The sequence below is a fragment of the Bufo bufo genome, chromosome 4 (assembly GCF_905171765.1).
Source record: "Bufo bufo chromosome 4, aBufBuf1.1, whole genome shotgun sequence".
Taxonomy (NCBI): Eukaryota; Metazoa; Chordata; class Amphibia; order Anura; family Bufonidae; genus Bufo; species Bufo bufo.
In genome coordinates, this window is record NC_053392.1 from 306,969,383 (window position 1) to 307,257,740 (window position 288,358).

At 46.0% G+C, this 288,358-nt stretch overlaps 1 protein-coding gene across 1 annotated transcript; it reads left to right on the top strand.

Annotated features, from left to right (window-relative positions):
• Positions 1-22,593: 22,593 nt before the first annotated feature.
• Positions 22,594-243,216, top strand: LOC120999186 (peptidase M20 domain-containing protein 2-like). The gene is made up of 6 exons (XM_040430062.1): positions 22,594-22,710; positions 23,302-23,699; positions 104,961-105,109; positions 163,142-163,284; positions 168,718-168,872; positions 243,070-243,216. Exons 2-6 carry the CDS (start codon positions 23,313-23,315, stop codon positions 243,214-243,216), a joined length of 981 nt encoding a protein of 326 aa, XP_040285996.1. The 5' UTR covers positions 22,594-22,710; positions 23,302-23,312.
• Positions 243,217-288,358: the final 45,142 nt, after the last annotated feature.

The following is a 288,358-nucleotide window of genomic DNA, read 5'->3' on the forward strand; positions in this document are numbered from 1 at the left end:
ATGATCCTGATGGGTCTGAACATCAGGGGAAAAAAATCAAAATATCATCAAGATACACCAATACAAATTTCCCCATTAAATGATAGAAAATACTGTTAACAAAATGCTGGAAGACGGCCGGAGCATTCATCAGGCCGAAAGGCATAACGAGATTCTCGAAATGCCCGTTAGGGGTATTAAAGGCCGTTTTCCATTCATCCCCCTCTCTGACCCTGACTAGGTTGTACGCGCCTCTCAAATCCAATTTGGAAAAAACCTTGGCCCCAACATTTTGGTTGAAGAGGTCCGGGATCAGAGGAAGGGGATAGGGATCGCGAATCGTGATACGGTTCAGTTCCCTAAAATCTAGGCAAGGTCTCAGAGAGCCATCTTTTTTTTTAACAAAAAAAAAAAAAGCAGCAACAGGTGATTTTGAGGGACGAATATGCCCCTTATCGAGACTCTCAGAGATATAGGTTCGCATTGCGATCCTTTCCGGTTGTGAGAGATTGTAGAGGCGTGCTTTTGGCAGCTTGGCGCCGGGAATGAGGTTAATGGGACAGTCAAACTCCCGGTGAGGAGGTAGCTCCTGAACACCGCTCTCGGAAAACACGTCCAAGAAATCAGATAGAAATGATGGCACAGTTTTAGTAGACACCTCTGCCAAAGTCGCTGTGAGACAATTCTCTCTACAAAACTCACTCCACTCATTTATTTGCCTTCCTTGCCAATCAATAGTGGGGTTATGTCTAGTGAGCCAGGGTAACCCCAAAACTAGAGGAGAAGGCAATCCGTTAAGGACAAAACAAGAAATATCCTCCACATGAGTGTCTCCTACAGCTAACCGGATATTGTGAACAATGCCCTTCAGGGATCTCTGTGAGAGTGGAGCAGAGTCAATAGCAAAAACAGGTATATCCTTTTCTAATGTGCAAACCTGAAAACCATGCATGGCTACAAATTGAGTGTCAATAAGATTGACGGCCGCTCCACTATCGACAAAAATTTCACAAGAAATGACTTTGCTCTCTAGCGCCACCTTGGCAGAAAGGAGAAAACAAGAACTGCAGGTCAGAGGAAAAGCATCAATTCCTACATCAACTTTGCCCAAAGTAGCAGATGAAGCAGAGTTTGATGATTTACCTTTTGAGGTTTTTCTCTTATTATCACTCTTAGTACAGTTCATGAATTTCCTAGACGGACAAACATTTGCCAAATGACCTATGCCCCCACAACAAAAACACACCATTCTCTGAGGATTAAATCCTCCTTTATCAGGGGCAAGTCGACCTAGCTGCATGGGCTCCTCCTCAGAGGGGACCGAGACAGGATGAGGCCCCTGCACACTGAATGAGTCCGCACCACTGCCCCTAGACTGACAATGGCTGGACAGAGAGGTCTCGTTTCTTTCTCTTAGACGCTTGTCAAGGCGTACCGCCAATGACATGGCAGACTCTAAGGACGTTGGTCTCTCATGGAAAGCAAACGCATCTTTCAATCTCTCTGAGAGACCATGACAGAACTGACTCCGGAGTGCAGCATCATTCCAACCTGAATCAGCTGCCCATCTCCGAAATTCAGAACAATAAAGCTCCGCAGACAGTTTGTTCTGGCACTAAAAACGTAAGTTAGATTCAGCCAGAGCAACACGATCCGGGTCATCATATATCTGCCCCAGGGCCACAAAAAATCTTTCCACGGATCGAAGGGAGGGATCCCCCAATGGCAGCGAAAAAGCCCAAGTCTGAGCATTACCCCTGAGCAGGGAGATGACAATCCTCACCCTCTGCTCCTCATTACCAGAGGAATGGGGACACAAGCAAAAATGGAGTTTGCATGCCTCTCTGAAGCGAACAAAATTCTCACTGCCCCCGGAGAACGTTTCCGGAAGTGAGACCTTTAGCTCGCAACAGACTCCATGGGCCGGAGCAGAGCCCAATGCATGAAGCTGAGTCATAGATTGACGGAGATCCGCTACCTCCAAAGAAAGACCCTGCATGCGGTCAACCAGGTTAAAAAGCGGATCCATGTCAAAAAGGACGGTTTAGGCGGATTATAATGTCACGGCTGTATGTGAGCAACAAGAGCATACACAGTGAATTAGCTACTGACCATACCCAAACTAGGGAGGATAAAGGGTGACCCCTGTCAGACCCTAAAAGCTCTCCCTATGCTGCTAAGCACATGTCCAGATCCAGATGGTGGATCGAGACATGCCCACGTACCTAAGGCTGATGACCACTGTAACCCCTACAATAGTGGAAGGGGCACGGCCACCGGTGCCCTGCTCAGAATATGGACGGAACCGGGGTCGCCTCGGATCCAGTCAGCAAACAAACAGAAACACACAATGTCTGCACACTTAACTAAAGGAGCTGCAGCAGCAGTGAGAACAGATCCAAAGTCAGCAGACACTATCCGAAGTACTTGCTTCAGCAGAACTCAGGTCCATTGAAAGATATCACACAAGTGAAGATACTCAAGCGAGAGATACAGCTCAAATGAAAAGTATAATCCGCACCCTACAAAGGAGGAGGGGTGATTCAAAGGCAGATAAATCAAACACAGGAGGGACAGCTGGGAGGAAGGAAACAGAAAGTAAAGACCTCAACACAGGGGCGGAGAAACAGAGCAGAGAGAACTCCTCCAAGCTCTAGTAGTGACATCATCACAGGGGTGGAGAAACAGAGCTGTGAGAACGTCTCAAAGCTCTGGTAGTGACATATACCCTTTTATGGGTCGATTTAAACTTGGCCTGATACAGCAGAAAAAAATTATTGTATTCAACCCAGAACAAAAACTGTGCTTTGGCGGACACTAAATGAATTGACCAGCCTCAGCAATAAACAGAGATTTAGCTGAATATAAATTTTAGGCCTATTATTTAGGCGCTGGGTGACAGGTATACGTTTACGGACAGAATTAAACTTGAAAATGCACGGTAGCGTGTGAAGTTATTGAGGATGACACTATCCGCACCATAAATCTAATATACCCTTTTATGGATCGATTTAAACTTGGCCTGATACAGCAGAAAAAAATTATTTAGGGAATTGCTAAGTTGGGAATTGTATTCAACCCAGAACAAAAACTGTGCTTTGGCGGACACTAAATGAATTGACCAGCCTTAGCAATAAACACAGATTTAGCTGAATATAAATTTTAGGCCTATTATTTAGGCGCTGGGTGACAGGTATATGTTTACGGACAGAATTAAACTTGGAAATGCACAGTAGCGTGTGAAGTTATTGAGGATGACACTATCCGCACCTTAAATCTAATATACCCTTTTATGGATCAATTTAAACTTGGCCTGATACAGCAGAAAATAATTATTTAGGGAATTGCTAAGTTGGGAATTGTATGCAACCCAGAACAAAAACTGTGCTTTGGCGGACACTAAATGAATTGACCAGCCTCAGCAATAAACACAGATTTAGCTGAATATAAATTTTAGGCCTATTATTTAGGCGCTGGGTGACAGGTATACGTTTACGGACAGAATTAAACTTGGAAATGCACGGTAGCGTGTGAAGTTATTGAGGATGACACTATCCGCACCTTAAATCTAATATACCCTTTATGGATCGATTTAAACTTGGTCTGATACAGCAGAAAAAAATTATTTAGGGGATTGCTAAATTGGGAATTGTATTCAACCCAGAACAAAAACTGTGCTTCGGCAGACAGCAGACAGTATTACAATTGGCTAGCCACAGCTGAAACACCAGATTTAGGGTACTGCTATTTTGACAATTGTATTTTACCCCTCAATAAAATAGCAAGCACAGCCAAGCCCCTGATGTAGGATATAGCAAAAAAATAACCACACTATTGATGGTTAAATGGACTTGGTGGAAGCTTGTGCTGGCGCACCGCAAGACACAAAATGGCCGCCGATCACCCAAGAAAAAAGTGACATAAAAACGCTCTGGGCAGCCTAAAAACAGTGAGCAATTAAATAGCAGCAGTTCAATGATCCACAGCTGTAGATCGATCACTGAATTAAGTGTTTTTGCAGAGTTAATCACTGTCTAATCTGGCCCTAACAGCAGCTGCAACCTCTCCCTACACTGATCAGAGCAGAGTGACGTGCGGCGCTACGTGACTCCAGCTTAAATAGAGGCTGGGTCACATGCTGCACTGGCCAATCACAGCCATGCCAATAGTAGGCATGGCTGTGATGGCCTCTTGGGGCAAGTAGTATGACGCTTGTTGATTTGCCGCTTTGCAGCCTTTCAAAAAGTGCCAAGAAAGCGCCGAACACCGAACCCAGACTTTTACGAAAATGTTCGGGTTCGGGTCCGTGTCACGGACACCCCAAAATTCGGTACGAACCCGAACTATACAGTTCGGGTTCGCTCATCCCTATTTTTTAACAGTCCTGAAGGATTTCCGAAAGAGGCCGAGCACTTGTTGGCTGCTTTTCCTTTACTCTGTGGTCCAACGCATCCCAATATTAATTGGGTTAAGGTCAAGCGATTGTGGAAGCCATATCATCTGACACAACACTCCATTACTTTCCTTCTTGGTCAAATAGCCCTTATATAGCAAAAAGGAGCTTTGTTGAACAATGCATAATCTACAACCCTGCCATACAACACGTGGAACAATTTCAGACCACACCAGAACCACTTCACGAAAGAAGGACGGGAACCTCTCCAAATCAGACCGCATAAGGGTCAACAACTCAACCAGGGGCACGGAACCTATATCGTTTCCCCCTGCATGTATGACCAGAAACACCGGACCATTGGCTTGCAAACCAATATCCACTACTTGGGAAAGGAGCTGCGACCATCGTAAGCCACGGATTCGTCCCCATGATACATCCACTTCCCGGAAACCGAGGGATCTCCCGCCAGGCCGGCAATCAGCTCTCTGTGTCACCCAGAAAATATAGGAATGGCCGATCATCCATACAGCCGGACGCCCTGGACCTGCAAGAAAACAGAATTAGCACCAAGCAGGCCACTGCACAAATCATACACAAGAGGAACAATGCGGCTAACGTCGCCTGAAATTAAAGCGGTTATGTTTGTTTTGTTTTTTTACAACAAAAGATCCGGCCTAATATATCTTGCAAAGCAAGCTGACTTCCATCTGCCAATTCTCATAACTTCCGATTCGGGCAAACCCTCCCTGGCTGCTTCTGTAGCCGCCCCAATCCGGAATGAATGAGTACCAAATTCCTTGGGCTTCACCCCACCAACTCTAAGCAAGACCGCAAAACCCTGGTGAACTGGAATTTGGTCATAGAGGAACCATCTGCATGCGCAAAAAAATTGTGACCCGCCGGGCGCAGCGCACTATAGCTAGCTATCAGCCAGACCGGGCAAGCTACCGCAGGAACCGGATGTAGAGGAATCCAGGTACCCCTACCAAACTGGTCCGTCTTAGAACGACTGACCCGAATCCTCAAAGAATCATTGCCTAGCACAACATCCTGACAAGAAAGACCCCCAGATTTGCGACAAGAGGGGGCAACCAACTCACCCACCCGGAGGGCCACGAAAAAGGCTATACTAAAACTACACGAGAACAACGCTGTCTCAAATGGTGATGCACAAACCTCAGGAAGCCTGGCAATAAGCCTACCTAGTAGGTTAAACGAGATCGGCCGCCGACTCTCCTGTGACACAAACTCCTTCCTCCAACCCCTTAATGCCTGACGAATAATAAACTGCTTGGTCACATCTAACCAGCCGCACAATCTGAAATGAAAGGCGATACCCGACAACAGGCGTCACTGAGCAACCGCCGCAGAAATGCGCGTAGCTCGCAAACGCAATAACCACTCAATTGTAACTTCCAAGCGCAGGTCATCTCGGGAGCCCTCGTCTTTGTTGTCCACCATCTCCCACCACTTAGCCCATGCCTTACCATGCGCCTGCCATGTAGCAGGGGAGACTGAAGAGCTGACCAGCGTCATCAGCTGCTGTCCACCAAATCCCACAGGTACGACGGGCATCTCTCGCCCTCCAGATCCGCTTCCGGTAGAAAGGACCGAAAATCCTGCCAACGAAAATGGGAAAGGGCATCAGCAACTTTATTATCAACCCCTGGAACATGACGAGCCCTAAAATAAATATTACGCTCGAGGCACCGAAGCACTAAATGCCGCAGCAATGCCAAAACCAGGAGGGAAGAGGAAGACAAGCTGTTGATAGAGTAGACCACACTCAAATTGTCCGTCCAAAAAGAAACATGCCTGTTGTACAACCTGTCCCCCCATAATTCCACTGACACGATAATCAGGAACAACTCCAATAAATTGAGGTTCTTACACAATCCAGAGGACCGCCATGAATCAGGCCACTCAGCGGCACACCATTCAGCCTCCAAAATCGTCCCAAAACAGCATGACCCGGAAGCATCCGAAAACAGGGACAATTCGGAATTGGTGGTTACCCCGGATATGTAACAGGTGTGGCCATTGAAGAATTGTAAAAAGGCCTTCTAAACCTGCAAGTCTTCCTTTAGTGAACTAGTGAGCCGATGCGATGCCGAGGAGATTTGACACCCCTGGTAGCTAATGACAAACGCCGGGCGAAAACTTGCCCCATGGGCATTACCCTACATGCAAAACATAAAAGGCCCAAAAGAGACTGAAGCTGTAGGAGGGTAACTTTTTTCACTATTAAAAACCCATCAATCAAACCTATAAGCTTTTGAAGCTTTTCACGTGGCAACCGGAAAACCATGTCCACTGTGTCTATTTCAATACCCAAAAATGATAAACGTGTAACCGGGCCTTCCGTTTTTTCCGCGCAAATGGGAACAACAAACTGAGCCATTCTCTCCAAAAAAATATTCAGCAAGAACAAGCAACTGTTACCTGATCCCGGAGCGACAAAAAGAAAGTCATCAAAATAATGCAGAACTGACGTAGAGCCTGACTCATAACAAATGACCCATTCTAGGAAAGAACCAAACAGCTCAAAATAATGACACGAAATGGAGCAACCCATAGGGAGACACGTATCATAGTAAAACTGGCCGTCCACACAGCAACCTAGCAAGTGAAAACAATCAGGGTGAACAGGGAGAAGACGGAAAGCCGATTCAATATCCGACTTGGCCAGGAGAGCCCCCTTGCCCGCCTCCCTGACCAACGCAACTGCCTGGTCAAAGGAGACATAAGGCACAGAAGCATCCTCTGGACTAATGGCATCATTCACCGACGATCCCTTCGGGTGGGATAGGTGATGTATCAACCTGAACTTACCCGGTTCTTTCTTAGGGACCATGCCAAGCGGGGAGACCCGTAAATTATTGAACGGTACCTCATCAAACGGACCCTTAATCCTACCCAAAGAAACCTCCTTATAGACCTTTTCCCTAAGGACCTCCGGAAGCTCATGAGCCGATTTCAGGTTATCCGAAAAAAACGGAAAATGGTTAAGAACAAAGGGAATAAAAAACCCAAAGGAAAAACCAAACCAGAGTTGGGCAGCCGCCTGTTTATTGGGGTATCTGTCTAACCAGGGGCCCATCTCTGCCACGCTCACCGGGGTCCTTATAGCCCCCTTGTTCAACCAGCAAGACCAGGGGCGGCGGATGGCCACCGGTCCATGGGAAGACGATCCCCCTGAACCAGCGGCCGCCGCTGGAAAGGGAGGGGGCCTCTGCACCACATTAATCTCAACCACACATCCGTAGCTTTTACCCCCCATCCAATCTCGGGTTGTAACGATAAACGATGACGGAACTCCTCATCATACCGCCACCAAGCGGACCCTTAATCCTACCCAAAGAAACCTCCTTATAGACCTTTTCTCTAAAGACCTCTGGAAGCTCACGAGCCGATTTCAGGTTATCCGAAAAAAACGCAAAATGGTTAAGAACAAAGGGGATAAAAAACCCAAAGGAAAAACCAAGCCGGAGTTGGGCAGCCGTCTGTTTATTGGGGCATCTGTTTAACCAGGGGCCCATCTCTGCCACGCTCACCGGGGTCCTTATAGCCCCCTTGTTCAACCAGCAAGAACCAGGGCGGTGGACCAGTCCATGGGAAGACGATCCCCCTGAACCAGCGGCCGCCGCTGGAAAGGGAGGGGGCCTTTGCGCCACCATCCGTAGCTTTTACCCCCCATACAATCTCGGGTTGTAACGCTAAACGACGACGGAACTCCTCATCATACCGCCACCAAGCGCTACCCCCATGAGATTTGTAAGCGCTATAGATTATATTCTGATAAACAAAAAGTTCGGAACACCGCTCAGGATGACGCTGCCCCATAATGCAACCCAAAACAGAGAAGGCCTGCAACCAATTGTTCATAGTCTTAGCCACTCTGGGTCTGCACTCAGAAGGTTTATCTGAGAAACGCCTCTCCTTGTCCACTGTATGTTGGTCAACCGATATGAGGGACCAAACATCTACATACTGATTAGCCCATACCTTATCCTGCCTGGTTTCGTCCAGGTGGGTGCCAAGGAGGCTAACCCCACAATAGCACGATTCCTTGTGTACCCCCGCCAACACGGGCGCTTGCTTAACACTGGGAGGAGGGGGCCCTTGAGCTTGGGTAGGCTGTTGCAACCGCTCCAACAGCGTCTTTAACAACTCGGCTGTGTTCGCATCCCCAGCTCCCGGCCCCCACGCTGCCGTAAATTGGTACTCACCGGACGAAGACGGGACTGGCACCACTGGAGGAACAGGCACCGGAACCTCGGGCTCATCATGTAACTGCCCCTGGAGTACAGGGGGAACCAAGGGCTGGGTAGCTGGAGGAGTTAGGGGGAGACCCTGTGACGAGGAGCTGCTCGCCTGCACTCCCATCTTGGTCACTAAACTATTGCCCCACGCCGCACTCACACAAGCGGCAGCAGGACGGGACACGTGAATAGAGGAGGCAGGAAGGGGCGGAGCTTCTGCTGGCACGGCAGCACAGGGAACCTGCCGGCCAGCTTGAGCTAAACTAGCACTGTTCTGGTAGCAGCGCTTAAAGTACGAGGGAAAGAGGGGAAAGACTGTGCCCGAGCCTAGAGGGGGGGGGGGGCAAATGCGCCGGATGCCCCCCACTGAAGCCCTGGAGCCGAACATTAATTGAACCACCTCCCCAGCGGTGCACGCCAAGCCAGGGGAGGAGGAAGGCTGGGGAGGACCGAGGCTGCTCAAAAAGGAGCGCAGCTGTCCCTCATCCCCCTCCGCCATTCTCGCCATCAAAGCCTCCCTCAGGGGGGCAACTGCCGCGGACATCTCTATGCGGACAGAGCGCTAGCTTACCACACACAGTGCTTCCGCTCAAAGAGGGAGAGAAGAGGCGCAACAGGGGCTTATATGTCCTGCTGGATGCTCGCCTCCTCCCCCCTTAAACTGTATCCCAGCATTAACCCCGTATTAACCCTAGCCTGCATCTGCCAAATGGGGGCCAGAGGTAACCCATACAAAGGTGGGGGAGGGGGAGGGGACCACCAGTCCCTGCCCACCCTCCCTAAACTGTCGGGTGGCCACCATACATTCCACTAGGGCATGAAGCTCTTTGTTTAAATAGTATAAGGCCTCTTTCACACGACCGTGACGGATTAGGTCCGGATGCGTTCAGGGTGCGTTCAGTAAAACTTGCACCATTTTGCAAGCAAGTTCAGTCAGTTTTGTCTGCGATTGCGTTCAGTTTTTTTCACGCGGTTGTAATGTGTTTTGATAAGTTTTTCAAGCGCATGATAAAAAAACTGAAGGTTTACAAACAACATCTCTTAGCAACCATTAGTGAAAAACGCATTGCATCCGCACCTGCTTGCGGATGCAAAGCGTTTTTCACGCTGCCCCATTCGCTTCTATGGGGCCAGGGCTGCGTGAAAAACACAGACTATAGAACATGCTATGATTTTCACACAACGCAGAAGTGATGTGTGAAAAAAACCGCTCATGTACACAGACCCATTGAAATGAATGGGTCAGGATTAAGTACGGGTGCAATGTGCTCATGTCACGCATTGCACCCGCGTGAAAAACTCGCTCGTCTGAAAGAGGCCTAAAAGCTGGAACTTTTCAGTGTGCAGCCAGAAGCTCACCTACTAGGGGACACCTTGTGTAGGAATATAATTAGTGTTTTCCCGACAGAATGGCATGTAAGCTCTTCTGATATGTCTGGTTTAGTATGCATTTATATTCCCCATAAAAAATGAAACGCTGCAGCACATTTTATTAAAACTTTGATATGCTGTTCCTCTGTTGTTCTTCCTTGGAAGTGTATGAATAATTTGATAACTGTGATTACAATTTCCTCTTGTCAGAAGGTTGTCAGAACTACAGTCATGTGAAAAAATTAGGACACCCTTTGAAAGCATGTGGTTTTTTGTAACATTTTTAATAAATGGTTATTTCATCTCCGTTTCAACAATACAGAGAGATTAAAGTAATCCGACTAAACAAAGAAAACTGAAGAAAAGTCTTTTCAAGATCTTCTGTAAATGTCATTCTACAAAAATGCCTATTCTAACTGAGGAAAAAGATAGGACACCCTCACATGTATTCCCTCTTAAATTGGCTCAGATCTCACACAGGTATATCACACCAGGTGCACATAATTAGTAGATCGTTACTCTGCATGTTGAATGAGGCTTGCCCTATTTAAACCTCAGACATTTAGTTTGGTGTGCTCCTGACTGTTGAAGTGAGAGTGAGCACCATGGTGAGAGCAAAAGAGCTGTCAGAGGACTTCAGAAAAAAGATTCTACTAATTATGTGCACCTGGTGTGATATACCTGTGTGAGATCTGAGCCAATTTAAGAGGGAATACATGTGAGGGTGTCCTATCTTTTTCCTCAGTTAGAATAGGCATTTTTGTAGAATGACATTTACAGAAGATCTTGAAAAGACTTTTCTTCAGTTTTCTTTGTTTAGTTGGATTACTTTAATCTCTCTGTATTGTTGAAACGGAGATGAAATAACCATTTATTAAAAATGTTACAAAAAACCACATGCTTTCAAAGGGTGTCCTAATTTTTTCACATGACTGTAAATGGACTGTACCATAGTGTACCAGGGGGTCACCCAGGGGTCGTTGGTAATGGACGCCCAAACATGAGTAAAACGTTGGAGTCTGCCCCCTACATAATTGTCCGAAAAAGGGGGAAGGGGAAGGAGACTTACTGAAGGGTCGTCTGAGGTTTTGATTTCCTCTGTAGGTCTCCCCCGTCCTGTAGCGTCAGGGGATGGGAAAAAGGACGGCTGGTGTCTTTGATCCTGAGCCGGTGAACGGTAAGATGAGAAGGAGCCTCGACCCGCACCCCGGGTCTGAAATGAGGAACGGCCGGACAGACGGCCCCTAGCACTACCGGCTCTGGTGGAAACCCTACCGCTGAATACCTGTCACAGCCAGACAGCTGAGAAGCTCTGACAGGAGCCTTTCAGATCCTCCTCCTTGAATTTCTTTGTTTTGGTTGAGTTCCTCATCTCATTAGTCTATCTCAGCTGTCATGCAGTTGGACTGATTGCTGCCCTTTAAGTTCCTCCCCAGAATGCAGTAGTGTGCGGCTTATACAACTTCCTGGAGTGTGTGTGCATGCTGTTCCTAGTTCTCAGTCCACAGTCCCCAGTCGTCTGCAAGATAATTGCTGTTTATGTATTTATGATTTTCTGTTTTCTGGATCCAGGTGACCCTGACTCCCTCCGTGTCTGTGTAGGGAGCCGGTGGTCGTATCCCCTCCCTATTGTAGGGTCTTCAGGTGTAAGATAGTCGAGGTACGTGGATATGCGCCCATCCACCTTTGGGGTGGTCGTATAGGCTGAGCAATAAGGGAGAGCGGCAGGTCTCATGCAGGGGTCTCCCTTTTGTTCCTTAGTTGTGGATCCAGTGAGTCATTGTTTATATTGTATTGTCTTGTTTCCTGTACACCATCCGTGACATTATAAGCCGCCAAAACCGTCTCAAGCATGGATCCGGTTTCACTTTTGGCTGAACGCCTCCAGGGTCTTTCATTGGAGGTAGCTGATCTCCGTAGGATTTTCTCTCAGTTTCAAGTGACCGGTTCAGCTTGCGTTCATGGAGTTTGTGCTGAGCCTAAGATCTCGCTCCCGGATACGTTCTCTGGTGGTAGTGAGAATTTTGTGCGTTTTAAAGAGGCTTGCAAACTCCATTTTCGCCTTCTTCCCCATTCCTCTGGTGATGAAGAACGGAGGGTGGGGATCATTGTATCGCTGCTCAGGGGTAACGCTCAGTCTTGGGCCTTTTCGCTACCGGAGGGGGCAAGGCCCCTCCGCTCAGTGGATGAATTCTTTTTAGCCCTGGGTCAGATATATGATGATCCGGATCGTATTGCTCTGGCTGAGTCTAAACTACGTCTGTTATGCCAGGGTAAACAATCCGCAGAGATATACTGCTCAGAATTTCGGAGATGGGCAGCTGATACTGGTTGGAATGATGCTGCACTCCGAAGTCAATTTTGCCAGGGTCTTTCAGAGGGATTGAAAGATGCATTTGCCTTTCAAGAGAGGCCAATCTCCCTGGACTCTGCTATGTCTCAGGCCGTTCGTATTGACAGGCGTCTTAGTGAGAGAGGAGAGATCTCTCCTTCCTGTCATACTCAGTCCCGGGACAGTGCAGCGGTCTCATTCTGTGCGCAGGGGTCTCAGTCACTGTCAGCCCCTTCTGAGCAGGAACCCATGCAGCTGGGGTTGATTGCCTCAGACAATAGAAGATTCAGCCCGCATGGCAGGGTTTGTTTTTGTTGTGGAGGTATAAATCATTTGGCAAATGTTTGTCCCTCTAGGAGATTCAGGCAGTTTTTGGGAGTAATAAAGAGACAAAAAGGAAAAAATCTTTTAAAAATGTTCCGTCTGTTACTATTGGCAGGGTTGAGGCGGAAATTGAAGGTTTTCCGTTTGCTTGTAGTTCCCGTTTTGTCCTACCTGCTAGGGTGGCGCTAGAGAGCAAGAGCATTTTTTGTGAGATTTTTGTGGATAGTGGAGCAGCTGTCAATCTCATTGATAATCAATTTGCAATAACTCATGGTTTCCAGGTATGCACTTTGGGAAAGGATATTCCTGTTTTTGCTATTGATTCCGCTCCACTTTCTCAGAAATCATTAAAGGGCATAGTTCACAATATCCGTTTAATTGTGAGTGATGCTCATGTTGAGGATGTGTCATGTTTCGTCCTTAGCGGTTTGCCTACTCCTCTAGTGTTGGGACTACCCTGGCTCACTAAACATAACCCCACCATTGATTGGCAAGCGAGGCAAATAAATGGTTGGAGTGACTTTTGCAGAGAGAATTGCCTCATAACATCTGTTTCTGAGGTTTCTACTAAGACTGTACCACCTTTCCTCTCTGAATTTTTGGATGTCTTCTCTGAGAGTGGAGTTCAGGATTTGCCTCCGCACAGGGAGTATGATTGCCCTATTAATCTCATCCCAGGTGCCAAGCTGCCAAAATCTCGTTTATACAATCTCTCCCAACCTGAGAGGGTCGCTATGCGTGCTTATATCTCTGAGAGTCTGAGAAAAGGACACATACGACCCTCGAAGTCACCTGTTGCCGCTGGCTTTTTCTTTGTTAAGAAAAAAGATGGTTCTTTAAGACCTTGTCTGGATTTCAGGGAGCTGAACAGTATCACTATTCGTGATCCTTATCCGCTTCCTCTGATCCCGGACCTGTTTAACCAGGTTGTTGGGGCTAAAGTCTTTTCCAAATTAGACCTAAGAGGGGCATACAACCTGGTCAGGGTCAGGGAAGGAGACGAATGGAAGACGGCTTTCAATACCCCTGAGGGCCATTTTGAGAATTTGGTTATGCCTTTTGGTTTGATGAATGCCCCAGCCGTTTTTCAGCATTTCGTGAACAGCATTTTTTATCATTTAATGGGAAAATTTGTATTAGTGTATTTGGATGACATTTTGATTATTTCTCCTGATTTCAAGACTCATAAGGAACACTTACGTCAGGTCTTGCTCATTCTGCGGGAGAATAAATTATACGCAAAACTGGAAAAATGTGTGTTTGCAGTTCCAGAAATTCAATTTCTGGGGTTTCTTCTCTCCGCTTCTGGTTTTCGCATGGACCCCGAGAAGGTCCGCGCTGTGCTTGAGTGGGAGCTTCCTGAGAATCAGAAGGCGCTGATGCGTTTTTTTGGGCTTTGCCAATTATTACAGGAAATTTATTTTGAATTATTCCTCTGTTGTTAAACCACTCACTGATATGACCAGAAAGGGGGTAGATTTTTCTTCCTGGTCGGTAGAGGCGCGTAAGGCCTTTTCTAATATCAAGGAGAGTTTTGCTTCCGCTCCCATCCTGGTACAACCTGATATTTCGTTACCCTTCATAGTTGAGGTTGATGCTTCTGAGGTAGGGGTGGGTGCGGTCTTGTCTCAGGGTTCCTCTCCTGCCAAATGGCAACCGTGTGCCTTTTTCTCAAAGAAACTCTCCTCCGCAGAGAGAAATTATGATGTGGGAGATAGGGAATTGTTGGCCATCAAGTTGGCTTTTGAGGAATGGCGCCATTGGCTAGAGGGAGCCAGACACCCTATTACCGTGTTTACTGACCATAAAAATCTGGCCTACTTGGAGTCAGCCAAGCGTCTGAACCCGAGACAAGCCAGATGGTCTTTGTTCTTTTCAAGGTTTAATTTTGTTGTCACGTTCCGCCCTGGGGTTAAGAATGTGAAGGCAGATGCCCTGTCACGTTGTTTTCCGGGAGGTGGGAATTTTGAAGACCCGGGTCCCATTTTGGCTGAAGGTGTGGTGGTCTCTGCTCTTTTTCCTGAATTGGAGGCAGAGGTGCAGGCAGCCCAGTCAGAAGCTCCTGATCTTTGTCCTCCTGGGAGGTTGTTTGTGCCTCTCGCTTTGAGACACAAGATTTTTAAAGAACACCACGATACGGTCCTTGCTGGGCACCCGGGGGCAAGAGCCACACTGGATCTCATCGCTCGGAGATTCTGGTGGCCTGCGCTTCGTAAGTCAGTTGAGGGTTTTGTGGCAGCTTGCGAGACTTGCGCTCGTGCCAAAGTCCCTCATTCACGGCCATCAGGTCCTCTCATCCCTTTGCCCATTCCTTCCCGTCCTTGGACACATCTGTCCATGGACTTCATAACGGACTTGCCTCGTTCCTCGGGGAAGACTGTGATTCTGGTGGTGGTGGACCGTTTTAGCAAAATGGTGCATTTTATCCCTTTTCCTGGTTTGCCCAATGCTAAGACGCTGGCGCAGGCATTTATTGACCACATTGTCAAATTGCATGGTATTCCTTCAGACATAGTCTCTGATAGGGGAACGCAGTTTGTTTCCAGATTCTGGAAGGCTTTCTGTTCTCGCTTGGGGGTTCGGTTGTCATTCTCTTCTGCTTTCCACCCGCAGTCGAATGGCCAGACGGAGCGCGTCAATCAGAATCTGGAGACATATCTGCGCTGTTTTGTGGCGGAGAATCAGGAGGATTGGTGTTCTTTTTTGTCCCTTGCTGAGTTTGCTTTAAATAACCGTCGTCAGGAGTCCTCTGATAAGTCACCATTTTTTTGTGCATATGGGTTTCATCCGCAGTTTGGGACTTTCTCGGGAGAGGGGTCTTCTGGTTTACCTGATGAGGACAGATTCTCCTCGTCTTTGTCATCTATTTGGCAAAAGATTCAGGATAATATAAAGAGCATGAGTGAGAGATATAAGCGTGTGGCAGATAAGAGACGTGTGCCTGGTCCAGACCTGAATGTTGGTGATCTGGTGTGGTTGTCTACCAAGAATATCAAATTGAAGGTTCCCTCCTGGAAGTTGGGTCCTAGGTTTATTGGGCCTTACAAGATCCTGTCTGTCATCAATCCTGTTGCCTACCGTCTTGATCTTCCTCAGACTTGGAAGATCCATAATGTTTTTCATAAGTCCTTATTGAAACCTTATGTTCAACCTATTGTACCCTCGCCTTTGCCTCCTCCTCCGATTATGGTTGATGGAAATCTTGAATTTCAGGTCTCTAGGATTGTGGATTCTCGTCTTGTCCGTGGTTCCCTCCAGTACCTCGTTCATTGGGAGGGTTATGGTCCTGAGGAGAGGATGTGGGTCCCAGTGACGGACATTAAGGCCTCTCGTCTCATCAGGGCTTTCCATAGGTCCCATCCTGAGAAGGTGGGCTCTGAGTGTCCGGAGTCCACTCGTAGAGGGAGGGGTACTGTCACAGCCAGACAGCTGAGAAGCTCTGACAGGAGCCTTTCAGATCCTCCTCCTTGAATTTCTTTGTTTTGGTTGAGTTCCTCATCTCGTTAGTCTATCTCAGCTGTCATGCAGTTGGACTGATTGCTGCCCTTTAAGTTCCTCCACAGAATGCAGTAGTGTGCGGCTTATACAACTTCCTGGAGTGTGTGTGCATGCTGTTCCTAGTTCTCAGTCCACAGTCCCCAGTCGTCTGCAAGATAAGTGCTGTTTATGTATTTATGATTTTCTGTTTTCTGGATCCAGGTGACCCTGACTCCCTCCGTGTCTGTGTAGGGAGCCGGTGGTCGTATCCCCTCACTATTGTAGGGTCTTCAGGTGTAAGATAGTCGAGGTACGTGGATATGCGCTCATCCACCTTTGGGGTGGTTGCATAGGCTGAGCAATAAGGGAGAGCGGCAGGTCTCATGCAGGGGTCTCCCTTTTGTTCCTTAGTTGTGGATCCAGTGAGTCATTGTTTATATTGTATTGTCTTGTTTCCTGTACACCATCCGTGACAATACCCTTCGCATGGAAGCCTGAGCTTTATCCAGGGCGGTAAAGGTCCCTACAAATTTACCCAGTTCTTTGATGAAAGGATCCCCAAAAAGGAAACCTTGGGCCTCTTTCCCTGACTCTGAGAGAGCCATGTTGGTCAGCTTGGGCTCAATCTTCATTAAAATGGCCTTGCGGCGCTCAATAGCTAGGGAAGTGTTGGCATTTCCTGCCATGCAAATGGCTCTTTGGGCCCAACCACAGAGTTCTTCTGGGTCGACCGGCTGGCCTTCCGCCTTGGCGGATTCCGCCAAATCAAAAATTTTTGCAGGGGGCCCAATAATGTCCAGTAACTTGTCCTGGCAAGCTTTGAGAGCCGAGTCAAGGCCTCTCCGGGGCTAAACCCCGATTTGGACAAAAATTGGACCATCTTTGGGTCCACGACCGGCGTCTCGCACACCTTATTAGGTATAGCCGGATGAGGGCATTCAGCCCGGAGTTTGTTTCCGTGCCTCCTTACTAAGGGGCTTACGGACCATGGACACCAAATAACTTGTCACATGAGGGGCCGGTAGCCATTCTGCGGACCTAGGGTGGTGAAGTGAGTCAGGGTCGAATAACGGGTCGCCCGACGGGTCCATAAGGGAAGCAGACTGACCGTGGTTAGCTACTGGTTCGACCTCAGACGGTCGAAGGGACACAGGCGTAAAGGACACAGATGGCCCCTGAGTAGGAGACATATCAATGTCTAACTCCTCGGAATTGTGATGAGATTCCATAAATGCCTCCTCCTCCTCGGACTCTCTCATAGAGTCAGAATCGGACTCGGGTTGGGACCGGGCCGACTTCCAATGCCGTGCCCATTCTGCCTGGCGCGGACAGGCTCTTTTGCGCGGCCTAAGCGCGCTGTCATTGGATGGGACTATGCCATCATTCACATCACTTCTGGAGGCAATTGGGGCTGGCTTAGGAATTGGGTTAGTGGCCAAACTAGAGGCTGGGTTGGCAATCAGAACCTGGGATATGGAGTGCGTCAAAACTGACGACATGGATCCCATGGCAGAAATAATGGCGTCTGAAATCGACTTCTGCAAGGCCAGGGCCTGCGTATCAGAGGACATGGGAACCAACCCTGCTGACACTGGCACAATCCCCAGATTTGGTAAAGGGGAGGGGTTGTCCCCTTGACGAGGGGTCCCCTGGGCCGAAGGTGGTGCCTTCTGAGACATGATGAACTTACAGAAGCCCCACTGATAATAAGGCAATGGCTTAGTAAGTATGCCCCTGAGGACAGAAGCGATAAGGGCCTAATGGGAAGGATATACAAACGCTATGCCTAATCTAATATATATGTAAATGCTAGACTAAGCAGGGTTAGTCACCCTGCGTCACCTGTGGAGAGAAAACGCCGGCAGTGTTCACTGTAAGGAGGCCGCCCACCGAATGAAAGAAGCGGTGCGGCTCTCCTAAGATGGCGCCCGAAATCCCGTGAGATTACGGGCGCCGGCGGGAACAATCAGAAAATCACAGGCAAGATGGCGCCCGAGATCCCGCGAATAACCGCGAGATCTCGGGTGCGCCGGTGAAGCTGGAGAAGAGAAGAAAAAGAACGCAGATAAGCAGGGAAACGGGAAGAACGTTTGCAATGGTAAGCAGGGGGAGTACAAAACCGCAAGGGAAGCTGGGGGAGAAGAAAAACAAGATCCCCAAAATCGCAAAACTACAATCAATATATATATATACTGTATATATATATATATATATATATATATATATGTGTACCTCAGTCAAACAAAGGCAAAACACCGCTGGGGAAAACGGGATTAAAAGTGACACACAGATAAACCACAATGATAAACCACAATGAAAAATTAACCCCACCAGCACCTGCAGGCAGGCGAGTGAGGTACTTAACTGAGTTGCAGCAGCAAAGAAAGAGGAAGAAGGATTGGAGAGGACTTCCCTTTATACTGTGGCTAGGAGGAGGGGCTATTTGCCCATTGGATGATTATGTTATTGAATTCTTTATTGCTGTGGTTTCAGTAAAGAAAGGGTTAAATCAATAGGAGCCTCCGTGTCTTGACATAAAATTAGTGTTTTCCCGACAGAATGGCATGTAAGCTCTTCTGATATGTCTGGTTTAGTATGCATTTATATTCCCCATAAAAAATGCAACGCTGCAGCACATTTTATTAAAACTTTGATATGCTGTTCCTCTGTTGTTCTTCCTTGGAAGTGTATGAATAATTTGATAACTGTGATTACAATTTCCTCTTGTCAGAAGGTTATTAGAACTAAATGGACTGTACCATAGTGTACAGACTTACCCCAGCGTTGTAAACGATGATGCTCCACAATTGTTCTTGCTTAGGTAATAAAGGATTTATAAAACAGACATGTCAATAGAGGTTACAGTAAATAGTCTCTATTCCAACTATCCATTTTCATTCATCATTCCAGTCATCTGTGCAGCTACTACTACTGTAAACATAATAAAAATAAAATACATAATCACTAGGTATTTATTAAGATAGCAGTGGTAGCATGTGTATTCCAAGAATGATCTCTAGAGAGGGAGAGAAGATAAATAACCTCCTAGGTTAATTCTGGGAATTGAAGTCCATGGGATGGTAATGCCAAGCATAGTGTTCTCCTGACTGACTACAGTTCCCAGAAGGAAGCGGTTGTAAAATTTTGCATGCTTTGGCACAGAGACAGCTTTCAGGTTCACTGTGTCATGTACTTATCTATCTGTGTTACCAAAGTGAGTCTGGCCTCTCTAATGCGATGCCGCCAGTGCCAATCCATCACTGTGGCAACCACTTACAGTAGGGCAGGTCAGCCTATCATTCCATCAGGGTATTTAAACAAGCAACTTCTGGCCACAGTTGCCTGTGATTGGTCTTTCTATCTCACAAGCGTTCTTGTGCCACTTCCTTGGTTCCTAGTTCACTGATCTCCTGCCTGAAGTGACTTTGCCTCTGATTGTTGACTCTGCTGTGTATCTGACACTTTCTTTGATGTTACCCCCTGGTATCTGACCATGCTGTGTTTTCGACTCTTTGGTTTGTCACTCTTTGGCTCTGTCACAGTTTTGTGTTTCCTACCCTTTCCCAGAGGTTAGATCCTGTGCAGGATAGGGACTATCACCCAGTTGGTGGCAGTAGTTTAGGGCGGATTGATTAAGTAGGCAGAGAGAGTGGTGTGGGTGGAGTTTAGATTTTCACTGTATCCTATATAACATGACACACTGTAGCTGTAGAAAGCTGTCACCCTCAGGCAGTCCTCATCATTATCTTACAACAGAGCTAACGTTTGTGACAGAGAGCAGTGTACGAGAGGCAGAGATAGATCTGAGATGGCTCTTCTAAAGCAGTGCAAGCAGCAAGTATGCGATGTGATAGAGCAAGAGTCAGAGAAATTACATGCCCTGAGCCAGGACATATGGAAGACCCCAGAGCTGGCTTATAAGGAACACACAGCTCATCAACTCCTTACAAGCTTCTTCTCCAGCCGGGCATGGGAGGTACAAGCCCAATACCATTTGGATACTGCCTTTCGAGCACAGTGGACCTCTGAAGCCACTGACAGCCCTCGTCTGCATGTAGGCTTCCTGTGCGAGTATGATGCTCTGCCTGGGATAGGGCATGCCTGTGGGCACAACCTGATTGCTGAAGTCGGGGCTGCTGCTGCACTTGGACTGAGAGGAGCTTTGGAGAGTGTGCAACCACCACAGCAGGTCCAGGTAAAGGGTCTGATGTTACATATACATAGTTTAGTACAGTTGTAGACTTGTAAGAATACATATGTCTTTGTTTAATGCCTACTCTCTCAGATTGTATGCACGTTTCCTAATATTGGGAGAGGGGAACACTTCCTGGAGCCCGGGCAGAGGAGGTAAATCTCTGACACCACCAGATTAATCCCAGCACAAAGTAACAAGGTCTGAACAGTAATGAAGTCAACTATAACTGCTTTCTACAGCACTGTCCTATAGCTACAGGGGGCACACAGTGTAATAGTGTGGGAAAACCAGAGTAACAGGCTGCTTTCTACAGCACTGTCCTATAGCTACACCAGAGTAACAGGCTGCTTTCTACAGCACTGTCCTATAGCTACACCAGAGTAACAGGCTGCTTTCTACAGCACTGTCCTATAGTTACACCAGAGTAACAGGCTGCTTTCTACAGCACTGTCCTATAGCTACACCAGAGTAACAGGCTGCTTTCTACAGCACTGTTCTATAGTTACAGGGGGCACACAGTGTAATAATGTGGAAAAACCAGAGTAACAGGCTGCTTTCTACACTGCGTGCAGAATTATTAGGCAAATGAGTATTTTGACCACATCATCCTCTTTATGCATGTTGTCTTACTCCAAGCTGTATAGGCTCGAAAGCCTACTACCAATTAAGCATATTAGGTGATGTGCATCTCTGTAATGAGAAGGGGTGTGGTCTAATGACATCAACACCCTATATTACGTGTGCATAATTATTAGGCAACTTCCTTTACTTTGGCAAAATGGGTCAAAAGAAGGACTTGACAGGCTCAGAAAAGTCAAAAATAGTGAGATATCTTGCAGAGGGATGCAGCACTCTTAAAATTGCAAAGCTTCTGAAGCGTGATCATCGAACAATCAAGCGTTTCATTCAAAATAGTCAACAGGGTCGCAAGAAGCGTGTGGAAAAACCAAGGTGCAAAATAACTGCCCATGAACTGAGAAAAGTCAAGCGTGCAGCTGCCAAGATGCCACTTGCCACCAGTTTGGCCATATTTCAGAGCTGCAACATCACTGGAGTGCCCAAAAGCACAAGGTGTGCAATACTCAGAGACATGGCCAAGGTAAGAAAGGCTGAAAGACGACCACCACTGAACAAGACACACAAGCTGAAACGTCAAGACTGGGCCAAGAAATATCTCAAGACTGATTTTTCTAAGGTTTTATGGACTGATGAAATGAGAGTGAGTCTTGATGGGCCAGATGGATGGGCCCGTGGCTGGATTGGTAAAGGGCAGAGAGCTCCAGTCCGACTCAGGCGCCAGCAAGGTGGAGGTGGAGTACTGGTTTGGGCTGGTATCATCAAAGATGAGCTTGTGGGGCCTTTTCGGGTTGAGGATGGAGTCAAGCTCAACTCCCAGTCCTACTGCCAGTTTCTGGAAGACACCTTCTTCAAGCAGTGGTACAGGAAGAAGTCTGCATCCTTCAAGAAAAACATGATTTTCATGCAGGACAATGCTCCATCACACGCGTCCAAGTACTCCACAGCGTGGCTGGCAAGAAAGGGTATAAAAGAAGAAAATCTAATGACATGGCCTCCTTGTTCACCTGATCTGAACCCCATTGAGAACCTGTGGTCCATCATCAAATGTGAGATTTACAAGGAGGGAAAACAGTACACCTCTCTGAACAGTGTCTGGGAGGCTGTGGTTGCTGCTGCACGCAATGTTGATGGTGAACAGATCAAAACACTGACAGAATCCATGGATGGCAGGCTTTTGAGTGTCCTTACAAAGAAAGGTGGCTATATTGGTCACTGATTTGTTTTTGTTTTGTTTTTGAATGTCAGAAATGTATATTTGTGAATGTTGAGATGTTATATTGGTTTCACTGGTAAAAATAAATAATTGAAATGGGTATATATTTGTTTTTTGTTAAGTTGCCTAATAATTATGCACAGTAATAGTCACCTGCACACACAGATATCCCCCTAAAATAGCTAAAACTAAAAACAAACTAAAAACTACTTCCAAAAATATTCAGCTTTGATATTAATGAGTTTTTTGGGTTCATTGAGAACATGGTTGTTGTTCAATAATAAAATTAATCCTCAAAAATACAACTTGCCTAATAATTCTGCACTCCCTGTACAGCACTGTCCTATAGCTACAGGGGGCACAGAGTGTAATAGTGTGGAAAAACCAGAGTAACAGGCTGCTTTCTACAGCACTGTCCTATAGCTACAGGGGGCACAGAGTGTAATATTCTGCATGCTTTGGCACAGAGCCAGCCTCCAGGTACACTGTAGCTGTAGAAAGCTGTCACCCTCAGGCAGTCCTCATCATTATCTTACAGCAGAACTAACGTTTGTGACAGAGAGCAGTGTACGAGAGGCAGAGATAGATCTGATAGTTAGATGAATAAGATATCGCACTAGGGAAAATGGGCACCAGTAGGTGCACCTGTAAAATTGAGACCACTCCCTCAATACTGTGAAAAATAGAAATATATTGTATACAGGGCACTCAAGAGACCGTGACCATGTGGTTGCAACAATTATGTAGTTTTATTAATTTAAAACAAATAAATAGGCAATATAGTGCAATGTTAAATTAGAATGAAAAAGAGTCACCTTGCGTCATTATACATTTACATATATAATATTGAACAGTAGGTAATCTATAGTGAATGTGATCGCAATGGTTCCAACTATTAAAAAGTCCACTAGGTATTGAATGTCATAGAGAGCGAACCTTAATGCTATAACAAGCAAACTATACGATGTTCTTCAGTATCGCAGTCACTGAAACATTCAATCTAATACTTGTGTGCAGCCTTTGAAATAAATACCTGAGTATCGATAGTTATAGACCAAAAAATCAGATGTCCCACACTTGGTTGCAGCGGCGTCCCGCCGAAACAGAAGTGGGTAGCGGCGTCCCACATGGTCACGGTCTCTTGAGTGCCCTGTATACAATATATTTCTAGAGATAGATCTGAGATGGCTCTTCTAAAGCAGTGCAAGCAGCAAGTATGCGATGTGATAGAGCAAGAGTCTGAGAAATTACATGCCCTGAGCCAGGACATATGGAAGACTCCAGAGCTGGCTTATAAGGAACACACAGCTCATCAACTCCTTACAAGCTTCTTCTCCAGCCGGGCATGGGAGGTACAAGCCCACTACCATTTGGATACTGCCTTTCGAGCACAGTGGACCTCTGAAGCCACTAACAGCCCTTGTCTGCATGTAGGCTTCCTGTGCGAGTATGATGCTCTGCCTGGGATAGGGCATGCCTGTGGGCACAACCTGATTGCTGAAGTCGGGGCTGCTGCTGCACTTGGACTGAGAGGAGCTTTGGAGAGTGTGCAACCACCACAGCAGGTCCAGGTAAAGGGTCTGTTACATATACATAGTTTAGTACAGAAAAAGCCCATGTATTTCTGTAATGCATACTTGCCTACTCTCGCAGCTTGTATGAGAGTTTCCAAAAAAATGTTGGGGGGTACTGCCTGGAGCCCAGGTAGAGCAGATAAATCTCTGACACCACCACAAGAGTGAGTCACAGCAAAAGTAACAAAGTGTGGACTGTGGCCAGTCATAAAGTCAACTATAGGCTGCTTTCCACAACTCTGTGCTGTTCACAGCGCCCTAGCGTTACTTCATGTTTGTCTTGCTTGAGGCAATACAACTAACTCATGTTAGTCAGCAACTGCCGTTATGTGAGAAAAATTAGTCATTCCTGGCACATTGTATGCAGCTATGGGGGCTTCTATTGACACTGCTTTGATGTTATTCAATTATTATTTAATGTAAAATGTTAATTACAATCACACTAACTTACACAAGCTTCTTCATCATCAAAATAGTAAATGACACTGGTAAAAAGTATTTTAATTAATCCACAGAATTCTATATAAGTGCCAATCATTCACCCTGATAGTTCAAAGATACAAAAAATAAAGATAGAAATTAGATCAACATACAGAGAGGAGCGGGCCGGGGTCCCGGGGGAGGGAGATAAACTTACCCTGTATAACCCTACTGTACCCCTCAGCCCAGAGAGGAATTCCAATGGTGGAGACTCTCTGTCCACGCTCCTCGGCTAGATAGCCCTAAATTACCCTAAAAGTGTTTGGGGGGTAAAACCCCCAAGATCCCGACACGTTTCCTCCAACAAAGTAGGTTCCTCAGTGGGTCAGGATGTTGGGTATAATCAAATAGTTAACACATGATCGCCAAAAAGACGAATAAATAACAATAAAGAAATAATGAATAGTACAGGAGGGTGGCAAAAATAGACAGAAAAATGATGTAAATTAGGAAGATTTCAATATCTGTCTCACTGTTTGGAAGACGACAGAATGATACTGGCTGCTTGATACTTGACCTCCAAACACCAGACGCGTGCCACCCCCTGTAGATGCCTAATCCTAATTCTGGTAGACTTCCAAACAGTGAGACAGATATTGAAATCTTCTTTATTTACATCTGTCTATATCCATTTTTCTGTCTATTTTTGCGACCCTCCTGTACTATTCGTTATTTCTTTATTGTTATTTATTCGTCTTTTTGGCTATCATGTGTTAACTATTTGATTATACCCAACATCCTGACCCCCTGAGGAACCCACTTTGTTGGGGGAAACGCGTCGGGATCTTGGGGGTTTCACCCCCCAAACACCTTTATGTTAATTTAGGGCTATCTAGCCAAGGAACGTGGACAGAGAGTCTCCACCATTGGGATTCTTCTCTGGGCTGAGGGGTACAGTAGGGATATACAGGATAAGTTGATCCCCCTCCCCCAGGACCCCGGCCCGCTCCTCTCTGTATGGTTATCTCATTTCTATCTTTATTTTTTGTATCTTTGAACTATCAGGGTGAATGATTGGCACTGTAATCCAATCATAGTTTGGGTAATAGGTTTTAGATTGATATATTAAACATAACAGTTTTAAGGGTCTTATATAGAATTATGTGGATTAATTACTTCTTTAATTAGACTCATCTATATATCCTTTTTGAATACCAGAACATATGTAAATGTAATGGACTACATGTGCATTTATAGATAGGAGCCGTGGCTTCTACCAGTGGTACATTGACTGCTTCTCAGGGGCTTTGTAAGAAAAACTGACCCCTCTTTACATCTATCTAATTATTGTGTGTTGTTGGCAAAATAAAATGTTGTTTATTTCAACAACTGAAACCTTTGTGGTTCAAGTTAACCTCTTGATGATGCACTGATTTTCCATTTTCCCAACCTTCCTGGAGCCATAATGTTTTTGGTAGGGAAATTTGTACTTTCTAATGGCACCATTCAACATTGCATACAATGTAGTGGGAAGCTGGGAAAAATTCAAAATAGGGTGAAATTGAAAAAAAAAAAAAAAATTCCACCACAGTTTTCTGATTTTTGCAGGGCTTCATTGGAACTACAGCTCTAAAAGCCCTGTTTTCTTCAGAGAGACCAGGGCTTTAAGTGACAACCAACAACTCCGCACAATGCTTCATTTTGTGTAGGATGCCTTTGTGGTGCATGTGGACCGCGCCGGCATCCTCCATTGTACGCATTTTTTGCTGGGGATGGTTTGCTGCGTTCCACATGCGGTGGGACTGCTCCCCCAATGAGAAACACGCTACAGTGTTTGGGGTCTGAGCAGTTCCCCCATACTGGCCACTATATTTCTGTGATTTTGTTTACAACTAGAGATGAGCGAACTTCTGTTTTAAGTTCGGCGTCTAAAGTTCGGCTTCCGGTTAGCGGAGGATCCCGATATGGATTCCGAATTCCGTTGTGGTCCGTGGTAGCGGAATCAATAATGGCCATTGTTGATTCCGCTACCACAGACCACAACGGAATTCGGAATCCATATCAGGATCCTCCGCTAACCAGAAGCCGAACTTTAGACGCCGAACTTAAAACAGAAGTTCGCTCATCTCTATTTACAACCAACAACTCCCCTAATAGCCAGGCTGGGGAGCCATTCAAGCCCAGGGAGCACAGAGCTCCAGGGGAAAGCTGCTTAAGATGCCATGGTCACATTTGACCATGGTAGCTCAAGGCTTTATGTCTGCTATCAGCATTATCGCCAAACTCAGACATCACCCCCAGGTGTCTGCTTTTAAAAACGCGGTGGCCGCCATTTATAAAGACTAAACTTACGCTGTAAATGTATGGCGGAAGTCCAGAAAGGGTTAAAAACCCAGATTTCTGTCACTGTTCTTTTGCATCACCTAACTGTAGCAACAGGGGATGAGCAGTAGGGGGCAGTGTTTTGGCAGTCTTAATTGCAAGCTTTCGTTAGCATAGTAGATACTCACCATTATGTAGATTTGAAATAGAGGGAGAAATACCTACAATAGAGATGGGATGAATTAAGGCAGTGCACACCTCCTGCTCGTCCTCTTTTTCTAAAGTTAGGTGATACAAAAGAGCAATAATAGCAAGCTGGGTTTTTAACTTTCAACCCAAAGGTTTTAATTGTTGAAATACAAGTTTCATTTTAACAAAAGTACACAATAATGAGATAGATGTGCAGCAATACTCTGAGGAGCTGGTGTAAAGGATGGGAGTGGTAGTGGCCGTTATGACTGTGTTGTGACACGGCTTACTCCCTCAGACCATTGCTCCCTGGGGATAGGTGCAGTGGAAAAGTAGTTTGAAGAATTACGCTAAGAATTAAACATATAAAGGTCTCTTTTACTTAGTAAGCACAAAGTGCAGATTTTGGCACCAGATGAGGAGGTAGGGTGACTGGTTGTGTGGCAGTTTAATAGAACTAGCAGGCACTTGTGGATATAGGTGTCCACTATGACACAGGTTTGGAGTTAGTTTGGCCTGGATGTGGTTTGGGTGATGGGTGTTTGAGCCATAGTCCCTAACCTTGAGTGTCCTTGCAGTGACCTGCAGTGTCTGCATAGTTATCATTTCACTGATCACTCTGCTGTCTTTTCACACTGATACTTCTCTGGGAGCAGTGTTCTGAATACTGAAGGTCTCTCTGGAGCAGTGGCGGATCCAGAGCCTGGTCTCGGGAGGGGCACTTCTAGATTGTTTTGTGGCGGCTGACAGAAAATAATGGGGTGCTTATAGAACAGACTATTTTATTTAACCTATCGTACAGCTCTAACCTTATTCAAAAACAGTCACATTTGTCTTTCCAAATTACGGATTAAAAAAATTACAAACAAATAGGTGACATTTAAACACATATAACTTTATTATTTAACAGTTTTGGAGACATTTGGGGCATCTGTGGACACTGTTATGGGGGGAAGGGGGGAAGAGAAGAACTTGTGGAGGGGCCAGGGGGTGAACTGGAGTCAGACAGTCCCCCCTTCACACAGTATTTATTAAGCCCTTTCAGCAGTCTCCCGAGGGGTTAATAAATACTGTGAATGGGGTACTGCTGAAAGGGGTTAATAACTACTGTGAAGGGCCTTTCACAATAGTTATTAACCCCTCTCAGCAGTCCCCCATTCATAGTATTTATTAACCCCTTTCAGCAATCCCCGGCAGCACAGACCAGTTAGTAGTACCTAATTTCCCCCCTACCCTAGTTATTACAGTCAGTCCCCTACTACTCCCCCCATGAACAAACTTCCCCCCGGCCCTTTCAGTTTCAGCAATCCCCATTCCCCGGCGCCAGCAAAGTCTTCAGTCTCAGTCTCAGACCAAGTTGACAGTGACACTACCTCAGCGCAGCTCCTTAGAGTCCTGAGACTGAGTCTGTTCCTCCTGCTCGGTCGGAGCTGCTCCTTCCTTCCATTTCTCGCCGGGCCGCGCACCTGCAAACAAAAATTGACTGGTCTGGTGCGAATCTGCAGGCAGCGTGTGACGTCAGTGCACTCTGCGCAATGACTTGATTCAGGTGATCGGATCATGTGAGTATATGGGCGATCAGAAGCCCTCTCTCTCAATATATTCTCAAGGGAAGGGGGGGGGGGCAATTGACCCGTTGTGCTCTGGAGTGTTGGTCTCACAGGAGAATGATATAAGGTTCATAGCAGTTGAACCTCTGGCATGTATTTCCTCTGCCTTTTTTGTCTGAATCGGAACTCCCCCTCCTGGCAGGAAGCTGGACTAGTCCATGCCTACTAAGAGGGGAGGAAAAGCCCTGTTTCCGCCAACCATTCCTCCTCTTGCTGGAATGAATGACCAAAATAGAAAAATACATAACATTACAATACATAATAAGATAACAGGAATTGCATATACTGCGGGGTCTGGGGTACTGCAGATGTAAAGAAGGTACTGGTGTTCTAGGGGGCACACAGTATAACACTGAAAAACCAGAATGAAAAGCTGCTTGCACAGGATCTGTAGACTATAGAATAAAAGCTCAGTATCATGGTAACCTGTACACTTTTTCATATTTCCATTTTATCCCTGAACATGTTTCTCATCTGATGCATAACGCTATTAAAGTGCACCTCTCCCCATAATATAAATTAGAATTAGGCTGCATTCAAATTATGTTCAGGGCTTTCCTGTCATGGACGTTCCCGCAACAGGTGGCAGGAGATTGGTGAGACTGGCAACACGTGGTTTGATCTGACATGTTTTCTGTTTGGATCAAATGACGTTTGTGTTGTTTCTGGTGCTTGCCACACCTTCTTTCCCCAGGTGTGGCTATTATGGTCATTTAACCTTCTCTATTTATTGTTGTTTCTCCCACTATGCTATGCTGTTTAAAGCTTCTGTTGGACATGTGGTTAACTTGTGTCTGGTTCTCGGCTGAGTTTCTGGTGCTACCAAAGCTTCATTGTAGATAAGTGTTTCCTTCCCCTTTTGTATTTTGTTTATATATTTGTGTGTGTTGCCTTTCCCTGTTGTTTGTCATTAGGCCTGAGGGAGACTCCTGTTTGTCCTTCCCGTTGGAGGAACAGGTAGACTCAGTCCTGACATTAGTTCCAGGGTTCTATAGGGTGAGATAGGATTCTAGGTATCCGGTGTATGAATTTGCCTACCTTTGGGGCCTGTTCATACTGGTAGTCAGTCAGGACTGGAGTTAGGGTTTTCTCTAGGAGGTGTCCATCTTCCTTACCTAGTTTCCAGGCCTTATTCCGGTATCGCCTTCTCCTCCTATACTTGGTGTGGTGTTTTCCTCCCACACACGAGCGTGAAATTATAAACTGCCAAAACCGTAATTTTGCTTGTTTCAGTACAGCCATGGATCCTATTGCTGGACAGCTGCAGGGGCTGTCTTTGGAGGTAGCTGACCTCCGCATGACTGTCGCGCAGGTGGTGGGAGGTGGGCTACGGACACTCAGTGGAACGATCCGGCTCCCCTTAGTCAGTTTTGTCAGGGATTATTAGAGAGGCTGAAGGACGCTTTGGCCTTTCATGAGAACTCTGAATTTCTGGTAGCCGCTATATCTCTTCCAGTATGCATTGATAGACGCCTGAGAGAGAGATCTAGGGGCCCCCACTCTCAGGACGTACTATCACATAACATATCATCTATCTCTGGCATTTTGGGTGAAGATACTCCTGGGTTTATGTCTTGGGATTAACCCATGCAATTAGGGGGAGCTACTCCTGCATCTGCTTTTAAGCGTATTAGTCATAGGAAGGGAATATGTTTTTTCTGCAGTCAAAACTGATATTTTAACGATTTATGTCCATGCATTCAGTGTCAAAAAGAAAAAAAAGGGGGATGTCTAATTCCCATCTGACTCTTGGAGGGGTGAGAGGAGAGTCATTGAACATGCATTTGTCTTTGACTAGTAGTACCCAATTCCTCCTGACTGCCAAGGTGGCGCTAGAGTTTAAGACTGTGGGGACTGAGGTGTCTATCAACAGTGGGGCAGTGGTCAACCTGATTAATGCTCAGTTCATCCGTATTCACGAGTTGTCTCCAAGTTCATTAGAGAAAAACATTTCCATTTTTGCTATTGATTCTGCACCTCTTACTCAGAAATGTTTATCTCAGATGGTGCATGACATCCGATTAAGAGTGGGTGACTTTTATCAGGAATTCATCTTGTGTTTTGTGTTGGAGGGTCTCCCTGCTCTGTTGGTTCTGGGTTTACCATGGTTAAGCAAGCACAATCCAACCATCGATTGGCAAGCTAGACAGATTCTGAATTGGGGTGATTATTGTGTTGCCAATTGTCTGAATACATCTTTTTCTGCTTAACCACTAAAACATTACCTTTTTTTTATATCTGATTTTGCCGATGTATTTTCTGAAAGTGGATGCCAGGATTTACCTCCGCATCAGGAATATGATTTTCCTATCAACCTTATTCCCAAATCTAGGTTGCATAACTTTTCTGGACCCGAAAGAACGTCCATGAGAGAGTATATTACCGGGAGTTTGGCTGAAGGACACATAAGACCTTCCAAATCTCCAGTGGAAGCCTGGGTTTTTCTTTGTTAAAAAAAAGGACGGAAATCTTAGGCCATGTCTGGATTTCCATGAGCTCAATCAGAGTACTGCCTGTGATCCTTAACCCCTTCTTTTGATTCCTGATATGTTTAACCAGATTGTTGATGCCATGGTGTTCTCCAAGTTGGACTTAAGGGGGGCATATATTCTGGTCAGGATCAAGGAAGGGGATGAATGGAGGACGGCTTTTAATACCCCAGAGGGTCACTTTGAGAACCTGATCATGCCTTTTGGGTTGACCAATAGTGTTGATCGAGCACCAATGTGCACAGGTGTTCAGGTGGTCGGGTCGAACACCTTGGGATGCTCGGGTGCGCTACTGAGCACCCGAGCACAATGGAAGTCAATGGGAGAACCCAAGCATTAAACCAGGCACCCCCTACTCTGTAGAGGGGAAGGTGTCTGGTTCATAGTAAAAGGTCAGAAATTGATGGAAACACCACCAAAATGGTTCGGGAACAGCATAGGGAGGATGTCTGGATGCATCTTGGACTCCCAGGTTGCTGCTGGGAACGATATTGTCTGAGTAGTACACCACTTTTACAGACTGACAATAATACCCACAAAACCGAAGATAAAATGGATTTTAGAGGAAAAATTGTTAGGAAACATTCTTTCCTGTATATTTACTTGAATATAAAGTGAAATTGCTGCCAAAAATTACAAGGAAGAGGCACTCTGATACAACCTGTATATCACATAATGGAGGGCCTCATTTACATTGTGGTACAATTGTTCAGGTAGTGGGACTCCTACACTCATAAAGCCTATGCACTATGTGAAAGGGCTTCCAAAAATTACAAGGAATCGGCACTCCAGTACACACTTTATTACACATAAAGGAGGGCATCATACACCCTTTAAAAATTATGATTGATGGCCTGCTGGTGACCCTTAAAAACATTAGGAGCAAGGACCTGCTGGTGACCCTCTAAAACATTATGGGCGAGGCCCTGCTGATGAGCTGACCATCTAAAACATTAGGGGTGAGGGTCTGCTGCAGAGCTGACTCTCTAAAACATTAGGGGCGAGTTCTTGCTGCTGTTCTGAGCATCAAACAAATTATGGGCGAGTGCCTACTGCTGAGCTAACCATTGAAATAATTATGGTTGATGGCCTGCTGGTGAGCTGACCCTGTAAAACATTATGGGCAGGGGCCTGCTGGTGACCTGACCCTCAAAAACATTATATGCAAGGGCCTGCAGGTGAGCTGACCCTCTAAAAGATTGTAGGTGAGGGCCTTCTGGTGAGCTGACCCTCTAAAACATTACATGTGAGGGCCTGCAGGTGAGCTGGCCCTCTAAAAGATTGTAGGTGAGGGCCTGCTGGTGAGCTGACCCTCTAAAGCATTATATGCGAGGGGCTGTAGGTGATCTGACCCTCTTCAACATTAGGAGAGAGGGCAGACTAATAACATGTTGATATGATGGAAGAGGAGGAGGAGGATGAGAAAAGGAAGATTGAACCATATACCCTTTTTTGTGGTGGAAGGGGTGCATGGGAATACAGTGTATTCAGTACATTATACAAAAAACATTTAAAGTTCCTTTTTTTGTTCAGCCCCTTTCCTCTGGTGGAGTAGAGAAGTCAGATGCAATCCTGTCAGCATTTTCAGTTGACAGGAGGATGCGCTTATCAGTTATGTCCCCAGCAGCACTAAACACCCCCTCTCCAAGGCGTAGAGTGCCAGTTTGTGCCACGTGTCCAGCTTGGACACCCTGCAGTTGTAAGGCACAAAGGCATCATTGAAGACACTGACACGGCCTGCTACGTACTCCTTAACCATCTTCCAAAATATTTGCCTCCCTGTGACACTAGGCCGCGCAACAGGGTGAGGGTGAGGGTGCTGGCGGGGTGTTATGAAAATGTCCCAGGCTTTGGAAAGTGTTGCCCTGCCTTTGTTGGGACTTCTGTGTGTTCCCCTCATCTCCCCTCCTCGGTTGCCCAACGAACTATGTACTCTGCCACCAGCGTTGTCAGCTGGAAATTTTTGGAGAAATTTTTCCACAAGGATCTTCCTTCTGGTATTGCACCATTTTGCTTGTCCTCTGCACCACAGGAATGAGAGATGAGAAGTTCTCTTTGTAGCAGGGGTCGAGAATTTTGAACAACTAGTAATCGGTGTTGTCCAAAATGCATAAAACGTGTGGGTCACGGGAAAGGCAGCCTTACATGAAGTCAGCCATGTGTGCCAGAGTCCCAACAGGCAAGACTTCGCTGTCGTCATCAGGAGGATGACTCTGAATCTCCTCATCCTCTTCCTCCTCTTCTGCCCATCCACGCTGATCAGATGGAATTAAACTTCCATGGGTACTACCCTCTGGAGCAGAGGCAACCGTCTCCTGCTCCTCATCATCATCCAATTTGTGCTGAGAAGACGAACTGAGTGTGGTCTGGCTATCACCCTGTGTAATGTCTTCCCCTATTTCCACCTCGTCCACATGGAAAGCTTCAGCCTTAATTGTGAGCAGCGAGCGTTTGAGTAGACACAGAAGTGGGATGGTGGCGCTGATAATAGCGTTATCGCCGCTCACTATCTGTGTTGATTCCCCAAAGTTTCTTAAAACCTCACAGAGGTCAGACATCTATGCCCACTCCTCACTTGTGAAGAGCGGAAGCAGACTGAAAAGGCGACGACCATGTTGCAGCTGGTATTGCACTACTGCTCTCTGCTGCTCACAAAGCCTGGCCAACATGTGGAATGTGGAGTTCCAGCACATGCTCACGTCGCACAACAGTCAGTGAGCTGGCAATTGTAAGCGCTGCTGCAATGTCGGAAATGGGCACACATGCAGCGCACCTTCACTAACAGCTCACGCAAATTGGGGTAGGTTTTGAGAAACCGCTGAACCACTAAGTTGAAGACGTGGGCTAGGCATGGGATGTGTGTGAGCTTGCCGAGCTCCAAAGCTGTCACCAAGTTACGGCCATTATCAGACACAACCATGCCTGGTTCTAGGTTGAGTGGCGAGACCCACAGCTCAGTCTGGTCTCTTATCCCCTGCCACAGCTCTGTGGCGGTGTGCTGTTTGTCACCTAAGAAGATCATCTTAAGCACGGCCTGTTGACGCTTCCCTACTACAGTGCTTCACTGCTTCCAGCTACCGACTGATGGCTGACTGGTGCTGCAAGAGGATAATTCTGAGGTGGAAGTGGAGGAGGAGGTGGAGGAGGAGAAGTGGGGGTTGGAGCCACTAACGTTGGTGGTGGCGGAAACCCTGATGGAAGTAGGGCCCGCAATCCTTGGCTTTGGTAGCACCTGTGCCATCCCAGGGTACAACTCGCCTCAGCCTCCACAACCTTCACCCAGTGTGCCGTCAGGGAAATGTAGCGTCCCTGGCCAAAAGCACTTGTCCATGTGTCAGTGGTTAAGTGGACCTTCCCAGTAACTGCGTTGGTCAGGGCACAGGTGATGTTACGGGACACATGCTGGTGTAAGGCGGGCACGGCACACCGTGAAAAATAGTGGTGGCTGGAGACTGCGTAACGAGGGACAGCCGCCGACATCAGGCTGCGGAAGGTCTCAATGTCCACAAGCCTAAATGGTAACATTTCCAGGGCCAGTAATTTGGAAAGTTGCGCATTTAGTGCTATGGCCTGTGGGTGGGTGGCTGCCGGGTATTTGCGCTTGTGTTCAAATGCCTGGGGTAAGAAAGAGGAGTCAGTGGTGTGACCCGCAGACACAGATTGTGGACCCAGGTGTTCGTCCCACTTATCACGGTGCCACTAATTGCCATTCCCCACCGTCATGTTCTTGTGACTGTGGATGTTCAAGAGGTTGGGAATCAGGGCACAAGATCTCATTTCCCTCTTCAAGCGGGCTTGGCGAGAGGCCCAAATGAAGGAATGGCTCTGAAAATAGCTCCTCGGAATATCCGACTGTGGGATCACTTGTTTGGCAAGACTCTGATTGGTGGGAGGAAGGAGGATCAGGGTGAGGATTGTGTTGACCAGACTCTTGGCTATTGAGACTGAACTTTGTGGAAGACAGGGTGGTTCTTAACCGACTGGAAGTATTATCTGCTGCAATCCAACTGACCACCTGGTCGCAGTGGTCCGACTTCGAGAGCGTTGTCCTGCGCCGCCCTGCAAACTGGGACATGAAGCTAGGTATCGTGGATGATTGTTTTTCTTGTGCTCTGGCAGCAGGCACAAATTAAACGCGCCCAGAGCCACTGCCTCTGCATGCACCATCAGCATCACGGCCACTTCCCTGTCCCTTACTGCTCGCCTTCTTAATATTAAATGTTATATATGCTTGAAAATATGTCACAAGTACAGGTAAAATACAGATAAAACAGAAAGTCAGTCCTGTGTCCCAACACGGACAGTTACTTGCGCTGCTGCTGGTCCCGGGATAGTGTGGTAGGTTTCACACTGGCAAAGTCAAGTCAATAGGTTTTGGAACCGCGCTGCTGGAAACTATGTATTCCGGTTACAGGTGGATGGTACAAGGGTGTCAGCCCCTCTCCTCAACAACCAAAGGATACGGTCCTCCTAGACCTCCTCCTCTACAAGATTTAAGGAGATAGGCAAGATAGTGAAGCACCCTTGAGAATATTATTCTAAAAGGTTTTATTCTACTTACAACAGGTCAGTAGACAAAAGGCATAAAAATACAAAGTGATCGTCACGTTCCTGCCCGACCCGGGTTTCGCTACCTCGCTTCTTCAAGGGCGATGACTGAGCATGCTCACAATCGCAGATAATGTCGCTGATGTCACAAGCAGCTAATAAAAAATTACAGGGAATTTCACAGGTATTTGGGATGTGGAAACGTTACACAGGAGATGTACCCCAGGTAATGTCACTGTCCGCAGCGGACACCGTCTATGTAAAAAGTACACTGGATGTCACAGATATTTTTGGGATGCGCACACGTTACACAGGAGATGTAGCACAGATAATGTCGCTGTCTGCAGCGGCCTAACTATTGCACACTATTTAGCGTAGGATGCGCTAAAAACAGATATTGCTGCCACACACAATAGTCCTTAAAAGGACTTTTCGGTCTGTAAAGTTTTAGCAAATTAGCCAGGTTGTGCTAAAAATATATATTGCTGCTGCCACACACAACAATAGTCCTTAAAAGGACTTTTGGGTCTCTGACAAGTTTTTCAACTTAAAAAATTTTTTTTTTACTCCCTACACTATCTTTCCCTTCTTCAGCACAGCTCTCCCTATATAGCACCCGATGACACGTTCCGGCCAGCCAATCACTGTAATGCCAGTAACCAACATGGCTACGGCATTACAGGCAGTACTTACCTGCACGTTTATTGGCTGCTTAGCAGCCATTAAATGTGCGGGGAGGAGACTCGAGCATTGCATCGAGATGCTCAAGCTGAACTGTTTTTATTTTTTTCCCAAAATATTTTATTGGATTTTACATTTTTACATAACAAACAATGATAACTGTGAGTTAACAATCCAGCTTTATATGAAACAATATATACATTTCTAATGACTGAAATTTCTTTATGAGTCTGTTACTTTAAAATACAGAAAGCAATATGTAATCAAGTAGTCAAGTAACAAACCTTTCAGAATATTACTTTTCATACCAACTGCCTGCTGCCTAGGAGCTTCCCTCTTTAATTTTCCTAAGGTGCCTTTGAGTTCTTCTAACAAATACTATTCAGTGAATCTAAAGGGATCCACCAGCTGTTCCCTCTCGCTGTCTGTGCAATAACATATAATAAAATATTTCCATTTTTTGAAAAAACTTTTTGTCTGTTTTTCTTTATCCTTAGCAACTGTTGTATCCATAGTATTTTTTTTTACGGTCAAAGCTACTTGGTTAGAATTCGGGAGGTGTGGGAGTAGCCAATTACCTAATATGCATTTCTTTGCCGCCATAATAATGATATGTGCTATGGGAGGTAAATGTTTGGCTCTGCCTGTAGCCGAGCTAGGCCTCCCGCTGCATGAATGAAACAATGCCATTTTGCAGTCTATGGGACACATAAAATTGCTTGATCTTTTAATTATTGCATTAATGTCGACCCAAAAGGCCTTCAATTGAGAGCAGCTCCACAACCCATGGTACAAATCAGACTTTTGTTCTTGACATTTTGGGCACTGCGTCTCCCTGTGTGGCATATGGATTGATGGTGGCAAATTGAATGCACAAATTGCCCTATGCATGATTTTCAATTGGGTTTTCCTCCAATTTTCAGATATGACATGCTTTCTAAAGTCCATCCACCCATCTACTATCTCTCTTCCCACATCTTCTTCATCCAACTGCTTTGCCCAGCTTTTATGTATGGAGTGGATGGTCCCCGAAAGCAGCTTGGATCTAACGAAGGAATATAAATCTGAGATGGAGTATTTATTATTGGAAGCAAGGAGAGTATCAAAAGCATTTAGAGGGGCTTCTCTGGCAATATCTAACAATTTTGTCCTACAGTAGTGCGTTATTTGCCGTTAAGGGAAGTATTGGGGTCCCTGAAGATAAAATTTGCACTTATTTTTTCTAGTGTTAGCCATCTTGGTTCCTTATCATGAATCAAGTTCCCTACTTTGTTTATTCCCTTTTCTTTCCAGCTTTGGAACAAGCGACTCGTGTTTCCCTCCTGGAATTCTGGCGAACCCCACAAGCGGAGATGTTTAGAACATGAATAAAAAAGATTAAATAGTTTACGTGTTACTTTCCACGTAATGAGCGTGACTCTGAAAAGGATAGAATGTTTTATCATTTGCGGGAGGATGGAAAACTTAGAATGTACTAAGGCCATCAGGTCCCATGGAGTACCCATATCTTTTTCTAGTGATAGATTTGAATAGTAATTAGTGTTTCTTTTCCAATCCGAAATATGATGCAATAAACAAGCAAGATTATAACCCCTTATATTAGGGAAATTTACTCCACCGTCTGTTTTAGCTCTCATAAGTATGTCTAGGGCTATTCTGGGTCTCCGTCCTGCCCAAATAAACTAGACAAAATGTGAGTTTAGTGCGGTAATATCTTCGTGTTTAATCAATACTGGTATCGTTTCTAAGGGGTACAAAAGTCTGGCAAAGCATGACATCTTGACGAAGTGACATCTCCCCACCAAGTTGAGAGGAAGATTTGCCCACCTTCTCAGGTCAGAAAATATCCTTTCTAGCAGAGTTTTGTAGTTCAGATTGTATAGAGAGGAGGGAAGTCTGCCTATCTTTATCCCTAGATATTTAATATGATCACTTGGGGGTGCTATTCCATAAGTTTTGTGTAGTAAGTTATGTCTGCTTGTATTTCCGTTTAAATCTAACAGTTCACATTTGGATAGATTCACCTTATATCCTGAATATGTACCAAATTCTGTCAATGCAGAAAATATTTTTGGTATATGTGTGATCGGGTCATCTAAAAATAAAATAATATCATCAGCAAACAGTGCCAACCTAACCTCTTGATCTCTCACTTTAATACCTCTGAATAGATCTGAGGTTTAAAGATATCAGGATAAGGGTTCAATAGCTAAATTGAATAACAAGGGTGATAAGGGGAATCCCTGTCTGGTACTCTTTTTTGTAAATTGAAGGGCGGTGAAAAGTATCCACCAGTGTGAACCCTTGCCTGGGGGTGCTTGTAAATATGGCTAAGTAATTTTCGAAAGGGGCCTTCAAATCCCATCTTGTCCAACACTGATCCCAGCCAGCTCCATCTGACATTATCAAAAGCTTTCTCTGCATCGAACATCAGCAAAGCTGGAGTCTCTCCCTGACGGGGCCAGTGTTGAACTCTGTCCAGAACCGCCAGAATCGTTCGCATATTCATCACAGCTTCTCTACCCTGAGTGAACCCCACCTGCACAGGGATTATTAGTGAAGGTATAAAGGATCCCAATCTGTCAGCCATAATCTTTGACAGAATCTTTGCATCCACATTTATTAGTGAGATAGGTCGATAGGAGCCTGGGTGTAACTCATTTTTACCCAACTTGAGCAGGAGTTTTATATAGGCTAAGGAGGCTGACTGTGGGAGACCACCATCTCCCAGAATTAAACATTGAAGTTAGGGTGTTCCCTATTTGCTCTTTTAAAATTTTATAAAATTCCCCCGTCAGCCCATCTGGGCCCGGTGCTTTGCATGACTTTTGCGCCCCAATGGCATCTAACACCTCCCTCTCCGTCACTAGGGAATTCAAGAGAGCCAGCTGTTCGCTTGATACCTTAGGAATGTGTATCTGGTCTAATATTGTAGTTTGCGGTATGGGGTCATTTGTATCATTTTGTAAAAATCACCTAGGATTCTATTTATACTCTGGGGGTCTGTGGTTTTATTACCCTTTTCATCAGTTAACGCCTCTATATGAGTCACAGGAGGTTTATCTTTAGAAAGGCTTTCCCGATTTATTGCCATACCTGTAAAGGGTGGCCTCCCATTCCTTTCTATAGAAATTCTCTTGTTCGGCCTCTTTCCAATCTTGGAGGTAAGCAGCTGAAGGGGATCTCACATAATTGGCATATGCGCAACCTAATTTCTAGCTAGTCTGTTTGTACCTAGTCCACATTTCTTTTTTCCTGCCCGCTACAAAAGAAATGATTTTGCCCCTTAGGACTGCCTTTGCAGTGTCCCAGAATAAGTTAACATTTTCTCTATGACCCATATTGTCCATGTCGTATTCCCCCACCATCCTCTCAAAATTCTCATCTCTGGCTAAATGAGATGGAAACCTCCCTTAAATATCACTGCCCTTTCTTTGAGTCCCTGCCATTGTCAATACTAATGGGGCATGATCAGAAATAACTATATCTTTCAGCTCTGATGAGATGACCCTGTATTGAAGGGTGTTTTGTACCAGCATATAGTCAATCCTGGACCAGGTGCCATTAGCATGTGAGAGAAACGAGTATTCCCTTCCCTCCGGATGCAGGTATCTCCATGTGTCTACCAGCCCTGTGAATTCTATAAATGTGCCCAGTATATTTTCGTGTCTCATCTTGCTAATATGTTTATGCGACAAATGGTCTCGGCTCCTGTCAATGTCCTGATTCACTACAGAGTTAAAATCCCCACCAATTAATTTTATTCCTGCTATCTGAGTGGTCACCTGAGTTTCTAGTTTAAGAAAGAATTCCTTATTGTCGAAATTTGGCCCATAGACATTAAACAATTCTAATAGTCCACATGGTGTTTCAATGGTCATGTGTAGTAAGCGACCATCCCCATCAGGTGTTACAGCCAATACCTTATGTGGAAGAGATTTGTGGATTAAGATAAGCACACCAGCAGATCTACCCTGCTCTGGAGAGCCATAAACGGAACCCACCCATAGTATACACATATATTTCCATTCCTCTTCTCCTAAATGAGATTCCTGTAACAATGCAACGTCTGCTCTTAATCTCTTCAAATGGCGGAGAACCATCATCCGCTTCTCTGGGGAGTGGAGTCCCTTAAACCTTCCAAGTGACTATACGCATTATTAGTTGTCCAGACAAAGATATATATATAAGCAGAGAAATCTTAGATATATAGTACTTCCCTCTTGTGTCATCCCTAACGTAATATCTGTCTCTAGCTCCATAGGCATTTAAGTTGATAACCAGATCCATAAAGTATAGAAGTAAACAGTTTCACAGCCAAAAAATAAATGCAATAACATAAACCGAAACAGTATATTAACGGAAAGGGCCTTCCTTTGGATTAGTCTCCTTTTTCCTATCCTCCTAGTACTCATCCTATGTCTATCTCTGGACTTCACTTTTTTCTGGAATTAAGGTTCTACATTACTCCACTCCTCCCCCCTCCCAAATTATCGCTTACTGCACTATCAAAGCTTACACTCTACAAAACGTGTATATATACTGGTAGCAAAATGTATAGCCAGCATTTCTACAATATCAACATGCCCCCAATACTTATCAGTCCACTGTTAGGGTAGCATAGCGGTTCGGCCTATGAGATCTCTGTCTCTTAGGGGATGATCTGGCTTCTGCGGCTTGCAGTCCCTTCTACTGAATTTTTCTCCATTCAGTCCATCTACTTTCCGCAGCAATAGGTGTCTGAGTGGCATGATGAGGACTATCCCTGTCCCCATTCTGGCGTAGGGTTGGCAAGTGTCCCTTGTTTACGTTGCTGGTCGTGTCGGACTCTTTCCCAGATATCCAGCCTTTGGCTTCGGCATACTTCCGCGCTTCCACTGGTGAATTGAAGATACACAGAGTTTCACCTGCAATTTGGATCCTCAATGTCGCAGGATACTGTTGTTGGAATTTTATCTTCTTTGCGTATAGCGTAGAGCAAATCATGCTGTATTCTCTTCTTTGTTTTGCCACCTCTGCGGAGTAGTAGGCAAAAATCAACAGCTTTTCCCCATGTAGTACCGGGGAGATTTTCTGGAACAAAATGCTCTCAGGATTTCTTCTTGATGGTAACTTGCCGGGGTCTATTCCCCTGAGCTGATGGCTTACTTGTTTGCTTTGGAAGTACAGATTGGGCAGGTCCCACACGGTGAGCTCTTTCCGCTCTCTTAAGGCCCGTCAGACCAAGGGCCGCTGGGATCTCTGCTTCACAGAAGTCCTGTAGTTGCGAAGGTTTCATGGTTTCAGGAACCCCTAAGATTCGCAAGTTGTTCCTGCGCGACCTATTTTCCAGGTCTTCCATGCGATCAGGCAGTATAAGGTTTTCGCGCAAGATAACTCCCAATTTATTGTATGTCCATGTGGCTTCTTCTTCCAGAGCTACAATTCTTTGCTTCATTTCTTCCAGTCTAGGGGAATGAGATTCAACTTCAGCACGTATCTCCTGAAGTGAGGCTGACACCACCGTAATGATTGAGTCTTTGATGTCTGGGGCCAGATGTTTATCTACTTCAATTGCTAATTTCTTATAGTCCATCAGGGTCCCCAGGCTGCCAGTAGATATCAGTCCCTGCTCTTCCACAAACAAATCTGGGGAATGGGCTTCCTTCTCATATATATTCACGTTATTTTCCCAATTTTCGCATCGTTCGCGATTTTCACGATGTTTGTGATTTTCTCTCTGTTCGCTATTTCTTGATGCTCACGATTTTCGCGGTGTTTGCGATTTTCTCGATGCTCGCGATTTTTGCGATGTTCGCGATTTTCTTGGCGTTTGCGCTCTTCCATGTTGCCTTCACCTCCGCCTGGGCACTCTTGCATGTGCGCCGGCTTACAGCCGCTCCGGAGCAGATATCTCTCCATGAAGAAACGTCTGGGGCAGGAAGGGAACGTGAAGCCACTGCTCGCGAGTGCCAGCTGACAGCTTTATATGCAGTTATGTGCTGTTCTGGGGAGAGGTTGAAGCGGAGCTCCTCACTACACCACCTTACATCCCAGCGCCAGAACCGGAAGTCATCGTAAAATCAGTTTTGAGTAACTTGAGGGGTGTAGTTTCTACAATGGGGTCATTTATGGGGGGTTTCCACTGTATAAGCCCCACAAAGTGACTTCAGACCTGAACTGGTCCTTAAAAAGTGGGTAAAATTTTTAAGAATTGCTTCTAAAATTCTAAGCCTTCTAAGGTCTTAAAAAATAAAATGACATTTACAAGATGATGCCAACATAAAGTAGACATATGGGGAATGTTAAGTAATAAATATTTTATGAGGTATCACTTTCTGTTTTAAAAGCAGAGAGATTCAAATTTAGAAAACTAAATTTTTAAAAATTTTCGTTAACTTTTGGATTTTTTAAAATAAATCATGGTAAAACATATTGACTCAAATTTACCATAACATGAAGTACAATGTGTCACAAGAAAACAATTTCTGAATGGCTTGAATAATTAAAAACATTCCAAAGTTATTTACCACATAAAGTAACAAAATTATGGGATTTTACTAGTTTATGACGTAAAGTCATGATTTTATGAAAGACACGGAGGCGAGTATTGCATCATCTTTCTTTACTGAAAGCCACAGCAGCAAAGAAAAACTGAAAACAAATTTACATATTACCATAGCAACCGTCCCTCCCACCTTAGTCCTGTATATAATGTCCACAAGCCCCTAACACTTCCTCTTTCTTGGCGGATGCCACTCCAACCGGACCGGACATTGTATACTCCAAACTGAACCGCATGAAACCGGAACCATACGAACTTGAAACATCTCAGAAGAGACAACAGCAGTCTTCTTCCGGAACCTCTGGAAAAAAGGTAGACCTCTGATCCCGCAACCTTAGAACTGGAACAGGCCGAAGCTACATAACAGAAACGAGCGGGAATAATCCATCAGCGGATTCATCCTACAAAGAAAAGAAAATATGTGAAAGAGAATGCTCCATCTGGACGACACGTGCAAGCACGACAAATCAGCAAGAAAAAACACAATAATACAGAATATCACAAAAGAAACTGTACATCATAATAAACAATAACCCAAGGGGGGGAAAATACCTAAAAGGGAGGGCAATACTCGCCTCCGTGTCTTTCATAAAATCATGAATTTACGTCATAAACTAGTAAAATCCCATAATTTTATTTCAAGACACAGAGGCTCTTATTGCAAGTTTAAAGCTGTAAAATAACCGAAGAAAAAGCGTGTAGAGACGGACGAAAATAGAATTCCTTAAAAGTAGAAGCCCGAGACCAGTCGGCGATCTTCATGATGTCCTCTAGACGAGCCCCAGACACCAACATAGAGGTGGAAGCAGCACTCCTAGTAGAATGGGCCGTGAAGACAGAGGTATCCACACCTGCTAGGGACATAGTCCATTTAACCCAACGCGCCAGCGTAGGAGTAGAAACCGGGGCAAACGGACGTCGATATGAGAGAAACAACTGAGGGATCCCCGCAGATCTATGCAAGGAGGTCCTAGCCTCATACTCCCGGAGACAATCGACCGGGCAAAGGTTCGGAAAAGCCGGAAAACTGGGATAAGAAACTGAACGGATATGTGTCTTGGTCCGACGGGAAATATTGAAAGTGACTCCCTCCGGCGAAAAAGACCTGGCGTCAAAATCTAAAGCCCTGACATCTGAGACTCTCTTGCAAGAGATAAGGCAAAAGAGGGTAACCAGTTTGGCCGAGAGCTGGCGAAGGGAAAGTTGAGAATTAGATGGCCAAGTAGAGAAAAGATCTAAAACCAAGGAAACATCCCAGGTAGAAGAAAAACGAGGCCGAGGAGGCCGAGACATACGAGATCCCTTAAGGAGACGGCATACCAGGGGATGTTGACCCGCAGGACGTCCTTCGAATCCCTGGTGGAAGGAAGAAATCGCAGACCGGAAGAGATTTATCGTACGATACGCCTTACCTTCCTCAAATAATGATGTCAAAAACTCTAGGACGTGTGATACAGGGGCTGAAAGGGGATCCACACCTCGTGCCACGCACCAACCAGAACATGATCCCCAGGCCGCTCTATAGGCCCTCCTGGTGCCCGGAGCCCACGACTGTTCCAAGAGTCTATGAGCTGCATCCGAAAGATCCTCGCTTTGGCTGAGGCGCCCGATATTCTGCATGCCAGCAGGCGGAGAGACCCTTCTAACAGTAGTGGATGTCGCGCGCCTCCGGAGTCTAGGAGAAGATCTGGGTAGTCTGGAAGAAGAATCGGTGGTAGGATGAGTAGGTCCAGCAGGTGAGGAAACCACGACTGGGAAGTCCAAAACGGCACAATCAGCACCAACTCCGCTTGTTGATACCGCACCTGAGTCAAGACCCGCTGAGCGTTCAACCGAGAGGCAAATAGGTCGATATAGAATGGACCCCAGATGGATGAGATTTCTGAGAACACCAGCCCATCTAACTTCCAATCGCTGCCATCCCTGAGGTAACGAGAGTTCCAGTCCGCTTGGACATTCTGCAGACCAGGCAGATACTCCGCCACTACCGAAATTTCCTGGTTAAGACAGAAAGACCAGAACTCCTTGGCCAAATGAGACAACATGCTGGAGTGGGTACCTCCCATGAAGTTGACATACCGGACAGCAGACACATTGTCCATACGAAGGCGAATGCAGGCACTGGCGATGTCCTTGGCGAAACTGCGGATGGCGAAAGATCTGGCTAACAGCTCCAGGGCGTTGATATGGAGTGAGGCTTCCTCCTGAGACCAACGTCCTCCGGTGGAGACTCCGTCGCAATGGGCCCCCCACCCGAGCAGACTGGCGTCTGAGTCTATTGTGAAGTCCGGGCGCGGACCGCAAATCGCCTTCCCATTCCAAGCCTGAAGATTCGAAATCCACCAATGCAGCTCGTCCCGAGTTTCCGAATCCAGCGAGATCGTGTCCGTGTATGAGGCACCGGATTGAAGGTGTGCGTGTTTCAGGCGCTGAAGAGCCCGGTAGTGGAGGGGGGCCGGAAACACCGCCTGAATTGAAGAGGAGAGGAGTCCTATGATCCGAGCCAGATGGCGAAGTGTAATACGGGGGGTAACCAACGTCTTGCGTAGTTCTTTGCGGATGGACCGGAGTTTTGACTGGGGAAGGCTGAGAGTCTCCGAGACGGAATCCACTGAGAAACCGAGGAATTCCATAACTCTGGAGGGAGTCAATAAAGACTTCTCGTGGTTGATGAGGAAACCCAATCGAGATAGAAGATCCATCGTCACTTGCAACTGAGAAAGAAGAACAGAAGGATCCTGATCCATTAGAAGTATATCGTCCAGGTAGATGATCAACCTGATTCCGCGACTGCGGAGCCAAGCGACTACCGGACGCATAAGCTTGGTGAAGCACCAAGGGGCCGACGACAGGCCGAAGGGGAGGCAAGAGAAACGCCATATCTGCCCTTTCCAATGGAAACAGAGAAGGTCCCTGGAGGGAACAGCGACTGGTACGGTGAGATAGGCGTCCTTCAGATCTAATTTCACCATCCAATCTCCCTTGAGGAGCAGATCCCTGAGGAGGTGAATACCCTCCATCTTGAAGTGCCTGTAGCGCACAAATCTGTTCAAGGGTTTGAGATTTATGACGGGGCGCATCTGTCCCCCTTTCTTCTGTACGAGGAAGATACTGCTGAGCAGGCCCACTGAAGAGAATGGGACCTGCTCGATGGCGTTCTTGTGAAAGAGTTCTGTTAGTTCCTTGTCTATGGCCTGAGACGTGGCCCCGGAGGATGGGATAGGAGGGGGAAACGGGATATGATGTGGGACCTGGACCAGTTCTATCTGGAATCCCCGTATTGTGGATAGAACCCAACCGTCTGATGTGATCGACTCCCAGGCCTGAGAAAAAAGTTGGAGTCTGCCCCCTACACAAACTGGAGAAAAAGGAAGATGAGGGAGACTTACCAAGGGGACGACGGAATCCGGAACCTCCTCTGAAAGGCCTGCGGCTAGGTGCACCTCGGGACGGGAAGAAACTTTGCGACTGCCTGGAGTCCTGGAAGGAGGGTCGCTGAGAGAAAGGTCTTTGACCGTAGGAGCCTCTACCCGAACCACGGGCGTGGAATGAAGAGCGGCCGGCCGAACGGCCCCTGTAACTGCCGGCCCTTGAGGAAAAACGGCTCTGGAACACTCTCCTCATGGACGACTGTGCCTTGTCCAGAGCAGTAAAGGCACCCACGAATCTGCCCATGTTCTTAATGAAGGGCTCTCCAAACAAAAGACCCTGTGCTTCACCTGCGGCCTCAGTAAGGGCAAGATTGACTAGTTTTGGTTCAATTTTGAACAGAATAGCTTTACGCCGTTCTATCGACAGGGAACTATTGGCATTGCCCGCAATACATATGGCTCGCTGGGCCCATCCCCGGAGTTCTTCCGGATCTATGGGCGTATTAGCCTCTCTGGCGATTTCCGCCATCTCAAAAATTTTTGTCAACGGACCAAAGACGTCCAGGAGCTTGTCCTGGCACGCTTTAAGGGACGATTCCAAACCCCTTCTAGGGTTCCACCCAGATTTTGCTAAAAACTGGACCATTTTGGGGTCCACAGTTGGGGTCTCGCAGACCTTGTTTGCAATAATGGGTCTAGGGCACTCGGCCTTCAGCTTGTTACGCGCCTCCTTAGACAGAGGGCAACGTACACGTGCCTCCAGGTATTGGGCTACGTGATCAAGCGGGAGCCATTCGGCGGATCTGGGGTGGTGGAGACTGTCAGGGTCAAAAAGGGGATCCCCTAGAGGGTCGGTTAAGACACCAGATGGTCCTTGAAAAACATCCGCAGATGAAACGCCAGGAGGCGTCGGGATGGGAGCCGAAATAGGATCGGCCGGGGCATAATCAGACAGATCTCCATCAGGGTAATCCATATCCTCACATCTAACCTCCTCCTCAGAGTCGACATCAGAGTCGATCTCTAACTCAGTTTGTGCTCTGGTGCACTTCCAATTCCTCGCCCGTTCTGCCTGGCGGGATGAGGCTCTCTTGCGCGAGGTCGCGCTCTCAGGGGTGGCATTGGACTCACCAATCAAGTTTGTTCTGGAGGCGTGAGGTACAGGTAAATCGGGCTGCGCCGTGTCACTGAAGACAGTAGGGCGAGCATAGAGGGCATCCGAGATGGATTTGGTAAGGGACGTGGTAACGGAGCCCATAGCGGCCATGATAGCCTCAGAGACAGAACGCTGGAAAGCATCCGCAGAAAAAGTGGAGCCACCAGGTGCAGGATTAGGTGAGGAGTCGGAGTCTCTGCCTGCTTCCAAGCTCTGTGAAGGGGTATGACCAGAGGGATGAGACATCATTGCAGTGTTAATGATTCACTATCAGGCCTATAATACAATGAGGGGCAGTAAATCCCAGGGGATAACACACCTAACCTGAGGGAAGGAGAGAAAAACTCACAGTGGGTAGTCACCCAGCAGTGAGAAGGAGCAGGGAGAGAGCAGGAACACCACACTGAGAAGCAGGGAGGGGGCGTGGCCAAAATCGGAACAAGAAGAAAAACCAGAGGGAAAAGGTAATAGGCAGATGGATAGAAAAACAAGAGATAGGCTACTACAAAATGGCCGCCGAAATCTCGTGGCCGGCCGAGATCCCGCGAGACTACGGGACTAAGCTAGCAAGCGGCTGCAAGAGGATGACAAAGCAGAGAGAGAGCTCGGATTCCCCCCCCCCCCCACCGGGTAAGTGAAGGGGAGAGAGGAAAAGAGAGTGTGTGTCCCAGAAAGAAGAATCAATAAGCCCCCTCAGATCCCAGCTATTGTGGCAGGACAGCAAAATATTTCCCTCCCCCCTCACAGGGAGGGAAAGGGAGACAGAATAACAGCACCTAAAATAGGGGAAAGATACTGAAATGCCTGTAGACAAATAAATCTAAGTGCCCCAATAAGAAAGTGTGGGCACCCAAACGAATAAGATCAACAAAATATATATACATATACCATACAATAAATCAGAAATATGCTGCTAGACAAAACAGGTACTTATCTCTGTGGCAGCAGCAAAGAAAGAGGAAGTGTTAGGGGCTTGTGGACATTATATACAGGGCTAAGGTGGGAGGGACGGTTGCTATGGTAATATGTAAATTTGTTTTCAGTTTTTCTTTGCTGCTGTGGCTTTCAGTAAAGAAAGATGATGCAATAAGAGCCTCCGTGTCTTGAAATAAAATTAGGCCTGGCCAGGAAGGGGGTAAATGGCCCAGTCTGGAAGCGTTTAAAGATTCTGACTACTTATACTAATTCCATATTCTGATCTATTAAAGACATTACTACAGTATGTGGTTACCAGTTATATGCACATATATTAGTTCTTTCATTACTATTACAACTTAGAATTCTAGGTTTATATTTATGCAGATGTTTGCCATCAGTGACGAGCGTCAGGGGCAATATTCAAATTCACGATATTTCACAAATTTTTGGGCGAATATTCATCATATATTCGAGAATTCGTGATCTCGTTATTTTCTTGATTGTGAAAATTTGCGATAAAAATTTGTGATATGAAAATTTGCGATCATCACTACTCCTAAAGTCAAAGATATTGCAGCCTTCTCATTGGCCCACAAGCAAGAAGCAGTGAGGGATCATGGGTACTGATAAAAAAAAAATCTAGAATATTCGCGATTACGAAGATATAGCACAGGGGCGTAGCTAGAACTGACTTGGCCCCACAGCAAATTTTTGTGCAGGACCCCGCCCCAACTTAATGGGCGCACCTATACACGCACTCACCACATACAAGGACGCACTCATTCAGGCACTCACCACATACATGGACACACTCATAAACGCACTCACTACATACATGGACGCACTCATACAGGCACTCACCACATACTTGGATGCGCTCATACACGCACTCACCGCATACATGGACGCACTCATACACGCACTCACCACATACATGGACACACTCATACATACACTCACAACATACATGGACACACTCACATATGCACTCACCACATACACACAGACACTTACCTTTCATGTAGACAGCTGATGTCTGGTCCTCATAGGCAGCCTGGAGAAGTAGGTGCCATGACCCCTCTGTGCCATCCAGGGACAGCAGTGGAAGGGTTAATCATTAACCTACTATGGGGGTTCAGACATATGGGGGGGCAGGCATTCTAGAGCTCTGTGTGCTGGAGCAGCCAGCCTGCTCTACAGTAGCTTCACACTGGTGGGTGGGACTTGATCCCATAAAGTTCTGCTATTGGCTGGAAGCTGATGTCATAGTAAGCTGCCAGCCAATAGAAAACAGAAAGCAGTAGTGGCAAGTGGGGTGCCAGTATTGCGGATACCAGCCTGAGGAGAAGCCGGCAATTATACTGTATTGCTCCTCACTGAGTAAGGACCTTCAGTGGGAGGAGCTCTAGCACTGCTGCTGTAAGTGGCATCTGCTTCTATAAAGTGCAGCAGTTGTGAGTAGGGGCAGCCCTAGATCTAATGAAAACATTCAGTACTGCTCTGGGGCCCCGAAGCAGTCGCTTCCCCTGCTTCCCTGATAGCTATGCTACTGAATAGCACTATATTCTAAATATTCGCGAATTCTCAAAGTGCCAATATTCGCAATTAGAATATTCACGATCAATACTATTTGCCATTTCTTAGATCACAGTGTTAGGAACTCCTGCTGAAGAAGATGGTGGAGAGAAAATAGATCTTATCAAGGCTAGAGCTTTTAAAATATGAATGAAGGCCTTTCTCTGTTCGTACAGTCGGTCCAACTTATGGAGGGTGGAATTCCAATGGGTGGAAACGTCGCATATCAGCCTATGTTGGGGGATGCCGCTCTGCCACTGCAACTCGAGGAGGGTGTGTTTGTGGTCTACGAGTGGCTGAAGTGCATGCAAAGTTTCCTGGCCATTTTTAGGATGTCTTGCAGATGGGTGGAAAACTTCAGGAACCGCTTGACAACAAGATTGAACACATGTGCCATGCAGTGCGCATGGCTCAGCCCTCCTTGACGCCGACACAATGTTTTTCCCGTTGTCGGTCACCATGGTTTTGATTTTGAGTGGTCTTGGAGAAAGCCAAGATTTGATTTCTTGCTGAAGGACATGGAGCAGTTCCTCCCCTGTGTGACTCCGTTCGCCCAGGCAAACGAGGTACAGAACAGAGTGACAGCGCCGTGCCCTGCACATGTGGGATGCTGGAGGAGCACTGTGCATTGTCCCTGCAGTGGAGGCTGAGGACAAGGTGGAGGATGAGGAGGCGGACATTGTCGCTGGACCAACGGCGTGGCAACGTGGAGGCAGAAGCGGCGTCACCTGGCCAAGTTGCTGGTGTGGCTGTGCAGCAACCAAGTGGGCAGTAAAGGACTTGTACTGTCCCTGACCGTAGTTACAGCTCCACATGTCGGCAATGACGTGCATTATGGCAGACACCGACAGGCTCAAGGACTGGCTCACCATCTGTTCTACTTGTGTGTGCAGGGCTGGTACTGCCTTTTTGGAAAATAAATGATGGCTTGGGACTCTCTACCTTGGCTCGGCACAAGCCATCAGTTCTCTAAAATGTGCAGAGTCCACCAATTGGAAAGGGATGGACTGCAGCACCAGCAACATGGACAGAAGTTTAGCTTCTGCGCCATTGGATGGGTGCATGCATACTGTTGTCTCTGGTGGTGGAGCCTTGACTGGCTGAAACTGGGTGCATGCAACTGGGTAACGCATCAGTTGCTGCGGCAGGCTGGACCACCACATCGGAACCACGGTTCTCCCAGGACACTTTATAGTGATGCTGCATATGTTGACCCAGAACCATAGTGCCAACATTGGCACCCTGGCCACGGTTCACCCTCTGCCCACAGATTCTACAAATGGCCACGTTCACCTCCTCCGGCGGCTTAAGAAAAAAACTGCTACACCGCCGAGTAGGTGATTTTTACCCCCAACACTACTCAGTGACTGACTGTTACTGCGGCTGCCTCCTTCCCGGGCAGGTAGGCTCCCGCAAAGTGGGTCATCTACCCTAGGCGCTTTTGGCTACCGACCTCCCACTGCTGCCACGCTGCTGACTCCCGCCCACAGTGACTTGCTGGCTCACAGGCAAGCTGCCACCCTCTTCTCCCGATGATGAAGCCTCTTCGTCACCCGGCTCCCAAGTGCGATCAGCTACATCATCATCATCATCGAGTACTGTCTGCTAGTGATGGCCTTGCGTTCGCCCGGCGGTCAGTTTGTGGCGAACTTTGCTTGTTCGCGATCCGCCGAACATGCGAACATATGGCGATGTCCGCGCGCGCCATATTCTTTTGCATTGCACCGAACTTTGACCCGTGACACATCCATCATGTGGGATAGGACAGCCAATTGAGAAGTTTCAGCACATGGACACATCCCAACCCTATAACGGAACCCGATCTGGCAGCCATTTTACATTATGTGTTTTGCCAGTGTAGGGAGAGGTTGCATTTTGGAGCAGGGACAGGCTGTTAGGAACTTAGTGACACCAAATGCTAACTAATAGGGCCACAAAAGTCCTTTTAAGGAGTGATAACGTTGTGCTATCGATAGGTGTGATACACAGAGGGGTGTGATATACTTATAATATACTTTCTAACATAGAAAGTATATTATAGTGCATTTGTATGCTTCCAAAAAATACTGATTGAGGGCTGCGATCTATCAGCTTCCACAAAATAGTGATTGAGGTTTTTCATATACCTGCATCCACAAAATTACTGCTTGAGGTTGATATACCAGCTTCAACTAACAATTGATTGAGGTCTGCCATATTTCAGCTTCCACAAAATAGTGATAGAGGTTTTCCATATACCTACGTCCACAAAATTACTGCTTGAGGGTGATATGCCAGCTTCAACTAACAACTGATTGAGGCCTGCCATATATCAGCTTCCACAAAATAGTGATAGAGGTTTTCCATATACCTGCGTCCACAAAATACAGATTGCGGGTTTTGATATACCTGCTACAACTAACAACTGATTGAGGCCTGCCATATATTAGCTTCCATAAAATAGTGATAAAGGTTTTCCATATACCAGCGTCCACAAAATTACTGCTTGAGGGTGATATACCAACTTCAACTTACAACTGATTGAGGCCTGCCATATATAGTGATGACCGGCAGGTCCCATATTCGAATTTGCGATATTTCGCGAATATTCGCTAGAATATTAGTTTCATATTCGCGAATATTCGTATTTGAGATTATTTTCGCGATTGTGATTAATCTTAAATGTAAAAATCGCATAATGCAAAGTTGATCAAAAAAGAATATATAGCAGTAAATATAGTGCTATATATTCATTTGAAGAATATTCGTCATATTCTAAAACAAGAATATATAGCAAGATAGCGAATAGACTATAAAAAAAAAGATTCTAGCACTATATTAGCTAAATTACTCTATATTTGCATTTAGCGAATATTCGCTATATTACTATATATTCTTGTTTTAGAATATTACGAATATTCTAAAAAACAAATATATAGCAATACAACGAATATATTCGTTATTCAGAATATTCACCTTTTTTCCCCCCCAATCTGTACAGTTGTTAGCATACTCCTCCCCGACAAGCGTCCCTGTCACCATGGGTTAGAATATACTATCGGATCTGAGTTTTCCCTGCGATCCTGAAAATTCTGCCAATAGGAGCGATCGGGGCTGCAGGTGTTTGCAAAAAACTCCCAAAGCCCTTATTTAATATGGCTACCTGCTCAGTAGATCAGCTATCGCACCACGGTTCATGAGCGATTTTGTCAAGGGGAACGGTTGTTTTTTGCTACCTAATAGTACAGTGCTGGGCAGAAAGTCAGGAAACGCTGCACCCTACTATAAGAGCAGGTCATGATGAATATAAAAGTGCCAACAATGAGGGGACAACACAAACTACAGTTTGTATGTTTTTCTTGAACTTAAAGGAATAATAATTTATATTCCAAAAAAAATAAAAAATTATGCACAGCTGCATTCGTAATGCGGGGAAAGTTTAATGGCAGTTCTATGTAACTCCAGAAAACATAGTGCCTTCACAAGAGACTCCAAAATGTGCTCTGCTGAATGATAGAGAAGGTGCTCCACTTTGCCTGTCATCTCCTTCCCGCTGAAGTCTGCCATGGGCTGTGTGACACTACCCCCCCGGGTGTAGACAAGCCTCGCATTTAAAGTCTTATTCTGCACCATGATCTGCAATCGATCATCCGGGATGCGCATTGTAGCCTAGGACACCGCCAGCAGTCGGGGAAAGCAGCAGAGTCTTCAACTACGGGAAGGTAAACTAATCCCGGCGCCTGAGTGGCCGAGGAAAGCTGGCTCATCACTGCCTTCTGTGCTCAGACGGGCACAGGACGGATAGGTCCTGCCGTGGGCCGGAGCCCAAAGTGTGTGCGGTGATGATCGTGTATGGGTGGGGAGAGCGGCAGTACCCATTACTCCTCACAGACAAAAGGAGGATGGGATAGCCACTGATAAACACCGCCACTCCTACTGTCCTCTGGCTTGGAGGATTCATCACACGGTTAGGCCGGCTGTTCTGCTACTGACTTGATGTACCTGATTTGAAAAATGATAGCAGACCGATGTGTGCGGCATGTGTATTGCTGTGTGCCAATTACATTAATTCAAATAATAAATTAATATTTTTTAGACTAAATCTATATAGAAAATAATCTATAGATAATTAAATGTAATAAAATAACAACCATTCAATAAATTCTAAAATTAAATTACGTATAAACTATACCTCAAATTAATCATTACATAAATATGAAAATAAATAAAGATAAAAACTAATATTTAAAATAGTTCTAATTTCATTAAATTTATATGATATAAAAAATACATGATTACAAAAATGTACTAAATTATAAATATATAAATAATTAAATAGATAAAAAAATTCTAACCTGTATCAATCAATTAATGTAGAATTACATGATTTAAATAAATAAATAAATAAATATGCAACTATATCAAAACATTCTAACATAAAATATATTTTAAATAACATTAAATAAAAAAAGAAATAATTATATACATCAATAAATACATTTAATAATTCATAATTAAACAAATAAATCATTAATCATAGACATAAATAAATAAAAAATTAACAAATTTCTTAATTAAAAATATTTAATTTATACATAATTAAATAGATCAATAAATAATTTAAAAAAATTAAAAAAAACGGAGTTTAGGAGGGAGAGACAAGGAAAGGGATGGACAAGGGACCCTTCAACGGCCTGAACCGACAGCGGGGGCCAAGAAGTCACTGCCGATCCAGGATTCGTTCATTTTGATGAATGTAAGTCTGTCCACAGAGTCAGTGGACAGACGGGTCCGCTTGTCGGGGACCACCCCATCTGCGGCGCTGAATGTCCGCTCAGACAGTATGCTAGAGGGGGGCAAGATAGTAACTCCAGCGCATACTGAGCAAGCTCACGGCAGGTGTCCAGCCTGACAACCCAGTACTCCATGGGGTCATCGGTGCTCATGCTGTTGGAAGCACCAACGGACCCCATGTAGTCTGCCACCATGTGGGCCAGCCGCTGGTGGTGACTGCTGCTGCTGCTACTGGGTCGCGCAGACTGGTAGAACGACCTTTTCTCACCCATAAGGTCACCTGCTTGGCTGGTGCTGCTGGTGCCAGCCACCTGCTGGGTGAGATGGGCGAAGAGAACTGGAGCGTGAGGCCAAGGGTTTGCCTGCTCCAGCTGCTTGGTCAGACAGGCCCGCAGTTGATCCATCCGGGCCTGTCTACGGCTGGCTGGTATGAACTAACTGCTCCAGTTTCCCCTTGCAGCAAGGGTCTAAAAGGGTGGCCAACCAATAATCTTCCCTCTCCTTTATATTCCAGATCCTGGGGTCCCTCCTGAGGCATCGCAGCATGTGAGCAGCCATAGGGAAGAGGACAGTCCGCTGTGACTGTTCATGGCTGCCCGGGACCATGACCTCTTGGTCCTCCTGCTGCTGTTGCTGCTGCTCCCGGTGGGATCTGCCCCACCCCCGGACTAACGGTGCCCTCAGCACCGGCTCTCCCTCCTGACTAGGCCCAGACTCCTGGACGTCGACAAATTCTTCCTCCTCCTCCTTCTCTTCCTGGGCCTGGTCCTGGTGGAGCATTGCTGTCTCTTCTTGCTCCACCAAGGTACTCTCCCCAGCCTCGAGCAGGCGATCTAGTATCCTGTCCAGCAGGAACACTATGGGGAGCACGTCATTGAGACTGACATGCTCCCCGCTGACCATCTTGGTTGCCTGCTCAAATGGGGCCAACACGTGGCAGACCTGCTGTATCTGTCCCCACTCCACATTAGTGATGTAGGGGAGTGGGTGTGATGGCCCTGGAGTGCCTAGGTCCAGCAGGTATTCCCTCACTGCCCGTCGCTGCTCCCACAACCTCTCCAGCATGTGGAGGGTGGAGTTCCACCGCGTCACACTGTCCTTACAATCAACCTGTGAGGGGGCAGGCTGTTGTGCTGCAGTTTGGACAGGGACGCGGCAGCAGTTGGGGAGCGTCGGAAGTGGCTGGCAATCCTCCGTACCCTTGGCACAATGTCACTCAACCCTTGGTATGGTTGGAGGAACTTCTGTACAACAAGGTTGAGGACATGTGCCGTGCAGGGCACGTGTGTGAGACTGCCAGCATGGAGGGCGGCGAGTAGGTTGCTGCCGTTGTTACAGACAACCATACCTGCCTCTAGCCTGCGGGGTGTCTGCCACTTCTGGCCTTGAGCCTGTAGTGCGGCCAGAACATCAGGTCCAGTGTGTCTCCGTTCTCCTAAGCTCACAAGCTGGAGCACGGCCTGGCAGCAGACCCGCCCCACACTTGCGTAGCTACGGTGACGCTTGCTGGGGGGCTCAGCTGCCGTGGAGACAGTGGCTTGTAGGGGGAGAGCAGCAGTTCTCCCCTGGACACCCTGGGGTGGCACCACAAAGTCAGATGCCGCTGATCCCTTCCCGGCGCCTCGGAGGTACACCCAATGGGCAGTAAAACATATGTATCGTCCCTAACCATGTCTGCTAGCCCAAGCATCCATTGTCAGATGCACCCTGTCACTGACAGCGTGATTCAGCAACAGGGTTACATTCTGCACAATGTGCTGGTGTAGGGTAGGGACGCCGATCCTGGCAAAGAAATGGCGGCTGGGGACACGCCATCTGGATTATGCTTGCTCCAACATCTGCCTGAATGGATTGCTGTCCACAAGATTGAAGGGCAGCAGATGTTGGGCGATAACCCTTGCCAGGAGCCCATTGAGTGAACGCACGCGTCGATCACTGGGGGCGTAGGGCATGGTACGTTCAAAAGCGGTGGCAACCAACGGCTGGCGCCGGACGGCACTGGAGGACATAGAGGAGGGTGCAGTTGAGGCAGAGGTATGGCTGCCGGTACCAGTACCTCTAGGAGAGGGAGTGGGGGAGTGGGAATGCCTTGTTGGAAGTGGTTGGGGTGGCTGCAGGACAGTGGCAGGAGCTGCTGTCCTCTGCACACTGCTGGTGGCACTGCTGCTACGACCACCCTGCATCTGTTCCCACTCCCGCATGTGCTGGGTGAGGGCAGTGGTACCCAGCCAAGCCACAGACCTCCCTCTCCTCAAGCTGGCATGGCGCAGCTTACAAATTCCAATTGTGACATCATATGCTGCCAGGGTGAAGTAAACCCAAACAGACGACTTACGCACCGACCTCCTGTCAGATGGGGTGGTGCTGACTGTTCGGGCTCGGTGCGCACAGATGTAGCTGGCTGCTGCTGCCTCCTCCTACTGCCATTACCAGCGGAGCCCCTGACACTGGGCTCCCTGGCAACCTGTCTGTCACGAGGGTGTCAGGAGCCACGTCTGACTCCGTTATACCCGGGGTCAGGAAGTCGCAGCGGGTGGCTGCGCGCTCTATGTCTAAAGGCAGTGCTGTTTCTTAATGGTAGCTTTCTGGGTTTGCCTTGCAATCCTTTTTGGCTCACTCAGGGATCCGTAGCTTCTCCTCCTCAGCTGTTTCTTGTCCAGCAATCCCAACCTCCTTATATTCCCATCTCTCACTTCTCTGGTTGCCAGATATAGAGCTTCCTGCCTGGACTTCTATACTGACCCACTGGAGCTGTGTAGCTGTGTTCCCTGGTTGTTGTTCCAGAACGTTACCCTCCGGATCCCTGTTGGGCTTTTGTTGTCTGCTGTGGTCGCCCACCTGGGATTATATGTTTTGTCTGTGTTGTCTGTCCTCTCCTTGGTGTTTTCCTTTTAGTGTCAGTGGTGCGGACTAGTGATCCCACCGCCCCGTTCACTACATAGGGCTCATCTTAGGGAAAGCCAGGGTTTAGGCACTTGATCGGCGTACGGGTGAGGAACCCGTCTAGGGACGTCAGGGCAGTCAGGTGCCAGCCTCAAGGTGAGTCAGGGGTCACCACCTTTCCCTCTCCCTTGGACAGGGCCTTCCCATTTCCCTCCCTTTGCGTGACGCCGGTCATTACATTGTCACACCGTTTGCCTCGGGTGCCTACCTTCCTCCTCATCAGTGCTGCTGATGCCTGACAAGGGATGTGGCACACATTCTTGGTCACCCTCCTCTTCGTCCCCCGATATGTCAGACCCAGGGCCAACCAGTGGTGGACTAAGGGGAACAGCAAACGTGGTGTCACGGCCTATGGTGTGCTTAGTGACATTTTCCTTCACTTGGTTGCCCGTGACTACGTTTGGTGTTGTGTGCATGTGGTGGCAGTGTCTCGGCCTTCTGGCTGATCCCCAGGACATGGTTGCCACGCATGCCGTTGCCCGCGGCGACAGGTGAAGTGTGTGTTTATGTGTGTACTTCCCCTTTAAGTGGCCGTCTTTCCTTGCCTTGTGTTGGAAGGGTTAACTTCCCTCCTAGTATGTGTGTGTAGTGTCCCACTAGGTAAAGGTGGGCACTACACAAGGGTTAACATGTCTTTTGCATTACTGTGATGTTTAATTATGCATTTCCCTGTGTTATCTGGGTGTCAGGGCTGTTAGGGTGTAGTTTAGCCTCCTAGACATTAGAGGGAGCTAGAGAGCCCTAAGTATATATATGTAGGCCCAGACAGGGGAGAGTTAGTTCATTCCAGGTGGCTAGAAGAGTAACCTAGTCAGCCTGAAGCTCCTGAGGCTAAGCTTAGCTCAGTAGAGTCACCCCAAGAGAAGAGATGTACCTCCTGGGAGAAACCTGCAGCTTCCCTCACAACAGGAACAATACAACCAGCTCAGATAAGTAAGCTGATGGACAGAAGTACTATAAGATAAAAGCAAGAGTCAATACGGGAGGAAGATTTATTTACCAAGGATTAAAGCCAGCATTTAGGCATCCGGGCCTTGGGATACAGCCAGCCAGAATAGCTGTGGAGATAGTGCAGCCGGGGCTGTGAAGCATTAATTGTATTACCCTCCAAGTATCTTGCAAGATTATACCTGCCATATTATTGAATGTAAGCCTGCTTGTGGAACATTGCTATAAGGAACTGCATCATCATCTCTGTACAAAGTTGGACTGTTTTCCAAGTAAAGCAACATTTGGTTCACTATACCACCTGTGTACCTCACTTATTGCTCCTACAATCGGTGTGCCACCGTTACAGGCACTGGCGTCACGATCCTTAAAGGGACCTTGCCTCAGGCACTCAAAATACCTGCAACATCCAGGGCATCTCATCCACCATCAGGTCTGGTCCCTACATCCAGAGTGTGCCCCAGAGGAACTTGTGTCTACCTCTCCTTCACTGTCGCATGCCTGCCCAGGGTCCTTCAAAAAGTGAGTAACCCTCGATTGCCCATAACCGTGCCCTCACTATTGCAATACCCTGCAGGTCTGGCGTGCTGCATAAATTGGCATCACGAACAGGATCCGATCATATCCGCGCCATTGTTGGATTACAAAACTGTGTGCCATTATCCACCTAAAAAAGTGACTAAGCCCCACTGTTTATTGAAAATTGCTGGACCAGAGAACTGTACCAATTTGCGGTGTGAAACTGTGCTTTTTGTGGACTGTTTTGCTGTTGTGGAGCCACCGCTTGCTGTCAGTGAATAGACAGCGTTTTTTTATTTTTTATCAATTCTTTATTTTTCATTTTCATATAATCAAGTAACAAATATGCATTAGTTTGACAGAAAAAAGAATGCAGTTGTAACTTAGCTTCATACTTCATACAGTGGCAGGCAATTAAAGGGTTTCTATCACTTTGTATGACATAATTAGCTGTCAGACACTGGCGATCTGCTAGTGTCTGCTCTGGCCAACCATCCTACTATAATCGCTTGTGGGGCAGCGGTTTTGCTAAAAAACGAACTTTTATAAATATGCTAATGAGCCTCTAGGTGCTATGTGGGCGTCATTAGCACCTAGAGGCTCCGTCTACCTTAATAAACAGCCGCCGCCCAGCGCGTCCCTCCAGCCCGCCAATGTCCTCCTCCGTGTGACGCAGCGGACGAATTCTCGCGCATGCGCCGTGCGCGGCTGTATTCGGCGCATTTGAGATGTCTGAGCTGGGAGCGGTCAGACAATTAATGCGCATGCGCCGAATACAGCCGCGCACGGAGGGGGGGGGGGAAGAGCCTACAAATAACCCAGTCTAGGTCTTAAAGGGACACTGACAGGCCAAATCAGCATATATAGTTAGATATATGACATTACAGGTCTTATAGAGTCTTTTAAAAGCATATAAGTATCCCCCCTGTCCACCTTATAAAGAGCGAAATATAAAGTTTTATAACCTGCTTCTCCGGTCAGCAATCTGCCCAAGGGGCGGCGTTTCATGTGAAAATGCGCCCAGCCAGCCTTCCCAACTGCCGTTCTTAAGCCCCGCCCAGCTCATCATTATTCACTTCGCTGGGCGGCGGCTAGAACTCTCCCCAGTCCCGATCCTGCGCATGGGCAATTCAATCCTCTGGGACGCACTATTAACCCCTTTGACGATGTGAGTGAGCAGCGCTCTGAAGCGCTGCTCTGAACAGTGCATGGCTGAGGCTGCAGCTGCCTCCAAGACGCAGGCAGGCTGTGTGTGTACGCATGCGCGATCTAACCACGGCGGGGCGCAGGCGCAGAAGATTGGGCATGAACGATGCCCAGAGGATTGAATTGCCCATGCGCAGGATCGGGACTGGGGAGAGTTCTAGCCGCCGCCCAGCGAAGTGAATAATGATGAGCTGGGCGGGGCTTAAGAACGGCAGTTGGGAAGGCTGGCTGGGCGCATTTTCACATGAAACGCCGCCCCTTGGGCAGATTGCTGACCGGAGAAGCAGGTTATAAAACTTTATATTTCGCTCTTTATAAGGTGGACAGGGGGGATACTTATATGCTTTTAAAAGACTCTATAAGACCTGTAATGTCATATATCTAACTATATATGCTGATTTGGCCTGTCAGTGTCCCTTTAAGATTGTTGTGTCTGTATTGTTAGGACTCACCTACGCCAGAGATCTCCAAGGGTCCCATATCTTTGCGTATTTACCATGTGTCCTGTCAATCCAGCTAGACATTTCCTCGAATCTGCAAATTTGAGTCACCTTAGCTGACAATTCATGTACGGATGGGGGGTTAGTATCTAGCCAGTGTAGGGGAATTAATGCTTTAGCTGCTGCTATGATATGTGAGATTAGGTTCTTTTTTGAGGGGGAGTATTGCGGTGTTGGGAGCGCAAGCACCACTATTTCCAAAGTAAGCTTCAAATCAGGGGTTGTAAATCTCCTAATCAGAGCTTCTACATCCTTCCAATAGGGCTGGATCTGCATGAAATCCCACCAAATGTGGGACAGGGACCCTATGCCATCTCCACACCTCCAGCATTCCCTAGTGGGCGACAGGCCTCTTTTGTACAAAAAATCAGGGGTTTTATACCACCTTGATAGGAGTTTGAAGTGATTCTCCTGTAAACGGGTACATCGAGAAAAACCATGGGAACCTCTTAGTATCTGTTTTACTTCAGTATCTATCAGAACCTTGTCTAACTCTTTCTCCCACTCCCTGATGTACACAGGCTTTAGAGATTCACCCTCACCTCCCACCACAGGGTAGAGCTTTGACACTTTCCTAACCGCAGAGAGTGGTGACAAGACTAGTTTTTCGAATTCAGTCAAGGACCTTTGGAGAAGGTACTTCTTTGTCAACTCCCCACACACAGCTTTAATATGCGGTTTAACTAAGAAGAAACCTGGGGATTCAATAACCGAGCTCAGAAGCGCTTTCAGGATGGAGACTTCAAGATTTGGGGCGATATCTCCTAGCTTTACTGACGTAAGGGAGTTCCATAAATGTGGTTTGTCCAAGTTGCCATGGTTTAGAAGGTCTGGTAACAGGCTCACTGGCAGCAGAGGTGATGGGTCAGGGGCCAGTTTTCCCCTAATTTCCCTCCATACCTCACCAAGACCCCAAAACAATGGGTCTAAATTCTTGTCATTCCGGATGTTCCTATCTGGGAGCCACAAGTGTTTTTGAAAAAGCTTCCCTACGCTATGCCTACAAATGGCTTGAACATCTGGACACCTTTTTGGGTCTGCCATTTTGAGCCATCTATTGAGCTGTATCGCTTTATAGTACTTAGATATATCTGGTAGGCCTAGTCCTCCTTTTTCTTTGCTTCTGACTAAGATTTCATGAGATATCCTGGGTTTCCTCCCATTCCACAAGAACTTGGAAAACATACTTTTCATGCTCCTTAAAGAATGATTTGGGGAGCCAGATCGGAACCAACTGCATAGTATATAGAACTTTTGGCATGACATATGCCTTCAGAACGTTTTTCCGCCCCATCCAAGAAAGATAGGTGAGATTGTATGTTTGTAACAAGCGCTGTATATCCCCCAAAAGAGGGGCGTAATTTTGTTGGTATAGATCGTTGATGTGTCTGGGGATTAAGATCCCTAGATATTTAATTGGTCCTTTAGTCCAATGAAATGGAAGCCGGGCCCGCAAGGAAGTGGTTTTGGATTCAGGTAAGGAGATGTTCAATATCTCTGATTTAGAATGGTTGACTTTAAAATCTGATAGAGAACTGTACTCGGCTATTTTCTCTACTAACGGATCTAACCCTCTCTCAGGATCCATTATCAGGAACAATAAGTCATCAGCAAAGGCAGTACATTTCAGTTCCCTGCCACCATATTTAACACCTGAGATTTCTGAGGACTGTCTAACTAATTGTAGGAGCGACTCTACCACTAAAATAAACAAGGAGGGGGACAGGGGACATCCTGCCTAGTTCCGTTTGTTATGTCAAAGGATGGTGAGAGCGTGCCATTTACTTTCAGTCTGGCATATGGGTTTTGGTATAGAGTGAATATCGCTCTAGTAAAAGCATCTGGGAAGGTAAAGCGTTGCAGAGTTAGTTGACTCTGTCAAATGCCTTTTCAGCGTCAATACTTAGTAGGGCTAAGGGTAGTTTCTTTCTGTGTGCCATATGTTTAGCATGAAATATCCTGTGGGAGTTGTCTTTTCCCTCCCGACCCTGGATAAAGCCAGATTGTTCATTACCAATCAAGGCTGGCAGGAACTTGCTTAGTCTACCGGCCAAAATCTTGGCCCACAGTTCTAAATCCAGGTTCAGGAGGTAAATCGGGCGGTAACTGCCACAATTCCAAGGGTCTTTACCCTCTTTAGGTATCAGAGTGATATAGGATTCAAGCGTCTGCTTAGGCAGGGAGTTCCCCTGCATGAGTGCATTACACATTTCTGTGAACCTAGGGATAAGGATGTCTTGAAATTTTTTATAGTAGAGTAGGGGCAGACCATCAGGTCCCAGGGGAGAAGGTTTTAAGAGTGCTAATTACTTCCTCAGCCCATATCGGGCTAATGAGGTAATTTGAGTCCTCTGGTGTTATAGTCGGGAGATGTAGGGAGTCTAGGAAGTTTCTGATGCGGCTCTCTCTTTGGAATTCCTCATCAGTTGATCCTATCTGATGTAAGTTGTATAGTTTTGAATATAACTCTTTAAAAGCTCTGGCTATTTCTGGGGTGTCTTTAGTCAGATTGCCGCTCGGCTGTTTAATTGAGGAGATGTGGGTGACATTCTTAACTTTCTTAAGTAAGGATGACATCAGCTTTCCTCCTTTATCTCCATGAGCATAGACCTTATGCTGGAAATTCATCATTTGTTTCGCTACTCTATGGTTAAGAAGATTTCGGAGTTTAAGTCTGAGTTCTGTCAACGTGTTTTGGTGCGCGTTTCGTAGTGAGGTTTTATGCTTCCTCTCAATTGTCGCTATTTCTGCTAGGAGTGTATCAACTTCTTTTTGCTGTTCCCTTTTTACTCTAGTGCCTAAGGAAATAAAATAGCCTCTAACAAACGCCTTGTGGGCCTCCCAAACAATGGGTTGCGAGCTGTGTGTGTCGGAGTTAAGTGCGAAGTACTCTACCAGTTGAGTCCTGACCTGATCTGTATGGAGTTGGTTGTATAGGAGAGATTCATTTAGCTTCCAGCACCAATCTCTTTTCGGCAGGGAGGTCAGGGTGAAGGACGCCAAGCATGGAGCATGATCAGATATGGTGATATTACCGATGTCTGCTGTTCTGAAAGAGGGGAGAAGAGATGAAGAAGTTAGTATATGGTCCAAACGTTGATATGTCCCATGTGGAACCGAGTAGAAGGAGAAGTCCTTATCTGTGGGATGAAGACTTCGCCATACATCAATTAGGCGTAAATCCTGAAGTTTTTTATGGAGTCTACTAAGAAGCCTTTGTGTCACTCGGGATTTAGCTGAGGATGAGTCGATGGCAGGGTCTAATACTAGGTTTAAGTCTGCTCCTAGGATGACCTGTCCTTCAGCAAAAATTTTAAGTGTGTCTAGAGCTTGTAGGAATATACAAAAACGGTTTGGCAGCACTACTGTCCCACATAAGGGAAAGCCATTCAGGAAAATACCTTGAAGGTAGTGGTGCACGCAGATGGGGACCCTGGCTGATGATCCCAACGTCAGAATATATATACAAGAAATCCGCAGCACTCGTCAATGTGATAAATCCAGGGTGGTTTATTCCATATACAGCAAGATGGTGCGACGTTTCGACCTAACCCGGTCTTTCTCAAGCAACTTGCTTGAGAAAGACCGGGTTAGGTCGAAACGTCGCACCATCTTGCTGTATATGGAATAAACCACCCTGGATTTATCACATTGACGAGTGCTGCGGATTTCTTGTATATATAGAGCTTGTAGGAGCCATTGTACAGGGGACTTGTTTGGGACATAAAAGTTAGCTAGGGTGAATTTACAATCTGCTATTAAGCCCTTGACTAGGAGAAGGCGACCATCTGCACCTGCATGTTGCTGTAACATAGTAAAAGGGATAGATTGATGGACCGCAATAGCTACCCCTTTGGAAGCAGAGGCAGGCTGAATGCTGTGAAACCAATGAACAAACGGACGTTTCGGCATCCTTGGCATTTTCTTCTGGCATAGGTGAGTTTCCTGTAAAAACACTATATGGGAGCCCATTTTCCTAAGAGCTAGCATAACTTGACTGCGTTTCTGAGGTGAATTCAGACCTTTAACGTTGAATGTTGCGACCTTTATATCTGTCATCTTTGAGGGTAGGTTATTCACTTCTGAAGTGGAGTTAAATTCTACTTGAGCTTTTTATGGGACTCTTTATGGGTCTGAAATGGGTATCTAGAGGGGGGAGTCAGAGCAGGAGGGTGGGTGGAAAGGCTGAGTAAGGGAGAGAAGGAAAATAAAAAGAAGAGGAAATGAAATGGGGGAAAGGAAGAAGAAGAAGGAAGAAGGAAAGCAACAATCAGCAAATCAAACTGCTACTGGGTTCAAGACCAGTAGGTAAACTATCGCAACAGGAGCTATCAGTTTACAGTTAGATAGTAAGGGGGTAAACGTAATTATATAACTATATATCAACCAAATGAGAATCGGTACTATATAGTATCCATTAAAATAGTTTTTTATTTTTATTAAATGACATAAAAGACATAAACTAATACATAAATATAGAGACTATTCAGAGTGCCATCGAAGATAGTCCACATAAAAATCACTGTTCAACAATGGATAATCACTATACAATCAGCTATCTTGCTTTGGGAAAGCTGTGTACCAACGACCAGGTCAGCATAAAATATCCAAGCTGGCTCTGGCTGTGCTCACAGTTACCTGAATCCAAAGGTACATATAGCATGGGCATAGACAGGGTGTTGATAACATTCTTATGTTGAAGCCAACATCATATAACTTATAAGGTGCATCATGCGATGCTACAATGTATGTGGTCAGACCGATCAAAGTCTCTTTTTCTTACCCTGTATCCAGTGTGGTATAAGTGTGGGCTGGCTCCGTTTGGCGTGCTCCTCGACGCACGTTTTGCTTTAATGCTTCATCAGGAGGGGCTAATTTTCTAATGAATCATGAGGTCTTTTAATATGGTTGTTGACCAATGGCTCAATCCATTTTGTGTCATGTGACTCCACTGACGTAGACTTCCTTTGTGGCGCGTCATGCGATGGCTAGATTGAGAATTCTAATAGGACTTCCGCCCTTCCGTCTGCGCGATCGGGGTGAGGGCAGAATGCGTCTGACGTCACCAGGATCTCGCCTGACGGGACGGCGAAAGTCCTCCCATCTGCAATCCATGACGCGCACAGAAGTCTAAGTCTAGGTTTCTTATATGTACGGGGGGGGGGGGGAGAGTATAGATTTTACCTCTCCTGGATTGGATATATATATATTATTCTCCATAATTACTCGTCTCCACCATATAGTAACATATTAGTAATGGAGATAGCCTATATAATTCCTGAATATTTTATTGATCGCCCCAATATCATCCATAAGCAGCAGCACATCATGTCGCTATATCAACATACAGTTTACATAGTTATTACATACTCTATGTATTTGATATATGCAGCAAAAAATTCAGAAATACATATTTACAGAGGTACATGAATACAATATCAAATACATATTTTATAGGTACACCAATCTAATATAACATAGAAACATAGAAACATAGAATGTGTCGGCAGATAAGAACCATTTGGCCCATCTAGTCTGCCCAATATATCTGAATCCTATTAATAGTCCCTGGCCCTATCTTATATGAAGGATAGTCTTATGCCTATCCCATGCATGCTTAAACCCCTTCACTGTATTTGCAGCTACCACTTCTGCAGGAAGGCTATTCCATGCATCCACTACTCTCTCAGTAAAGTAATACTTCCTTATATTACTTTTAAACCTTTGCCCCTCTAATTTAAAACTGTGTCCTCTTGTGGTAGTTTTTCTTCTTTTAAATATGCTCTCCTCCTTTACCGAGTTGATTCCCTTTATGTATTTAAAAGTTTCTATCATATCCCCTCTGTCTCTTCTTTCTTCCAAGCTATACATGTTAAGGTCCTTTAACCTTTCCTGGTAAGTTTTATCCTGCAATCCATGTACTAGTTTAGTAGCTCTTCTCTGAACTCTCTCTAGAGTATCTATATCCTTCTGGAGATATGGCCTCCAGTACTGCGCACAATACTCCAAGTGAGGTCTCACCAGTGTTCTGTACAGCGGCATAAGCACTTCACTCTTTCTACTGCTTATACCTCTCCCTATACATCCAAGCATTCTGCTGGCATTTCGTGCTGCTCTATTACATTGTCTTCCCACCTTTAAGTCTTCTGAAATAATTACTCCTAAATCCCTTTCCTCAGATACTGAGGTCAGGACTGTGTCAAATATTCTATATTCTGCCCTTGGGTTTTTACGCCCCAGGTGCATTATCTTGCACTTATCCACATTAAATTTCAGTTGCCAGAGTTCTGACCATTCTTCTAGTTTTCCTAAATCCTTTTCCATTTGGCGTTTCCCTCCAGGAACATCAACCCTGTTACATATCTTTGTGTCATCAGCAAAAAGACAAACCTTACCATCGAGGCCTTTTGCAATATCACTAGTGAAGATATTAAACAAAATTGGTCCCAGTACAGATCCCTGTGGAACCCCACTGGTAACATGACCTTGTTTTGAATGTTCTCCATTGACTACAACCCTCTGCTGTCTGTCACTCAGCCACTGCCTAATCCACTCAACAATATGGGAGTCCATGCTCAATGACTGCAGTTTATTGATAAGTCTTCTATGTGGGACAGTGTCAAAAGCCTTACTAAAATCTAGATATGCGATGTCTACTGCACCTCCACCGTCTATTATTTTAGTCACCCAGTCAAAAAAATCTATAAGATTTGTTTGACATGATCTCCCTGAAGTAAACCCATGTTGTTTTTCATCTTGCAATCCATGGGATTTTAGATGTTCCACAATCCTATCCTTTAATAGGGTTTCCATTAATTTGCCTACTATTGATGTCAGACTCACTGGTCTATAGTTGCTCGATTCCTCCCTACTACCTTTCTTGTGAATGGGCACGACATTTGCCAATTTCCAATCTTCCGGGACGACTCCTGTTACTAATGATTGGTTAAATAAATCTGTTAACGGTTTTGCCAGCTCACCACTAAGCTCTTTTAATAATTTTGGGTGTATCTCATCAGGCCCCTGTGACTTATTTGTCTTCACCTTAGACAGCAAACTTAGAACATCTTCCTCTGTAAAGATACATGCATCAAATGATTTATTAGTCATCCTTTCTAGTGGAGGTCCTTCTCCTTCTTTTTCTTTTGTAAAAACTGAACAGAAGTATTCATTAAGGCAGTCGGCTAGCCCTTTATTCTCTTCTACATACCTTTCGTCCTTTGTTTTTAATTTAGTTATTCCTTGTTTTAATTTCCTTTTTTCATTTATATATCTGAAGAATGTCTTATCCCCTTTTTTCATAGACTGAGCTAGTTTTTCTTCTGCCTCCACTTTAGAAGTTCTTATAACTTGCTTGGCCTCTCTCTGCCTAATCTTGTAGATTTCCTTATCTTCATTGCTCTGGTTTTTTTTATAATTACAAAATGCTAGCTTTTTATTTTTAATGATTTGGGCCACTTCTGCTGAGTACCACAGTGGTCTCTTCCTTTTTTTGCTTTTACTGACAAGTCTAATGCAGTTTTCTGTTGCCTTCAATAATGCACCTTTTAAGTAGTTCCATTTCTCCTGGACTCCATGTAATCCGTTCCAGTCTGATAAGGACTCATTTATGACTAATTTCATTTTTGAAAAGTCTGTTTTTCTAAAATCTAAAACTTTTGTTTTTGTGTGGTGGGACTCTTTCACAGTTCTTATATTAAACCACACTGACTGGTGATCACTAGATCCCAAGGTTTCGCCTACAATGACATCATATACCAAATCCCCATTTGTGAATACCAAATCCAAAATGGCCTCCCTCCGGGTTGGCTCCTCAACCACTTGTTGTAGAGATAACCCCAGTAGGGAATTTAGAATATCTGTACTCCTGGTAGAACTTGCTATTTTGGTTTTCCAGTTTATATCTGGAAGATTGAAATCTCCCATAATGATAACTTTTCCTTTCATTGTCATTTTAGCTATTTCTTCAACTAGTAGATCATCTAGTTCTTTAACTTGACCAGGTGGTCTATATATCACACCTACACGAGTTACTGCATGGTTAGCAAACTGCAACGTAACCCAAACTGACTCTATGTTGGCCTCACCAACTTGTATTAGGTTAGATTTAATGCTATCCTTCACATACAGGGCCATTCCTCCTCCTTTCTTGCCTTCTCTGTCTCTTCTGTATAAAGAGTACCCTGGTATGGTTATGTCCCAGACATTTCTTTCATTAAACCATGTCTCCGTAACAGCCACTAAATCTACATTCTCAAATGCCATTATTGACCCATGTTCATTGATTTTTTTACCTAAACTGCGAGCATTTGTAGACAGGACTCTGAGCTTATCATTTCTTAACCTCTGTGCTTCTGACCTGTTCTGGCATTGTTTCGGGGGGCAATTGGACTCTTTTATTTTCACTCTTTTGCCCCCCCCTTCCTAGTTTAAATACTCTTTTGCAAATTCTTGGAGTTGTTCACTGAGTACATTTGTTCCTTTGAGAGAAAGATGCAAACCATCTTTTTTGTACAGTTCCTTTCTATTCCAAGTAGAGCTATCATAAAAAACAAAGCCAAGTCCTTTGTGCATATATAACCCATATAATATAGTGTATATATAATCAATTTTTATATAAAAATCACTCAGTGCATTTATGTTATACCAGTGTTAAAGTGACATGTGCATATATAGTGTATGTTAAGTACATCTATCTTATATAATTTAATAAAGTGTCATGTGCATGTATAACCTACATCATAAAGTGTATCATTAAAAAAAAAATTATATGAAAGATATCATTCAGTGCATTTGTATTGTGACAATATTAAAGTAGCATGTGCATACTTAGTGTATATATAAAGTATCCTGTGCATATATAGTGTTAGTCCCAAATAGTTCATCATTATTTTAATAGTGCAATTATATTGTCACCTTGTTATAGTGTCATGTACATAAATAATTTTGATCTCAATATATCTATCCTATTGTTGATATCATAAATATTTATTATTTATATTTATGATTTGATATTTCATTATTATCTATTTTATATTTGTATGATATCTCCACCCATATATTATCTCATTATTATAAGCAATGTTAACATATATACAATAATTACATTATGTTGTATTAGCACCATAAATATGCTATCATTAGTACATGTATACCTCTGTATCATTATTTCTAGTAGTTATTCCATATGTTGGAACGATACCTCATAGATAGTTTAGTATATTTGTTAAATATCCAATCTTTCTTATTTTTTATATAGGTTTTTATATGTTTTTTTCTCTTTTTTCTCTCCTCCCTTTGTTTCCTTCTTTCCAGGTTTCTTCAGTGGACCCCCATCATGACTCCGGCCATCGATCACTCCAACATAAGCGGGTAAGTTCTACAATTATTACAATAAGATTATATTAAAATATTATATAATTATCTCTAAACTTAAACATTAAAACTTATCTAAAACCTCCTACAATTACAGGAAGGAACTAAATCCAAGGGTTTCATTTAGTCCCCTAGGTGCCATAGTGCCCAATCTAAAAATCCATTTACTCTCAATTTGAGCCAGCCTTTTATTGAGGTCTCCCCCCCGTATTCCCATATGTACCTGGTCTATACCTGTGAATTTTAGCAGTTTTTCATCACTTTGGTGATATAGTTTAAAGTGCCTGGGTATTGTTTTTAAATTATTCAAGTCTTTTTCCTCTTTGCTCTTCTCTATATCCCTTATATGTTCCCTGATGCGTACTCTCAACTCTCTAGATGTTAGCCCTATATATATTTTATTGCAAGGGCATCTGGCGTGATATATTACCCCTTTTGAGGAGCATGAGATGTATTCTCTGATTTTATATCTTTTACTGTGTTTTAAGCCAGTGAATTCAGTGGTTTTAATCATATTTTTACATGCCTTGCATGTCCCACAGGGGAAGGACCCTTTTAGTTTGTCATTATTGTCACTGCCAGTTTTACTTATGTAGTGACTATGCACCAATAAATCTTTAAAATTCTTTGCCCTTTTAGCTGTAATAAGGGGTTCTTTTGAAATGCATTTATTGAGCACAACATCTGTTTGTAGAATGTTCCAGTGTCTTTTTAGAATGTCTTTTATTTGCCACCACTGGCTGTTGTATTCAGTTAAAAATCTGGTGTCAAATGATAGATCATCCATCTTAATCACATTTGGGCATAACAGTTGTTCCCGAGTTTTTTTCTTTATTTTGCCAGCTCCTCTCTTTATCTGCCTGTTGCTGTATCCCCTAGCTTTAAATCTCTCCACCATTTCTCGACTTCGTTCTAAAGTCACTAGAATTCACTGGCTTAAAACACAGTAAAAGATATAAAATCAGAGAATACATCTCATGCTCCTCAAAAGGGGTAATATATCACGCCAGATGCCCTTGCAATAAAATATATATAGGGCTAACATCTAGAGAGTTGAGAGTACGCATCAGGGAACATATAAGGGATATAGAGAAGAGCAAAGAGGAAAAAGACTTGAATAATTTAAAAACAATACCCAGGCACTTTAAACTATATCACCAAAGTGATGAAAAACTGCTAAAATTCACAGGTATAGACCAGGTACATATGGGAATACAGGGGGGAGACCTCAATAAAAGGCTGGCTCAAATTGAGAGCAAATGGATTTTTAGATTGGGCACTATGGCACCTAGGGGACTAAATGAAACCCTTGGATTTAGTTCCTTCCTGTAATTGTAGGAGGTTTTAGATAAGTTTTAATGTTTAAGTTTAGAGATAATTATATAATATTTTAATATAATCTTATTGTAATAATTGTAGAACTTACCCGCTTATGTTGGAGTGATCGATGGCCGGAGTCATGATGGGGGTCCACTGAAGAAACCTGGAAAGAAGGAAACAAAGGGAGGAGAGAAAAAAGAGAAAAAAACATATAAAAACCTATATAAAAAATAAGAAAGATTGGATATTTAACAAATATACTAAACTATCTATGAGGTATCGTTCCAACATATGGAATAACTACTAGAAATAATGATACAGAGGTATACATGTACTAATGATAGCATATTTATGGTGCTAATACAATATAATGTAATTATTGTATATATGTTAACATTGCTTATAATAATGAGATAATATATGGGTGGAGATATCATACAAATATAAAATAGATAATAATGAAATATCAAATCATAAATATAAATAATAAATATTTATGATATCAACAATAGGATAGATATATTGAGATCAAAATTATTTATGTACATGACACTATAACAAGGTGACAATATAATTGCACTATTAAAATAATGATTAACTATTTGGGACTAACACTATATACACTGCGTGCAGAATTATTAGGCAAATGAGTATTTTGACCACATCATCCTCTTTATGCATGTTGTCTTACTCCAAGCTGTATAGGCTCGAAAGCCTACTACCAATTAAGCATATTAGGTGATGTGCATCTCTGTAATGAGAAGGGGTGTGGTCTAATGACATCAACACCCTATATTACGTGTGCATAATTATTAGGCAACTTCCTTTACTTTGGCAAAATGGGTCAAAAGAAGGACTTGACAGGCTCAGAAAAGTCAAAAATAGTGAGATATCTTGCAGAGGGATGCAGCACTCTTAAAATTGCAAAGCTTCTGAAGCGTGATCATCTAACAATCAAGCGTTTCATTCAAAATAGTCAACAGGGTCGCAAGAAGCGTGTGGAAAAACCAAGGTGCAAAATAACTGCCCATGAACTGAGAAAAGTCAAGCGTGCAGCTGCCAAGATGCCACTTGCCACCAGTTTGGCCATATTTCAGAGCTGCAACATCACTGGAGTGCCCAAAAGCACAAGGTGTGCAATACTCAGAGACATGGCCAAGGTAAGAAAGGCTGAAAGACGACCACCACTGAACAAGACACACAAGCTGAAACGTCAAGACTGGGCCAAGAAATATCTCAAGACTGATTTTTCTAAGGTTTTATGGACTGATGAAATGAGAGTGAGTCTTGATGGGCCAGATGGATGGGCCCGTGGCTGGATTGGTAAAGGGCAGAGAGCTCCAGTCCGACTCAGGCGCCAGCAAGGTGGAGGTGGAGTACTGGTTTGGGCTGGTATCATCAAAGATGAGCTTGTGGGGCCTTTTCGGGTTGAGGATGGAGTCAAGCTCAACTCCCAGTCCTACTGCCAGTTTCTGGAAGACACCTTCTTCAAGCAGTGGTACAGGAAGAAGTCTGCATCCTTCAAGAAAAACATGATTTTCATGCAGGACAATGCTCCATCACACGCGTCCAAGTACTCCACAGCGTGGCTGGCAAGAAAGGGTATAAAAGAAGAAAATCTAATGACATGGCCTCCTTGTTCACCTGATCTGAACCCCATTGAGAACCTGTGGTCCATCATCAAATGTGAGATTTACAAGGAGGGAAAACAGTACACCTCTCTGAACAGTGTCTGGGAGGCTGTGGTTGCTGCTGCACGCAATGTTGATGGTGAACAGATCAAAACACTGACAGAATCCATGGATGGCAGGCTTTTGAGTGTCCTTACAAAGAAAGGTGGCTATATTGGTCACTGATTTGTTTTTGTTTTGTTTTTGAATGTCAGAAATGTATATTTGTGAATGTTGAGATGTTATATTGGTTTCACTGGTAAAAATAAATAATTGAAATGGGTATATATTTGTTTTTTGTTAAGTTGCCTAATAATTATGCACAGTAATAGTCACCTGCACACACAGATATCCCCCTAAAATAGCTAAAACTAAAAACAAACTAAAAACTACTTCCAAAAATATTCAGCTTTGATATTAATGAGTTTTTTGGGTTCATTGAGAACATGGTTGTTGTTCAATAATAAAATTAATCCTCAAAAATACAACTTGCCTAATAATTCTGCACTCCCTGTATGCACAGGATACTTTATATATACACTAAGTATGCACATGCTACTTTAATATTGTCACAATACAAATGCACTGAATGATATCTTTCATATAATTTTTTTTTTAATGATACACTTTATGATGTAGGTTATACATGCACATGACACTTTATTAAATTATATGAGATAGATGTACTTAACATACACTATATATGCACATGTCACTTTAACACTGGTATAACATAAATGCACTGAGTGATTTTTATATAAAAATTGATTATATATACACTATATTATATGGGTTATATATGCACATGACACTTTACTAAATTATATTAGATTGGTGTACCTATAAAATATGTATTTGATATTGTATTCATGTACCTCTGTAAATATGTATTTCTGAATTTTTTGCTGCATATATCAAATACATAGAGTATGTAATAACTATGTAAACTGTATGTTGATATAGCGACATGATGTGCTGCTGCTTATGGATGATATTGGGGCGATCAAAGTCTCTAATATAAAATATTCAGGAATTATATAGGCTATCTCCATTACTAATATGTTACTATATGGTGGAGACGAGTAATTATGGAGAATAATATATATATATCCAATCCAGGAGAGGTAAAATCTATACCCCCCCCCCCCCCCCCGTACATATAAGAAACCTAGACTTAGACTTCTGTGCGCGTCATGGAATGCAGATGGGAGGACTTTCGCCGTCCCGTCAGGCGAGATCCTGGTGACGTCAGACGCATTCTGCCCTCACCCCGATCGCGCAGACGGAAGGGCGGAAGTCCTATTAGAATTCTCAATCTAGCCATCGCATGACGCGCCACAAAGGAAGTCTACGTCAGTGGAGTCACATGACACAAAATGGATTGAGCCATTGGTCAACAACCATATTAAAAGACCTCATGATTCATTAGAAAATTAGCCCCTCCTGATGAAGCATTAAAGCGAAACGTGCGTCGAGGAGCACGCCAAACGGAGCCAGCCCACACTTATACCACACTGGATACAGGGTAAGAAAAAGAGACTTTGATCGGTCTGACCACATACATTGTAGCATCGCATGATGCACCTTATAGGTTATATGATGTCGGCTTCAACATAAGAATGTTATCGACACCCTGTCTATGCCCATGCTATATGTACCTTTGGATTCAGGTAACGGTGAGCACAGCCAGAGCCAGCTTGGATATTTTATGCTGACCTGGTCGTTGGTACACAGCTTTCCCAAAGCAAGATAGCTGATTGTATAGTGATTATCCATTGTTGAACAGTGATTTTTATGTGGACTATCTTCGATGGCACTCTGAATGGTCTCTATATTTATGTATTAGTTTATGTCTTTTATGTCATTTAATAAAAATAAAAAAATATTTTAATGGATACTATATAATACCGATTCTCATTTGGTTGATATATATTTAGGTGGTACATCCCTGTTATGTAACAGGCTGTGTCGATCCAGTTGAACCATGTAATTATATAACTAGCCTGGACGTGTTACCCAAACATCACAGCCTATGAGCACAGTGCTACATTTGGTGACATGCCTTTTGATCTATTTCTTAATCTTGCTAAGACAAGGTGGGACCCGGTGTGGTGGAAGGAGTGGAAAGGGTGGAAGAGGGGGGGGGGGGATGAGAGAGCGAGAGCTTGTGGGTCTTATGGGAGATATTTCAGGTACCGAGAGAATAAAAGCTAATCTCGGGTTGTCATATATCTTCTATATGAAAAATAATCTTCATATAAAAGAGAGGATAAAAAAAAATATATAAAAATATATTATCCTTCAGGCGGACATAAAAAACGCCTCTAAGTTCTTTTTATCAAGTATCTTAATTTGATTTGTGCAAGCAGTGAAACAAAGGAACAATTGTATGCAAAAATATATAATCGTTTATTATAAAAACAAAGAATATGAAAACAATACAACTGCAAAACAAATGATGAAATTACAACGTAACATCCAAAATGTACCACACGGTGGTGTTAACACACCCCTATCTGATCAGCACAGTATGATTTATTAATTCATGACAACCAGTGTCATACTTTTAACAAACGGACTCATATACCAAGAGAAACTTAGGATCTTCTGTTATCAAACAGGCTATAACAATAAAATACGGATTTACAGGAAAATAACTGTTATCCCTTGACTCTGTTTTCCTATGACCAATCAAAAATATATGATATTAATATGATAAAATATTCAACTCGGCAATCAGACTAAGGAAAATAACTTTCCAAGGGTTTTGTCCTCTTTTCAAATAATGTCAGATCTTCCATTAACAATATGCATCTTTGCTAAGAGAATAATCAGCATTATGGAGGCACCTAACACTATATATTCCCACAATATGGGAACTCTTGGCTATATACCGAGAGAAATATCTTATTAATATCACGAGTAGTAGACAAAATATACGTTACCGGGTCAAAGGTAGACAGAGTTCAGATGGGACCAGTTCTGAGGAACTTTCCTAGTAATCCAAAAAGAATAATCCAAGTTTCTTCTGGTAAAGTTTTTCTTTTTGATTGAATGAATGGATGGATCAATGGATATATGGATCTTTTCCTCTAGCTCTTTTTTTTTCTCTTGCTAACTTTTTATGCTACCCCGCACACGAGTAATTATTCCCCCCCCTTATCTAAGAATTATCCCCTTTAGATTATGGATTCCTAATCAGGTAGGGTGGGTGTATTTGCATGCTAATAACCTCATGACATTATCTCAACTCCTAATATGGTATAGGACAAATAATGAAATAATATAATGTTGCCCATCTGCCTCCAGATGGCACTGCGGTACTGTAGGTGAACATCCCAACTTTTAAGCATTAAAATTAAATATCTAATAATATGTTTACATGACTTTGTTGACCTTTCTCACTAAATCATTGAGGAAGGTCTTTTCCTGACACTTTTAATTACCTATATCCTGGACTTGTTAGAGTTGACTGTCTTCTCCTATCTTTTTGAAATATAGATTGACTTGATGAAAATTTTATATAGCGGCCTTGATGCTTGGCATCGGAACTTGTACATTTCACTTATCTACGTCCATGAATAACTATTGTTTTGAAATCCAATTAACTTAAACTTACTTGTTTTTGTACCTTCTAAATGGTAAATACATGGTATAACATATATATAAATCGATACATTGTTACACATAGATAACACATTATATGAATTATTGATTAACATATGTTGTAAACTAAATATACCATGCAAAGATATATATAATATAATTATGAATATATAAATTGAATCTCATGCAGCAGGTGTGTGATACGGACATGAGTCCTTATCAAGTAACCTTGTTCCCTCCAGACAGACATGTTTTAGGGAGTTGGCATACTCCTTACAGATGGTCTCATATCTTTAGCACTAACTTTTAATACAATGTCCATTTATGTTCACAATTATTATTTTTATATAGACTGAACTTGCCATGAACTCATCTTGGCTTCCTCAGCCATATAATATAACTTTGGTTCAGGCTGATCTTATTCTTAAAGGCAATGAGATGAGCGTTCACTTTGATTATAATGTCATTAGATAATATTGTATACATATGAAAATGCACAACAGGGTGTATGCGCATCTGGTCTTTAAGTGGGTACTTGAGGTTCAACCTTTGTTTGGTAGATCTAATATTCGAAAAACTGTAAATCCGTAAGGGGGGCCATCATATCATACAAGTCATGTACCTTGTACCCGTTAGGTGTCTAGTTTTAAACATTCAGCCTCTTTCAGCATATTCAAAGGCTAAGGGAAAACTGAGGAGTATGAATCGCAAGTGACTGCGGGATATCTCTTCCACATTACTAAGGAAACAGTGCTATAACTAATACTAACACTTTTCACTCAAAATTAACAGGGTACAGGCGTGCACCGCGGATCTACTATGTTCGGCTGCATCTATGCACTAAATGCCGCCCACAATCTGAGTAATTCGTATGCTGCACCCATGGAGGCCAGACAAGATGTAGGGCCTATCAAGCACTTTGCTCTCAATCTCCCAGGGATTGCAGAGTGGGGTTTACATGGGTACAAGCCCGTCCAGCATCCACAAGCGCTGCACCGCTCCCAAACAAATATTCTGAAACTTCAATGAGCAGCCATTAACTGTGAGCTCAAATTCAACATGGTACAAGTGTACCTGAACAGTAATACATAACATTAGCAATCGTACGCCTCAATGGTATACAATGCGATTCGATTATATGACCCATATCTGGCGATCAAGGGGCCAGCCATTCCACTTTGTGCTTACTCGCATCTAAGCGTGCGAATGAATCACAGAGTAGAAAAGAAGTCGACATGGTAAGATCATCATCCGAGCCCTCCATGTCCCATGGATACTGAACCCGAACTTGGTGCGAATGTCCTCAGGGTGGAAGATCCATGGCTCCCGTCAGATGCTTAATCACCTTCCCGGACTTGACGCGATGGGTTTTCCTCCAGGGTTCCAGGAGTGGCAGATTCGGGAGCGTCGTCGGGTAGTTCACCGGGAGCCAGGTCGGTATGTCCATAGGTGGTATTCCGATCAACTCCCATGCCTTATCCAAGTCATATGGAGTGTGGATGACGATGTGTTTCCCGTTCTTGTTAATAGAGAGACCAAAGGGGTACATCCAAGTATACGGGATCTTCTTCGCTCTCAGCGAATCTAGCAAGGGCTTCAGTATGCGCCTTTTCGCTAGCGTCGATGGGGCAATGTCCTGGTACAGGGCAATTTCGGCGTCACCATAGGTAATCCGCCCTTTGGTGCGAGCTGTGTCCATGAATGACCCTCGCCGTGTCCACGAAGGACAACAGGCCGCAGACCACATCTCTCGGCCTTTCGTTCGGTTGAGGCCTAAGCGCCCTGTGGATGCGTTCAATTACTATTGATGCGGCCGAGTCCGAATACAGTATATCAGAAAATATCTCCAGGGCCACTTTGCGTAGCGATTCAGCCACCCATGACTCAGGGAGGCCCTTTATGCGGATGTTGCGCCGTCTGATACGGTTTTCCTGGTCTTCTAGTAGCGAGAAGGCCCTGTTAAGTTCCTCGGCGTGTCCGTTGAGACATTCGGCCACTCCGTTGGCATGCGAACTGAGGTCTTGCGTCGCCTGTTCCAGAGCTTCTACTCTGTGTCCCACTTGGGAAATCTCAGTCTTGATGTCAGTTCAGTCAGGATCGGTCTTAGCGCTTTTTCTAGCGCCTGGCTGAGCACCTTGGTAAGGAAAGACTTGGAGACTGGAGCCGGGTCCAGCTCTTCAGTCGTGCCGCAGTGCTCGCTGTCATCTCCCGAGTCCTCGGCCTCCGCCTCCTTCATGCGTGCCGTCGCCATCTTGGTGCCAGCTCCCGGAGAGTGAGAGCTTCTTTTTTTCAGGAATTTTTGCATGTCCTGCCGGCCTTTGTGGGATCGAGGGGTATCAGGGGGGTCCAGTCCCCTATCTCTGCCGTGTTTGACCATTTCTGGTCTGGTCATCGCTGTTTATAAGGCTGTAGGTGCTGGAACGTGGAGGAGCTGCTCTTTCACACAGCCATCCACGCCAACGGCCAGGCTCCGTCCCCCGAATAGACAGCGTTTTGCTCAAATATGGCCGCTTAACCTAACCGGATTAAAAGTGCGCCTCGTTGTACCCGTTTGGCGTGAAAAAGGACAAGGTGAAGTTACCGCCCAGCCTGCAAGGAGGAAGAAACGCTGCCCTGTCGGGAAAAAGTACCGCCTACCTGAATCCCGGAGCTGCAAGAGGCCGCGCCTACCTTCTGACGCTGAACGTGGGACTCCCGTCTGACGTAGCCACGCATCTCGCGAGACTTGGAGCGAGCACCGCCGGAGTAAGTACTAACTTTATCCTTCACCGACCCCCTTCTGATTACTATACCGGAGAAGTTCTGACCCCTGCTAGGGTACCGGGAAATGTCCTCCCTTAGCAGCAAGAGACTTTACTTTTAAAAAAAAGGGCCATACCCCTCCGCTGTCATTTAAAGGGCCATACCCATATAGCAACACTATGTCCGCACCTGAAGGAGCAGGGCAGGCGGCCCCAGAAATGCCTTTTAAAGTGCCCAACTGACAATAGGGCACCTGCCGCCGCGGCAGCATCAAGCCTGATGCCATTAACCATGCCGTATTATTTTGGGGACCCCTGGTTTCCACGATATTCAGGGGAAGCCCATAAATTAAAGGACTTTAGGGACCAGATACTGGCCTTATTCCGGCTCTATCCTATATCTGCTGAACAACAAATGGAGATCCTCCTAGCTCAGTTAGAAGGGGCCGCCCACAGGGAAGTCATGTCCTGGCCCCGTTCTGAAAAGAGTACCCTGCAGCAGATTTTTGATCGCCTCGGCACCACATTCGAGGCCAGAACGGTGTCCGAAGTTAAAATGCGATTCTTCAGCAGGAAGCAGCAACCTGGGGAGTCTCTCCGCGATTTTGCTCTGTCCTTGCAAGAGACCCTGAGGGCTGTGGTCCAAGTGGACCCCAAGGAAGCTGAGGATCAGGACAGGACTGTTAGAGAACAGTTCATTGCAGGTATAAGTACGGAGCATTTAAAGGGCCAACTGAGGATGCTGTCAGCCCAACATCCCAATTGTGCATTCTAGGCCAAAACCCGGCCGCAGGGCCAGCAGCCTTGCCTGAACCTCAGGTTTGTCAACAAAAAACTGTCAATATGGGGTCGGCTGGAGTCAGTCAGGCCACTCAGGCTCCAGTAACAGATGTAGTGGCAGCACTAATGGAGCAAGTGAACCATCTCACTCTGAGCTTAGAGAAAGTATGCAATAAAATAGAGGAGTGGGAAAGACCAATACTGTTGGAAGATGAAGGCCCTTTTCCTCCAAGGCTCCCACCTGCATATAGGGATGTCTACCCAAAAGAACCTGATGGACGTCCAAATTATCGGTCTAGAAATCGAAAGCAGCCTGTTTGCCACTATTGCAAAAAATATGGACATACTGAATCAATTTGCTGGCAGTTAAACCGGGCAACCCCTGAGGCAGAGGACCACCCGTCGGGAGGTAGAACAGTAGGTCCAAAGGATCCAAGCTGGATGCCTAAATACGTGGGATCCCGTCCAAAAATTAAAATATGTATCAATGGGGTACCCTTTGAAGCCCTGCTGGATACGGGGTCACAGGTCACCACCATCCAACGACCTGCCTTTGACAAGTTCTGGGATCCAAGTCTCCTCACCCAGCCACCAGAGTCCTGGCTAGATATCATTGCCAGCAACGGTAAGCCAGTGAAAGTCCATGGGTACTGGGAACCAACTCTTCAGGTGGGAGAGGCCACCTTACCACAGCAAGGTGTAATTGTGGTACAAGCAGGAGATAAAGGAGGACACCCTGTGATCCTAGGGACTAATGTCCTTAAAAACTGTTACTCCGAAGTGCTTGAGGCATTGAACCAAACTATATCCTCAGCCTCACCTGCTTCCAGAAGGGTCATTCAAAAGACTATCAGCGTGCTGTGCGCTCAACAAAGGTTCGCCAACAAAAAGGGGGAAATTTGTACTGTTCGGATCCGGGACAACTGGCCAGTAATCCTGCCTCCAAATTCCCAGATCATCCTTTGCTGCCGTGCGGTGTTAGGGATCCAGGATCAGGACTATCAAGCCCTAGTGGAACCCATCCAGATTGAGAATCATCCCTTCGTACGGACAGCCAAGAGTCTGGTGACCGTGTCTCAAGGTAAAGTGCCTGTCCGTTTAATTAATTTTGGTGATCACCCCGTTACTCTTTTTAAGCACTGCCCCGTTGCTCAGCTTTTCCAAGTGTCTTTCCAGGATGTGATCCGTCTGCCTGCCACAGAGACGTTCCAGACCGCACAAAGCAGCAGCGCCCCTGCCAGCGCCTCTACAGTATCCTGGTGGGAAGAACTTCATGTGGGGAACGAATCCACCCCGAAGGAGCTTATAGAGGGAGTTCTGAATCTGGTGAAAGAGCACCACAAGGCTTTCGGCAAGTACTCCACGGACTATGGAGAGGTCAGTGTAATCAAACACACCATACCCACTGGCTCTCATCCTCCTATCAAGGAGAGACACAGACCCATACCACCTACTACCTATCAGTCTGTGAAAGAGATGATACAAGAGATGAAAGACTCTAACATAATCCGGGACAGTCACAGTCCCTGGGCTGGGCCCCTAGTCCTCGTGCGAAAGAAAGATGGCAGTATAAGGTTGTGTGTGGATTACAGAAAGATCAATCAAATCACCCACAAAGATGCCTATCCACTACCACGCATTGAGGAGTCCTTGACTGCCCTGGGGTCATCAGCCTATTTCTCCACCTTGGACTTAACTAGTGGGTACTGGCAAGTACCTATGGCCCCAGAAGATCGAGAAAAGACTGCTTTCACTACACCTATGGGCCTGTTTGAATTTAACTACATGCCGTTTGGACTGTGTAACGCTCCAGGGACATTCCAACGGCTAATAGAACGTTGTTTAGGCCATTGGAACTTTAAAACCTTATTGTTATATCTAGATGACGTCATTATATACTCCAAGACGTATGAGGACCACCTAGAACACCTGGCGGAAGTGTTCCAAGTCCTTACCAAATATGGCCTCAAAATCAAACCATCTAAGTGCCACCTGCTGAAACCAGCGGTAAAATACCTAGGGCACGTTGTTAGTGCCGAAGGAGTACAGCCTGATCCTGATAAACTTGCTGCTGTCCGCAACTGGCCTACTCCTACCACCGTAAAAGAGGTGAGCTTTGCAGGGTATTACAGGCGTTTCATCCCCAAATTGCGGATCCAATCCAGGAACTCCTGAGGGGGCACCCTAAGAAGAGTCCAAAGACTCCTATTCCTGTTCATTGGAGCGAAGAACGGGAGATTGCCTTCCAGCTCCTCAAGAAGAAGCTGACCGAACCCCCTGTTCTGGGTTACCCAGATTATCAGGAAGCCGTTCCACCTATACACAGATGCCAGTAAAAGAGGCCTGGGGGCTGTGTTGGCTCAAGTGCAAGATAACAAAGAGAGGGTAATTGCCTACGACAGCAGATCCCTGAAGGGAGCTGAGAAGAACGACCAGAACTACAGTTCCTTCAAGCTGGAGTTTGTTGCCTTAGTGTGGGCTGTGACCGAGAAGTTCAAAGACTATCTCGCTGCCACGCCATTTGTGGCCTTCACGGACAATAACCCCCTGGCGCATCTGAATACAGCCAAGTTGGGGGCTCTGGAGCAAAGATGGGCCTCCCGCCTTGCCAACTATGACTTCACTGTGAAATACAGGGCAGGCCACTCCAATGACAATGCTGATGCCCTGTCTCGGCTACCCACTACAGAAGCCCCAGAGGGACCAAAAGATGCCTGGGAAGAAGTGGAAATGCCAGCGTTCTACAATAAATTTGCCCAGCAGGATAATATCCGCACTGAAAACCATCCCGCTGCTGATCCTTCCTCACCAGATATTCCTGAGTCCAGAGGCGACCAAGAAAGGTGGATTAAACTCCAGTACAAAAGTAGAGTCCTCGGTGAACTGCTCGACTTCCTTACCAGTGGGAGAACTCTTGAGAGAGTCCGCAGGAAGAGTGCAGACCCAGAACTGATGAGACTGTGGAGACATCGCCACCTACTTTTCTTTCAAAGAGGCCTGTTGCTTAGAAGGAGCCTTGACCCAGTGTCCTGTGATAGGATATATCAAATCCTCCTACCACGTCGAGATGCCAGTCTGGTGCTAGAAATGTATCACAACCAGTCCGGACACTTCGGCGTGCAGAAGACTGAGGCCACAATTTGCAGAAGATTCTATTGGATTGGGATGAGAGAAGATATTGAGAAATGGTGCCGAGAATGCACTGCCTGTGCTGTGGGGCGAACTGAGCGTCATGACCAGAGGGTGCCTCTCCATCCTATCGTAAGTAAAACTCCTTTAGAACTTGTTGCTATTGATCATGTGAAGTTGGAGCCGAGTCGCTCAGGGTATACTTATGCCATGACCATTATTGATCACTTCACTAAGTTTGTTGTAGCAGTGCCTGTGAAAGATCTGACAGCTAAGACTACAGCAGAGGCTTTTTGGAAGTATTTCCTTCTACCCTACGGCTGCCCAGAGAGAATCCTCACCGACCAAGGGTCTGCGTTTGAGTCACAGCTGTTCCAAGAGATGTGCCTGTTGCATAACTGCCAGAAAGTCCGGACCACCGCCTATCATCCACAAGGTAACGGACTCTGTGAAAAGATTAATCAAACTCTCATCGAAATGCTGAGAGCAGTACCCCCAGAGACAAGGGGCAATTGGCCTACTCTGCTGCCACAACTCATGTATACCTCTAACAACACAATTCACTGCTCCACCGGTTACACACCTTTCTATCTGATGTTCGGCCATCAAGGGAGGTTGCCTGCTGATCACTCCCTAGATATACAAGTGCCTGATGTCATTAATCCACCACCAAAGACTGATTGGGTGGTGGAGCACCAAAGACGTCTCCTCAATGCCAAAGAGATCGTTCAGGAACGCATGGAAAATGCCCGGGAACGACAACAAAGAGACTATGACCTGGCTGCTCATGTGGAACCCTTAGCACTGGGAGACCTGGTGTGGTTGAAGAACAACCATAGAACCAGGAAATTGGACAGTAAGTATGAAAGGATTCCCTATGTAATTTCTGCCATTCCTAACGCTGAGGCTCACATCTACCAAATCTCCAGAGAAGGTAAAGGCTCTCAAGTTGTACATAGAAATCGGTTAAAACCCTGTATAGAAGGAGAACCTGAAGCAGAGGACATTGAACCAGAATCTCCTGAGCCTGAGTTGCCAGCCCAACCTGCTGATCCTATGGAGGCTGTTGAGAACCTGATACATGATAAAGATCCACTTCATTGGTTTCTCACTCCCTGGTTAAACCTGGTAGTACCTGCTCCTGTTCCAGTTGTTTCTCCATCCCAGGATGAACCCACTTCAGTTCCTGTTATTTCTTCGCCTCAGAGTGTACCTGAAGGAGCTCCAGAGCCTGTGGACTCCTCCAATCCTCCTGAACCAAGTTAGGAGGAATCTCCGCCAGTAAGAAGGTCCACGCGGTCTACCAAGGGGCACCCACCTGTGAGATTTGGAGACTACATTATGGGAAACCCCTGTTTAACCCTCTACAAGCCTTGGGTACGGACTCATTGTGTTCCTTGAGCCTCTAAGAATTGTTATTTTGTTCTAAATTTTCTATGGACTATTATTATGGACTATCCTGGTATTATTGATATGCTGCACCAGGTCAGCGCCCCTATTCCCTTACAATTATCCTGAGAGAAGAGAACGACGCCCCTTGTCACCGCACTTTCAGTGAAACTGTTTATTATATTTCAATTGCTAAAGTGGTGATTACTGTGTATGCCTGTTCTCCATTTTTGTCTTTCAGGCTGCAGTATCCAGCTGGGCAGGGCCCTTCCATGTTGCGCCGAGGACGGGCAACGTTGTAGCATGGGTGTATGTAGTGTCCCACTAGGTAAAGGTGGGCACTACACAAGGGTTAACATGTCTTTTGCATTACTGTGATGTTTAATTATGCATTTCCCTGTGTTATCTGGGTGTCAGGCCTGTTAGGGTGTAGTTTAGTCTCCTAGACATTAGAGGGAGCTAGAGAGCCCTAAGTATATATATGTAGGCCCAGACAGGGGAGAGTTAGTTCATTCCAGGTGGCTAGAAGAGTAACCTAGTCAGCCTGAAGCTCCTGAGGCTAAGCTTAGCTCAGTAGAGTCACCCCAAGAGAAGAGATGTACCTCCTGGGAGAAACCTGCAGCTTCCCTCACAACAGGAACAATACAACCAGCTCAGCTCAGATAAGTAAGTTGATGGGCATAAGTACTATAAGATAAAAGCAAGGGTCAATACGGGAGGAAGATTTATTTACCAAGGATTAAAGCCAGCATTTAGGCTTTCGGGCCTTGGGATACAGCCAGCCAGAATAGCTGTGGAGATAGTGCAGCCGGGGCTGTGAAGCATTAATTGTATTACCCTCCAAGTATCTTGCAAGATTATACCTGCCATATTATTGAATGTAAGCCTGCTTGTGGAACATTACTATAAGGAGCTGCATCATCATCTCTGTACAAAGTTGGACTGTTTTCCAAGTAAAGCAACGTTTGGTTCACTATACCACCTGTGTACCTCACTTATTGCTCCTACAAACCGGTGTGCCACCGTTACAGGCACTGGCTTCACGATCCTTAAAGGGACCTTGCCTCAGGCACTCAAAATACCTGCAACATCCAGGGCACCTCATCCACCATCAGGTCTGGTCCCTGTGCCCCAGAGGAACTTGTGTCTACCTCTCCTTCACTGTCGCATGCCTGCCCAGGGTCCTCCAAAAAGTGAGTAACCCTCGATTGCCCATAACCGTGACCTCACTATCGCAATACCCTGCAGGTCTGGCGTGCTGCATGTGCACTGGGTTTGGCTACTTGGGCTATTTAGCCTCAGTTGAGAGCAGAAGTCTGAGGGGTACTTCAGCCATGGTTAGCTGGAGTCTTCCTCCTGGTTTATATTCCATCTGCCAGTGAGGGCCACCCATGTGGTCATAGCTTATGTTACATGGTGTTATGAGGATGTGTGTTTGGTCTCTTTATTTATTGCAGCTTATGGTTACATGGGTTCCCGTGTGATGTGTGGTGTGTGCTGTGTCCCTTGTGTTGTTGTGGACAGCAGCACTTGCACATGGGTTCCAGGCTGTGTGTCTGTGGCAGGTAGGTGTGGTTCTAGTTTCACTTACCTGCCATTGCCATATGTCTGTTTATGTTTCCCCTTTCTTTATAGCTTGGCCAGTGAGACTCCTGTTCGTCCGTATCTTGGAGGAACAGGTAGTCTTACCCTGCTCCTAGCTTTAAGGATCTGCGGAGGGTTACTAGGGATCCGAGGTTCCGGAGCATGAGCCCTCCTACCATCAAGGTCGGCTCATACAGCTAGGAGTCAGATTAGGGATGCGATAGGAGGTGACCTGCTCCCTGATTCTTGTCCTGGCCTTTCATCGACCAACATCCTCTGGCATCGCACGGCTGAGGCTTTTCCCCATCCTCAGCCGTGACACGTGGAGCCCCTGACCTGGCTCCTCTGTCCCCTCGCTGACGCCTGGGTCTGACTAGGTGCAGGGTTTCGCTGGCCGATACCACCCGCACCTGTTGGAAGGGATGTCACTGGGGTACATACAGGCGGTACCCCCTCCACCTCCTCCTCCATCCCTTCCAAAAGTCTCTGACCATGAGGACTGAGCTGCAATTCAGCCTCCTGCATTACCTCCCCAAGATGTCCCTCTCACTGTCGCTTTAGTATTCCCTAACCTATACTATTTCACACTAACTAAACGGATTATATACTTCACCTAACTTACACTATACCCTAAACTAGAACCTATCTGCTATACTAACCTACCCTCTCTAACACTATCAGTTCACTATCAATTAGATTTTGGATTTGCTTTTAAAAAATCACAGCACAGTATTCAGCTCCTCTCACAACCAACACCACTTGAAACTGCACAAAATGGCTGCTGTGAAAAAATCTTATATAGTAAGGGGTGGGCAACTTTCTTATTGGTTGCTAGGGATATTGCTAACCTCTTTGACTCCTTCTCATTGGCCGACAAGCTAAAAGAAGGGTGGGATTAGTGTCCTCTAGAAGTGGCGGCATCGCAAATTTATTCGCGTTATGAATATTTGCGCTTCAATCACTTACTCGTCAATGTAAGTAAGTTTGGAGCCTTAGGACTTTTGGGACACAATCAAGAAACAGGGAGGGATGATGACATTACTTTACACAGTACAGATCATTGTAATGTGTACTGTGGAAAGAAAAAAAATAATCGAATATTCGTAAATACGAATATTTCAATATTCTACATATTCGCGAAAATGTTGCTATAAATGCTAAGCTCTTTGCCTCTTTCTTCCGGTATAAGTGCCGATATTCACATTGCAAATATATTCGCGTTACGATTCGCGCTTCAATCACTTACTCGTCAATGTAAGTAAGATTGGAGCCTTAGGACTTTTGGGACACAATCAAGAAACAGGGAAGGATGATGACGAGAGTTGAGCGGACATCTGGATGTTCGGGTTTGACAGGTTCGGCCAAACTTCACAAAAAAGTTCGAGTTCGGGACCCGAACTTGATCCCGAACCCGAACCCCATTCAATGGGGACCCGAACTTTGGAGCACTAAAATGGCTCTAAAAATGTAATAGAAAAGGGCTAGAGGGCTGCAAATGGCATCAAAATGTGGTTAAGAGCATGGCAAGTGCTCTGCAAACAAATGTGGATAGGGAAATTACTTTAAAAAACATAAAATACGTAAAAATAGAAAATAATAATCTTGATCTAGGAGGACGAGGTCCATATGGAGTAGGAGATTGAGGAGGCAGTGGATGTGGCGGTGTAGGTGGAAGTGACGGTGGAGGAGGAGGAGGAGGTAGCCTACACTGGTTTTTGGTTAAAAAAATTATTTTTATTTTTTTAATTAGGGTACACCCCAAAACATTGCGAAATATAACCTGTGATAACGCCCTCCAGTCGTACTAAACACACGTTCAGACAATACACTGGCTGCAGGGAAGGCCAGCACCTCCAAGGCATAAAGGGCAAGCTCAGGCCATATGCCCAATTTGGAGACCCAGAAGTTGCAGGGGGCAGACCCATCAGTCAGTTCGTGTAGGCGTGTGCACACATACTGCCCCACCATGTCGCATGTCCCCGTGATGTTCACAATCCAATTCCACGCCGGAGAGATAGAGCGTGAAAAAGAGAGACCATATCCAAGGGAGATCAATGGATGAAATTTAATTGTGATCGAGCGGAAATGTGGGAAAAGTTATTAAACTGAAGAATTGAAGGAAAGGAGGGGGCGCGCGGCAATTACCCACTACCGACTTGGGGAGGTAGTGACGATAAAAACAATACAGGACTCTCAAGATGCCTTGTTATTGGAATGATTAATACAAAATTATAGGGAATGTCACTGGGGTATTTAGGATTTGGAAACGTTAGACAAGAGAGGCCCTGCTGCCGCTTTGTTGACTCTAGATAACTTCTGCCTGATCGCACGTCACCGCGACGTCCACGATCCATTTGGATATCGTCTCTATCAACTTTCGCTGTTCTTTTCTGAGCCTACCATGTTGATCACGGTTATCAGCGAATTAGGGTTCCACGCCGGAGAGGGAGTGTGAGAAAGAAAGACCACATCCAAGGGAGGTACATTTTTTAAAATTAAATATGATTGAGCGGAAAAGTGGGACACATTTTTGAAGCGCAAATGTGGGACAAGTTGTTAAAGTTTAGGCATTGAATTAAAGAAGGATTTTTGAAATTGAATTCCCTGTCACCTATGCAGAGCAGGGGTTTGTGAATTTTCACTAGAAAATGTAGCGGACAAGTTAGTGAAAGGTTTTTACCTGTCTACTGGGTACAGCCGGGGTATATCACACCCAAAAATTGGTGAATTTCACCCGAATATGTAACAGACAAATTAATTCGATTTTTGTACCTGTCTACTAGGTATAGCAGTGGTATATCACAGCCAAAAATTGGTAAATTTCACCAGAAAATGTAACAGAAAAATTTGTGAAATGTTTTTACCTGTCTACTAGGTACAGCCGGGGTATATCACAAAATCACAGAAATATAGTGGCAAATATGGGGGAACTGCTCAAACCCCAAACACTGTAGCGTATTTCGCATTGGGGGAGCAGTCCCACCGCAGCCGGGGTATATCACACCCAAAATGTGGTGAATCTGCTGGCAGATCCTCTGTTTGCGGGGTGACAGGTGGCATTGTCACTCCAGAGGTGGATGAAGAGGCCGATACTGCAGCAGAAGAGGAAACAGGAGGAGCCAGAGACCTTTCTTGGTTTTTGAGGTGTCTTCTTCACTGCAGCTCGTATTTTGCACTTAGATGCCCGGTCATGCAGGTTGTGCTCAGGTTGAGAACGTTTATGCCTCGCTTCAGGCTCTGAAGGCACAGCGTGCAAACCTCTTGTGTCTTGTCGTCAGCACATTGTCTGAAGTACTGTCACGCCAGGGAACTCCTTGGAGCTGGCTTTGGTGTGCTCAGACCCTTGCTGCGGTGGGCAGTAGCAGGCGAACTGTCTAGGGGATGGCCGCTCCGCTTTTGCACCCTGCTCCTTCTTCTGCTGTGCTGGTGGCTCTGTGCAACCACCGCCTCTTCCTCTGAACTACACAGGTCACTCGCATGACCTTGATTCTATGTGGGGTCGAGGACCTCATCGTCCTCCACATTATCTTCCACCCAGTCTTCAGCCCTGCCCTCCTTGCCAGTCTGCACACTTTCGAAAGCCCCAGCAGTTGGCATCCGTGTGTCATCATCATCCGAGACGTGCTGGGATGGTCCTCCCATGTACTCAGTTTGAAACATAAGTGGTTGGGCATCGGTGCACTCAATCTCTTCCACTTCTAGGGCAGGGCTAGGTGGATGGCCCTGGGAAACCCTGCTAACAGAGTCTTTAAAAAGCAGAAGAGACTGCTGCATGACTTGGGGCTCAGACTGCTTGGCTGATTTGCAAGGGGGTGAGGTGAAAGACTGATGGACATCGGCTGCAGGTGCCAACTCTGATCTTTCTGCAGGAGACTGGGTGGGAGACAATGTAAAGGAACTGGAGGCACTGTCAGCAACCCAATCTACTATCACCTGTACTTGTTCTGGCCTCACCATTCGTAGAGCCGCATTAGGCTCGACCAAATACAGCTGAAGGTTCTGTAGCATACTCGCACCTGAGGAAGCAGTTTCACTTGCGCGTGTAGCTGGCACAGATCGACCATGTTCTCTCCCTGCAACAGGAGCTCCACCAGAAGCACTACGAGTGGGGCCATGTCCCTTATTTGACACTCTCCTCATATTTCTCAAATTTAGGATCTTGCCCAAAATGGGTGTTTCTTTAATAACAGAATAGAACAACAGTAACTAAAGGGTGTATCTCACAATGACAGATGCAGCAAAGGCTGCAAAATTAAGATTTTTGCCCTAAATAAGTGTTTTTTAATAGCAAAATAGAACTACAGTATCTAAAGGGTGTATCTCACAATGACAGATGCAGAAAAGGCCGCAAATTTAGTTTTTAGCCCAAAATGGGTGTTTTTTTTAATAACAGAATAGAATACCAGTATCTAACGCGGTTATCTCACAATGACAAATGCAGCAAGGGCTGCAATATTAAGTACTTTGCCCAAAATGAGTGTTTTTTTAAACCCAGAATATTATTGCTGTATTTCAAGATTGTATCTCACACTGACAGATGCAGATAAGGCCGCAAATTTAGTTTTTTGCCCAAAATGTGTGACAGCAGTATATAACGCTTGAATTTCACACGTACAGATGCAGCAAGGGCTGTAAAATTGCAATTATTGCTGTATTTCTAGCTTAAATTGCACACTGACTAATGCGGCAGAGGGCCCAAGATGGAGAGTATTGCCAATCGCCCAGGAGAATGCCGTCCTTGGTCTCCTCCCCCCATCTATGGACAACACCAGGGATCCCCGAAAAGTTTAAAGCCTACTCTTCTTGCTCCTCCTCCTCCTCACCCCAGCCACCATCCTCCTCTGACTCCTCTTCAGACTCCTGCTGACTTGTCTCAGATGGAGTAGCCCCCCTGGGAATTCATTCAGCATTGCGACTTCCTCATCTTCCAGCTCCTGCTCCTCGACGGCTTGATCAATGACACGATGCAATGCACGCTCCAGAAAGAAGGCGTAAGGGACGATGTCACTGAAGGCGCCCTGGCTGCGACTGACCAGTTTGGTGATCTCATCAAATGGCCGCAGAAGTCTGCATGTGTCGCGCATGAGCAGCCACTGGCGTGGTGAAAAGAATCCAAGCTTCCTAGAACCTGTCCTGCCGCAGAGCTCGTACAGGTAGTCGTTAACTACACGTTTCTGCGGGAGCCGCCTATCAAGCATATACAAGGTGGAGTTCCAGAACTTAGGCCAGTCACAAATCAGATGTCTGACGGGCAAGTGGTTTCGCCCCTGAACGTCAGCAAGGCGAGCCATGGCCATGTAAGATCTTCTAAAATGGCCAGAGATTTTCCTGGCCTGCCGCAAGACGTCCTGGACCCTGGGGTATTTGGCAACGAATCGCTGCACGACTAAGTTCAGGACGTGTGCCATTTTGCCCTGTTTTAGCATGCTCAGCTGATTAGCACCGTTGTCGCACACCACTTTACCAACTGACAAATTGAGCGGGGTTAGCCACTGATTCGCCTGTCACCGCAGAGATGAAAGCAGTGCAGGAACGGTGTGGCTCTTGGCTTCCAGGCACAACAGTCGCAGCACAGCATGGAAACGTCTCACCTGGCGTGTCAAATAGGTTCTGGTGACCTTGGGGGGTGCAGCGGAAGAGGCGGTAGCAGTGGAAAAGGGGGAGTCAGCAGAGGAGGAAACGGAGGATGGAGTAGGAGGAGGAGAAAAAGAGGCAGGCCTGCATGCAATCCGTGGCGGTAACACCAAATCCACAAGGGTGCCACGGGTTACATGATAGATTGCCGTCATAATGTTCACCCAGTGGGCAGTAAAAGTTATGTACCTTACCTGCCCGTGTTTGCTAGACCATGTGTCTGTGGTCAGATGTATTTTGGCACAGACACTGTGTGTCAGAGATATATTAACTTGCCGCTGAACGTGGCCATATAGTTCAAGGATGCCCTTCTAGTAGAAATATTTCCTTCCGGGGACCTTCCATTACGGTGTGCCAATGGCCACAAATTTTCTCGAACATTTGGACCAAGAAAGCCTGCCTTGTGCCAGATGAACGCAATGACGGCACAGTGGAAGGTGGCGTGGAGCACAAATGGGAGGAGAGAGGAGAAGGAGAAGAGGCAGGCTGTAGAGCACCGGGAGTGTGGCTTTTTGAGTTCTGACAGCGTTGCTCCTACTGGGCTTGGTGATGGGAGGCCAGGTGCCTTCTTAAGGCGGTCATCCCTAGGTGAGTATTAGGCTTACCGCGACTTATGCGTTGCCAGCACGGGCTCCAGATGGCAACACTATTGTCAGCAGCTGACACGTTAAAAAAAGCTTACACTGCGGAGCCATGTGCCGGCGTCCTGGGAGCGCAAGATGTGACCGGGCATGGTGGATGGCTCGCTCCAGATACATTTGCAGTCTGCTTTATGCCTCCTGTGCACTGCAAGTTCTGCCTGCTTCTCCTTATTCTCCTACCTATCTGCTGCTCTGTCTCTCCCTCTGAACTCCCCTCCTCTTCCTCTCTTGTGGGCACCCACGTGTCGTCCATCGAGACGTTATCATTATCACCTTCACCACCACTGACATTATAGATCTCGGAGTAGGCAGCAACAGCGGGGACCACCCTCCTTGGGCTGATCTGGTGCGTCCTTTTACATAATCGCACGCACCTTCTCCAACTTCCCACTTAGGCTCCGGCCTGCTCCACCTGCCCGACCCCTTCCACCCTTGCAGAACGGCCTGCCTCTTCCTCTGCCTGTCATTTTCAAAATGACCCTGTGCCAAAGTCCCTAGAGAAGAGCAGTATTTGAGGAAGCTGGTATATGGCAGGCCTCAATCAGTTGTTAGTTGAATCAGGTATATCACCCTCAAGCAGTAATTTTGTGGACGCAGGTATATGGAAAACCTCTATCACTATTTTGTGGAAGCTGATATATGGAAGGCCTCAATCAGTTGTTAGTGAAGCTGGTATGTCACCCTCAAGCAGTAATTTTGTGGACGCAGATATATGGAAAACCTCTATTACTATTTTGTGGAAGCTGATATATCGCAGGTAGGGTGAGCAAACCGAACTGTAAAGTTCGGGTTCGTAATAAACTTTAGGATTTTTGGACCCTGGACCCCAACCCGAACATTTCTGTAATTTGCAGAACAGCCAATCAACAAGCGTTTAACGGTGTGCCCTTAGAAGCCATCACAGCCATGCCTACTAATGGCATGGCTGTGATTGGCCAGTGCAGCATGTGACCCAGCCTCTATATAAGCTGGAGTCACGTAGCACTGCACGTCACTCTGCTGTGCTTAGTGTAGGGAGAGGATGCTGCTGCTGTGAGGGAGAGAATAGGACAGAATCTTTAATCAGAACTCCAATTGAACTCAGCGAACTACATAGATTTAGTTGTGTGGGTGCAGTGCACATATTTTTACCCTGCCCTGAGCAATAACCTTCATCTTGGGCCTCTGCCGCACTAGTCAGTGTGCAATTTAAGCTAGAAAATACAGCAATTAATTTTCTGGGTATAAAGAAAACCCATTTTGGGCAAAATACACAATTGTACAGCGCTTGCTGCATCTGCACGTGTGAAATTCAAGCATTATATACCGCTGTCATATTCTGTTAGTAAAAAAAACACCCTTTTTGGGCAAAATACTGTGATTGTTAAAAACAAGTTTGAAATACTTCAATAATTTTCTGTTTTTGAAAAAACACCCATTTTTGGAAATTACTTTCATCTTGGGCCTTTGCCACATTAGTCAGTGTGCAATTTAAGCTATAAATACAGGTATAATTTTCTTGGTTTTAAAAAACACCCTTTTTGTGCAAAATACTTACGGTAATATTGCAGCCCTTGCTGCATCTGTGATTGTTAAAAACAAGTTTAAAATACTTCAATAATTTTCTGGCTTTGAAAAAACACCCATTTGTGTCAATAACCTTCATCTTGGGCCTCTGCCGCATTAGTCAGTGTGCAATTTAAGCTAGAAATACAGCTATACTTTTCTTGGTTTTAAAAAACACCTATTATGGGCAAAATACACAATTTTACAGCCCTTGCTGCATCTGCACGTTTGAAATTCAAGCGTTATATAACGCTGTCATATTCTGTTAGTAAAAAAACACCCTTTTTGGGCAAAATAATTAATATTGCAGCCTTTGCTGCATCTGTGATTGTTAAAAACACGCTTGAAATACTTCAATAATTTTCTGGCTTTGAAAAAACACACATTTTTGGCAATAACCTTCATCTTGGGCCTCTGCCGCACTAGTCAGTGTGCAATTTAAGCTAGAAATACAGCAATAATTTTCTGGGTTATAAAGAAAACCCATTTTGGGCAAAATACACAATTTTACAGCCCGTGCTGTGCCTGCATGTGTGAAATTCAATTGTTATATACTGCTGTCATATTCTGTTAGTAAAAAAAACACCCTTTTTGGGCAAAATACTTAATATTGCAATCTTTGCTGCATATGTTATTGTGAGATACACCCTTTAGATACTGTGGTTCTATTCTGCTATTAGAAAAACACAAATTTTGGGCAAAAGTCTTTAATTGCGGCCTGGTCTGCATCTGTACGTGTGAGATACACCCTTTAGATGCTGTGGTTCTATTCTGCTATTGGAAAAACACCCATTTTGGGCAAAAAAAATATTTTGCAGCCTTTGCTGCATATGTCATTGTGAGATACACCCTTTAGATATTGTGGTTCTATTCTGCTATTCGAAAAACACCCATTTTGGTCCAAAAACTTTAATTGCGGCCTGGTCTGCCTCTGTACGTGTGACATACACCCTTTACATACTGTCATTCTATTCTGCTATTAATTTAACACCCATTTAGGGCAAGATCCTAAATTTGAGAAATCAGGGGAGCGTCAAATAAGGGATGTGGCCCAGGTCGTGGTGCTGCTGGTGGAGCTCCTGTTGCAGGGAGAGGACGTGGTCGATCTGTGCCAGCTACACGCTCAAGTAAAACACCTTACTCAGGTGTGAGTAGGTGACAGAACCTGCAGCGATATTTGGTCGGGCCTAATGCGGCTCTACGAATGGTGAGGCCAGAACAAGTACAGGCGATAGTAGATTGGGTTGCTCACAGTGCTTCCAGTTCCTTCACATTGTCTCCCACCAAGTCTCCTGCTGAAAGATCAGAGTTGACACCTGCAGCCGATGTCCATCAGTCTTTCACCTCACCCCCTTCCAAATCAGCCAAGCAGTCTGAGCCCCAAGTCATGCAGCAGTCTCTTCTGCTTTTTGATGACTCTGTTAGCAGGGTTTCCCAGGGCCATCCATCTAGCCCTGCCCTAGAAGTGGAAGAGATTGAGTGCACCGATGCCCAACCACTTATGTTTCAAGATGAGTACATGGGAGGACCATCGCAGCACGACTCGGATGATGATGACACACGGATGCCAACTGCAGATCGTGGAGGGCAGGGGTGAAGACAGGGTGGAAGATGATGTGGAGGACGATGAGGTCCTCGACCCCACATGGAATCAAAGTCATGCGAGTGACCTATGTAGTTCGGAGGAAGAGGCAGTGGTCACACAGAGCCACCAGAACAGCAGAAGAGGGAGCAGGGTGCAAAAGCGGAGCGGCCGTCCCCTAGACAGTACACCTGCTACTGCCTACCGCCGCAAGGGACCGAGCACACCAAAGCCAGCTTTAAGGAGTTCCCTGGCGTGACAGTTCTTCAGACAATGTGCTGACGTCAAGACACGAGTGGTTTGCATGCTGTGCAAGCAGAGCCTGAAGCGAGGCATAAACGTTCTCAACCTGAGCACAACCTGCATGACCAGGCATCTAAGTGCAAAGCACGAGCTGCAGTGGAGTAGACACCTCAAAAACCAAGAAAGGTCTCTGGCTCCTCCTGCTTCTTCTTCTGCTGCAGTCTCGGCCTCTTCATCTACAAACCGGATTCCAAAAAAGTTGGGACACTAAACAAATTGTGAATAAAAACTGAATGCAATGATGTGGAGATGGCAAATGTCAATATTTTATTTGTAATAGAACGTAGATGACAGATCAAACTTTTAATCCAAGTAAATGTATCATTTTAAAGGAAAAATACATTGATTCCAATTTTCACGGTGTCAACAAATCCCAAAAAAGTTGGGACAAGTAGCAATAAGAGGCTGGAAAAAGTAAATTTGAGCATAACGAAAAGCTGGAAGACCAATTAACACTAATTAGGTCAATTGGCAACATGATTGGGTATAAAAAGAGCTTCTCAGAGTGGCAGTGACTCTCAGAAGCCAAGATGGGTAGAGGATCACCAATTCCCACAATGTTGCGCAGAAAGATAGTGGAGCAATATCAGAAAGGTGTTACCCAGCGAAAAATCAATCATCATCAACTGTGCATAACATCATCCGAAGATTCAGAGAATCTGGAACAATCTCTGTGCGTAAGGGTCAAGGCCGTAAAACCATACTGGATGCACGTGATCTCCGGGCCCTTAAACGACACTGCACCACAAACAGGAATGCTACTGTAAAGGAAATCACAGAATGGGCTCAGGAATACTTCCAGAAACCATTGTCAGTGAACACAATCCACTGTGTCATCCGCCGTTGCCAGCTGAAACTCTACAGTGCAAAGAAGAAGCCATTTCTAAGCAAGATCCACAAGCTCAGGCGTTTTCACTGGGCCAGGGATCATTTAAAATGGAGTGTGGCAAAATGGAAGACTGTTCTGTGGTCAGACGAGTCACGATTCGAAGTTCTTTTTGGAAATCTGGGACGCCATGTCATCCGGACCAAAGAGGACAAGGATGTTAAAGATGTGTGAATTTGACTGTTAAAGATGTGTGAATTTTATTCTATATTCAGTATCTCTAGGACTGTAATGAGTTAAACTTTTTCTTCTCCAAGTGTCTCCCTCCCACCCCCTCTCTTTGTTTAAAGACTGTAGAGAGAGGGGGGCAAAGTGCTGCGGGAAGTGTATGATTTCTCACCTTTTTGCAGGTGTCCCATGGAGTGTGGTGGAATGTGTAGACCAATCACATGACTTGATGATTATATGTTGTTCACTGCCTATAGAGAAGCACCTCTTTGAAGTGTCACATATGACGTATGCAGTAGTAGTGTTAGACCGTCCACCATTAACAAATGGCGACCCTTAGATGTTTACATTAGCTTAACATTCCAAAGTGGTACCTACTGCGCAGATGTGAAGAGGGTTATCTCTGTTTCTCTTATCTCTTCTTAACGTTGACCAATGAAACAATGGTTTGTGTCTCAGTGAGGACTGCCCTCTCCTGAAGATATATATACGCTTACCTGATGTAATAAAAGTTAGAGATTGCTTTGACCAACTTCTGTGTCAGTGTTCAGTCTCTCAGCCATGCGTGGATATTAACCCCCTGGGGGGGGGGGTACATTGATCTGGAACACCAGAGTGTATCTAAAATGCCCTAATTTAGGGCTGCTTTAACAAGGACAACCCAAGTTGTTATCAACGCTCAGTTCAGAAGCCTGCATCTCTGATGGTATGGGGTTGCATGAGTGCGTGTGGCATGGGCAGCTTGCATGTCTGGAAAGGCACCATCAATGTAGAAAAATATATTCAGGTTCTAGAACAACATATGCTCCCATCCAGACGTCATCTATTTCAGGGAAGATTTTTCAACAAGATAATGCCAGACCACATTCTGCATCAATCACAACATCATGGCTGCGTAGGAGAAGGATCCGGGTACTGAAATGGCCAGTCTGCAGTCCAGATCTTTCACCTATAGAGAACATTTGGCGCATCATAAAGAGGAAGGTGCAACAAAGAAGGCCCAAGACGATTGAACAGTTAGAGGCCTGTATTAGACAAGAATGGGAGAGCATTCCTATTTCTAAACTTGAGAAACTGGTCTCCTCGGTCCCCAGACGTCTGTTGAGTGTTGTAAGAAGAAGGGGAGATGCCACACAGTGGTGAAAATGGCCTTGTCCCAACTTTTTGGGGATTTGTTGACACCATGAAATTCTGATTCAACATATTTTTCCCTTAAAATGGTAAATCTCAGTTTAAACTTTTGTTCCGTGATTTATGTTCTATTCTGAATAAAATATTAGAAGTTGGCACCTCCACATCATTGCATTCAGTTTTTATTCACGATTTGTATAGTGTCCCAACTTTTTTGGAATCCGGTTTGTACCTCTGGAGTGACAGTGCCACCTGCCACACCGCAAACAGAGGATCTGCCAGCAACACCACCAGCTGGGTCACCAAGCATCTCCACAATGTCCCACGGAAGCATTCAGCTCTCCATCTCCCAAACACAGGAGCGGAAGAGGAAGTACCCCCCTACCCACCCGCGATCCCTGGCCCTGAATGCCAGCATTTTCAAAATTACTGGCCTTTAAAATGCTGTAATTCCATCTGGTGGAGACGGAGAGTTTTAAAAACCTTATGGTGGTTACTGTCCCACAGTACGTCGTGTCCAGCTGCCACTACTTATTCCAGGCGAGTCATCCCTTCCCTGCACAACCAAGTGGGGGACAAAATCAGGTGTGCACTGCGCAACGCCATCTGTGGCAAGGTGCACCTCACTACGGATACGTGGACCAGTAAGCACGGTCAGGGACGTTATATCTCCATAACAGCACACTGGGTAAATGCAGTGGCGAATGGGGCTGAGGCGGATAGCAGTTTGCCGTATGTCTACTCCGCTTCCTCATCCTCTACCGGCTCCTCATCCGGTCAGCGTAACACCTTTACCACCAACTTCAGCACAGCCAGAGGTAAATGACAGCAGGCAGTTTTAAAACTTATCTGTTTGGGGGACAAAACCCACACCGCTCAGGAGCTGTGGAAAGGCCTTGAACAACAGACCGATGAGTGGTTGGTGCCAGTGAGCCTCAAGTCCGGCCCGGTGGTGTGCGATAATGGGCGAAATCTTGTAGCAGCTCTGGGACTAGCCGGTTTGACGCACATCCCTTGCCTGGCGCATGTGCTGAATTTGGTGGTGCAGAGATTCTTTAAAAATTACCCTGATATGTCACAACGGCTGCATAAAGTGCGGTCCGTCTGTGCGCTCTTTCAGACTGTTCGAGCAGCAGCAGGCGATAGTGGAGTTTCAGCTGCAGCACGCACGGGTGAGTCGCTCTGCAGAACAGCACCACTTCACCACCAATGACTGGGCCTCCATGCGAGACCTGTGTTCCTTGTTGCGCTGTTTCTAGTACTCCACCAACATGTCCAGTGCCCATAACGCCATTCTCAGCGTTACTATCCCACTTCTATGCCTCCTTGAAAAAACGCTGCTGGCGATGATGGAAGAGGATGTGGCACAGGATGAGGAGGAGGAAGAGGGATCATTTCATAAGGTTTGCGGCCAGTCATTCACAAGTGGCTCCGTGGGTGGGTTCCTGCACCCACAAACGCCAGGTACACAATTGTACAGTCAGGGCACAGTTCTGGAGGATGACGAGGTGGAGGATGAGGAGGAGGAGATGGAGGAGGAGGAACCATGTTCACAGCAGGGTGGCACCCAGACCAGCTCATGGCCATCACTGGTGCATGGCTGGGGGGATGCAGCGGACACAGACGATACACCTACCACAGAGGACAGCTTTTTGTTGCCTCTGGGCAGCCTGGCACACATGAGCAATTACATGCTGCAGTGTCTACGAACGACAGCCGAGTTGCCCACATTCTAACTTGTGCTGATTACTGGGTGGCCACGCTGCTGGATCCCTGTTACAAGGACAACGTACCATCCTTAATTCCCTCACTGGAGCCTGATCATAAGATGCGCGAGTACAAGCGCACGCTGTTAGACGCGCTGCTGGTGGCATTCCCAAATGACAGCGAGGGCACAGTGGAAGCACAAGGCGAAGGCAGAGGAGGAGGAAGAGGTCGCCAACGCAGCTGGGGCACCACCAGCACATCAGAAGGCAGGGTTAGCATGGCCGAAATGTGGAAAAGCTTTGTCAGCACGCCACAACAAACAGCACCACCAGTTGATATGGAACGTCTTAGCAGGAGGCAGCATTTCACCAACATGGTGGAGCAGTATGTGTGCACACGCCTACACGTACTGAATGACGGGTCTGCCCCCTTCAACTTCTGGGTCTCCAAATTGGGCACATATCCTGAGCTTGCCCTTTATGCCTTGGAGGTGCTGGCCTGCCCTGCAGCCAGTGTATTTATCACAGACAAGCGCAGCCGTCTGTCTATAGCCAATGTGGACAAGCTCATGTTTTTTAAAATGAACCAGGCATGGATCACACAGGACTTGTCCGTACCTTGTGCAGAATAGACATGTATACCGGCCTTAACCAGCCATTGTTATACTACAGCGCAATTGCTCATTCTTGTATTTTGGATATTTGACACTCTTTTGGAGTGTACCCTAATTAAAACCAAAAACCAGTGTTGGCTACCTCGTCCTCTTCCACCGCTGCTTCCACCTACACTGCTACGTCCACCGCCTCCTTAAACTCCTCCTCCATATGGACCTACACCTCATAAATCAAATTTTTCTTTTTATTTGTACGTATTTTATTATATGTCATTTCACTAATTTGTCTGTTAAATTTTCGGGTGAAATTCACCAATTTTTGGGTGTGATATACCACTCCTATACCTAGTAGACATGTAAAAAAAATTAACAAATTTGTCTGTTACATTTTCGGATGAAATTCACCAATTTTTGGGCGTGATATACCCATGCTCTACCTAGTAGAAAGTTAAAAAAAATCACAAATTTGTCTTACATTTCGGGGTGAAATTCACCAATTTTTGGGTGTGATCTACCACTGCTCTACCTAGTAGACAGGTAAAAAAAAATCACTAATTTGTCTGTTACATTGTCGTGTGAAATTCACCAATATTTGGGTGTGATATACCACTGCAATATCTAGTAGACATGTAAAAAAAAATTCACTAATTTGTCTGTTAAATTTTTGGGTGAAATTCACCAATTTTTGGGTGTGATATACTCATGCTCTACCTAGTAGACAGGTAAAAAATTTCACAAATTTTTCTGTTACATTTTCAGGTAAAATTCACCAATTTTTGGCTGTGATAGACCCCTGCTCTACCTAGTAGACAGGTTAATACATTTCACAAATTTTTCTGTTACATTCTTGGGTGACATTTTACAATTTTTGCCGTGAATAAACCCCTGCTCTGCATAGGTGACAGAGACTTAAATTTCTAAAATTTGTCTTTAATTTGCCCTTTCATTCGATCCTTCTGCTTTAATAACTTGTCCCACATTTCTGCTTCATCCCATTGCAGCCATTGACCTCCCTTGGATGAGGTCTCCCTTTCTCACGTTCCCTCTCCGGCGTGGAACCCTGATTCGCCGATAACCGTGATCAACATGGTATGCTCAGAAAAGAACATCGAAAGTTGATAGAGAAGATATCCAAATGGATGGTGGACATCACAGGGACGTGCGATCAGGCAGAAGTTATCTAGAGTCAACAAAGCGGCAACAGGGCCTCTCCTGTCTAACGTTTCCTAATCAAAAATACCACTGTGACATTCCCTGTAATTTTTTTTTTAATCATTCCAATAACAGGGTATCTTAAGAGTCCTGTATTGTTATTTATTGTCACTACCTCCCCGAGATGGGAGTGGGTAATTGCCGCGCGCCTGCTGCCTTCCTTGCATGTTTCCGCTTCAATAACTTGTCCCACATTTCCACCCGATCAGATCCCTTTCTCAGGCTCCCTCTCCGGCCTGGAACCCTGATTTCACCTTACCCGTGATCACCATGGTACACGCTTAAAAGAGCATCGGAAGTTGATAGAGCAGATATCCAATTGGATTGTGAACATCACAGGGATGTGAGACATGGTGGGGCAATATGTTTGCACACGCCTTCACGAACTGACTGATAATTCGGCCCCCTACAACTTCTGGGTCTCCAAATTGGGCACATGGCCTGAGCTTTCCCTTTACGCCTTGGAGGTGCTGGCATGCCCTGTAGCCAGTGTATTGTCTGAACGTGTGTTTAGCACGACTGGAGGGGGTTATCACAGGTTATATATCCCAATGTTTTGGGTTGTACCCTAATTTAAAAAAATATAAATAAATTTAAAACCAAAAAGCAGTGTAGGCTACCTCCTCCACCGCCGCTTCCACCTACACCGCCACATCCCCCGCCTCCTCAACCTCCTACTCCATATGAACCTCGTCCTCCTAGATCAAGATTATAATTTTTTATTTTTACATATTTTATGTTATTTAAAGTCATTTCCCTATCCACATTTGTTGCCATGCTCTTAACCACATTTTGATGCCATTTGCAGCCCTCTAGCCTTTTCCATGAAATTTTTATAGCCATTTTAGTACTCAAAAGTTCTGGTCCCCATTGACTTCAATGGGGTTCGGGTTCGGGGTCAAGTTCGGGTCCTGAACTCGAACTTTTTTGTGAAGTTCGGCCGAACCCGTCAAACCCGAACATCCAGGTGTTTGCTCAACTCTAATCACAGGCCTCAATCAGTTGTTAGTTAAAGCTGGTATATCACCCTCAAGCATTAATTTTGTGGACGCAGATATATGGAAAACCTCTATCACTATTTTGTGGAAGCCGATATATGCCAGGCCTCAATCAGTTGTTAGTTGAAGCTGTTATATTACCCTCAAGCAGTCATTTTATGGACGCAGGTATATGGAAAATCTCAATCACTATTTTTTGGAAGCTGATAGATCGCAGTCCTCAATCAGTATTTTCTGGAAGCATAGAAATGCACTATAATATACTTTCTACGTTAGAAAGTATATTATAAGTATATCACACCCCTCTGTGTATCACACCTATCAATAGCACAATGTTTCCAGTCCTTAAAAGGACTTTTGTCACCCTATTAGCTAGCGTTTGGTGTTCCTAAGTTCCTAACAGCCTGTCCCTGCTCCAAAATGCTACCTCTCCCTACACTGGCAAAACACATAATGTAAAATGGCTGCCAGATCGGGTTCTGTTATAGGGTTAGGGGTGTTTCCATGTGCTGAAACGTCTCAATTGGCTGTCCTGTCCCACCTGATGGATGTGTGATGGGTAAAAGTTTGGCGCAATGTAAAAGAATATGGCGCGCGTGGACATCGCTATATGTTCGCATGTTCGGCGAATCACGAATGAGCAAAGTTCACCGCTAAACGACCGCCGGGTGAACTGCAAGGCCATCTTTACTTACCAGACCTCTTCATCACACATTGAAACCTTGCTACCTAAATCACCAGCTTACAGAAGGCAGGGTAGGAGACTACAGGTTTCACCTAGGAAACAAACACACTGTTTGTGTCTGGCATATGTGATTGGGACAGGTTTTCACTGAGGGACAAGAGCATTTCTTGTATACCAGCACACTTTATACAAAGTTTTGCCCTGCCATGGAGGGCTAGCGACACCTCTAGTATACAGTATAGAGGCCACCTAAATCCATGTTACTGCTTGAGGAGAAGAAGAAAAAAATGTAGTCTTGTCTTGTGTGCAACCCTTTATAGGCATCAAATGGGGATGAGCCAAGGTGATTGATTGTTTACATATTTAATTGATGGTTAATATGTCTTCTGCTTTGAGTAGAGGTTAATCGAGTTTAACCATTGTGTGCTGCCATAGGACGTTTAGGAAGTCTAAAATTCTATAATAACGATATATGCCCACGCTACCAAAAGGAAAGAGGGGAAGGTGGGAACTTTGTGTAGGTATGCCGCTGCTGGTTCAGAGAGGGTTAATTGTCCTAACACCCTCTAAAAAAGTATAGCTCAGTATAAAGAATAAAGATCTGAAGCCGCGCTGGCCACAAAGAAAAGCACCAATGGTTGCCCCTGTGTTTGTTTAGGGATGCTGGTTAATTGATACAGTTCAGCAGGTTGATGTGCAGCTCTACCCAGATAAGATTCTGCCCATGAAATAGAGGACCGTACTAACTGGGAGGTGTACACCAAGGTGGCCTAAATATTAAGTAAAAATATGCAGCCTTGCTGGTTATAACCTAATTGTGAATATCGGTCTGTCATGGAAGCAGGACCTCCTGGATGATATAAAGGTCCCAGTAGCTAAACAAAAATTTATGCCCAAATAATCTGACACATCAAGAATCGTGCAGGTGTATAACTTACTATAGCATGCCGCACTGAAAATCACTTGAACGGAGCTGTAAGTGGAGCCAATAGGGGAGATCCCGATAGTTCAGTACGTAGGAGAAGTCTACTGTTTCCTCTGCCAGCGCGCACGATCTTTATTCTTTATACCAATTCTAAAATTCTGTTTTCACTTTCTCACTATGGTATATTGAGTGCAGATTGCTGAAAAAACATGATTTTTAGTATTTTAGCACAAGGTCACAACATAATAAAATGTAAAAAAAAGAAAAAGGGTCTGAAGATTTTCCGAATGCATTGTAAACCATGGTGAAGTACAGAACTACAATAAAAGATCCTGCTCACACTTATTCCATATTCTGCTCTTCTAAAGAAATTAGCCATGTTGTAACCAATTATACACACATACAGGCTCATAGGGGAGCAGGTGAATCCACCGGTGTGCCCCTTAGTAAGTTGGGCCTCTAGTTCCCCACCCTCTGCACAAGTGACAGATGGCACAGGAGACTGATTGCACTATATATAGATAGCAGCACATAACATCTCAATCAGCCTATGTTTATATGAAAAACTGGGTAGTTTATTTGATGAGCTACTATACCCAGTTTATTAGTATAGATGCATTGGATGGCTCAGGTGACTTATAGATACAGAAGCAGGACTTCCAGAATCCTCTTTTATCAGGGACCTGCCTTATGGAATACTCTACAGGGACCCCTATAATTAATCATCTTCAAGGTCTTGCTGCTGTCTTCTGTTGTGTAAGCAGATAATATTTACATGTAGCAGTACAGTGGGCCCTAAGAACAAATTTTACTGGTGGACCCAAGGCACCCCAGTCTAATGCTGCACACATATTACCTTTTAATTACTATTGGACATTTAGATTGTAAGTTTATATTTATGCAGATGTTTGCCATTTCTTAGATCACAGTGTTAGGAACACCTGCTGAGGAAGATGGTGGAGGGAAAATTGATCTTCTCAAGGCTGGAGCCTTTGAAGATATGGATGTCGTGCTTATGGCTCATCCTGGCCAAGGTGATACAGGTTATATTCCAGCTGAAGCCATACATGAGTGAGTAATACAGTAGTGACATTGACAGTGTTAACATGGTAAAAAATATTAGAACATTTCAATTGCAATACCCATTAGATAGTTATAACCTTAACCCCTTAGTGACCAAGCCTGTTTGGGCCTTAATGACCAAGCCAGATTTTGGAAATCTGACATGTGTCACTTTAGCAGATAATAACTTCGTAAAGGTTTTGCACATCAAAGCAATTCTGACACAGTTTTCTCGTCACATATTGTACTTTACTTAGGTGGTAAAAATCTATGAAAATGTGTAAAAATTGGCATATTTTCCTATTTTCAACTGCAATATTTCACATACATACATAAATACTATTTAATATTTTTATCAGAAATATATTTCCACATCTTTACTTTATTTTGGCTGCACTTACAAAAAACTTTTTTTTTATTTAGGAGACGTACCATTTTAACATAAATTTTTAAATTGAAGTACCTATTTTTTCCTGCAACAAGCCAAGTTTGCAGAGGCTTATAAGTGTCAGAATAATAGAACCCCCCCAAAAGTGACCCCATTTTGAAAACTAGACCCTTTAACGTATTCATCTATGGGTGTAATGAGTTTTTTGACCCACTAGTCTTTTAAAGACTTCATGTGCTTTAAATTTACACAAAAGTGTCAATTTAAAGCACATGAAAATGAAGAAGTACACCCCAAAATGTATCACCTCATTTCTCCTGTCTTCAGAAATAACCCCATTGTAGCCCTAATCTTATGTCATGACACACGGCAGGGCCCAAACATAAAGGAGCACCCAGTGGCTTTCAGAACACAAAAGTTGCTTGAAAATGTTTTAGGCCCAATTGCACACATGTAATGGCGTTGAGCTGCCCAAAAAATAGAACCCCCCCCTAAATGAACCCATTTTGAAAACTAGACCCCCTAAGCTATTCATCTAGGTGTGTAGTGAGCTGTTAGACCCCTAGTTTTTGTAGAAATTATTGCTAAGCAGGCGGAAAAAAAAATGTCTTAATTTTTTACACAAAAGTGTCAATTTAAAGACAGATTATTTTCTACAGAGCACATGAAAATGAAGAAGTACACCCCAAAATGTATCACCTCATTTCTCCTGTCTTCAGAAATACCCCAATTGTGGCCCTAATCTTATGTCTTGACACACGGCAGGGCCCAAACATAAAGGAGCACCCAGTGGCTTTTAGAACACAAAATTTGCTTGAAAATGTTTTAGGCCCCATTGCACACATGTAATGGCGTTGAGCTGCCAAAATTATAAAAAAAAAACATAAATGACCCCATTTTAAAAACTAGACCCCCTAAGGCAGGGCTGGCCAACCTGCGGCTCTCCAGCTGTTGTAAAACTACGATTCCAACCATGCCCTGCTGTAGGCTGATAGCTGCAGGCTGTCTGGGCTTGCTAGGAGTTGTAGTTTTGCAACAGCTGGAGAGCCGCAAGTTGGCCTTCCCTGCCCTAAGGTATTCCTTAGGGGTTTAGTGATCTTTTAAACCCCCAAGTTGTTTGCAGAAATTAATGCTAAGCAGGCAAAAAATATATATGTTTTCATTTGTACAGAAAAGTGGCAATTTAAAGACAGATTTTTTTTTCTACAGAGCACATGAAAATGAATAAGTACACCCCAAATTGTATCACCCCATTTCTCCTGTCTTCAGAAATATCTGCAATGTGGCCCTAATCTTATTGAAGAAGCACCTGAGGCCTTTCAGATAATAAACTGAAAATGGTTTAGGCCCTATTGCACACATGTAATGGCGTTGAGCTGCAAAATGATAAAAAAAACATTATAAATGACCCCATTTTAAAAACTAGATCCCTTAAAGCATGCATCTAGTTGTGTAGTAAGCATGCTGAGTGCAAAATTATTATAGGATAAAATAAAGAGTATACTGTATTTTTGACCCCATAAGACGCACAAAAGTGGGGGAAAATTTTTTACTCCGCTAACACGGATACATCGCCGGCTGTATCAGCGGGAGGGAGGAGGGGCTGGAGGCTGGCAACTCGCGGCAGGGCCCGGTACAGTCACTGTACTCTAATACACCAGGCCACTCACACACCAGTATTCATATGTAAACTGTAGGCAATCGATATGTAAACTGTAGGTAATCCATATGTAAACTACAAGGTAGCGCAATCCACATAGTACTCACTATGAAACACCCGTACTAGCAGGCAGGCTGGCCACTCATTCACTTCCTCACGCGCATGCTCCTCCCACTTTATTAATGGAGCAGGCGGAGCAGGTGCGTGAGGAAGTGAGTGACCGGCCAGCCTGCAGTGCCTGCTAGTAGTTTCATAGTGAGTACTATGTGGATTGCGCTACCTTGCAGTTTACATATGGATTGCCTACAGTTTACATATTTATTGCCTACAGTTTACATATGAATACTGGTGTGTGCGGGGCCCGGTGTAATAGAGTACAGTGACTTCACTGGGCCCCGCCGAGATTTCAACACCAGCTGCCAGCCTCCTCCCCCTGTATTGGGGTCACTATTTACACAGGAACACTGTTATAGGGGATATCTGTGGATGATACATATATAGCATAAGATGCTATATACGGTATGTGTCATCCACAGATGCCCCATAACAGTGCCATCCAAAGATGCCCCCATAACAGTGCCATCCACAGATGCCCCATAACAGTGCCATCCATAGATCCCCCATAACAGTGCCATCCACAGATCCCCCATAACAGTGCCATCCACAGATCCCGCCATAACAGTGCCATCCACAGATCCCCCCATAACAGTGTCATCCACAGAGCCCCATAACAGTGCGTCATCCAGAGATCCCCATAACAGTGCATCATCCACAGATCCCCAGATCCCCCCATAATAGTGTCATCCACAGACCACCATTAGTTCAAAACCCACCAAAAGCACACCTTTAGGTTATTTTTCTCATCAAAAACCCAGTTGCGTCTTATGGGCAGGTATATGTTTTAATTCAAATTGTTAATACATTTTTCACAGGAAATTGGAGAAAATATATTTTTAGATGGGTAACCCTGTTACTGTTTTAAAAATCTGCCACATTCTTATCTTTGTGGCACGAACAGATGAGAAGTGAAGCTGTGCACTTATAAGGGAGGTAGATTTCTAAAAAGGCATTTGCCTGTACATATGACTATGTCTCGCCAAACTGAAAAAAAGGAAAAAACTGAACTGTAGTGAAAGGCAACAAGTCCAAGAAAACGGAGCAAAATGTCTCCAACTACGTATGTTGCAAATTCCAGTTTGTTCACAAGATACAAGAACACTGATAGGGCTATAATGACAAGCTGGCATTCAAGGACAGTGACTGGTCGTACAAGGTCTCTTTAGCCCCAGAAAACCCTATATGAGAGACGAACGTACTAAGTGATGGGGTGCACCATAACAGGCCCCTGCCCGGCAAGGTAGAAACCGCTATGCACACAATCAACCTGTCACCTACAGAATATATAAAAGGACAGTGTCCAGAACCGTCTGTAGGAACAGTAATGGATCACTAATTCCCAAAATGATGTCAGGATTTCTAGACATCCCTTAGTGTACAAACTCTTAGTGTACTGGTGAGGAACAACTCAATCATTAGAGATCCTCTAAATAAAAAAAATATCATGATACAGTAATGTGAATGGAATTAACGGCTTTGTGTTGCAGGACTGTCACGGCCATGCCCATGACCGTGACTCCTTTACCGCATGCGGTTGCCTGCGGTTTTGTATGGGCGTTCAACCACGGGTGAGGGCCGCTTGTCTGTGGCCTCACTTGTGGTTGCCGCGGGCAACCAGTGTTGTTTTTAGCAGCAGAGCAGCCTGAGCGTCGCTAGGTAGCTTGCTGCCCTGGCATGCGGTCACACCTAGCAACCTTTTGTTAGGTGTGTGTGTTGTGTGCACCGTGTGGTATGTTATTGTGTGCACTTTCCCTTTATGTATGTGTGTTTTCCCTTCTGTGGCATTGGAAGGGTTAACTTCCTTCCCAGTGTGTGTGTGATGTCACTGGGTGTGTCCAACCTTTGGGTGTGGCCACTTTGGCCTATATATACCCTCTCTCTAGCAGGGCTCAGTAGGTTGCTTCAGTCTTGCTAGCTGAGGCAGCCTCCTGTGCTTTCCATTCCTCTGTGAGAGCCACCACTGTGGTCATAGGTTTAAGTTCAGGTTTTATGTCTTATTAAGTTTATGCTTACCTGTATGTGTCATGTCTGGGTGATGGTCTGTTGGGATTTTCCTATGTTGGTTTGTGCAGCTAATGGTTCTGGATTCTCTGTGTTAGGGATCCAGTCAGCAAGGCTGTGGCAGGTTGGTTGAGCTACTGAGTTCACCTGCCATTTCCATTAGTCTGTTTATGTTTCCCCTTTTTCCCAACAGCTTGGCCGTTGAGACTCCTGCTCCTCCATGCCTAGGAGGAGTAGGTCGTCTTACCCTGACTCCTAGCGCAGGGACCGGACGGAGGGTGAGTTAGGGATCCGAGGTTCCTGCGCATGGGTCCTCCTACCTTTAAGGTCGGCCCATGCAGTTAGGAGTTAGGGTCAGGGTAGGGACGCTGTTAGGAGGTGACCTGCTCCCTATCCTGTTCTCCTGGGTCAAGCAGCCATACCATCACCTGGCTTCACACGGCTGAGGATTTCCCCCATCCTTAGCCGTGACAAGGACATAGTCATAAAAAATTAAATTAGGAAAATTAAGAAAACAAAATCAGAAAAGGTAAAATTTGTTCCAATGTCTGAAAACATAAAATTAGCTCCACAACCCATCCCAAAGGACCCTGGAAAGCACACAAACTAAACAAAAAATTAGAATAAATTGACTTCCTGAAAAGATCTTCCACCCACCCTTTTTGGCATTAAATAAAATGAATAATTAGCAACCATATGGTACGTCTCAAAACAGGGGTAATTGCAGAGGCCTGGTTGTGATGGGAAAATGGGGCAGTAAATTCGGGTGTCCCTCCTCCTTCCGTGTTTGCTACACACCCGGCATCGTTTCTAAGGATATGTCTTGATGGTAGTGGCAGGGACGGGGTGAGGGAAGTGTCATTCTGAAAGCCTTCAAACGTCCTCAGATTCAAAGTCTTGCCCAGGTGCGGGGGACTCAAACAGGAGACTCTCAACCACCTTCTCCTAGAACTTAAGGAAGTTGACGGTTCCTTGGGCCTTTTTAAATAAAACAAAAGTATTATACGTGTAGGTAGCAATCTGAATGAGGTAGATTGCAAACTTTGTATACCAGGCCCTGTTTTTATCACTTCAGCAGGTAGGGTTGAAGCGCATGGTCCGAGAGGTCTACCCCTGCCATAAATGTATTATAGTCTGTCACACAGACCGGTTTGTGAGTGTCAGCAGTAGCCCCCATCTCCCTAACTGCTACTGTGGTGCCTGCATGCACGGTGGTGAGCATATAGACATCCTTCCTGTCCTTAGACTTCACTGCAAGCAGCTGGTCACTTGCAAGGGTGAAGGATGCTCCTTTCTCCAAACACTTGGACACCAGCGGTTATGGGTATCCCACTCTATTTTTACGGACTGTCCCACATGCCCCTGTGTTTGCAGCATGGATGGATTTATAAAGGGGTATACTAGTTTAAAAATTATCGGTGTACACGTTGTACCCTTTGTGCAGGAATGGCGCCAATAGATCCCACACAATTTTTCCCGATGTCCCAATATTTTCGGAGCTGCCTGGGAGGTTAAGTTGGGAGTCTCTGCCCTCATATACAGACAGACCGCAGGTGTAGCCGGTTGTGCTCTCGCACACCATATATAATTTACCCCATATTTGGCACGCTTGGAGGGAACAAAACTAAGAGAAGGAAAGACGGCCGTTAAAACTAAAAAGGGATTCATCGACGGATAGATTTTTTTCAGGGGTATATAATTTTAAGAATAAATCTTTAAAGGAGGAAAATAAGGGGTCTCAATTTATTTATGCGATCGTAGGCTGGGTCAGTTCTGGGGGGGACTTCAGAATTGTCTGAAAAATGCATAAACCGCATTAGGGCTTCATAGCAGTTTCGGGACATAACTGCTACAAACACAGGGGTTGAGTGGACAGTACTTGCAGCCCAATACCATCGTACAGATAGCTTTTTTACAATGCCCATGTCCAGGGTAAGCCCCAAAAATGTTTTCGTTTCAGGGACACTTGTGGGGGTCCACCGTCTTATAAAGAAAGACCTGGGCTTTTGTACAGCAAACTATGTGGCGTATAGATTAGTTTGCTGCACAATTAACTCGAGGACTTTATTGTCCACAAACAAATCACAAGGGGTAAAATTGGTGATGTCCACATTAATTTGGGGAGTGGATACAAATTGGGCTACTTGGGGGGAAAATGAAGTGGCAGGAACCCACGTAGTAGAAGGGACAGGACCGCTGGGTGGAGGATGAGATGAGGTGGTGACTTCTACCACCATAGGGCTATGGGGTCAAGTGATGGAAGCGGACTCCCACTAACTGCCAGTAACAGAAGGACACAGGGTCCCTAATGAAAATAATTGACCGTCACTGACGGACGCCTAATGATGGACTCCTAATGACGGACACTCACTGACCGCCAGTTACGGACGGACAGTTTATAAATAGATTTTTTTTTCACAGTAAATCGCACAGCCAGGACAGAAGTCTGATCTCTCCTCACAGAACAACTGCACTGAGGGGAGAGAGAAGCACAGCCCATGTCCTGGCTGTGTTTAGTAAATATAATGGATGTGATCTCCATTATAGGTTTATCATGGAGACCACATGATCAGGGACCGTTATTATTGGTCCCTGATGGTTACTGTGCTGAAGTCAGATCTTCAGCACAGTAACCAGTGCGCATGTCTGCACCATTTTGTATTTATTTTTATTTTTTTACTGGGGAGGGGGGGGGGGGCTCCTGCCCTTTATTTATTTGCACTGGGGGCAATATTTCCCCGATCAGGTTGCTGCGGGACCCGATCGGGGCATAATTATTACTCTCTCTCCTCTCCTGAGGATAGAGAACCTGGTGCAGGGGCGGCGGCCGGCTTACAGTGTGTGAATGTGCCGGGCCGCCTCCGCAATCTTTCTTGAGGTTTGGGGCTGAGGGTCGGGACCCAGATTTCCCTTATGGGGAAGCTGGGGGACCCGATCACTGCATCGGAGGCTTTCTCCCTCCTCTCTTACATGAGAGCTGCCGGTATTTTCAGTGACCACTTGTTCACTGCCCAGAGCCCTCAGCTACCTCTGGTAGCTGCGGGCACGGAGCTACAGCGCATAATTTTAGCTCTAACATGGGCTAAAGTGCCGCCGTAAAAAGGGGTAATTCCACATGTGGCAGAAAAGTTCCATTGTGAATATAGCCACAAATCTGCTGCAGATTGTGCTGTGGATTTACTGTGAATTTCACCCTTTCTACATTGAAAGTGTTGAGATCCATGGTGAAAATCCTTGAACGATTTGAAAATCCGCAATAAGCATGTAATTCCATGCAGAGTATGTCAGCGCAGAAACTGAAGCAGTTACTTGTACTTTAATCCACTGTGGATTTTTTCTGCACAAATACATAGTGTGGGGATTCGCTCTGGTAGGCAGGTTAGCGGACGCAATAGAGGCAATAGACCAGGTTTTAAATCAATCTTCAGTGTTTATTCACACGCATAACATAACAGAACAGTCCCTTTTCAGGCTTGGTGCTTGTTCACACACAGAAAAAACTAAATAACATTCACCTGGTATCCGGGGTGTCAGTTCACACCCGGCTGAATGCTCAGCCTCAGAAAGTCCACTTGCAGGCTGTAAGGCGGCTTGCTCGCCTGACACACGGCCTTCAGACCTCAGCGCAGAGAGCAGCGCAGCGCAAAACCACAGCGTCTCCACAGCTTCACTGTGAAGTGGAAGATAATCCCCTCAGCTGAGTCTGCTGGCTGGGTTTTTATCCCAGCCAAAACCCAGCCTGGAGCGTGGGGAGAAGCCATCCACCCTGCACTTTGGCTGCTCCCAATAAGAGCCGGCCCGTCTCGGCTTTACAGCCAAACCAACTAACAAATAGTGTCAGTTAGCACTAACTGCCGCTGACACTTAAAATACCGGAGCCAGGAATCTCGGTGACACATACCTTCCGTCAATGACGGACCCTTGCGCCTTCCTACATACCTCCCCCTTTGTTCAATCCTGAGGGGGTAAACACTTGCTAGACAGTGTACGCGGGACAGGGCTTCCGCGTTTCCCTGTAACCTGCCTGCCCTATGTTCCACGGAAAACTTAAAGTTTTGTAAAGACAAGAACCACCTGGTGACCGGAGCATTCCTCTCTTTGGCTTGGCTCACCCAACAGATAACTGCGGAGAGACTCGAGTGCCCACTTGATGGCCAGGCACTCTCTCTCTCCACTATACTGTACCTAATCTTGGCTGGATTGAGCTTATGGCTGAGGAAGACAACAGGATGCTCCTCCCCGTTCACTTCCTGAGACAGTACAGCACCAAGGCCTACTTCGGAGGCATCGTTCTATACTATAAACTCCCTTTTGAAGTCGGGCGTAACCAAAACTGGGGACCCACACAGGGCTGACTTCAAAGCGGAGAAAGCCTCTTCCGTCTGGTCATTCCAGTGGACCACCACGGACTTCTGTAACATCCCAGAGTTATGTTACTAAACACTTTTACCCCGCTACATCCTGTTAAGTGTATTTATCTTGTCATCCTGTGTTATATCACATCCTCAATAATGTGCATTGTTCTAAGCCTGTTATATATACAAACCGGATTCCAAAAAAGTTGGGACACTAAACAAATTGTGAATAAAAACTGAATGCAATGATGTGGAGATGGCAAATGTCAATATTTTATTTGTAATGTAGATGACAGATCAAACGTTTAATCCGAGTAAATGTATCATTTTAAAGGAAAAATACGTTGATTCCAATTCTCACAAATCCCAAAAACATCAACAAATCCCCAAAAAAGTTGGGACAAGTAGTAATAAGAGGCTGGAAAAAGTAAATTTGAGCATAACGAAGAGCTGGAAGACCAATTAACACTAATTAGGTCAATTGGCAACATGATTGGGTATAAAAAGAGCTTCTCAGAGTGGCAGTGTCTCTCAGAAGCCAAGATGGGTAGAGGATCACCAATTCCCACAATGTTGCGCAGAAAGATAGTGGAGCATTATCAGAAAGGTGTTACCCAGCGAAAAATTGCAAAGACTTTGCATCTATCATCATCAACTGTGCATAACATCATCCGAAGATTCAGAGATCTGGAACAATCTCTGTGCGTAAGGGTCAAGGCCGTAAAACCATACTGGATGCCCGTGATCTCCGGGCCCTTAAACGACACTGCACCACAACAGGAATGCTACTGTAAAGGAAAATCACAGAATGGGCTCAGGAATACTTCCAGAAACCATTGTCAGTGAACACAATCCACCATGTCATCCGCCGTTGCCAGCTGAAACTCTACAGTGCAAAGAAGAAGCCATTTCTAAGCAAGATCCACAAGCTCAGGCGTTTTCACTGGGCCAGGAATCATTTAAAATGGAGTGTGGCAAAATGGAAGACTGTTCTGTGGTCAGACGAGTCACGATTCGAAGTTCTTTTTGGAAAACTGGGACGCCATGTCATCCGGACCAAAGAGGACAAGGACAACCCAAGTTGTTATCAACGCTCAGTTCAGAAGCCTGCATCTCTGATGGTATGGGTTGCATGAGTGCGTGTGGCATGGGCAGCTTGCATGTCTGGAAAGGCACCATTAATGCAGAAAAATATATTCAGGTTCTAGAACAATATATGCTCCCATCCAGACGTCATCTCTTTCAGGGAAGACCCTGCATTTTTCAACAAGATAATGCCAGACCACATTCTGCATCAATCACAACATCATGGCTGCGTAGGAGAAGGACCTGGGTACTGAAATGGCCAGTCTGCAGTCCAGATCTTTCACCTATAGAGAACATTTGGCGCATCATAAAGAGGAAGGTGCAACAAAGAAGGCCCAAGACGATTGAACAGTTAGAGGCCTGTATTAGACAAGAATGGGAGAGCATTCCTATTTCTAAACTTGAGAAACTGGTCTCCTCGGTCCCCAGACGTCTGTTGAGTGTTGTAAGAAGAAGGGGAGATGCCACACAGTGGTGAAAATGGCCTTTTAAAGAGAAAAATATGTTGAATCAGAATTTCATGGTGTCAACAAATCCCAAAAAAGTTGGGATTTGTTGACACCATGAAATTCTGATTCAACATATTTTTCCCTTAAAATGGTACATTTTCTCAGTTTAAACTTTTGTTCCGTGATTTATGTTCTATTCTGAATAAAATATTAGAAGTTGGCACCTCCACATCATTGCATTCAGTTTTTATTCACGATTTGTAGTGTCCCAACTTTTTTGGAATCCGGTTTGTATTTGATGTAATTTTCATGTTCACCAGCAGGTGGCAGCAATGTGTTCAGCAGGCCTTAGTGTCAGTTTAGTGTTTCTAAACTGGAATAGTACATTCCAGTTTAGCTCCCGCCTCTTTGAGGAGGTGTGGAATGTTCCCACATCCTGCCTCATGGGGAGGAAAGGAAGTTTCAGTTAGTGTGCCAGCTACCCCAGCTAGGGGATGGTTGTGCTGGTAGGAGCTCCCAGAAATAGGGATCCCAACCCAGGATCGTGCCTTGGCTGAGGCCAAAGATCTTCATCCCAGTCTGAGCCTGCAGCCTCAACTTGTGAAAAGCAAGCAGCACCTCCAGTCCTCCAGGAAGAGCAATTCCCTGTGAGCAGAACTGTGAGTAACTATCCAGAGACCATGAGAAGCCAAATTCCTCCTCAGCTAGTCAATCCCATACCAAGCAGAAGATAGACAGAGCAGAAGACAGATTCCTGCCATATTCTCCAGGCACATAGTATAGAAGCAGAAGAGATATTGATCCCTGCCATACATTGGCAAAAACCTGCTGGGACCTAAAAGACTAATGCTGTATCTCATATGGATTCAAGCTGCAACCAGTAAAGACAAGTTGAACTTTATTACAAGTCTGGATCTCATTTATTATTACCAAAGTTCCTCAATTACTCCTACTAGCAACACTCAATTTATTGCAAGTGAGCCAGGATCCAGGAGTCCAGCCGTGCCCAGGTAGGAGACACCGTTGACACTACACAGAGACATTATCCCCCCTCTGGCATTCCTAGCCTGGTACGTGAGTTGCAACACCTTAAAGGGCCCTAAGACTGTACCCTGCGCACGCTGCAATTGGCATCACAAACAAAACTCTTAACCATCATTTGCACCTGACCCAGTCAGTGCATATTATTGCGCCAGTGTGCATAACCCCAACCCGGCTTACTGCACTTCCGTCCCTTCAAGAGCCCTCTCAATGGAGCTGCTAAAGTGTCAAAATGGGGAACGAACCTCATATAATAGCCCACCCTTCCCAGGAATGACTTTACTTGCCGAGAGGTGACAAGTCGGGGCCAATTCCTTATCGCCTCTATTTTGTTTACTTGGGGTTTGATGACTCCGCGCCCAATGAAATACCCTAGGTATTTGGTCTCCTCTAACCCTATCGCACATTTTTTGGGGTTAGCTGTTAGACCAGCCTTTCGAAGGGAGTCCACTACGGCCTGTACTTTGGGCAGGGACTTTCCCAGTCGGTGCTGTGAATGACAATATCATCCAGATAAGCCGAGGTGTATCGCCGATGTGGACGAATCACAATATCCATTAGACGTTGAAAAGTGGCAGGGGTGCCATGCAGACCAAAGGGTAACACCTTATATTGGTACAGCCCCTCTGGTGTAATGAAGGCAGTTTTCTCTTTGGCAGCCTCCATCAAGGGTACTTGCCAGTACCCTTTGGTGAGGTCCAAAACAGAAAAATACCGGGCTTGGCCTAACCTTTCAATAAGTTCATCCACCCGAGGCATGGGATATGCATCAAATTTAGATATTTCGTTCAGCTTACGAAAATCATTACAAAACCATAACATCCCGTCCTGCTTGGGTATTAAGACTATAGGACTGGCCCACTCACTTTTAGACTCCTCAATGACATCTAGCCGCAGCATGAGCTGCACTTCCTCCGACATGGCTTGTCGCCGAGCCTCGGGTACCCGGTATGGCTTTAACTGGACTTTTGCCTGAGGCTCAGTGACAATGTCATGCTGGATTGCGGAAGTGCGTCCAGGAAGGTCCGAGAACACTTCAGTGTTCCGACTAACGAACTTCCTGGTCTCCTGAGCCTGTTTAGAGGAGAGGCTGGCAGCAATTATTACTGTGGCAACCGTCTCCCTTGCATCAGACATAGGAGCCGGAACCTCTTCCCCTAGAAAACCCGGCCGCGGGCTGTCTTCAGTACAGGTCTCCCTATCTTTTCAAGGTTTAAGTAAATTAACATGGTAAACCTGCTCTAGCTTCCGCCGCCTTGGCTGGTGTACCTTGTAATTTACCTCTCCCACTTTCTTGAGTACCTCGTTGGGTTCCTGCCATCTAGCCAGGAACTTACTGTCCATGGTCGGTACCAGAACCAAAACCCGGTCACCAGGGTTAACGTTCCGAACACAAGCCTGCCGATTATAGATCCGACTCTGGACTCGCTGAGCGGCCTCCATATGCTCGCTGACAAGAGGTAAAATGGTCTCTATCCGCTGTTGCATCTTGACAACATACTCCAGGACACTTTTATGTGGAGTGGGTTGCTGTTCCCACACCTCTTTGGCCACGTGTAACAGACCACGAGGATGTCTGCCATAAAGCAATTCAAAGGGAGAGAACCCAATAGAGGCCTGGGGTACCTCTCGCACTGAGATAGGTAGAACATGAGATAGGGCAGCAGAAGGTCCCAATCCTTCCCATCTTTAGACACCACCCTTTTTAACATAGTTTTTAGAGTTTTGTTAAACCTTTCTACCAGACTGTCCGTTTGCGGATGGTACACGGACATCCGTAACTGTCTGATATGCAGCAACTTGCAGAGTTCCCTCATGACCTTGGACATAAAAGGCGTCCCCGGTCACTCAGAACCTCTTTAGGTAGTCCCACTCGGAAGAACATCTCCATTAGCTCCTTAGCTATAAGCTTCGCTGATGTATGTCGCAGTGGCACCGCCTCCGGGTACCGAGTGGCGTAGTCCAGGACGACCAAGATGTGTTGGTGTCCTCTAACGGAATTCGGTACTTTTCCTACGAGGTCCATGTCGATTCACTCAAACGGCACCTTGATGATCGGGAGAGGTACCAAGGGACTGCGAAAAAGGTGTTGGGAGTTAGTTACCTGGCAGGTCGGGCAAGATTTACAGAATTCTTCCACCTCCTTAAACACAATGGGCCAGTAAAACCGTTGTAGTATCCCATCCTGTGTCTTCTGCATTCCCAGATGACCCCTGAGAACATGTTGGTGGGCTAACTTTAGCACGAGTTTGCGATAAGCCTGGAGCACCACCAACTGTTCAATGTATTCACCTCGCAGCTGGTCTACCCGGTACAACATCTCCTGATGAACCACAAAACGGGGAAACACCGACTCTGGCCCTGGTTGTTGTGGTTCACTATCTACTATTAATATATTTTCCCAGGCTCAGGATAGGGTTGGGTCCGGGTGTTGGGCAGTACCAAAATTATCCCCGGAGACATTGAGGTCTGCCAACTCCGGACCCGGCGACAAGTCCTTCACGTCTCCCACCATCACACTTAGTGGGGTTGTCTCCCCCTCTTCCACCAAAGTGGCGGTCCTTCAGACTCAGGTTCCCCGGGTTCTGGTCTCCCCCCTGAGCCGGGCCACTCTGCTAGGGTCACATCTGTCTCCCGGGTATCAGTAAGTTTTGTATCTGGCCATAGTGGAAGTCTCTCCCAATTATTAGTTCATAGTGCAATTTTGTGGTGACGGCCACCTCATGAGTCCAAGTGCCGGCCACCGTGGATAGTGACACCAGGGCGGTGGGATAGTCATTTAAGTCTCCATGAATGCACACTACGCCTACTTTCCGGCCAGTATACTCGGCGGGCCGCACCAGGGCAGCTATTACCAGGGACACCAGGCTTCCTGATTCCAGCAGCGCCACTGCCAGGGTATCTTCCACTATTGTCTATTGTCTCGAGGTTACCGGATGCACACAAACTCCTGGCATACATTTAAGGGGCAGTAGCCAAAGTTATTGTCATGGGGTTCACACCGATGGGGACAGTCGGCCCTTATGTGTCCAGGCTCTTGACATCACTAGCAGACCACCTGGGCTGGGTCTGCAGGGGGTACGTCCCGGGCGGGGTTGGCTGGCACCCGCCGCCGGGCCTGGGGTGGAGATTTCCGGGGTTTGACTGGCCCCCTCCCAAAAGAACCCCCCTGCAGATTTCTGGTGGCCTCATAGCATTCCACCAGGTCGACCATCTCTAGGGCATTACCAGGAGACACCTGGCCGATCCAGTGCTGGAAAGGGTACGGCAAAACCCTTCCAGAACACATCTGCCAACAGGTGGTCCAGCATAGCAGTGGGACTCAGTACGTCAGGCTGCAGCCATTTTTGCAGCCTGTGTAGCAGATCATAATGCTGCGGTCTGGCGAGTTCAGCTGGGTTAAATTCCCACTGACGCACTCGCTGGGCCCGGACCAATACATTCACCCCCAGTCTTGCCAAAATCTCACCTTTTACGGACGGGTAGTCGGCTGCTTGGTCATCTGGTAGGTCGAAAAACACCTGCTGGGGTCCAGACGCCATGAACGGAGTAATGACCTCAGCCCATTGGTCTCGGGGTAACTTCTCCAAGCCATCAATTGTGGGGATTCGCTCTGGTAGGCAGGTTAGAGGACGCAATATAGAGGCAATGGACCAGGTTTTAAATCAATCTTCAGTGTTTATTCACATGCATAACATAAGAGAACAGTCTCTTTTCAGGCTTGGTGCTTGTTCAAGCAGAATTAATTTGTGAACTGGGTATCATAAAACATAACGTTTACTAAGTCATTTAAAATATAATAAGTACCACTGGGTGAGAGACAACAAAATACATATACCTCCACTATTACAGATCACAATAAGTGAAGAAATGGGTGGGTCTTACCACGTCTTGTGAATTCCACAACCTATGGAGGGAGGTCCTGGTAGTTGGTAATACCCGGGACCAGCGTGACGAAGGTGCTTGTGTCAGGTGGCAGTTTAGATCCTCCTAGTAAACCCTATTATGGCTTTCCTACCTATATAAGGGCTAGGGCAGTGATGGTGAACCTTTTAGAGACCAAGTGCCCAAACTCTAACACTAAACCCACTTATTTATCGCAAAGTGCCAACACAGCAATTTAACCTAAATTACCAATATAGTATATCCTTAATGTGCTGCCTGCACTGTTCATAGTGCGCACTGCTCTGATGAATGGCAGTAAAAGTTTAAGGCATTCTGATACACCATAGACTTTTTCCAGGACGCGGGTGCCCACAGAGAGGGCTCTGAGTGCCGCCTCTGGCACCCGTGCCATAGGTTCGCCACCACTGGGCTAGGGGCTGTTCTTAACACCTGCCTAACACACATGGAGCACCCGCCCCGACAGGGACGACCCCATACCGAACCTTTCCCTCAGTATGGGTCTAGTACTGTACGTAACCCTAATTACAAAGCCCTACATGCCATGTTTCAGTCTTGCTTTTCAGACATCATCAGGGACCTTCACAAAAGTATTCAGGGATAACTAGAAACAAAATTACAAACATACACTAAGTATAGGTCACATATACTACTGAGTGCCAGATGTTAATCAGCTTAATAAAAACTCAGATTACTTACTGAAAGATTAAGGTCGTTTTAGCCTTGTGCTTTCACTCTGGATAGTGGGTAAATCTTATCCATGCCACATCATGGGAAGTGTCCCATGTCAGCTTGTGTCTCACCTCAAACAGTGGTAATTTGGGTGAGCAATTGGTGATTGTTGTCCACCTCCTTATATTACCCCACTTCCAAGTGGGTGTACGCCCCCCTGATTACCTGCCTCACCTGTCCGCAGTGGCCAGGGTGCCTGTCAGTGCCTGTGGAACGCACGCCGCTCGCGTGCGTTCCACCGGACCGGAAGCTGGAATCACATGGTGCGGGCTAACCGGAATTGAGGTACGGACCTGCGTCTGAGCGTCACCAGTTGCATAGCAACATCCAGGCTCACATACACACGGCCCGATCATGCGGCAAATGATAACTTGCCTGCTTTTTATAAATGCTGAATCGCGATTTGGATTTAATCTGACAGGACAGCCAAACACATGCAAAGATACCCGGCATACTGACAACCAGCATAACCAAGGGGAAATACATTTGTCTTCGCTATTTTATAGCAGTGCCATGTCCATACTAACTATTAGTTTTCTGACTAAATCATCCATCATACTTCGCATGCTAAAATAATTAGGTGAGCATGTACGAATTTAAGGGAAGTTTAGTCAGATTGCTGGGCTCCTATTCAGTGCACTTATGAATGATGATATCCTGTTACAATGCATTTGGTATAGACAGGGGTCATATGAAGCAGCTGTAGTTCTGTTGTTCGTTCAAACCGGAGGGGTGGACCGTCTTAAGGTAGAAGATCCACTTCGCTTCACATTGAAGAATCCTCCTATCAAAGTCCCCCCGTCTCATTCCTGGCTTAATTCTTTCAATCCCCATAAAGGAGAGACAATCAGGCCTCCCATCATGTTCAGTGTTCACATGTCGTGACACTGGTGTGTCTCTGCCATTTTTTATGTCGCTCACATGCTCTCCTATCCTTCTCCTTAATTCTCTAATTGTCTTACCGACATATTCTTTTCCGCAATCACATGTAATTTTGTACACTACTCCCATACTTCTACAATTAATGAAGTCATTTACTGTGTATGTTTTACTGGTGTTGTTACTCCTGAATGTTTTTGCCTTGGTCATAAAGGGGCATGCCACGCACCCTCCACATCTGAAATTGCCACTGATGCCTCTTTTAAGCCACTTTTTTTAGGGGCCGCTGGTGTATAGTGGCTATACACCATCAGGTCACGGACACTCCTGCCACGCCTGTAGGTGATGCTGGGGTGCCCCTTTATGACCTTACAAATATCTGGGTCCATCCGAGGTGTATCGCCGATGTGGACGAATCACAATATCCATTAGACGTTGAAAAGTGGCAGGGGTGCCATGCAGACCAAAGGGTAACACCTTATATTGGTACAGCCCCTCTGGTGTAATGAAGGCAGTTTTCTCTTTGGCAGCCTCCATTAATAAAAACTCAGATTACTTACTGAAAGATTAAGGTCGTTTTAGCCTTGTGCTTTCACTCTGGATAGTGGGTAAATCCTATCCATGCCACATCATGGGAAGTGTCCCATGTCAGCTTGTGTCTCACCTCAAACAGTGGTAATTTGGGTGAGCAATTGGTGATTGTTGTCCACCTCCTTATATTACCCCACTTCCAAGTGGGTGTACGCCCCCCTGATTACCTGCCTCACCTGTCCGCAGTGGCCAGGGTGCCTGTCAGTGCCTGTGGAACGCACGCCGCTCGCGTGCGTTCCACCGGACCGGAAGCTGGAATCACATGGTGCGGGCTAACCGGAATTGAGGTACGGACCTGCGTCTGAGTGTCACCAGTTGCATAGCAACATCCAGGCTCACATACACACGGCCCGATCATGCGGCAAATGATAACTTGCCTGCTTTTTATAAATGCTGAATCGCGATTTGGATTTAATCTGACAGGACAGCCAAACACATGCAAAGATACCCGGCATACTGACAACCAGCATAACCAAGGGGAAATACATTTGTCTTCGCTATTTTATAGCAGTGCCATGTCCATACTAACTATTAGTTTTCTGACTAAATCATCCATCATACTTCGCATGCTAAAATAATTAGGTGAGCATGTACGAATTTAAGGGAAGTTTAGTCAGATTGCTGGGCTCCTATTCAGTGCACTTATGAATGATGATATCCTGTTACAATGCATTTGGTATAGACAGGGGTCATATGAAGCAGCTGTAGTTCTGTTGTTCGTTCAAACCGGAGGGGTGGACCGTCTTAAGGTAGAAGATCCACTTCGCTTCACATTGAAGAATCCTCCTATCAAAGTCCCCCCGTCTCATTCCTGGCTTAATTCTTTCAATCCCCATAAAGGAGAGACAATCAGGCCTCCCATCATGTTCAGTGTTCACATGTCGTGACACTGGTGTGTCTCTGCCATTTTTTATGTCGCTCACATGCTCTCCTATCCTTCTCCTTAATTCTCTAATTGTCTTACCGACATATTCTTTTCCGCAATCACATGTAATTTTGTACACTACTCCCATACTTCTACAATTAATGAAGTCATTTACTGTGTATGTTTTACTGGTGTTGTTACTCCTGAATGTTTTTGCCTTGGTCATAAAGGGGCATGCCACGCACCCTCCACATCTGAAATTGCCACTGATGCCTCTTTTAAGCCACTTTTTTTAGGGGCCGCTGGTGTATAGTGGCTATACACCATCAGGTCACGGACACTCCTGCCACGCCTGTAGGTGATGCTGGGGTGCCCCTTTATGACCTTACAAATATCTGGGTCCATCCGCAGCACATGCCAATGTTTAGAGATGATATCTCTGATTGCGGAGGAGCAACCATTGTACGTGCTGATAAGACGGATCTCCCTGTTTTCTTTTGATTAGCCATGAGAGCATCACTTTGAGGGGCAAGAAGTGACACTCTGTCCCTATTAAGGGCCATCTGGTATGCTGGCGTCAGTACACCTGATGGATATCCGCGGTCCAGAAATTGGGTTCTCAGGTCATCGGCCTGTTTAATAAAATCTGAGCGTCTGGAGCAATTCCTCCTCAATCGCAGGTATTGACCCCTCGGTATTCCCTTCCTGAGGGGGTATGGGTGGCTACTTTCCCACCTCAGGAGGGAATTAGTGGAGGTCGGTTTACGATATATAGATGTCTCCAGACAACCTCTATGATTTATACTGACACAGATATCAAGAAAGGGGAGTTTTGATAGATGACACTCTGATGTAAAACGGAGGCCTATCTCATTTTTGTTTAGTTCTTGGACTCAAGTGGAGAAGGTCTCCAAGCTCCCCTTCCAGATGACGAACACGTCATCTATAAAGCGTGCCCACTTTTGAACACACTGTAACTCGATTATAGATTCATCTCTGAATACTATAGTATTTTCCCACCAGCCCAGGAACAAATTTGCATACGACGGGGCACAGGGACTCCCCATCGCAGTGCCCCTGAGCTCGTGGTAGAATCGCCCATTAAATAGGAAATAGTTCCTCTTCAATGAGAATTCAAGCAATTCGAGTACAAAAGCATTGTGTGCCTGAAAGTGTCTCTCCCTTGTGGATAAAAAATAGGATACTGCATACAGACCCCATTTGTGTGGGATAGATGAATATAGGGCCTCCACGTCTACACTCCCTAGTATGCAGCTTTTATCAAGATGGATACCCTCAATTTGTCTAAGGAGGTCACCGGTATCTTTTACATGGGAAGACAGAGAGAGAACAAAGATTGCCAAAATTTTGTGTATGTACACTCCTAGGTTTTGGCTCAGGCTATCGATGCCCGATACAATCGGGCGCCCTTTTAAGGGCTCATAACCTTTATGTACCTTTGGAAGGCTATAGAATGTTGCAATTTGAGGACACTCGGGGTAAAGAAAATCCAGTTCTTCTTGGTTAATCAATTTGGCCGACTTCAAAGAAAATAAGGTATATGTAGAAATAACTGAAAGAAGGAGGTTGACTGAAAGAGATACTGACATTTCATCAACAGAGACAGATCTGTCGGAATCAGACAAAGAACAATACACAAGGAACCGAAAAAATCCAACTAAAGGCAGAGGCCGAGGCAGAAGAAACTACAGGGGGGGATCCTATAACAAGGGTGGACAGGGTTTTTTAGATCAGAACCCTACCTACCCCCTACGAAACCGAGCACTGCAACAACCTCAGGGAGCAGGAGCAATACCGGTCCTAAAATAATTAATCTGTCGGCCCACACCCTAACAAATACGGAAATAAAGGTTCTCGATAAGGGTCTCTCCTTTGTCCCAACACCCAAGTATAATCCCTTTAAGACTGCTGTGAACTTGAACCTCTTTGCGCGCAAATTGCGATGGTATAAGTACTTTTGTAATATCGAGAAGAAACAAAGCGCAGAGATGGGTGTCCTTAGAGATATGGTATCAGATGTGAAATTGTTACAAAGCCTGACGGCTGCAAACGAACCGGTCCTAGGTGAGGGGCCTTTTACATCTCTTAAAAATAAGAGTAAGAGGGTACCCCCCACAGGCGAGACGAATTGTGTGGACGTGTTCTTGAAATTGGTCAGCACTGACCTTGAAACCACCCACCTGTACTCAGCACCACAAAATTGTACTCAAGATGAACTGTGTGCACTGGATGACTTGTCTAAAAACAAAAATATTGTCATTAAACCATCGGACAAAGGTGGGAACACAGTCATCTTGAGTACAAATAATTATGAAGTAATGTGTGAGAGTCTATTGGCTCCTCGGGACTGCTATGAAATTCTTCATAGCGACCCCACCTCTGTCTACAAAAATGTACTAAAATGCATTTTAGATAGGGCAAAATCTGCCAAATTTATTAACCAAGAAGAACTGGATTTTCTTTACCCCCAGTGTCCTCAAATTGCAACATTCTATAGCCTTCCAAAGGTACATAAAGGCTATGAGCCCTTAAAAGGGCGCCCGATTGTATCGGGCATCGATAGCCTGAGCCAAAACCTAGGAGTGTACATAGACAAAATTTTGGCAACCTTTGTTCTCTCTCTGTCTTCCCATGTAAAAGATACCGGTGACCTCCTTAGACAAATTGAGGGTATCCATCTTGATAAAGGCTGCATACTAGGGAGTGTAGACGTGGAGGCCCTATATTCCTCTATCGCATACAAATGGGGTCTGTATGCGGTATCCTATTTTTTATCCACAAGGGGGAGACACTTTCAGGCACACAATGCTTTTGTACTCGAATTGCTTGAATTCTCATTGAAGAGAAACTATTTCCTATTTAATGGGCGATTCTACCACCAGCTCAGGGGCACTGCGATGGGGAGTCCCTGTGCCCCGTCGTATGCAAATTTGTTCCTGGGCTGGTGGGAAAATACTATAGTATTCAGAGATGAATCTATAATCGAGTTACAGTGTGTTCAAAAGTGGGCACGCTTTATAGATGACGTGTTCGTCATCTGGAAGGGGAGCTTGGAGACCTTTTCCGCTTGGGTCCAAGAACTAAACAAGAATGAGAAAGGCCTCCATTTTACATCAGAGTGTCATCCATCAAAACTCCCCTTTCTTGATATTTGTGTCAGTATAATCACTTTGTCGGTGGCCGGCGGGCCGAATCCGAAAGCTAGCCTCTGATGTAGTGGTGGCCGGTGGGTGGAGCTGAACAGGCCGGCCGGCCTCCGTGGGAGCGGCACTGCTCCCTCCAACCAATTGGTGTCGCTGTGAGCGGCAGCCCGTGATCCTCCTGGCCCGGCCTGGCTGGCTGTCCTGTGTGTGGCCGCCCCTCTCCTCCTGCAAGTGGCCTCAGGCTCCCGCCGACTCACCAGATTCAATATGCTGGGCCCAGGCCGCAGACCGGAAGCAGAGCCCGACCCCTGTGTATGCCGCCCTCACCGATGTAAACAGCCCTGGGGGTAAGAAGGGGCCAGGCTGTGCCCACATGTGACTGTGCAGGCTGTCAGGGTTATGTAGTGTATATTATTTACATGATAAATTATAAGACTGTATGTACACTAATATACACTACATAACCCTGACAGCCTGCACAGTCACATTTGGGCACAGCCCTGGCATCCAATACATATCACAGAGAGCTATACTGTGCATTATAAGCTATACTGCACAGTATAGCTCTCTGTGACATGTATTGGATGCCAGGGCTGTGCCCACATGTGACTGTGCAGGCTGTCAGGGTTATGTAATGTATTATTCTGCCACAGATGTACGTTAGAGAAAATCCCCTGATTGGTTGTGAGTAGAGTTGAGCGAACACCTGGATGTTCGGGTTCGAGAAGTTCGGCCGAACTTCCCGGAAATGTTCGGGTTCGGGATCCGAACCCGACCCGAACTTCGTCCCGAACCCGAACCCGAACCCCATTGAAGTCAATGGGGACCCGAACTTTTGGGCACTAAAAAGGCTGTAAAACAGCCCAGGAAAGAGCTAGAGGGCTGCAAAAGGCAGCAACATGTAGGTAAATCCCCTGCAAACAAATGTGGATAGGGAAATGAATTAAAATAAAAATTAAAAAAATAAAAATGAACCAATATCAATAGGACAGAGGTCCCATAGCAGAGAATCTGGTTCACGTCAGCAGAGAATCAGTCTCTTCATGACATAGCAAAGAATCTGGCTTCATGTCAGCAGAGAATCAGTCTCTTCATGCCATAGCAGAGAATCTGGCTTCATGTCAGCGCAGAATCAGTCTTCATGTCATAGCAGAGAATCAGGCTTCACGTCACCCACCACTGGAACAGGCCACAGTCACATATTTAGGCCCAGGCACCCAGGCAGAGGAGAGAGGTCCCGTAACAGAGAATCTGGCCTTATGTCAGCACAGAATCTGTCTTCATGTCATAGCAGAGAATCAGGCTTCACGTCACCCACCACTGGAACAGGCCACTGTCACATATTTAGGCCCAGGCACCCAGGCAGAGGAGAGAGGTCCCGTAACAGAGAATCTGGCCTTATGTCAGCACAGAATCAGTCTTCATGTCATAGCAGAGAATCAGGCTTCACGTCACCCACCACTGGAACAGGCCACTGTCACATATTTAGGCCCAGGCACCCAGGCAGAGGAGAGAGGTCCCGTAACAGAGAATCTGGCCTTATGTCAGCGCAGAATCAGTCTTCATGTCATAGCAGAGAATCAGGCTTCACGTCACCCACCACTGGAACAGGCCACTGTCACATATTTAGGCCCAGGCACACAGGCAGAGGAGAGAGGTCCCGTAACAGAGAATCTGGCCTTATGTCAGCACAGAATCAGTCTTCATGTCATAGCAGAGAATCAGGCTTCACGTCACCCACCACTGGAAAAGGCCACTATCACATATTTAGGCCCAGGCACCCAGGCAGAGGAGAGAGGTCCCGTAACAGAGAATCTGGCCTTATGTCAGCGCAGAATCAGTCTTCATGTCATAGCAGAGAATCAGGCTTCACGTCACCCACCACTGGAACAGGCCACTGTCACATATTTAGGCCCAGGCACCCAGGCAGAGGAGAGAGGTCCCGTAACAGAGAATCTGGCCTTATGTCAGCACAGAATCAGTCTTCATGTCATAGCAGAGAATCAGGCTTTACGTCACCCACCACTGGAACAGGCCACTGTCACATATTTAGGCCCAGGCACCAAGGCAGAGGAGAGAGGTCCCGTAACAGAGAATCTGGCCTTATGTCAGCGCAGAATCAGTCTTCATGTCATAGCAGAGAATCAGGCTTCACGTCACCCACCACTGGAACAGGCCACTGTCACATATTTAGGCCCAGGCACCCATGCAGAGGAGAGAGGTCCCGTAGCAGAGAATCTGGCCTTATGTAAGCACAGAATCAGTCTTCATGTCATACCTGAGAATCAGGCTTTACGTCACCCACCACTGGAACAGGCCACTGTCACATATTTAGGCCCAGGCACCCAGGCAGAGGAGAGAGGTCCCGTAACAGAGAATCTGGCCTTATGTCAGCACAGAATCAGTCTTCATGTCATAGCAGAGAATCAGGCTTTACGTCACCCGTCACTGGAACAGGCCACTGTCACATATTTAGGCCCAGGCACCCAGGCAGAGGAGAGAGGTCCCGTAACAGAGAATCTGGCCTTATGTCAGCACAGAATTAGTCTTCATGTCATAGCAGAGAATCAGGCTTTACGTCACACACCACTGGAACAGGCCACTGTCACATATTTAGGCCCAGGCACCCAGGCAGAGGAGAGAGGTCCTGTAACAGAGAATCTGGCCTTATGTCAGCACAGAATCAGTCTTCATGTCATAGCAGAGAATCAGGCTTTACGTCACACACCACTGGAACAGGCCACTGTCACATATTTAGGCCCAGGCACCCAGGCAGAGGAGAGAGGTCCTGTAACAGAGAATCTGGCCTTATGTCAGCACAGAATCAGTCTTCATGTCATAGCAGAGAATCAGGCTTCACGTCACCCACCACTGGAACAGGCCACTGTCACATATTTTGTCCCAGGCACCCAGGCAGAGGAGAGAGGTCCCGTAACAGAGAATCTGGCCTTATGTCAGCACAGAATCTGTCTTCATGTCATAGCAGAGAATCATGCTTCACGTCACCCACCACTGGAACAGGCCACTGTCACATATTTAGGCCCAGGCACACAGGCAGAGGAGAGAGGTCCCGTAACAGAGAATCTGGCCTTATGTCAGCACAGAATCAGTCTTCATGTCATAGCAGAGAATCAGGCTTTACGTCACCCACCACTGGAACAGGCCACTGTCACATATTTAGGCCCAGGCACCCAGGCAGAGGAGAGAGGTCTCGTAACAGATAATCTGGCCTTATGTCAGTACAGAATCTGTCTTCATGTCATAGCAGAGAATCAGGCTTCACGTCACCCAGCACTGGAACAGGCCACTGTCACACATTTAGGCCCCGGCACCCAGACAGAGGAGAGGTTCATTCAACTTTGGGTTGCCCCGCAATATAATGGTAAAATGAAAATAAAAATAGGATTGAATGAGGAAGTGCCCTGGAGTAGAATAATATATTGTTAAGGGGAGGTAGTTAATATCTAATCTGCACAAGGGATGGACAGGTCCTGTGGGATCCATGCCTGGTTCATTTTTATGAACGTCAGCTTGTCCACATTGGCTGTAGACAGGCGGCTGCGTTTGTCTGTAATGACGCCCCCTGCCGTGCTGAATACACGTTCAGACAAAACGCTGGCCGCCGGGCAGGCCAGCACCTCCAAGGCATAAAAGGCTAGCTCTGGTCACGTGGACAATTTGGAGACCCAGAAGTTGAATGGGGCTGAACCATCAGTCAGTACGTGGAGGGGTGTTCACAGGTACTGTTCCACCATGTTAGTGAAATGTTGCCTCCTGCTAACACGTTCCGTATCAGGTGGTGGTGCAGTTAGCTGTGGCGTGGTGACAAAACTTTTCCACATCTCTGCCATGCTAACCCTGCCCTCAGAGGAGCTGGCCGTGACACAGCTGCGTTGGCGACCTCTTCCTCCTCCTCTGCCTTCGCCTTGGGCTTCCACTGGTTCCCCTGTGACATTTGGGAATGCTCTCAGTAGCGCGTCTACCAACGTGCGCTTGTACTCGCGCATCTTCCTATCACGCTCCAGTGTAGGAAGTAAGGTGGGCACATTGTCTTTGTACCGGGGATCCAGCAGGGTGGCAACCCAGTAGTCCGCACACGTTAAAATGTGGGCAACTCTGCTGTCGTTGCGCAGGCACTGCAGCATGTAGTCGCTCATGTGTGCCAGGCTGCCCAGAGGTAAGGACAAACTGTCCTCTGTGGGAGGCGTATCGTCATCGTCCTGTGTTTCCCCCCAGCCACGCACCAGTGATGGGCCCGAGCTGCTTTGGGTGCCACCCCGCTGTGAACATGCTTCATCCTCATCCTATTCCACCTCCTCCTCATCCTCGTCCTCCTCGTCCTCCAGTAGTGGGCCCTGTCTGGCCACATTTGTACCTGGCCTCTGCTGTTGCAAAAAACCTCCCTCTGAGTCACTTCGAAGAGACTGGCCTGAAAGTGCTAAAAATGACCCCTCTTCCTCCTCTTCCTCCTGGGCCACCTCCTCTTCCATCATCGCCCTAAGTGTTTTCTCAAGGAGACATAGAAGTGGTATTGTAACGCTGATAACGGCGTCATCGCCACTGGCCATGTTGGTGGAGTACTCGAAACAACGCAACAGGGCACACAGGTCTCGCATGGAGGCCAGTCATTGGTGGTGAAGTGTGTCTGATCCGCAGTGCGACTGACCCGTGCGTGCTGCAGCTGAAACTCCACTATGGCCTGCTGCTGCTCGCACAGTCTGTCCAGCATATGCAAGGTGGAGTTCCACCTGGTGGGTACGTCGCATATGAGGCGGTGAGCGGGAAGGCCGAAGTTACGCTGTAGCGCAGACAGGCGAGCAGCGGCAGGGTGTGAACGCCGGAAGCGCGAACAGACGGCCCGCACTTTATGCAGCAGCTCTGACATGTCGGGGTAGTTGCGAATGAACTTCTGCACCACCAAATTCTGCACATGCGCCAGGCAAGGGATGTGCGTCAAACCGGCTAGTCCCAGAGCTGCAACGAGATTTCGCCCATTATCGCACACCACCAGGCCGGGCTTGAGGCTCACCGGCAGCAACCACTCGTCGGTCTGTTGTTCTATACCCCCCCACAACTCCTGTGCGGTGTGGGGCCTGTCCCCCAAACATATGAGTTTCAGAACGGCCTGCTGACGTTTACCCCGGGCTGTGCTGAAGTTGGTGGTGAAAGTGTGTGGCTGACTGGATGAGCAGGTGGAAGAAGAGGAGGAGGAAGCTGAGTAGGAGGAGGAGGAGACAGGAGGCAAAGAATGTTGCCCTGCGATCCTTGGCGGCGGAAGGACGTGCGCCAAACAGTTCTCTGCCTGGGGCCCAGCCGCCACTACATTTACCCAGTGTGCAGTTAGGGAGATATATAGCGTCCCTGGCCGTGCTTACTGGTCCACGTATCTGTGGTTAGGTGGACCTTGCCACAGATGGCGTTGCGCAGTGCACACTTGATTTTATCGGACACTTGTTTGTGCAGGGAAGGCACGGCTCTCTTGGAGAAGTAGTGGCGGCTGGGAACAACATACTGTGGGACAGCAAGCGACATCAGCTGTTTGAAGCTGTGTGTGTCCACCAGCCTAAATGACAGCATTTCATAGGCCAGTAGTTTAGAAATGCTGGCATTCAGGGCCAGGGATCGACGGTGGCTAGGTGGGAATTTACGCTTTCTCTCAAATGTTTGTGAGATGGAGAGCTGAACGCTGCCGTGTGACATGGTTGAGATGCTTGGTGACGCAGGTGGTGGTGTTGGTGGTACATCCCATGTTTGCTGGGCGGCAGGTGCCAACGTTCCTCCAGATGCGGAGGAAGAGGCCGAGGCGGCGGCAGCAGAAGAGGCCGAGGCGGCAGCAGCAGAAGAGGTAGCAGGGGGAGCCTGAGTGACTTCCTTGTTTTTAAGGTGTTTACTCCACTGCAGTTCATGCTTTGCATGCAGGTGCCTGGTCATGCAGGTTGTGCTAAGGTTCAGAACGTTAATGCCTCGCTTCAGGCTCTGATGGCACAGCGTGCAAACCACTCGGGTCTTGTCGTCATCACATTGTTTGAAGAAGTGCCATGCCAGGGAACTCCTTGAAGCTGCCTTTGGAATGCTCGGTCCCAGATGGCGGCGGTCAGTAGCAGGCGGAGTCTCTTGGCGGCGGGTGTTCTGATTTTGCCCACTGCTCCCTCTTTTGCTACGCTGTTGGCTCGGTCTCACCACTGCCTCTTCCTCCGAACTGTGAAAGTCAGTGGCACGACCTTCATTCCATGTGGGGTCTAGGACCTCATCGTCCCCTGCATCGTCTTCCACCCAGTCTTGATCCCTGACCTCCTGTTCAGTCTGCACACTGCAGAAAGACGCAGCAGTTGGCACCTGTGTTTCGTCATCATCAGAGACGTGCTGAGGTGGTATTCCCATGTCCTCATCATCAGGAAACATAAGTGGTTGTGCGTTAGTGCATTCTATCTCTTCCACCCCTGGGGAAGGGCTAGGTGGATGCCCTTGGGAAACCCTGGCAGCAGAGTCTTCAAACAGCATAAGAGACTGCTGCATAACTTGAGACTCTGACAGTTTCCCTGATATCCATGGGGGTGATGTGACAGACCGATGGGCTTGGTTTTCATGCGCCATCTGTGCGCTTTCTGCAGAAGACTGGGTGGGAGATAATGTGAACGTGCTGGATCCACTGTCGGTCACCCAATTGACTAATGCCTGTACCTGCTCAGGCCTTACCATCCTTAGAACGGCATTGGGCCCCACCAAATATCGCTGTAAATTCTGCTGGCTACTGGGACCTGAGGTAGTTAGTTCACTAGGACGTGTGGCTGTGGCAGAACGGCCACGTCCTCTCCCAGCACCAGAGGGTCCACTAACACCACCACGACCATGTCCACGTCCGCGACCCTTATTAGATGTTTTCCTCATTGTTCCCGTTCACCACAATTTTGAGAATGGCAAATTTGGGAATAGTTTTTCAACCCAGAACAAAAAGTGTGCTTTTACGGTCACTACAAATAACTTGACCAGCTAAAACAGTACAGATTTGGTTGAATAGAAATGTAAGGCCTGTTTTTTTTTGCGCTGTGTGACAGGTATAGGTTTAATCACAGAATTAGACTTGTATCTGCACGGTAGCGTGTGTGTTAGGTTTTTCTGAATGACACTATCAGCACCTTCAATGTAAGATATCCTTTTTGGGATAGATTTCAAGTAGGCCTCATATAGCAGAAACTAGTTATTTTGACAATGGCAAATTTGGGAATAGTTTTTCAACCCAGAACAAAAAGTGTGCTTTTACGGTCACTACAAATAACTTGACCAGCTAAAACAGTACAGATTTGGTTGAATAGAAATGTGAGGCCTGTTTTTTTTTTGCGCTGTGTGACAGGTATAGGTTTAATCACAGAATTAGACTTGTATCTGCATGGTAGCATGTGTGTTAAGTTTTTCTGAATGACACTATCAGCACCTTCAATGTAAGATATCCTTTTTGGGATAGATTTCAAGTAGGCCTCATATAGCAGAAACTAGTTATTTTGAGAATGGCAAATTTGGGTGTCATGAGGGTATCAAGAGCCACGTCTGACTCCGTTATACCCGGGGTCAGGAGGTCGCAGCGGGTGGCTGCGCGCTCTATATCTAAAGATCACGTTGTTTCTTAGTGATTGTTTTCTGTGTTTGCCTTGCTATCCTTTTTGTCTCAATCAGGGATCCGTAGCTTCTCCTCCTCAGCTGTTTCTTGTCTGCCACTCCCAACCTCCTTATATTCTCCCCTCACTCTTCTCTAGTTGCCAGTTATAGAGCTTCCTGCCTGGACATCTATACTGACCCACTGGAGTTGTGAATCCTGGTTGTCGTTCCAGAGTGCTACCCTCCGGATCCCTGTTGGGCTTCTTGTTGTCTCCTGTTGTCGCCCACCTGGGATTATATGTTGAGTTTGTATTGTCTGTCCTTCCCTTGGTGTTTTCCTTTAGAGCTAGTGGTGCGGACTAGTGTTCCCACCGCCCTGTTCACTATCTAGGGCTCAGCTTAGGGAAAGCCAGGGCTTTAGGCACGTGATCGGCGTACGGGTGAGGAACCCGTCTAGGGACGTCAGGGCAGCCAGGTGCCAGCCGCTAGGTGAGTCAGGGGTCACCACCTTCCCTCTCACTTGGGCAGGGCCTTCCTTGTTCCCTCCCTCTGTGTCACGTATGTGATAGTCACGCCGACCGTGATATTGGGAATAGTTTTTCAACCCAGAACAAAAAATGTGCTTTTACGGTCACTACAAATAACTTGACCAGCTAAAACAGTACAGATTTGGTTGAATAGAAATGTGAGGCCTGTTTTTTTTTGCGCTGTGTGACAGGTATAGGTTTAATCACAGAATTAGACTTGTATCTGCACGGTAGCGTGTGTGTTAAATTTTTCTGAATGACACTATCAGCACCTTCAATGTAAGATATCCTTTTTGGGATAGATTTCAAGTAGGCCTCATATAGCAGAAACTAGTTATTTTGAGAATGGCAAATTTGGGAATAGTTTTTCAACCCAGAACAAAAAGTGTGCTTTTACGGTCACTACAAATAACTTGACCAGCTAAAACAGTACAAATTTGGTTGAATAGAAATGTCAGGTCTATTTTTTAGGCGCTGGGTGACAGGCTCAACTTGCCCCTGATGTAGTATATGGCCAAAAAATAACCACACTATTGATGGTTAAATGCACTTGGGTGACACAGGCTCAGCCTGCACCAGATGTAGTATATGGCCAAAAAATAACCAGACTGTTGATGGTTAAATGCACTTCGGTGACACAGGCTCAGCCTGCAGCTGATGTAGGATATAGCAAAAAATAACCACACTATTGATGGTTAAATGCACTTCGGTGACACAGGCTCAGCCTGCAGCTGATGTAGTATATGGCCAAAAAATAACCAGACTGTTGATGGTTAAATGCACTTCGGTGACACAGGCTCAGCCTGCAGCTGATGTAGGATATAGCAAAAAATAACCACACTATTGATGGTTAAATGCACTTGGGTGGCACAGGCTCAGCCAGCAGCTGATGTAGGATATAGCAAAAAATAACCACACTATTGATGGTTAAATACACTTGGTGATAGCTTGTGCTGGCGCACCACAAGCCACAAAATGGCCGCCGATCACCCCAGAAAAAAAGTGATCTAAAAACGCTCTGGGCAGCCTCAAAAAAGTGAGCAAGTCGATATTAGCACTTCAATGATTCACAGCTGCAGATCGATCACAGAATGAAGTCTTTTGGAGGAGTTAATCTGCCTAATCTCGCCCTAACGTCGCAGCTGCAACCTCTCCCTATGCTTGAATCAGCAGAGTGACGTGCAGCGCTACGTGACCCAAGCTTATATAGAGGCTGGGTCACATGCTGCACTGGCCAATCACAGCCATGCCAATAGTAGGCAAGGCTGTGATGGCCTCTTGGGGCAAGTAGTATGACGCTTGTTGATTGGCTGCTTTGCAGCCTTTCAAAAAGCGCCAAGAAAGTGCCGAACACCGAACCCGAACCCGGACTTTTACGAAAATGTTCGGGTCCGTGTCACGGACACCCCAAAATTCGGTACGAACCCGAACTATACAGTTCGGGTTCGCTCATCCCTAGTTGTGAGTGATAGCCCCTGTACAAGCAATGGTAGATAGCTGAACTCACTAATAACTCCAGATATAGGCACCAGTTGCATGTGATAATCCAGTGAGGAGAATACAATGGTGAAGCTTTGATAATTTATTGATTTGCCTTGAAAACAAATGCAGGGAATCAAGGTATGCTAGAGGATATTAGAGGTCAAAAAGAATTGCTCTCACCAGCTTGAAGTCTGCAACAAAGAGGAAGGACGAAGGACCTTACAGAGGATGTGATGTCACATAAGAGGGAGAAGAGCAATGCAATGGAAATTTACATAACACACTATAAAATGTATTATAAGAATAACCACAGGGTGGCAGCAGTACACAACACAGTAAAAGATAAGATAATGCAAACACAACAATTAGTAGAATAGAAGAATAAAGGCTGGAACAGCACACTCCCCGTCTGAAATCCTTGGATTTCACTATATATGCAACTACAAAATGTGCATGAAATGTTAGAACCTGAAACAAAAAACAAACAAAAAGAACACACTGGAAATGGTGGACTGGAACAGTCCAACGCCTTGAGTCTTCTGGATCCCAGGAATAAAGTTCCTCAAGTAAAAGAATCATTCCTCTACGGGTAAGAGGAGAACAATCCCAGATGCAGGCCTGATAAAGGATTTGGGATGGCCTTGTTTTGCGATGGTCACTCCCACCATGCGAACTTTGCCATCTTCACTGATGAAGATTTTTGAGATGAGTCCCATGGGCCAGGAGTTTCTTTCCACCTTCTGGTCTTTCATGAGTACAAGATCTCCTATCTGTAAGTTTGGCTTGACCTGTTTCCACTTTCTACGTGCTTGCAGAAGCGTTAAGTACTCTTTTTTCCACCTGCTCCAGAAACAGTTGGCCAGATGTTGAACGTGCTTCCACTGTTTCAGATATATGTTACTAGAAGAAGACTCTTCAGGTGGATTAGGAACAGATCCAAACTTCTGAGTGAGAAGAGTTGCTGGAGTGAGAATGGCAGGGGATTCTGGATCTATAGATAGAGGTACAAGAGGTCTTGAGTTGACAATAGCGGATACCTCAGCCAGGAAGGTAGTCAAAGTCTCATGGGTGAGCCTTGAGAAGTTTGAGTCCATCAGCATACAGTCCAATATTTTGCGGGTGATACCTATCATTCTTTCCCATGAACCGCCCATATGAGAGGCATGCGGGGGGTTAAAGATCCATGTACAACCATTATTGGCTAAGTAGTCTTGAACTGGTTTAGAGTCAATTTGCAACTCTCGACAGGCTCCTATGAAGTTGGTTCCACAGTCAGATCTTATTTGCTTTACTGGTCCTCTGATGGCGAGGAATCGTCTTAAAGCATTGATGAAGCTAGAAGCGTTCATGGATTCTATTGCTTCAATGTGTATAGCACGTACACTTAAGCATGTGAACAACACTGCCCATCGTTTGCTTTCTGCATGACCACCTCTGGTCTTACGTGCAGTGACTGTCCATGGCCCAAAGACGTCCAGACCAACATAAGTGAACGGAGGTTCGGTGCTTGTCCTATCAACTGGCAAATCAGACATTTGTTGATGTTGTAATTTTCCTCTCGCCTTGCGACATTTAATGCAATGGTGAATAATATGAGCAACCTGTCTTTTTTCTCCCACTATCCAAAGACCTGCGGCTCTTAAAGCGCCCTCAGTGAAATGTCGGCCTTGATGCTGGACTCTTTAATGATAATGCCGTATCAGCAGTATAGTAACGTGGTGTTTGGCAGGAATAATGAGGGGATTCATTTCCGAAATCTCTAGCTTAGCCTTGTTTAGGCGACCACCAACTCTCAGCATACCACGACCATCAATTACTGGTTTCAAGTTGACAATGGGGCTGCCTCTTGGTATATCTTGCTTGTCATGTATACATTTCAGTTCCATTTTAAAGTCACTCTGCTGTACGTTATGTATCACAAGCAATTCACTTAGAATAATGTCTTCTGCCGTTAGAGGTTTATGGCAAAGGTGCCAACTGCGACAGTCAGTGTTATGCTTCTCAGCATGAAAACAATGAACAATGTGGACTAACCTTGCAATGATGTGAATGAGTCTTGACCATCTAGAGAAGTGTTCAAAGCGATGACAGCCCAAGCCAGTCCTCCTTTCAGACTTGGTGACGAAGGTACTAACTTCAGGCCGGGTCTCTGGATCTTCATGAGGGTCCTGGAGACTGAAGACGTCTTGGGTAGGAGTTTCTTCATTCTGGTTCAGCAGAAACGCTGGACCTGTCAACCAAGAAGAAGTTGCAGAGACTCTACCAGATGCCGGTCTGGTGGCGCAATCTGCGGGATTGAGATGAGATTGAACATTTAGAGGATCTTCTAACCCTTTCAATGCGGTTACTGACATAAACGTAGAAGCGTTTTGACTGGTTGTAGATGTAACCCAGGACAACCTTACTTTCTTTGTAAAATTGAATGTCATCCACCTGAATATCCAGCTCACGTTGTATAAAGTCCGCAATCTCTACGGCTAGCACAGTCCCACAAAGTTCAAGTCTAGGAATGGTGTGCTCAGGTTTTGGAGCTAATTTTGCCTTTCCAAACAGAAATCCAACATGTGCTTGATTGGAATAGTCTATTACCTTTAAATAAGCAACAGCTGCGATGGCTTCAGTAGACGCATCTGAGAAGATGTGGATTTCTCTCCTCCGAGTGGCTGTAAGGGATGTTGGAGTGTAACATCTTGGTATGTGAATCCTGTCTAATGCATGCAAGCGATCCTTCCACAACTCCCACTTTTGTTGTTTGTCAGAGGGCAGTGGAGCATCCCAGTCAGATACAGACTCTGAGAACTGTCTTAACAGGAATTTGCCTTGTACAGTCAAAGGTGCCACAAATCCCAGGGGATCATATAGGCTGTTCACCACTGAGAGAACTCCCCGTTTAGTAAATGGTTTATCTGCACAGTTAACTTGAAATCCAAGGGAGTCATTTGCTAAGTCCCACCTCAGGCCCAGACTTCTCTGTACTGGTGGATTGTCTATCCCTAGATTCAAATCTCTGAATTCTGTGGCATGATCGCTGGGCTGGAAGGCTTTCATTACGGCAGCACAGTTAGAGGCTATCTTATGTAACCTATGACGAGACTTTGAAAGCATACCTTGTGTCCTTTTGAGCAGATCTATGGCCTCCTCCGCTGTAGGGAAGGATTTAAGTGCGTCGTCCACATAGAAGTCTCTCACGACAAAGTTTCTGGCATATTCCCCAAATTCTGACTCACCATCTAAGGCAGCCCTACGTAGGCCATATGTAGCAACAGCAGGTGAAGGACTGTTACCAAACACGTGCACCTTCATGCAGCATTCAACCATTTCTTTGCTGGTGTCTGTGCCAAAGAAACCTGAGGTAGTTTCTATGATCTTGCCGCACGATAAAGCAATGGAACATTTGTTCAATGTCAGCAGTAATGGCTACTGGCTCCTTTCTGAATCTCATGAGCACTCCCACCAGATTATTGGTCAGGTTCGGACCGGTGAGAAGGACGTCGTTCAGAGATACGCCATTATGTTTGGCACTTGAATCGAATACCACTCTTATTTGGTTTGGCTTCCGTGGGTGATATACCCCAAAGGATGGAAGGTACCAGCATTCTTCAGGCTCTTGTAAGGGTGGAGCAGCCTCTGCATGATCATTGCGAAATATTTTTTCCATGAAGGCCACAAAATGACTTTTCATTTCTGGTTTGTTTTTTAACGTACGTTGCAAGGAGATGAATCTGGAGAGTGCTTGTTCCCGGTTGTCAGGGAGTCTGGCTCTTACAGCACAGAAAGGTAAAGGTGCAACCCAGTGGTTAGATGCATCTTTAAAGAATTCATCGTCCATTATTTTAATAAACTTAATGGATTTCACTATATATGCAACTACAAAATGTGCATGAAATGTTAGAACCTGAAACAAAAAACAAACAAAAAGAACACACTGGAAATGGTGGACTGGAACAGTCCAACGCCTTGAGTCTTCTGGATCCCAGGAATAAAGTTCCTCAAGTTAAAGAATCATTCCTCTACGGGTAAGAGGAGAACAATCCCAGATGCAGGCCTGATAAAGGATTTGGGATGGCCTTGTTTTGCGATGGTCACTCCCACCATGCGAACTTTGCCATCTTCACTGATGAAGATTTTTGAGATGAGTCCCATGGGCCAGGAGTTTCTTTCCACCTTCTGGTCTTTCATGAGTACAAGATCTCCTATCTGTAAGTTTGGCTTGACCTGTTTCCACTTTCTACGTGCTTGCAGAAGCGTTAAGTACTCTTTTTTCCACCTGCTCCAGAAACAGTTGGCCAGATGTTGAACGTGCTTCCACTGTTTCAGATATATGTTACTAGAAGAAGACTCTTCAGGTGGATTAGGAACAGATCCAAACTTCTGAGTGAGAAGAGTTGCTGGAGTGAGAATGGCAGGGGATTCTGGATCTATAGATAGAGGTACAAGAGGTCTTGAGTTGACAATAGCGGATACCTCAGCCAGGAAGGTAGTCAAAGTCTCATGGGTGAGCCTTGAGAAGTTTGAGTCCATCAGCATACAGTCCAATATTTTGCGGGTGATGCCTATCATTCTTTCCCATGAACCGCCCATATGAGAGGCATGCGGGGGGTTAAAGATCCATGTACAACCATTATTGGCTAAGTAGTCTTGAACTGGTTTAGAGTCAATTTGCAACTCTCAACAGGCTCCTATGAAGTTGGTTCCACAGTCAGATCTTATTTGCTTTACTGGTCCTCTGATGGCGAGGAATCGTCTTAAAGCATTGATGAAGCTAGAAGCGTTCATGGATTCTATTGCTTCAATGTGTATAGCACGTACACTTAAGCATGTGAACAACACTGCCCATCGTTTGCTTTCTGCATGACCACCTCTGGTCTTACGTGCAGTGACTGTCCATGGCCCAAAGACGTCCAGACCAACATAAGTGAACGGAGGTTCGGTGCTTGTCCTATCAACTGGCAAATCAGACATTTGTTGATGTTGTAATTTTCCTCTCGCCTTGCGACATTTAATGCAATGGTGAATAATATGAGCAACCTGTCTTTTTTCTCCCACTATCCAAAGACCTGCGGCTCTTAAAGCGCCCTCAGTGAAATGTCGGCCTTGATGCTGGACTCTTTAATGATAATGCCGTATCAGCAGTATAGTAACGTGGTGTTTGGCAGGAATAATGAGGGGATTCATTTCTGAAATCTCTAGCTTAGCCTTGTTTAGGCGACCACCAACTCTCAGCATACCACGACCATCAATTACTGGTTTCAAGTTGACAATGGGGCTGCCTCTTGGTATATCTTGCTTGTCATGTATACATTTCAGTTCCATTTTAAAGTCACTCTGCTGTACGTTATGTATCACAAGCAATTCACTTAGAATAATGTCTTCTGCCGTTAGAGGTTTATGGCAAAGGTGCCAACTGCGACAGTCAGTGTTATGCTTCTCAGCATGAAAACAATGAACAATGTGGACTAACCTTGCAATGATGTGAATGAGTCTTGACCATCTAGAGAAGTGTTCAAAGCGATGACAGCCCAAGCCAGTCCTCCTTTCAGACTTGGTGACGAAGGTACTAACTTCAGGCCGGGTCTCTGGATCTTCATGAGGGTCCTGGAGACTGAAGACGTCTTGGGTAGGAGTTTCTTCATTCTGGTTCAGCAGAAACGCTGGACCTGTCAACCAAGAAGAAGTTGCAGAGACTCTACCAGATGCCGGTCTGGTGGCGCAATCTGCGGGATTGAGATGAGATTGAACATTTAGAGGATCTTCTAACCCTTTCAATGCGGTTACTGACATAAACGTAGAAGCGTTTTGACTGGTTGTAGATGTAACCCAGGACAACCTTACTTTCTTTGTAAAATTGAATGTCATCCACCTGAATATCCAGCTCACGTTGTATAAAGTCCGCAATCTCTACGGCTAGCACAGTCCCACAAAGTTCAAGTCTAGGAATGGTGTGCTCAGGTTTTGGAGCTAATTTTGCCTTTCCAAACAGAAATCCAACATGTGCTTGATTGGAATAGTCTATTACCTTTAAATAAGCAACAGCTGCGATGGCTTCAGTAGACGCATCTGAGAAGATGTGGATTTCTCTCCTCCGAGTGGCTGTAAGGGATGTTGGAGTGTAACATCTTGGTATGTGAATCCTGTCTAATGCATGCAAGCGATCCTTCCACAACTCCCACTTTTGTTGTTTGTCAGAGGGCAGTGGAGCATCCCAGTCAGATACAGACTCTGAGAACTGTCTTAACAGGAATTTGCCTTGTACAGTCAAAGGTGCCACAAATCCCAGGGGATCATATAGGCTGTTCACCACTGAGAGAACTCCCCGTTTAGTAAATGGTTTATCTGCACAGTTAACTTGAAATCCAAGGGAGTCATTTGCTAAGTCCCACCTCAGGCCCAGACTTCTCTGTACTGGTGGATTGTCTATCCCTAGATTCAAATCTCTGAATTCTGTGGCATGATCGCTGGGCTGGAAGGCTTTCATTACGGCAGCACAGTTAGAGGCTATCTTATGTAACCTATGACGAGACTTTGAAAGCATACCTTGTGTCCTTTTGAGCAGATCTATGGCCTCCTCCGCTGTAGGGAAGGATTTAAGTGCGTCGTCCACATAGAAGTCTCTCACGACAAAGTTTCTGGCATATTCCCCAAATTCTGACTCACCATCTAAGGCAGCCCTACGTAGGCCATATGTAGCAACAGCAGGTGAAGGACTGTTACCAAACACGTGCACCTTCATGCAGCATTCAACCATTTCTTTGCTGGTGTCTGTGCCAAAGAAACCTGAGGTAGTTTCTATGATCTTGCCGCACGATAAAGCAATGGAACATTTGTTCAATGTCAGCAGTAATGGCTACTGGCTCCTTTCTGAATCTCATGAGCACTCCCACCAGATTATTGGTCAGGTTCGGACCGGTGAGAAGGACGTCGTTCAGAGATACGCCATTATGTTTGGCACTTGAATCGAATACCACTCTTATTTGGTTTGGCTTCCGTGGGTGATATACCCCAAAGGATGGAAGGTACCAGCATTCTTCAGGCTCTTGTAAGGGTGGAGCAGCCTCTGCATGATCATTGCGAAATATTTTTTCCATGAAGGCCACAAAATGACTTTTCATTTCTGGTTTGTTTTTTAACGTACGTTGCAAGGAGATGAATCTGGAGAGTGCTTGTTCCCGGTTGTCAGGGAGTCTGGCTCTTACAGCACAGAAAGGTAAAGGTGCAACCCAGTGGTTAGATGCATCTTTAAAGAATTCATCGTCCATTATTTTAATAAACTTAATGGATTTCACTATATATGCAACTACAAAATGTGCATGAAATGTTAGAACCTGAAACAAAAAACAAACAAAAAGAACACACTGGAAATGGTGGACTGGAACAGTCCAACGCCTTGAGTCTTCTGGATCCCAGGAATAAAGTTCCTCAAGTAAAAGAATCATTCCTCTACGGGTAAGAGGAGAACAATCCCAGATGCAGGCCTGATAAAGGATTTGGGATGGCCTTGTTTTGCGATGGTCACTCCCACCATGCGAACTTTGCCATCTTCACTGATGAAGATTTTTGAGATGAGTCCCATGGGCCAGGAGTTTCTTTCCACCTTCTGGTCTTTCATGAGTACAAGATCTCCTATCTGTAAGTTTGGCTTGACCTGTTTCCACTTTCTACGTGCTTGCAGAAGCGTTAAGTACTCTTTTTTCCACCTGCTCCAGAAACAGTTGGCCAGATGTTGAACGTGCTTCCACTGTTTCAGATATATGTTACTAGAAGAAGACTCTTCAGGTGGATTAGGAACAGATCCAAACTTCTGAGTGAGAAGAGTTGCTGGAGTGAGAATGGCAGGGGATTCTGGATCTATAGATAGAGGTACAAGAGGTCTTGAGTTGACAATAGCGGATACCTCAGCCAGGAAGGTAGTCAAAGTCTCATGGGTGAGCCTTGAGAAGTTTGAGTCCATCAGCATACAGTCCAATATTTTGCGGGTGATGCCTATCATTCTTTCCCATGAACCGCCCATATGAGAGGCATGCGGGGGGTTAAAGATCCATGTACAACCATTATTGGCTAAGTAGTCTTGAACTGGTTTAGAGTCAATTTGCAACTCTCAACAGGCTCCTATGAAGTTGGTTCCACAGTCAGATCTTATTTGCTTTACTGGTCCTCTGATGGCGAGGAATCGTCTTAAAGCATTGATGAAGCTAGAAGCGTTCATGGATTCTATTGCTTCAATGTGTATAGCACGTACACTTAAGCATGTGAACAACACTGCCCATCGTTTGCTTTCTGCATGACCACCTCTGGTCTTACGTGCAGTGACTGTCCATGGCCCAAAGACGTCCAGACCAACATAAGTGAACGGAGGTTCGGTGCTTGTCCTATCAACTGGCAAATCAGACATTTGTTGATGTTGTAATTTTCCTCTCGCCTTGCGACATTTAATGCAATGGTGAATAATATGAGCAACCTGTCTTTTTTCTCCCACTATCCAAAGACCTGCGGCTCTTAAAGCGCCCTCAGTGAAATGTCGGCCTTGATGCTGGACTCTTTAATGATAATGCCGTATCAGCAGTATAGTAACGTGGTGTTTGGCAGGAATAATGAGGGGATTCATTTCTGAAATCTCTAGCTTAGCCTTGTTTAGGCGACCACCAACTCTCAGCATACCACGACCATCAATTACTGGTTTCAAGTTGACAATGGGGCTGCCTCTTGGTATATCTTGCTTGTCATGTATACATTTCAGTTCCATTTTAAAGTCACTCTGCTGTACGTTATGTATCACAAGCAATTCACTTAGAATAATGTCTTCTGCCGTTAGAGGTTTATGGCAAAGGTGCCAACTGCGACAGTCAGTGTTATGCTTCTCAGCATGAAAACAATGAACAATGTGGACTAACCTTGCAATGATGTGAATGAGTCTTGACCATCTAGAGAAGTGTTCAAAGCGATGACAGCCCAAGCCAGTCCTCCTTTCAGACTTGGTGACGAAGGTACTAACTTCAGGCCGGGTCTCTGGATCTTCATGAGGGTCCTGGAGACTGAAGACGTCTTGGGTAGGAGTTTCTTCATTCTGGTTCAGCAGAAACGCTGGACCTGTCAACCAAGAAGAAGTTGCAGAGACTCTACCAGATGCCGGTCTGGTGGCGCAATCTGCGGGATTGAGATGAGATTGAACATTTAGAGGATCTTCTAACCCTTTCAATGCGGTTACTGACATAAACGTAGAAGCGTTTTGACTGGTTGTAGATGTAACCCAGGACAACCTTACTTTCTTTGTAAAATTGAATGTCATCCACCTGAATATCCAGCTCACGTTGTATAAAGTCCGCAATCTCTACGGCTAGCACAGTCCCACAAAGTTCAAGTCTAGGAATGGTGTGCTCAGGTTTTGGAGCTAATTTTGCCTTTCCAAACAGAAATCCAACATGTGCTTGATTGGAATAGTCTATTACCTTTAAATAAGCAACAGCTGCGATGGCTTCAGTAGACGCATCTGAGAAGATGTGGATTTCTCTCCTCCGAGTGGCTGTAAGGGATGTTGGAGTGTAACATCTTGGTATGTGAATCCTGTCTAATGCATGCTAGCGATCCTTCCACAACTCCCACTTTTGTTGTTTGTCAGAGGGCAGTGGAGCATCCCAGTCAGATACAGACTCTGAGAACTGTCTTAACAGGAATTTGCCTTGTACAGTCAAAGGTGCCACAAATCCCAGGGGATCATATAGGCTGTTCACCACTGAGAGAACTCCCCGTTTAGTAAATGGTTTATCTGCACAGTTAACTTGAAATCCAAGGGAGTCATTTGCTAAGTCCCACCTCAGGCCCAGACTTCTCTGTACTGGTGGATTGTCTATCCCTAGATTCAAATCTCTGAATTCTGTGGCATGATCGCTGGGCTGGAAGGCTTTCATTACGGCAGCACAGTTAGAGGCTATCTTATGTAACCTATGACGAGACTTTGAAAGCATACCTTGTGTCCTTTTGAGCAGATCTATGGCCTCCTCCGCTGTAGGGAAGGATTTAAGTGCGTCGTCCACATAGAAGTCTCTCACGACAAAGTTTCTGGCATATTCCCCAAATTCTGACTCACCATCTAAGGCAGCCCTACGTAGGCCATATGTAGCAACAGCAGGTGAAGGACTGTTACCAAACACGTGCACCTTCATGCAGCATTCAACCATTTCTTTGCTGGTGTCTGTGCCAAAGAAACCTGAGGTAGTTTCTATGATCTTGCCGCACGATAAAGCAATGGAACATTTGTTCAATGTCAGCAGTAATGGCTACTGGCTCCTTTCTGAATCTCATGAGCACTCCCACCAGATTATTGGTCAGGTTCGGACCGGTGAGAAGGACGTCGTTCAGAGATACGCCATTATGTTTGGCACTTGAATCGAATACCACTCTTATTTGGTTTGGCTTCCGTGGGTGATATACCCCAAAGGATGGAAGGTACCAGCATTCTTCAGGCTCTTGTAAGGGTGGAGCAGCCTCTGCATGATCATTGCGAAATATTTTTTCCATGAAGGCAACAAAATGACTTTTCATTTCTGGTTTGTTTTTTAACGTACGTTGCAAGGAGATGAATCTGGAGAGTGCTTGTTCCCGGTTGTCAGGGAGTCTGGCTCTTACAGCACGGAAAGGTAAAGGTGCAACCCAGTGGTTAGATGCATCTTTAAAGAATTCATCGTCCATTATTTTAATAAACTCTTTGTCATCCATGGACAAGGCCAGTGTAACGGTCACGTCCACACACACACAGGGGGAAGGATAGTGACCACTGCGCTCCACCCTCACCCCTGGCCATGCCTACTTGCCTCACGAGTCCTGATGACAGGGGACAACTGGATGACAGTCCCTAACTTAGGATATGTGCAGGGAAGACAGACAAGACAAAATACGGAACATGAACGGACCAGGTCAGAACCAAGAGAGCTACGCAGTACAAAGGATTAAGCAAAGAATGGTCAGGAGAAGCCGGGGTCAAATACCAGGAGAGCAGAGAAGTACAAGAGGAGTCCTAAGAGAGTAGTCAGGTGGGAGCCGAGGTCACAATACCAGGACGGATGCGCAGTACAGGAGGAGCAGGCAAAAGGATGGTCAGGGAACAGGATCAGGTAAGTATTCAGCAGTCCAACAAATAGCCAGGAACCTAGAAATTAACAGGCAACTTGTAGCCAGCAGGCTGCCTGTATTTATAGTGGGGAGTGAGGGTCATGTGACGTGGCCAGCGTCACATGACCGACAGACCAACCAGGTGAGCACCGAGTGATCAGCTCGGCGCTCAAGGCAGACTAGGAGCAGGGAGCCACCCAGCTAGTAAAGCCGCCCTGGGAATGAGGTCAAACACAGATCCTCATTCCCAAAGCTAAGCAAGAGGTCTGCGGGCAATGGGGGACCGAGTGCACCTTCGGAACCCCGTGACAGCCAGTTTGTCGTCGGGTGTTGTACAAAACACAGTTTTTCCCAAGTTGTCATAACTGGTAGGAATGATGTCTGGTGTCTTTAAGAGGTTAGAAAGCCGTTCCTTCACCTCATAATGATGAACACATGGCCTAAAATGAGATGTGTGACCATTGTTGAGCACAAAGGTTTTGAAGGAGTTCACTTGAGATGGTTTGTGGCTCTTATTTATACATACAATCGCCCACGATTACCCAGCCTAAATCTAGTCTCTGTGCATATGGGGCATTATCAGGACCGTTGCATTGTTGACGCACCTTGTGGACCCTCAGAATGTCTCTCCCAAGCAGAAGTAGGATGTCAGCATTCATGTCCATAGGGGGAATCTCACTAGCTAGATGTTTCAAGTGGGAATGATGATTTGCAGCTTCTGGAGTAGGAATTTCATCTCTTTCATCTGGTATTTGGTCGCATTCAATTAACGTTGGCAAGGGTATATGAACGTTCCCTTTAATGGAGGAAATAAGGTATCCAGTGGCTCTTCTGCCATAAGTCTCTACACGACCAGAACAAGTGTTGAGGGTATATGGTGTTGCTTCTCCTGCTATGTCGAAAATCTCAAAGAATTTAGGTTTTGCCAGAGACCTATTGCTTTATTCATCAATAATTGCGTACATTCTGATGGCCCTTTCAGATTGCTCCTCTGGGTAGACGTTGACCAAACACACCTTTGCACAGCACTTAGAATCAGCCTCCTTGCTACATATCGCCATACAGGAAGAGAAAATAGTAGTTGTAGGTAATTCTTGAGCCGGTGGCTCCCCGCCATGAGGTGTGACGGCATTGGTCGCAGCTTGAGATGGTGCGTTGTCTGAAGGCAAGGTAGGATGCATTGCTGTAACGTGCTTGTCACTGCTGCATTCTGCACACTTGATAATAACCTTATAGTCTTTCGCCATATGATTAGATAAGGCACAACACTTGTAACACACTCCAAGCTCTTTGAGTATCTCTCTGCTTTCTTGCAAGGTCTTTGCCCTGAGCCCACGACACTCCTTTAAAGGATGAGGTCTTTTATAGATGGGGCACATGCGGTTAGGGTCCTTTTCTTTGAGGACAGGGTATTCCTTCCTAGTATTGCAGGTTGAAATGAGTGGAACATTGGTTTTCCTAACGGATACTGTCCCCCTTAAGTCTCTACGTTTATTTGTGGTGTTGTCATACCTTGAACATGAGGCTGAAGCAGGGAGAGTTGATTCAGTGAAGTCAAAGCTGGGATCATTCTTCTTCCGAGCTTGGTCACTGATGAATCTGGTAAAATAAGAGAAAGAGGGAAAAGACACATTGTGTTCTCTCTTGTATCTGGAGCCCTGGTCTGCCCATTTCTCTTGCATGCCATGTGGTAGTTTCGACACTATTGGATTGATGCCATGGGCGGTATCAAGGTAACTCAGTCCTGGCAGACGTGGGTCCATTTTTGCCAATTCAAGTTCTTTTAGTAGGTCGCTCAGATCCTGGAGTTTGCGATTGTCTTTGCCAGTTATCCTTGGGAAGGCTTGAAGTCTCCTGAATAAGGCACTTTCTATAGCTTCTGGACTGCCATAGGTCTGTTCAAGTCTCTCCCATGCTGCAGCGAGACCTTCCTCTGAGTGGCCTGCATGAACCACTCTTAATGTCTTTATGCGTTCTGCAGATTCTGGGCCTAACCATTTGATGAGCAAGTAAAGTTCCTCCCTGGCAGTGAGGTTTATATCACCGATTACTGCTTTAAAGGTCGATTTCCAGGCCCTGTAGTTTTCGGCACGGTCATCAAACCTTGAAAGACTAATGTTAATCAGCTCCCTGCGCATCATGTATTTGGCAAAGTCTGACATGTCTGATCTCCCATTCCATATTGCTGTATTGCATTGTGGTGTCTCTAGAGCATGTAGGGGCTCTGGCAGATAAGGTTGAGATTGATCAGGATGGAATGATGTGGCATAAGGATTAAGCTGCGGTTTAGTCCCTGGATGGTCAGCCCGCTTGGTGCTAGATATTACCTTATTACTGGGGTGTAGCGATTTCTGGTACTCTGTGGGTTCGCCCAGTTGGTGAGTTAGAAGTGGCGTTCGTGCATGCGATTTAGCAGGAGGAGTAGGCGATGGTTGCCTTAGCACATACCTGGCAGTGCGGTCGGCTGGGTCTTCCTCTTCTCCTGGAACGAAACAGTCTGGGTCGGTACCTTGACCTAATGCTTGCTCGAGGAACTTTAGTTTAGCTAAGGTAGCTGCTTCTTCCCTTTCTGTCTGGAGGATCTTTAGCTAGGCTTCTGTCTCAGCCTCCATTTCTGCTATCTTAGCCTCCATTTCTGCTTTTTTTAGCCTCCATTTCTGCTTTCTTCTTCGTAATCTCCACCTCCTTCTTAGCAAAGGAACTTCTTATGCTAGCTTCCTCTGCTTCTGCCCGGACTTCTATAAGCTTGTCATGCAAGGCTGACCTTCCGGAACGAGAGGTTTTGGAAGATGAAAGGGTATGTTTACTTGAAGTTGATCGATGGGATCTCGCCTCCTGTAAATGTGCGATGCAGAGTTCTGCCTTGCTCTTAGCATCCTGTACTAGGGCATCCTTCTCTTCAAGGAGATTCTCTCTCTCACTCAGCTCCTCTGAGGCTTCGTCAAAATCAGAGTCGCTCAGGAAAGTGATGTACTTAGCAGAGAGTCGCTGATAGCGGACATAGGAGTTAGTTAAGCGATTCAACGTTGTGGTTAACGTTTGTTGGGTCGTTGTTATATCATAAAAGAGCTGCTATATAGTGTTCAGTTCTCTGCCATAAATCGTTTAAATTGTCACTGAACTCTTCTTTGGTCGTCTCAAAGTTCTCTCTAATCTTTTGTGTTGGCTTGATAACACGTTTAGATCGTACTGCTTGTTCTTCAGTTAACATGGACTCTGCTCCCTGCATATCTGAGTTTTTGGAAGCAGGGTGACTTTCTGTATTTTCAGTTACTGAGAGATCCACTAAGCCTCTTGTGAACATGTTATTCCTGTTTAAGCGGTACTGTCTCTTTAAGAGGGTATTCCAGCTTGTGCACTGTGCTTATGAAGCCACGTGCGTGTAAAATGGCGGACAGCTCTAAGCTCGTTGGCAGACTTTGTGTAGACATGCAAGACTGTAGATTTAAGCTTCTTTTTGACTATTCTGCCACAGATGTACGTTAGAGAAAATCCCCTGATTGGTTGTGAGTGATAGCCTCTGTACAAGCAATGGTAGATAGCTGAACTCACTAATATCTCCAGATATAGGCACCAGTTGCATATGATAATCCAGTGAGGAGAATACAATGGTGAAGCTTTGATAATTTATTGATTTGCCTTGAAAACAAATGCAGGGAATCATGGTTTGCTAGAGGATATTAGAGGTCAAAAAGAATTGCTCTCACCAGCTTGAAGTCTGCAACAAAGAGGAAGGACGAAGAACCTTACAGAGGATGTGATGTCACAAAAGAGGGAGGAGAGAAATGCAATGGAAATTTACATAACACACTATAAAATGTATTATAAGAATAACCACAGGGTGGCAGCGTTACACAACATAGTAAAAGATAAGATAATGCAAACACAACAATTAGTAGAATAGAAGAATAAAGGCTGGAACAGCACATGTATACTATTAGTTTACATACAGTCTCCAGTTTACAGGAATCTCCAGGAGTGGCATCAGCTGGGCAGATGCTTCTAGGATCTGCGCTCCATGGGCCCTCTGTAGCCCTCACATGCTTCTTTATGCATCACAGCAAGGAGATTGGGGCGGTTGACAGCAGGGCTCTGGCTGGAAGGTTGTCACACAGGTTGTCAGAGCTGGGAGTGGAGAACATCTTGGTGTTTAACCTGGTGTCACTGTGCTGTACAAAGGATCTGCTGGGCATGGTGCCTCCACAGAGGGCAGGGAATAAGATTGACTGAGGAGGGCTTGTACTTTGGAGAAGAATATGTGGCTTCATGTGACAGAGCAGAGGAATCACACAGAAGAGTGTGTGGATGAGGATACGTTGTGTCTCCAGGAGCTCTGCCGCTGACATCTCCAAGTGACAGACACTGCTGGACCCCCCTGGCACCCTGCACACATTATAAATGCACAGTATAGCTTTCCCTGATATGTATTAGATGCCAGGGCCATGCCCACATGTGGCGAGTGGCGGTGCATTATACACAGCAGCACGGTGTCCGGTACTCACACAAATACGTGGTAGACAAATGCCCAGCCCCGGGGTCTCTCCAGCACGTTGCACAGGTAGTTATGCAGCCTCCGGTACTTCACGTTCCTCCAGCAGCTCTGGCTGCTGATGTACGACAGCGGCTTCCCCAATAAGCTCATGCAAGCTCCCTGCTTCCCCCGGAGGCTCTCCTGCAAGCCCCCTCCCGGTCCCACACTGCTGCCCCTGCCAGTGTCACTGGTGCCCAGGAGAAGCAGCCCGTCCCCTCTACTGGAGTTCAACAGCACCCTGTTGCCCCGACCCGGCTCCACATCTTTCATGCCGTAGTAACGGTCCCTGCCCCTGCCTTTACCTCCAGAGCTGCTTTTTATCCAGAGCCCAGAGCCTCCCACATCACCTCCACTATGGTTGCGGGACATGGCATCACCGGCGTGGGCACAGAGGGCTCCGGGTGCATGCACAGAGCAGACCTGGGGACAGGGTGGCAGCGCTTCCTGGCTTCAGACTGTCAGATCTGATCACAAGTTGGCACCAGCCATATGTAGTGTACGGGAACTGTAATGCCCGTCACTACAGAAGGGTCACTTGTTGTGCTGTCGTTTCCCCTTATTTATGGGGAGGTTGGTATGAGTCATCTTGATAATGTAATGCTATGTACTTCCCTGTTACTGTGAAATTTGCATGTGCAGGCCTGCTAGGGGTGTTATTCCAGCTCTTAGTCGCAAGAGGGAGCTAGGGAGCCCTAGTTTATATAAGGCCCAGTCAGGGAAGGGAAAGGCAGTCTAAGGTTGATAGTCTAGTCTAACCAGAGATTAGACAATGTCAGAGTCAAGTCCAGGCCTGAAGCCTGCAGACTAGGAGAGGGTAATGCAGTCCCTGTAACCGGGTTCCAGATCCAAGGAGAAGGTTCCCCTCCTGAATTCATATACGCAGAAGCAGGAACACTACAGTTTCTAGAGCCTGAGGAAACAGAGAGAGAGACAGAGGCAAGTCAAGAAAAGCAAGAGGTACTCAAGACAACAGAGGAGGTACTTGATAGAGATAAAACCAAGGATATACGCCAGAGCTAGGGCATTGGACCTTGGAGAAGAGTTTCTATGTTCCAGGATCAGTCAGGAATAGAGTGCAAGCTGCCTGTACTGCAAGTCCTGTGTTTAACACTCTAAAGTCACCTTGCTATATATATATATATATATTGCCTGCATCAACTGTATTGAAAATCAACTGTCTTCAAAGGAACTGCGCTTCCGTCAATGTCCCTAAATGATGACTACTTAAGTTTGAATTCTGTTTTAACATCACGTGGTTCCTCAGTTATTCCTGCTATCAGCAAACGGCGTGCCACCGTTTAATTGGCACTGGCGTCACGAACATTTCTCATCATCACCTGCCCTTGCAGAGAGTCAGCCGTCTCAGGTTAGTGTCTATTGCACTACAACACCCAGGAACATTTCTAAACCTAACTTGAGTACGCTGCACCTCTCTTTTGGCATCACGAACAGGATACGCACGCGACAAGTTACAAAGTGACAAATTGCCTGTTTTATTAAAGTGGACTTTGTGGACTGAAAAACATACCCAAAGTGTGCCTAAAACCTCAAAAAAGTGCTGTGCAGTGTTGCGCTATCAAGAGGAAAGAAATCGCCACACCGGAGTGTGGTTTTATGGACTTTTTATCATCCTGCTTGCTGTCAGTGAATAGACAGCGGATTTTGCTAAAGATGGCCGCTGAGCTTGCTGAATTTACTGCTGCGTCATCTTCATCCCGAAATTGCGGGAAAAGTTGGCGCCTTTTTGATGAAAAAGCGGGAAAGGGTTCAAGGTCAGGCGCCATAGCCTGTCTGGACATTTGCATGTCTGCCAGCATGGACTCCGCCTTCCGTATACTGGAATACTTGGGGGGCGGCCTCCCAGTGCAATGGGAGGATCTGGCTGATCTTATTGGCGCCACCCTGTCGCTCTCCAGAGAAGGATCGAGCATGTTGGAGAGTGAGGACTGCTCTGCTACGATGTCTGCGCCTGAGCTATTGAAGACGGATGTCGTTGGTGTCGAGCCAGAGGAGGCTCCACCGGCCTACTCTCCGGGACCGGAGAGACCCGCCTGCCCGCCACTGGGGAAAGAACCGGAGCTCCATTATGGCTCTTGGAGAGACTTCTTTCAGCCCTCTTTCAAGTGGTCCTCATTGATGGCAGAAATCCGGGAGGCCGCTATAAAGAGGAACACAAAAACTAAAATTTACTATGAGGAATTAACCAAGACTATTCAGGAGCGTCACACCAGTACCCAACCCTGCCTGGAAAGGAGAAAGGGGTTGGTGGTGTCCTTTGACAAAACCCGTGGCTACGGGTTCATACAAGACTACCTAACTGGCAGAGACTTATACGTCAACAGGAGATCTGTTAAGAGAGACTACCTCCCTTCGTATCAGCATAGCCTCCGCGAGGAAGAGGAGGTGGAGTTCACCCCTGCCGAGAGCCTGAGAGGCCCATATGCGACTGCTGTGACCCGTCCCAAGCGAGAACCTGAGGACTGGGAGGCAGAAGAAGACTACTCTGGCTGCGAGCGGGAACCTGAACGCTCTCCAGAACAGGCCCACCACGCCTTCCAGGAGCGAGGCTCCTTCATTGGGCCTAATGTCTTCTGGCAGCCAACCGTGTTGGAAAAATGGGTGAGCCCCTATCCTTCCCCCGAGCTGCCTCGTCGGGAGAAGACAATCCAGGACTTGGAAAATCTCAAGGGACTCCGTGTTACCCTGGAGAATATCCGTAAGGGAAAGAGACCCGATGTGCCACCGGAGCCTGACGCGGCCGCGTCCGACGCATCGTTGACTGTACCTGCGCCGGCGACGCCAGCAGAGGACAACGATTCCGACACGGAAAGCATCGGTGACCAGATTGTCCGGCTGGAGGAAAAGTTGCGGGAGCTGCGCAAGATTGCCACCGCCAGGATCCAGACGCCGCCTAAGAAGGACGAGGTAAGGGTGCCTGTCACCACCCGTAAACCACCTTCTACTAATGTTGCTCCGTCCAGGTCCCAAAGAAGACCCCCTATTGCTGTGAATTGCTGCACAGAGCCCACCGGACCGCTTGCGGCGGCGGTACCAAGTACACTACAGCCTACAGTAGTTATGCCGGGACCGGTACGGTCCACAAGAGTGTTTACCCCTAGGCCTATGGGGCCAATACCTATTAGGGGTCCCTTCACTTTGCAGCTGCCCCCTAACACTGTAATGTGGGCACATCCTCCTGAAGAGGACTACTACAGGCCGTATTTGCCAGCAGAGCCAGGTGATTATGACATGCCACTGTGAATCAGCCTGCTAGGCCTTTGATTTATTTTGCTAAAGAATGATGTTGAAAGCTTAACCCTTCCAGGACAGGAGTCCTATGTTTCTTGGTCGTTTGTTGCTGCTGCCAGTTTATCCACGGCTCAGTGGTAGGTGTTAACCACTGAAGTATTAAAGTCAACGAAGCCAAGTTTGTTTCCAGGACCTCCTGCCTGCTTTTGCTATCCCACGCCAAGTTGTGCCTGTTCCTTTGTTGCACCTTTTACCCTTAACCCCCTTTTCAGGTTGATCAGGGGTATTACAGCACTTGTTTTATATTGTGCAACTTGATATTAAGGAACTGTGCCCGGAGATAGACTCAAAAGAACCTGAGCCTCTGAGATTCTTACTCTTTTTTAAAGGAAATGTGCCCAGAGATGGACTCCACCGCATGAGAGCCTCTGTGATTTATAGGAAAGTAACCTGGGTACGGACTCATATTTGTTCTTTAGGCCTCCAAGAACTTTTATACTGTTTTACCGTTTCTTGCTGTTCTATTAAGGACAATTTGCACATATGGACTATCCTGGTATTAATGTCACGCTGTGCCAGGTCAGCGCCCCAGTTCCATTCACTATCCTGAGAGAAGAGAACGACGCCCCTTGTCACCACCCTTCATTTTTGCCAATTGGACCTGATATGAATGTAAATGCAGATGAATTACATATATGTATGCCTGCATGTCTCTTTTTCTATTTCAGGTGAAAATTCCAGTTGGGCGGGCCCTGATGGAGTACGAGGTCGTACTCAGCTTAAAGCAGCGGGGTATGTAGTGTACGGGAACTGTAATGCCCGTCACTACAGAAGGGTCACTTGTTGTGCTGTCGTTCCCCCTTATTTATGGGGAGGTTGGTATGAGTCATCTTGATAATGTAATGCTATGTACTTCCCTGTTACTGTGAAATTTGCATGTGCAGGCCTGCTAGGGGTGTTATTCCAGCTCTTAGTCACAAGAGGGAGCTAGGGAGCCCTAGTTTATATAAGGCCCAGTCAGGGAAGGGAAAGGCAGTCTAAGGTTGATAGTCTAGTCTAACCAGAGATTAGACAATGTCAGAGTCAAGTCCAGGCCTGAAGCCTGCAGACTAGGAGAGGGTAATGCAGTCCCTGTAACCGGGTTCCAGATCCAAGGAGAAGGTTCCCCTCCTGAATTCATATACGCAGAAGCAGGAACACTACAGTTTCTAGAGCCTGAGGAAACAGAGAGAGAGACAGAGGCAAGTCAAGAAAAGCAAGAGGTACTCAAGACAACAGAGGAGGTACTTGATAGAGATAAAACCAAGGATATACGCCAGAGCTAGGGCATTGGACCTTGGAGAAGAGTTTCTATGTTCCAGGATCAGTCAGGAATAGAGTGCAAGCTGCCTGTACTGCAAGTCCTGTGTTTAACACTCTAAAGTCACCTTGCTATATATATATATATTGCCTGCATCAACTGTATTGAAAATCAACTGTCTTCAAAGGAACTGCGCTTCCGTCAATGTCCCTAAATGATGACTACTAAAGTTTGAATTCTGTTTTAACATCACGTGGTTCCTCAGTTATTCCTGCTATCAGCAAACGGCGTGCCACCGTTTAATTGGCACTGGCGTCACGAACATTTCTCATCATCACCTGCCCTTGCAGAGAGTCAGCCGTCTCAGATTAGTGTCTATTGCACTACAACACCCAGGAACATTTCTAAACCTAACTTGAGTACGCTGCACATACATACAGGAAGGCTCTGTGTGCAGGGTGCCAGGGGGGTCCAGCAGTGTCTGTCACTTGGAGATGTCAGCGGCAGAGCTCCTGGAGACACAACGTATCCTCATCCACACACTCTTCTGTGCGATTCCTCTGCTCTGTCACATGAAGCCACATATTCTTTTCCAAAGTACAAGCCCTCCTCAGTCAATCTGATTCCCTGCCCTCTGTGGAGGCACCATGCCCAGCGGATCCTTTGTACAGCACAGTGACACCAGGTTAAACACCAAGATGTTCTCCACTCCCAGCCCCTGACAACCTGTGGGACAACTTTTCACAAAGTGCTACCTCCAGCCAGAGCCCTGCTGTCAACTGCCCCAATCTCCTTGCTGTGATGCATAAAGAAGCATGTGAGGGTTACAGAGTGCCCATGGAGCCCAGATCCTAGAATCTGTTCTGCCCAGCTGATGCCACTCCTGAAGAGTCCCTTGCTGCTCTCTGTACAGGAGGGGACAGTGATCACACAGCTCTCTGCATCCAGCAGGCTGCTCAGCCTCCACACAGGCAGCTCCCAGCAGTCTACTGTGCCTTCATACATAGAAGCCTGGAGGTCACTTCCAGGCAGCTGAAACTCCATGCATGATGGTCAGAGTGGCTGTTAGAAGCTTGGAGACCACCACCTCCAGGCAGCTGCACTTCAACAACTTTTCCAGGAGAATCCAGCAACTCTGTGACAGCAGGAAGGGGTTGCCAGTCACTCACTTGTCCCTGTGCAGCCTGCAGCTCCAGTCCTTCTCCTGGTGCTGCTGACATACATTCAAGGGGGACAGAAGGGGAAGGGGAGTAAGGAAGAGGGGGGTGAGGGAGAGGGGGAGAAGGGGGTGAGGAAGAGGGGGAAGGCCAGGTACTTACAGGAGGACTATATCTGAGTATAAATTAAAGGGGTTGTTCGGGTTCAGAGCTGAACCCGGACATACCTCCATTTTCACCCAGGCAGCACCCCTGACTTGAGCATTGGAGCAGTTCATGCTCCAATGCTCTCCTTTGCCCTGCGCGAAATCGCGCAGGGCAAAGGCATTTTTTGACGATCTGGTGACGTACCGGGGGTCTCCATGGGGCTGACAGGAAGCCCAGTGACGTCACCGTCACTGATGGCCGGGATTTAGCCCTACCCTAGCCAGTAAAACGGTAATATGAACAATGGGGTTCTACAAAAGAGCTATTGTGGGGCAAAGTTCATATTCGTGTTTACACATGTGTTTTAAAATGAATGCTTTCCCCTTTTATAAACAAGTAAATAATGACGCAACGCTGTGGGGCTGGTATGCAACTTTTTCCAGGGCTGGTTTTTATCCCCAGTCCGGCCCTGCCTGCTATGCAACTGGTGACGCTCAGACGCAGGGCCGTACCTCACTTCCGGTTAGCCCGCACCATGTGATTCCAGCTTCTGGTCTGGTGGAACGCACGCGAGCGGCGTGCGTTCCACAGGCACTGGCAAGCACCCTGGCCGCTGCGGACAGGTGAAGCAGGTAATCAGGGGGGCGTACACCCACTTGGAAGTGGGGTAATATAAGAAGGTGGACAACAATCACCAATTGCTCACCCAAATTACCACTGTTTGAGGTGAGACACAAGCTGACATGGGACACTTCCCATGATGTGGCATGGATAAGATTTACCCACTATCCAGAGTGAAAGCACAAGGCTAAAACGACCTTAATCTTTCAGTAAGTAATCTGAGTTTTTATTAAGCTGATTAACATCTGGCACTCAGTAGTATATGTGACCTATACTTAGTGTATGTTTGTAATTTTGTTTCTAGTTATCCCTGAATACTTTTGTGAAGTCCCCTGATGATGTCTGAAAAGCAAGACTGAAACATGGCATGTAGGGCTTTGTAATTAGGGTTACGTACAGTACTAGACCCATACTGAGGGAAAGGTTCGGTATGGGGTCGCCCCTGTCGGGGCGGGTGCTCCATGTGTGTTAGGCAGGTGTTAAGAACAGCCCCTAGCCCTTATATAGGTAGGAAAGCCATAATAGGGTTTACTAGGAGGATCTAAACTGCCACCTGACACAAGCACCTTGGTCACGCTGGTCCCGGGTATCACCAACTACCAGGACCTCCCTCCATAGGTTGTGGAATTCACAAGACGTGGTAAGACCCATCCATTTCTTCACTTATTGTGATCTGTAATAGTGGCAGGGGCGGATTAAGTGCATGATAGGCCTGGGGCTGTCTAACCAACTTGGGCCCCCCCCTCCATTTTAGTTTATTTTTCTTTTATATGAAGAGGCTGCGGTGCTTCATAAGCGCCGCAGTCTCTTCTTAGGCAATATGACATCTTCAGACAAAAAAAAATACCCCCATTTAGGTCCTAAACTGAAAAATTTGGTCGCCAAATTTAAAATACATATAATTATAATAAAAAAGACATGGAGGAGAATACAGCACCACATGCCTCTTACATCCAGTGACATCTCCTGTCATGTAGACCTTCTCTTTCCTCTTCTCCTCCATTTGACCCAGAGGAACCATGGCAAATTCTTTCAGCCGCATCTCGTCTCTACAGTTTGTAACACAGACACGTTAGATTTCTCAATTTTTCCATCAACCTCCTCATCCTGGTTTCCCCACAGTGTCATCCTGCTGCCACTCCCAATACTGTGCCCGTTTTGCTCCCCAAGGTACTTGTAACGGATCTCCTGGCACCCTGACTGGCTACCTCCGTTGATGGATGCTCCCAGTGCCTCCCGAGGACTCCGAGCACACCGCTCGACACCGATACCACCACAGGAACAAGGAACAGGAACAGCTCTTACAAGAGCTAGTAGTTATGCCAGGGGAGTATAGCAAATCTTCAGCGTATAGCAATCCCCCAGTGTCGATCAGTTACCCAAACACCAGCCTCAACCTGGTAAAGGGTAAAAACAGGAACTCTTTATTGAGGGCTACGTATTTATGCAGGTCCCCATCTGGTGGACACTCCTCTAGGGGACCAGATGGAGGACTGTGACACAGGACAGATCTGCACCAATTCAGGATACACAGACACAATACATCCCCACAATGCATCATGGTTTCCTCCTCTCTGCCCTGGAGACACCCGAGGAGTAATTCAATTATCTCTCAGGACAAAGGGAAATCGCCAATACACATGTGGGGACAACAGGACAGAAATCACCATTTAAACATACAATGTCACAACCCTTACAGTAAACACAGACATTTAACATATCCCCAGATAGCTCAAGTCTGAGTGCATATTATTAGGTGAATGGCACTCAGACTACACGAATACAATAAAATTAGCTATCTGGGTACCCTCACATAACATACAATACAATTCCAAAGACAGATATGTCTGTCACACAACTCAAAACCCCACATATCCCCATAATGTATACATCCATGGATAGCTCTGATCTGGGTGAACAACATATCCAAAAAGCACCCAGATCCGAGCAGGGGTTCCCGAATTCCATGGAAGTCACATTTGGCCGACCGCAAGCATGGCTTTCCTGCCCAAAACAGTTCCACAGATTTAAGCTGTGCGGCCGGTCTGTCTTCTCCTTTAAAGTTAGTATGGGCCATAATCCTGAGGCAAAAGGCTGGTAGCCAGGCCCCTCCAAAACCCAGTGGCAAGGTTGGTTTCGCCACAGTACTATACTGCTGAAAAAATAGTGACCCTAATAGACATAATTGGAGTCATTTATCAAACTGGTGTAAAGTAGAACTGGATTTCCAAAAGAGCTGTCAAATATGAAAGGTGGAATCTGATTGGCTGCTCTGGGCAACTAAGCCAGTTCTACTTTACACCAGTTTGATAAATTACCCCAAATGTTCCTATAGTGTCCACAGCAGCTATAATGTCCCCTAGAGTGCCCCAAATAATAATACCACCCTCTATTGTGCTCCAGACAATAATCCCTGTATAGTGTCCCCAAAAATAATAGAATTGCCCCTACAGTGCCTCCCCAATAGCAACACCCCCATATAGTAATTTCCACCACACTGCCCCCACATAGTAATCCCCCCATAGTAATTTGCCCCACACAGTAATTTCCCCCAAACTGCCCTCATATAGTAGTTTGCCCCCACATAGTAATTTCCCCTACATAGTAATTTTCCCCACACTGCCCCTACATAGAAATTTCCACCACACTGCCCCCACATAGCAATTACCCAACACTGCCCCCACATAGCAATTACCCCACACTGCCCCCACACAATAGTTTCCCCCACATAGTAATTTGTCCCCACATAGCAATTTCCCCACACTGCCCCCACATAGCAATTTCCAACACACTGCCCCCACACAATAGTTTCCCCCACACTGCCCCCACATAGCAATTACCCCACACTGCCCCCACACAATAGTTTCCCCCACATAGTAATTTGTCCCCACATAGCAATTTCCCCACACTGCCCCCACACTATCCCCACACTGCCCCCACATAGCAATTTCCCCCACACTGCCCCCACACAATAGTTTCCCCCACACTGCCCCCACATAGCAATTACCCCACACTGCCCCCACACAATAGTTTCTCCCACATAGTAATTTGTCCCCACATAGACATTTCCCCACACTGCCCCCACATAGCAATTTCCCCCACACTGCCCCCACACAATAGTTTCCCCCACACAGCAATTACCCCCACACTGCCCCCACACAATAGTTTCCCCCACATAGTAATTTGTCCCCACATAGCAATTTCCCCACACTGCCCCCACATAGCAATTTCCCCCACACTGCCCCCACATAGCAATTACCCCACACTGCCCCCACACAATAGTTTCCCCCACATAGTAATTTGTCCCCACATAGCAATTTCCCCACACTGCCCCCACACTGTCCCCACACTGCCCCCACATAGCAATTTCCCCACACTGCCCCCACACAATAGTTTCCCCCACACTGCCCCCACATAGCAATTACCCCACACTGCCCCCACATCGTAATTTGTCCCCACATAGCAATTTCCCCACACTGCCCCCACACTGTCCCCACACTGCCCCCACATAGCAATTTCCCTCACACTGCCCCCACACAATAGTTTCCACCACACTGCCTCCATATAGTAATTTGCCCCCACATAGTAGTCCCTCCCATAATAATTTGGCCCCACACAGCCCCATATAGTAATTTGCCCCCATATAGTAGTCCCTCCCATAATAATTTGCCCCCACACTGCCCCCACATAGTAATTTGCCCCCACACTGCCCCATATAGTAATTTGCCCCCACATAGTAGTCCCTCCCATAATAATTTGCCCCCACATAGTAATTTGCCCCCACATAGTAATTTGCCCCCACATAGTAGTCCCTCTCATAATAATTTAGCCCCACACAGCCCCCACATTCCCCCTCCCATGTACTCGAGGTCTCTTCCCTAATATGTCCTCCTCTGTGTGTCGTCCCCCAAAGTAGGCACATGAAATAAAAATAAAAAAAATGAAAAGCTAAATACTCACCGTCCAGGGCCAGGCACTTGCTCGCAGACAAAGGCGGGCGTGCACACGTCAATGTGCTGTGTCCCGGCACAGGCGCGTGATGACGTCATCACGAACGCCTGCGCCGGGATTTCACTACCGCATAGGCCTCAGGCTTACCAGGCCTGAAGCCTATGGCGGTGATAGGCGACGGGACAGGGAGCTATGCGCTCCAGTGCCCCGCCGCAGTATGTGGGCGTTCGGGTCGGCGTTGGGCCCACCAGCGGTGCTGGGCCCGGGGCTGCCGACCCGAACGTCCCTATTGTAATCCGCCACTGAATAGTGGAGGTATATGTATTTTGTTGTCTCTCACCCAGTGGTACTTATTATATTTTAAATGACTTAGTAAACGTTATGTTTTATGATACCCAGTTCACAAATTAATTCTGCTTTAATTTGGGTGTGACTATATACCACTACACATTCATCACAGTGTGGTGGTATAATCAATATTATTGGTGCTTGTTCACACACAGAAAAAACTAAATAACATTCACCTGGTATCCTGGGTGTCAGTTCACACCCGGCTGAATGCTCAGCCTCAGAAAGTCCACTTGCAGGCTGTAAGGCGGCCTGCTCGCCTGACACACGGCCTTCAGACCTCAGCGCAGAGAGCTCCCAAAACCACAGCGTCTCACAATAAGAGACGGTCTGCTCCCAATAAGAGACGGTCCGGATCGGCTTTACAGCCATACTAACAAATAGTGTCAGTCAGCACTAACTGCCGCTGACACTTAAAATACCGGCTCTTACCTCACCGAGGCCAGGAATCTCGGTGACACATACCTTCCGTCAATGACGGACCTTTGCGCCTTCCTACAATAGGTAAAACCTGCCACGTGTGCATTCACCATTAGTGCACTTAAATTTGGGAACCTTCCTTTTTTTCTTATTTCCTCTTCTGCAGCATTTGATGACCCCTGCAATATGAAGCAGAAACATAATTCGTGATACATTTACACACACACCCCAAACACACACACATACAGTATGTATATAAATATATACCCCTTAAAATTACCAAAGGCCGTGTCTTCATATCTTCATCCCTTTTAACTTGTGCACTGGTTATATTCCATAGAAAAGAGAAATAATTGCTAAAATGTCTTTTTTATTTCCTAGAGTGACTGTGAAGTATTATGGAAAAGCTTGTCACGCTTCTGCATACCCATGGGAAGGAATTAACGCTTTAGATGCTGCTATTCTTGCATACAACAATATCTCTGTCTTAAGACAGCAAATGAAACCCACCTGGAGAGTTCATGGTGAGAAATGTACTGACTAACTTTCTAATGCCTCCTGCACACGAACGTATTTTTTTGCGGTCCGCAAAAACGGGTACCGTTTTTCCGTGATCCGTGACCGTTTTTTCGTCCGTGGGTCTTCCTTGATTTTTGGAGGATCCACGGACATTAAAAAAAAGTCGTTTTGGTGTCCGCCTGGCCGTGCGGAGCCAAACGGATCCGTCCTGAATTACAATGCAAGTCAATGGGGACGGATCCGTTTGACGTTGACACAATATGGTGCAATTTCAAACGGATCCGTCCCCCATTGACTTTCAATGTAAAGTCAGGAGCTAATATACCATCGGATCGGAGTTTTCTCCAATCTGATGGTATATTTTAACTTGAAGCGTCCCCATCACCATGGGAACGCCTCTATGTTAGAATATACCGTCGGATTTGAGTTACATGGTGAAACTCAAATCCGACAGTATATTCTAACACAGAGGCGTTCCCATGGTGATGGGGACGCTTCAGGTTAGAATATACTAAAAGAACTGTGTACATGACTGCCCCCTGCTGCCTGGCAGGTGCTGCCAGGCAGCAGGGGGCAGACCCCCCCGCCCCCCCCCTGTAGTTAACACATTGGTGGCCAGTGTGGCCGGCCCCCCCCTCCCTCCCCTGTAGTTAACTCATTGGTGGCCAGTGCGACCGGCCCCCCCTCCCCTGTAGTTAACTCATTGGTGGCCAGTGGGCCCCCCCCTCCCTCCCCTGTAGTTAACTCGTTGGTGGCCAGTGGGCCCCCCCCTCCCCTGTAGTTAACTCATTGGTGGCCAGTGCGGCCGGCCCCCCTCCCTCCCCTGTAGTTAACTCGTTGGTGGCCAGTGGGCCTTCTCCCCTCCCTCCCCCTCCTAATTAAAATCTCCCCCCTATCATTGGTGGCAGCGGAGTGTACCGATCGGAGTCCCAGTTTAATCGCTGGGGCTCCGATCGGTAACCATGGCAACCAGGACGCTACTGCAGTCCCGGTTGCCATGGTTACTTAGCAATTTGTAGAACCATTATACTTACCTGCGAGCTGCAATCTCTGCGTCCGGCCGGGAGCTCCTCCTACTGGTAAGTGACAGGTCCGGCCGGGAGCTCCTCCTACTGGTAAGTGACAGGTCATGTCACTTACCAGTAGGAGGAGCTCCCGGCCGGACCTGTCACTTACCAGTAGGAGGAGCTCCCGGCCGGACGCAGAGATCGCAGCTCGCAGGTAAGTATAATGGTTCTACAAATTGCTAAATAACCATGGCAACCGGGACAGCAGTAGCGTCCTGGTTGCCATGGTTACCGATCGGAGCCCCAGCGATTAAACTGGGACTCCGATCGGTACACTCCGCTGCCACCAATAATAGGGGGGAGATTTTAATTAGGAGGGGGAGGGAGGGGAGAGGGCCCACTGGCCACCAACGAGTTAACTACAGGGGAGGGAGGGGGGCCCACTGGCCACCAACGAGTTAACTACAGGGGAGGGGGGGCGGCCGCACTGGCCACCAATGTGTTAACTACAGGGGGGGGTGGGCCCACTGGCCACTAATGTGTTAACTACAAGGGAGGGAGGGCCGGCCGCACTGGCCACCAATGTGTTAACTACAGGGGGGGGGCCCACTGGCCACTAATGTGTTAACTACAAGGGAGGGAGGGGGGGGCCGGCCGCACTGGCCACCAATGTGTTAACTACAGGGGGGGGCCCACTGGCCACTAATGTGTTAACTACAGGGGGGGGGCTGCCCCCTGCTGCCTGGCAGCACCTGCCAGGCAGCAGGGGGCAGTCATGTACACAGTTCTTTTAGTATATTCTAACCTGAAGCGTCCCCATCACCATGGGAACGCCTCTGTGTTAGAATATACTGTCGGTTCTGAGTTTTCACGAAGTGAAAACTCAGCTATGAAAAAGCTTTTATGCAGACGGATCTTCGGATCCGTCTGTATAAAAAGTAACCTACGGCCACGGATCACGGACACGGATGCCAATCTTGTGTGCATCCGTGTTCTTTCACGGACCCATTGACTTGAATGGGTCCGTGAACCGTTGGCCGTGAAAAAAATAGGACAGGTCATATTTTTTTCACGGCCAGGAAACACGGATCACGGATGCGGCTGCAAAACGGTGCATTTTCCGTTTTTCCACGGACCCATTGAAAGTCAATGGGTCCGCGAAAAAAAAAGGAAAACGGCACAACGGCCACAGGTGCACACAACGGTCGTGTGCAGGAGGCCTTATAGTGTTAAGAATTCTGCAGAGATTGGACTTCTGCACATTATATGTTTCAATATTTTATTCACATTTATCTATTAGTTGTAAGGCCACACATTCAGGTTTCTTAATGCAGTTTTGGAAGCCAAAACCAGGAATTAAATAAAAAAAAAGGAAAGTTGTATCTGTTCCTTATATGTTCTCTCCTTATGATCCACTTCTTATTTGGACACCTGTGTGGCTGTACCCTAACAATAAACTTGCCCCTACTGCCTAATTCTGTACCACTTCACTGAGTAGTCATGCTATAGAAACACATCAATCTGACCAAAGGCTTTCTATAATTTCCAGCCAAGAGTACACACAAGCGTTTGGAGCAAAAATTGATGCACATGGCAAGTTTGTCCCCACTTTTGTTGAAAACGTGTACACTATAAAGCTATAGTAAAATACTTGTGCCAATGTACCAACCAATCAATGGCTACAGTAGAGACATCACTAAGGACCTCATGTGTCTCACTAGGGAAAATTACATCTGTGCACATGAAGGGATAACAGAAGGGATGAGGCGAATTTTGGGGGATCAGAGGTGCGTGAATTACATAACTGGTTATTTGGAGTCCAAACTGCTAGATGTTAAAATCCTGGAAAATCCCTTTTGCAAGGCAGTAACATAGAAAAAAGGACTATACAAAATACTTTACAAACTTACAACTGAAAAACCCACTGACCAAATGTGCATGTTAATTGTAGATTTGTAATAGACGTCTGATGTATGGCCACTGGTCAGTATAAGGGCTCATGCACATGAACTTAAGGGCTCAGTGCCCGCATTGCGGACGGTAAATGGGAGTCTACAATATACGGGCATTAGCCGTGTGCACTCCCTGCTGCGGATGTGGACCCATTGACTTGAATGGATACCTGATCTACAATATACGACCGAAGATAAGACTTCACCTGTCTTTTGCAGAGAGGTGGCACGGATCGGAAGCCTATGAAAGCACTATAAAGTGCTTCAGTGGGCTTTTGTGTCTGTGCCTCCGCACCGCAAAAAGAGAACATATTCTACCTTTGGCCGTATCTTGGGGATCGCGGACCCATTCAAGTCAGTGGGTCCGTACAACAATACGGAGTGCACACAGCTGGTGCAGATTAGTGTTGAGCGCGAATATTCGAATAGCGAATATTAATCGCGAATATCGCAACTTCGATAATTCGCGAATATTACGAATATACTGCTATATATTCGTTATATTGAATATTCGTAATTTTTTACATCTAAATGATTCCTCCCTGCTTAATATGCTTGTGGTCAATGAGTCAGGCATACTCCTCCCCACAAGCGTCCCCGTCACCATGGGAACGCCTGGTGGTTAGAATATACCATCGGATCTGAGTTAGATCGTGAAAACTCAAATCTGATGGTATATTCTAACACAGAGGCGTTCCCATGGTGATGGGGACGCTTGAAGTTAGAGTATACCAACAGGCGCATACATACTGGCCCCCTGCTGCCTGGCAGCACCTGACCTCTGACAGGGCACTGTGATCCACACAATTAACCCCTCAGGTGCCAGATCACAGCACCCTGTCAGAGGTCGGGTGCCGCCGCCCCCCACTATTAAAATTATTCATGGGCAGTGCACCCTAATTCCCCCCCCCTCCCCTCCCCAGTATTACAATCATTGGTGGCAGTGCGCCCTCAATCCCCCCTCCCTCCCCAGTATTAAAGGGCTTCTGTCACCCCACCCCAAAATCTGGTACCTGTCTTCAATCGGCGCAGGCGCACTGAGAGTCGGCCGCTCCATCCTCAATGCACCTGCGCCGATGACGTCACATCTACACCCGGCGCAGGCGCATTGAGGATGGAGCGGCCGAGCGAGCGGCCGCCTCTCAGTGCGCCTGCGCCGATTGAAGACAGGTACGGCCGCGGCGCAGGCGCCAGATTTTGGATGCTAACAGGCAAAGCCAGCAGAGAACAATTCCGTTCCCTGGCCCTGTCAATCACAATGCGGAGGGGGCGTCTTTAGGATCGGAGGATGCGGCTGCTACCAGCAAGTAGCCGCCCTACTTGCTGCTAGCAAGGTAATTTGCATATTTTAAAAGCATGTTTTAAACAAAATCTACAGGACCAAAATGATTAATTTGATTATGTAGGCATAAATCGCAGTGTTAGAATTATAAGTAAAAAAAAAAAGTTTAGTGGGGTGACAGAAGCCCTTTAATCATTGCTGGAAGTGCGCCCTCAAACTGGCCTCCTGCTGCCCAGGGTGCTGTGATCCGCACAATTAACCCCTCAGGTGTGGCACCTGAGGGGTTAATTGTGTGGATCACAGTGCCCTGTCAGAGGTTACGTGCCGCCAGGCAGCAGGGGGCCAGTATGTATGCACCTGTTGGTATACTCTAACTTCAAGCATCCCCATCACCATGGGAACGCCTCTGTATATTCTAACCTTCAGGCGATCCCATGGTGACGGGGACGCTTGTGGGGAGGAGTATGCCAAAGCGGTTTAACTGTACTGTTTGGAGAAAAAAAAAAGACGAATATTCTAAAAGATGTCAAAACGAATATATTCGCTATAGTGCTATATATTTGTTTTTTAGAATATTCGTCTTTTTTCAACATCTAAAGTCATGATTCCTCCCTTCTTCTTGCTTGTGGGCCAATGACTCATTGACCCACAAGCATTTTAGCAGTATAGCAGTATATTCTGTAGTGCTATATACTCGTTTTTGACCAACATCTTTTTTTCGCATAAAAATTTGCATTATGCTATTTTTTTGTATTACAGATTTTTCGCAATAAAGCGAATATCTCAAATACGAATATTCGCGAATATATGACGAATATTCTACCATATATTCACGAAATATTGCAAATTCGAATATTGCCCCTGCCGCTCATCACTAAGTGCCGATGCATAGCGGACCGCTATTTGCGGTCTGAAGCATAGGCACTGAGCCAGTACGGTTGTGTGCATGAGCCCATACACAGAGAACAGTGCACCGAAAAAACATTATTCCATCGCAATGTATTTTTACTGATTTTTGAACAACCAGATGATCACATAAATAAGTTATTTTGTATATAATATACTTTTACAGAATCCAGATGCAGATTACAGAGTATAACAAGTTTAGCTGATAGAGCTCTGTCACATCCATGTAATACTTTAGTATCCCGCAGATCGACACTTTCCGGATTCACTTACAGATATTTTGTCTTTCAGGAATAATAAAAAATGGTGGTGTGAAACCTAACATCATCCCAGATTACACTGAACTAGAGTTTTATTTGCGTGCACCATCACTTAAAGATCTTGCTGATTTACGGGAAAAGGCACATGCCTGCTTTAATTCTGCAGCTACAGCAACTGGATGTAAGGTAGGTCAGTTCATATGATAAGTTGTCATTATTTCAGAACATGATACTGGAGGAATTCAATTGCTTTGCTTCGACCTAAAAACTTGAGATGTTGGACCTTTTTAGCTTTGATCTTCTTGCATAAATGAAGAACCACCACCAAACTGAAATATAACACAAGAAACAAATATAAATATCACAAATCCTTAATACAGTATATAATAAATAGTCAGCGATACATATTAAAATCGTAATGACAGGCACAGAAAAGATAATAGAAGACTAATGGTGGTTACACTAACCCAGTGCTTCTCAAATAGTAGGTAAAGGGGGGCTCGTTCAGGGCCGGCCTTTGGGGTGTGCGAATTTCTTCTGTATAATGCCGGCAGGCAGGCCGGGCGGCCGGCGCGTCCCTCAGTGATGTCACGTGCCTGCGCCGCCTGCTTTCTGAATGAAGCAGGCGGCGCAGACAAGTGACGTCACTGAGGGACGCGCCGGCCGCCCGGCCCGCCTGCCGGCATTATACAGAAGAAATTCGGATATACGGTACTATTAGGAGTGAGGGGGGCATGTTTAATAACTTTAAACGGCGGCGGCGGGCACACGGAAACTGTGGATGGCACAGTTAAGGGGTGGGGGTCTGTGGATGGCACTGTTATGGGGTGGGGGGTCTGTGGATGGCACATATATAACAGTGCCAGACACAGATCCCCCTGTAACAGTGCCAGCCACAGATCCCCCCCATAAGTGTCCGTCATTCACAGATCCCCCCATAAGTGTTCGTCATCCACAGATCCCCCCATAAGTGTCCGTCATCCACAGATCCCCCCCATAAGTGTCCGTCATCCACAGATCCCCCCATAAGTGTCCGTCATCCACAGATCCCCCCATAAGTGTCCGTCATCCACAGATCCCCCCATAAGTGTCCGGCATCCACAGATCCCCCCATAAGTGTCCGTCATCCACAGATCCCCCCATAAGTGTCCGTCATCCACAGATCCCCCCCATAAGTGTCCGTCATCCACAGATCCCCCCATAAGTGTCCGTCATCCACAGATCCCCCATAAGTGTGTGTCCGATCCACATTTCTTTCTTTTTTTATTCTCTTATATGTTAATAAGGATACAGTGTTATGCAGAGGTGTACTTATAACAATTTTATAGACAAATGATACTATTTACAGTCGCGCAGGGGGCGCGAAATGTTTTCTTCTTCCTAGGGGGAGGGCATGACAGAAAATAATTGAGAAGCACTGCACTAACCTGATATTATTTAACCCCCATACACACATTCCCTACATACCCTGCTAGTGGCGATGTACCAAATAGATTCACTAGATATCCATAGTGGCACAGCACAAACAAAGGTATAATACAGGTGAAACAAAAAAAAAATTGAATATTCTGCAAAGTTCATTTATTTCAGTAATGCAACTTAAAAGGTAAAACTAACATATGAGATAGACTCATTACATGCAAAGCGAGATATTTCAAGCCTTTATTTGTTATAATTTGGATGATTATGGCTTACAGCTTATGAAAAACCCAAAGTAACAATTTTGAGGTACCCTTTGCTCGAGGTATGAATTAATTAGCTGACTAGAGTGTGACAATTTGAGCCAAGAATATTGAACCTTTTCACAAAATTCAAATTTTAACTCCTTAAGGACACAGCCTTATTTCACCTTAAGGACCAGGCCATTTTTTGCAAATCTGACCAGTGTCACTTTAAGTGGTGATAACTTTAAAACGCTTTGACTTATCCAGGCCATTCTGAGATGGTTTTTGGAAGTCAAATTTTGCTGGACTGATTTATTTACACCATGTTCCATTTGATGCCCCCCTGATGCACCCTAGTGTAGAAACTCCATAAAAGTGACCCCATCTTAGAAACTACACCCCTCAAGGTATTCAAAACTGATTTTATGAACTTTGTTAACCCTTCAGGCGTTGCACAAGAGTTATTGGCAAATGGGGATGAAATTTGCGAATTTCATTTTTTTGCCAAATTTTCAATTTTAACCCATTTTTTCCACTAACAAAGCAAGGGTTAACAGCCAAACAAGACTGTATCTTTATTGCCCTGACTCTGCCATTTACAGAAACACCCCATATGTGGTCGTACACTACTGTACGGCCACACGGCGGGGCGTAGAGGGAAAGGGGCGCTGTGTGGTTTTTGGAGGGCTGATTTTTATGGACCGGTTTATTTACACCGTGTCCTGTTTCAACCCAACCTGATCCACCCCTGGAGTAGAAACTCCCTAAAAGTGACCCCATTTTGGAAACTACGAGCTAAGGTGGCGGTTTTGTTGGGACTATTTTTAGGGTACATATGATTTTTGGTTGCTCTATATTACATTTATGCGAGGTAAGGTTACCAAAAATAGAAATTCTGAAATTTCATCTCCATTTGCCATTAACTGTTGGGGAACACCTAAAGGGTTAATAAAGTTTGTAAAATCAGTTTTGAATACCTTGAGGGGTGTAGTTTCTTAGATGGGGTCACTTTTAGAGAGTTTCTACTCTAGGGGTGCATCAGAGGGGCTTCAAAAGGGACATGGTGTCAATAAAAAAGGCCATCAAAATCGGCCTTCCAGAAACCATGTCGGTCCTTTCCTTTTGCGCCCTGCCTTTTAGTGATACAGCAGTTTACGACCACAAATGCAGCGTTTCTGTAAACTGCAGTATCAGGGTAACAAATATTACGTTTTGTTTGGTTGTTAACCCTTGCTTTGTTACCGGAAAAAACTGATTGAAATGGAAAAGTGCCAAAAATAGCTGTTTTGGCACCGTTTTTTTTTTATTTTGACCGTGTTAATCTGGGGGGTTAGGTCATGGGGTATTTTTATAGAGGAGATTCTTAAGGACGCGGAGATACCTAATAAGTCTACTTTTTTACAATTATTTAGGTTTTAGACTATATTATCCTTTTTAATACAAACATTTTTTTTGTATCTCTAAAGTCTAAGAGTCATTTTTTATTTTAGTTTTTTAGCCTATTATCTTATGTAGGGGCTGATTTTTTGCGGGATGAGAGGACGGTTTTATTGGCACTATTTTGAGGGCTATATGCCTTTTTGATCGTTTGCTATTAAAATTTTAGCTATATAAGGTGACAAAAAAAGTTCTTTTTTTGCACCATTTTTTTTTGGACCGTGGTAATCTGGGGGGTTAGGTCATGGGGTATTTTTATAGAGGAGATTATTACCGATGCCGCGATACCTAATTTGTATACTTTTTTCAAATTATTTTAGTTTTTACAATTTTTTTTGGTGTCTCAAGTCTGAGAACCAGTTTTTTTATCCGATTGTCAGTGGCTAAATTGGGATATAAATTTAGTACTCCATGGAAGTGTGGTACTCCCTTAAGCAACCGTCAATGCAGAGGCCTGGATGATCGGGGCACGTGTCGCACTGAGTAGTGGTGTCCTTCCGTATCCCCCTCCTGCGACACACTCTGCATTTTTTTGGGGTTCGTCCCTTCTTTCCAGTATGGGGGACCACACCTGGAAAGTGTTAGCCGAGGTACTCCGGCCTGCTCTTTCCCGGTCCGAAAAGATCAGGGCCTTGAGGACTGCCTCATAGAACTGAAGGAATGTCCCTGTGTTGCCAGCACTCCGGGACAGCACAAAAGAGTTGTACAAGGCAACCTGCACCAAGTAGACCGCAACATTTTTGTACCATGCCCGGGTTTTGCGCATGGCGGTATATGGCTTGAGGACTTGATCAGATAGATCAACTCCTCCCATATACTGATTGTAGTCGACGATACAATTGGGCTTGAGGACCGTTGCCGCGGTACCTCGCACAGGGACAGGGGTGAAACCGTTACCATGAATTGTGGACAGTACAAGGACATCCCTCTTGTCCTTATATCTGACCAGCAACAGGTTTTCACTGGTAAGGGCACGGGTCTCAGGGTCTCACCCCTGGGGATAGGTACCTGGAGGGGGTGGGCAGGGTGGCCGCGTTGATTTTTCTGCACGGTCCCACAAGCGGACGTGGATCTGGCGGCGAGGGACTGGAACAAGGGAATGCTAGTATAAAAGTTATCCACGTACAGGTGATAACCTTTATCTAGCAGTGGGTGCATAAGGTCCCACACAAGTTTCCCGCTAACACCCAGAGTGGGGGGACATTCTGGGGATTGAATACGGGAATCTCGCCCCTCGTACACACGAAACTTGTAAGTGTACCCTGAGGTACTCTCACAAAGTTTGTACAGCTTCAGGCCATACCTCGCTCGCTTTGAGGGAACATACTGGCGGAAAATGAGTCTCCCCTTGAACGCAATGAGAGACTTATCAACCACGACCTCCCTTCCAGGTACATAGGCCTGTACAAATTTGGCCCCAAAGTGATCGATGACCGGCCGTATCTTATACAGACGGTCATAGGCAGGATCACCTTGGGGGGGACATGCTGCATTATCTGAATAAAGCAGGCATTTCCGGATGGCCTCAAACCGGGTACGTGTCATGGCCGTACTGTAAAGTGGGGTCTGGTAGAGGACGTCCCCACTCCAGTAATGCCTGTAATGCGGATGACAACAGGAAAGTGGGGTCATCCTCGTCCTCACTAGGACTCTCGGACGCAGAGGCAGGCTGAGCGTATGCCTCCTCGGCCGAGAACATCCGGCGGGCCATAGGGGAGTGTGTGTCTGCGTTTGTGTGTGCGTGCATGTAAATCTTTATTCAGTGTGTGTGGGGGCACGGGTGTTCACGTACTTATCCCTAAAACTCACAGAAAAAAAAAGACTAACTAAAAAAAGGGGAAAAATGTGAAAAAATAAAATAATTTTTTTTTAACCGCTGATCAACCGTCCGAAGTTGATAAGTGGTGGGGTGTGCGATGCGCTAACAGTGGCCGGACGCTAAGAGTGCCGGCCACAGTCAGCGTATGCACAAAAATAAAAATAAAAAATGCCTGCGCCCCAAAAAAGTTGTGGGGGAAGGGAGGGGGGCAAGGGGCAGCTGTGCTGTGGTCCCCAGACACCCAACTTAGGGTGATGCAATAAAACTTTTTTTCACCCTAACTTTCCCTTTATTATCCTTGCCTAGCCCAACCTTTCCCTATACTTTCCCTAATTACCTGCTGATCAGATGGGGGGTGCTGGGGCACAGATCGGGTCCTGGGGGCAAGGATGGATGCTGGGGCTCAGATGGGGTGATGCTGGCTCAGATCCTCGGGCTCCGGACACAAAAGGAGGAGGAGAGGAGCGCTGCTATAATTTGAATCTCCCGCCGGCCCGCCCACCTACCAATCAGAGGCGATCCTGAGAGGTGATGTCACCATCACCACTCAGGATCTAAGGATGGTGATTGGTGGGGTAAAAATACACCACCGATCACCATCCTGTCCGGGTTATCGGGTCCTCAGAGACCCGAATAACCCAGAAATGCAGCAAACTGCAGGTCTGAATTGACCTGCGGTTTGCTGCGATCGCCTACACGGGTGGGTCACAGGACCCCCCGGCGCATTTGCCCCAGGTGCCTGCTCAATGATTTGCGGTGATCGAAAATACACAGAGCGTACAGAAACGCCCTGTGTCCTTAAGTACCAGGACATAAGGGCATACCTGTACGCCCTGGGTCCGGAAGAGGTTAAGCTGCATTAATGCAATTCCTTTTAATTTGAATTACTGAAATAAATGGACTTTTGCACAATATTCTAATTTTTTTAGTTTCACCTATACAGGACAAAGAGGGGGAACAAGTGCAAGGTTAGATACCGACCAGTTAAGACACCACGCCCCAATGCACATTTTGCATCTAGCTTCTTCTGGGGGTACATTTGTTGAACTTATAGTTGGAGAAAGTGGGGACATCTGCACCTGATGATAACATCAAGTGAAAATCAAGAATGCAACTTCTGGATGGCAAAAATAAACTTTGTTGCATGGATCCAGGGAAAAAGTGGACTCAAAAACAGTGTATGGACTCCTTGGTTTACAACTGCTTATTTGACGGTAAACATGGTTTATCCACTATTGAGCTTATTTGGCTGAACCACTTGTGATTAGAGATGAGCGAGTCCAAGTTGACGAAGTGGAATTCAATCTGAATATCAGGAAAAATCAAATTTCCTCGTGGTTCGTGGTAACGAATCACAATTTTTTCTAAAAGGGCTGCTGCACATGTTACAAAGTGAAAGTAAGAAGTCTGGGAACGAGGCAGCACCCACAATGCCATGCAGACAGCCAATCAGCAGCCAGCCAGCCCCTGTGATGTCACAGCCCTATAAAAAGTCTCAGCCATTTTCCAGTGTGCTTAGTGCAGGGAGAGACGTTAGGGGCACTAGGGACAGTGATTAGGAAAGAGTATATATAGTAGGGAGGCATTATCCACACTCTAGGGAGTGAGCAGGGTCCAATAGGACAGTGTAAAGCCTGGGTAATAGGAGCGATTCTTTGCTGCAATAATTGGGGTTACTAAAGGTGATCTATTACTACAGATTTTAGGTTGTTTTAAAGAGTAATTGCAGCAATCCTGACATCTGTTATTGGGTTGAAAGTTTGGTCTGATACAACCAGTTTTAGGGTGTCTTACTTTTAAATATATAAAAGTACTTCCATTCATCCTTGCTTTTGGGGTGAATTTGCAGTCTGATACAACCAGTTTTGGGGTGTGCTTTTTTCATATATAAAAGTACGTCCATTCATTCTTGCTTTTGGGTTGAAAGTGCGATCTGATACAACCAGTTTTGGGGTGTGTTTATTTCTTATATAAAAGTATATAGCGTGTAACAGAACAGGTTCTGTAGACATCTGTGTGGAATCAGCTGATGACGGTGTAAAAGGAGTGCACTTCTTGGCGCTAACATCGACCTGTAAGGCTGAGTTCATACTTGAGTTATTTGGTCAGTTTTTGGCCCCGTGACTGCCCAAATAAGTGAAGTGTGATTCTAAGAGCGATACCTGTCATATGCGTTTCATACCGACTCACAGTATTGTTTCACTACCACAGCAGACTCCCTATGTGTGTTACTGCAAGGCACAGTGTTCTACACCACTATACAGGCTCTCTTCAGCCAGGAAATAGCAGTTTTTTAACGCAATTCGCCACAAATAAATTCAGATTAAATCAAATCTTTTTGGGAAATTCGGTGGACCATCCGAATCAAATTTTTGAGAAACTCGCACATCTCTACTTGCGATGTCCCAATTTTTCATCACCAGACAGAAACATAGCTGTGGTGTCAAAGCAGCTCACAGTACCTACTGAAAACCCACTTGTGATGTCCCAGCAGTTTACATCATGTTAATATACAGAAGCTGGTAGCCCTTAACCTGATTGCAACCTACTTGTGAAGTCATACTAGTTTACCTGACAGAAACACAGTTGTGGTGTCACATCAGTGTACCTGCCTGAAATCTACTCATGATGTCTCAGCATGCTATTTGAATAACATTTGTAATGTCCTATCAGCATACAGTACCTCATGGAAACACAGCGCTGCCTATCATTCTAACATTGTAGTGATATCGCAGTAGCTTATCCCGGGGTAGACACTACAAAATTTTACAGGCTGCTTGATTTCATCTGCTGATTTAATGCTCATACATGGCTGTTCAAAATGTGTGTCACCACTGTTTTAATCCACCAGTAACCATAAGACAAAGTAAAGATTTTTCTCCAAAATGACTCACTTGTAACCAGTATTGTTTATTATAAAATAGCTAATTCCCATTATAGAAAGCACCTTGACTCGCATTTCGCTCCCGCTTCTTCAGATTGCCTTTAAACCAGTATACCTGGGTGAGTGTCTGAATATTGGGTAGGTTTACTTACTCTATTGTTTGCATAGCACCTTAACCTGATTGTGAGCAAGCACCACTTGTTACAAATCCCTTTCATGTGCAAGCATGTGCAGTACGAATCAGGGAAAGCTGTCCCATGAAGAGCTCAGATCCCAGATACTGGCAGGAGTGACAGGGGACCAACAGGCAACTAATCATAGTGATCACATTGCAGGTGCTGTATTTAATAAATATCTTCACAGGCAGTGTCACTCTGTCTCCTTCTGTCTTCAGACAGTCTGATTGTCAGCTGAGTTTACAAAAACACCCCATATGTGGTTGTAAACTGTTGTACGGGCACGCGGCAGAGCACAGAAGGAAAGGAACACCATATGGATTTTGGAAGGCAGATTTCACTGAGATAATTTTAAGTTGCCATATGACTAGAGTTGAGCGAACACCTGGATGTTCGGGTTCGAGAAGTTCGGCCGAACTTCCCGGAAATGTTCGGGTTCGGGATCCGAACCCGACCCGAACTTCGTCCCGAACCCCATTGAAGTCAATGGGGACCCGAACTTTTCGGCACTAAAAAGGCTGTAAAACAGCCCAGGAAAGGGCTAGAGTGCTGCAAAAGGCAGCAAAATGTAGTTAAATCCCCTGCAAACAAATGTGGGTAGGGAAATGAATAAAAATAAAAATAAAATAAATAAAAATTAACCAATATCAATTGGAGAGAGGTCCCATAGCAGAGAATCAGGCTTCATGTCACCCACCACTGGAACAGGCCACTGACATATATTTAGACCCCGGCACCCAGACAGAGGAGAGAGGTCCCATAGCAGAGAATCAGGCTTCATGTCATAGCAGAGAATCAGGCTTCATGTCATAGCAGAGAATCAGGCTTCATGTCATAGCAGAGAATCAGGCTTCATGTCATAGCAGAGAATCAGGCTTCATGTCATAGCAGAGAATCAGGCTTCATGTCACCCACCACTGGAACAGGCCATTGTCAGATATTTTTAGGCCCCAGCACCCAGACAGAGGAGAGAGGTCCCATAGCAGAGAATCAGGCTTCATGTCATAGCAGAGAATCATGCTTAATGTCACCCACCACTGGAACAGGCCATTGTCAGATATTTTTAGGCCCCGGCACCCAGACAGAGGAGAGAGGTCCCATAGCAGAGAATCAGGCTTCATGTCAAAGCAGAGAATCAGGCTTCATGTCATAGCAGAGAATCATGCTTCATGTCACCCACCACTGGAACAGGCCATTGTCAGATATTTTTAGGCCCCGGCACCCAGACAGAGGAAAGAGGTCCCATAGCAGAGAATCAGGCTTCATGTCATAGCAGAGAATCAGGCTTCATGTCACCCACCACTGGAACAGGCCATTGTCAGATATTTTTAGGCCCCAGCACCCAGACAGAGGAGAGAGGTCCCATAGCAGAGAATCAGGCTTCATGTCATAGCAGAGAATCATGCTTCATGTCACCCACCACTGGAACAAGCCATTGTCAGATATTTTTAGGCCCCAGCACCCAGACAGAGGAGAGAGGTCCCATAGCAGAGAATCAGGCTTCATGTCATAGCAGAGAATCAGGCTTCATGTCACCCACCACTGGAACAGGCCATTGTCAGATATTTTTAGGCCCCGGCACCCAGACAGAGGAGAGAGGTCCCATAGCAGAGAATCAGGCTTCATGTCATAGCAGAGAATCAGGCTTCATGTAATAGCAGAGAATCAGGCTTCATGTCATAGCAGAGAATCAGGCTTCATGTCACCCACCACTGGAACAGGCCATTGTCAGATATTTTTAGGCCCCAGCACCCAGACAGAGGAGAGAGGTCCCATAGCAGAGAATCAGGCTTCATGTCATAGCAGAGAATCATGCTTCATGTCATAGCAGAGAATCAGGCTTCATGTCATAGCAAAGAATCAGGCTTCATGTCACCCACCACTGGAACAGGCCATTGTCAGATATTTTTATGGCCCCAGCACCCAGACAGAGGAGAGAGGTCCCATAGCAGAGAATCAGGCCTCATGTCATATCAGAGAATCATGCTTCATGTCACCCACCACTGGAACAGGCCATTGTCAGATATTTTTAGGCCCCAGCACCCAGACAGAGGAGAGAGGTCCCATAGCAGAGATTCAGGCTTCATGTCATAGCAGAGAATCATGCTTCATGTCACCCACCACTGGAACAGGCCATTGTCAGATATTTTTAGGCCCCGGCACCCAGACAGAGGAGAGAGGTCCCATAGCAGAGAATCAGGCTTCATGTCATAGCAGAGAATCAGACTTCATGTCATAGCAGAGAATCAGGCTTCATGTCATAGCAGAGAATCAGGCTTCATGTCACCCACCACTGGAACAGGCCATTGTCAGATATTTTTAGGCCCCAGCACCCAGACAGAGGAGAGAGGTCCCATAGCAGAGAATCAGGCTTCATGTCATAGCAGAGAATCAGGCTTCATGTCAAAGCAGAGAATCAGGCTTCATGTCATAGCAGAGAATCAGGCTTCATGTCACCCACCACTGGAACAGGCCATTGTCAGATATTTTTAGGCCCCGGCACCCAGACAGAGGAGAGAGGTCCCATAGCAGAGAATCAGGCTTCATGTCATAGCAGAGAATCAGGCTTCATGTCACCCACCACTGGAACAGGCCATTGTCAGATATTTTTAGGCCCCGGCACCCAGACAGAGGAGAGAGGTCCCATAGCAGAGAATCAGGTTTCATGTCATAGCAGAGAATCAGGCTTCATGTCATAGCAGAGAATCAGGCTTCATGTCACCCACCACTGGAACAGGCCATTGTCAGATATTTTTAGGCCCCAGCACCCAGACAGAGGAGAGAGGTCCCATAGCAGAGAATCATGCTTCATGTCACCCACCACTGGAACAGGCCATTGTCAGATATTTTTAGGCCCCGGCACTCAGACAGAGGAGAGAGGTCCCATAGCAGAGAATCAGGCTTCATGTCATAGCAGAGAATCAGGCTTCATGTCATAGCAGAGAATCAGGCTTCATGTCATAGCAGAGAATCAGGCTTCATGTCATAGCAGAGAATCAGGCTTCATGTCACCCACCACTGGAACAGGCCATTGTCAGATATTTTTAGGCCCAGCACCCATACAGAGGAGAGAGGTCCCATAGCAGAGAATCAGGCTTCATGTCATAGCAGAGAATCATGCTTCATGTCACCCACCACTGGAACAGGCCATTGTCAGATATTTTTAGGCCCCAGCACCCAGACAGAGGAGAGAGGTCCCATAGCAGAGAATCAGGCTTCATGTCATAGCAGAGAATCATGCTTCATGTCACCCACCACTGGAACAGGCCATTGTCAGATATTTTTAGGCCCCGGCACCCAGACAGAGGATAGAGGTCCCATAGCAGAGAATCAGGTTTCATGTCATAGCAGAGAATCAGGCTTCATGTCACCCACCACTGGAACAGGCCATTGTCAGATATTTTTAAGCCCCAGCACCCAGACAGAGGAGAGAGGTCCCATAGCAGAGAATCAGGCTTCATGTCATAGCAGAGAATCATGCTTTATGTCACCCACCACTGGAACAGGCCATTGTCAGATATTTTTAGGCCCCGGCACCCAGACAGAGGAGAGAGGTCCCATAGCAGCGAATCAGGCTTCATGTCATAGCAGAGAATCAGGCTTCATGTCATAGCAGAGAATCAGGCTTCATGTCATAGCAGAGAATCAGGCTTCATGTCACCCACCACTGGAACAGGCCATTGTCAGATATTTTTAGGCCGCAGCACCCAGACAGAGGAGAGAGGTCCTATAGCAGAGAATCAGGCTTCATGTCATAGCAGAGAATCATGCTTCATGTCACCCACCACTGGAACAGGCCATTGTCAGATATTTTTAGGCCCCGGCACCCAGACAGAGGAGAGAGGTCCCATAGCAGAGAATCAGGCTTCATGTCATAGCAGAGAATCAGGCTTCATGTCATAGCAGAGAATCAGGCTTCATGTCACCCACCACTGGAACAGGCCATTGTCAGATATTTTTAGGCCCTGGCACCCAGACAGAGGAGAGGTTCATTCAACTTTGGGTTGCCCCGCAATATAATGGTAAAATGAAAATAAAAATAGGATTGAATGAGGAAGTGCCCTGGAGTACAATAATATATGGTTAAGGGGAGGTAGTTTTAAATGTCTAATCTGCACAAGGGATGGACAGGTCCTGTGGGATCCATGCTTGGTTCATTTTTATGAACGTCAGCTTGTCCACATTGGCTGTAGACAGGCGGCTGCGTTTGTCTGTAATGACGCCCCCTGCCGTGCTGAATACACGTTCAGACAAAACACTGGCCGCCGGGCAGGCCAGCACCTCCAAGGCATAAAAGGCTAGCTCTGGTCACGTGGACAATTTGGAGACCCAGAAGTTGAATGGGGCCGAACCATCAGTCAGTACGTGGAGGGGTGTGCACACGTACTGTTCCACCATGTTAGTGAAATGTTGCCTCCTGCTAACACATGTTCCGTATCAGGTGGTGGTGCAGTTAGCTGTGGCGTGTTGACAAAACTTTTCCACATCTCTGCCATGCTAACCCTGCCCTCAGAGGAGCTGGCCGTGACACAGCTGCGTTGGGGACCTCTTGCTCCTCCTCTGCCTTCGCCTTGGGCTTCCACTTGTTCCCCTGTAACATTTGGGAATGCTCTCAGTAGCGCGTCTACCAATGTGCGCTTGTACTCGCGCATCTTCCGATCACGCTCCAATGTAGGAAGTAAGGTGGGCACATTGTCTTTGTACCGGGGATCCAGCAGGGTGGCAACCCAGTAGTCTGCACACGTTAAAATGTGGGCAACTCTGCTGTCGTTGCGCAGGCACTGCAGCATGTAGTCGCTCATGTGTGCCAGGCTGCCCAGAGGTAAGGACAAGCTGTCCTCTGTGGGAGGCGTATCGTCATCGTCCCGCGTTTCCCCCCAGCCACGCACCACTGATGGGCCCAAGCTGCGTTGGGTGCCACCCCGCTGTGAACATGCTTCATCTTCATCCTCATCCTCCTCCACCTCCTCCTCATCCTCGTCCTCCTCGTCCTCCAGTAGTAGGCCCTGTCTGGCCACATTTGTACCTGGCCTCTGCTGTTGCAAAAAACCTCCCTCTGAGTCACTTCGAAGAGACTGGCCTGAAAGTGCTAAAAATGACCCCTCTTCTTCCTCCTCCTCCTCCTCCTCCTGGGCCACCTCCTCTTCCATCATCGCCCTAAGTGTTTTCTCAAGGAGACATAGAAGTGGTATTGTAACGCTGATAACGGCGTCATCGCCACTGGCCATGTTGGTGGAGTACTCGAAACAGCGCAACCGGGCACACAGGTCTCGCATGGAGGCCCAGTCATTGGTGGTGAAGTGGTGCTGTTCCGCAGTGCGACTGACCCGTGCGTGCTGCAGCTGAAACTCCACTATGGCCTGCTGCTGCTCGCACAGTCTGTCCAGCATGTGCAAGGTGTAGTTCCACCTGGTGGGCACGTCGCATATGAGGCGGTGAGCGGGAAGGCCGAAGTTACGCTGTAGCGCAGACAGGCGAGCAGCGGCAGGATGTGAACGCCGGAAGCGCGAACAGACGGCCCGCACTTTATGCAGCAGCACTGACATGTCGGGTAGTTGTGAATGAACTTCTGCACCACCAAATTCAGCACATGCGCCAGGCAAGGGATGTGCGTCAAACCGGCTAGTCCCAGAGCTGCAACGAGATTTCGCCCATTATCGCACACCACCAGGCCAGGCTTGAGGCTCACCAGCAGCAACCACTCGTCGGTCTGTTGTTCTATACCCCACCACAACTCCTGTGCGGTGTGGGGCCTGTCCCCCAAACATATGAGTTTCAGAATGGCCTGCTGACGTTTACCCCGGGCTGTGCTGAAGTTGGTGGTGAAGGTGTGTGGCTGACTGGATGAGCAGGTGGAAGAAGAGGAGGAGGAAGTCGAGTAGGAGGAGGAGGCAACAGGAGGCAAAGAATGTTGCCCTGCGATCCTTGGTGGTGGAAGGACGTGCGCCAAACAGCTCTTCGCCTGGGGCCCAGCCGCCACTACATTTACCCAGTGTGCAGTTAGGGAGATATAGCGTCCCTGGCCGTGCTTACTGGTCCATGTATCTGTGGTTAGGTGGACCTTGCCACAGATGGCGTTGCGCAGTGCACACTTGATTTTATCGGATACTTGGTTGTGCAGGGAAGGCACGGCTCTCTTGGAGAAGTAGTGGCGGCTGGGAGCAACATACTGTGGGACAGCAAGCGACATGAGCTATTTGAAGCTGTCTGTGTCCACCAGCCTGAATGACAGCATTTCATAGGCCAGTAGTTTAGAAATGCTGGCATTCAGGGCCAGGGATCGAGGGTGGCTAGGTGGGAATTTACGCTTTCTCTCAAATGTTTGTGAGATGGAGAGCTGAACGCTGCTGTGTGACATAGTTGAGATGCTTGGTGACGGAGGTGGTGGTGGTGTTGGTGGTACATCCTCTGTTTGCTGGGCGGCAGGTGCCAACGTTCCTCCAGAGGCGGAGGAAGAGGCCGAGGCGGCAGCAGCAGAAGAGGTAGCAGGGGGAGCCTGAGTGAGTTCCTTGTTTTTAAGGTGTTTACTCCACTGCAGTTCATGCTTTGCATGCAGGTGCCTGGTCATGCAGGTTGTGCTAAGGTTCAGAACGTTAATGCCTCGCTTCAGGCTCTGATGGCACAGCGTGCAAACCACTCGGGTCTTTTCGTCAGCACATTGTTTGAAGAAGTGCCATGCCAGGGAACTCCTTGAAGCTGCCTTTGGGGTGCTCGGTCCCAGATGGCGGCGGTCAGTAGCAGGCGGAGTCTCTTGGCGGCGGGTGTTCTGCTTTTGCCCACTGCTCCCTCTTTTGCTACGCTGTTGGCTCGGTCTCACCACTGCCTCTTCCTCCGAACTGTGAAAGTCAGTGGCAGTGGCCTCCTGTTCAGTCTGCACACTGCAGAAAGACACAGCTGTTGGCACCTGTGTTTAGTCATCATCAGAGACGTGCTGAGGTGGTATTCCCATGTCCTCATCATCAGGAAACATAAGTGGTTGTGCGTCAGTGCATTCTATGTCTTCAACCGCTGGGGAAGGGCTAGGTGGATGCCCTTGGGAAACCCTGCCAGCAGAGTCTTCAAACAGCATAAGAGACTGCTGCATAACTTGAGGCTCAGTTTCCCTGATATGCATGGGGGTGATGTGACAGACTGATGGGCTTGGTTTTCAGGCGCCATCTGTGTGCTTTCTGCAGAAGACTGTGTGGGAGATAATGTGAACGTGCTGGATCCACTGTCGGCCACCCAATTGACTAATGCCTGTACCTGCTCAGGCCTTACCATCCTTAGAACGGCATTGGGCCCCACCAAATATCGCTGTAAATTCTGCTGGCTACTGGGACCTGAGGTAGTTGGTTCACTAGGACGTGTGGCTGTGGCAGAACGGCCACGTCCTCTTTCAGCACCAGAGGGTCCACTAACACCACCACGACCATGTCCGCGTCCGCGTCCCTTACTAGATGTTTTCCTCATTGTTACCGTTCACCACAATAAGAAAAAAATTATTTGGCCCAATGTATTGAATTCAAATTCAGGCCTTTTTTTACAGGCACCTAACACTATTTGGCTATCTATTTAGGTACCGTATTACACTAATACAGGCACAGCAGTAACAACAGATTTAGCTGAATATAAATTGTAGGCTTAGTATTTAGGTGCTGGGTGACAGGTATACGTTTACGGACAGAATTAAACTTGGAAATGCACGGTAGTGTGTGTGTGAAGTAATTGAGAATGACCCTATCCGCACCTTCAATCTAATATACCCTTTTATGGATAGATTTAAAGTAGGCCTGATACAGCAGAAACCACTGATTTAGGGAATTGCTAAGTTGGGAATTGTATTTAACCCAGAAAAAAACTGTGCTTTGGCGGACACTAAATAAATTGACCAGCCTCAGCAATAAACATAGATTTAGCTGAATATAAATTGTAGGCCTATTATTTAGGCGCTGGGTGACAGGTATACGTTTACGGACAGAATTATTTAAACTTGGAAATGCACGGTAGCGTGTGAAGTTATTGAGGCTGACACTATCCGCACCTTCAATCTAATATACCCTTTTATGGATCAATTTAAACTTGGCCTGATACAGCAGAAAAAATATATTTAGGGGATTGCTAAGTTGGGAATTGTATTCAACCCAGAACAAAAACTGTGCTTTGGCAGACAGCAGACAGTATTACAATTGGCAAGCCACAGCTGAAACACCAGATTTAGGGTACTGCTATTTTGGCCAATTGTATTTTACCCCTCAATAAAATAGCAAGCACAGCCAAGCCCCTGATGTAGGATATAGCAAAAAAAAACAACACACTATTGATGGTTAAATGGACTTGGTGGCAGCTTGTGCTGGCGCACCACAAGACACAAAATGGCCGCCGATCACCCAAGAAAAAAGACATAAAAACACTCTGGGCAGCCTAAAAACAGTGAGCAATTAAATAGCAGCAGTTCAATGATCCACAGCTGTAGATCGATCACTGAATTAAGTGTTTTTGCTGAGTAAATCCTTGCCTAATCTCTCCCTAACAGAAGCAGCTGCAACCTCTCTCCCTACACTGATCATAGCAGAGGGACGTGCGGCGCTACGTGACTCCAGCTTAAATAGAGGCTGGGTCACATGCTGCACTGGCCAATCACAGCCATGCCAATAGTAGGCATGGCTGTGATGGCCTTTTGGGGCAAGTAGTATGACGCTTGTTGATTGGCTGCTTTGCAGCCTTTCAAAAAGCGCCAAGAAAGCGCGAACACCGAACCCGAACCCGGACTTTTACGAAAATGTTCGGGTCCGTGTCACGAACACCCCAAAATTCGGTACGAACCCGAACTATACAGTTCGGGTTCGCTCATCCCTACATATGAAATTTAAAGACCCCCTGATGCACCCCTAGAGTAGAAACTCCAAAAAATCGGACCCATATTGAAATTATAGGATAAGGTGACACTTTTATTGGTACTATTTTGTGACTTTTGTTTGCTCTATATTACGCTTTTTGTGAGGCAAGGTTTTTATTTAAAGTTTTATTTTTTGCTTTTTACGGTGTTCACCTGACAGGTTAGATAATGTGATATTTTTATAGAGCATGTTGCTATGAAGGCGACAATATCAAATATGTGTACTTTTACTATTCTTTTGTTTCAGTTTTACATAATAAAGCATTTTTGAAAAAAAAGTTTTTGTGTTTCTGTGCTGCTACGCAGTTTAATCTATATAGATTAATTCGTTGAACCATTCATATATTCTATATTTGGTCATATGCTCCCATCTAGTGGTCCTTTTTGGTATTGCACTTTGTTTTTCTGTTCATGATCTGTCATTCATTTCTTTGCTCCACCCTTCTTCTGTGTACCTCACTTTCTGTATCTTCATTCTGCTCCAGGCATTTGCACAAGGTACACATATATTCTCATGTAAGCTTGCAAAAGCATCATCTTTTGACCGCACAACACCACAATCCATCTGTTCTGCTGTACTCTGTTATCTGGCTTACAGAATAAAGCAATTTACATGGATAAACTCGGTGTTGGTGAGTTCAAACTATCTGATAAGGATTGTCCGCAGTTATAATATCTGCTTATACAGGCCAGGCATAGAGGTCTCACTAGGGATAAATCGCTGTTACAACAATCTGAGTCAGAATAGTTTCCTTTTTCTGTAAGCCATATTTATTTTATTTTTAGGGCAATTATCTTATTTAGGGGCTCAGTTTTTGAGGCATGATGTGACGGTTTCATTAGCACAATTTTGGGCTACATACTACTTTTTGATCATTTGGTATTACACTTTTTGTGATGTAAGGTGACAAAAAATAGATTTTTTTGGCACTTTTTTTTTTCTTTTTATGGTTTTCACCCGACAGGGTAAATCATGTGATATTTTTATAGAGCAGGTTGTAATGGACGCGGCGATACCTAATATGTCTGTTTATTAAAATATATTTTGGTTTTACACAATAAGACCATTTTTGAAACAAGAAAATTATGTTTTAGTGTCTCCATTTTCTGAAAGCCAAATTTATTTATTTTTTTTTGGGCGATTGTCTTAGGTAGGGTCTCATTTTGATTTTGTGCTGGATGAGATGACGGTTTGACTGGTATTATTTTGGGTTTGGTGTACATACAGTATGACTTTTTGATCGCTTGGTATTATACACTGCTCAAAAAAATAAAGGGAACACAAAAATAACACATCCTAGATCTGAATTAATTAAATATTCTTCTGAAATACTTTGTTCTTTACATAGTTGAATGTGCTGACAACAAAATCACACAAAAATAAAAAATGGAAATCAAATTTTTCAACCCATGGAGGTCATACTCAAAATTAAAGTGGAAAAACACACTACAGGCTGATCCAACTTTGATGTAATGTCCTTAAAACAAGTCAAAATGAGGCTCAGTAGTGTGTGTGGCCTCCACGTGCCTGTATGACCTCCCTACAACGCCTGTGCATGCTCCTGATGAGGTGGTGGACGGTCTCCTGAGGGATCTCCTCCCAGACCTGGACTAAAGCATCTGCCAACTCTTGGACAGTCTGTGGTGCAATGTGACGTTGGTGGATAGAGCGAGACATGATGTCTCAGATGTGCTCAATTGGATTCAGGTCTGGGGAACGGACGGGCCAGTCCATAGCATCAATGCCTTCGTCTTGCAGGAACTGCTGACACACTCCAGCCACATGAGGTCTAGCATTGTCTTGCGTTAGGAGGAACCCAGGGCCAACCGCACCAGCATATGGTCTCACAAGGGGTCTGAGGATCTCATCTCGGTACCTAATGGCAGTCAGGCTACCTCTGGTGAGCACATGGAGGGCTGTGCGGCCCTCCAAACAAATGCCACCCCACACCATTACTGACCCAATGCCAAACCGATCATGCTGGAGGATGTTGCAGGCAGCAGAACGTTCTCCACGGCGTCTCAAGACTCTGTCACGTCTGTCACATGTGCTCAGTGTGAACCTGCTTTCATCTGTGAAGAGCACAGGGCGCCAGTGGAGAATTTGCCAATCTTGGTGTTCTCTGGCAAATGCCAAACGTCCTGCACGGTGTTGGGCTGTAAGCACAACCCCCACCTGTGGACGTCGGGCCCTCATGGAGTCTGTTTCTGACCGTTTGAGCAGACACATGCACATTTGTGGCCTGCTGGAGGTCATCTTGCAGGGCTCTGGCAGTGCTCCTCCTGTTCCTCCTTGCACAAAGGTGGAGGTAGCGGTCCTGCTGCTGGGTTGTTGCCCTCCTAAGGCCTCCTCCACGTCTCCTGATGTACTGGCCTGTCTCCTGGTAACGCATTCATGCTCTGGACACTACACTGACAGACACAGCAAACCTTCTTGCCACAGCTCGTATTGATGTGCCATCCTGGATAGGCTGCACTACCTGAGCCACTTGTGTGGGTTGTAGACTCCGTCTCATGCTACCACTAGAGTGAAAGCACCGCCAGCATTCAAAAGTGACCAAAACATCAGCCAGGAAGCATAGGAACTTAGAAGTGGTCTGTGGTCACCACCTGCAGAACCACTCCTTTATTGGGGGTGTCTTGCTAATTGCCTATAATTTCCACCTGTTGTCTATCCCATTTGCACAACAGCATGTGAAATTGATTGTCACTCAGTGTTGCTTCCTAAGTGGACAGTTTGATTTCACAGAAGTGTGATTGACTTGGAGTTACATTGTGTTGTTTAAGTGTTCCCTTTATTTTTTTGAGCAGTGTACTTTTTGTGATGTCAAGTGACAAAAAAATGGCTTTTTTGGCACAGTTTTTATTTTATTTTTTTACGATGTTGACCAGACGAGGTGGATCATGTGATATTTTTATAGAGCAGGTTGTTACTGAAGTGGCGAAACCTAATATGTCAGTTTTTTTTTTCTATTTTTTTACAATTTTATGTTTCTTTTTATGTGAAAAGGGATTTTATTGTATTGTTAACCACCTCAGCTCCCCTAGCTTAAACACCCTTAATGATCAGACCACTTTTTACAATTCTGCACTACACTACTTTCACAGTTTATTGCTCGGTCATGCAACTTACCACCCAAATTAATTTTACCTCCTTTTCTTCTCACTAATAGAGCTTTCATTTGGTGGTATTTCATTGCTGCTGACATTTTAACTTTTTTTGTTATTAATCGAAATTTACTGAAATTTTGCAAAAAAATGAAATTTTTCACTTTCAGTTGTAAAATTTTTCAAATAAAACGACATTTCTATATACATTTTTCTGTATTGTTCTACATGTATTTGATAAAAAAAATAAAAATAAGTGTATATTTATTGGTTTGGGTAAAAGTTATAGCGTTTACAAACTATGGTACAAAAATGTGAATTTCCGCTTTTTGAAGCAGCTCTGACTTTCTGAGCACCTGTCATGTTTCCTGAGGTTCTACAATACCCAGACAGTAAAAACACCCCACAAATGACCCCATTTCGGAAAGTAGACACCCTAAGGTATTCGCTGATGGGCATAGTGAGTTCATAGAACTTTTTATTTTTTGTCACAAGTTAGCGGAAATTGATGATTATTTTTTTCCCTTACAAAGTCTCATATTCCACTAACTTGTGACAAAAAATAAAAACTTCCATGAACTCACTATGCCAATCACGAAATACCTTGGGGTGTCTTCTTTCCAAAATGGGGTCACTTGTGGGGTATTTATACTGCCCTGGCATTTTAGGGGCCCTAAAGCGTGAGAAGAAGTCTGGAATATAAATGTCTAAAAAAAATTACGCATTTGGATTCCGTGAGGGGTATGGTGAGTTCATGTGAGATTTTATTTTTTGTCACAAGTTAGTGGAATATGAGACTTTGTAAGAAAAAACAAAAAAACAACAAAAAAAAATAAAAAATTTCCGCTAACTTGTGCCAAAAAAATGTCTGAGTGGAGCCTTACAAGGGGGTGATCAATGACAGGGGGGTGATCAGGGAGTCTATATGGGGTGATCACCACCCTGTCATTGATCACCCCCCTGTAAGGCTCCATTCAGATGTCCGTATGTGTTTTGCGGATCCGCGGTGTCCGTGTTTTGCGGATCCACGGATCCGCAAAACACATACGGACGTCTGAATGGAGCCTTACAGGGGGGTTATCACCCCATATAGACTCCCTGATCACCCCCCTGTCATTGATCACCCCCCTGTAAGGCTCCATTCAGAGGTCCGTATGTGTTTTGCGGATCCACGGATCCATGGATCAGATCCGCAAAACACATCCGGACGTCTGAATGGAGCCTTACAGGGGGGTGATCAATCACAGGGGGTGATCAGGGAGTCTATATGGGGTGATCACCCCCCCTGTAAGGCTCCTTTCAGACGTCTGTATGTGTTTTGCGGATCTGATTCATGGATACGTGGATCCGCAAAACACATACGGACCTCTGAATGGAGCCTTACAGGGGGGTGATCAATGACAGGGGGGTGATCAGAGAGTCTATATGGGGTGATCACCCCCCTGTCATTGATCACCCCCCTGTAAGGCTCTATTCAGACGTCCGTATGTGTTTTGCGGATCCGATCCATGGATCTGTGGATCCATAAAACACATACGGATGTCTGAATGGAGCCTTACAGAGGGGTGATCAATGACAGGGGGGTGATCAGGGAGTCTATATGGGGTGATCACCCCCCTGTCATTGATCACCCCCCTGTAAGGCGCCTGTGTGCGCGCGTTCACAGGAAATCTCGCGTCTCGCGAGATGATGCGTATATGCGTCTAGGAGGAATGAATCAACCGCCTCTGGAACGTGATCCTGCGTTAGGCGGTCCGTAGGCGGTTAAAAACACTTTTATTTCAATTATTTATTTATTTTTATCCTACAGTATTATGGGACTTAAACATTACAGGGTCTGATGCCTGTTTCAATGCAGTAAAATACTTCTGTATTGTACTGCATTGCCTATCAGTGTATTACACAGTGTAATACACTGATAGTTTGCCTATTAGACGCAGCCTGGGGGCTGGGCGTCATAGGTCTCCGTAGCTGCCAGGCCCCAAGGCCTTTGAAAGGCTTGGGGTTGCCATGGCAACCATTAGTTTCTTTCAGTGCAGGGACCCTATAGATCAGAGGAGGGAGCACGAACCTCCCATATGCCGCGGTCAGCGCTGACCACGGTGTAACGGATCTCCTGGCACCCTGACTGGGTACCTCCATTGAGAAATTCTCCTAGTGCTTCCTGAGGGCTCCAAGCACTCCACTTGACACCGTAATCACTGCCGACCCCATGAACAGCCACAGCTTGGTTGAGGTCTCGCCGTCTTCCACCCACCCTGGGCCCAAGACCACGATCCAACTTTCAGTGGGTAGAACCGTGTTGTAATCTAAGGGGAGTATAATACCAATAGCAATCCCCAGAGTAAATATAGCTGTTCCCCCACACATGAGATGACACTGTATGTTGAGGGTAAAACAGGAACTCCCTTTATTGAAAATCAACTCAGTATATATACAGTTCAAGAAGTCTAACAACATAAATCAATCAACTATGAACAACATGCAAACAGACATCTTCTCCCTACCCTCCATAATGAATGAATAGGGAGAGAGGAGACACATGTGATGGGATTATCTCCTGAGTGTATCATAGGGTGATCTACTCATCTAGGAGTCGGCTGCTCCTAAAGTCAGCTCTCTTAATCCCATCACTAACACAATCAGTGGGAGTCTCAGTGCATAATTAACCCCAAAAGGTCTGAGGGTGTCTCCATAGTTCTGGGTCCATAGTCCGTAGGAAGGAGGCTAGCCCTCAGGCTTCTCCAGCAGCCCCAGTGACGGTTAAGTCCGTCATAAGCGGCATATGAGGGGTTAATCCGATGCTGGTGGATGCAGCAAGGGCCCGACTGTCAGTGACAGCTGGGTTCCTGCAGCTGATTGTGGCACCGCACATGGGGCAACATAAGGAGTACAGCATAAGAATGCTTGTCACGGGGCACCAAGTACAGGCAATTTAGGATGCACATTCTCGTCTTGGGTCCTTAGCCTGTTAAAACTATCCATTGTCCCTGTTGTGACCACATCTGGAGGTAGTCTATTCCACAGATTCACAGTTCTTACAGCAAAGAAGTTTTTTTTTTGTTTCAATCATTTTTATTGAATTTTGTGAGTAATAAGTCAATCGTATAAATCACAGTTGCCAACAATCTGGCATCAGGAAAAGACAAAAGTAGATAACGTCATTGCTGATATAAGCCTCAAGTTACAAGAGAGGTAAGTATGACAACGGAGCGAGGCGCAGATGTAGCGCAGTGAAAATTGACTGGAAGGGGGAAGTGTCCAGACAGGTCAGGGTTAATGTGGTTAGGAAAGGGTGTAGTGTTTCTGGGGAGGGTCTGTGGGGGTGGCAGGGGGTTCGCGCGCCGTATATAGGCTGGGGTTAGGGGCGGGATCGGCATCAGTGTCCGTTGCGCCTAGGCGAGTTGGTTGTGTGCGGGATAGTGTAGTGATATGGCGTCTCTGGAAGATTTGATGGCGGCGGTGCGGGCAGCGGCCGAACAGCATGGTTCGGCTTGGCTGGTGAGTAGTTTGCAGGCTGCAGTGGGGGCCCCTAGTGTGCCTCCGGTCACGGCAGGGGGGAGGTTGAGGGCTAGGAGATTGGTACCGCCTGAACGTCTGAGCCCGGAGGCGACCCCTCGGGCTCGGCGGCGTTTGAGGAGCCCTCCTGGGGACCCTCCGCTGCGATCGGCTGGGGTGGCAAGTGTTTCTGCCAGCCGGCGCAGCGGGAGGAATTCTGCGCAGCATAGTGCGCTTGCGGTGGAGGCGAGAGTGAGTGCCCAGCGGGTGTCCCGTTCCCGGCGGGGGGGGGGGGGGGGGGGGGCGCGCGGCGGTGCTGTGTCTCGGCGCGGTATGCGGGGGGGCGGCCGGGCTGATATTGAGACCGGCAGCGATGGAGGAGGCCGGCCTGATGCGGCTTCACTGATGTCTGGTGAGGGCCTTGTGGTCGACGGATCTGGCATGGAGCAGCGGGCAGCGCAGCGGTCTGTAAGTGTGACCGGCAGCAGCAGAGAGGGCAGACATGCGGACGCGGCCTCACTTACCTCCGGTGGTGGCCTGGCAGCTGGGGGTGATTCCAGGAGCAGGAGAGCAGCGTCACGGTCCAGGTCTGAGGGACGGCGGCAGTCTTCTGAAGTGCAGTCTCGTCTGGATGGTTCGGGATCGGCGCCACCTGCTGGTAGGTCTGTGGTATCAGGCAGCAGTGAGAGGAATGAGGAGATGTCGCCACCTGCTGGTCGGTCCTCGACACCAGGCAGAGGGCTGAGGAGTGCTTCTATGTCGCCACCTGCTGGTCGATCCTTAGTACCAGGCAGTGGTCTAAGGAGTGATGCAATGCTGCCACCTGCTGGTCGGTCCTCTGTACCAGGCAGAAGTTCGCTGAGTGATGCGCTGGCCGGGGGACTGGACTTTGTTTCACCCACGGTGCAGCACGCTAACAAATTTTTCGCAGGATCGCAAGTTGCGGCTCGCAGCGGACAGGCTGCGGAGCTTGGGCGGGATGTCCTTGGTTCGAGAGTTTCGCAGCGGCCACTGGACGGTGGGTCGGCACGCAGGGAATTGGCGCCTATGCAGCCACACCACGTGGATTCTGGCGGGGGTTTCTCGGCCGATCAGTCTTTGGAGGAAGGAGAAGTCAGCCAGGAAGCGTGGGAGATCGGAGGTCGGATGGATGATGCGGACGGCGCGGGTCCCTCGACGTCCAGGTCTTCGGCTGGGTCGACGCAGAGAGGAACATCGGTGAGGTCGGCGGCTGCTGGGAGGATGCCCCAGGGACAGCCAGGTGAGAGGACGTCGTGTCAGGTTCCTGGTGTGGGGGGTGGGACTTCGTTGCCAGGGGAGGAGGGGTTGGCTCACGAATTGTTGACGGGTATGTGGTCGTTATTGTCGCGGTGGAAGACCGGGGCGGTGTCGTCCCCAGCCGCCATTTGGGCTGCTGCGCCGGCGGTTGGGGAGGGGGTGCGTTTAAGTGGGGCTGGATTTGGTGACACCCCTGTCATGGGAGCAGGGTCGGCGGTGGTTGAGGCCGCCGGGAGTGGAGGTGGTAAAGGGGCTGCCGTGGACGAGGTTCGGTTAGCGGATGCTGCAAAAGGGGAGGTATATGTGTGCTTTGAGGGGCCGTTGGGGGCTCATTTGAAGAGTGAGGTCAGGGAGAAGATTTGGAAGGACGAGTATGTCGAGATATTTTCGTTACTTCCGTTGGACAAATTTAATTTGGATAGGGGAAAGCCGGACGAGAGTAAAAAGGAGGAGGAGGAGAAGCGGAGGTACAGGCTTTTGCTATTTTCGCCAGTGTGGTGGGGGAAAAGGCGCCTGAACACTGTTCGGCCCTTTTTTGCTATATGGACGCCATAGGGGAGGCGTATCGTACATATGGTGGGGTGGCGTGGCTCAGGTACGATGAGCAGTTTCGCCAGAGGAAGGCGGTTAGGCCTAGTATTCTTTGGGACCATAAGGACATTGGTCTGTGGATGCGGTTGATGGCGGCGCCAAAAGGGGTTAGCCAGCCCTTTCGTGGGGCGGCCAGGGGTCCCTCGGCGTCCGATGCGGCTGGAGGGAGCAAAAGGGGATGTTGCTGGCAGTTCAATGAAGGACACTGCAAGTATCTTTCGGAGTGCCGTTTCAAGCATGAGTGTTCCGGTTGTGGGGGAGCCCATAGTTTTGCGCGGTGTTTCAAGCGCGGTAGGGGGAGGGGATTGGAGGTTACGCAGAAGAGGGGTGACCCCGGTGAGGGTGGACGTGATGGAGCCGTTTCTAGAGAACTATCCAAATAGGGAGGCGGCGGCAGTGTTATTGGCCGGTTTTCGGGACGGTTTTCGGATTCCGTGCACAGCAGTGGGTTCGGTGGTTGCGGCGCGTAATTTGGCTTCCGCGTTGCAGCGTCCTGAGGTTGTGTCTGATAAGATTGCGAAAGAGGTGGCTGCTGGTAGGGTGGTAGGCCCCTTTGTGGAGTGTCCATTGCCGGATTTGTGGGTTTCGCCTTTGGGATTAGTTCCTAAGAAGGAACCTAACAAATTTCGGCTCATTCACAACTTGTCTTACCCGGCTGGGGGTTCCGTGAATGACGGCATTGATGAGGTTTTGTGCTCCGTGTCGTATACGTCGTTTGACGAGGCGATTAGGTGGGTGCGGCGTTTTGGGCAAGGGACATTGTTAGCTAAGACGGATATTGAGGCGGCGTTTCGCCTGTTGCCAATTCATCCAGATAGTTTTCGTTTACTGGGTTTTAAGTGGGAAGGGCGGTTTTTTGTGGATTGTTGCTTACCCATGGGGTGTGCGATTTTGTGTTCGTTGTTTGAAATGTTTAGTTCTTTTTTGGAGTGGGTAGTGCGGCGAGAGGCGGGATGGAGTTCTGTGTTGCATTACCTGGACGACTTTCTGTTTTTGGGCCCGGCTGGGTCAAGGGTGTGCTCAGTGTTGTTGCATACCATGGAGCGGGTGGCGGGGAGATTTGGGGTTCCGTTAGCGAAGGAGAAGACGGAGGGTCCATCTACAACTGTGAAGTTTTTGGGGATCGTGATTGATAGCGTGGCTATGGAGTGTAGGCTGCCCGAGGATAAGGTGGTTGATTTGTGTAGTGAGGTGGGTTTTTTGCGTAAGACGAGGAAGGTGCAGCTCAGGCGGGTACAGTCGGTTTTGGGTAAATTGAACTTTGCCTGTAGGATTTTGCCCATGGGGCGAGTTTTTTGTAGGCGTCTGTCCAGAGCCACGGCGGGTGTGAAAGCTCCCTTTCATTTTGTGCGGTTGGGGGGTGAGGTGCGTGCGGATTTGGAAGTGTGGGAGCGTTTTTTGAAGGAATTTAACGGTCGTTCGGTTTGGATGGAGGCGCCCATTTCTAATGTGGATTTGGAATTGTTCACGGACGCGTCGGGGGCATGTGGTTATGGGGCTTTTTGTCAGGGGCAATGGAGTGCGGGGGCTTGGCCGGAGGAATGGAGGGTCGCTGGCTTGCTTGGGAACCTGGCTCTGTTGGAGTTGTTCCCTATAGTTTTAGCCACTGAGTTGTGGGGTGAGTTGTTGAGGAACAAACGGGTGCGTTTTTGTTGTGACAATTTGGGGGTGGTGCAGGCGGTGAATAGTCAGTCGGCCAATTCCCCACCAGTGGTGCGGTTGCTTCGGCACCTGGTTCTGAACGGTTTGAGGTTGAATGCGTGTTTTGTGGCGGTGCATGTTCCAGGTGTTGATAATTGCATAGCTGACGCTCTTTCTCGTTTCCAGTGGGATCGTTTTCGCAGTCTGGTTCCGGGCGCGGAAGTGACGGGTCTGTCGTGTCCTCAGTGGCTCTGGAGCGTGCCCCTGGGGTCTCGTTAGACCTGATTCAGCGGTCCGTGAGTAGCAGTACGTGGTCGGCTTATTCTTCTGTGTGGTCTCAGTGGGAACGTTTGATGGAGCAGGTGGGGGGGTGCGAAGGGGTTGAGGATTTTCTTTCGTTGTTGGTGTATTTTGTGGGTGTGTCGTTTAGTGCAGGTTTGTCGTTCTCGGCGGCGGCAAAAAGGGTGGCGGCGGTGGCCTTTTGGTTAAAGTTGCGGGGTTTGGCGGATGTTTCCAGAAGTTTTTTGGTGCGGCAGGCTTTGAAGGGGTATCGTCGTAGTGGGGTTCGAAAAGATGTCCGTCGCCCGGTTTCTTTTCAGGTGTTGCAGTCGTTGTGGGACCGGGCGGAGGCGGTGTGCAAGTCCTGGTATGAGTTGTGTTTGTTTAGGGTGGCGTTTTCTTTGGCTTTCTTTGGGGCTTTTCGGGTCTCGGAGCTGGTGGCTAACAGTCGAGTGAGTGGCGGTGGTTTGCTGCGGGAGGATGTGAGTGTTGGTGAAGATGGATTGCGGTGCAGGTTGCGTAGGTCCAAGACGGACCAGGTGGGTAAAGGGGTGTGCATTTGGTTGCGGCCGCTGCTGGGGTCAGTGTTGTGCCCTGTGCGGTGTTTGGAGGTTTTTCTGGCGGTCCGGCCGGAAGGGCCGGCTTCGTTGCTGGTTCATATGGACAGTTCGGCCTTGTCTCGTTATCAATTCGTTGCGGTTTTTCGGAAATGTTTGACAGCAGCGGGTTATGCGGCAAGTGAGTTTGCGTCTCATTCATTTCGTATTGGGGCGGCGACTGAAGCTGCCAGATGGGGTTTGGGGGACGAGGCCATTAGGAGGATTGGCAGGTGGGAGTCTGCTTGCTTTCGTTCCTATATTCGTCCTCATATGTTATAAAGTCGGTGGGTGGAGTGTGTGTGTTAATTTTATTTAATTTGTTATTGTAGGTTGGGGTGCTAATTTCTTTTGTTTGTTTTCAGGATCGTCTTCTTCTTGTTTGGCCTAGATTTTAGGCCATTCTTATGTGTATTGGGGAGCGTTGAGAGCAGACGTGCGGAGGAACGGACGGCAGTTAGGTTTCCGGCCGGAGGACTTGCAGGTCCGGTGGATTGGCGTGCGGGGTATGCTGTGGGGGCGTGTTTTACCTGTATTCCATGAATATGCTTCCCTGGACAGGTGTCCTGACATTGTGGTTCTGCATGTGGGCGGGAACGATTTGGGGGTTCGTCGCTCGAGGGATGTCATTCGGGATGTTAAGTTGGATTTGCTGCGTTTGACTGAGGAGTTCCCGGATTTGTTGGTAGTTTGGTCTGATGTGGTGGCGAGGAGTGCGTGGCGTTTTGCGAGGTCAGTAGAGCGTATCAACAAGGCTCGTGCGAAGGTGAACAAGGAGGTGGGGCGCTTTGTGCGGCGGCAGGGCGGTTTTGTGGTACGTCACCGGGAATTGGAGGTTGCGTCACCTCAATTCCTCAGGGCTGATGGGGTTCATCTTAACGAGATTGGGATGGACTTGTGGGCGCTGGGGCTTCAGGAGGGTTTGGAGACAGCGTTCAGGGTTTGGCGGGACGTCCATAGGTGAGGTGTCTCCTATGTGCGTCTGTGGCTGGTTAACGGGGGGTCCTGGAAGGCAATTCTACGTTTTATTAGGTGCATGACACGTTGGCGCGTGCATCTTATGTGGTTTGGTAAGCTGGAAGCTGGGGGGCTCCTGTTGGGCTAAAAGGCCTACAGGGGTAGAGGAAGATATGGATTCTGGAGGATTCGGTGCCCTTGGGTCGGAGAGTGCGGCCGAGGGTAAAAGGATAAGATGTGAGGAGTGAAGATAGCAGCTTGCTTGGGTTGCCTTCTAGGATCCTTCCGCAAAGTGATTGTTGGGACATTGTACTGTTGATGTTTGCATATATGTATATCTCATGTTTGCATTATAATGATGTTGGATTAAAATATTGTTATTTAATAAACGGCTGCTATGGCCTTTCCACCAAGAATTCAGGTTTTGTGTGCTTACTGGGCAAAGGGGGAAGTGGTTGGTGGGAAGGGTCTGGAAATGATCTTACCTCCTTAAGTCAGTATGACAACGGAGCGAGGCGCAGATGTAGCGCAGTGAAAATTGACTGGAAGGGGGAAGTGTCCAGACAGGTCAGGGTTAATGTGGTTAGGAAAGGGTGTAGTGTTTCTGGGGAGGGTCTGTGGGGGTGGCAGGGGGTTCGCGCGCCGTATATAGGCTGGGGTTAGGGGCGGGATCGGCATCAGTGTCCGTTCCGCCTAGGCGAGTTGCCCACCCACCCGCCCTGTTTTAAGTTGTTTTGGGGGGATTTTTTCATGTCATAGCAGGGGGCTGGTTAACGGGGGGTCCTGGAAGGCAATTCTACGTTTTATTAGGTGCATGACACGTTGGAGCGTGCATCTTATGTGGTTTGGTAAGCTGGAAGCTGGGGGGCTCCTGTTGGGCTAAAAGGCCTACAGGGGTAGAGGAAGATATGGATTCTGGAGGATTCGGTGCCCTTGGGTCGGAGAGTGCGGCCGAGGGTAAAAGGATAAGATGTGAGGAGTGAAGATAGCAGCTTGCTTGGGTTGCCTTCTAGGATCCTTCCGCAAAGTGATTGTTGGGACATTGTACTGTTGATGTTTGCATATATGTATATCTCATGTTTGCATTATAATGATGTTGGATTAAAATATTGTTATTTAATAAACGGCTGCTATGGCCTTTCCACCAAGAATTCAGGTTTTGTGTGCTTACTGGGGAAAGGGGGAAGTGGTTGGTGGGAAGGGTCTGGAAATGATCTTACCTCCTTAAGTCAGTATAAGCAATGCAACTGTGTACACAATTCTCATCAATGTAGAATAATGGATATTCACATAAGAGATAATAAACAGAACATTGAACAGTTATAACTTTAATAACATCACTACTAGTCATACGTGTCGTCCTGGTTTGTTGCAGTATGTATAGGGAAGACAACAGGCCTAAAGTCGAGCCATGCCTGCCAGTGGGAGTGGAACTTTCCCGACCTCTGGTCCCTATATGCCATAATTTTTTCAAAGATACAGTTTTGTTTCACCCGGGTGATAATCTCAGACAGGGAGCTTGGTGGCTATGAATAGGTGAGCTATAGGGATCCTGTGGGAGTTAGGGATGACATGCATATCCATAAACATGAGGGCCCAATAAGGCGAGGGATCAATGCATATTCCGCTAAATTTGGATGCCAGATCAAATACTCTATTCCCATAAATTTGTAAGCCTGGGACAGGACCATAGTGTGTGCAAGAGTGTACCTTTGGCTTCGCAATGGTGCCAACATAAGTTGGAAGTTCCAGGGAATATTTTGCTCAGTCTGTCTGGAGTCAGGTACCACCTCAGACATGTTTTCATAGCTGCTTCATATAAGTTAGTACTTATGAAGGTAGCCGAAATGAATCTTAGGGCCGGTATCCAGCTGGAGATTGGGATCTGATTGTTGGGTTCCCTGACCCAAGCTAAAAAGGGAGTCGATTTTTGAAAGGTAGGCTTGTCTCCCAGGCTCAAGTATAATACTCTGAGACTCAGGTGTTTTGGGGGTGAAGTTGGGGATCCCCATAGCTCAAACAATTGTCGATTGGCTGTTAGTGCGCACGGGTTCTGGGACTGTAAAGGGTGGCGTATTTGCAGGTATTTGTAAAAATCTGTGCGTTGAAGGTCAAATTCCTGTTGGAGTTCTATAAACGGTCTAAACTGACCCATGTTATACAGTTGTGATATCCAAAGAAGGCCGCTGGCCCTCCAAGAGGTGAGGTTTGTGTTGGGTAGTTTCAGTTCTAGCAGGTGCCGGGGGGACACAGATAGTGCGTTAATGGTCTCCTGTGCACTCCTGTTGTGGAATATACGGCAATGGTGTATGGCACTATCTAAAAGGTAAGGAAGGTTGGGGCGTTCGGTTGGGGACGAATTTAGACAGTCAATTAAGAGTGATCTTAAATGTTTCGGATGCGCCAGGAAGGATTCCATCTTGATCCATGGGACAGAGGTGTCACCCGTCCACCAACCAAAGAGGAGGTTAACCTGTGTCGCCAAGAAGTAATCATCTATCTTTGGTAGGCCGAGTCCCTCTCCTCGTTTGGTTTTGCATAGTATGGAGTAAGCTGTCCTTGGCTTATGTCCCGCCCAAACAAAGGAGTTGAGAAGGCCTTGTGCTTTTTTAAAGAAGTGAGAGGGCACTTTGATGGGGACCGTGTGCGAAAAATGAACAGGAGCTTAGGCAGAGTCATCATCTGGAAGGTCGCAATGCGTCCCACCCAGGATATCTCATATTTGCCATAGGTAGAGAAATCTTCCCTAATAGTGTCTAAGAGGGGGATGTAGTTATGTTGGAGTAGTAAAGGGATAGATGAGGTAATATTAATACCCAGGTATTTGATATATGTGGATTGCCAGTCCAGTCTGAATTTAGACTGTAGATGAGCCAGTTGTTGTGTTGGAATGTTAAAGGGGAGGAGTTGAGATTTGTTTTCATTCATCTTATAGTATGATAGGTGCCCAAATTGTTCTATGAGTAGTATAGTATTTTCCAATGATGTCTAAGGAGAGGATAGGGATAGAAGGATGTCATTTGCATAGAGAGATATGCGGTGTTGTTTATTCCTAAAGTTGATGCCCGTAATGTCAGGGTGTAGCCTGATAGCCTGGGCTAGGGGTTCAATAGCTAAGACAAAAATGAGCGGAGATAGCGGACAGCCTTGGCGGGTTCCGTTAGTGATTGGGAAATTAGCTGACACTGCTCCATTTACAAAAACTTTCGCTGTAGGGACTGAGTATAATGCTCTAATGGCTGTGTTCAGAGTCTCCCCCAGGCCCAACCTCTCAAGGACCGAGAAGGCGTACGACCAATTAAGGCGGTCAAACGCCTTCTCGGCATCCAGCGTGATCAAAAACGCAGGGGTTTTGTGTCATATAATGTGGTCCAAAATGTTCAGTGCCCTCCTCGTGTTGTCTGTAAGTTGTCTCCCTTTGACAAATCCCACTTGGTCTATGTCCACTAGTAATGGAAGGATTTTTGAGAGCCTGTTGGCTAGTGCTTTGGCATATATTTTGACGTCCGAGTTCAAGAGAGATATGGGTCTGAAGTTTTGAGGTTTGTCTTGGGACTTACCGGGTTTTGGCAGGGTTACAATGGTGGCATCTAGCATCTCTTGAGGAAAGGATCCCTCACTAAACGCTTGTGAGAACACTGGCATCAAGTGGGGGATAAGACCAGGGGTAAAGGTTTTATAATAAGCGTTGGAAAGGCCGTCAGGGCCTGGGGATTTGTGCAGAGGTAGAGAAGAGATGATTTGGGATATTTCTGTTGTCGTGAATGGAAGGGATAGAGAGTCTTGTTGTTGTGAATTTAATGAGGGAAGGTGAAGAGAGGTTAGAAAGGTGTTAATTTCCTCCGGGGTTGCTTGGTAAGTTTGTTGGGATTTGTTCAGATTGTATAAGGAAGAATAATATTCCATGAACTTGTTGGAGATATCTTTGGGGTTATATATTTTACTTTTGTTATCTGAGTGGAGTAGGAAGGGGATCCTAGATTTGATTGATCTCTCTTTGATCTTATTTGCTAGTCATTTTCCTGCTTTATTGTTTTGGGAATAGTAGCGGGCTCTAATTGAAGTAAGCTGCTTCTCGTACCTGTGGAGTAAGCACTCTTTAAATTGTAATCTCAGGGAGTTAATCTGAATTTGCGTTCCTCCGTAAAGAGGGATTTATTTAGGGTTTCCAATGTGGATAATTTTGATGTAATAGTATCCATGTGCTGCTCTCGCTCCTTCTTCGCACGGTGACCCATCTTGATAAAAATTCCCCTGATAAATGCCTTGTGGGCGTTCCAGAGGGTGAAAGAGCTAGACACAGAACCCTCATTATAAAATATTCTAATAGCTCTTTCTCAATGGCTGGTTTATAAGTAGGATTAGATAATAGATAGTCATTGCAGCGCCACATGGTGTCTCTGACATTATAAGCTTCTGTAATGGATAGAGATATGGCGGCATAGTCTGACCATTTTGATGGATTCAATAGTGGATTTGGAGGCTAATTGTAAAAGGGATCTGCCTAAGAGGAAGAGATCGATACGCAAGTATGTGTTGTGTACAGAGGGTAAAAAAGAAAAAATCACGTTCTTGGAGGTGGTTAATCCTCCAGATATCATAGAGTCCCTCCCTGTGCAGCAGGGGACCCAGGGCCGCCCCCTGAATTCTGGAGGGGGCCGTGGAGTCCACCGCTGCATCAGGGACCACATTGAAATCCCCACACAACAAAACATGACCTTGTTGCATCTTATTCATTTTAGTCATAAGTTTGTTAAAGAATTGTAATTGATGTTTGTTGGGTGCGTAAGCCACAACTACTGTGTATGTGATATTATTTATATTACATACATTCATAATAAACCTCCCATGCGGGTCCACGTTGGATACAATTGGTTGATAAGCGATAGAGGCTTTAAAGGCTAACACCACTCCTCTCTGCTTTTTGTGATAGTGGGACTGGATAATGTGAGGGAATAGGCGGTGAGTCACTCTATGTGCATCCTGAGAAATTATATGTGACTCCTGGATACACATAATATCTGCGTGCAATTGAATGGCCTCTCTCCACATATATGAGCGTTTTTGGGGGCTGTTGAGGCCCTTAACATTAAGTGACATTACTTTAATCACCATGGTGACGTGATTAAAGTGCTATTTGTCGTGGGGGATACAATAGTGGTGGCCTGCAACCCCAGCAAATGTAAGGCATTTACAAAGGAACCGCAATTGTCAAAGACATCAAACTTCATGAATGACCTAGTAGTGAAGCCATATAATAAGGAAAGAAAAGCAGAGGTTAAACAAAAAAAACTAAGTTCTTATCTGTTGAGTCAGATGATTAAGTGGTAGTGGACTTGAATCTGTCATCCTAGTTGGGGACGAGTGTTGTGGGGGAACAGAGTTATTGTTGGTGCCGTTGGTCGGCATGTCATTCTCTGGCACTGTTAGGAAGTCGATTCAGTCAGTGTTTGGTCCCTCGACGGGCGCTAATGGTGCGCCATTCCGATTCCAAAGGCTGCAGTGGATGCTTACTGAATGTGGGTGTATCTGCAACCAAAATGTTCCATGATTCCAGTAACTTTTTACCCTCCTCCACTGTATTAATGATGTAGTGTTTTCCCTCTTGCTGCAGCAGAATTTTCACCGGGAAGCCCCATTTGTAAGCCATTTTGTGCTCTCTCAGAGCCATAGTAATTGGGGCTAGCATCTGGCGTTGCCGCAAGGTTGCCGCCGACAGGTCTGCGTACAGTTTTACCGTTTGATAGGGTGCCGGTAGTTCTGGCATTTGCCTTGCTCCAGCTAGGGCAGCTTCTTTTACGTTGTAAAAATGTAAGCGTGCTAGAGTGTCTCTAGGCGTAGAGTCGGGCAGATGGCGGGGCTTTGGAATTCTGTGAGCCCTATCTATTGTAAAGTCCATAGCGGAACGGGAGGAAAGAAGTTGTTTAAGAAGGGCTTGCAGGCATGAAGTCAGCGCAGATGGGCTGATGTCTTCTGGCACCCCTCTAAATCTAATATTATTCCGCCTCGAGCGGTCTTCCAGATCTATAAGCTTAGCTTTGATAGAGTCCATATCTGCTTTTATCTCCTTGTGGGAATCTATTGATTGTGCGACGAGGAGAATTCGCCCATTTTGGTTTCAATATGAGCTACATGTGACTCAGTCTCTGCAATGGAGGATTTGAGCGGGATGAGTAAAGATGTAAAATCCTTATGAATGGCAGAGCTGGATGCTATCAGCATGTTTTTCATTAGGTTCCCTGAGACAGGTTGATCAGATGTGGGGAGATGCTGGAGGATACTGGCCAAGTGGTCTGGGCGGCCTAGTTCACAGTCTGGGCCAGGGGCGTACACAGAAATCACTGGGCCCCATAGCAAGAGTCTGAATTGGGCCCCCAACCCCGCCCACTACCCACCCCTGGCCCATCCCACCTCCTGGCTCCTCCTCTGCCACACCCCCATTTGCCAATAAAAAAATGTATACATGTTCTACTGAAACCGTTAGAAACCTTTAAGAAATAGGTGCTGAATTCAGGTGCTTATAGCGCTTTATAATCCATACTCTCTCTGTATGGGAGTAAGGATCTCAGCCATGTACAGCACACATCACTGCTCCTGCCTGTCTGCTTTGGTAAAGTCGGGCATAAATGGGCGATGTCAGGCTTTAGCAGAGCGGGCACAGGGCGCCATATGTATGCGAGCACAACTGAACGAGTGCAGGGAAGGAGCCCGCACATATATCACTCCTCCTGCCTGTGCCCACTGCGGTAAAGCCTGACACAGCTTTGTTACCAGCGCCATTTTTTCATCACTTCTCTCACCCCAAAAAATGTAATAAAATGTGATTTAAAAAGTCACACACACTCCAAAAGGGTATCAATAAAAACTACAGTTCCTCCCGCAAAAAATGAGCCCCCACACAACTCAGTCGATCATATAACTATAAAAAAGTTATGGGGGTCAGAATATGGTGATGTAAAAAAGTAAATATATATTTTTTTTTATTAAAGTGTTAATGTATTTTTACACTATTTAGGCCTCTTTCACACTTGCGTTGTCCGGATCCGGCGTGTACTCCACTTGCCGGAATTACACTCCGGATCCGGAAAAACGCAAGTGTACTGAAAGCATTTGAAGACGGAACCGTCTTCCAAATGCGTTCAGTGTTACTATGGCACCCAGGACGCTATTAAAGTCCTGGTTGCCATAGTAGGAGCGGGGAGCGGGGGAGCGGTATACTTACAGTCCGTGCGGCTCCCGGGGCGCTCCAGAATGACGTCAGAGCGCCCCAAGTATACTGCTCCCCCGCTCCCCGCTACACTTTACCATGGCTGCCAGGACTTTAGCGTCCCGGCAGCCATGGTAACCACTCTGAAAAAGCTAAATGTTGGCTCCGGCAATGCGCCGAAACGACGTTTAGCTTAAGGCCGGATCCGGATCAATGCCTTTCAATGGGCATTAATTCCGGATCCGGCCTTGCGGCAAGTGTTCAGGATTTTTGGCTGGAGCAAAAAGCGCAGCATGCTGCGGTATTTTCTCTGGCCAAAAAACGTTCCGTTCCGGAACTGAAGACATCCTGATGCATCCTGAACGGATTTCTCTCCATTCAGATTGCATTAGGATAATCCTGATTAGGATTCTTCCGGCATAGAGCCCCGACGACGGAACTCTATGCCGGAAGACAAGAACGCAGGTGTGAAAGAGCCCTTAGACATAAAAAACCTATACATATGTGGTATCGTTGTAATCGTACTGACCCAGAGAATGAAGGGAACAGGTCAGTTTTGCCACAAAGGTAAAGCTGTAGGAACAAAACCTTTTAAAAAGGTGGAAAGATTGTGGGGTTTTCCCACAAAAAAAAGTTATGGCTCAAGGAAGATAGGGAAGGAAAAATAAAATGCAAAAATGAAAAAACCTCTGGTATCCTAAGGGTTAAAGGGGCTATCTAATCCCTATTATGCCCCCCAAATTGCCCAGGCACCGCATACAGTTAATACTTATGCCCAATGGGGGGGTGCAGACAATAGCAGGCTGCGTCGGAAATGAGCCTCCCTAGCGTCACCCGCGATGCTAGGGAGGCTCGTTCCCATTGTGGCCTGCTATTGGCTGCTCCCCCCTATGTCGCTAGATGTATTAATCTGCGTGACGGGAGGGAGGCAGTGGCGGCTGTGTGGGCATCAGGAGCAATGCGGGTGCTGGGGAATGAGGTAAGTAAGGTACCTGGCCCGAGCATTTTGGGGGGCATTATAGGGGTTGGATAACCCCTTTAACTCATTGCTGCTGATGCTAAGTGTGCACATAGCCTCCAATCATATTCTCTCCCCGCCCCTGCAAGGTGACTGATATGCTGGGGGGCCCTATAGGATCATAGAGGACTCAGGAGGACAGTGTGCTTCCACCCTCTTCTCCCCGGGGAGTGAGGGGGGGGGGGGAGTAGGAGGAAAGCACACTGTCCTCCTGAGTCCTCTATGATCCTACAGGGCCCCCTTCCCCCAAACTCCACTACTTGCTGCTGCCCTTCCCCTATCAAGAATACCCATATCCAACAAATACCACATATGAACTTTATATTAAGTCTGCTGCTGTCCTCTTACTGTGGCACACTTCTGTGTTCACTGACCAGTCCGTCAGTATGGACCAGGGGTGGGGGGCACTCACTGGCTGATGACTGTCTTGAGGGTGGGCGGCAGATGGCGGGCAGCACGTGAGCGCAGAGGATAACTCTGCCACGCCGGGTGCACTCCTCTATTAGGGTGACCAGACGTCCGTTTTTTAGACTCCTGGTCCTCCGTCCGGAACAAGGCCAGGACGGACAACCAGAAGTCCTCCTTTTTTGTGGTCATCAGCGACTCTAGACTCGATGAGTACGGGGCACTTTAAGGATCACTCACATCACGGCGTAGAGCGCACCGACATCAGTCGCACGTCCGGCAGCTCCTGCATCGCGCCAGTCAATTCTGGTTTGTGCAGGCGCGGCCACGCAGGAAGTGGAGGAACAGACTCTGAGGAGCGCAGCTGCGCTGAGGTACTCCCTGGTCTGTGCTGTGGGCCGTCGGGGATTGCTCAAAGGAGGGAAGGGCAGGCGCTGGTAATTTTGAAAGGGGTTAATAATACCTACTGTGTGGGTCCTGGGAACAGCTGAAAGGGGGAAATAAATAAGTGTGAAGAGGGGACTGAAAGGGGTTAATAAATACTGTGAATGAGGGACTGCTGAAAAGGGTTAATGTGAAGACCCTTCACACTTTCACAGTATTTATTAACCCCTTTCAGCAGTTCCCCATTCACAGTATTTATTAAGCCCTCAGGGAACTGCTGAAAAGGGTTAATAAATACTGTGAATAGGGTACTGCTGAAAGGGGTTACCGTTAATAACTACTACTGTCCCTCCAGGACACCCATGACCCCTCCACAAGTTCTTACCTCTCCTCCACCCGTTTCCCGGCAGGCGATGGGGGCGTGGCTTCGCGGAGGTGGGCGTGGTTTGTAAGTTTTGGGGGCGTGGTCGGCGAGATCCATGACGCCAGTGGCCACCCTAGTCTCTATGTGTGCCTGGCTGCGCTGCTCCTGCTGCCTGATACACTGGCCAACCAGCAGCAGCAGGATCCTTGCCTGGGAGGGAGATGCAGCACGAACAATGGGTGGGGTTGGAGCCGGAGGGAGAAGTTCAAGAATGCCGCATGAAAAACTATGAATAAACTGTCACTGTCTTGTTGTGCAGAGTAGGGGGCGGAGCCTTTCATGCCCTCCGGGCCCCCCTGTGCCGCGGGCCCCATAGCAACGGCGTGGTCTGCCTATATTGGCAGTACGCCACTGGTCTGGGCCTACCTCATGTGGAGCGTCCCCTTGGAGCCTCGATCTCTGCTTCTCTGGACTCCTGGTGGACGGAGAATGCGGTGAGGCAGGTGATTTGTGCACCCCGTCAGATGGTGGGTTGTTCACCGAGTTCCACTGCGGCAATAGAGGAGAGCCAGCGTGTGGGAGGGATTGATGTCGCGGGGAGCTGGCGTCTCCGTGCGGCCGGAGCGGAGGCGCTGGAGTATGCTAAGAAGTTGGTGGAGGCACGTCAGAGTTCGCGCCCTCCGCTCCTGCATCGAAGTAGAACTCCAGCTTCCCCTGCTTCTGAGGCATTCTTTTCCCTCGGGGCATCTTGCCGGAGTTCGGGGTCTGGAACAGAGGTATGTGGGGTGCTGTGTGCCGAGGGACCTCGCTATTTCGCTCGCTTGGTGCCGGAGCTCAAGGTTCAAGCGGCCATTCCGTTCTGCAGCCAACCCCCCCCCCCCCCCACCCTCCGCTTCTGGAGACTGAACTTTTTCTTACCCAGTCGGAGGCAGTGCCGCCTTGTCTTTTGAGGGCATTTTAAAAGTAACTGTTTTTCACCATATTTTTTGTATGGCCCATTTATATATTTATACAGGTTAATCATGTCGCCCCTTAGATGTCTCTTTTCAAGACTAAATAAATTCAATTCTTTTAATCTTTCTTTATAACTAAGACCTCCATGCCCTTTATCAGTTTAGTCACTCTCCTTTGTACTTTTTTCCAGTTCCAAAGCATCCTTCCTATGAACTAGTGCCCAGAACTGAACTGCGTATTCCAGGTTAGGATGCACCAATGCTTTGTAAAGTAGTAATATTGCATCCCTGCCTTGCGACTATATGCTTCGCTTAAAATATGACAATATCCTGGTAGCCTTAGAAGCAGCTGATTGACATTGTATGCTGTTATTTAATTTAAGATCTACAAGGACACGCAAGTCCTTCTCTACAATTGACTCTCCCAGTGTTACACCCCCTAAGACATATGATGCACAGAGATTATTACTACCAAGATGAGTAACTTTACATTTATCTACATTGAACCTCATTTGCCAAGTCGATGACTAATCAGTCAGAGTGTTCAAGTCAGCTTGCAGTTTATGGACATCTTCCTGAGACTGCCCAGTACTATATAGCTTAGTGTCATCTGCAAAAATAGAAGCTGTGCTATTAATTCTATCCTGGATATTATTAATACATTAAATAATAGAGGACCCAGCACTGAACCTTGGGGAACACCACTTATGACCCAGGACCATTCTGAATAGGAATAATTGACCACAACTGTCTGTGCACAATCCTTCAACCAGTTTTCAAACAAATTACAACCTATAGTTTCCAAGCCTATAGACCTTATTTAGTCTGACAACTTCTTTCCTCCATAAACCCATGTTGGTTATCACTTATGATATTATTTACAGTCACATACTCCTGTATATAGTCCCTTAATAGTCCTTCAAACATTTTCCCCACAACAGAAGTTAAATTACCGGTCTATAATTACCTGTAGAGGACCTAGATAATTTTTTTCAATATGGGCACCACATTTGCCTTGCGCCAATCACTTGGCACTGTACCTATACCTATAAAAAATATAAGCAAGGGCACAGCAATGACTGAACTGAGCTCTTTAAGATTTCTTGGGTGTAATCCATCTGGATCCGGAGCTTTGTTCACATTTACTTAGCTTGGACCATATCTACAGTTAGCGAATTGAGTATATTACTTGATGTACTAACAGCCCTGGCACCACCGATATTAGCTCCTTTCTCTTCTTTTGTATAGACAGAGCTAAAAAAAAACATTTAGTAACTCTGCCTTTTCTGACTAACCCAGCTTTACCGTTATTTAGGGGACCTACTTGCTCAGACCTCATTTTTTAACATTTAGATATTTTAGCATTTTTGGGGGATTTGTTTTGCTCTCTTTTGCCGCCTGCTGTTCGTTTTGTATTTTTGCCGATTTTACCTCCTTTTTACAGATTTTTATTAAGCCCTTTGTAAACTTCAAAGGCTACAGCTGACACTTCATATGTGTATTTTTAAATGCCCGTTTTTTGTCATTTATTGCCCTTTTTACAGTAGCTGTAAGCCATGGGTGTTTAATTTTAGCCATTTATACTTGCTACCTAAAGGAATAATTTTTTTAGTGCAATTACTCATTGTGGATTTAAAGCTCTCCCATTTATCCTCAGTATTATTATGTGACAGTAGCTGCTCCCAGTCTATGTCCTGAAATGCTGCCCTCAACCTGGGGAAATTGGCCTTTTAAAAATTCAGTTTTTTTGCCAGAGTTTGCTTCTTTTAGTTCAGGGGGAATATAATTATATTGTGGGCACTATTACCTAGTGTTTCTCGACCAGTTACATTTCCAACAAGCTCTGCATCTTTAGAAATTACCAGATCCAACATAGTGATGAACTCCTAACTGATATAGTCCTCCAAACTAATTTCAATGTGAAGCAGTACATTGCGCACCATACCTCATTTACTTATTCCAGAGAATGAACAAGCCCTTCCCCAAACACATGAAAACTTTGACTGTTTGTTCGAAATTTGGCCATTGATCACTTTTCTAAATGAGACATTTAAAACACACCCACCTCAGAAAAATATGTCCGCATTGACGAATCCTTAATGAGTTTTAAGGGAACACTGTCCTTTAGACAATTTATATAATTAAAAAGAGCACAATATGGGGTAAAGCTGTATAAGCTTTGTGAAAGTCAAAAGGGTATACTGCCATACTGCTATAGTGATAGCCAAAATTAATAAAAGCCTAGAGGGCATATCATATGAATAGCAAACGCCACAGAATTTCATTAAAGGCTATATCAGTAAGTGCCATGTAGTCATCTTAAAAACACAGTGGTCAACAGTAGCCAGAAAGTGGCCAGCCCCTTTAAGAGGTCTAGTATTCAAAACGGGGTCACTTTGTTTGTTTTTTATAATTCTTCTAGTACCTGTGAGCCCCTGCAAACTTGGTTCGATGCAGGAAAAGTGCTTCTAACATAAGGTAAATATAGGGAAATATATATCTGATAAAATTTTTGTACAGTATGCATTTATGTGACATATTTCAGTTAAAAATAGGGAAAAATGTAGTAAACTTTATAACGAGCTTTGCTTTCTGTTCCCTTCAAAGTGGTAGTTCCAGCCCCATATGATGCAGGGAACAGCTAATTGGTGGTGGTGCAGATTGCCAGAAACTCACTGAGATTTAGGCCCATGTCACCCAGGCACAGCAGGGGTTCATTCACGGCAAAAGGGGGTTCATGTCACCCAGCAATACAACAGAGGATTTTGAGAGATTTAGGCCCCTGTCACACAGGCACAGCAGCGGTTTGTATTTGGAAAAAAATGGTAAAATGACACCCGACAATTGAAAATAAGAATTTTTTCAATTTAGCGCACTGAAATTGGCACTTTTTTTTAAATTAAAATGGCTCTAAAATAGTCCTTGAAAAGGCTAGAGGGATATAAAAGGCAGTAAAATGTGCTTAAGAGCATGCCAACTGCTCTGCAAACAAATGTGGATAGGGAAATAACTTAAAATGAAATAAAATAACTAAAAATTACAAATTATTAACCTGCAACTCAGAGAAGGAGGTGGATATGGAGTCCGAGGTTAAGGAGGCGGTGAATGTGGTGTTGTAGGTGGAGGCAGCAATGGAGGAGGAGGAGGTAGCCAACAATATTTTTTTTTATTTTTTATTGGGGTAGGTAGCCCCCAAAATATTGGGACAAATAAAAAAATAGAAAACAAAGAATCATTGCACTTGACTTGAGTACAAGAATGTATGTTTAATGGTGGTATAAATGTCTATTCTGCACAAGGTACAGACAAGTCTTGTGGGATCGAAGCCTGGTTCATTTTAATGAACGTGAGCTTGTCCACGTTGGCTGTGGACAGGCGGCTGCGTCTGTCTGTAATGACGCCTCCTGCCGTGTTAAATACACGTTCAGAGAGTACACTGGCTGCAGGGCAGGCCAGCACCTCCAAGGCATACAGGGCAAGCTCTGGCCATGTGGACAATTTGAAGACCCAGAAGTTGAATGGGGCAGAACCATCACTCAGTACGTGTAGTCATGTGCACAGGTACTGTTCCACCATGTTGTTCAAATGCTGCCTCCTGCTAACACGCTCCATATCAGCAGTTGGGGCCGGTTGTTGCGGTGAGGTGACAAAGCTTTTCCACATGTCGGCCATGCTAACCCTGCCTTCTGAGGTGCTGGCGCTGACACAGCTGCGGTGGCGACCTCTTCCTCCTCCCCTGCCTTCGCCTTGTGCTTCCACTTGTCCCCCGGTGTCAGTCGGGAATGCTCTCAGGAGCGCGTCTACCAGCGTGCGCCTGTAGTCGTGCATCTTCCGATCACGCTCCAGTGAGGGAATTAAGGACGGCACATTGTCTTCGTAACCGGGATCCAGCAGGGTGGACACCCAGTAGTCAGCACACGTTAAAATGTGGGCAACTCTGCTGTCGTTGCGCAGGCACTGCAGCATGTAGTTGCTCATGTGTGCCAGGCTGCCCAGAGGTAAGGACAAGCTGTCCTCTGTGGGAGGCGTATCGTCTGCATCCTCCGTATCCCCTCAGCCACGCACCAGTGATAGGCCCGAGCTGCGTTGGATGCCACCCCGCTGTAAACATGCTTCCTCATCCTCCTCCTCATCCTCCTCCTCCTCCTCCAGTAGTGGGCCCTGGCTGGCCAAATTTGTACCTGGCCTCTGCTGTTGCAAAAATCCTCTTTCTGAGCCACTTCTAAAAGACTGGCCTGAAAGTGTTAGAGATGACCCCTCTTCCTCGTCCTGGGCCACATCCTCTTCCATCAAGGAGACATAGAAGTGGTATTGTAATGCTAATAACGGCGTCATCGCCACTGGCCATGTTGGTGGAGTACTCGAAACAGCGCAACAGGGCACACAGGTCTCGCATGGAGGCCCAGTCATTGGTGGTGAAGTGGTGCTGTTCCGCAGTGCGACTCACCCCGTGCGTGCTGCAGCTGAAACTCCACTATGGCCTGCTGCTGCTCGTACAGTCTCTCCAGCATGTGCAAGGTGGAGTTCCACCTGGTGGGCACGTCGCATAAGAGGCGGTGAGCGGGAAGGCCGAAATTACGCTGTAGAGCAGACAGCCGAGGGACGGCAGGATGAGAACGCCGGAAGTGCGCACAGACGGCCCGCACTTTATGCAGCAGCTCTGACATGTCGGGGTAGTTGTGAATGAATTTCTGCACCACCAAATTCAGCACATGCGCCAGGCAAGGGATGTGCGTCAAACCGGCTAGTCCCAGAGCTGCAACGAGATTTTGCCCATTATCGCACACTACCAGGCCGGGCTTGAGGCTCACTGGCAGCAACCACTCGTCGGTCTGTTGTTCTATACCCCGCCACAACTCCTGCGCGGTGTGGGGCCTGTCCCCCAAACACATTAGTTTCAGAACGGCCTGCTGACGTTTACCCCTGGCTGTGCTGAAGTTGGTGGTGAAGGTCTGTCGCTGACCGGATGAGGAGGTGGTAGAAGAGGAGGAGGAAGCCGAGCAGGAAGAGGAGGCAACAGGAGGCAACGAATGATGCCCTGCGATCCTTGGCGGCGGAAGGACGTGCGCCAAACAGCTCTCCACCTCGGGCCCAGCCGTCACTACATTTACCCAGTGTGCAGTTAGGGAGATATAGCGTCCCTGGCCGTGCTTACTGGTCCACGTATCTGTGGTTAGGTGGACCTTGCCACAGATGGCGTTGCGCAGTGCACACTTGATTTTATCCGATACTTGGTTGTGCAGGGAGGGCACGGCTCTCCTGGAGAAGTAGTGGCGGCTGGGAATGACGTACTGTGGGACAGCTAGCGACATGAGCTGTTTGAAGCTGTCAGTCTCCACCAGCCTGAATGACAGCATTTCAAAGGCCAGTAGTTTAGAAATGCTGGCATTCAGGGCCAGGGATCGAGGGGGGCTAGGTGGGAATTTACGCTTTCTCTCAAAGGTTTGTGAGATGGAGAGCTGAACGCTTCCGTGTGACATGGTGGAGATGCTTTGTGACGGAGGTGGTGTTGTTGGTGGCACATCCTCTGTTTGCTGGGCGGCAGGTGCCAACGTTCCTCCAGAGGTGGAGGAAGAGGCCGAGGCAGCAGCAGAAGAGGGAGCAGGAGGGGCCTGAACCCTTTCTTGGTTTTGAAGGTGCTTACTCCACTGCAGCCCGTGTCTCACATGTAGATGCCTGGTCATGCAGGTTGTGCTAAGGTTCAGAACGTTAATGCCTCGCTTCAGGCTCTGATGGCACAGCGTGCAAACCACTCGGGTCTTGTCGTCAGCACATTGTGTGAAGAAGTGCCATGCCAGGGAACTCCTTGAAGCTGCCTTTGGTGTGCTCGGTCCCTGTTGACGGTGGCCAGTAGCAGGCAAACTGTTTTGGCGATGGCTGCTCTGCTTTTGCACCCTGCTCCTGCTTTTGCTACGCTGTTGGCTCGGTCTCACCACTGCCTCTTCCTCCGAACTCTGAAAGTCAGTGGCACGACCTTCATTCCATGTGGGGTCTAGGACCTCATCGTCCCCTGCATCGTCTTCCAACCAGTCTTCCTCCCTGACCTCCTTTTTGGTCTGCACACTGCAGAAAGACGCAGCAGTTGGCACCTGTTTTTCGCCATCATCAGAGACGTGCTGAGGTGGTATTCCCATATCCTCATCAGGAAACATAAGTGGTTGTGCGTCAGTGCATTCTATGTCTTCCACCCCTGGGGAAGGGCTAGGTGGATGCCCTTGGGAAACCCTGCCAGCAGAGTCTTCAAACAGCATAAGAGACTGCTGCATGACTTGAGGCTCAGACAGGTTTCCCGATATGCACGGGGGTGATGTGACAGACTGATGGGCATGGGTTTCAGGCGCCACTTGTGCTCTTTCTGCAGAAGACTGGGTGGGAGATAATGTGAACGTGCTGGATCCACTGTCGGCCACCCAATTGACTAGCGCCTGTACTTGATCAGGCCTTACCATCCTTAGAACGGCATTAGGCCTGACCAAATATCGCTGTAGATTCTGGCGGCTACTGGGACCTGAAGTAGTAGGTTCAGTAGGGCATGTAGCTGTGGCAGAACGGCCACGTCCTCTCCCTGCACCAGAGGCTCCACCAACACCACCATCACGACCATGACCGCGTCCCTTATTAGATGTTTGCCTCATAGTTAGCGTTCACAAAGGAAAGTAAAAAGTGGTTAAGTCTGTTAAAAATAATTAACCGCCAATAAAAACCCTGATGTAGGGTATTACACTCTATATGACAGTGGTATTTGTGGCCTAAATGTGACAGTCACCTATGCAAGTGTAATCCCAGATGTGCAGTATATCAGAGGGATTTTTCACCACAGTATCCTAAAAGCCTTATTTTTGGCCTAAATGTGACAGTCACCTATGCAAGTGTAATCACAGATGTGCAATATATGAAAAAAGATTTTCTTTCACCACAGTATCCTAAAAGCCTTATTTGTGGCCTAAATGTGACAGTCACCTATGCAAGTGTAATCACAGCTGTGCAATATATGAAAAAAAGTTTTTTTTTCACCACAGTATCCTAAAAGCCTTATTTGTGGCCTAAATATGACAGTCATCTATGCACGTGTAATCACAGATGTGCAGTATATGAAAAAAAGTTTTTTTTTCACCACAGTATCCTAAAAGCCTTATTTGTGGCCTAAATGTGACAGTCACCTATGCAAGTGTAATCACAGATGTGCAGTATATGAAAAAAAGGTGTTTTTTTCACCACAGTATCCTAATAGCCGTATTTGTGGCCTAAATGTGACAGTCACCTATGCAAGTATAATCACAGATAGTGATGTCGCGAACATAAAATTTTCCATTCGCGAACGGCGAACGCGAATTTTCGCAAATGTTCGCGAACGGGCGAACCGGGCGAACCGCCATAGACTTCAATAGGCAGGCGAATTTTAAAACCCACAGGGACTCTTTCTGGCCACAATAGTGATGGAAAAGTTGTTTCAAGGGGACTAACACCTGGACTGTGGCATGCCGGAGGGGGATCCATGGCAAAACTCCCATGGAAAATTACATAGTTGACGCAGAGTTTGGTTTTAATCCATAAAGGGCATAAATCATCTAACATTCCTAAATTGTTTAGAATAACGTGCTTTAAAACATCAGGTATGATGTTGTATCGATCAGGTAGTGTAAGGGTTACGCCCGCTTCACAGTGACAGACCAAACTCCCCGTTTAACGCACCGCAAACAGTCAATTTGCACAACCGCAAACTCCCTATTTGCACAAGGTTGGATACCAAGCTAGCCATGTCCCGTTCCTTGTCCTCACTGATGTCATTGAAGGTCTCTTCCTCCACACAGCCACGTACAACACCAAGGGTCCCCGAAAGGTGACAACAAGCCCCCTGGGACGCCTGCTGTATTTGGTCTTCCACCTCCTCAAAGCCACCTTCCTCCTCTGACTCCTCTTCTTCAGACTCCTCTCTCTGCGTTGCCTCTCTCTGCGTTATTATAAGGTGTGTTAAGTAGTACTATTCCTATCAGTTTAATCCCTGTTACGTCCACTAGTAGTGTTATTATTATTATTATAAGGTGTGTTAAGTAGTACTATTCCTATCAGTTTAATCCCTGTTACGTCCCCTATCAGGGGATGTGTATATGGCATTGATTTTAGGAACCGGGAGATGGAAAAAGATGCTTGGTCGGTCCTCCTACTTCAAATCTGGGGCACTGCGCTTGCAATCTAATGTGCCACCAGATATGAGTGGTGTGTTAAGTAGTTCTATTCTTATCAGTTTAATCCCTGTTACGTCCCCTATCAGGGGACGTGTATATGGCATCGATTTTAGGAACGGGGAGATGGAAAAAGATGCTTGGTCGGTCCTCCTACTTCACATTTGGGGCACTGCGCGTGTAATCTAATGTGCCACCAGATATGTGTGGTGTGTTAAGTAGTTCTATTCTTATCAGTTTAATCCCTGTTACGTCCCCTATCAGGGGACGTGTATATGGCATCGATTTTAGGAACGGGGGGATGGAAAAAGATGCTTGGTTGGTCCTCCTACTTCAAATTTGGGGCACTGCGCGTGCAATCTAATGTGCCACCAGATATGAGTGGTGTGTTAAGTAGTTCTATTCTTATCAGTTTAATCCCTGTTACGTCCCCTATCAGGGGACGTGTATATGGCATCGATTTTAGGAACGGGATTAGAGTTGAGCGAACACCTGGATGTTCGGGTTCGAGAAGTTCGGCCGAACTTCCCGTAAATGTTCGGGTTCGGGATCCGAACCCGATCCGAACTTCGTCCCGAACCCGAACCCCATTGAAGTCAATGGGGACCCGAACTTTTGGGCACTAAAAAGGCTGTAAAACAGCCCAGGAAAGAGCTAGAGGGCTGCAAAAGGCAGCAACATGTAGGTAAATCCCCTGCAAACAAATGTGGATAGGGAAATGAATTAAAATTAAAATAAAAAAAATAAAAATGAACCAATATCAATTGGACAGAGGTCCCATAGCAGAGAATCTGGCTTCACGTCAGCAGAGAATCAGTCTCTTCATGACATAGCAAAGAATCTGGCTTCATGTCAGCAGAGAATCAGTCTCTTCATGCCATAGCAGAGAATCTGGCTTCATGTCAGCGCAGAATCAGTCTTCATGTCATAGCAGAGAATCAGGCTTCACGTCACCCACCACTGGAACAGGCCACTGTCACACATTTAGGCCCAGGCACCCAGGCAGAGGAGAGGTCCCGTAACAGAGAATCTGGCCTTATGTCAGCGCAGAATCTGTCTTCATGTCATAGCAGAGAATCAGGCTTCACGTCACCCACCACTGGAACAGGCCACTGGCACACATTTAGGCCCCGGAACCCAGGCAGAGGAGAGAGGTCCCGTAACAGAAAATCTGGCCTTATGTCAGCGCAGAATCTGTCTTCATGTCATAGCAGAGAATCAGGCTTCACGTCACCCACCACTGGAACAGGCCACTGTCACACATTTAGGCCCAGGCACCCAGGCAGAGGAGAGAGGTCCCGTAACAGAGAATCTGGCCTTATGTCAGCGCAGAATCTGTCTTCATGTCATAGCAGAGAATCAGGCTTCACGTCACCCACCACTGGAACAGGCCACTGTCACACATTTAGGCCCCGGCACCCAGACAGAGGAGAGCGGTCCCGTAACAGAGAATCTGGCCTTATGTCAGCGCAGAATCTGTCTTCATGTCATAGCAGAGAATCAGGCTTCACGTCACCCACCACTGGAACAGGCCACTGTCACACATTTAGGCCCAGGCACCCAGGCAGAGGAGAGAGGTCCCGTAACAGAGAATCTGGCCTTATGTCAGCGCAGAATCTGTATTCATGTCATAGCAGAGAATCAGGCTTCACGTCACCCACCACTGGAACAGGCCACTGTCACACATTTAGACCCCGGCACCCAGGCAGAGGAGAGAGGTCCCGTAACAGAGAATCTGGCCTTATGTCAGCGCAGAATCTGTCTTCATGTCATAGCAGAGAATCAGGCTTCACGTCACCCACCACTGGAACAGGCCACTGTCACACATTTAGGCCCAGGCACCCAGGCAGAGGAGAGAGGTCCCGTAACAGAGAATCTGGCCTTATGTCAGCGCAGAATCTGTATTCATGTCATAGCAGAGAATCAGGCTTCACATCACCCACCACTGGAACAGGCCACTGGCACACATTTAGGCCCAGGCACCCAGGCAGAGGAGAGAGGTCCCGTAACAGAGAATCTGGCCTTATGTCAGCGCAGAATCTGTATTCATGTCATAGCAGAGAATCAGGCTTCACGTCACCCACCACTGGAACAGGCCACTGTCACACATTTAGGCCCAGGCACCCAGGCAGAGGAGAGAGGTCCCGTAACAGAGAATCTGGCCTTATGTCAGCGCAGAATCTGTATTCATGTCATAGCAGAGAATCACGCTTCACGTCACCCACCACTGGAACAGGCCACTGTCACACATTTAGGCCCAGGCACATTTAGGCCCAGGCAAATTTGGGAATGCTTTTTCAACCCAGAACAAAAAGTCTGCTTTTACGGTCACTACAAATAACTTGACCAGCTAAAACAGTGCAGATTTGGTTGAATAGAGATGTGAGACCTGTTTTTTTTTGCTCTGTGTGACAGGTATAGGTTTAATCACAGAATCACACTTCTATCAGCACGCTAACGTGTGTCTTAGGTTTTTCTGAATGACACTATCAATACCTTCAATGTAAGATTTTCTTTTTGGGATAGATTTCAAGTAGGCCTCAAATACCAGAAACTAGTTATTTTGAGAATGGCAAATTTGGGAATGCTTTTTCAACCCAGAACAAAAAGTCTGCTTTTACGGTCACTACAAATAACTTGACCAGCTACAACAGTGCAGATTTGGTTGAATAGAGATGTGAGACCTGTTTTTTTTTGCGCTGTGTGACAGGTATAGGTTTAATCACAGAATCACACTTCTATCAGCACGCTAGCGTGTGTCTTAGGTTTTTCTGAATGACACTATCAATACCTTCAATGTAAGATTTTCTTTTTGGGATAGATTTCAAGTAGGCCTCAAATACCAGAAACTAGTTATTTTGAGAATGGCAAATTTGGGAATGCTTTTTCAACCCAGAACAAAAAGTCTGCTTTTACGGTCACTACAAAAAACTTGACCAGCTACAACAGTGCAGATTTGGTTTAATAGAGATGTGAGACCTGTTTTTTTTTGCGCTGTGTGACAGGTATAGGTTTAATCACAGAATCACACTTCTATCAGCACGCTAGCGTGTGTCTTAGGTTTTTCTGAATGACACTATCAATACCTTCAATGTAAGATTTTCTTTTGGGATAGATTTCAAGTAGGCCTCAAATACCAGAAACTAGTTATTTTGAGAATGGCAAATTTGGGAATGCTTTTTCAACCCAGAAAAAAAAGTGTGCTTTTACGGTCAATACAAATAACTTGACCAGCTAAAACAGTACAGATTTGGTTGAATAGAAATGTCAGGTCTATTTTTTAGGCGCTGGGTGACAGGCTCAACTTGCCCCTGATGTAATATATGGCCAAAAAATAACCACACTGTTGATGGTTAAATGCACTTGGGTGACACAGGCTCAGCCTGCACCAGATGTAGTATATGGCCAAAAAATAATCAGACTGTTGATGGTTAAATGCACTTGGGTGACACAGGCTCAGCCTGCACCAGATGTAGTATATGGCCAAAAAATAATCAGACTGTTGATGGTTAAATGCACTTGGGTGACACAGGCTCAGCCTGCAGCTGATGTAGGATATAGCACAAAATAACCACACTATCGATGGTTAAATACACTTGGGTGACACAGGCTCAGCCTGCAGCTGATGTAGTATATGGCCAAAAAATAACCAGACTGTTGATGGTTAAATGCACTTCGGTGACACAGGCTCAGCCTGCAGCTGATGTAGGATATAGCACAAAATAACCACACTAACGATGGTTAAATACTCTTGGAGATAGCTAGTGCATGGCGCAACACAAGTCACAAACTGGCTACCGATCACCACAGAAAAAAAGTGATCTAAAAACGCTCTGGGCAGCCTCAAAAAAGTGAGCAAGTCAATAATAGCACTTCAATGATCCACAGCTGCAGATCGATCACAGAATGAAGTCTTTTGGAGGAGTTAATCTGCCTAATCTCGCCCTAACGTCGCAGCTGCAACCTCTCCCTATACTGATCATAGCAGAGTGACGTGCGGCGCTACGTGACTCCAGCTTAAATAGAGGCTGGGTCACATGGTGCACTGGCCAATCACAGCCATGCCAATAGTAGGCATGGCTGTGATGGCCTCTTGGGCCAAGTAGTATGACGCTTGTTGATTGGCTGCTTTGCAGCCTTTCAAAAAGCGCCAAGAAAGCGCCGAACACCGAACCCGGACTTTTACGAAAATGTTTGGGTTCGGGTCCGTGTCACGGACACCCCAAAATTCGGTACGAACCCGAACTATACAGTTCGGGTTCGCTCATCCCTAAACGGGATGATGGAAAAAGATGCTTGGTCGGTCCTCCTACTTCAAATTTGGGGCACTGCGCGTGCAATCTAATGTGCCACCAGATAGCAGTGGTGTGTTAAGTAGTTCTATTCTTATCAGTTTAATCCCTGTTACGTCCCCTATCAGGGGACGTTTATGGAATAGATTTTAGACAACCGCAAAGAGTTGTGAATAGTTGACACACTCATGACATAAATTTTTTACCTCTATGCGTCAATCTTGGTGTAGTTATGACTGTGCTCGTGCGCACGTTTGGGAGATTGCAGGCGATGGGGGTTTTACAAAGCCTATGGTCGTGCTGAGGTAGTTCAGTGACAGTTAAGTGACCCAGAAAACAATGATTCTGCAGTGTGGGCCCATTGTTGGCCTAGTAGGCTTTAATGATTACCTTAGATGATCACAAAGAAAATTAATGTTTTTTCTATGCAAAATTATCCAGCCAATCGCTTTTGGTCTGTTCACAATGAAGCAACGACCTTATCATCTGGGGTGTGCCAACATTGCCATTGCCAACACACTCATAGAGGTGGTCGCATCATTGTGATACCTGCCCTGACCTTGCTTTGCAGACCAGGTATCAGTGGTCAGATGGACCCTTGCCCCAACACTGTGTGCCAGACATGCCATTACTTCCTTTTGCACAATCGAGTACAGGTTGGGGATTGCCTTTTGTGCAGAGAAATATCGGCCGGGTACCTTCCACTGCGGTGTCCCAATAGCTACAAATTTTTGGAACGCCTCAGACTCCACCAGCTTGTATGGTAAAAGCTGGCGGGCTAAGAGTTCAGACAAGCCAGCTGTCAGACGCCGGGCAAGGGGGTGACTTTGTGACATTGGCTTCTTACGCTCAAACATGTCCTTGACAGACACCTGACTGTGGGCAGATGAGCAGGAACTGCTCAAGGCGAAAAACGGAGTGGCGAATGGTTGAGAGGGGGCAAGGAGGACAGCAGTGGTTGACGTGGCTGAAGATGCTCGACCAGGAGGAGGATGGCGGCTTTGAGTTTGTGTGCTGCTTGTACGCATGTGTTGATCCCATAGGCGTTTGTGATGTGCGATCATGTGCCTTCGCAAAACTGTTGTACCTAGGTGGGTGTTGGACTTACCACGACTCTTCTTTTGGCACAGGTTGCAAATGGCATCGCTGTTGTCAGAGGCAGACACACAAAAAAAATGCCACACTGCTGAGCTCTGTAATGACGGCATTCTGGTGGTGGCAACATCATGTGTTGATTGGCGTGCTGTCTGGCTGACCCCGGGTGCCGATGCATGCTGTCTGACTGTGCCACTAGCTCCTTGCGACGACCTCCCCATGCTTCCAACTCGTCTCCTCCTCCTCATCTCTGTCTCCCCATCTGAACTTTCCGAGCGGAAGCTGTAGAAGATTGGGTGTCCTGTGTTAGCCAGTCAACTATGTCCTCAGAACTTTTCGAGTTCAGGGTACGTGGCCTCTGAACACTGGGCATTATTCTAGGGCCAAAGGGAATCACAGCACCATGACCACGATGGCCCCTGCGGGGTGGCCTACCTCTGCCTGTCATTTTTTTTTTAGATTAGTTAAGTTGTACTATGCGTGCAAGCTACTGTGACACCAGATATGAGTGGCACTGTGCACTGGCAGAAGTTGGCAGAGTAGATGCTGTAGGCCTGACACACACGCTTGCAGACAACTAACTGCTATTCAATCTATTACAGTCAAAATTGTATTTTTTTTTAAATGTGCACTACTATTACACCAGATATAAGTTGTACTGGTGTGACACTGTGCCCTGGCAGGCCCTGAAACGCACACGTGTGAAGGAAAATGACTGCTATTATTTCACAGTCCAAAAAGTTTTTTGTTTTTTTTATGTACACTACTGTTACACCAGATATGAGTTGCACTGGTGTGACATTGTGCAATGGCAGGCCCTGAAACGCACACGTGTGAAGGAAAATGACTGCTATTATATTACAGTCAAAAAAGTTTTTTTTTAATTAAATGCAAGCTATTGTGACACCAGATATGAGTGGTGGCACTGGGCAAGTGGGCACGGTATACGCTGTGAGCCTGACACACACGCTGGCAGGCAGGCAACAGCAATCATATTACACAGGGGGAAAAAAAGCAGACTGATTATTACAGTCAAAAAAGTATATATTTTTTTAAATGCAAGCTATTGTGACACCAGATATGAGTGGTGGCACTGGGCAAGTGGGCACGGTATACGCTGTGAGCCTGACACACACGCTGGCAGGAAGGCAACTGCAATTAGATTTTTACTGGGGGAAAAAAAGCAGACTTATTATTACAGTCAAAAAAGTATTTTTTTTTTTAAATGCAAGCTATTGTGACACCAGATATGAGTGGTGGCACTGGGCAAGTGGGCACGGTATACGCTGTGAGCCTGACACACATGCTGGCAGGCAGGCAACTGCAATTAGATTACACAGGAAAAAAAATAAAAAAAAGCAGACTGATGTTCTAGCCCTAAAAAGGGCTTTTTGAGGTGCTGTCCTTACAGCAGAGATCAGATGAGTCCTTCAGGACTTTAGTGGACACTGAATACACTAGCCTAGCTATCGATTTCCCAATTAAATGAGCAGCAGGACCCTCCCACTAAGAATGCAGCTTCCGAATGAATCTAAAATGGATGCTGTCCAGGAGGTGGGAGGGTCTTCTGCTGATTGGCTGGAATGTGTCTGCTGACTGTAAGGGACAGGGTCAAAGTTTACTCAATGATGATGTATAGGGGGCGGACCGAACATCGCATATGTTCGCCTGCCGCGGCGAACAAGCTATGTTCCCCGGGAACTATTCGCCAGCGAACTATTCAGGACATCTCTAATCACAGATGTGCAGTATATGAAAAAAAGGTTTTTTTTCACCACAGTATCCTAATAGCTGTATTTGTGGCCTAAATGTGACAGTCACCTATCCAAGTGTAATCCCAGATGTGCAGTATATGAAAAAAAAGGTTTCTTTTAACAACAGCAACCTAATAGCTGTATTTGTGGACTAAATGTGACAGTCACCTATGCAAGTGTAATCCCAGATGTGCAGTATATCAGAGGAATTTTTCACCACAGTATCCTAAAAAGAAAAAATGTGGGGGATTGGGTCAGCACAACCTGTATGTAGGTGCACATCACTATGGCGAAATACATATACAAACGAAAAATACAAATGTGATAGCACTCTACATCCAGCATTCCTCCATGCTGGATGAGGCATTGGTGTACATTTTGGCCAAAGCATAATAAGCCACTCACCACGTCAAGGTCGCCTTTAATGAGTGGTCCCTAACACTAGTTCCTACCTGTTCATGGGCCATGACAGCCACACAAAGTCCAGGGAATGCAGGTCAGCATACACGCCAAGCACACTCTGCTTTTAACCCCGTCCGGTGCCATTACAGCTTTCATCGGATCCAGGGATGCAAGTACCAACATGCACGCTGAACCCACCACATACTTCTCCTGGAGCCAAATGGCTTCTGGTAGGTTCTATATAAGCAGACTCAGTTTTATACTGACTTTAAAACCAGCCTCCAGGACAGATTGACTGGTCAGGTGTGCATGACTCCAAGGAGATCGCCACGCCTCCAATATATACTACAAAGAAAAAATGTGGGGGATTTGGTCAGCACAACCTGTATGTAGGTGCACATCACTATGGCGAAATACATATACAAACGAAAAATACAAATGTGATAGCACTCTACATCCAGCATTCCTCCATGCTGGATGAGGCATTGGTGTACATTTTGGCCAAAGCGTAAAAAGCCACTCACCACGTCAAGGTCGCCTCTAATGAGTGGTCCCTAACACTAGTTCCTACCTGTTCATGGGCCATGACAGCCACACAAAGTCCAGGGAATGCAGGTCAGCATACACGCCAAGCACACTCTGCTTTTAACCCCGTCCGGTGCCATTACAGCTTTCATCGGATCCAGGGATGCAAGTAACAACATGCACGCTGAACCCACCATATACTTCTCCTGGAGCCAAATGGCTACTGGTAGGTTCTATATAAGCAGACTCAGTTTTATACTGACTTTAAAACCAGCCTCCAGGACAGATTGACTGGTCAGGTGTGCATGACTCTAAGGAGATCGCCATGCCTCCAATATATACTACAAAGAAAAAATGTGGTGGATTGGGTCAGCACAACCTGTATGTAGGTTCACATCACTATGGCGAAATACATATACAAACAAAAAATACAAATGTGATAGCACTCTACATCCAGCATTCCTCCATGCTGGATGAGGCACTGAGTCTGCTTATATAGAACCTACCAGTAGCCATTTGGCTCCAGGAGAAGTATATGGTGGGTTCAGCGTGCATGTAGGTACTTGCATCCCTGGATCCGATGAAAGCTGTAATGGCACCGGACGGGGTTAAAAGCAGAGTGTGCTTGGCGTGTATGCTGACCTGCATTCCCTGGACTTTGTGTGGCTGTCATGGCCCATGAACAGGTAGGAACTAGTGTTAGGGACCACTCATTAGAGGCGACCTTGACGTGGTGAGTATCCTAAAAGCCTTATTTGTGACCTAAATGTGACAGTCACCTATGCACGTGTAATCACAGATGTGCACTATATCAGAGTGTTTTTTCACCACAGTATCCTATAAGCCTTATTTCTGGCCTAAATGTGACAGTCATTTATGCACGTCTAATCCCAGATGTGCAGTATATTAGAGGTTTTTTTCACCCCAGTAACCAAAAAGCTGTATTTGTGGCCTAAATGTGACTATCACTTATGCATGTGTAATCCCAGATGTGCAGTATATCAGAGGCTTTTTTCACCCCAGTATCCAAAAAGCCGTATTTAAGGCCTAAATGTGCCAGTCACTTATGCACGTATAACCCCAGATGTGCACTATATTTAACAGATGTATTTTTTTAACCCCAGTAAGCAAAAAGCAGTATTTCTGGACTTGCAGACATGCAGATAGCCTGTGCTGGTGCACTATCGTTGCATAAAATTGCTGCCGATCATGTATTGTTATTGACTAACTGAAGAAAAAAAAGTTCGTTTTCAGCAGTAGTTGGCTCAGGGCAGACTTAAAAAAATTGTGCACTGCACCCACAAAACACTTTTACTGTAGATCGCTGAGTACAAAAAACAGTTCTTGATAAGATTTCTCCTTGATCTCTCCCTCACAGCAGCTGCAGCCTCTCCCTACACTGATCAGAGCAGAGTGACGGGCGGCGCTACGTGACTCCAGCTTAAATAGAGGCTGGGTCACATGCTGCAGTTGGCCAATCACAGCCATGCCGATAGTAGGCATGGCTGTGATGGCCTTTTGGGGCAAGTAGTATGACGCTTGTTGATTGGCTGCTGTGCAGCCTTTCAAAAAGCGCCATAAAAATCGCTGAACACCGAACCCGAACTTTTACAGTTCGGGTTCGCTCAACTCTACTTACCACCCTAGCCTGACACAGTATAATCAACACAGCCTGTTACTAGGATTTATCACATCCTACTTGCATGTGTATCAAAGACTCTTTTATTTCTGGATGTAAACTGTTATCAATAACCTGGTTAAAGTAAAGTTTACCTTGGATTTAAACCTGCCTCATTCTTCCAACTCCACACCACTATTACCCTCAACCTCTTGCATCATAAATGTGCTGGCGTCACGACAGCATATAAACCAGGGGCCCAGCTGCCTAGGCACTCAGCAACCATCCACCATCAAGAGCACCTCAATCACCACCTGGCCGGTGTCCCCTGTAACCGACTGTGCCCCGGAGAATCCAGTGCTGTTCTCCCCTTCACTGCACTGCTGGCCCAGGGAGGCGTCTGCTAAACCGTGAGTAACCGATGAACTGTATGTACATTCCGGCCCACCGTGCACCTCACGTGTTCTACCCCAGCGGACTGGCACGTTGCATAATATACTTTCTAACATAGAAAGTATATTATAGTGCAATTGTATTGTGCAGCAGTTGTGTGCGGTTCTGCTGCGATGCTGCAGCCACACAGACTGCCAAACGCTATTGGAACCAATAATTTCTACTGGTGTGATTTACCAGTTGAACCCAAAATAAAACTGAGGCAGGGGTGTTATATACCAATAATATACGTTCTTTATAGTGCATTTAGGTAGTGCAGCGTTTGTCTGCGGTTTTGCTGTGTTACCGCATCTACACAGAGTGAAAAACACTATTTGAAGAAATAATTTCTACTGGTGTGATTTACCAGTTGCCCCTCAAAAAAACTGATTGAAGCAGGGATGTTATACACTCACCTAAAGAATTATTAGGAACACCATACTAATACGGTGTTGGACCCCCTTTTGCCTTCAGAACTGCCTTAATTCTACGTGGCATTGATTCAACAAGGTGCTGATAGCATTCTTTAGAAATGTTGGCCCATATTGATAGGATAGCATCTTGCAGTTGATGGAGATTTGAGGGATGCACATCCAGGGCACGAAGCTCCCGTTCCACCACATCCCAAAGATGCTCTATTGGGTTGAGATCTGGTGACTGTGGGGGCCATTTTAGTACAGTGAACTCATTGTCATGTTCAAGAAACCAATTTGAAATGATTCGAGCTTTGTGACATGGTGCATTATCCTGCTGGAAGTAGCCATCAGAGGATGGATACATGTTCTCATTCTGTTTACGCCAAATTCGGACTCTACCATTTGAATGTCTCAACAGAAATCGAGACTCATCAGACCAGGCAACATTTTTCCAGTCTTCAACAGTCCAATTTTGGTGAGCTCGTGCAAATTGTAGCCTCTTTTTCCTATTTGTAGTGGAGATGAGTGGTACCCGGTGGGGTCTTCTGCTGTTGTAGCCCATCCGCCTCAAGGTTGTGCGTGTTGTGGCTTCACAAATGCTTTGCTGCATACCTCGGTTGTAACGAGTGGTTATTTCAGTCAACGTTTCTCTTCTATCAGCTTGAATCAGTCGGCCCATTCTCCTCTGACCTCTAGCATCCACAAGGCATTTTTGCCCACAGGACTGCCGCATACTGGATGTTTTTCCCTTTTCACACCATTCTTTGTAAACCCTAGAAATGGTTGTGCGTGAAAATCCCAGTAACTGAGCAGATTGTGAAATACTCAGACCGGCCCGTCTGGCACCAACAACCATGCCACGCTCAAAATTGCTTAAATCACCTTTCTTTCCCATTCTGACATTCAGTTTGGAGTTCAGGAGATTGTCTTGACCAGGACCACCCCCCTAAATGCATTGAAGCAACTGCCATGTGATTGGTTGACTAGATAACTGCATTAATGAGAAATAGAACAGGTGTTCCTAATAATTCTGTAGGTGAGTGTATATAATAATATACTTTCTATATAGTGCATTTAGGTAGTGCATCTTTTGTCTGCGGTTTTGCTGCTTTAACGCATCTACAAAGAGTGAAAAACACTATTTGAAGAAATCATTTCTACTGGTGTGATTTACCAGTTGCCCCCCAAAAAACTGATTGAGGCTGGGGTGTTATATACCAGGCAGAAAGGCCACGCTGCCTGCAGCTTCTTGGATCTTACAGATTATCTATCCATATGTGAGAAAATACGCTATCTGCATTAGCACAGACCCAAAAGACTTGAAAAAGGAGTATATCCACTCCGAAACGCGTTGTCACTTCACACTTAAATAATAAAAGATTTTAATAATATCCACTGGAGTCGTGTTTGCACCAAGAGGTATCACAGTTGTGTACTGTCTTGGTACATATCCCCTTATTGAATATAGTGCATTTAGGTAGTGCAGCTTTTGTCTGCGGTTTTGCTGCATTACCGCATCTACACAGTGTGACAAACACTATTGGAACCAATAATTTCTACTGGTGTGATTTACCAGTTGCCCCCCCAAAAAAATTATTTAAGCAGGGGTGTGATATACCTATGTAAAAACATAAATGCAATAGCACTCTGCAACCAGCACTCTGCCCTGCCTCTATGCTGGATGTTGAATGAGGCATTGGTGTACATTTTGGCCATAGCGTAATAAGCCACTCACCACGTCAAGGTCGTGTGATATACCTTCTTCCACAAATACTGCTCTTCTATAGGGATTTTTGTCAGTGTCATTTTGAAAATGACAGGCAGACGAAGAGGCAGGCCATTCTGCAAGGGTAGAAGGGGTCGGGCAGGTGCACCGGGCTGCAGCCTAATTGAGAAGTTTCAAAAGGTGCGTGCGATTATGTCAAAGGATGCACCAGACCTGGTTGAGTGGCTCACTCAGCCTTCCGCTTCTGCACCCTCCTCATCCTCTCTATCTGCACCCTCTTCACTCTCTACTGTGTGCACCCCCAAAGACACCACCACAACAACCATATCCCCTCCGCTCGAGTCAGATTTATTATTTTCCCATCCATTGCAAGACCTTACTGATGCACAGCCATTATTGGCATCGGATCAGGAAGAGGAGGTATCAATGGTCGCCACCCAGCATTCTGACGTCAGTACCCAGATCAGCCCAAGGAGGGTGGTCCCCGCTGTTGCTGCCTACTACGAGATCTCTAATGTCAGTGGTGGTGAAGGTGACGAATCCGATGATGACGTGTCGATGGACGTCATGTGGGTGCCCACAAGAGAGGAAGAGGAGGGGAGTTCAGAGGGAGAGACGGAGCAGCAGATAGGGAGGAGAAGGAGGAGAAGCAGGCAGAACTTACAGTGCACAGGAGGCAAAAAGCAGACTGCTAATGTATTTGGAACGAGCCATCCACCATGCGCCATGTCACATCTGGCGCTCACAGGACTCCGGCACATGGCTCTGCAGTGTGGGCTTTTTTTAATGTGTCCGCTGCTGACAATAGCCTGTGCTGTCAACGCATACGTCGCGGTAAGCCCAACACTCACCTAGGGATGACCACGTTAAGAAGGCACCTGGCCTCCCAACACCGAGCCCAGTGAGAGCAACACCATCAGAACCCACAAAGCCACACTCCCGGCGCTCCCCGTCCTGCCTCTTCTCCTTCTCCTCTCTCCTCCGAGTTGTCCTCCACTCCACCTTCCATCGTGCCGTCGTCACGTTCATATGGCAAAAGGCAGGCTTCCTTCCTTGGATCAGGAAGAGGAGGTATCAATGGTCGCCACCCAGCATTCTGACGTCAGTACCCAGATCAGCCCAAGGAGGGTGGTCCCCGCTGTTGCTGCCTACTCCGAGATCTCTAATGTCAGTGGTGGTGAAGGTGATAAATCTGATGATGACGTGTCGATGGACGTCACGTGGGTGCCCACAAGAGAGGAAGAGGAGGGGAGTTCAGAGGGAGAGACGGAGCAGCAGATAGGGAGGAGAAGGAGGAGAAGCAGGCAGAACTTACAGTGCACAGGAGGCAAAAAGCAGACTGCTAATGTATTTGGAATGAGCCATCCACCATGCACCATGTCACATCTGGCTCTCACAGGACGCCGGCACATGGCTCTGCAGTGTGGGCTTTTTTTAATGTGTCCGCTGCTGACAATAGCCTGTGCTGTCAATGCATAAGTCGTGGTAAGCCCAACACTCACCTAGGGATGACCGCGTTAAGAAGGCACCTGGCCTCCCATCACCGAGCCCAGTGAGAGCAACACCGTCAGAACCCACAAAGCCACACTCCCGGCGCTCCCCGTTCTGCCTCTTCTCCTTCTCCTCTCTCCTCCCAGTTGTCCTCGACTCCACCTTCCATCGTGCCGTCGTCACGTTCATATGGCAAAAGGCAGGCTTCCTTGCCCCAAATGTTCGAGCGAAAAAAGATGATGACGCCGGATAACCTTCTTGCCCAACGGCTGACCGCTCGCTTGTCAGAACTGCTAGCCCGCCAACTACTGCCATATAAACTGGTGGACTTGGAGGCCTTTAGAAAATTTGTGGTCATTGGAACACCGCAATAGAAGGTCCCCGGTAGGAAATATTTCTCCAAGGGTATCCAGAGCTATATGGCCACATTCAGTGACAAGTGAATGCATCTCTGGCACACAGAGTCGGTGGCAATATACATCTGACCACACACACGTGGTCTAGCAAACACAGGCAGGGAAGGTACATAACTTTTACTGCCCACTGGGTGAACCTTCTGACGGCCGTCAAGCATGCAACCCATGGCACCCGTGTAGATTTGGTGTTACCGCTACGGATTGCATTCAGGCCTGCCTCTTCTTCTCCTCCTCCTACTCCATCCTCCCTCTCCTCCTTGGCTGACTCCTCCTTTTCCGCTGCTACCGTCTTTCCACTGCACCCCCCAAGCTCCCAAGAACCTATTCAACGTGCCAGGTGAGACTTTGCCATGCTGTGCTGCGTTTGCTGTGCCTGGAAGCCAAGAGCCAAGAGAGGGAAAAAACAGACTGCTAATGTATCAGGAGCGAGCCATCTACCATGCATGGTCACATCTGGCGCTCTCTGGACGCCAGCACATGGCTCCGCAGTGTGGGCATTTTTTAACGTGTCCGCTGCTGACAATAGTGTTGCCATCTGCAGCCTTTGCTGTCAACGCATAAGTTGCGGTAAGCCCAACACTCACCTAGGGACGACCGCCTTAAGAAGGCACCTGGCCTCCCATCACCGAGCCCAGTGGGAGCAACGCCGTCAGAACCCACAAAGCCACACTCCAGGCGCTCACCGTCCAGCCTCCTCTCCTTCTCCTCTCTCCCCCCAATTGTCCTCCACTCCACCTTCCATCGTGCCATCCTCTCGTTTATCTTGCAAAAGGCAGGCTTCCGTGGCCCAAATGTTCGAGCGTAAAAAGAGGATGACGCCAGATAACCCTCTTGCCCAACGGTTGACCGCTGGCTTGTCGAAACTGCTAGCCCGCCAACAACTGCCATATAAACTGGTGGACTCGGAGGCCTTTAGAAAATTTTTGGCCATTGGAACACCGAAATGGAAGGTCCCAGGAAGGAAATATTTCTCCCAGAAGGGCATCCCAGAGCTATATAGCCACGTTCAGCGGCAAGTGAATGTATCTCTGCCACACAGTGTCGCTGCCAAGATACATCTGACCACAGACACGTGGTCTAGCAAACACGGGCAGGGAAGGTACAAAACTTTTACTACCCACTGGGTGAACCTTCTGACGGCCATCAAGCATGCAACCGTGGCACCCGTGCAGATTTGGTGTTACCGCCACGGATTGCATGCAGGCCTGCCTCTTCTTCTCCTCCTCCTACTCCATCCTCCCTCTCCTCCTCGGCTGACTCCTCCATTTCCGCTGCTACAGTCTCTTCCGCTGCGCCCCCCAAGATCCCCAGAACCTATTCGACATGCCAGGTGAGACATTGCCATGCTGTGCTGTGTCTGTTGTGCCTGGAAGCCAAGAGCCACACCGGTCCTGCACTCCTTTCAGCTTTGCGTTCACAGGCAGATCAGAGGCTACCCCGCTCAATTTGACAGTTGGTAAAGTGGTGTGCGACAACGGTGCCAAACTGCTGAGCGCTGAAACAGGGCAAAATGACACATGTGCCATGCATGGCACACGTCCTGAACTTAGTCGTGCAGCGATTCGTTGCCAAATACCCCGGGGTCCAGGACATCTTGTGGCAGGTCAGGAAAATCTCTGGCCATTTCCGAAGATCTTACACGGCCATGGCTCGCCTTGCTGACATTCAGCGGCGACACCACCTGCCCGTCAGACGTCTGATTTTTGACTGCCCGATGCGATGGAACTCCACCTTGTATATGCAGTTAACAACTACCTGTACGAACTCTGCGGCAGGATAGGTTCTAGGGAGATTGTTTTTTATTACTGCGCCAGTGGCTGCTCATGCGTGATGCATTTGATGAGATCACCAAACTGGTTAGTCACAGTCAGGGCGTCATCAGTGAAATCATACCTTATGCATTCTTTCTGGAGCGTGCATTGCGTTGTGTGATTGATCAACCCATCGAGGAACAGGAAGATGAGGAAGTCGCATTGCTGGATGAATTCCCAGGGGGGGCTACTCCATCTGAGACAAGTCAACAAGAGGAGACAGAGGAGGATGGTACCTGGGCGTAGGAGGAGCAAGAAGAGCATGCTTTAAACGTTTCTGGGAACCCTGGTTTTGTCTGTGGCTGGGGGGAGGAGAACGAGGACGACATTATCCTGGATGATGAGCAGAAGCCAGGGCACTCCACCGCTTCCATTTTAGTGCAAATGGGGGCCTTCATGCTCCAGTGTTTGAAGAGGGACCCCCTGTATAAAAAGCATAAAGGGCAAGGACCAGTACTGGGTGGCAACGTACTTAGACCCCCAGTACAAACACAAAATGGCGGAAATGTTACCACCATCACAGAGGACTGTCAGAATGCAGAACTTCCAGGCCTTGCATCGAGAAATGCTTCATTCTGATTTGCGGGAGATGGCAGAGAAATTTCCACTCACAGAGAAACAGTTGCGGCTATCAATCCAACAGCGCATGCAAGAGGGCGGTTTGAAGATGTGTTGGTCACTTCGGATATGAGATCATTCTTGCAGCCAACCCATCAACAGCCGTCCTCTGGATCAAGCCTCAGGGAACGTCTAGAGCGATGCTCTGAGAAGCGATGAACCCCTGGACTACTGGGTGTGCAGGCTTGACCTGTGGCCAGAGCTGGCACAATTTGTCATGGAACTCTTGGTTTGCCCGTCGTCCAGTGTCCTATCCGAAAGGACATTCAGCACAGCAGGGGGGATTGTGACCGATAAGGGCACTCACCTAGCTCACAACCGTATGGACTACCTCACATTTCTAAAAATGAATGAGGCATGGATCTCTGAGGAATGTGACAAGTCACCACGTTTGATTGAATTTCCTCATGACAGCCCACAAATATCCACCACCACCCAGAACAAATCATGGTTCCTGTCTTAGATAAATACAGCGGCATTAAATGCCATTTATGTCCGTTGAATGCCTAATTTTTGGTTCCTGTACTGGCCGACAGTTACATTTTTATCCTGTGACTGCCTAATGTACCTCCAGCCACAGAGTCCAAAGTTCTTTGCTGTCAGGTGAATGCCTATTGGCAAATTTTTGGTTCCTGTACTGGCCGACAGTCACATTTTTTACCTCTAGCCACCTCTTGTCTCACTCACCTTTTGTCTCACTCCTCTGCCTCTCATTATGGTGGCGTATGAACCGCATTCACCATAAGGACCTTCTACTGTCACAGGGTCATGTGACTGTCCCCTTCACCCTGTACTGTGCCCTCTTATACCCTGCATTGTGCCCTCTTACCACACCATGTGCAGTGCCCCTACTCATTCCCTGTACTGTGCTCTCTTATACTCTTTTATCCGGTCACGGTATGGCGGTGTTATCTGGTCACTGTGCAGAGGTGTGCAATATCTGGATGGCCATAACTGTATCCCTTTCCCTGCCCACGCCATCCTTTTTTAGACCTGGCATGAGCGGGAAAAAATTCAGATTGCGGTGCTAAGGACTTTTGAGCCACAATCTGTGTCAGAAATACGCCTAACATAGATGTATTTCTATATAATAAATGATCACCTGATTGTATTATCATTCGGGGGTAGAACTAATATCTTTATATTATATAGATTCTAGTGTATTATACTGTGCCCAGTAGAAAATGATCCTTGTGAAACACAGTCCTCATCCCTGACCACCAGGACCAGGTAGCGCTCTGTCAGTACATGGCAGCCTCCCCTATCCGCCACGCTGGTCGGATGTGCACTGGTGCTTATTCTGAGACTAGGGCTGGGTTCACATCCTATTTCTGTCATCCATTTAACCCCTTAAGGACACGGCCATATTTCACCTTAAGTATCAGGCCATTTTTTACAAATCTGACCAGTGTCACTTTATGTGTGAATAACTTTAAAACGCGTTTACTCATCCAGGCCATTCTGAGATTGTTTTTTCGTCACATATTGTACTTCATGACACTGGTAAAATTGAGTAAAAAAAAAACATTTTTTTTAGAAAAAAATACCAAATTTCCAAAAATTGGGAAAAATTAGCAAATTTCCAAATTTCAATTTCTCTACTTTTATAATAGATAGTAATACCTTCAAAAATAGTTATTATTTTACATTCCCCATATGTCTACTTCATGTGTGGATCATTTTGGGAATGCCATTTTATTTTTTTGGGACGTTACAAGGCTTAGAAGTTTAGAAGCAAATCTTGAAATTTTTCAGAAAATTTCTAAAACCCACTTTTTCAGGACCAGTTCAGGTCTGAAGTCACTTTGTGAGGCTTATATAATAGAAACCACCCAAAATTGACCCCATTATACAAACTACACCTCTCAAGGTATTGAACACTGATTTTACAAACTTTGTTAACCCTTTAGGTGTTCCACAAGAATTAATGGAAAATAGAGATAAAATGTCAAAATTTTACTTTTTGGGCAGATTTCCCATTTGAATTCATTTTCCCAGGAGCGCGCGTTCACAGGATCGGGAGGTAAACGAGTACATCTACAGCCTGCCAGCGGCGATCATTCGCTGGCAGGCTGTAGATTCAATTTTCTTAACCCCAAAAAGGTATATTAGACGCTGTTTTGTTAACAGCGTCTAATATACCTGCTACCTGGTCCTCTGGTGGTCCCTTTTGCTTGGATCGACCACCAGAGGACACAGGCAGCTCTGTAAGTAGCACCAAACATCACTACACTACACCCCCCGTCACTTATTGACCCCTTATTAACCCCTGATCACCCCAAATTGGACTCCCTGATCACCCCCCTGTCATTGATCACCCCCCTGTAAGGCTCCATTCAGACGTTCGTATGTGTTTTGCGGATCCGCGGATCCGCAAAACACATACGGACGTCTGAATGGAGCCTTACAGGGGGGTGATCAATGACAGGGGGGTGATCACCCCATATAGACTCCCTGATCACCCCCCTGTCATTGATCACCCCCCTGTAAGGCTCCATTCAAACGTCCGTATGTGTTTTGCGGATCCAAGAATCCGTGGATCCGCAAAACACATATGGACGTCTGAATGGAGCCTTACATGGGGGTGACCAATGACAGGGGGGTGATCACCCCATATAGACTCCCTGATCAACCCCCTGTCATTGATCACCCCCCTGTAAGGCTCCATTCAGACGTCCGTATGTGTTTTGCGGATCCGCAGATCCGCAAAACACGGACACCGGCAATGTGCTTTCCGCATTTTGCGGATCCGCACATTGCCAGAACTATATAGAAAATGCCTTTTCTTGTCCGCAAGAATAGGACAAGTTCTATAGGCTCTACAAAAAACGCAGTGTTCGCCCGATCAGGCCTGATCTTGTGTGCATATAGAAGTAAATTTGAGGCACACAATTTTTCAATTTGTAATAGGGGCATTTATTCATTAGCATATAATGCTGTCATCCATAGGCCCAATCTTTTTCAGATTATGCACATATTGGCAGAAACCGTACGTTTCGGTCGCGCAGGACCTTCATCTGCGGTTTTATCTGCTCAGACGGATGTGAGTGGGTGAGGCGCTGGATGCATGGTCTTGTGCGCACACTTGCGTTCAGTCCGCCCCACCGCCGTGACATAATATTTTTTTTTCTGATCACTGCAAAAACACAGTAAAACCGCTGCAGCGCTATAAGAAGATCACTTTTGAGGGGCATGGCAAGTTAGCAGAAATTGTTTTTTTTTTTTGTTTTTTTTTTCTTACAAAGTCTCATATTCCACTAACTTGTGACAAAGAATAAAATCTCACATGAACTCACCATACCCCTGACGGAATCCAAATGCGTAAAATTTTTTAGACATTTATATTCCAGACTTCTTCTCACGCTTTAGGGCCCCTAAAATGCCAGGGCAGTATAAATACCCCACATGTGACCCCATTTTGGAAAGAAGACACCCCAAGGTATTTCGTGAGGGGCATGGCGAGTTCATGTAAAATTTTATTTTTTGTAACAAGTTAGTGGAATATGAGATTTTGTAAGAGAAAAAAAATATATATATCATTTTCCGCTAACTTGTGCCAAAAAAAATATATTCTAGGAACTCGCCATGCCCCTCACGGAATACCTTGGGGTGTCTTCTTTCCAAAATGGTGTCACTTGTGGGGTATTTATACTGCCCTGGCATTTTAGGGGACCTAAAGCGTGAAAAGTAGTTTGGAATCCAAATGCGTAAAAAATGCCCTGTGAAATCGTAAAGATTCTCATTGGAATTTGGGCCCCTTTGCGCACCTAGGCTGCAAAAAGTGTCACACATGTGGTATCGCCGTACTCAGGAGAAGTAGGGCAATGTGTTTTGGGGTGAATTTTTACATATACCCATACTGTGTGTGAGAAATATCTCTGAAAATGACAACTTTTTAAAATAAAAATTACACAAAGTTGTGAATTTACAGAGATATTTCTCTCACCCAGCATGGGTATATGTAAAAAGACACCACAAAACACATTGCCCTACTTCTCCTGAGTACGGCGATACCACATCTGTGACACTTTTTTGCAGCCTAGGTGCGCAAAGGGGACCAAATTCCAATGAGAATCTTTACGATTTCACAGGGCATTTTTTACGCATTTGGATTCCAAACTACTTTTCACGCTTTAGGTCCCCTAAAATGCCAGGGCAGTATAAATACCCCACAAGTGACCCCATTTTGTAAAGAAGACACCCCAAGGTATTCAGTGAGGGGTATGGTAAGTTCATGTAAAATTTTATTTTTTGTCACAAGTTAGTGGAATATGAGACTTTGTAAGAATAAAATATATATATATTATTTTCCGCTAACTTGTGCCAAAAAACTAAATATTCTAGGAACTCGCCATACCCTCACGGAATACCTTGGGGTGTCTTCTTTACAAAATGGGGTATTTATACTGCCCTGGCATTTTAGGGGACCTAAAGCGTGAGAAGTAATTTGGAATCCAAAAGCGTAAAAAATGCCCTGTGAAATCCAAAAGGTGCTCTTTAGAATTTGGGCCCCTTTGCACACCTAGGCTGCAAAAAAGTGTCACACATGTGGTATCGCCGTACTCAGGAGAAGTTGGGCAATGTGTTTTGGGGTGTCTTTTTACATATACCCATGCTGGGTGAGAGAAATATCTCTCTAAAATGACAACTTTGTATAAAAAAATGGGAAAAGTTGACTTTTAGAGAGATATTTATCATACCCAGCATGGGTATACACTCACCTAAAGAATTATTAGGAACACTATACTAATACGGTGTTGGACGCCCTTTTGCCTTCAGAACTGCCTTAATTCTACGTGGCATTGATTCAACAAGGTGCTGATAGCATTCTTTAGAAATGTTGGCCCATATTGATAGGATAGCATCTTGCAGTTGATGGAGATTTGAGGGATGCACATCCAGGGCACGAAGCTCCCGTTCCACCACATCCCAAAGATGCTCTATTGGGTTGAGATCTGGTGACTGTGGGGGCCATTTTAGTACAGTGAACTCATTGTCATGTTCAAGAAACCAATTTGAAATGATTCGAGCTTTGTGACATGGTGCATTATCCTGCTGGAAGTAGCCATCAGAGGATGGATACATGTTCTCATTCTGTTTACGCCAAATTCGGACTCTACCATTTGGATGTCTCCACAGAAATCGAGACTCATCAGACCAGGCAACATTTTTCCAGTCTTCAACAGTCCAATTTTGGTGAGCTCGTGCAAATTGTAGCCTCTTTTTCCTATTTGTAGTGGAGATGAGTGGTACCCGGTGGGGTCTTCTGCTGTTGTAGCCCATCCGCCTCAAGGTTGTGCGTGTTGTGGCTTCACAAATGCTTTGCTGCATACCTCGGTTGTAACGAGTGGTTATATCAGTCAACGTTGCTCTTCTATCAGCTTGAATCAGTCGGCCCATTCTCCTCTGACCTCTAGCATCCACAAGGCATTTTTGCCCACAGGACTGCCGCATACTGGATGTTTTTCCCTTTTCACACCATTCTTTGTAAACCCTAGAAATGGTTGTGCGTGAAAATCCCAGTAACTGAGCAGATTGTGAAATACTCAGACCGGCCCGTCTGGCACCAACAACCATGCCACGCTCAAAATTGCTTAAATCACCTTTCTTTCCCATTCTGACATTCAGTTTGGAGTTCAGGAGATTGTCTTGACCAGGACCACCCCCCTAAATGCATTGAAGCAACTGCCATGTGATCGGTTGACTAGATAATTGCATTAATGAGAAATAGAACAGGTGTTCCTAATAATTCTTTAGGTGAGTGTATGTAAAAATACACCCCAAAACACATTGCCCTACTTCTTCTGAGTACGGCGATACCACATGTGTGACACTTTTTTGCAGCCTAGGTGCCCAAAGGGGCCCAAATTCTAAAGAGCACCTTTAGGATTTCACAGGGCATTTTTTAGGCATTTGGATTCCAGACTTCTTCTCACGCTTTAGGTCCCCTAAAATAAAAACTTCCATGAACTCACTATGCCCATCACGAAATATCTTGGGGTGTCTTCTTTCCAAAATGGGGTCACTTGTGGGGTATTTATACTGCCCTGGGGCAGTATAAATACCCCACAAGTGACCCTATTTTGGAAAGAACACACCCCAAGGTATTTCGTGATGGGCATAGTGAGTTCATGGAAGTTTTATTTTTTGTCACAAGTTAGTGGAATATGAGACTTTGTAAGAAAAAAAAAAAAATCATAATTTTCCGCTAACTTGTGACAAAAAATAAAACCTTCTATGAACTCACTATGCCCATCAGCGAATACCTTAGGGTGTCTACTTTCCGAAATGGGGTCATTTGTGGGGTGTTTATACTGTCTGGGCATTGTAGATGACAGGTGCTCAGAAAGTCAGAGCTGCTTCAAAATGCGGAAATTCACATTTTTGTACCATAGTTTGTAAACGCTATAACTTTTGCGCAAACCAATAAATATACACTTATTGCATTTTTTTTTATCAAAGACATGTAGAACAATAAATTTAGAGAAAAATGTATATAGAAATGTAGTTTTATTTGAAAAATGTTACAACAGAAACTGAAAAATGTCATTTTTTTGCAAAAATTTCAGTCACTTTTGATTAATACCAAAAAAAGTTAAAATGTAAGCAGCAATGAAATACCACCAAATGAAAGTTCTATTAGTGAGAAGAAAAGGAGGTAAAATTCATTTGGGTGGTAAGTTGTATGACCGAGCAATAAACGGTGAAAGTAGTGTAGTGCAGAATTGTAAAAAGTGGTCTGGTCATTAAGGGGGTTTAAGCTAGGGGAGCTGAGGTGGTTAAAAACACTTTTTAAACGTTTTTTTCCCTTTACTTTATTTCTGATGTTTGATTCCCTCTGCAATGCATTACAATACATCTGTATTGTAATGCATTGCCTGTTAGTGTATTATACAGAGTAATACCCTAACAGGTTGCCTAGGAGAACCAGCCTGAGGCTGGATCTCCTCGGCACCCATAGAAGGCAGGTCCCGATGCGCGGGAACTCGATGCGCTCCCTCAAACACAAACCCCTTCTATGCCGCGGTCAGCGGCATAGAAAGGGTTAATCAGCAGCGATCGCTGATACGTGGGGTTCCCCCTCGGCATTTACCCAGGGTGCCTGCTGATTGATTTCAGCAGGCACCCAGTTCCGATCATCGCCCGTCGCGTGGTTGTGATTTTAAATACACAGGGCATACCTGTACGTCCTGTGTCCGTAACAGGTTAATGCATACCAAAAATGTATGCGTTAACAGACGCCTCAGACTGATGCCGTACAGTGTCGGCCGTTCACCATACAGTTCCATGGTAGAAACATTTTTTACGTTAAAGTATGCATTTTTTTATAGATAGGCAGGATACAAAAATGTGGAGTGCTACACATTTGTATGCATCAAACCGATAGGAAATAAACATTGTCTGGGCTCCAGCAGGGCACATTTTTGAGAGTTTCCCTTTAAGACGCACAAAAATGGCCCCTGATTAAAATACATATTTTTTGTGGGATTTTTTCCCTCTGGTATATCACTTTCCATGTTGTGGGACTATTTGTGTACTTCTAGTAAGTGTTTGCTAGCTGCAAATATGAGCTGAAGGTTTTTCAGGTTCTTCTGCAATTAATTTGAATGGGGCCCGCCGCAAACTTGCGGTTCGCGAATATTTGATCGCGTTCGCAAACCGTCCCGGCCGATGTTCGTCCATCACTAGTGGAATCCTAGAACAATGTTACTGTCATGGTTTGAATCTCTCTGTGACAATGGCCACAACCATCTGCCTCCCAGCCAAGCTCTTAAACTAACCCCTGCTTACCTCATTTGCATAGCCAATCAGAGGGGGTTTTACAATTTACCAATTGAAAGAGGTGTTCCAACTGTCAATATAAATATATGTGATGCTTTCAATAAAGAATTTTGTCAGTTTGAACTCACATACAGCCTGACTGGTGTTAGTTCTGTGAGAATTAAAACGACACGAGCGGTTGTTTGAGGCCGGATCATCAACGACGGAACCAGCAGATATTGTGGTCACATCAGGGAGTGTCGTGAGAGCAGAATAGAGCGAGCAGGGGCTCGTTACAGTTACATTTAAAGCTACCAAGTTCTTTATGCTTGATTTTAAGCACTTGTTTGCAATGTGCATGACATATGAACCCAATGATTAGGAAGAGTGTCCAAATACTTTTGGCAAAAGAATGCATTTAGTGGCTGGTGTTAAAGTTTAGCCTAAGGCCTCATGCACACGACTGTTGTGTGCATCGTGGCTGTTGTGCCGTTTTCCGTTTTTTTTCGCGGACCCATTGACTTTCAATGGGTCCGTGGAAAAATCAGAAAATGCACCGTTTTGCAGCCGCATCCGTGATCCGTGTTTCCTGTCCGTCAAAAAAATAGGACCTGTCCTATTTTTTTGACGGACAACGGTTCACGGACCCATTCAAGTCAATGGGTCCGTGAAAGAACACGGATGCACACAAGATTGGCATCCGCGTCCGTGATCCGTGGCCATAGGTTACTTTCATACAGACGGATCCGAAGATCCGTCTGCATAAAAGCTTTTTCAGAGATGAGTTTTCACTTTGTGAAAAGTCAAATTCGACAGTATATTCTAACACAGAGGCGTTCCCATAGTGATGGGGACGCTTCTAGTTAGAATATACTACGAACTGTGTACATGACTGCCCTCTGCTGCCTTGCAGCACCCGATCTCTTACAGGGGGCTGTGATCCGCACAATTAACCCCTCAGGTGCTGCACCTGAGGGGTTAATTGTGCATATCATAGCCCCCTATAAGAGATCAGCGGCTGCCAGGCAGCAGGGCGCAGACCCCCCTCCCTCCCCAGTTTGAATATCATTGGTGGCCAGTGTGCGGCCCCCCCGCCCCCCCCCCCTATTGTAATATCATTGGTGGCAAGTGTGCGGCCTCCCCCCCCATCATTGGTGGCAGCGGAGAGTTCCGATCGGAGTCCCAGTTTAATCGCTCTGGGGCTCCGATCGGTAACCATGGCAACCAGGATGCTACTGCAGGCCCGGTTGCCATGGTTACTTAGCAATATTACAATATTAGAAGCATCATACTTACCTGCTGGCTGCTGTCTGTGACCGGCCGGGAGCTCCTCCTACTGGTAAGTGACAGATCATTAAGCAATGCGCCACACAGACCTGTCACTTACCAGTAGGAGGAGCTCTTGGCCGGTCACAGACAGCGCAGCAGCCAGCAGGTAAGTATGATGCTTCTAAAATTGTAATATTGCTAAGTAACCATGGCAACCAGGCCTGCAGTAGCGTCCTGGTTGCCATGGTTACCGATCGGAGCCCCAGAGCGATTAAACTGGGATTCAGATCGGAACTCTCCGCTGCCACCATTGATCGGGGGGGGAGGGGAGGCCGCACACTGGCCACCAATGATAAATAATACAATAGAGGGGGGCCGGGGGGGGGGCGCACACTGGCCACCAATGATATTACAATAGAGGGGGGGGCGGGGGAGGCCGCACACTGACCACAAATGATATTACAATAGAGGGGGGCCGGGGGGGCCGCACTGGCCACCAATGATATTCAAACTGGGGAGGGAGGGGGGTCTGCACCCTGCTGCCTGACAGCCCCTGATCTCTTACAGGGGGCTATGATACGCACAATTAACCCCTTCAGGTGCCGCACCTGAAGGGTTAATTGTGCTGATCACAGCCCCCTGTAAAAGATCGGGTGCTGCCAGGCAGCAGGGGGCAGTCATGTACACAGTTTGTATATTCTAACTAGAAGCGTCCCCATCACTATGGGAACGCCTCTGTGTTAGAATATACTGTCGGATCTGAGTTTCACAATGTAACTCAAATCCGATGGTATATTCTAACATAGAGGCGTTCCCATGGTGATGGGGACGCTTCAAGTTAAAATATACCATCGGATTGGGGAAAACTCTGATCCTATGGTATATTAACTCCTGACTTTACATTGAAAGTCAATGGGGGACGGATCCGTTTGAAATTGCACCATATTGTGTCAACGTCAAACGGATCCGTCCCCATTGATTTGCAATGTAATTCAGGACGGATCTGTTTGGCTCCGCACGGCCAGGCGGACACCAAAACGACTTTTTTTTTCATGTCCGTGGATCCTCCAAAAATCAAGGAAGACCCACGGAAGAAAAAACGGTCACGGATCACGGACCAACGGAACCCTGTTTTGCGGACCGTGAAAAAACACGGTCGTGTGCATGAGGCCTAAGTCAAATACAGTATATACATTGTTCTTTTTCACATGGGTATTTTGTTTGCTAACCTTATTTTGTTGTGACTTTTTAGGAGGGAAAAATCATCCTGGTAATTATTTGTATATCACCCTGTTGATTCTTTGCATAACTAAAAAAAGACTAATATGCTACAAAATCCAGTGTTTCTAACCTATTTATGATGCCAATACGTTTTAACTGTAAATTAACACAATGCTACCACTGATTATTTTCTTCCTGCTGTCCTGTCCCTTCCAGGTGGAGCTGTCCTCTTCTACCCATGATTATTATGATGTGCTTCCAAACAAAACTCTCTCAAAAACATACAAGGAGAATGGCAAGCAACTGGGAATGCAGTTTGCTAGTGAAGAATTGGAGTTAAAAGCTATGGCAGGTAAAGTTTGAGTATGGGTAAACTTTTAGTGAGTAGTTTCAAATATTTCATGTGGAGGGGAAGGGAATCCAGCATATTTAGCGTTAATCTATATAGTGTTTTAGCAGCACAATTTTGTAACCAGAAATGGATTATTTTTTATGACGTGTGTTCTGTGGGTTTGTTGATGAGATATAAAACTGTATCACCATTGTTTCCCATGAGAACAATATTCAAGGCCTTTCCGTAAAGGGAACCTGTCACCGGGATTTAGTGTATAGAGCTGAGGCCATGGGCTGCTAGATGGCCACTAGCACATCCGCAATATCCAGTCCCCATAGCTCTGTGTGCTTTTATTAGGTAAAAAAAACGATTTGATACATATGCAAATTAACCTGAGATGAATCCTGTATGTGAGATGAGTCAGGGACAGGACTCATCTCAGGTTAATTTGCATATGTATCAAATCGTTTTTTTTTTTACCTAATAAAAGCACACAGAGCTATGGGGACTGGGTATTGCGGATGTGCTAGCGGCCATCTAGCAACCCATGTCCTCAGCTCTATACACAAAATCCCGGTGACAGGTTCCCTTTAAGGCCCCTATACGGCCAACAGCTATCTCTCCTGATTTCCCTATGCACATTTGGTTCTGCTGAACATATGTGTTTTCAATGGGGAGAGGGAAGAAAGCTGCTGCTAAACACTAGTGTTGAGCGCGAATATTCGAATCACGAATTTTAATCGTGAATATCGCCACTTTGAGAATTTGCGAACATTTAGAATATAGTGCTATATATTCGTATTCGCGAATAGTGTTGATCGCGATTAGAATTGGTTGGTGCCCTTGAAAAAGCGCGACAGCGAAACAGACGTTGGGCCGTTCCCTTGAACTTGGGTATGTACTATATATGTTATCATAGCTCTCAGCCATATGTGTTGGACTCTGCGGCTCCTTTTGAGTGCTAAAGTCGTTCCTAGTGACATGTAGGTTATGGATGCCCGTTGGTACTGTTTACTGGAAATACTATGGGCGTGTGGTATTATACCACTAAGGCTGCTGAGCTGGATTATTGATTTGCACTTAGTCCCGTGGTTGGAGGGATCTTTTCCTCACATTCTTACACTTCTCTAATACATGTTTTTATTATTTATACAATTGTTTTGATGTTTGTTCATTAATAAAGTTTTTTGTTTATTATTTCATGTGGTGTCTAGTATATTTATAGGAGTTGAAGAAAGCATACCTCCCAACTTTTATGGACAGTTAAAGACGGACACTTATGGTTTATTGTGTGAAAGATCCACTTTCCCTGCATATTTATATACTTCAATATTTATTTATTTTTTACACAATAACGTAAAAAGTATCTCAGTATAAAAATTTGTAAAAAAAAAAATTGCATCAAACAATGAAATAACATGCAAGGCAGGCTTTAATATATAGATAGGAAACAGGAAAACACATTCAATATTGTAAATGTAATAATGCAAATCTGTATCTCAGACCAAAAAGAGGGACATTTAAAGGGGTTAGCCAATCCTATCCCCCCCCCCCCCCCATATGCTGGGAGCCCATGCAGAATATACTTACCCGGGTCCCGCTCCCTGCGCTGCTCCTGGTCCCCGCACCGCCGCTGCTGCTTCTACCCATGCACGGATGAAAACATCCAGTGTCTGGCGGGGGGCAGCTAATGGCAGGCGGGGATGGGGACAAGCCGCCCTAGCATCACCCGCGGTGCAGGATGTTTTGTATTTTTTTCCATGATTTTAAGCAGGGAGACAGCCACAGGGGTCTTGTGTGTCGACCCCCCACTGATCAGATATTGTTGACCTATCCAGAGTAAAAGCCTATCAGTTGTAAAGTCTCAGAAAACCCTTTTAAATTACAAAATAAAATCAAAGATGTAGAATTCAAACAGATTTCATAAACATTTATCATTAGAAAGTGTAACCTTTGTTTTGCATCTTATGTATTTCTAGGGTCAACAGATTTTGGAAATGTGACCTATGAAGTTCCCGGACTTCATCCCTTTTTTTACATTGGTTCGAATACCTTTATTCATACTGCAGAATATACTGAAGCTGCGGGTAAGCACATAAATCAAGACTGTTAGGGAAAAGTATATTATTGGGAAAAAGCCTGCTTTGTATGTAATAGTGGGGTCATTTTTGTTGTGCGGGTTCATTTATTTATATACACAGCATTGGGGCTCCTCATCTCGTTCTTTTCTTTTGAGGTCTACACCATGCTGTCTCTCTGATTTCCAACTGACACAGGACAGGAAGTCAGTTACTTCTCCATTCATTCCTATGAGACTGACATTGAGGCTCTCATAGGAATATATAGAGAAACTGACTTCCTGTCCACACATAAGATGCTGTGTTATTTGGAAAAATTAGAGTGCTGGTCACATTTCACTGAGGATCGGAAGGAGGGGATAACGCACAAATATAGTCACTGGTAAGAAGATTACCTTCACTACAGTTTACATCACGGACCTTTCTAACAGGTCTGAGAATAAAACTTTCTGTGGGAGTGCTTCTTTAAGTGAAATGCAAATGTTGCCTACTTAAAGGGGTTGTCTGGGCTTCAGTCGTAACTTGTGTCCCTGAACATGAAAAAACCCACTTCCCACAGGACCTGGCATATCACAGGTCTCAGCAGTCATGTGGCTGGAATGGTACTTCACTGCTGTGAAGTAGCATTTAAGCCACTATGACCGCTGAGACCTGCTATTGGCTGCAGTAATCAAGGGATTAAGCCACTTCCTGGTCCTGGGGGGGCAAGAAGTGGGTGAGAATGGGGCAGCAGCGGGTATTTGGACAGGTGAGTGGGGTTTATTCAGCTCCAAGGCCAGACAACCTGTTTAAGAGAATGTTCTATAGATATTTCAATAGTATAAAGATAAGCCAACATCAGTGTCCCTACAATAAGTCTATTTGACTACCTGGCCAATCTTCAACATGTAAATTATTCTGTATTCAATTTCTGTTATTGTATTTTTCATTTTAACAGGCTCAGAAGAAGCTCAATATTACACACTTCGTACTGCAAAATCATTGGCAATGACTGCATTAGATGTGATTTTTAACCCGGATTTGCTAGAAAGTATTCGCCAGGACTGGAAGATGGCGAAGTAAATGGAAGACATTCCTTCTGGAATGGATAAAGCCAGAGATTTGAGCTGCAGGGCAGGGTGTTCTTCAGTTCATATTAAAAACACAACACAATAATGTGTAATAATTGGGGAATATAACTACACTGATTATATCATTATGTAATTTAGTAGCATTACTTACTATAGATACGCTAGATCAGGGACGTGCACACACAGGGCTCAAAGGGGGCTTGAGCTCCTGCCCCCTCTGCCCCTGCCCCTTTAATGCCCTTACAGAACACCAACACTCCAGAGCGAACTGTGAGAGAGTGAGAGCTGTGGGAGAAAGGACCTTACATGACATCATCACCATGTGACCAGTAACATAGCGATATTACTGGTCACATGGCTATGAGGTAATCAAAGGTCCTTTCTTTCTTCCAGGACTCAGTGTTGCTACAGCCTGCAGGAGAAGGGTAGGTCACGTGGGTCGGCAACGGTCTGCTATCACAGGCACTGGCCGACTACTGTCTGCAGAGTAGGAAGATCAGGGATGGCTGCTCAGCAGCGTCTGTAGAGGGGAGAGAGTGGAGCGCTGGAGAGGTGGATGTGACTACTGGGGAGGGTCTGAGGATTGAATGCAGGGGGCTGCTGTTTGGGATTATATACTGGGGGGGCTGCTGTATGAGATTATATACTGGGGCCGGGGGGGCTTCTGTGTGGGATTATATACAGGGGGGGGGGCTGCTGTGTGGGATTATATACTGGGGGGATGCTTTATGAGATTATATACTGGGGGGGCTGCTGTGTGGGATTATATACTGGGGGCTGCTGTATCAGATTATATACTGGGGGGCTGCTGTATGAGATTATATACTGGGGGCTGCTGTATCAGATTATATACTGGGGTGCTGTATACTGTGTGGTGCTATATTGCTCTACTGTATACTGTGGGGTGCTGTACACTGGGTGCTATACTGCTCTACTGTATACTGTGGGGTGCTGTATATTGTGGGTTGCTGTATACTGGGTGCTATACTGCTCTACTGTATACTGTGGTGTGCTGTATATTGTGGGGTGCTGTATACCGGGTGCTTTACTGCTCTACTGTATACTGTGGGGTGCTGTATACTGGGTGCTATACTGCTCTACTGTATATTGTGGGGTGCTGTATACTGGGTGCTATACTGCTCTACTGTATATTGTGGGGTGCTGTATATTGTGGAATGCTATACTGCTCTACTGTATTCTGTGGGGTGCTATAGTGTATGCTATAGGATGCTATACTGCATACTGTGGGGTGCTGTATACTATAGGGTGCTGTACTGCATACTGTGGGGTGCTGTATACTATAGGGTGGTATACTGCATACTCTGGGGTGCTATATACTATAGAGTGCTATACTGCATACTGTGGGGCGCTGGGGTGCACTGTAACGCTAGGGTGAGCCGAGCCCCAGTCTCCTTCCTGAACTGCAGAGCAGTGCCCACTTCCAGCCCTGAGCCCAGCTGCCCAGAGCACTGATCCTGAGCCTGCTGGAGTCTTCAGAACTGTAAAGCCCCTTTCACACGGGCGAGTATTCCATGCGGATGCGATGCGTGAGGTGAACGCATTGCACCCGCACTGAATACCTACCCATTCATTTCTATTGGGCTGTTCACATGAGCGGTGATTTTCACGCATCACTTGTGCGTTGCGTGAAAATCGCAGCATGCGCTATATTCTTCACACAACGCAGGCCCCATAGAAGTGAATGGGGTTGCATGAAAATCGCAAGCATCCGCAAGCAAGTGCGGATGCGGTGCGATTTTCACGCACGGTTGCTAGGAGACGATCGGGATGGAGACCCGATCATTATTATTTCCCCTTATAACATGGTTATAAGGGAAAATAATAGCATTCTAAATACAGAATGCATAGTAAAATAGCACTGGAGGGGTAAAAAAAAATTTAAAATTTTTTTAACTCACCTTAGTCCACTTGATCGCGCTGCCGTCATCTCCTTCTGTCTCCGTCTTTGCTGATTGTAGGAACAGGACCTGTGGTGACTTCACTCCGGTCGTCACATGGTCCATCACATGATCCATCACCATGGTAAAAGATCATGTGATGGATCATGTGACGACTGGAGTGACGTCACCACAGGTCCTGTTCCTACAATCAGCAATGAAGTGCCCTTTTTTTTTCACTTAAGACCCTGCCCTTCAAAATGTCTGTGCATATCCCTGCGCTAGATAATAATCTAAAAAATACCTTGTATACTTTCATGTCTTTCTACCTTTTTTTCTATCTAAATGGTATCATTTTAATAGTTTTGCTCCAACTATGGCTTTCTATGTATGAATGTAAATAACACAATTATTACAATCAGCAAATCAGTGAAATAAATGTTTAATGCCTACATTCACAACCCTTCTAATACTCTTTGCCATTTATGTCTTAGCAGTATAATTGTATCTACACCATGATAATTAGAGATCAGCGAATCGAAGCTGACGAAGTGGAATTAATTTAGAATTTCAGGAAAAATTTGATTCACAATGAATGCGAATTTCCTCGCGCTTCGTGGTAACGAATCGCAATCTTCCTAAAATGGCAGCTACACGTGTGAGTACTGAGAACATGGGGCAAGGAACTCTTGGAAGGCAGGATCACCCAGATTGACATGCCTGCATGCAGCCAATCAGCAGCCAGCCAGCCCTGTCACAGCCCTATAAATATGTTGGCCATCTTACAGTCAGACATTTTCCAGCGTTCAGAGTGCAGGGACAGATGTGTGAAGGCGCTAGAAACAGCAATAGGAAAAAACGATTTATAAGTGCAGGGAAAGGATAGGGAGGAATAATTTCACAGCATCTTAGTGCAGAGAGAGACGTCAGAAGGCCCTAGAGACATTGATAGGAAAGTGATTTACAAGTGCAGGAACAATTATTCAGGGATCCAAATAGTCATTAGACAGCTCTATCATTCCAGCTTTTTGTTATTGGGCTGCAAGTGTTATGTTGAAAAGCCTTTAGTGGCTTATATCTTAGTATCTTTAGAATCTTTTATACGTACTACAAGAAAAATATATACGCATTTCACTTTTGAAGTTATTTCTGTTGAAATCATATAGGGGTGTATTTCAGTACAAGAAAAATATATTCTCAGTTCACTTCTGCAGTTATTTCTGTTGAAAGCATATAGGGGCGTATTTCAGTACAAGAAAAATATATTCTCAGTTCACTTCTGCAGTTATTTCTGTTGAAAGCATATAGGGGCATATTACAGTAAAAAAAAAAGATAAATATTTACGCACTGCACTGTTGCAGAAATTTCTGTTAAAAGAGTATAGGGGCGTAGTTCAGTACAACAAGAAAAATAAATTTTGTTATTTCTGTTGAAAGCATATAGGGGCGTATTTCAGTAAAAAAAGAAAAATATATACACACTGCACTGTTGCAGTTATTTCTGGTGAAAGCATTTAGGGGTGTATTTCAGTACTATAAGAAAAATATATACACACTTCACTCTTTAATTGTTTTCTGGTGAAAGCATATAGTGGCCTACAGTATTTCAATCCAACAAAAAATATATATTCTCAGATCACTTCTGTAATTATTTCGGGTTAAAACGTATAGGGGCGTATTTTAGTACTACAAGAAAAATATATTCTCAGGTCACTTCTGTAGTTATTTCTGTTGAAAGTGCATAGGTGCGTATTTCAGTAACAAAATAAAAATATATACGCACTTCACTCTTTAATTTTTTTCTGGTCAAAGCGAATAGTGGCCTATTTCAGTCCAACAAGAAAAATATATTCTTAGGTCACTTCTGCAGTTATTTCTGGTGAAAGCGTATAGGGGTGTATTTCAGTACTTCAAGAAAAATATATACACATCTCACTCTTTAATTTTTTTCTTGTCAAAGCGTATAGTGGCCTACGGTATTTCAGTCCAACGAGAAATATATATTCTTAGTTCACTGCTGCAGTTATTTCTGGTCAAAGCGTATAGGGGCGTATTTCAGTACTACTAGAAAAATATATGCGCACTTCACTCTGAGTTTTTTCTAGTCAAAGCGTATAGGGTCCTATTTCCGTACAACAACAAAAATATATTCTCAATGCATTTCTGCAGTTAATTGTGGTGAAAGCGTTTAGTGGACTATTTCAGTATAAAAAGAAAAATATATTCGTCGCTTTAAGGGGTGTTTTAATTTCCGTTTAATTTGTTTAGTTCAGCTACAAGTATTTCAGGCAGAGAAGTGCCTGAATGTTTCTGGCCCAAGCAGAGGTTGCAGCAGAGTAAGGGGGCTTGGCAGCAGGGGTCACTTCTCGAGGGCTGAGCTCCCAGTGTCAGCTAGCAGCCGTGTTTTGACCAGCAACCCAGCGGTTCTTGATTAGTTGACCCGATCTTCGGCTTCATTGCAAGTGACAGCAGCACCAGCAGCCTGAGTCTAGAGTCGCTGATGAGCAGATTTCTTCACCCGCATAATGAAGAAACTACTCACCAGCAGGTAGACATAGAACCTGAACCAGAAGGTGGTGGCCTAGTTGGAGTGCACCCTGCCAGCCATCATTGAAGATCCGCTGGACTACTGAGCAGCCAAACTGGATTTGTGGCCGCAACTAGCAGAGTTTGCCCTGGAAAAGCGGTCCTGCTCGGCCAGTAGTATGGCATCAGAGCGGGTGTTTAGTGCAGCGTGGGCCATAGTTACCCCAAGGAGAACTCAACTGTCCACCCAAAATGTGGAGAGACTGACATTTGTCGAGATGAATCAGGCATGAATCAGCCAGGATTTTAAACCACTAATTCCTGATGCATCAGACTAGATCATCCATGGTGCCAGACAAGCACTGTCACCGGGTCACTTTGTGGTCTTCTAATGTAGCTGCTGCTGCGATCTCCACAATATGTCATTTTGCCACTCTGCGGTATCCTCCTGCTGCTGTTGCTGCCATCTTCACATTATGTCACCTTGCCACTCTGTGGTCTCCTGATGCTGCGATCTCCACACTATGTCACCTTGTCACTCTGTGGTATCCTCCTGCTGCTGCTGCCATATCCACAATATGTCACCTTGCCACTCTGTGGTCTGATGAGACTGCTGCTGCTGCTGCCATCTCCACATTATGTCACCCTGCGACTCTGTGGTATCCTCCTGCTGCTACCTCTGCTGCCATATCCACATTATGTCATCTTGCCACTCTGTGGTCTGATGTTGCTGCTATCTTCACATTTTGTCAACTTGCCACTCTGTGGTATCCTCCTGCTGCTACTGCTTCTGCCATATCCACATTATGTCACCTTGCCAGTCTGTGGTCTGATGTTGCTGCTGCCATCGCCACACCGTGTCACCTTGCCACTCTGTGGTATCCTGTTGCTGCTGCCATATCCACATTATGTCACCTTATCACTCTATGGTATCCTCCTGCTGCTACTGCTGCTGCCATATCCACATTATGTCACCTTGCCACTCTATGGTCTGACGATGCTGTTGCTGCTGCCATCTCCACGCTGTCACCTTGCCACTCTGTGGTCTCCTGATGCTGCTGCTACTGCCATCTCCACACTATGTCACCTTGCCACTCTGTGGTATCCTGCTGCTGCCATCTCCACACTATGTCACCTTGCCACTCTGTGGTATCCTCCTGATGCTGCTGCCGCCACCTCCACACCCATGATCATTTGGCCACTCTGTGGTCTCCTCATGCTGCTTCTACCTCATTAATATGTCATAGGTCTACTCTGTGGACTTCTCATGCTGTTCCCACCCTCCCCACTTCATGACTGGGCCACTATTTTGCCTTTCAGCCTGGCTGACATCCACATTTATTTGACCTTTCTTCTAATCTGTCAGAAGGAATGAAAAATGAGACGCACAACGGATCCTGTCTGTGCAGCAGTTATAAGGCCTGTATAGTCCCATCAGAATTGGCATATTATTTAGTAGCCAAAAGCAGGAGTGGGTACAAAACACAGAAGACATGCAAATATTCTATTCACGTGTCATCTCTGTTTTAGATCCAAACCTGTTTTGTTTGGCATTAGCAATACTGATGGATTATTGAGCAAATGCTGACCGAGTGAAGGCGTATGCTCCACAGACAGGATCCGTTTTTTGTGGGTTATTGTTCTGATCAATCAGAGGAAGGGCAAATTAATCAGTGACGTCAACACAAACTTACTGCTGACACCCTCTCCACTCTGTCAGGGGAGCTCTACTTGAATAAGTGTTTAATAGAACAGGTTCTGTAGACTATGTGAAATCAGCTGACGGGGGTGTAAAAGGACTGTGCTTCTTCTTGACGCTAACATCGACCTGTAAGGCTGAGTTGATACTTACAGTTATTTGGTCAATTTTGGCCTCTTGACTGCCCAAATAAGTGAAGTATGCAGTGATTCTAAGAGCAACCCCTGTCATCTGCATGTCATACGGACTCACAGTATTATTTCACTACCACAGCAGACTCTCTATGCGTGTTACTGCAAGGTACAGTGTTCTACACCACTATTTTGCAGCCCATAAATAGCCGTTTTTTAACGTAATTCGCCGAGAATGAATTTGGATCAAAGCAAATTCTTCAAAAAAAAATTGCCAAACCAGCGAATCGAATTTTTTTAAAATTCGCTCATTTCCAATGGTAATATTACAAACTTTGGTATAAAGGTATCTCTCTGTTAGATCATACACTTTAAAAAGGCAAACCATCCAATACCTGACTTATAAATGGAAACTCATGTACATGTCCATTTTAAAGGGGATTTCCAGGATCACTATGGCTTTTAACAGATATGTTTATGTAGTTACTTATCTCAGGTAAATCTTCACCATACTTCTATTCAGTCTGGACTCTCCTGACCAGTTTTTTTTATGTTAACAAATAACTCTCGTATGTTTCCTTTCTGTATGTAGCACTTTGTGTAGCCAACCAAACTCAATGCAAAATCAAACAAATGAAATTCTACTTTCTCTAGCATCGCCCCTAATCACCCCTGAAGGGTTAAATAGAATAAGCTATATGATCTGTATGAAGGACAGGAGGTTGGGTGACATCATACTAGAGGGTGAATATATATTTACATTGACCTTCTGTCTGTATAAGGAACTGTTCCTAGTCAGCTCTATTGTAATAAGAGCCGCAGTTGTTCTTGTATGTATGGATGGATGTATAAAAGGCCCGTATGGTCAAGAATAAACTCAGAGCTGTTTCTGACATCAGACTGTGTGTCATTGATAGTTCTCCAGGCCTGTCTTCGGAGACAAAGAAAGGAATCAAGATGCATTGAGAAGGAAAGGATACTTTCAGCTGGGGGCTCGTCCGGGATAGAAAATACAGGAATTCGGTAAGTACGGAAGATTCCTGTCTTTAAAGACTGGGGACATTCCGATGCTTTCCGAAAATTTTTCTGTTGCTTCTATTTTGAATCCACTTTAGACACACTGAAAGGAATAGTATCTATCTTTTAGGCAAGATAAACTATAAATAGACTACTGGCCAAGTCTAACAGATAAATTCTTTAGGGAAGGATTTAAAATAGGAATTCTTTTGGGAAGAATTCAAATAGTGTCTGCACCTTGATTTCTCTTGTCATCCAATTTCTATCGCTTCTTTTCTGTCGCTTTCTTCTGCTTTTTGTTATGTTATGAAGCATTAAGTAATTTTTATGCTAAAGGTAAGCAGCAAAGGATACTGTGAAAACTGTACTAACTTTATTGTGTATGTCCTGTATAACCGTAAGACGCCCCACTTTTCTGGCGAGGTTAAACCCGCTAACCCAGAAATTTGTGTCTATTGGTTTGAAGGGATAATACTAACAGTCCATTGAGAAGGAAGTTGAGCATAGACATAAGTCCTCTGACCCAGTTGACAGGAATTGTCAGAGCTTTTACGGTTCAGTACAGCCAGTCCTGGGGAGAGTTTTGCTCTGCCTCCGTCTCAATTAAGTTATAAGAAATGGGTGCAAAGCAAGGAACAGTCTCTCAACCCCCTCCGAATGTAGGAGAAACATGTAAGGATTATGTAGCCCGGGTCTGTGGGACTGATTATTATTTAGTTACTCCCTGGGTGGATAATATGGCAGGATAGACAGAGGGGATGAAGAGTATAAATTCGTTCCCTCGGGAAGGGGCTAATGACACCTTCCATATGGATATGGTAAAAGGGTTATGTTTGGGTGACACTGAAGCTTACCCATATTATGGTCCAGACCTCCAGTGGGACATGCAGTATATGAAGTCGGGAGGGGAAAATTGTCTTACTTATGCACCATATTGGTATGATAGACCAAATAAAAAGGTTAACAAACAGAAGGCAGAAAACCAGGAGGGATATAAAAAAAAAACATGAGTTAGAAAAAGAATTGACAAGGGATTCACTCCAGAAGCCCCATCCTCTCTATTTAGGAAATATCCCACAGATACATCCATCCCTTTCAAAAGATTACTTAGATTTACTGGCTGCATATACTGCTACCAACATCCAACCATCTACAGCTCCCCAGCTCCCGCAGCCACCTCCGCAGTTACCACAACCTATGCCTGATCAGAGTGATCAGGATCCAGCGGCTGGTGCTGTTGGTGCTGGGGATGTCATAGCTCCCATGTGCCTTAGATCACAAAATAATTTCCCCAAACCTGAACATATACCTCATCATGATGAGGACAGTGACCTTGAGGAATAGTTCTCTTTTATGACTGTAGGGGACACCTTGTTAAAGAAACCTATTGAAGTAGATGATATTAATAAGATTGTTAAACACTGCCCTAAACCCTCTTCATCTTCATCTGGGACATTTCATTATTTGAAGAGAGCTTGTAAAGGGAGATGTCTGACTTAGGATATGTGCCTTATGATAGATGGGATAGTTGGACACAATTCCCCCTGGGATTGGAGTAAGGTCCCCTCTATAAGCACTATAGAGCCTCCGAATACGCCGGCTGGAAATTATAAATTAAATACTGAGGCAGGCATAGACACAATGTGGGAAGAAATTAAGTGTGAAATGGAGAGATGTTTTCAGACTAGGTCCTCATTGCCAACTGCTGTAGCTTGTAAACAAAAATCAGGAGAGTCTGTTATAGACTTTTGGAAGAGGTTCAATGAAGTTTGGACTCTAGAGGCAGGAATGAGTATTCAGGATAATATGCATTCTATGCTCATTCAGACTTTCCTTACCAATCTACAGCCACATCTCCAGCTTACTGTTAAACAAATGATCTCCGAATGGCCTAGTCTTAATAAAGATCAATTCCAAAATAAGTTACTGGAGAAAGATACGGCGGGTTGTTTTGAAATAGTAAGACCTAAAGAGGCCCATTACCAAACTCAGGATAGGAATTGTCCCTCAAATCAGCTCAATAGGGGAAGTGGCAGAAGAAGGGGTAGAGGGCCATGCTCTGGGAGAGGAGGGAATAATAGAAATCGTCCTGCAGGTTGCTTTATTTGTGGTAAAACTGACCACTGGATCAGTCAATGCCCTTACCCACTCAGGCAACATGCCCCAAATGATACCCAAGTTCAAGTCACCCAACCTTACCCACAAGCTCAGATCTGAGATCTTCCCCCACCACTGCCACAGCCCCAGAATAATACCCCTTGTTTTCCCGTAGCCTGGGGGCAGCAGACATCACAATGAGGATGCCCGGGGGACAGTATCCCAGCATTCACTCTCATCACAAACCACTATAAGGAATGTCCACTGATTGTGTTAACCATAGAGGGACGTCCTCTCCCTTTTCTTGTGGATTCTGGTGCTAGTAGTAGTACTATTTGTGAGGATTATTATAGTGGTCCAAGAGAGAATGCTGAGCCCTCTGTGGGAATTAATGGGATACTGACCAGATCTTATAAAACTCCTCCACTCTCGATCCAACATCTATACCAACACCAGTCAAAGTTCACACACAGTTTTAGGATCATTCCAAATTGTCCTGTGAATTTATTAGCGAGAGATTTGTTTGTTCTGTTAAAGTTGCAGTTGGGGATTAGCAAGACGGAACACCTACGTGTCACATCCTCAGTTATGCCCATTCATGTTCCAAAGGATAATTGTTTTTTATATTTGGAATGCCAACCTCAGGATCCGCTATTTGATCCGGTACCTCCTGAGGTTTGGGCAAATACTGGCCAAGATGTTGGCCTTATCTCTTGTACACCATATAAGGCAATGCTTAAGCCCGGCGCTGCACCTGTTTACATTAAACAACACCCCCTTTCCCCAGAAAAAGAAAAGGGGATTGAGTCTATGTTGATGGAATTCCTAGAGGCAGGGGTTATTGAGGAAATTATCTCCCCCTATAATACACCTATCAACCTAGTGAGAAAGGCAGATAATACCTTTAGGTTTGTCCAGGATCTTAGTAGAGCGGTAATTGCACAGATCATACCTATAGCCCCTGTGGTTCCAGACGTACTATCTCTGCTGTCAGCTATTCCTGGGCATGCAGAGTTTTTCTCTGTTATTGATTTAAAGAATACATTTTTTTCTGTCCAAGTTGACAAAGAGACACGGCCACTTTTTGCCTTCACATTTAAATTCCGCCAGTATACTTGGTGTAGAATGCCTCAGGGTTATGTAGACTCCCCAGTAGTCTACTCCATTGTCCTCCAAGTTACACTGCGCCCTTGGACTGCCCCTCATGGTTCTGTCCTTCTACAATATGTGGACGATCTCCTCATATGTAGTTCTACTCGGGAGGCCTGCCAGGCAGACTGTGTTAGTTTATTACTGTGGTTATGTGAAAATGGTCACAAAGTTTCTAGGAAGAAATTACAATGGTGTATGGAAAGAGTTGAGTATTTGGGCTTTGTTCTCAGTAAAGGTGAGAGGAAAATCAGCCATGCCAGAATTGCCTCCGTACTGGGTCTGCCCCGCCCACAAACCAAGAAAGACATGTTGACCTTTCTTGGCATGATTGGTTACTGCCGCCAATGGATTGCTGATTGTTCCTACTATGATAATATTCTGAGACAAGCCACTAATACTGAGATGCCTGACTTCATTAAATGGTCTGATGAAATGTTACAAGCTTTTAGTCATTTGAAATGTGCAATGGTTTCAAGTCCTGGTTTGGGCCTACCCGACTATGGCGTGATGTTTCACTTATTTGCCAGGGACAATTGTAAAACCATGGCGGGAGTCCTGGCGTCAGATCTTGGAGGCAAATTCCGCCCTGTTGCTTTTTTCTCAAAAGTGGTTCCCGTACAGGTTCAGGGCATGCCTGCATGTCTCAGGAGTTTGGCAGCCTGTGCTATGGTCGCTGAGATGGCCACGCCTATCACCCTAGGTCATCCCACCACTCTGCATACCTCACACAATGTTCAGGCCCTATTGAGGAACATACATACGCAACATATGTCAGCACAAAGACTGAGTGGATATGAAGTTTTGTTGCTATCTAATCCTCAACTTCATATCAAATACTCAGCACCCACATTCGGTCCAATGGCTATACTGAATGCCCTACTTGGCTACAAGGGAGAGCAGGATGATTTGCCTCCTCCCCATGCATGTACTGAACTTATACATGAACATACCTCACCTAGGCCTGACTTACAGTCCACACCCATTGAAGGGGCACCTGATATTTTTGTGGCTGGATCCTGTTCCCGCTCTAATGACAACACTTATCATGCAGGATACGTTGTGGTTCAACTCCCTGATGTTATACTGGAATCGAATCCTATACCTTTTCAGTCAGCCCAAGCAGCTGAACTGATTGCCCTCACTAGAGCTTGTTGTCTTTTTGAGGGGAGAGATGTAAATGTTTACACAGATTCCAAGTATGCCTTAGGGGTTGTACATGATCATGGGGTAATCTGGTGGCTGCCCGACTGTTTAGGGAGGGTAGACAGGGACTGTGGGTCCCCCCCCCCTTCCTTTTCCCATCCTTAGGGTACTTGTATGGCCCTAGATTTAGAGTTGTTAGTTGGTGGGAGTATGTAGGGTTAACTTATTGCACAGCAGGAAGAGGAGGCGGGTAGCGGGAGGGTACTTATGTTCTGTCCCCGCCTATCCTCTTCCTCTTTATCGGAAGCGCGGTGCCCTGGTAAGTCGCACCTGTGCTCTGTCTGTATAAGAGTTTGGCGATGGCCGCGGGTGATGCCCGTCTGAGGGAGGTGTTGTTGGCACGTATGGCAGAGGGGGGTGAGGGGTGGCTGCGCTCGTTTTTGTGTAGTCTGGGTTCCCCTGATCCCTCACCTCCTCCTGTCAGTGCTCCGGCTGCTGAGGTTCTGGTGCAGCCCTGTGATGCAGCGATTGCTCCTCTGGGGGGCAGGCGGTCCTCCCGGCTTATCCGCCCCCCCAGACGTCTCGGCCATAGCCCCCCTCCTTCCCCGCTTACCTTGGGCTCCCATAGCTGTGCTGCTGCAGGATCGTTAGAGATGCAGGCTGCCGGCTCTGTGCTGAGGGCGGTAGCTCCGCCCCTTCCTCCCCCCTCTCGGCCTCAGGCACTTCCCTCCTCACACGAGGTCAGTGGAAGTTTAGGTGTACACGCAGGCAGAGTTATGGGGTCATAGGTTAGCAGCCACTCTTCCCAGAGTCTCCCTCCCACCCCCCCTTCCACTCAATTCACTGAACCCCCTGCCATGACTGAGCAGCAGCCGGGTTTTAGTTCTGTAGCTCCTTCCCTGGCCATGCTGCCTGCAGTGACCCCTGGTGGTGCTGAGGTGCATTTTCCCCCTATCACTGCACTGTCTCAGCCACACGTACCCCCCCTCCCCCTCCTGCCCCCGAACGGTCACGTGCCCGCAGAGGACGGTCCAGCTCGTCATCCTCCTCTCATGAGAGCCGGAGGCGCCATTGATCCCGCAGGTCGCGTCGCAGGTCAGGTGACTCAGCCTGGAGCAGGCGATCCAGATCCTCCAGGTGGCGGTCCCCGTCGTCCTCGGAGGGGTCCGTTGCTGCGACAGGGGAGTCTGTGAGGCGTGCGCGGGTCCAGCGCAATAGGCGGACGTCTGGTCGGTCTTCCAGGGCTCAGAGCCTGGTTCTGGCAGCTTCTCTACAGCCCGAGGTTCCCGTTCCTGGTCCTGCGGTAGCGCCAATACCGCCTCCGTCCGGTGAGTACCAATTTACGGGTGCGTGGGGGGCGGGTGGTGGGGGTTCTGATATGGCTACACTGTTAAAATTGTTAGTGGATTGTTTGCAGCCTAATACTGACCAGTCCCATCCGCCTCCTCCTGCTAAGCCAGCTCCGGTGTTAGCGGGGGTGCATAAGTTTGTGACGCCAGTTGCAGCTTGCGCAGGTACTGTAGAAGGGCCCTTTAAGATGGTAATGAGCTCCCGTACCAGGTTAGGAATGCCAGAGGGGGATATTGTCTCTGTATTGTGTCAACGGTGTCTCCTACCTGTAGTAAGGCTGGACTCCTGTATCCTGGCTCACATGCAACAAAATTGAGTGCTGTCAATAGGAGTAATGGAGGAATGATGGAATTCCACACAGAGAATAGGGTCCAACTTGTCTTTACTTGATGTTATTATATGCAGCTTTAGATCCATACAATTTACAGCAATAGTCTAGGATCCCAGCAGGTATTGGCAATATGTGGCAGGAATTATATCTATATATTCTGCATCTAGTACATACGCCTTTAAGAATCTGGCAGGTATCTGTCTTCTGCTCTGTCTGTGTTCTGCTTTGTGTGGGCCTGACTAGCTATGGAGGTACTTATCTTCTCCTTGTTCTGGAATCTGTACTTACAGGACTGCTCGCAGGGTATGGTGGTTTCTTCCTGGAGATCTGATAGTTCTGAAGTTGGCTGCTTTCTTTGTCAACCAGCTGAGGTAAGGAACTCAGGCTGGGAAAGTTGATCTTGGGCCTCATCCGAGGCTTGGATCCCTGGTTGGGGTCTCTGTTTCTGGGAGCTCCTATTCACGCAGCCTACCCCAACAGGGGGTGGCTGGTACACTGCTAGAACTTTCTTTCCTCCCTCTGAAGTAGGATGTGGGAACATTCCACTCCTCCTCAGATAGGGGGAAGCTAGCCTGGAATGGTATATTCCAGTCTAGGTCTATTAACTAACTAACTAACTAACTAACTGTAGACTGCCTATATATTGCTGCCACCTGCTGGTGTACATCAAGAATTACAGCATATACATATCAAACAATCCCAGTAAATCCAGATTATAGAAATACAATGTCATATTACACAGGATATAACACATTCACACTTTAACATCATGTAGCAGGGTGAAAGAGTTTTAGTGACATACTCTGGGATGTTATACCAAGTCTTAGATCAAAGGTACAATCTTATGTTTCACGGTGTATTATATGTCTTAGAAACAACCCAAATAATTCAAAGAAGGCCCAACATCAGCATCTGAATTACCCGACTTCACCATTCACTCAATTACAAATTGACTTCACACATATCCCAAAGACAGGAAGAAAGCAGGAGTATGCCCTTGTAATTGTGGATATGTTCTCTAGATGGCCGGAGGTCTTTCCTACCACCAATGAAACCACACAAATTGTGGTAAAATTTTTGTTACAGGAGATCATCCCCAGATGGGGGTGTCCTGTTCAAATTGACTCAGATAATGGCCCAGCTTTTGCGTCCAGGGTATGTAAGGAGATTTCCAAAGCCCTTAGGATTGACTGGAAGTTTCATCTTCCTTATCACCCGCAGAGTTCAGGGGGTGTAGAAAGAATGAATAGAACAATTAAAGAGAAAATAAGGAAAATTACTAGAGGCACATTCACTAATTGGAAAAAGTTCTTGCCTATAGCCCTAGCAGAAATTAGGATGCAGCCTAATAAGAATACTGGTTACTCACCATTTGAGGTCCTAATGGGAAGACCCTTCCCCACCCCTTGGGGTCCAAAGGCCCCTGTGATAGAAAAAGGGGATCTAGAAGTAGTACAGGCAGAATATGTGCGGAAACTTGTAGAAACTTTAGATCAAATTGAACGAGATGTTGCTCGTGCCTCTCCTTTCTCTCCACAGGAACCCACGCATCCTTTCCAACCAGGATACGTGGTGACAAAGGAAAAAGAGAGGAAGCTCAGAGTACCAAAATGATAATTGAATAAATATTTTATTATGTCAAGAACATGATTAAAAACACACATACAGGTGATGCCATGGACAGGGTAGGGGGAACAGGGAAAGGAGAAAACAAGCGCCGCCTTGGATGAACACACAGGTCACAAAGTACATGAAGCAATAATAGTAAGGTCATGAGAAAAATATAAATAAGGTGCAATGACCAGCTCATAGGCCAGGTATAACAAAATATATATAGGATGATATGAGGTAAGTAAAGGTCAGTGAGAGAACCAGCCACAGCTGTAGTGCATAGTATGCTGACCAAGATAGTAGTACAAAAGTTGTGTAGGACCAGCAAAGCAATGAAAAGCCAAGTGAGGAATCTCAACATCGGCAGCACAAAGCCGTGGGAGGGAGACTATGACCTGAAACTTACCTAAATGTCACGAGGGTGTCGAGGACCACGCCTGACTCCGTTATACCCGGGGTCAGGAAGTCGCAGCGGTTGGCTGCACGCTCTATTTAAGATAGGGCTGTTTTCCTTATGGTAGCTTTCTGGGTTTGCTTAGCAAACCCTTTTGGCTCACTCAGGGATCCGTAGCTCCTTCTCCTCAGCTGTTCCTTGTCCAACACTCCCAGACCTCCTTATATTCCTCTCTCACACTTCTCTGGTTGCCAGAGATAGAGCTTCCTGCCTGGACATCTATTCTGACCTTCTGGAGCTGTGTTGCTGCGTTCGCTGGTAGTTGGTCCAGAACGCTACCCTCCGGATCCCTGTTGGACCTTTTTGGTTTATTGTGGTCGCCCACCTGGGTGTATGTGTTTGTATGTTTTGTCTGTCCTCTCCCTGGTGTTTCCCTCTTAGTGTTAGTGGTGTGGACTAGCGATCCCACCGGCCTGTTCACTATCCAGGGCTCATATTAGGGAAAGCCAGGGTTTAGGCACGTGATCGCCGCACGGGTGAGGAACCCGTCTAGGGACGTCAGGGCAGTCAGGTGCCAGCCGCAAGGTGAGTTAGGGGTCACCACCTTTCCCTCTCCCTTGGGCAGGGCTTTCCCTGTTTTCCTCCCTGTGCGTGACGTCGGTCATTACATTATCTCTGGCCCTTATTTTGTGTAGGTAAAAAAAAAAAATTTTTTTTACCTACTTAGAATCCAGTATGGATCAAATTGCTGCTCTGTCCAAACAAATTCATGGCCTGTCTTTGGAGGTGGTAGGATTGAAGGCGTCGGTCCTCCAGCAACAGCAGCAATTACAACTGACTGCAAGCCCAGCGGTTGCTACTGGTAACCAGGTTGTTGCTGAACCCAAGGTCCCTCTCCCTGACAGATTTTCTGGGGGAAGGGACAAGTTTTTGACATTCCGTGAGGCTTGTAAGTTATATTTTAAACTGCGCCCTTACTCCTCTGGTAATGAAGATCAGCGGGTGGGGGTTGTTATTTCCCTGCTGCAGGGGGATCCGCAGTCCTGGGCGTTCTCTTTACCTACTGATTCCCAGGCTCTTCGGTCAGTGGATGAGTTTTTCGGGGCCTTGGGTCTCATATATGATGACCCTGACCGAGTCGCCCTGGCTGAATCAAGATTACGGAGACTCTTACAAGGAGAGCGGCCAGTAGAGGAGTATTGCTCTGAATTCCGTAGGTGGGCTACGGATACCCAATGGAACGACCCGGCTCTCAGGAGTCAGTTCTGCTCTGGGTTATCCGAAAGGGTTAAGGATGCGCTTGCATTATATGAGACCCCCTTTTCCCTTGATGCGGTTATGTCCCTTTCTATCCGAATAGATAGACGCCTTAGGGACAGGTTGAAAAAACCGGAGCAATTGGTAACCCCTCCCAAGCAGCAGTTAGTCTATACGGACTTAGACGAGCCTATGCAGCTAGGAGGAACTACTCGTCAGGTCCGTCCTCCTGAGGCTCGCCGTAGGCGTGGGGTTTGTTTTTTTTGTGGGGAGAGGGGTCATTTCATTAATGTCTGTCCTTCTTTCCTCAGAAACAAAAGACCGTCGGAAAAACTACTAACCCCAGGCTGTGTGGAGGATGTCAGCCGGGGGGTATACGTTTCCTCCATACGTACATCGCAATTTGTGTTGCCAGCGGTTATTATTTTTGGTGATAAGACGGAGACTATTTCTTTCTTTCTAGACAGTGGAGCAGGGGTAAATTTGATAGATGCCCATTTTGCCCGCACTTTGGGTTTGTCTCTCTGTACTTTACAGAGACCCATTCCCATATTCGCTATTGATTCTGCTCCCCTGTCTCAGAGAAACCTCACGCACATTGTTCATAATTTACACCTTCGGGTAGGGGACCATCATAACGAGATGCTTTCAGGTTATGTTCTGGAGGGGCTTCCCACTCCGGTAGTGCTGGGTCTTCCCTGGTTGGTAGCGCACAATCCAGTGGTGGATTGGCAGGCCAGGGAGATATTGGAGTGGAGTGAGCAGTGCAGAGAAAATTGCTTAAATAGCAATTGCTTAGTCGCCTCCATAACTACCCTACCTACATTTATTTCGGACTTTGAGGATGTTTTTTCTGAAAAGGGTTGTCAGAAGTTACCACCTCATCGTCCTTATGATTGCCCGGTTAACCTTATTCCCGGCGCAAAATTACCCAAGACCAGGTTATATAATCTTTCGGGTCCAGAGAGACAAGCCATGAAAGATTATATCTCCGAGAGCTTGGCTAAGGGACACATCAGACCCTCTTCTTCACCCGTGGCTGCAGGGTTTTTCTTCGTTAAAAAGAAAGATGGGGGCCTGCGTCCTTGCCTAGATTTTCGCGAATTAAATCAGATAACCATCCGAGACCCATACCCTCTTCCTCTCATTCCTGACCTGTTTAACCAGATTGCGGGTGCTAGGTGGTTCTCCAAACTTGATCTTAGGGGGGCCTACAATCTGATTCGTATTAAGGAGGGGGATGAGTGGAAGACAGCGTTTAACACCCCTGAGGGGCATTATGAAAATCTAGTTATGCCTTTCGGTCTGACCAATGCTCCTGCCGTCTTTCAACATTTCGTTAATGACATTTTTAGTCATCTAATCGGCAGGTTTGTGGTAATATACCTAGATGATATTTTAATTTATTCGTCTGATCTGAAAACACATGAGGTGCATGTCAGACAAGTACTGCAGGTCCTACGGACGAATGAATTATATGCTAAAATTGAAAAATGTGTCTTCGCCGTTCAGGAGATACAATTCCTAGGTTATTTTTTATCTGCTTCAGGTTTCCGTATGGATCCTAGGAAGGTCCAGGCAATTTTAGATTGGGATCTTCCTGAGAACCTCAAAGCACTACAACGGTTCTTGGGCTTCGCGAATTTCTATAGGAAATTCATTAAAAATTATTCACTTATTGTAAAACCGCTTACTGACATGACTAGGAAGGGGACTGATTTTTCTAAATGGTTTGACGCCGCTAAAGTTGCCTTTTCCTCTCTAAAAGAGAGGTTTACCTCAGCACCTGTACTGGTCCAACCTGATGTCTCCCAGCCTTTTATTGTTGAAGTCGATGCGTCAGAGGTGGGAGTGGGGGCGGTGCTGTCTCAGGGTCCGTCTCCTGGCAAATGGCGTCCTTGTGCTTTCTTTTCTAAAAAACTATCTGCAGCAGAAAAGAACTACGATATTGGCAATAGGGAACTATTAGCTATTAAACTTGCGTTTGAGGAGTGGCGTCATTTCTTAGAGGGGGCAGTCCACCCCGTCACTGTGATTACGGACCACAAAAATCTTCTGTACCTCGAATCAGCTAAGCGTCTCACCCCTAGACAGGCTAGGTGGTCGCTATTTTTTACCAGGTTTAACTTTGTGATTACCTATCGTCCTGGGGCAAAGAACACCAAGGCTGATGCACTATCTCGTTGTTTCCCTGGAGGGGGTAATGTGAGTGATCCGGTACCCATTCTTCAAAGAGGAGTGGTTGTTTCTGTGGTAAACTCTGTTTTGGAGGGGAAGGTGTTAGAGGCCCAGGGGGACGCCCCGGTCTCTTGCCCCTCAGAGAAATTGTTTGTACCGTTGAACTTACGTTTCGAATTATTAAAAGAACATCATAATTCGGCACTTGCTGGGCACCCGGGTAGTAAAGCAACCTTGGAACTATTGTCTCGTCGTTTTTGGTGGCCAAGGTTGCGTCAGGATGTATTGGATTTTGTGTCTTCTTGTTCTACCTGTGCGCGCGCAAAAGTTTCACATACACGTCCTGCAGGGTCTCTATTACCACTCGTCATTCCCAATAGACCGTGGACACATCTGTCAATGGATTTTATCACTGACTTACCTTTGTCTGCGGGTAAAACAGTTTTTTTGGTAGTAGTGGACAGGTTTAGCAAAATGGTACACTTCATTGCGTTACCCGCACTACCTAATGCTAAGACTCTTGCTCAGGTATTCGTCAGTGAAATCGTGAAGCTTCACGGGGTCCCCTCCGATGTTGTTTCGGATCGGGGTACCCAGTTTATTTCTAAATTTTGGAAAGCTTTTTGTTCCCGTTTGGGGGTACACTTGTCCTTTTCCTCAGCTTTCCATCCTCAGTCGAATGGACAGACTGAGCGTACCAACCAAAACCTGGAGACATATCTAAGATGTTTTGTGTCTGAAAACCAAGAGTTGTGGTCATCATATTTACCGTTAGCTGAGTTTGCCATAAATAATCGTCGTCAGGAATCCACTGGCAAGTCACCATTTCTTGGTGCATATGGTTTTCATCCCCAATTCTGTACTTTCAAAGAGGGGGGGTCTTCTGGGGTTCCCGAAGAGGAACGGTTTTCGTCATCTCTTTCATCGGTATGGCAGAAGGTGCAAGCTAACTTGAAAAATATGGGAGGTAAATACAAATGCATGGCTGATAAGAGACGGTCGCCAGGTCCGGACCTAGGAGTGAATGACTATGTGTGGTTGTCTACTAGGAATATTAAATTGAAGGTTCCCTCTTGGAAACTGGGTCCTAGGTTTATTGGCCCTTACAAAATTGTAGCCATCATCAACCCCGTGGCTTTTCGCCTGGAGTTACCTCAGACTTTTAAAATTCATAATGTTTTTCATAAGTCGTTACTCAAAAAATATGTTCCACCTCTAGAACCATCACCGCTGCCACCCCCTCCTGTTGTCGTGGATGGTAACCTAGAATTTCAGATATCCAAAATTGTTAATTCTCGTCGGGTCCGCCGCTCTCTTCAATATCTGGTGCATTGGAGAGGTTACGGTCCCGAGGAAAGAATGTGGGTTCCTGCGTCTGAGGTAAACGCCGACAGGTTAGTTCGGGTTTTTCATGCCTCTCATCCTGAGAGACCTGGTCCTGAGTGTCCGGAGGCCCCTCATAGAGAGGGGGGTACTGTCACGAGGGTGTCGAGGACCACGCCTGACTCCGTTATACCCGGGGTCAGGAAGTCGCAGCGGTTGGCTGCACGCTCTATTTAAGATAGGGCTGTTTTCCTTATGGTAGCTTTCTGGGTTTGCTTAGCAAACCCTTTTGGCTCACTCAGGGATCCGTAGCTCCTTCTCCTCAGCTGTTCCTTGTCCAATACTCCCAGACCTCCTTATATTCCTCTCTCACACTTCTCTGGTTGCCAGAGATAGAGCTTCCTGCCTGGACATCTATTCTGACCTTCTGGAGCTGTGTTGCTGCGTTCGCTGGTAGTTGGTCCAGAACGCTACCCTCCGGATCCCTGTTGGACCTTTTTGGTTTATTGTGGTCGCCCACCTGGGTGTATGTGTTTGAATGTTTTGTCTGTCCTCTCTCTGGTGTTTCCCTCTTAGTGTTAGTGGTGTGGACTAGCGATCCCACCGGCCTGTTCACTATTCAGGGCTCATATTAGGGAAAGCCAGGGTTTAGGCACGTGATCGCCGCACGGGTGAGGAACCCGTCTAGGGACGTCAGGGCAGTCAGGTGCCAGCCGCAAGGTGAGTTAAGGGTCACCACCTTTCCCTCTCCCTTGGGCAGGGCTTTCCCTGTTTTCCTCCCTGTGCGTGACGTCGGTCATTACACTAAAGTGGACCTTGTGTGGACAAAGAAACCGCGTTTCGGCGTGCCTTCGTCAGGGGGTAACGCCATCACTGTGAACCAAGCATTTAAAGTCTCCTTAGACCAATAGAAGAGCAGCACTTACTCGTCCCCAGGTGTGTTTGCTAACTGGCGCGCGCAAGTCGTGCAATGAAACATCCGGTAACCCCGCGACCGGCGTCCCGTCGACACGCCCACATCACATGACAAAGTCACCTGATCGGGCGGCAATGACGTGAGGACGTTCGGCGTGAGGCGCCGGAGGCGGTGCCGAATGACGCGCGCACGCATCACAGAAGGGGAGGAGGAGCAGAACGTCGATATGACAAAGTATAGTTCCCGGCAATGAGGTACATAGTTTCAATCGGAAGCAGAATAATACATGCGGCACCCCAGCAGATGTATCCATGCTATAAAAGCCAACCGTCTACTTATCATGTAATGTCAGATTCTTATAATAACTCGACATATAAATAAGGACATTTAGAAAGAATACATATAGGTATTGAATCCATAATTGGAATGGAGACATGATTGGAATAAAAAACAAATCATAATTGAAAAAGATAATAATGAAAACCAAAGTATAATTAGAGTCCATGATTGGGATAATTAGAGTCCATGATTGAGATTGAAATAAAAACATAATTAGGTAAAGACAGAAACGGATCATGATTGAGAATAATAATAAATCCAAACCATGATCGTAACAATTACCAGATCAATAGTTATATAAAAAGAAGAATCGATAGAGTGACAAACCGCATGATATACATACTGTGACACAATATGAACAGTATACCCTAAATATAACCATACATAAAAAAGTGCAAGAGTGCATGTATATGGATTTATGAATATGAAGGAGTTATTATTTCCTCCAAATTACAAAAAGCCGCAAATCCATAATCACAGTGATAAATAGATACAAAATTGATCAAACCTACCCTAACTGTACATATTACCCAATGGATTAATAGGTCCATGATTATAATAAAAAAGAGAGGGCATGTGAGAATGCAAAAACCCAGACAAGTGACCAAAAAATAATAATGATGAAAAAAATGACACTGGACAGAAGTCAATAATACGTAATTGACGTGGCCAGTAATGGTAGACACCATTGCCTTACACAGAATGCAATGGTGAACAAATAGTGATATAAAGCCACGAGATGTGAACATCAAATGATCATGATAGTGAATTCAAGTACACAGTTAATACACAGGAATGTGTATTAGTGTTGCTAACAAAAGTGAACTCCATAAAAATATGTATGTAATATACAATATAATAAGATGAAGTGAAATTAACGTAGTGATAAAAAGACAAAGCATAATAGATAATAATAAAAAAATATAAAAATAAATAATGAATAATAAATAATTAAATAAAAAATTATAAATAAAAAATAATAATAAATGGTAATGAAAAATAAATAATAATAAATAATAAATAAAGAATAATGATAATTGATAATATATCGGGCACACTATAACAATGTGTCACCATAAATGATGACAATATAGCATCAAAACAATCTGTCAGTACATTTGACAGCAACATAACAGAGACTCCAATAATAATGAACGGCCGGGAAAGGAGAGTCCAATACTATCACGGATCAGATGAAAAATGAAGAGAGAGTGACGTCCTGCAAGAGAATGATAAAGTGCTGGAAAAGAAGACAAAATTACAGAGAATCAATAAAAATTGTAAATTAGTAACACACATACTGTTAAAAGAAATAATGGGATCCACAGTTGTGGGCCCAGCGGTTACAGAAAAGCAGAGAATCCCAGATTATCATTAAGGCCCCTGGGACGTAAAGTCCCCAGGGTCCAAATCCAGCGGCTCTACGTGGTGATAGTCCAGTGCCTGGCAAAAGGACAAAAACAGACTGAGTTCCCGTTTGGACCACCCACCCGAGTGGTAGCAGTCACCAGAACAGCGATTCTCACAGAAGAGGCTCCAATCTGGATTCATGCTAGCAGAGTGAAAAGGGTTCCTGAGGCTTCTTCTCCAGTGACGGACAAAGACAAAGAGGGTGAAGCAGGTGTGAATTCCCTGAACAAAGAGGGGAGCTCAGAAGAAGTTTCCCTGAAAAGTGCCTTGCCACAGGCTGAAGATGATGACCCCACAATATTCTGGGAGATGTGTTTGTCTGCTGATAATTATTAATCTTTGTGTTTTCTTGCCAGTCTGGCTTATTACATGTATTTATCACCCAGAGGAGATTTTTTCTGCGGTGCACCAAATAATCGGCCAGTATATAAAAGAGCTCAGGAGCAAGATCCCTTTGCTCCCGTCCCCTTTTATTCTGAACAGAATAGTATAGTCAGGATGGCAAATGCCCTAAATGTTAGTTCATTGTACCTTAAAGACTTACAGAGCCCACGGAATCTTATACAAACATGTGTTATTGCTGTGCCTACACCCGATGAATCCCTCCTTGAAGTCTGGTCAACGGCTAACAATACACAATCTTTTATTCCCTTGTATGACTTCTGTGGGGAGTGTCAGAAATTTTGAAATAGCAGGGATAATATTAGAATAACTACTATTAACGTGACTGCAGCAGAGACTTGTTTTAACTTTTCCCAGGATATGACTTTATATTGTGATAATATGGACATAAAAAGTGGATTACCTAAGAATAGTGTATATGATTATATTGACGACACTTGTAAAAAGAATAGTAGGCTTGCTAGCTCCCTGGATAATTCCATGAGTTGTAATAAGACCATTGTGACTCCCAGTTTTATCTATAATATAATGCTCCCTAAGGGATGGTTTTTGTCTTGTGGTAATGCAGTAAGCCGGATTGGGGTTATGCACACTGGCGCAGGTATAACTGATAGTTAAGAGTTTTTTGTTCGTGACTAGGGATGAGCGAACCCGAACTGTATAGTTCGGGTTCGTACCGAATTTTGGGGTGTCCGTGACACGGACCCGAACCCGAACATTTTCGTAAAAGTCCGGGTTCGGGTTCGATGTTCGGCGCTTTCTTGGCGCTTTTTGAAAGGCTGCAAAGCAGCCAATCAACAAGCGTCATACTACTTGGCCCAAGAGGCCATCACAGCCATGCCTACTATTGGCATGGCTGTGATTGGCCAGTGCACCATGTGACCCAGCCTCTATTTAAGCTGGAGTCACGTAGCGCCGCACGTCACTCTGCTATGATCAGTATAGGGAGAGGTTGCAGCTGCGACGTTAGGGCGAGATTAGGCAGATTAACTCCTCCAAAAGACTTCATTCTGTGATCGATCTGCAGCTGTGGATAATTGAAGTGCTATTATTGACTTGCTCACTTTTTTGAGGCTGCCCAGAGCGTTTTTAGATCACTTTTTTTCTGGGGTGATCGGCGGCCATTTTGTGACTTGTGGTACGCCAGCACGAGCTATCACCAAGTGTATTTAACCATCGATAGTGTGGTTATTTTGTGCTATATCCTACATCAGCTGCAGGCTGAGCCTGTGTCACCGAAGTGCATTTAACCATCAACAGTCTGGTTATTTTTTGGCCATATACTACATCAGCTGCAGGCTGAGCCTGTGTCACCCAAGTGCATTTAACCATCAACAGTCTAATTATTTTTTGGCCATATACTACATCAGCTGCAGGCTGAGCCTGTGTCACCAAAGTGTATTTAACCATCGATAGTGTGGTTATTTTGTGCTATATCCTACATCAGCTGCAGGCTGAGCCTGTGTCACCCAAGTGCATTTAACCATCAACAGTCTGATTATTTTTTGGCCATATACTACATCTGGTGCAGGCTGAGCCTGTATCACCCAAGTGCATTTAACCATCAACAGTCTGATTATTTTTTGGCCATATACTACATCTGGTGCAGGCTGAGCCTGTGTCACCCAAGTGCATTTAACCATCAACAGTGTGGTTATTTTTTGGCCATATATTACATCAGGGGCAAGTTGAGCCTGTCACCCAGCACCTAAAAAATAGACCTGACATTTCTATTCAACCAAATCTGTACTGTTTTAGCTGGTAAAGTTATTTGTATTGACCGTAAAAGCACACTTTTTTTTCTGGGTTGAAAAAGCATTCCAAAATTTGCCATTCTCAAAATAACTAGTTTCTGGTATTTGAGGCCTACTTGAAATCTATCCCAAAAAGAAAATCTTACATTGAAGGTATTGATAGTGTCATTCAGAAAAACCTAAGACACACGCTAGCGTGCTGATAGAAGTGTGATTCTGTGATTAAACCTATACCTGTCACACAGCGCAAAAAAAACAGATCTCACATCTCTATTCAACCAAATCTGCACTGTTTGAGCTGGTCAAGTTATTTGTAGTGACCGTAAAAGCAGACTTTTTGTTCTGGGTTGAAAAAGCATTTCCAAATTTGCCATTCTCAAAATAACTAGTTTCTGGTATTTGAGGCCTACTTGAAATCTATCCCAAAAAGAAAATCTTACATTGAAAGTATTGATAGTGTCATTCAGAAAAACCTAAGACACACGCTAGCGTGCTGATAGAAGTGTGATTCTGTGATTAAACCTATACCTGTCACACAGCGCAAAAAAAAACAGGTCTCACATCTCTATTCAACCAAATCTGCACTGTTTGAGCTGGTCAAGTTATTTGTAGTGACCGTAAAAGCAGACTTTTTGTTCTGGGTTGAAAAAGCATTCCCAAATTTGCCATTCTCAAAATAACTAGTTTCTGGTATTTGAGGCCTACTTGAAATCTATCCCAAAAAGAAAATCTTACATTGAAGGTATTGATAGTGTCATTCAGAAAAACCTAAGACACACGCTAGCGTGCTGATAGAAGTGTGATTCTGTGATTAAACCTATACCTGTCACACAGCGCAAAAAAAAAACAGGTCTCACATCTCTATTCAACCAAATCTGCACTGTTTGAGCTGGTAAAGTTATTTGTAGTGACCGTAAAAGCAGACTTTTTGTTCTGGGTTGAAAAAGCATTCCCAAATTTGCCATTCTCAAAATAACTAATTTCTGGTATTTGAGGCCTACTTGAAATCTATCCCAAAAAGAAAATCTTACATTGAAGGTATTGATAGTGTCATTCAGAAAAACCTAAGACACACGCTAGCGTGCTGATAGAAGTGTGATTCTGTGATTAAACCTATACCTGTCACACAGCGCAAAAAAAAACAGGTCTCACATCTCTATTCAACCAAATCTGCACTGTTTGAGCTGGTCAAGTTATTTGTAGTGACCGTAAAAGCAGACTTTTTGTTCTGGGTTGAAAAAGCATTCCCAAATTTGCCATTCTCAAAATAACTAGTTTCTGGTATTTGAGGCCTACTTGAAATCTATCCCAAAAATAAAATCTTACATTGAAGGTATTGATAGTGTCATTCAGAAAAACCTAAGACACACGCTAGCGTGCTGATAGAAGTGTGATTCTGTGATTATACCTATACCTGTCACACAGCGCAAAAAAAAACAGGTCTCACATCTCTATTCAACCAAATCTGCACTGTTTGATCTGGTCAAGTTATTTGTAGTGACCGTAAAAGCAGACTTTTTGTTCTGGGTTGAAAAAGCATTCCCAAATTTGCCATTCTAAAAAATAACTAGTTTCTGGTATTTGAGACCTACTTGAAATCTATCCCAAAAAGAAAATCTTACATTGAAGGTATTGATAGTGTCATTCAGAAAAACCTAAGACACACGCTAGCGTGCTGATAGAAGTGTGATTCTGTGATTAAACCTATACCTGTCACACAGCGCAAAAAAAAACAGGTCTCACATCTCTATTCAACCAAATCTGCACTGTTTGAGCTGGTCAAGTTATTTGTAGTGACCGTAAAAGCAGACTTTTTGTTCTGGGTTGAAAAAGCATTCCCAAATTTGCCATTCTCAAAATAACTAATTTCTGGTATTTGAGGCCTACTTGAAATCTATCCCAAAAAGAAAATCTTACATTGAAGGTATTGATAGTGTCATTCAGAAAAACCTAAGACACACGCTAGCGTGCTGATAGAAGTGTGATTCTGTGATTAAACCTATACCTGTCACACAGCGCAAAAAAAAACAGGTCTCACATCTCTATTCAACCAAATCTGCACTGTTTGAGCTGGTCAAGTTATTTGTAGTGACCGTAAAAGCAGACTTTTTGTTCTGGGTTGAAAAAGCATTCCCAAATTTGCCATTCTCAAAATAACTAGTTTCTGGTATTTGAGGCCTACTTGAAATCTATCCCAAAAAGAAAATCTTACATTGAAGGTATTGATAGTGTCATTCAGAAAAACCTAAGACACACGCTAGCGTGCTGATAGAAGTGTGATTCTGTGATTAAACCTATACCTGTCACACAGCGCAAAAAAAAACAGGTCTCACATCTCTATTCAACCAAATCTGCACTGTTTGAGCTGGTCAAGTTATTTGTAGTGACCGTAAAAGCAGACTTTTTGTTCTGGGTTGAAAAAGCATTCCCAAATTTGCCATTCTCAAAATAACTAGTTTCTGGTATTTGAGGCCTACTTGAAATCTATCCCAAAAAGAAAATCTTACATTGAAGGTATTGATAGTGTCATTCAGAAAAACCTAAGACACACGCTAGCGTGCTGATAGAAGTGTGATTCTGTGATTAAACCTATACCTGTCACACAGCGCAAAAAAAAAACAGGTCTCACATCTCTATTCAACCAAATCTGCACTGTTTGAGCTGGTCAAGTTATTTGTAGTGACCGTAAAAGCAGACTTTTTGTTCTGGGTTGAAAAAGCATTCCCAAATTTGCCATTCTCAAAATAACTAATTTCTGGTATTTGAGGCCTACTTGAAATCTATCCCAAAAAGAAAATCTTACATTGAAGGTATTGATAGTGTAATTCAGAAAAACCTAAGACACACGCTAGCGTGCTGATAGAAGTGTGATTCTGTGATTAAACCTATACCTGTCACACAGCGCAAAAAAAAACAGGTCTCACATCTCTATTCAACCAAATCTGCACTGTTTGAGCTGGTCAAGTTATTTGTAGTGAACGTAAAAGCAGACTTTTTGTTCTGGGTTGAAAAAGCATTCCCAAATTTGCCATTCTCAAAATAACTAATTTCTGGTATTTGAGGCCTACTTGAAATCTATCCCAAAAAGAAAATCTTACATTGAAGGTATTGATAGTGTCATTCAGAAAAACCTAAGACACACGCTAGCGTGCTGATAGAAGTGTGATTCTGTGATTAAACCTATACCTGTCACACAGCGCAAAAAAAAAACAGGTCTCACATCTCTATTCAACCAAATCTGCACTGTTTGAGCTGGTCAAGTTATTTGTAGTGACCGTAAAAGCAGACTTTTTGTTCTGGGTTGAAAAAGCATTCCCAAATTTGCCATTCTCAAAATAACTAATTTCTGGTATTTGAGGCCTACTTGAAATCTATCCCAAAAATAAAATCTTACATTGAAGGTATTGATAGTGTCATTCAGAAAAACCTAAGACACACGCTAGCGTGCTGATAGAAGTGTGATTCTGTGATTAAACATATACCTGTCACACGGCGCAAAAAAAAACAGGTCTCACATCTCTGTTCAACCAAATCTGCACTGTTTGAGCTGGTCAAGTTATTTGTAGTGACCGTAAAAGCAGACTTTTTGTTCTGGGTTGAAAAAGCATTCCCAAATTTGCCATTCTCAAAATAACTAGTTTCTGGTATTTGAGGCCTACTTGAAATCTATCCCAAAAAGAAAATCTTACATTGAAGGTATTGATAGTGTCATTCAGAAAAACCTAAGACACACGCTAGCGTGCTGATAGAAGTGTGATTCTGTGATTAAACCTATACCTGTCACACAGCGCAAAAAAAAACAGGTCTCCATCTCTATTCAACCAAATCTGCACTGTTTGAGCTGGTCAAGTTATTTGTAGTGACCGTAAAAGCAGACTTTTTGTTCTGGGTTGAAAAAGCATTCCCAAATTTGCCATTCTCAAAATAACTAGTTTCTGGTATTTGAGGCCTACTTGAAATCTATCCCAAAAAGAAAATCTTACATTGAAAGTATTGATAGTGTCATTCAGAAAAACCTAAGACACACGCTAGCGTGCTGATAGAAGTGTGATTCTGTGATTAAACCTATACCTGTCACACAGCGCAAAAAAAAACAGGTCTCACATCTCTATTCAACCAAATCTGCACTGTTTGAGCTGGTCAAGTTATTTGTAGTGACCGTAAAAGCAGACTTTTTGTTCTGGGTTGAAAAAGCATTCCCAAATTTGCCATTCTCAAAATAACTAGTTTCTGGTATTTGAGGCCTACTTGAAATCTATCCCAAAAAGAAAATCTTACATTGAAGGTATTGATAGTGTCATTCAGAAAAACCTAAGACACACGCTAGCGTGCTGATAGAAGTGTGATTCTGTGATTAAACCTATACCTGTCACACAGCGCAAAAAAAAAACAGGTCTCACATCTCTATTCAACCAAATCTGCACTGTTTGATCTGGTCAAGTTATTTGTAGTGACCGTAAAAGCAGACTTTTTGTTCTGGGTTGAAAAAGCATTCCCAAATTTGCCATTCTCAAAATAACTAGTTTCTGGTATTTGAGACCTACTTGAAATCTATCCCAAAAAGAAAATCTTACATTGAAGGTATTGATAGTGTCATTCAGAAAAACCTAAGACACACGCTAGCGTGCTGATAGAAGTGTGATTCTGTGATTAAACCTATACCTGTCACACAGCGCAAAAAAAAACAGGTCTCACATCTCTATTCAACCAAATCTGCACTGTTTGAGCTGGTCAAGTTATTTGTAGTGACCGTAAAAGCAGACTTTTTGTTCTGGGTTGAAAAAGCATTCCCAAATTTGCCATTCTCAAAATAACTAGTTTCTGGTATTTGAGGCCTACTTGAAATCTATCCCAAAAAGAAAATCTTACATTGAAGGTATTGATAGTGTCATTCAGAAAAACCTAAGACACACGCTAGCGTGCTGATAGAAGTGTGATTCTGTGATTAAACCTATACCTGTCACACAGCGCAAAAAAAAACAGGTCTCCATCTCTATTCAACCAAATCTGCACTGTTTGAGCTGGTCAAGTTATTTGTAGTGACCGTAAAAGCAGACTTTTTGTTCTGGGTTGAAAAAGCATTCCCAAATTTGCCATTCTCAAAATAACTAGTTTCTGGTATTTGAGGCCTACTTGAAATCTATCCCAAAAAGAAAATCTTACATTGAAAGTATTGATAGTGTCATTCAGAAAAACCTAAGACACACGCTAGCGTGCTGATAGAAGTGTGATTCTGTGATTAAACCTATACCTGTCACACAGCGCAAAAAAAAACAGGTCTCCATCTCTATTCAACCAAATCTGCACTGTTTGAGCTGGTCAAGTTATTTGTAGTGACCGTAAAAGCAGACTTTTTGTTCTGGGTTGAAAAAGCATTCCCAAATTTGCCATTCTCAAAATAACTAGTTTCTGGTATTTGAGGCCTACTTGAAATCTATCCCAAAAAGAAAATCTTACATTGAAGGTATTGATAGTGTCATTCAGAAAAACCTAAGACACACGCTAGCGTGCTGATAGAAGTGTGATTCTGTGATTAAACCTATACCTGTCACACAGCGCAAAAAAAAAACAGGTCTCACATCTCTATTCAACCAAATCTGCACTGTTTGAGCTGGTCAAGTTATTTGTAGTGACCGTAAAAGCAGACTTTTTGTTCTGGGTTGAAAAAGCATTCCCAAATTTGCCATTCTCAAAATAACTAATTTCTGGTATTTGAGGCCTACTTGAAATCTATCCCAAAAAGAAAATCTTACATTGAAGGTATTGATAGTGTAATTCAGAAAAACCTAAGACACACGCTAGCGTGCTGATAGAAGTGTGATTCTGTGATTAAACCTATACCTGTCACACAGCGCAAAAAAAAACAGGTCTCACATCTCTATTCAACCAAATCTGCACTGTTTGAGCTGGTCAAGTTATTTGTAGTGACCGTAAAAGCAGACTTTTTGTTCTGGGTTGAAAAAGCATTCCCAAATTTGCCATTCTCAAAATAACTAATTTCTGGTATTTGAGGCCTACTTGAAATCTATCCCAAAAATAAAATCTTACATTGAAGGTATTGATAGTGTCATTCAGAAAAACCTAAGACACACGCTAGCGTGCTGATAGAAGTGTGATTCTGTGATTAAACATATACCTGTCACACAGCGCAAAAAAAAACAGGTCTCACATCTCTGTTCAACCAAATCTGCACTGTTTGAGCTGGTCAAGTTATTTGTAGTGACCGTAAAAGCAGACTTTTTGTTCTGGGTTGAAAAAGCATTCCCAAATTTGCCATTCTCAAAATAACTAGTTTCTGGTATTTGAGGCCTACTTGAAATCTATCCCAAAAAGAAAATCTTACATTGAAGGTATTGATAGTGTCATTCAGAAAAACCTAAGACACACGCTAGCGTGCTGATAGAAGTGTGATTCTGTGATTAAACCTATACCTGTCACACAGCGCAAAAAAAAACAGGTCTCCATCTCTATTCAACCAAATCTGCACTGTTTGAGCTGGTCAAGTTATTTGTAGTGACCGTAAAAGCAGACTTTTTGTTCTGGGTTGAAAAAGCATTCCCAAATTTGCCATTCTCAAAATAACTAGTTTCTGGTATTTGAGGCCTACTTGAAATCTATCCCAAAAAGAAAATCTTACATTGAAAGTATTGATAGTGTCATTCAGAAAAACCTAAGACACACGCTAGCGTGCTGATAGAAGTGTGATTCTGTGATTAAACCTATACCTGTCACACAGCGCAAAAAAAAACAGGTCTCACATCTCTATTCAACCAAATCTGCACTGTTTGAGCTGGTCAAGTTATTTGTAGTGACCGTAAAAGCAGACTTTTTGTTCTGGGTTGAAAAAGCATTCCCAAATTTGCCATTCTCAAAATAACTAGTTTCTGGTATTTGAGGCCTACTTGAAATCTATCCCAAAAAGAAAATCTTACATTGAAGGTATTGATAGTGTCATTCAGAAAAACCTAAGACACACGCTAGCGTGCTGATAGAAGTGTGATTCTGTGATTAAACCTATACCTGTCACACAGCGCAAAAAAAAACAGGTCTCACATCTCTATTCAACCAAATCTGCACTGTTTGATCTGGTCAAGTTATTTGTAGTGACCGTAAAAGCAGACTTTTTGTTCTGGGTTGAAAAAGCATTCCCAAATTTGCCATTCTCAAAATAACTAGTTTCTGGTATTTGAGACCTACTTGAAATCTATCCCAAAAAGAAAATCTTACATTGAAGGTATTGATAGTGTCATTCAGAAAAACCTAAGACACACGCTAGCGTGCTGATAGAAGTGTGATTCTGTGATTAAACCTATACCTGTCACACAGCGCAAAAAAAAACAGGTCTCACATCTCTATTCAACCAAATCTGCACTGTTTGAGCTGGTTTAAGTTATTTGTAGTGACCGTAAAAGCAGACTTTTTGTTCTGGGTTGAAAAAGCATTCCCAAATTTGCCATTCTCAAAATAACTAATTTCTGGTATTTGAGGCCTACTTGAAATCTATCCCAAAAAGAAAATCTTACATTGAAGGTATTGATAGTGTCATTCAGAAAAACCTAAGACACACGCTAGCGTGCTGATAGAAGTGTGATTCTGTGATTAAACCTATACCTGTCACACAGTGCAAAAAAAAACAGGTCTCCATCTCTATTCAACCAAATCTGCACTGTTTGAGCTGGTCAAGTTATTTGTAGTGACCGTAAAAGCAGACTTTTTGTTCTGGGTTGAAAAAGCATTCCCAAATTTGCCATTCTCAAAATAACTAGTTTCTGGTATTTGAGGCCTACTTGAAATCTATCCCAAAAAGAAAATCTTACATTGAAAGAATTGATAGTGTCATTCAGAAAAACCTAAGACACACGCTAGCGTGCTGATAGAAGTGTGATTCTGTGATTAAACCTATACCTGTCACACAGCGCAAAAAAAAACAGGTCTCCATCTCTATTCAACCAAATCTGCACTGTTTGAGCTGGTCAAGTTATTTGTAGTGACCGTAAAAGCAGACTTTTTGTTCTGGGTTGAAAAAGCATTCCCAAATTTGCCATTCTCAAAATAACTAGTTTCTGGTATTTGAGGCCTACTTGAAATCTATCCCAAAAAGAAAATCTTACATTGAAAGTATTGATAGTGTCATTCAGAGAAACCTAAGACACACGCTAGCGTGCTGATAGAAGTGTGATTCTGTGATTAAACCTATACCTGTCACACAGCGCAAAAAAAAACAGGTCTCACATCTCTATTCAACCAAATCTGCACTGTTTGAGCTGGTCAAGTTATTTGTAGTGACCGTAAAAGCAGACTTTTTGTTCTGGGTTGAAAAAGCATTCCCAAATTTGCCATTCTCAAAATAACTAGTTTCTGGTATTTGAGGCCTACTTGAAATCTATCCCAAAAAGAAAATCTTACATTGAAGGTATTGATAGTGTCATTCAGAAAAACCTAAGACACACGCTAGCGTGCTGATAGAAGTGTGATTCTGTGATTAAACCTATACCTGTCACACAGCGCAAAAAAAAACAGGTCTCACATCTCTATTCAACCAAATCTGCACTGTTTTAGCTGGTCAAGTTATTTGTAGTGACCGTAAAAGCAGACTTTTTGTTCTGGGTTGAAAAAGCATTCCCAAATTTGCCATTCTCAAAATAACTAGTTTCTGGTATTTGAGGCCTACTTGAAATCTATCCCAAAAAGAAAATCTTACATTGAAGGTATTGATAGTGTCATTCAGAAAAACCTAAGACACACGCTAGCGTGCTGATAGAAGTGTGATTCTGTGATTAAACCTATACCTGTCACACAGCGCAAAAAATAACAGGTCTCACATCTCTATTCAACCAAATCTGCACTGTTTGAGCTGGTCAAGTTATTTGTAGTGACCGTAAAAGCAGACTTTTTGTTCTGGGTTGAAAAAGCATTCCCAAATTTGCCATTCTCAAAATAACTAGTTTCTGGTATTTGAGGCCTACTTGAAATCTATCCCAAAAAGAAAATCTTACATTGAAGGTATTGATAGTGTCATTCAGAAAAACCTAAGACACACGCTAGCGTGCTGATAGAAGTGTGATTCTGTGATTAAACCTATACCTGTCACACAGCGCAAAAAAAAACAGGTCTCACATCTCTATTCAACCAAATCTGCACTGTTTGAGCTGGTCAAGTTATTTGTAGTGACCGTAAAAGCAGACTTTTTGTTCTGGGTTGAAAAAGCATTCCCAAATTTGCCATTCTCAAAATAACTAGTTTCTGGTATTTGAGGCCTACTTGAAATCTATCCCAAAAAGAAAATCTTACATTGAAGTATTGATAGTGTCATTCAGAGAAACCTAAGACACACGCTAGCGTGCTGATAGAAGTGTGATTCTGTGATTAAACCTATACCTGTCACACAGCGCAAAAAAAAACAGGTCTCACATCTCTATTCAACCAAATCTGCACTGTTTTAGCTGGTCAAGTTATTTGTAGTGACCGTAAAAGCAGACTTTTTGTTCTGGGTTGAAAAAGCATTCCCAAATTTGCCATTCTCAAAATAACTAGTTTCTGGTATTTGAGGCCTACTTGAAATCTATCCCAAAAAGAAAATCTTACATTGAAGGTATTGATAGTGTCATTCAGAAAAACCTAAGACACACGCTAGCGTGCTGATAGAAGTGTGATTCTGTGATTAAACCTATACCTGTCACACAGCGCAAAAAAAAACAGGTCTCACATCTCTATTCAACCAAATCTGCACTGTTTTAGCTGGTCAAGTTATTTGTAGTGACCGTAAAAGCAGACTTTTTGTTCTGGGTTGAAAAAGCATTCCCAAATTTGCCATTCTCAAAATAACTAGTTTCTGGTATTTGAGGCCTACTTGAAATCTATCCCAAAAAGAAAATCTTACATTGAAGGTATTGATAGTGTCATTCAGAAAAACCTAAGACACACGCTAGCGTGCTGATAGAAGTGTGATTCTGTGATTAAACCTATACCTGTCACACAGCGCAAAAAAAAACAGGTCTCACATCTCTATTCAACCAAATCTGCACTGTTTGAGCTGGTCAAGTTATTTGTAGTGACCGTAAAAGCAGACTTTTTGTTCTGGGTTGAAAAAGCATTCCCAAATTTGCCATTCTCAAAATAACTAGTTTCTGGTATTTGAGGCCTACTTGAAATCTATCCCAAAAAGAAAATCTTACATTGAAGGTATTGATAGTGTCATTCAGAAAAACCTAAGACACACGCTAGCGTGCTGATAGAAGTGTGATTCTGTGATTAAACCTATACCTGTCACACAGCGCAAAAAAAAACAGGTCTCACATCTCTATTCAACCAAATCTGCACTGTTTTAGCTGGTCAAGTTATTTGTAGTGACCGTAAAAGCAGACTTTTTGTTCTGGGTTGAAAAAGCATTCCCAAATTTGCCATTCTCAAAATAACTAGTTTCTGGTATTTGAGGCCTACTTGAAATCTATCCCAAAAAGAAAATCTTACATTGAAGGTATTGATAGTGTCATTCAGAGAAACCTAAGACACACGCTAGCGTGCTGATAGAAGTGTGATTCTGTGATTAAACCTATACCTGTCACACAGCGCAAAAAAAAACAGGTCTCACATCTCTATTCAACCAAATCTGCACTGTTTGAGCTGGTCAAGTTATTTGTAGTGACCGTAAAAGCAGACTTTTTGTTCTGGGTTGAAAAAGCATTCCCAAATTTGCCATTCTCAAAATAACTAGTTTCTGGTATTTGAGGCCTACTTGAAATCTATCCCAAAAAGAAAATCTTACATTGAAGGTATTGATAGTGTCATTCAGAAAAACCTAAGACACACGCTAGCGTGCTGATAGAAGTGTGATTCTGTGATTAAACCTATACCTGTCACACAGCGCAAAAAAAAACAGGTCTCACATCTCTATTCAACCAAATCTGCACTGTTTGAGCTGGTCAAGTTATTTGTAGTGACCGTAAAAGCAGACTTTTTGTTCTGGGTTGAAAAAGCATTCCCAAATTTGCCATTCTCAAAATAACTAGTTTCTGGTATTTGAGGCCTACTTGAAATCTATCCCAAAAAGAAAATCTTACATTGAAGGTATTGATAGTGTCATTCAGAAAAACCTAAGACACACGCTAGCGTGCTGATAGAAGTGTGATTCTGTGATTAAACCTATACCTGTCACACAGCGCAAAAAAAAACAGGTCTCACATCTCTATTCAACCAAATCTGCACTGTTTTAGCTGGTCAAGTTATTTGTAGTGACCGTAAAAGCAGACTTTTTGTTCTGGGTTGAAAAAGCATTCCCAAATTTGCCATTCTCAAAATAACTAGTTTCTGGTATTTGAGGCCTACTTGAAATCTATCCCAAAAAGAAAATCTTACATTGAAGGTATTGATAGTGTCATTCAGAAAAACCTAAGACACACGCTAGCGTGCTGATAGAAGTGTGATTCTGTGATTAAACCTACCTGTCACACAGCGCAAAAAAAAACAGGTCTCACATCTCTATTCAACCAAATCTGCACTGTTTTAGCTGGTCAAGTTATTTGTAGTGACCGTAAAAGCAGACTTTTTGTTCTGGGTTGAAAAAGCATTCCCAAATTTGCCATTCTCAAAATAACTAGTTTCTGGTATTTGAGGCCTACTTGAAATCTATCCCAAAAAGAAAATCTTACATTGAAGGTATTGATAGTGTCATTCAGAAAAACCTAAGACACACGCTAGCGTGCTGATAGAAGTGTGATTCTGTGATTAAACCTATACCTGTCACACAGCGCAAAAAAAAAACAGGTCTCACATCTCTATTCAACCAAATCTGCACTGTTTGAGCTGGTCAAGTTATTTGTAGTGACCGTAAAAGCAGACTTTTTGTTCTGGGTTGAAAAAGCATTCCCAAATTTGCCATTCTCAAAATAACTAGTTTCTGGTATTTGAGGCCTACTTGAAATCTATCCCAAAAAGAAAATCTTACATTGAAGGTATTGATAGTGTCATTTAGAAAAACCTAAGACACACGCTAGCGTGCTGATAGAAGTGTGATTCTGTGATTAAACCTATACCTGTCACACAGCGCAAAAAAAAACAGGTCTCACATCTCTATTCAACCAAATCTGCACTGTTTGAGCTGGTCAAGTTATTTGTAGTGACCGTAAAAGCAGACTTTTTGTTCTGGGTTGAAAAAGCATTCCCAAATTTGCCATTCTCAAAATTGTGGTGAACGGGAACAATGAGGAAAACATCTAATAAGGGACGCGGACGTGGACATGGTCCTGGTGGTGTTAGTGGACCCTCTGGTGCTGGGAGAGGACGTGGCCGTTCTGCCACAGCCACACGTCCTAGTGAACCAACTACCTCAGGTCCCAGTAGCCAGCAGAATTTACAGCGATATTTGGTGGGGCCCAATGCCGTTCTAAGGATGGTAAGGCCTGAGCAGGTACAGGCATTAGTCAATTGGGTGGCCGACAGTGGATCCAGCACGTTCACATTATCTCCCACCCAGTCTTCTGCGGAAAGCGCACAGATGGCGCATGAAAACCAAGCCCATCGGTCTGTCACATCACCCCCATGCATATCAGGGAAACTGTCTGAGCCTCAAGTTATGCATCAGTCTCTTATGCTGTTTGAAGACTCTGCTGCCAGGGTTTCCCAAGGGCATCCACCTAGCCCTTCCCCAGGGGTGGAAGAGATAGAATGCACTAACGCACAACCACTTATTTTTCCTGATGATGAGGACAGGGGAATACCACCTCAGCACATCTCTGATGATGACGAAACACAGGTGCCAACTGCTCCGTCTTTCTGCAGTGTGCAGACTGAACAGGAGGTCAGGGATCAAGACTGGGTGGAAGACGATGCAGGGGACGATGAGGTCCTAGACCCCACATGGAATAAAGGTCGTGCCACTGACTTTCACAGTTCGGAGGAAGAGGCAGTGGTGAGACCGAGCCAACAGCGTAGCAAAAGAGGGAGCAGTGGGCAAAATCAGAACACCCGCCGCCAAGAGACTCCGCCTGCTACTGACCGCCGCCATCTGGGACAGAGCACCCCAAAGGCAGCTTCAAGGAGTTCCCTGGCATGGCACTTCTTCAAACAATGTGCTGACGACAAGACCCGAGTGGTTTGCACGCTGTGCCATCAGAGCCTGAAGCGAGGCATTAACGTTCTGAACCTTAGCACAACCTGCATGACCAGTCACCTGCATGCAAACCATGAACTGCAGTGGAGTAAACACCTTAAAAACAAGGAAGTCACTCAGGCTCCCCCTGCTACATCTTCTGCTGCTGCCGCCTCGGCCTCTTCTGCTGCTGCTGCCGCCGCCGCCTCGGCCTCTTCCTCCGCCTCTGGAGGAACGTTGGCACCTCCTGCCCAGCAAACATGGGATGTACCATTAACACCACCACCTGCGTCACCAAGCATCTCAACCATGTCACACGGCAGCGTTCAGCTCTCCATCTCACAAACATTTGAGAGAAAGCGTAAATTCTCACCTACCCACCCTCGATCCCTGGCCCTGAATGCCAGCATTTCTAAACTACTGGCCTATGAAATGCTGTCATTTAGGCTGGTGGACACACACAGCTTCAAACAGCTCATGTCACTTGCTGTCCCACAGTATGTTGTTCCCAGCCGCCACTACTTCTCTAAGAGAGCCGTGCCTTCCCTGCACAAACAAGTGTCCGATAAAATCAAGTGTGCACTGCGCAACGCCATCTGTGGCAAGGTCCACCTAACCACAGATACGTGGACCAGTAAGCACGGCCAGGGACGCTATATCTCCCTAACTGCACACTGGGTAAATGTAGTGGCGGCTAGGCCCCAGGCGGAGAGCTATTTGGCGCACGTCCTTCCGCCGCCAAGGATCGCATGGCAACATTCTTTGCCTCCTGTCTCCTCCTCCTCCTACTCAGCTTCCTCCTCCTCTTCTTCCACCTGCTCATCCAGTCAGCCACACACCTTCACCACCAACTTCAGCACAGAACGGGGTAAACGTCAGCAGGCCATTCTGAAACTCATATGTTTGGGGGACAGGCCCCACACCGCACAGGAGTTGTTGCGGGGTATAGAACAATAGACCGACGAGTGGTTGCTGCAGGTGAGCCTCAAGCCCGGCCTGGTGGTGTGCGATAATGGGCGAAATCTCGTTGCAGCTCTGGGACTAGCCGGTTTGACGCACATCCCTTGCCTGGCGCATGTGCTGAATTTGGTGGTGCAGAAGTTCATTCGCAACTACCCCGACATGTCAGAGCTGCTGCATAAAGTGCGGGCCGTCTGTTCGCGCTTCCGGCGTTCACACCCTGCCGCTGCTCGCCTGTCTGCGCTACAGCGTAACTTCGGCCTTCCCGCTCACCGCCTCATATGCGACGTGCCCACCAGGTGGAACTCCACCTTGCATATGCTGGACAGACTGTGCGAGCAGCAGCAGGCCATAGTGGAGTTTCAGCTGCAGCACGCACGGGTCAGTCGCACTGCGGATCAGACCCACTTCACCACCAATGACTGGGCCTCCATGCGAGACCTGTGTGCCCTGTTGCGCTGTTTCGAGTACTCCACCAACATGGCCAGTGGCGATGACGCCATTATCAGCGTTACAATACCACTTCTATGTCTCCTTGAGAAAACACTTAGGGCGATGATGGAAGAGGAGGAAGAGGGGTCATTTTTAGCACTTTCAGGCCAGTCTCTTCAAAGTGACTCAGAGGGAGGTTTTTTGCAACAGCAGAGGCCAGGTACAAATGTGGCCAGACAGGGCCCACTACTGGAGGACGAGGAGGACGAGGATGAGGAGGAGGTGGAGGAGGATGAGGATGAAGCATGTTCACAGCGGGGTGGCACCCAAAGCAGCTCGGGCCCATCACTGGTGCGTGGCTGGGGGGAAACACAGGACGATGACGATACGCCTCCCACAGAGGACAGCTTGTCCTTACCTCTGGGCAGCCTGGCACACATGAGCGACTACATGCTGCAGTGCCTGCGCAACGACAGCAGAGTTGCCCACATTTTAACGTGTGCAGACTACTGGGTTGCCACCCTGCTGGATCCCCGGTACAAAGACAATGTGCCCACCTTACTTCCTACACTGGAGCGTGATAGGAAGATGCGCGAGTACAAGCGCACGTTGGTAGACGCGCTACTGAGAGCATTCCCAAATGTCACAGGGGAACCAGTGGAAGCCCAAGGCGAAGGCAGAGGAGGAGCAAGAGGTCGCCAACGCAGCTGTGTCACGGCCAGCTCCTCTGAGGGCAGGGTTAGCATGGCAGAGATGTGGAAAAGTTTTGTCACCACGCCACAGCTAACTGCACCACCTCCTGATACGGAACGTGTTAGCAGGAGGCAACATTTCACTAACATGGTGGAACAGTACCTGTGCACACCCATCCACGTACTGACTGATGGTTCGGCCCCATTCAACTTCTGGGTCTCCAAATTGTCCACGTGGCCAGAGCTAGCCTTTTATGCCTTGGAGGTGCTGGCCTGCCCGGCGGCCAGCGTTTTGTCTGAACGTGTATTCAGCACGGCAGGGGGCGTCATTACAGACAAACGCAGCCGCCTGTCTACAGCCAATGTGGACAAGCTGACGTTCATAAAAATGAACCAGGCATGGATCCCACAGGACCTGTCCATCCCTTGTGCAGATTAGATATTAACTACCTCCCCTTAACAATATATTATTCTACTCCAGGGCACTTCCTCATTCAATACTATTTTTAATTTCATTTTACCATTATATTGTGGGGCAACCCAAAGTTGAATGAACCTCTCCTCTGTCTGGGTGCCGGGGCCTAAATGTGTGACAGTGGCCTGTTCCAGTGGTGGGTGACGTGAAGCCTGATTCTCTGCTATGACATGAATACAGATTCTGCGCTGACATAAGGCCAGATTCTCTGTTACGGGACCTCTCTCCTCTGCCTGGGTGCCTGGGCCTAAATGTGTGACAGTGGCCTGTTCCAGTGGTGGCTGACGTGAAGCCTGATTCTCTGCTATGACATGAAGACAGATTCTGTGCTGACATAAGGCCAGATTCTCTGTTACGGGACCGCTCTCCTCTGTCTGGGTGCCGGGGCCTAAATGTGTGACAGTGGCCTGTTCCAGTGGTGGGTGACGTGAAGCCTGATTCTCTGCTATGACATGAATACAGATTCTGTGCTGACATAAGGCCAGATTCTCTGTTACGGGACCTCTCTCCTCTGCCTGGGTGCCTAGGCCTAAATGTGTGACAGTGGCCTGTTCCAGTGGTGGCTGACGTGAAGCCTGATTCTCTGCTATGACATGAAGACAGATTCTGTGCTGACATAAGGCCAGATTCTCTGTTACGGGACCGCTCTCCTCTGTCTGGGTGCCGGGGCCTAAATGTGTGACAGTGGCCTGTTCCAGTGGTGGGTGACGTGAAGCCTAATTCTCTGCTATGACATGAATACAGATTCTGCGCTGACATAAGGCCAGATTCTCTGTTACGGGACCTCTCTCCTCTGCCTGGGTGCCTGGGCCTAAATGTGTGACAGTGGCCTGTTCCAGTGGTGGCTGACGTGAAGCCTGATTCTCTGCTATGACATGAAGACAGATTCTGCGCTGACATAAGGCCAGATTCTCTGTTACGGGACCGCTCTCCTCTGTCTGGGTGCCGGGGCCTAAATGTGTGACAGTGGCCTGTTCCAGTGGTGGGTGACGTGAAGCTTGATTCTCTGCTATGACATGAATACAGATTCTGCGCTGACATAAGGCCAGATTCTCTGTTACGGGACCTCTCTCCTCTGCCTGGGTGCCTGGGCCTAAATGTGTGACAGTGGCCTGTTCCAGTGGTGGGTGACGTGAAGCCTGATTCTCTGCTATGACATGAAGACAGATTCTGCGCTGACATAAGGCCAGATTCTCTGTTACGGGACCTCTCTCCTCTGCCTGGGTGCCTGGGCCTAAATGTGTGACAGTGGCCTGTTCCAGTGGTGGCTGACGTGAAGCCTGATTCTCTGCTATGACATGAAGACAGATTCTGCGCTGACATAAGGCCAGATTCTCTGTTACGGGACCGCTCTCCTCTGTCTGGGTGCCGGGGCCTAAATGTGTGACAGTGGCCTGTTCCAGTGGTGGGTGACGTGAAGCCTGATTCTCTGCTATGACATGAATACAG

What these genes read in the sequence shown, in the direction of transcription:
- LOC120999186 (XM_040430062.1), top strand. Translation starts at nt 23,313, where the DNA reads ATGGCTCTTCTAAAGCAGTGCAAGCAGCAAGTATGCGATGTGATAGAG. An exon ending in CCAGCTGAAGCCATACATGA is followed by an intron (nt 105,110 to 163,141) that starts GTGAGTAATACA and finishes TTTATTTCCTAG; the next exon opens with AGTGACTGTGAAGTATTATG. An exon ending in CTACAGCAACTGGATGTAAG is followed by an intron (nt 168,873 to 243,069) that starts GTAGGTCAGTTC and finishes TGTCCCTTCCAG; the next exon opens with GTGGAGCTGTCCTCTTCTAC.